Genomic DNA, 239,134 nt, shown 5'->3' with positions numbered 1-239,134 from the left:
AATAAAGTCAGAAATATTCATTTTGTTTGTCTACACTCTTACCTGTCTCTAGACGTGTCTGTCTCATCTACTTTTAGAAGATTCTTGAGCACAAGGATTATAATGTACTTCTGTTATCAGAGAAATTTGTTGTGTAAATCTAGAAGCAATTCTCTTTGCACTAAACTAGAGTTATTGATTAACTTTTGCCCTTATACGTAGCTCTGAGTAGTTATTGGAATAAATGTGTTTGAGAATGTTGATGGTCTGAGCAGATCTCAACTTGTGGGGACACCATCTGCAGGCTTGGATAACATTAGAGGGTGTTACCTGCCAGTGAATATGGATATCTAACCTGTGGTGTAGCAGAGGAGGGCTCACAGAGCCCCCAAAACTCCTGCAGAACTTCACTCTGCACGGCCATTAGGGAACGATCTGTACACAGAGACCAGTTTTGTTGATCTTTGAGTGTTTACATTTTAAATCCTTGACCTTTATAAAAAACATAATGTGAAAGTGTTTGCATGCTTAAATATGTTATGTAGTACATAATGAACTCTTTTAAAGGTCTACAAATATTATTTCAGCTCACAAAATATTTTGTTTTGTGATTAAGGCAATGCATGAAGCATTGGACCTACCAAAATGAGTATTAGACTTTTTTATTTCAGTGATCCTACAAGCCAATGGAGAAGATGCACTATCTGTTTCTTTTATGGAAGATAGTAGATAACTGTATATAGAAAACAAGTTAAAAATAGTCTGGACGTTAGCAGTACAAAGGAGAGAAAGATGCAGAATGACTCCTGGGTTTCTAGTCTATTTTTGTGTAGATTGTGGAGCCATTTGCTGAGATGGGACTGGAAACACCCCACCAGGAACAAGGACTTAGGGGATGAGAACGGGCTTATCTGTGAATTGCGGTTGATGAAAATAAAGATAGTGAGGGACATACGGCCCCAAGAGTGGCCCTAAAATTGAAAAAGTCACGGATGTTAGCATGCATTTTTGGCATTTGGCTTTATTGTTATAAGATGAAATCATTCAAACACCACACACACACACACACACACACACACACACACACTTCCAAAAGACATTATATCTGTAGTTCAGGGCAGGTTACTGTTTGGCCCCTGAGTATGAAGCAGCCCTTCTAGCTTCTGTCTTCATCAGAGGTTGTCATCTCCTCTATGGTCAGAGTCTATCTGCTCCTCCGACCACATTTAAGTTGCTGCCAGCGCTGCAGTAACCACTTATCTCTTCAGCTCTCTATTGAGTCATTTTTTTCTTGGCCTGTTTCTTGCCAAACCTTTAATGTTTCTTGGCCTCCAAGCTAATGCATGAGCCAACACAAATGGGTTTTCCTCAACATCGCCATCAACCACAGTGCTGCAGGTGACCCCCGCAGCAATGGGGCTCTCCTCTGCACAGTGAGTTGTAACTATGAGTACTCCATTACTGGCTTTTGCCTCCAGGGACAATGGGACAGGGATTCTGTCCTGACAGCTCCCAATTTCAGTCACTTCCAAAGTTTGAAGTTTTCAAGTGCCTCAACTTCTGAAAACGGTACTTTTGTTACATGTTATTTCTGAATGTGATTTTTTTTTTTTACTAAAGGCAAGCATGTTCAGATATAAAAGTTATTTTTTACCTTCGTTTCTGCCAAGCAGTTCTTTGAAATGATGATTTTCATGCCATAATAAATCTGGAAAAAATAGCAAATAGATACTATCCTAGCTTCACATCACAAAAGGACTTGCAAGCAGTGTTCAGGAGGCTGAATTGTACTCTGAAAGCAAAAGCCTGGGAGGTTTTGGATAGAAAATGACAGAGTCCTCCTCTTTCCCTTGTTCCTCTGGCCCCAAGATACATGTGTGCACGCTCTGTTGCTCAGTCGTGTCTGACTCTTCGCGACCTCATGGACTATAGCCCGCCAGGCTCCCCTGTCCATGGGATTCTCCAGGCAAAAATACTGGAGTGGATTGCCATTCCTTTTCCAGAAGATCAAACCTGTGTCTTCTGTGGCTCTTGCATTGTAGGCAAACTCTCTACCACTGAACCACCTGGAAAACCCCAAATATTCAAGAAGCAGATTTAAACAATTTCACCCTGAAAAGGCAATGCTGTTCTCTGGTCTCCACTGATTCTCTGAAAGTAGCTTCAGTGTGCCTTTGGTTTCTGTAGGAGTCAAGAGGACAACCACCCCAGATAACTGCAAGACTAGCTCACGTCGTTTCTCATTTCAGCCACACTGGAACATTCCCTGGGAGCACTGTGATCACCCACTTACACTTTTCCACTTTCTGTGTGCCTTTCTCCCTCCTAGTAGGCTTGTGATACCTTGTTCTTTAGCCACTCAGCTCAACTATGGCCCTTTAGAAAGCATTCTCCCTTCCCTCATCGGAACTGTCAAATCATTAGCAAAATGTCTCCATTATAGTTCTTACTAAACAGAATTGTGGTTATTGTATTATTTGTGGTAATTGTGGTTATTGTCCATCACACGGACAGGGAGACCTGTTCTGCGTATACCCCAAAACTAGCTCTGACACTTCATAGACTCAATACCATTTTGGAAAGGGATGGGACTAACTGAATCAAATAAGGATAACTTGGCTGGCATTTTTGTTTCTTCAAATATATCAGCCCCCTGTGGGGAAAAGTGCTAACACCAGCATGATCAGACCAGTGATGGTGGACAATGAAATCAGAGAGGCATACTCCAGCTCCCTACATTTCATTAGTTGCACTCCCTACAATACACCGAAGGACATACAGTAAAAAGGGAAAATGAAAGATAGGAATCAGTGATTTACCCAAAGCATATATCAGGAAAAGAAATAAGCATAGATGAAAGGAAAAATAAACTAATTACTGCCTGCTACCATTACCCTGCGGGGCTTCCCTGATGGCTCAGGAAGGAAAGCATCTGCCTGCAATGCTGAAGACACAGGAGACTAGGGTTCGATCCCTGGGTTGGGAAGATCCTCTGGAGGAGGAAACGGCAACCCGCCCCAGTATTCTTGCCTGGAGAATCCCATGGACAGGAGACTGGTGGGTTACAGTCCAAAGGGTAGCAAAGAGTCAGATACGACTGAGCAACTAAACGTGCACACACACACACACACACACACACACACCATTATCCCAACTCCAGTCCTATCTTTTTCCAAAACTTACCCTTTAGCTTTTGTATGAGGACCTTCCTGATGCACATCACAGGGCAACTCCTGGTCAAGCCAGGCCCTCCCTTCATCAGACCCACCCCACTTGGCCGAGCCTGGACAGCACAGGACGAGCCTGGTTGGTGTACACCTGTTCTTTCTGCTTCAGTTCTCTGTCTGGGATCATCGTTCTCTGCATGTTCCTGAATTGCACTTTCTGTCATCCACTCTCCCTGACTTTGCCCATTTCCTCTTTAATTTTGATGTGTTGTTTTCCATATGATAATGGGCTTTCTTTATTGACTAATTAGACAACTCAGCATTTTCTGTACCCAATTTTGCTCATCAGCTGGGGAAAAATAACCTAAGTTAGTAAATTAATTTCTCAAGTAATTCAAAATTGTAATGAACTCATACCTTAGCACTTCTTTATTTTCTTAAGAAATAATCATAATCTATTATGATACAGCAAATGGATCGAACACACTATTAAGATCTTTAAAGTTTTTTATGTTTGTCATTAGATAGTTACACAGATAGATGAATATAGATATGATCAAATGACCAAACTAGAGGGCAAGTATGATACTTTGAGAAATCTCTATGAAATAGTCCATTTTTTTATTGATGTGTTTTTTCTGAATTAAATGATTTATATAGTCAATATTATGCTGCTGCTGCTGCTGCTAAGTCACTTCAGTCATGTCCGACTCTGTGCGACCCCATAGATGGCAGCCCATCAGGCTCCCCCGTCCTGGGATTCTCCAGGCAAGAACACTGGAGTGGGTTGCCATTTCCTTCTCCAATGCATGAAAGTGAAAAGTGAAAGTGAAGTCTCTCAGTCGTGTCCAACCCTCAGCGACCCCATGGACTGCAGCCCACCAGGCTCCTCCGTCCATGGGATTTTCCAGGCAGGAGTACTGGAGTGGGGTGCCATTGCCTTCTCCTAATATTATGCTATATATCTATATAGTCAATATTATGTTATGAATTATAACTTGTCATATAGGTGGCAAAAATGTTCCCCATCTGAAAGTTACCTTATCACTATGAGAGGCAACCTGTGCTGTGCTTAGTCACTCAGTCATGTCCAATTCTTTGTAACCCCATGAACTGTAGCCTGTTAAGCTCCTCTGTCCATAGGATTCTCCAGGCAAGAATACTGGAGTCGGTTGCCATGTCCTCCTCCAGGGGATCTTCCCAACCCAGGTATCAAACCCAAGTCTCTTGCATTGCAGGCAGATTCTTTACTGTCTGAGCCACCAGGGAAGCCCAAAAATACTGGAGTGGGTGTGAGAGGCATGCTTACTTATTTATAATGCTTGTGCTATTTAACTGACTAAAGTATTCTTTACTGGCTTGCCTTTATGTCATAGAGAAAGCTTTGCTGTGAAGCTTTAAGCTTCGGCTCCCTCTTGTATATGGGTCCCTTTCAGAGTTCTGGAAAGGTGCCTAATAATGTGTTGACATGATCATACACTTTTTCAAAAATCAAATGCTTTAATCATATTCTGTCTCTTTTCACTCTCCTTTCCTCTCCATACATACACAAAACTTCTTGTCAAAGGCAGTCAGAGAGAAGAGGTGCATTTAGGAATCCAACCAAGGACAGCTGAGTTCAGGATACAGTGAGTTCAGCTGGATGTGTTTATGTAGTTTGCTCTCATTTCTGAATATAGTTTCGTTATTGCTGCTGTGTCTCCGTAGGAATGGCTTCCAGGAATAGGTACAATATGTTTGAAATGTACAGAGCCAGGAACAAGTCTATGGAAAATCCTTCCGTGTAAAATGATAAGCACCGAGTTTGGTCTTCTGCAAGGCCTGTCATAACAAAATTTCTCCTGACAATGTGTATAAATAATTAAGAAGATGAAATAGTTGGATGACATCATCAGCTCAATGGAGATGAGTTTGAGCAAACTCCTGGAGATAGTGAAGGACAGGGAAGCTTGGCGTGCCGCTGTCCATGGGGTCGCAAAGAGTTGGACATGACTGAGTGCCTGAACAAGTGTCCAGAAAATAAAATTATGTGGTATTTCGATATCAACAGAAATTATTCTGACATTAAGAAGCAAATTGAAAATTTGAAAGCTCAGTTAATATTATAAACATAATTCACCAAAAGAAATAGAAGTAGTGAACAACCCCAAGGATTATCTGATTTTCCAGCTAAGGAAGAGAAGTGAATAATATTAACAAATTGGAAAAAGGATGGTTTGGGGTGTTTTGTTTTGTTTCGCTGTTAAGAAATACTAACATTAAGAAAATAACACAACACCACAATGTCATTAAGTACAACTGCTTAAATGAGCACAACCATTTCAAAATTGTTTTACACCCTACAGAAATAACTTGAGATATGCCAATGTCTTTCAATTTATTTATGAAAGAAACTTGTGAAAGTTTTTTCCAAACTCAACAACAGTTAAAATTTACGTGCTATTATCCATTATGAGTTGTGAACCTTAAGAAATGTGTCTAATCTATCCATTTAAATTGATCATGATAGAAAAGACTAGATTATCTTTTTCTTCTTTAGAAAATGATATTTAAAAATTTACTGGCATATGAAGAGGGAATATAGGCCCCCCAAAAAAAATGTAGAAAGAAAAGTGTTACATAGTGAGTCAAGCAGTTAATAAAATTAATTATTTTTCCCAGATTTTGTCGTGTTTATGATATTTATCAACTTTGTTTTCTTGTTCATAACAGATATTCAGTTTTGTTTCAAAAATGAATTTTGCATTCACATTTTTACATTATTTTGTTTAATGAAAACTCTGAAATTGATTAAACTTGAAGCCTCATGAAACTTGGATACAGCCTTTGTACCCTGTATCATGCTTGGAGAATTTCTCTTGACTATAAACATGGTTTTACATATTCAAAATCTTTAATCTGTCAGGAATTTATTTTTAATATGGTATGGGATATTTGTCTTTTTCTGAAATGATTAGCCAATTGTTTCTACATCATTTTAAAATAGTGTGTATTTCTTTCCTATTGCTAACAAATGTCACTTTAGCATGTATTAAATTCTTAAGTATGCTTGAGATACTAGGATTCTTATTCTGTTCATTGTCGTTTCATTCCAGTACCACTGTTTGAATTATTATATTTTGATAATTTGTTTTGAAAATATAAGAGAAAACCTCATCTCTTTCTTAGTTTTCAAAACTTTCTTGGTTGTTACAGTTTATTTTTCTAGTTGAGTTTTGAAATCAGTCATGTGTTGTAAAAGAAATTCATTAGGATTCTGATAAATTTGCAGTTAATTTGGCAAAAAAATCTTAATATGGAGTCTTCTTATCTGGGAGTAGTATTTTTTGTAGTTGCCCATGTCCCTTGAAAAATGTGGTAAGTGTTTTCCTATGGGTCATATGTATTTCTAATTGAGTATATGTCTAGATAGCTTACTCTCATTTGTTGCTGAAGGGAAGGGCTCTCTGCTTGGTCATTGCTGGTTATAATTGGAAAACTGTTTTGTAATTAATGTGTCTGTGTGTGTGTGTGTGTTGCAAGTGGTCATTTTACTGAAAATTCTTTTATTTAAAGAATTTTCTAGCTACAAACGTTGGTATCAATGATGCTATTTTTCATCTGAATACTTTACAGTTTGCTTAGCTTTTCTATTATACTGGCTAATATTCCAATATCACAGAGTAGTAATTCACTGTTTTCATCAAGTATTTATGACATCTATAGGAATGCGTCTGAAACAAAGAAATATAGAGATTGAGACAGAGAAATAATCTGAGAATCTGTGTGTGTATGTTTGTATATGAATATACAAATATATGATATGTTCAAGGAACGTTTTTTCTAGTTTCCTTAAATACTTTATCAAACATGGATGTTGAACTAAATTGAACACTTGCTATCTTTTGATATAATAATATTATTTTTATTATTTATACCTATTACATTAATAGATTTCTTGCTAAACCATCTTAATTCCAAAAATAAACCCTACTATGGTAGTAATTTGTTGTTCTTTTAATACATCTGGATTGATGATATTTTATTTAGAATTTTTTCCCCTCTATAATCATAAGTGAAATTTAGCTGTAGTTTTCTTTCATTGTGATAATTTTATCAGGTTTGGATATAAGGTTAAAATAAACTGGGAAGATTTCCATCTTTCTTTATTCTCTGGGATATTTTAAATTGCAAAAGAACTCTATAATTTCAGAGTCTAAAATAACATCTATAAAATCATCTGGTTTTGGCAAATTTGGGGGATAATTATCATCTTTTTCAATTTTATTCATGGTGGATCTCCTACACATTGAGCCAATTTTGGTTATTTTTACATTCCACGCTGACAATCTATTTCATCATGCTATTCTAACGCACTTGCATAGTTTCATGGAGAAGTGTTTTGTCCACGCCTGCGATCAATTAGAACAATTTTTACTAATTTTATGTGTTTATTTTTCGGCTGTGCTGGATCTTCGCTGCTTTGCTCGGGAAGCCTTCAGTCGTGGCAAGCAGAGGGGGGCTACTCGTGGTTGCAGAGTGCAGACACCCCTTCGCGTGGCTTCTCTAGCTGCGGAGCGCAGGCCTGAGGGTGCGTGGGCCTCAGTATTTGTGGCACGTGGGCGTAGTCTCTTGGCGGCAGAGGGAGCTGCGTGTGCGATCTTCCTGGATCAGGGATCAAACCTAAGTCTCCTGAGTTGGCAGGGGGATTCTTATCCACTACGCCCCCAAGGAGGCTCTAAAAATGCTTGAGTAAGCACCACAACTCACTTGTTTAAAAATCTGATATATTGACTACTTTACTTTATAATGAAAGCATGGATTGCATTCATTATAAAACAAAGTTGATAACAGAAAATTTTAAGGATAAGATAAAGGTGAAATAAATTATTTTAATTTTCACTTTTTGGTGAAAATTAGCTCTGTAATAGAATTTAAAAAAAAAATTGCTCCTCTGAAGTAGTTTTTTCCCCCTGGTTTGCTGAGATATGATTGACAAGTAATATTGTGTAAGTTTAATGTGTACAATGTGTTGATTTGACGCACATATATTGCAAAAAGATTAGGTGACGTCTCCATCCCATCACAGACACCCATTTCTTGTTGGTGGTGAGAATATTTAAGATTTTCTCACTTAACAACTTTCAAGTATGGGATGCTGTACCCACAATGCTATACATTAGATCCCTAGGACTTCCTCATCTTATGACTGGAAGTCTGTATTCTTATACCAGCATCTCCCCATTTCCTCTCCCACCCCCCGCCCCCAGCAAAAAATAGGCTTAATATTTTAGTACAAGTTATGTCATGAAATTAGCCTTTTAAAATTTTTTTTGGTTTAACACTTTGTGAGATCAAATTTCTTTATTCTGAATTCAATTTATTTTGATATTTATTTTTTTAAAAGTTGCCCGAGCAGAAACCCTTGAGATACAGCTCAGAAACACATAGGTCTAAACTGGAAAATAGAAGTGCATCATTGCCAAGCTTACTAAGTCATTGAATTCATTATACTCAATTATATAGATAACAGCTAAAATATTAGGAAATGTTCACCTCTCTAGAAGCTAATCAGTTGTTTTTTAAAAATAGTGAGAAGTTGTTAAATTTTTATATTTTTAACAAATGAATTTACAAAGCACTGGAACTATATATTTTGAATATTTTTAAAGCAGGTTAGGTCATTTTTTGTGTCCAGGTTATGAGACTATGCAGATGTAAGAAATATTAAAAGTGACAAATTCTCTTTTTAGGAACAGAATTACATAATGTACTCCACATCACTAATTACTGGAGAAATGCAAATCACACCAACAATGAAGTATCACATCACACTGATCAGGACAGGCGTCATCAAAAACTACAAATAACAAAAGGTGGAGAGGGTGCAGAGAGAAGGGAACCCTCCTACAGGGTTGATGGCAATGGAAATTGGTGCAGCCACCATGGAAAACAGTATGGAGGTTCCTAAAAAAACTAAAAATAGAGCTACCATCTGACCCCCGATCCCATTCAGGACATATAATCATAAAAAAGGAATACCTAATTTGAAAAGTTGCATGCATCCCAGCGTTCATAGCAGCCATATTTACAACAGCCAAAACATGGAAACAGCCCAGGGGCACATCGGCAGATTGGTTTACAGGAATATTCCCAGCCATAAAAGAGAAAGAAATAGCACCACACAACAGCAACGTGGATGGACCCAGAGATCGTCGTGCTAAGTGAAGGGAGTCAGACAAAGAAAAATGGACACATGATACCACTTATATGTGGAATCTAGAAAACAATACAAATGAATCTATACACAAAACAGAAATGACTCATAGACGGAGAAAACAAAGGTCACCAAAGGGGAAAGGGAAGGGGGAGGGATAAATTAGGAGCACGGGGTTTACAGATACAAACTACTATACAGGAAATAGATGAGCAACAAGGGTTTACTGTACAGCAGTAGGGAACTATATTCAATATCTTCTAACAAAGTATAATCGGAGAAGGCAATGGCACCCCACTCCAGTACTCTTGCCTGGAAAATCCCATGGACGGAGGAGCCTGGTGGGCTGCAGTCCATGGGGTCACTAAGAGTCGGACACGACTGAGCGACTTCACTTTCACTTTTCACTTTCATGCATTGGAGAAGGAAATGGCAACCCACTCCAGTGTTCTTGCCTGGAGAATCTCAAGGACGGTGAAGCCTGGTGGGCTGCTGTCTATGTGGTCGCACAGAGTCGGACACGACTGAAGCAACTTAGCAGCAGCAGCAGCAAATATGTATAATGGAAAATATATACACACACAGACACCTGAATCACTTTGCTGTACACTTAAAAACTAATGCAGTATCATAAATCAACTATACTTCAATTAAAAAAAATACGAATCAGATCTTAACAATGAAAAATTGTTCTTCATCTTTTTCTCCCTGTATTTCCATCTTCCTTCTACTGCCTCCTCCCCCAGAGCATTTGTTTTAATATATGTTTATTTTTGAAACTATGTTAATCACCATTATTTTCTACAACAAAGAATATACGTATAAACTGAATGCTTAATTTTGCAATTACCTGTGAACATAAGGTTCTGAGTGTTAATTGCCTCTTGGATGGAGCTATCATTACAATTGTTAGTAGTACATAATTGGTCAAAACAACTTACCTATATTACAAATTTCCATAAATAATCATTAGACAATTTTTTTAAATTATTGGGAAAACACTCTTAATGACATGAATAAGATTGGGTTATTTTTGTGTATCCATGGATAAATATTGGTCATGGCTTGAATGACAGGGCTCACATCAATTCTATTCACATATTTCATGTATCTGGATGTGATCCCTGAAAGACCTTGTTCATATAAATGGACAGGAACAGAGGTTTTATTAGCAGCAGTGCTGCTCAGTGTATTTAACCACATCTGGATCATATGCCAAAAAATCACCTACCGATGAAATTATTTTTAATTATCTTTTGACGAAACTAATTTATTCTTCAATTTTGTTGAAAGCAAAGAATGGATATGCTACCCAGTCATTAGAATTCATTCACTTAAACTTTTCTGAGATCTACCAAATGATGATTATAGTAGTGGGCCTTTGCTGTGTAACCAACAAAGACTCAGAGGCATATATACCAAAAAGCAGTTATTTCTCTCCCTGGCAAGTACATAGTTCAGTAGGGACAACTCAGGTTTAAGCAGTGGGTCAATTCTGGTCCATTTTCTGTGTCTCCTTCTGGAATCCAGTATAAAGGCATAGTGGGCGTGTTCTCCTCAGTTCGTTTAGTCACTCAGTAGTGTTTGACTCTTTGCAACACCATGGACTGCAGCACGCCAGGCCTCCCTGTCCATCACCAACTCCCAGAGTTTACTCAAACTCATGTCCATTGAGTCGGTGATGCCATCCAACCATCTCATCCTCTGTCATCCCCTTCTCCTCCTGCCTTCAATCTTTCTCAACATCAGGGTCTTTTCAACTGAGTCAGTTCTTCGAATCAGGTGGCCAAAGGATTGGAGTTTCAGCTTCAACATCAGTCCTTCCAATGAATATTTAGAACTGATTTCCTTTAGGATGGACTGGTTGTATCTCCTTGCAGTCCAGGGGACTCTCAAGAGTCTTCTCCAATACCACAGTTCAAAAGCATCAATTCTTCAGTGTTCAGTTTTCTTGATAGTCCAACTCTCACATCCATACACAACTACTGGAAAAACCATAGCCTTGACTAGATGGACCTTTGTTGGCAAAGTAATGTCTCTGCTTTTGAATATGCTCTCTAGGTTGGTCATAACTTTTCTTCCAAGGAGTAGGCGTCTTTTATATTCACGGCTGCAGTCACCATCTGCAATGATTTTGGAGTCCCCCAAAATAAAAGTCTGCCACTGTTTCCACATCTATTTTGCCATGAAGTGATGGGGCCGGATGCCATGACCTTAGTTTTCTGAATGTTGAGTTTTAAGCCAACTTTTACACTTTCATCAAGAGGCTCTTTAGTTCTTCACTTTCTGCCCTAAGGGTGGTGTCATCTGCATATCTAAGGTTATTGAAATTTCTCCCAGCAATCTTGATTCCAGCTGGTGCTTCATCCAGCCCAGCATTTCTCATGTCTCTCCTCAGGTCACGGTGAAAAGCATGTGGGGCATCTTAAACCCTAGGCTCAGATCTGGTGCACCACTGCTTTTGCCCACATTCCATTGGCTAAAGAAAGTCAGGTGCCCAAGAGTATTATTATCATGGATGCGAGGGGCTGAGGAGTGACTGCTTGCTAACCAATAATCCAACCTCCCACCTCTCTTAGCGATTTCTTTATTGCTGTTTGTTTTTATTTCAGGTTTAATTTTTGATTTGTGGTAACTTGTTCGAAATACTACATTAAAAAGCACTGGTAGATTAATAAGATAGGTGTGAGATGTTGGTAATGCTCTATTTTTTAAATAAGGTTGTAGATACACAGGTGACTTTGCTTAGTGATAATTCATTGAACTGTACATTCCTGATCTGTGGACATTTTCTGTAAGTATGTTGTGCTTCAGATAAAAGCTTATTTTTAAATAGAGTGTTAAGAAAAACACAGTCTTTTTCATTTTGAAATCTTTTTCAGTGCAAGATTTTTATTGCACTGAAAATTTATTTTTTTTAAAGAATCATTTATTTTATGATTCTTTTAAAATTTACCACAAGCTTTAAATATGTATTTTATTAATGTCTGTAGAGCTGTGGATTTAGGACATTCAACTTATGGAAAATGCCTGCTATGAAATCTAATTAGGTTAAGCCATTTCTCATTTTCAAATCTATCAACTAAACCAGAGTTACCTTGCATCAGGAAAACACTGCATTTTTAAATTCAAAGCAATATATTAAAATTTATTTCAAGGAATGTTATTTACATTTTAGAGCACATTTTGTAATAGAGTTTACTAAAAGTGATCACTGTTAAAATTGTATAGATTCAATATGATGATTTTATCATCAGTTAAAATATATGTCTGTATGCATATGTGTATCTCCTGACTTGCTCAGGTTTTTATCAATTCTACTGGAGCATTTTGGAAGTGGTCTTTTGTATTGATCAGTTTTCTTTTTTGATTTATTTTTTTATACTTTGGCATTTATTTAATAATTATGTCTTATCTTTTTCCTAAGTTTATTTTGCTGTGATATTAGTTTCTTGAGTTAAACACTTTTTTAGGGTTGTTTTTTTTTTCCTAGTTTAGTGATAAAAATGTATTTGGGACTTCAGTAATAAGATGAATGAGTTCTGAGACTCTAACTGTTCTCTACACTTGAAATTTCCTGAGAGAGAAGACCTTACATGTTCTCACCACCCACATGAAAAAACATGGGCACTATGCTGGGTGATGGCAGTGTTAATAAGCATGACTGGGTAATCATTTCACAATGTATACACATATCACATCACCACATTGGAACCCTTAAATAAATAAAAATTTTATTGGTCAATTATACCCCAATAAATCCAAGGAGGAAATATTTAAGATGAGTATATTTTCCCTCAGAGTGCAGCTTTCAATGTATTGGTGTAATAAATGTTTTCCTTAAGGTCAATGTCTATGTATATTCATAATATTTAAATCTGTAATCACGTTTAATTTCTTTGTTGACTCAAATGTTATTTTCATAGGTGTTTTAATATTTTCAGTTAGTTGGACTTAGAGGAGGAAGGAGGATTTTGGCTTTTTTTTTTTTCATTTTAAATCTTTGGTTGCATTTATAGCACTATGATAAAAAAAAAATACATTGTACCACTTCTGCTTTGGGAAGTTTTACTATTTTCAGTTATTAACTTGGGGACTAGGTTGTGGTAGGTTTGATGAGAAAGGTCCTGAATTTTTAAATTTAATCTCTAGTCCTTTCTCACCAGGTCTAGCAAGGGCATAATTCTTAACCAAAAACAATTTCCTGACCAATATCAATGAGCCTCACTATAATTTCTTGCGATCACCCTCAAAGAAAACTTCCATTCCTAAAGGAAACATGATCAGCAATGGTGAATGGTCTCTTCTGCTTCTTGGAACAGGACAGAACAACCTCTGATTTCCTTGGAATCGTCACTCTGGCAATTGGCCAAGAAAAGCAGCCGCGTGGACATCCTCCCCGTGCCGGCCAGGCTGTTTGGTTTTACCTTGGAGCCCATGGCGGGAGGGATGGGGTGCAGAATTGATGACTAGTACCACAGAACTGACTACACGAGTTCAGCCTTCTCAGCCACCTGTGGACAGCACCTTCCTAGCTGTGACCAGCATCAGACTGGCCTGGCCTGGGAGGTAGTACAGCCTGCAAAGGACATGAATATTCTCAAAATCAGCTTCGCTAAAGGAAACAAAATTGCAAACTCTCCCAAAACACCTGCTCAACAATTTTATGAACTTACTATAAAAGAAGCCTTTATTTTTTAAATAGTGTTTTGTACTAGTAATAAGAAGGTAATGAAACCTTTATTTATTTATTATTGTTATTATTATTTTTTGGAGAAGGCAATGGCACCCCACTCTAGTACTCTTGCCTGGAAAATCCATGGACAGAGGAGCCATCCTTGTTTAACTAACATCCAACCTGAAGGGGGAGCCTGGTGGGCTGCCATCTATGGGGTCGCACAGAGTTGGACACGACTGAAGCGACTTAGCAGCAGCAGCAGCAGCAGCAACCTGAAGGAAAGAGCACTGACTTAGCAAATCCAAGGTTTCTCTCCAATCAGATCACTATGGGGACCTGATTCTCCATAACTGATGGGACAGTCCTGCCATCCTGCAGGCACCAGAAACAGGGACACTCTCTTTCTGAGGGATGGGTTTTACTTATATCCATTGAACCTTCATTACCAATGGTAGCACTAGTGGTAAAGAATCCGCTTGCCATTGCAAGAGACCCAAGAGACACAGCTTCCGTCCCTGGGTCGGGAAGGTCCCCTGGAGGAGGGCATGGCAACCTGCCCCAGTGTTCTTGCCTGGAGAATCCCACGGACAGAGGAGCCTGGCGGGCTACAATCCCTGGGGTCGCAAAGAGTCAGACACGACTGAAGTGACTTGGTACACACTAATCGTGTTCCTAGGTTCTTCATATTAATTCTTACATTATCGCCGACTTGATAGCATTGCTTTCCTCAACTCAAAGCCTGGGTTGAAAATTTTAATTACCATAGTTAGAAAGCTCATTGCAAAAGCTTAAGAAGCGATCTTAGAAAATGTGACGGCTTTACTCCAGCCCCCTCCAATCCTATCCTTTTTAAGTATTAATTCTGTGTTAGAAATTTGGGGGTGAGCTTTTCTACATCTCTCTTCTAACAAACTCATACAAATGTTCAGGTTTCTGAAGTGAAATCATGCTGTAGATCTGATTTCCACAATTTTCTTTAAATTTTCCTAATATTCTTTGTGCATGTAATATACAATGCTATTTAGTATATAAAAGCTTATGACTTTAGAAGTAAGTCAGACAGAGAAGGAGAAATACTGTATGGCACCCCTTATATGTGGAATCTAAAAAGAAGTAATAGGAAAGAATTTACAAAACAGAAAGAGATTCACAGACTTAGAGAACAAAGTTATAGTTGCCGTACACATGGCTATATTTAAAATGGATAACCAACAAGGACATACTGTACATGGAACTCTGCTCAATGTTATGTGGCAGCGTGGGTGAGAGGGGAGTTTGGAGGAGAATGGATTCATGTATGTGTATGGCTGAGTCCCTTCACTGTTCTCCTGAAACTATCACAACATTGTTAATCTGCTATACCCCAATACAAAATAAGAAGTTTAAAACAAAGTTTATGACTTGAAAAGTTTTGTCATGTAAGTATAAAGTAATTTATTTGGATCTCACTTATCTTATCTTAAATTGATGTTTTTGAATAATTTTGTTGGCATAATTATATATCGTAAAATTCATACAATTTTAATATGTGATTTAATGAATTTTAGCATATTTACCAAGTTGCACAACCATCACTAAAATTTGACTTAAAGCATTGCCATCATCCTAAAAAGTAACCTCATGCCATCATTTCCCCTTCCTATCCCCAGCCTTGAGCAACAACTAATGTAGTTTCTGTCTCAAATTGTTTGCCTTTTTTTGGACATTTTATATGAACAGTATCACACCATTGGTCTGGCTTCTTTGACTGAATGTGATGTTTTTAATGTTTATCCATATTGTAGTTTTTATCAGTACTTCATGCCTTTTTCATTGTCAGATAGTAGTACTTATACTGATCTTTGCCTAGCATACATTTCCCATTTTATTTTTACCCCCAGTAAAATCACCTCCAATAAAATCCTTCTGTTTTAGGTGTCTTGTAAATAGCAAGAGATTAGATTTTTGTCTTTTTATCAAATTTGAGAATCTTCATTTTTTTTCTTTTTAACAAAATAGTTGAATCCATTCACATTTTAATTTTGAAACTAATAGAATTTCACTTGCTTTTGTCATCTTGTTTTATGTTTTCTGCTTTACATTTGATACCTTCCATATTTCTTTTTCCTGAATATTCTTAATAAACTTTTTCTTTTTAAAAGTTTTTGCTTTTTTTCCCCTGCCAAATATTTGGAAAATATATAACTTGCTTTATGTGTAGTTTCCTTAAAGATTAATTTATATTTTTCTATGCTCATGAGTGAGATTGGCCTATAATGTTTTGTTTATATCTGGGGGAGATTTTTTGGATCAAGGTTGTTTGAGTCTTATGAAATGAAGAATATTCTTTGTCTACTCTTTTTAAAAGTTTGGTAAAATGAATGTCATTTTCCCCCTAAATAACTGATAGGTTTCTTTTGGGGAAGGCTTTTAATTATGGCTTCAGTATCCTTAATAGAAAAAGGACTACAAAAATGTTCTATTTCTTCTTGTTACTTTATATTTTCTTTAGGGATTTGTCCACTTCATCTATGTCTTTAAAAGTATCTGAATAATGTTTTTTGTAATGTTTTCAGAATCAGTATCACTATTCAGGGTTAAAAAATTTTTTATCTGTTTGTTTTAACTCTTGACGTTATTTCTGTCTTCTTTCTATTATTCTTGTTCAAAGAACTAACTTTTGGATTTCTTGAGCTTCTTTCTAGTATGTGTTTTAAAGAATAAGTAGTACATTTTAAAAATTCAGTTATCCTAGAAATTCTGGGGAGAGGCTCTGGGGATTGAGTGAAAGAGTGGTGTTGACAAGGGAAGGACAGGGAGGGTCAAGAACGTCTTCGAGGGAACTGCGTGGCCCATGGAACCGGGATCATGCGGCAGGCTGCTTGCCGAGTGTCCTCCACTTTCTTCCCCCAGGCCCACCCGGCATCGGGCCTCTTTGGTGTGAGCTCATTTCTTGAGTGCGTCTCCATTCCAAGAGGCTTGGGGAGGGCATCTTATTGAATGCTTTATTAGTTGTCCCATCTACTTTATGTTCCTTTTTCATCCTCCATTTTTAGCATCTTTTGGGCTAATTATACTCATCTTTTGGTTTTCCCACTACTGGGCTTCCCCAGTGACTCAGAGGATAAAGAATCTGCCTACAATGCAGGAGACACAGGCAATGTGGGTTCAATCCCTGGGTTGGAAAAATCCCCTGGAGAAGGACATGGCAGCCCACTCCAGTATCCTTGCCTGGAGAATCCCATGGACAGAGGAGCCTGGCAGGCTATAGTCCATGGGGTCACAAAGAGTTGGACATGACTGAGTGACTGCGCACCACCAGCCCTGGATACCCACCCTCTGGGCTGCTGCTAACAGGGCTCACAGGGTTCAGGGTTTCCTGCTATTAGTTTGGAAGCAACACACTCATTGATTATTCTTTTAGGGATTGGCCTAGAGGTTACAGCAATCATTTTTTTGACTTATCAAAGTCTAATACTAATTTATAACTTTTATTCTTTTTTAGGAAAATGCAAGAAAATAAGACTTTAAAATTATTTGTCCTGTTCCCAGATTCTTCTCTTTTTATTACACTTGATCTTATTTTGATAGACGTGATGTACTCTCAGATCATGTGGAGAATATAGATCAGAGATTTTCAAAATAGCCTTTTGTTTCTTGCAGTGAAATTTAAAAGTTGGTAAGGAGGAAAAGAGATTTTACTTCTCTCAAATTCCTCCCCTTTTCTTAGCCTCCAAATCTTCTCTTTTCATATATCTGGTGATTTGTTGCTGTTTCTGTTTAGCTTTTCCTTATGGAGGAAGTATTTGTCCAGTATTGGTAGTCTCTATGGGTTTTATTGGCAGCCCTGAGGACTGCGTTGGTAGATTGTATAATAACTGAAAGCAACTATTGTTTTCACTGGGGATTTCCCCACTGGCTCAGCGGATAAAGAATCTGTCTACAATGCTGGAGACACAAGAGACCTGGGTTCGATCCCTGGGGTGGGAAGATCTCCTGGAGGAAGAAATGGCAACCCACTCCAGTATTCTTGCCTAAAAAAGTCCCATGAACAGAGGAGCCTGGCAGGCTACCGTCCACTGGGTTACAAAGAGTCAAACACTAATGAAGCATTTACGAATGCAATGAAGCATTTCTTTCACTGGATGCACACCCTTTTGCTATATGACATTTCAACTTCTCCTATTGAGATTTGGAGTCTGTTCCCCTACTTCTTAGTTTGGGCTAGCCTTTGACTTGCTTTGATAAACAGAATATGGCAGGGTCATGAACCAATTCCAACTCCAAGCCAAAGCTTCAAAAGGCTTTGTGCCTTTTGTTTTTTTCTCTTGAATGTGGCAGAACCACTAAGTAAAGATCCAGATAGTCTGCTGGAAGAGGAGAGACCACGAAAGGACCATGAGTCATCACAACTGAGACCTTCCTACATAAGCCAGCCTCCACCAGCCCAGCAGCTGTCCACACTCAGCCAAGAGCAGAATAGCCACGCAGAAATACCCACCAGACTCCAGCCTGCAGAACTATGGGCCAAATGAATATCTTAAGTTACTAAGTTTGGGGGTGGTTTGTTATGCAACAAAAGCTAACTGATACAAATCCCTATTCAAAGATTTTAGACTCAGAAGAAAGGAGAGGGAAAAAAGTTTGGATTTTCTCATGTTTTACTTCGGAGGCTTAGAAGTCTAGCAATCTGTCCAGTAGGGAGGTAGTTGTGCAGATGGGTGTTTTGATAAGACTGTGTGGTGCTTGGTGATCAAAAACTCATGGTGGGCCTTACACGTGAGGCCTTATGGTAAAACACAAACTTTGTGCATTGGTATCATGAGTAGGCAATGGCACCCCACTCCAGTATTCTTGCCTGGAAAATCCCATGGATGGAGGAGCCTGGTAGGCTGCGGTCCATGGGGTTGCTAGAGTCGGACACGACTGAGTGCTTCACTTTCACTTTTCACTTTCATGCATTGCAGAAGGAAATGGCAACCCACTCCAGTGCTTTTGCCTGGAGAATCCCAGGGACGGGGAAGCCTGGTGGGCTGCCGTCTCTGGGGTCACACAGAGTCAGACACGACTGAGCGACTTAGCAGTAGCAGCAGCAGCAACATGTACAATAGAAATTGGAAAATGTGCTAGGGGGAACTGAATTGTTAAATATATCTATAAAACGGGGTTTCCCTGATGGCTCAGCAGTAAAAGGATCTGCCTGCAATGCAGGAGATGCAGGTTTGATTCCTAGGCCAAGAAGATCCCCTGAAGGAGGAAATGGCAACCCACTCCAGTATTCCTGCCTGAAAAATCTCATGGACAGAGGAGCCTGATGGGCTACAGTCCATGGGGTCGCAAAGAGTCAGACACAATTGAACAGCAGAGCACATATCTATAAAATAAGGATTAAAGGCTCTAGGAAGAAAAAAAAAGATTAAAAATAAATAAAATGATACTTTAAGTCTAAAAATGAGGCTGATTATAGAAAGAGGAATTAGAGAAGGAAATGAAATTTTTGTTGAAATTTGATTGTGCTATAAAGGAAGCTTCAGAGCTTGTTAATCATCTGTAGTTTTGTCTGAATGAGAAGAAAAGGAAAAAGAAGCGAAACTCTTTAGTTACACTGATTAAGAACTAAAATACATTTGCATGCATAATCATTTAATGGTCTATAAAACCATTAAGTAGTAGTCTATAAAACTTTAAAAATAGATTCAAACCTTATTTTCAGTACGTATAATTTTAAATCTTTTAAAAAGTATTTTGATGGTGTTTTGATACCTCTAAAGGTGTCATTTAAATCTCCATTTACCTTCAAGCGCAAAACTTTAATGACTTAGCTAAAGTAGCCGTCATCATCCAGATTGTCTCTAGGGACCATCCTCAGGTCTATAAAATGTTACTGAGTCCACATGTGTATTAAAATAAAGCAGAATGCAAGTTTACGTGTTCCTGAACTCCTTCTTGAACCCTGACCTGCTTTCAATAGACTTGTAAATCTGTGACTTAAAGCATCTCAAGTTAAAATTCTTGCCATTTCCCATTAAAAAGTAGGTTCTTGATTTTTCATCCTTCTTTTCTCATTGTCTCTGACCCATATCCTGTAAGAGCAGAACTGTTCCATCAGGCAGAGGGTAAAGATAATAGAAAAACCTCTGTTTGGCAATTCCATGCTGAAAAAAACAAATGGATCAACAAGTACTAGGTTAGAGGATCAAATTTCTAGACTGAATAACCTAGCATTTCATTCAGGCAGAAGTAAAACATTACACAAGGAGTTGGTCTTTTTTTTAAAAAAAAATCAGACGTATAGTTTTTCTGTTCTAAAGCATATTTGTGCCTGCTGGCAGACAAGCACAGGTGATTGCCTCCAGGTGTTCGCCTGCAGGAAGCCATTGAAATGCAGTACGGGTAATGCCAGTTTCCTCAGCAGCGGAAACTAACCTGCAGGAAGCTCGGAGGCACAGGTATATTTTAGAATAGGAACGCCAGTCAGCTGAAAGGCCGCAGACCCAGAAGGCCCAGTTTAACGAGGAACAAATTAACTAAAACAAGAATCAGGACGTAGTTTTAAACCATTATCAAAAATCAAAGATTTAAAAAAAAATACGTTATTGGTTTTAAAAAAGGTTTTAAAAGTGTTTATTTTTCCTAAAGTTTTACTCCTTTATGCTAACTGCATAGCAGTTCCCCTCTCCGCGTCACCAAAGTGAACTACAAGAACACAGATATGCATCAGAAGAATGAATGAAACTGTTGCTGAAACTGAAGCTTCAATACTTTGGCCACCTGATTGGAAGAGCCCACTCATTGGAAAAGGCCCTGATGATGGGAAAGATTGAGGGCAGGAGGAGACAGAGGATGGGAGGGTTAGCATCACCGACTCAATGGATTTGAGTTTTAGCAAACTCTGGGAGATAGGAGAGCACAGAGGAGCCTCGCATGCTGCAGTCTATGGGGTCCCAAAGAGTCTGACATTACTTAATGACTGAGCAAAAATGACACAATGTTTCTTTAAGTTCTGTTGGTATGAAAGCTCATGTTAAAAATAATTCATTATTAAAATATAACCTGGATCTTTTTTCCATTGTGAATAGATACCCTGTGGCATTTTATTTTAATTCATCTATTTTTATTGCAGGATAGGTGATTTATAATATTACTTTAGTTTCAGGTGTACAATGTAGAGATTCAATATTTTTACAAATCATACTCCATCTAAAGTTATTACAAAATAATTGCTATATTTCTCCATGCTATGCAGTATATCCTTATTGTTTATATATTTTAAGCCTTGTAGATAATCCTATACCTTTCGCTCACCCCTCTCCCCGATTAATCATTAGCACTTAGCTCATTTGCTTCACTCAAATGACAATGACTTCTGTGTTTTTTCTGAAAGATACAAACCTATGAAGGCAAAATAAACAAGAACGAAGACAACAGCAACAAAAATTCAGAAGCTGGGAGCAGATCTGAGAAAGCTAAATTCTAAGTCAGCTTCAAGAAAAGTTAAGTAGCCTGATTCGCAGGGGAAATTAAAAAAAAAAAAAGATCCAGGAATGGATCTATCATTAGGACTCCGGAAGTTCTGTTGGAAGTGAGGTTAAGAGGGACCTAGACCACCAGACCCCCTCACCTGTTCCATGCCACAGGTCAGCTGTCAACCCCAGCAGATGACTGGAGCAAATGATGTCATGGAGACAGACAGGCAGAGGGGACAGTCTTAAAATACAAGAGGATTGAGCTTACATACTGAGTGCTAGGATGCCCAGCTTTTCTTTTCTTTTTACAGGTTCTTTTTTAAAAGAATTATTATTTTTTTTTTTGGCTGTGCTGGGTCTTCTTTGCTGCGAGGGTTTCTCTCTAGTTGTGGCGAGTGGAGGCTACTCTCTAGCTGCGGTGCGAGGACTTCTTGCCGGGGCTCCTCTTGCTGTGGCGCTCAGGTTTCAGTAGCTGTGATTCCTGGACTCCAGAGCACAGACTCAGTAGTTGAGACGCTCGGGCTTAGTTGCTTGCTCCAGGGCATGTGAGATCGTCCCATCTCAGGGATCGAATCCCCATCTCCTGCCTTGGCAGGCAGATTCTTTGCTGCTGAGCCACCAGAGAAGCCCTCCAGTATCTCTTGCCCTTTTCTGGTCTGAAACACCGGTGAAGACACATCTGTACACACACGAACACACATCCAGACAGGTGATTAAAGTCTTCTCCAGAGCGCCTAAGCAGCCTAAGAGAGACAATACAGAAATACACCGAGGGTTCTACCAGGAAAAGCAAAGCCAGGTCGCCAGTGAAGTCCCTGGTGAATAGCCACTAGTCACCCACTCATCCAATGAGCTTTTCGTTTCCATTCCTGGAGAACATCCAGGCAAGGATCAGCACGATCTGCCTCTCCTATGAGAAAGACTGAAACGAATAATCAGCCATGGGAGTAGACAGAGACTGGGGGGAGAAATAAAACTGAAAAATGATCATTAATACATTCAGAAATAAGCTGTGCCATGTATAAGACAAGGATTCTATTTTAGAAAAAGAATACTTGGGGGAGGGGTGAGTGGTGGTAAAGAGGCAGTAGCAATTGTCTGAATGGTGGAAATAAAAAATTCAATAGAAGACGTGGAAGATAAATTAGAGGAGATCTTCCAGAAGTTAAACCAACATGGGAAATAGAGGATAGAAGTTTAAAACTAGAGGGCGTATCCAGGTAGCTGAGCACCTATCTGATAGGAGCTCCACAGAGACAAATGAGCAAATAGAGATGAGATGATCCCCAGTGAAATAACTCAGCGGGTCCCCAAACACAAGGACATGTGATTTTAGATCAAAATAAACCCGGCACCAGAGATAACATTAAACCTGCACTAAGATACATCATGGTGAAATTTCAAAAGCCCTGGTGATAACAGCTATACTGAGAGCTTCTAGAAGGAAGTGATGTCTTAAGAAGAATCAAGATTCAGAATGGCAGGATATTTCTCAACAGTAATGCTTGAAGCTAGAAGACAAGGAATTAATGCCTTCAAAATTCTGAGGAAAAATCATTTCCATCCTAGAATTTTTATTCAGACAAATGAATTTGTATTCAGACTTATTCATCTCATTTTCAGATGTTCCAAGTCTCAAAAAGTTTTGTTTTCAGTTTTGCCTTCTATAAATCCTTTCTTAGGAAGGCCCTGGAGAATGGGCACCACCCAAATAAGGGAGCAAACCACGAGGAAGGCACAGGATCCAGGAGATGGTGCCCTCCTTGAGAAACCAGGGAAGACAGTCTCTAGGATGGTTGGAGGGCATGGCCCATGAAAACAGTGGCATGGACGGCCTAGGGTTACTCTTCCCAGGTCAAGAAGCTCCAGGACTGAACTAGCCACTAACACCAAATTAATACTATATTGACTGAGTTTGAATGTATTAAGATGGCATTTGCCCATCTTAGATTGGATGACACAGCACATACACAGGTTAGGCACTTATTTTCACCAGGGAAATAAAGAAAAAGCACTGTAGTCCGTGGCGTGGTTTAGCCGTCAACAGTGTTCATAATAACACACAAGATTACAGCGATGATGTTTCTGTAAACAGATGTATCTGATGTTATCTGGCCTCTGCCAGGCCAAGCAAAATGGTCATCTCTGTGGGGCCCAGGGCCGGTGGGCATTGTAACGGAGGGAGGGTGATGGCAGAGATAAAGGTGGAGTCACTAAACAATTGTGGGGTAGCCGGGGCTCAGCGACTTCCCACTGTAATGGTCTTAACTTTCTCCACCGAGCTAGTCAAGGCCTTCTGCAAGAAAGCAAGATAAATGGGTGGGTTAGATTAGGATTTAGGAGTTGGAGAGAATAGGCAAGTTTCCAGTCCTTAGAGGCAGGGTGTAGAGCCAGCTGTGGGAAGCCCTGTCAAGTATGATTTAACCAGGCTGGCTGAGACCAAAGCAGCACATTAATATTCAGGCATACCTCGTTGTGGGGGCTTCCCAGGTGGCGTTAGTGTAAAGAATCCACCTACCGATGCAGGAAACGTAACAGACGCAGGTTTGGTCCCTGGGTGGGGAAAGCCCCCTGAAGAAGGGCATGACAACCCACTCCAGTGTTCTTGCCCAGAGAATCCCATGGACGGAAGAACCTGGTGGGCTCTGGTCCATAGGGTCTCAAAGAGCGGGACGTGACTGAGCAACTTAGCACACAGGCACATCCCTCATTTCACTGTGTTTCGAAGACACTGAGTTTCTCACAAATGGAAGGTTTGTGGCGGCCCTGCGTGGATCACGTCCATCAGCGCTGTTTTCCCAACGGTATTCTCTCACTTGTGTCTCTGCGTCACATTTTCTTAATTCTCGCCTTATTTCAACCTTTTTCATTTTCATTATTTGTTATGGTGATCTGTAACCAGTGATCTTTGATGTTACTGTTATAATTGCTTTGGCACTTTTTAGCAATAAAATATTTTAAAATGAAGGTATGTACTTCTCTTTAGATAATGCTATTACTGCACATGGCAGAGTAAACATAGCTTTTTGATGTACAGGGAAACCAAAAATTCAAATTGCTGTGGTCTGCACCTCAGCTCTCAGCTCTGAAGTATGAATCCATTACAGTTATAGTTTATATAACATCATATGCTTTTTGAACAGTTGCTTTATTTTTTCAATTGTATTATCTCACTAGGCTCCTCCATATGCTATCACTATATACAAAGTAAGAAAACTGAAGCTGAGAAAAAAACATAACTTGCCCAAGATGACATGCGCAAGTAGGTTTTGTATCACATTCAAAGCATTTTAACAATCATATTTGGTCATTAGTGAGAAAAAATCATTCTATTTAAGTTATTGAATAGGTGTTCTTACTTGGATAGTTTTTTGGTCAGCACATAAGTTGAAAGCTTCACAAAGCTGAGATAAAGTCAAGATTTCCCCAAATGTTTGAGGGGTTGTTATTATACAATGTATGTGTTTGCAATGAATGAACACAAACTTCTAATAATTGGATAGAAAAAACAATTGTTTTGAAAGAGACCATACTAAAACCCATCGGGTACTAAATAGACTTAGGATGTCGAGTTTGCACAGAAATCTTACTGTCATCTTTCCTATATTGCAGTGCTCCCATGGTTAATCACATCTTGAGGACAGGAGATGTTGAAAACTGTGGTGGTGAGTGTTAAGTTACTCATAATTGAATCATAGTTAAATTGGAGGAAACAAAGGTGTGTTTAACACCCTGAATTTAGGAAGATTTGCAAGTACTGAAGAAAGGGGCAAAATGTGCAGATGAATTTTGTTTTTAAATCTATATTTTACCGTGAATGCAAATTAGGCCTAGCATGTTATCTCAGATTGAAAAGAGTCTAGAATGTGAAGTCTAAATGCTATAACTGAAGATTGCTGAAGGCTTGTCTGTATTGAACTACTATGTGGTTTCAACGATGACAGTTACCATTTATCTATGTTTTACACACACACACACAGACACACAGACACACACACACACAGAGACACACACACACACACAGTATTAGAGGCAAAAAGTAATAGCTTATGGGTCTTATTTCCCTGCAAGGATGCTTTGGTTACATCCTTAATAACCAATCAGAGTTAGTTATTAATTAATTATAAGGAAGACTAAAGGGGGGGTTATATGAAATAATAAGAGCTGTCTATTCCAAGCAATTGAGACCAGAAGACAGAAAAAGTCACACAATGGCACTTAGCGTTGCAGACACGATTGCCTGCCTAATCGAGAGTACGTCAATTTTACATGAGTCCGTTGGACCGTCTCACAGAGTGGTTACAGGAAGGGGACAGTTCATCCGGATGTTAGAGAATGGGTAGGGTTTTGATGAACCAAAGAGGAGGAAGGCAGGCATACCTTGTGGTGACGGTGATTAGAAACACGGAGGAAAGGACGCTTCAAACTTACTGCAGAAACAGCAAGTGGAACCATGTAGCTGAAATGAAGACAGTATTTAGGGAAGCGGCTGATGATGACACTGGAAATACACACTCGGGTCACACAGCAGTTTGAAAGCCGGCCTGGGAATATGGGCTTCGTCTCGTAGTTGGGAGCCACTGGGTTTCTTCAGTTACATGATCAGAGTGTTATTTTTAGGAGATAATTAGTGGCTGATTAAGGGAAGCTCGGAATGTTTGGACTCTAGCCCTATCTTTCCCAAGTTGTTTTCACGATGGACAACTGTGTTCTCTCTCCAGACACTCTCCAATGTTAATATTGGCAACTCGGAGTACTGCTGAATTAAATCTACTATTGAGAAGCTCTTTATTAAATGTAGTGTATGCTGTACTTGCTTTACATCTTTAGCAATCTTTTCAAGAAAAGAGGAAAAAACAAATTTTAATGTATCACAGTGGGCTTCTACATCTTAGGATGATAATTAAATCCCGAATCTTCTAAATATGGGGGAAAAAAGCAGGGAGCTGGTGTCAGGAAAACAGGCGGAAGGGTGTTGGTTAATAGAAAATTGAGGGAATTAGAAAATTCGGTTAGAAATCTCAGAAATTGTGGGTTACAAGTGGTTGTAAAGAGGTAATTCTGATTTTAACTAGTCAGAGAATCTATATTCCAGAAGCCAGATGTCAGGCCAATACAAATTAGAAGGAAAACAGAGATTGTGTACAATCTCCATCTAAAGAATTCAATCAGCTTTTAAATATTATTAGAAGTAGTGATTCTAATTTAATTTAAGAGGGCAAATGTCCAACTCACAGACTTTATAGAACCAAAAAATAATATTGTCCTAGGTTTAAGAATAAGCCATTCACTTCAAATTCAGAAGCACAGACAAGAAACAAAACAGAGCAACAAAATGGCAAATACTTATAAGATATGGAGATAAACACTGACTTAAAAAGGAATCCAATCACGTATCAATACTATGTAAGTGGAGAAAGAAAGGAGGATATCATAGATACAGGGAGAACATAAAAGACATCACACACAGTGAAGGATAAAGAGGAGGAACTATAATGTTTAGTCATAGACTTTTCTAGAAGTGGATACTTCCAGATGACTTAATAAGCACTCACTGGTCTTTCGTAAAGCATCCCTGGGATATAAGTTATGATTATCATCCCATTTTACAGATGAAAGAAAGAAAAAAAAGTGAAGTCGCTTAGTCGTGTCCGACTCTTTGCGACCCCATGGACGCAAAGCCTGCCAGGCTCCTCCATCCATGGGATTTTCCAGGCAAGAATGTTGGAGTGGGTTGCCATTTCCTTTTTGAGGGGATCTTCCTGACCCATAGATTGAGCCCAGGTCTTCTGTACTTTGGGCAGACTCTTTACCATCTGAGTCACCAGGGAAGATGAGGACACTATAAAATGCCTCTTAAGAGCTTGCAATCATAAAGGAAATCAATCCTGAATCTCCATTGGAAGGACTGATGCTGAAGCTAAAGTTCCAATCCTTTGATCACCTGATGCGAAAGGCTGACTCATTAGAAAAGACCCTGATGCTGGGAAAGATTGAAGGCAGGAGGAGAAGGGGATGACAGAGAATGAAATGATTGGATGGCATCACTGACTCAATGGACATGAGTGTGAGCAAGCTTTGGGATTTGGTGCAGGACAGGGAAGCCTGGAGTGCTGCAGTCCATGGGGTTGCCAAGAATTGGACACAACTCAGTGACTGAACTGAACTGTAGTGCATTAATCTTTGGGTGCTAATTACTGATGTGTCTAAGTTGTAATTTGGCCATGATAAGAAACATTAATATTTCTTTCTTTTCTGGGATCTTTTTAACTTAGAAGAATGGTTCTTTTGATTTATCTGCTACACAACTGGTCAGAGTCTCATGATTACCTCTCAGTATGGCCATATATTCAGAGAAGGCAATGGCACCCCACTCCAGTACTCTTGCCCGGAAAATCCCATGGATGGAGGAGCCTGGAAGGCTGCAGTCCATGGGGTCGCTGAGGGTCAGACACGACTGAGTGACTTCACTTTCACTTTTCACTTTCATGCATTGGAGAAGGGAATGACAACCCACTTCAGTGTTCTTGCCTGGAGAATCCCAGGGATGGGGGAGCCTGGTGGGCTGCCGTCTATGGGGTTGCACAGAGTCGGACACGACTAAAGTGACTTAGCAGCAGCATGGCCATATATTTTAGACTAGCAGAAAAATCAAGCAAGCTTCAAGGTTATCTTAGCAGCAAGAAATCGATACTCTTATGATTATCTGCTAATATTTCTGCAGCATCTCCAAATTTCTTTCATAAATACTGCCCAAATTTATTCTGGCTCTCTTTGAATTTGTGTAAATGAACACAATAAAATATTTTCTTGTGACTTGTTGCAGGGTGGCAGCTTGGCCTTTTGAGACTATGAATCACAGACCACTGTCATAAAGTAACTTGTGTTTGGAAACTTTTCTGAGTAATAATTGCTTGGGACAAGACTTTTTTCTAAATAACGAAATGAAAACTTTCTCAATCTCATTAGACATTTGAGTGGAAAAACATGTGTGAATTGGCTTTAATGGAACCAAAACAGATATAAGATCGTCAGGCACTCAGGACAGGTACTTGTAAGGAATGATTATTGGAGCAGTAAAAAAAAAAAAAATTTAGAAAAAAATTCAGAAGCTACCACCTTCTTTCTCCCAAACACACTTTAGGGGTGCTTTTAGAAGAGCTGCTGATAGGGAAGTATCTGATTTACCTTTCCGTAAATAGTTTTATTTTGTCCCACGGGGTGAACTATGGAACTTTCTGAGAGAACAGGCTTAGGAAACTGCTGTGTGCGCAGTGCTCAGAGGGGCGGAACTGTTTTGACTCCCTTGTTACTATGTGATGGGTGGAATTTTGCAACCAGAAGGTTCCACAACAGTTGGGAGTGACAGTTGTAATAGTTGCAAACAGAAGACAAGTGTGTGTCCTGTCACTCCTGCCCGGAGACTACATGCCATGACTGTGCCAAGATTTTCTGCTTGCATCGGTATTTTTTATAATTACTGAACCTCATGTGTGCATAATCCATCGGGAGCCAAAAATCTTGGAAACGATAACCCCACCTTCCTTAGGTAGACGCCTGACTGGCAAGCCCTTCATTCTGTACACACACACTCACACACACCCTTATACAGATGACTTACTATAATCCTTGTTCCATTTCCTACCTTCTACTATAGATTTAGTGCCAACTCCTCTTGCAGAATTAAAATAGCTGAAATTTAAAAAGTACTCAAAGCCTGTTAAAGTTTACTATGAGCTGTTATTGTCCTCTTCTTAGTGGCTAAGTCTTGTCTTTTATTTCCTTGCTGAGCACTTACTTGTGTATTGATATGATTTTTGCTTTTATACAGTCCATGCTGTCTATCACCCTTCCTCTAACTTTTCCCATTTTGGACTTTGACTCTCCATGCCTGGGTTCTGCTGTTTATTGATACCCATAGATATTTTGTTACAATAGGAACTACTATGAAAAGAAGATATCAATAAACTCAAGATCATAGACTAAACCATAGTCATATACAAACAAAATGATGTGAAATAATACAGAGTAGGACAGCATCGAGTGTGGGGAAGGGGGAACAAAGGATAAGTTTGAGTTATTTACTAGAAGCGTTTAAGTTGCAAAATTTCATCCAGTGAGCAGGCATCTGGAGACAACTTTTTAGAGCCCCCAAACATGTAGAAAGGCAGAGGCTGGTGAGGTTGGGAGCTGGTAAGGTTTAGGGTGGCAGAGACCGTAGTGTTGGAAGTAGGCATACATGGGGTGTGCTTGGAGAGAGAGGGTACCTTAGAGCTGGTGGGGGTGGAGTCGTGGGGCTGGTATTTTATTTACAGGAAGAAAAGTTTACTTATAACCCATGTTATCAACAGCAAACTTGAAACGCTTTAATGTTGTGTTGAATCCCATAGCCTGCGCCATACACCTAGTGGGCCCCTAGACTGAGGCTGAAATCCCGTAATTATAGACAGGCAAGCATGCTCAGTCACTCAGTCATGTCCGACTCTTTGAGACCCCATGGACTGTACCTACCAGGCCCTTCTGTCCATGGGACTTTTCAGGCAAGGATACGGGAGAGGGTTGCCATTTCCCATTCTAGGAGATCTTCCGGACCCAGGGATCAAACCTGCGCCTCTTAAGTCTCCCACATTGGCGGGTGAGTTCCTTACCTCTGCCCCACCTGGGAAGTCCAATTATAGATGTAACCCCCCGCTAAAATGAAAATATGCCAGGGATAACCTAATAACCTGGTGTATTTTGAACTTAGTATATATAAAATATTTTTAAACCTAAAATATATATATATAATAAACCTGAAATCTGGTTCTACTAGAGAGGACATCATGGTGGGAATTCAATCTCAAAAAGGAGAAAGGGAACTTGAAAAAAAACATTATCTGCTGCAGAACTCTGTGCAGGCCGCACCTGCTCTCCTAGCCTGGAAGGCTTCAGGGATGGGGGGAGTGAAAAGGAGAACTCAGACCCCCTAGGAGACTGCAGGACCAGGGGTTCAGTGGCTGGGCTCCACTGCGACGGTGAGGGTCTCTGTAAGGCCAGATGTGATTGAACTGGACATGTTACTTAACCTCTAAGCCTGAGTTCCCTCATCAGAAAGGCCTGGATAACAGCACTTTCTGTAGCTATGAGTCATTATTTTTAAAGTCAGCTTTATATTTACAGAAAACTTATCAAGATCGCACAGAGAACTCCTGTATACCCTCATCCAGTTCCCCCACCGTTGACATTTTTATATCACATTTGATCAAAAACAAGAAGATGCCGTGAGTACATTACTATTGACTAAAAAATAAACTCCAGCCTTTATTTGGGTATGACCAAGTTTTTCCATTAATGTCCTCTCTATTTCAGGATCCTGTCCAGAGCACCACGTTCCATTTAGTTATCAGGCCTCCTCAGTCTCCAGAGACTCTCCTCTTAATTTAAAAGGTAATTAAGGTTAAAGTACACTTAGTGGAGAGCTGGACAAGCAATGAGGAATTGTCATATATATATGACATATACATATATATAAGTATAAACTGTGGAAAATTCTGAAAGATATGGGAATACCAGACCACCTGACCAGCCTCTTGAGAAACCTATATACAGGTCAGGAAGCAACAGTTCGAACTGGACATGGAACAACAGACTGGTTCCAAATAGGAAAAGGAGTACGTCAAGGCTGTATATTGTCACCCTGCTTATTTAACTTATATACAGAGTACATCATGAGAAATGCTGGGCTGGAAGAAGCACAAGCTGGAATCAAGATTGCTGGGAGAAATATCAATAACCTCAGATATGCAGATGACACCACTTTTATGGCAGAAAGTGAAGAGGAACTAAAAAGCCTCTTGATGAAAGTGAAAGTGGAGAGTGAAAAAGTTGGCCTAAAGCTCAACATTCAGAAAACGAAGAACATGGCATCTGGTCCCATCACTTCATGGGAAATAGATGGAGAAACAGTGGAAACAGTGTCAGACTTTATCTTTTTGGGCTCCCAAATCACTGCAGATGGTGACTGCAGCCATGAAATTAAAAGACGCTTTCTCCTTGGAAGGAAAGTTATTACCAACCTAGATAGCATATTGAAAAGCAGAGACATACTTTGTCAACAAAGGTCATCTAGTCAAGGCTATGCTTTTTCCAGTGGTCATGTATGGATGCGACAGTGGGACTGTGAAGAAAACTGAGCACCAAAGAATTAATGCTTTTGAACTGTGGTGTTGGAGAAGATTCTTGAGAGTCCCTTGGACTGCAAGGAGATCCAACCAGTCCATTCTGAAGGAGATTAGCCCTGGGATTTCTTTGGAAGGAATGATGCTAAAGCTGAAACTCCAGTACTTTGGCCACCTCATGCAAAGAGTTGACTCATTGGAAAAAACTCTGATGCTGGGAGGGATTGGAGGCAGGAAGAGAAGGGGACGACAGAGGATGAGATGGCTGGATGGCATCACCGACTCGATGGATGTGAGTCTGAGTGAACTCCAGGAGTTGGTGATGGACAGGGAGGCCTGGCGTGCGATTCATGGGGTCTCAAAGAGTCGGACAAGACTGAGCAACTGAACCGAACCGAAGTATATATTTATAACTATAAGTTTAGAGGATATTTTAAACACTTTAGAAATACCAACTGATCCAATCCACATAATATATCTATGAAGACTTCGGTTATATCCACTTTACAAATGAGTAAACTGAGATTCGTGGCTTCCTAGGTGGTAAAGAATCTGCCTGTCAGTGCAGGAGACATAAGAGACGTGGGTTTGATCCCTGGGTTGGGAAGACCCCCTGGAGGAGGGCATGGCAACCCTCTCCAGTATTCTTGCCTGGAGAATCCCATGAATTGTAGCCCGCCAGGCTCCTCTGTCCACCGGACTGCAAAGAGTTGGACACAACTGTTGTGCCTTAACACATACAAGGTTAGTGGTATCAGTATTGGCATAAGTGTGAATTACATCATCGTTCTTAAACCTGGACGTGTGTGTGTGTGCACTCAGTCATGTCCGACTGTGCACAACCCTATGGACTGTAGCCTGTCAAGTTTCTCTGTCCATGGAATTTTCCAGGCAAGAATACTGGAGTGGGTTGCCATTTCTTACTCCAAGGGATTTCCCTTTGACTCTGGGATTGAACCCACATCTCTTATGTCTCTTGCATTGGCAGGTGGATTCTTCACCACTGTGCCACCTGGAAAAAATGTAAACCTGGGCATGTTATCTCCACAGTCGCTCAATTGTGTCCAACTCTTTGTAGCCCATGGCCTTGCCAGGCTCCTCTGCCCATGGAATTTTCCAGGCAAGAATATTGCAGTGGGGTTGCATTTCCTGCTTCAGGGTATCTTCTTCACCCAGGGATTGGGCTCACATCCTTTGTGTCTCCTGCATTGGCAGGTAGATTCTTTACCACCAGTGCAACCTGCTGCTGCTGCTGCTAAGTCGCTTCAGTCGTGTCCAACTCTGTGCAACCCCAGAGACGGCAGCCCACCAGGCTCTCCCGTCCCTGGGATTCTCCAGGCAAGAACACTGGAGTGGGTTGCCATTTCCTTCTCCAATGCATGAAAGGGAAAAGGGAAAGTGAAGTCGCTCAGTGGTGCCTGACTCTTAGCAACCCCATGGACCGCAGTCCACCAGGCTCCTCTGTCCATGGGATTTTCCAGGCAAGAATACTGGAGTGGGTTGCCATTGCCTTCTCCGAATGCAACCTAGGAAGCCCCAAAACCTCAATACAGTTACATTTAAAATCGTTTTTTCTTCTATTCCTTAAGCATTGCACCATCCCAACTTTGCCATTTTCATCACACAATCTACCAAGTTCTCAAAACTTGAAACGATGGACCTTTTTGACACTCCTTTTTCTGCTTGTTTCACGGAGGTACAATGTTATAGAATTAATGTGATCTTTTTTCAGAAACTATAATCTGTGAACTTCAGCATCTTGTTTTCCTCTGGGTTCCAATCACAGATCTACCCCCCTTACTAGTTCTGATGCTGCAGGGGTATTATTTAACATTTCTAAGCCTCTGTTTCTTCATTTGTGGTATGGGTTTATGGTGGAGAGTAAGTGAGTTTATACAGGAAAGCCTGGTGAGTTCTACAGTCTCAGTAATTGTCAATTACCTGCACCACCACTGCAGCTATTATTTCTACTGCTGCTGATACAAACAGAACTAGATAACAACCAGATGACAACTTCCGGGACACGAACACTATCTACACGCATCTGTGCTCAGTCGTTTCAGGCCTCTCTGACTCTGCGCGACCCTATAGCACGTAGCCTGCCAGGCTCCTTAGTCCGTGGGGAATCTCCAGGCAAGAGTACTGGAGTGGGTGGCCGTGCCCTCCTCCAGGGATCTTCTCAACCCAGGGACTGAACCTGCATCTCTTATGTCTCCTGCATTGGCAGGTTCTTTACCACTAGCACCATCTGGGAGACCCCACTATCTGCTGTAATGGCCCACACAAATACTACTCTAACTATTACTGCCCACACAAATGCTGCTGTTGCTGATGCTAAGTCGCTTCAGTCATGTCCGACTCTGTGCGACCCCAGAGACAGCAACTCACCAGGCTCCCCCGTCCCTGGGATTCTCCAGGCAAGAACACTGGAGTGGGGCGCATTTCCTTCTGTTTTCCACTGGAGTGGGAACACATTTCCTTCTCCAATGCATGAAAGTGAAAAGTGAAAGTGAAGTCGCTCAGTCGTGTCCAACTCTTTGAGACCCCACGGACTGCAGCCTACCAGGCTCCTTCGTCCATGGAATTTTCCAGGCAAGAGTATTGGAGTGGGGCGCCATTGCCTTCTCTGATACAAATGCTACTAACACTGTTTTTTGGTGATACAGATACAGACTGTCCTGGACTTAGAATGGTTTGACTTACTTTTTTTTTAAAACTATAAAATAGTGCAAAAGCAAGATTCAATCAGAATCATACTTTTTCAGTTTGATCTTTTCCCAGGTTAGCAATTCACACTACTATAGTGCTGGGCAGTGGCACAGCTCTCAGTCAGCGACATCATCAAGCGGGTAAAAAAGCAAATACATACAGCCAGTCAGGTTTTCACTTTCAGTACAGTATTCAATAAGTTACGTGAGATATCCAAAACTTTATTATAAAATAGGCTTTGTATTAGATGATTTTGCCCAATTGTAGGCTGATGTAAGTGTTCTGAGCACGTATAAAGTAGGCTAGGCTACACTCTAGGCTTTCTGGAGGCTCAGTAGTAAAGACTCACCTGTAATGCAGGAGATGTGGGTTCAGATTTGATCCCTGGGTTGGGAAGATCCTCTGGAGGAGGGATAGGCTACCCACTCCAGTTTTCTTGGGCTTGCCTGGTGGCTCAGATTGTAAAGAATCTGCCTGCAATGCGGGAGACCTGGCTTCGATCCCTGGGTTGGGAAGATCCTCTGAAGAAGGGAATGGCTATCCACTCCAGTATTCTTGCCTGGGAAAATCCCATGGACAGAGGAGCCTGGTGGGCTACAGTCCATGGGGTTGCAAAGAGTTGGACACGACTGAGCATCCACACAAAGCTAACCTCTGATGTTCAGTAGATTATGTGTATTGAATGCATTTTTGACTTATGATATTTTTAATTTACATGGGTTTACTGGGTACAACACTACTGTAAATCAAGGAAGATCTGTGCTACTACTATCTCTGTTGCTGCTGCTGCTGCTAAGTTGCTTCAGTCATGTCCTGCTCTGTGCGACCCCATAGACGGTAGCCCACCAGGCTCCCCCGTCCCTGGGACTCTGCAGGCAAGAACACTGGAGTGGGTTGCCATTTCCCTCTCCAATGTTGCTACTACTATTACCACTACTGTCATTAAAAATACTACCATGACAGATTCTAAATCCAGCAGTAACAATAATTTTCCTTTAAAAGATCATTCTCAGTCCAAAATGTCTCCAAAGAACATGCAGCATCATGACTTAATTCCTTCCTAAGGATGCCCAAGAAGGCTTTCCCCAGGGCATTCAGTCTTCCAAGTTCACATCTCAGTATGAGAGAACACATTCTTCCCATCTGGCTGGGAGTGACAGGCGAATGCCTCTCACTGGGGGCATTCATGGCCTCTTGCTCCCTCTCAAAAGCACCCTAGTTGGGAGGCTGCATTTATATGGCCACCCTTCTTTTTTCCACATTTACTTTGACCTGCGGCTCTAGCCAGAAAATCCATCACACATGTTCACTTGCTCTCACCTGCAAGCTACTTCCCTTGTCTGGAATGCTATTCTCATCCTATTGCCAAAGCATGAACCTTCTCTCCTTCAAAATCCTACTCAGAACTCACCCTCAAGATGAAACTTTCTCTGATAATCCTGCCCTCCACCCAGTTCAGAAAGCTCTCAGCCATCATGTAGGTAACTGTATAGCTTTAATTGGCTCTGTTTATAAGCTTCTTCTTGTATCTTTTTTCCCCTCTAGGTATTTTTTCCATGTGTTTATTCTGTCTCCATTAATTTGTAAACTCCCAGAGGGCAAGGCCTGAACAAGGTCGGTGTTGGCATAAAGTGGATGAATAGTCAGTCAGCTGAATGGCAGACTGTGCAATATTTGATTGCTAATCTGTTTAAAAAAGAAAAAAAGCATCCTTTGTTAGTGCTCTGTTTGTGATGGTCCTGAGACTGCTAACCTAATGTAAAAATGCATTCAGTTTCTGCTAGTGTCCAGCAAAGATAAAATCAACCGTTATAAGCTTTCCATAATGGGAGGGGGAGGGTGCTGGGAGACTCAACCTTTAAGAATGGTATACAAACAGCATGTTATTACCCAGTTTATATTCTTCAGAAGGCTCAGGGGTGAACAATCTGCCTGCAATGCAGGAGACTTGCAGGAGACACGAGTTCGATTCCTGGGTCAGGAAGATCCCCTGGCGAAGGAGAGGGCAAACCACTCCGGTATTCTTGGACTGGAGAATCCCATGGACCTAGGAGCCTGGAGGGCTATAGTCCATGAGGTCGCAAAGAAGTCAGACACGACTGAACGACTCAACAACAAATGTTCTTCAGAGGTAGCTTGTCTCTTCCAGGCTGCAGGTCTATCTTAGAAGGGAAATCATATTTACTTTCAAAACTGAGATCAGAAAACCAAACAAAGCCTGAGAAAACGTACACCACCACCTTGTTGTAAGTTTGTGCTGAGTGGAGGGAAAATGAATCTAATTCAGAAGGCCTCATTTTTTTTTTTTTGGTGTGAAGTCTAACAGAAAAAAATGCCACATGGCCCTTCTCCCTGGGATTAACTAGATTGGCGGTTTGTTCATTTTAGTCCAGGTAACAAAAGGGAAGCTTGGGACGGACAGAAGCTCCTTTCTCAGGGCCGGGGCTGAGAAGTGAGAATCCTTCACCGTGACCACCTGCTTTCCTCCCTTCAAACCGGCATATAAAAGTGCCAAATATCTGTGTATCACTCTGGGCGCGGAGCCCACGGTCTGAACCCAGCGGAGGCGGTGCACCAGATAACATCAAAGCCCCAGGCAGGGGCCAGAAAAGGGGGGGTGCAAAAGCAGACGAGGGAACGAAGCGCCTCCCTCTAGCATTTCCTCTCACGCCCACTTCCAACCTAGGAGGCTTTTGGTTTCTGCTTTTGTTGTTTTTAAAAATTAAAAGTTAAACCCAGGAAGCTGTGGATCAGAGTTTTGTTTGGTTGTTTTGTTTTGTTTTGTTTTGTTTTTTTTGCGTGGCAGTCCGGGTAAGTTTTCTCTCGGTCCTTTTGTCCGGCTGGGGAAGGAGAGCCCGGGCTCCGGGGGGTGGGAGGTGGGCACGGTTGGCAGAGCGCGCGGGGCAGGTCTCGTCGCTGGGTCGCCCCAAGGAGGAGGTGGAGGAGGGGATTCGGCCGGTGGACGGGAAGAGCCCGGCGCGCGCCGAGGGCGGAGGGCGGAGGGGAGGGCCGGGCGGCGGCGTGACCCGGCGGCCGGCGGGGAGGAACCCCCGGGATCTCCGCGTGGCGCTGGCGCTGCCGGGCCGCGCGTTGGGCGGAGGGCCGGGGCCGCGGGGCCGCGCCAGGGGGGCGCCCGAGCCGGGCCGGGCCGCGCGGCCGCGTGGGAACCCGGGGCAGGGGCCCGCGGGCGGAGGCGCTAGGCGCAGGAGGACCGTGGGGGCGCAGGAGGACCGTGGGGTCCCCGGACGGAGCCCCGGAGGCCGGGGGGTGGGGACTGGTGTTCTCCCCAAAGTCTGTGAAGGGAAACTGTGTTCCGAGCCTGCCAAGGCCACTGCCCTCACTTGAACCCCAATCCCCGAGGGGGCTCTCTAAGCGCTCGCACGGCCCGAGGGTGGAGGGTGCAGGCAGACAGAATCGGGACCCTAGGAGACCTCCCCCCCCCCCCCCCCACCGCCCTTTTCTTTTGAGTACGGTGTCCTACCCCAATGTTCCAGAATTTTTGACAGTTCAAAGTGCTTTTTACCATTCCCATTTCATCTTCTGGTTCAGGGGGGGAAAAAAGTCCCCCACCCCCTCACATTCCGTTTATAAGATATAATTTGAGAGACTGTATTTAATTTGTCACAAAATTATTAAAGGCGACTCTAGTTAATTTATAGTTTAGTTGGAGTCCCCTGCAGTCTGATGACTAGGAAGTTAGAATTGTAGAGAATTAGGAAAAGAAACTGCACCTAGAAAATTCGGAAATAGAAAATGGGGAAATGTGTCTGTTTCAGAAAAGAGATTACTGTTGATTTAATCTCAAGAAAGGCAAATTGTGAATAGTCCATTGCAGATAAAACTTAACAAACTGAAATGACAAAATTAATCTATTACAACTCCAAATCGCATATTTAATTTGTTAAGAGTTCACTGCAATGCCAAATCCCATATAAACCTTGTGTGCACACTATGTATTTGTTATGGTCAGGGCCATTGGGTTAAAAATGTATTGTTAGTAATTTTGACTTAGCCAGTGACACAAAGTAGAGTCGATAATCAACAAGCTATCTTGATTTTTATCCTCTGACAGATTAAGTATACTTTCACATTTAAGTGGATGTTTGTTTTTTTTCATTCAAATTTCAAAGTTACATTTACATACGTTTTGTGATTGCAGTCCATTAGATGTCAGTTAAATTTCAAGACAGAGATGATTTTATCACATCGAAAATGAAAAAGATTGTATTATTTCATTGCAAGGTTGGAGGCGTAGTGTGCTAAACATTATTTCAAATTTAGGTAGCTATTGGCTGATCTTTGCTTTTGTGACCAAAGCTAGTTTTTAATGGGCATATTCCTCCCTTTACGTGACATTACTTTTGGTTACAAGCTCGCTATTATTGAGTATTCCATTTTTAGTCATTCACATTCTGGTGCATTAAGCTTTTCTAAGCTCAGCTGAGCTAGAGGTAGGATTTCCTCCCGGGAATTTTAGGGGTCAACCCTAGCAAGGAAAACCTAGATATCTTTATGGAAGCCCCAGGGAACAATTCAAGTTTGCACAGATGGCCAGCAGAGTGGGTGTACGGTCGTTCAGCATTTTTATTCCTTAAAAGGGGAAAGCACTTTGGTTTTTATATGAGAATTTTTTTTCTGCATCAATTTTTTTTTTGTTTTACCTTATCCCTCCCAAGTTGAGCGTGGCTCCGTTAACCAGTCATTTGTGCCTGCTTCTTTAGGGATATATGTGGAATTTCTGAGCCTCAGACTTTAAACGATAAAGACCTAACGTTCTTTAGGTCTAACCCTGAAAGCCTTCGTCATTACCCTGGTCCATCCTCTCCTGATCACTTCTCCAGTTCCAATCCTTGCTTCTTCTATTGCTTTTCCCCCCTCCTCTATTGCTTTCTAGCACCCGAGGTCAAACTCTGGTTTATGGTAATTACTCCTTCTTTCTCTCTTGCGACCCTGGGGCCAGATCGCCTGCTCAGCCCCGAAACCCCCTCTCCATACCCCAAAGAGCCCTTTCCTCTCGGCCCCTAAACTGTCAAAGCGGAGCCCTAAGGGTTAAACTGCGCTCGCAGCTTGGGCTCTGGGAACCACCGGCGGGCATGGCCGTGGCCTCTGGAATAACCTTGGCTTTCCTCAATCTTTTAATAGAACATCCGCCACCAAAGCGTAGTTTCAGTTCAGGGTTAGTAATGTGTCCCCTTCCACCCTTCAACCCAACACCCCGCCCCCCCCCCCGGTTTTTCTTTTTTTTTTTATAAAGTTGTTTTTCAAAGTTAATGAGTTTCAAGTTTCACAATGACTTTCTCCTTCCCTCCACGCGTTGCTGAGGAAACCCCCTTGGGGTCCCCCCCGCCCCCGGGCCCGCCCTCTCTCCTCCCCTCCCCCTCCCGGCAGGGGCTGGGGGCGGGGCTGGGGGACCCCATGACGTCAGCGGGCCGGCCCACATCCTGCTTTAGGAAAGTAAAGAGCCGGTACCGAGCTGCCGCCGCCCCGCCCGTCCCCGCCTCTCTCCCCGGCCCAACCGCTCCCCCGGCCGCGCGGCCCGGCCGGGCCTGCCCGGAGCCGCGTGACCGGCGGGCCCGCCCCTGCGCCCCAGCCGGGCGCCAGTCCCCGAGCCGGCGCGACCCCGGGCTCCCGCCCCTCGCGTCCCTAACTCCGCCCCGGGGCCCCCGCCTCCCGTCGCTGCGGAGGCCGGGCGGGGCGGAGCCGCGGCCCCGGGCTCGCCCGGCCGGGGAGACCCGGGACTCCGATCGGGCCCCGATCCGGGGTGCCCAGCCCGCCCCTAAACCAGGGCCGGGCCCCGCGGCGGAGCCAGTCCGGCCTGGCCGCCGCGCCAGAGGGTGACCCCGCCGGGGGACCCCCACCCCCTAGCCCCGCCCGCGCGTCGCAGCCCGCGGTCTCCCCGCCTCCCGCCCCCGGGGATCCCCTGCCGCCCCGCCCAGCCGCGGGAAAGCCTCCGACCTTCGCCCTCCCTCCCCCGCGCCGCCCCGGCCCGCGCTCCTCGCGTCGCCCCTAAAGACGCTAAACGTGCCCTACTCTGCCCCCGGGGAGAGGTAAAAAGCCCGCGCCCGCCCTCCTCGCCCCACTCCCTGGCTCCGGGGGCGCCCACCCGGCCGCCCCGGGGGTCCGCCCGCCCCGCCTCGCCGCGGTGCGCTCCCCCCGCCAATCCCGGACACCCGCTCCCTGGCGGCGGTCATGCCGTGGCCCCGGGCGCCGGCGAGCGCGGCCGCCTCTCCCGCCCGGCGCCTGCGGCCCCCGCCCGCGCGCCCCGCGCTCCCCCCGCCGCCCCCCGGCCGGCTCCCCTGTTTAATATTTCAGAGCTGGGCGGTGAGAGTGCCAGTCGCCGGCCTTTAGTGGTGGCAGCGGCTGCTGCTGCTGCTGCTGCTGCTGCTGCTGGGGCGGCGGCGGCGGCGGGGAGGGGGCCGGAGCCGGGGGGTGGGGGGGCCCCAGGAGCCGCCGCGGGAGGAGGTTCTGTTTGTGTTTGGGGTTGTCAAGTGAAGGAGGGCGCCCAGCCGCCGCCGCCGCCGCGCGCGGTGGTCGCGGAGATTCCGAGCTGCGGCCGCCGCCATCAGCAGCGCAGCTCCGGGGCTGGCTGCAGCGGCGGCGGCCCCGCCGGGCGTCCTGGCAGCAGGTTCGGCGCGCGGGCTCCGCGGGCGGGGGGCGCTGCCGCTGGGAGGGGGGCGGCGGCTTGGGGAGGGGGTGGGGGCAGGACCACGTCCCTCTCCGCGGGCGCGCGAGTGTGTGTGTGTGTGTGTGTGTGTGTGCGTGTGTGTGCAACCGCCGACCTTGCAGAGGGGATGGCTGCGCGTGCGGGAGACACTTGCCACTTCTGGGCGCCCTCGCGGCCCGTGCTGCGGTCCTGCGAGCAGAGCAGGTACGGAGGGACTCAGCCTCCCTAGCCGCGTTCCAGCCTTGGGCGCATTTTCCAAGAGGCTGGCGGTGGGGGTGGGGGTGGTGGTGATGGTGGGGTGGGGGGTGAGGGAGACCAGGCCTCGGCTTCCCAACCTCCCGGCTTTGTGGCTTGCTTTTTTTTTTTCCCTTTCGTTCTTTGCTCGAAGTGCCTGTTTACTCCCAGCCACCTGGGTAGTTTTCTTTCCGGGTTGGGAGTACGCGCCCGCAGCACAGTCGGGTGGGTTGGGGGCGCGGGTCGGCTCCCGATCGCCGGGGGGTCGGGCTGGCGGAGGAGTTGCTGCTGGAGAGGGGAGGGGACGGGAGAGGAGGGGGCGGCGGCGGCGGCGGCGGCGGCGGCGAGGAGGAGTCTCCGGGCTGCCGCGCTCGCCTCCTCTCGTCCTGTTCCTCGTCCTGCCGCTCTCCGCATTCGCTCTGGGCTCCTTCCTGAGCTGGCACTTCCATCTCTCCACCCCCCGCCCCCCCCCCCCCCCCCCCCGCTCCTGGCATGCGAAGCGCTTTGTTCAGTGCAGCGTTGCAGAGGGGTTTTCCCAGGCTCCGCCCTCCACATTCATTCATGTTTTTTCTCCTTGCAACTGTCTTTACGCTTTTTGATCGTGTCATGTTTTTGCTCCATGTAGTATTTATCTCTTTTGCTGTAAGGCAACCAGTTCAGCTCTCATCTTCGTTGCTACAATGCTGCTGTCTTTGGAAATACTCAGTCCTCCTCCCCCACTTCCCCCCACCCCAAGGATTTACACTGGGTTGGATAGCTGGGCTCAGTGGGGAGGCAATGAATAAGGTAGCAGAAAGCTGTTACTGATTGGAAATGTGTATGTGCAAATTGGAATATTTTCTGTGCAGGTTCCTCATCTTTTAGTGTCACGTGATTGAATTACAGTCGTAGTTCACGCTTTAAAAACTTCTAAATATCGTGACCATTTAAAAGCTTTAAGTTGGGAGTTGAGCATTCCTACTATTTATTCAGCCTTGACGTCTCAAAATTCTCTCTTGAATCAGCAGCTTCTTCAGCTGAACGGTGGATGCTTTTAATGCAGGGCGTTGTGGAGCCATATCTTTTATAGGTCGTGTAGCACAGCGCTGCTAGATGAAGTCCACAATATTGGACCGTCATATTTTATATCCTTTCCCATGCAGTTCAAAAATTGCAAATAATGTTTTTGTACAGTGCCCACATACAGTCTTATCAAGGATAAAATACTGAAGTTAATTATAGCCTTCTTTCCTTCTATTCTCTGCTGTATTGAAACCATAAATTTCTAAAACCTTATACTGGTTATTAATACAGTCTTTCCCACACAGGCATTCTTAAGAAGAATTAATATTTGATATTTTTGTGTGCCAGCAGTAAGCAAAGCATCCACATGTTTCCTTCAACAACCCGTTGAGGGGGAATACTATTTCCTTGTTTTACAGTTGGGAAATCTGATCCTCAGAGAGGTTAAGTACCTTAAACGAGGCCGCACAGCAAGCTTTGAGCCCAGTCCGATTTGACAACGAAATATTTATTAACAGTTATGACTTGTGCGATAGAGCCTCTTGAGTAAACCCCCTGGAATAGGTCTTACCTCCAGCCAGGAAGTAAGCACTAAGGGTCCCTGAGTCAGGGGGTGCCGTGTTTCTTAGTTACTGACTATGGGCTCAGTTCCTTTACCTCTTTTTCTTTTAATTTTCTTATCTATAAAATGGATAAATGATAGTTACCTAAGCAGTTACCATTAGGGTTAATTTAGGTAATGTGTAGGAAGTACATAGGCACACAGTAGATTCTCAATAAGTATTTGCTTTTTTTTCCCCTACAGTATTGGATGTTATAAAAGTCTTAGAGCGTTTCTGTTCCATTCTTGTGTCATTGCTTAGCGATTAAACACTTTCATATTCAGCATTTTCATCACAGGCTTTGCTTATCAGTTGTATTGCAGAAAGTTAAAACTAAGATTTTAGCTCAAGGATCCTCAAGTGTCTCCTGGGAATCTTTCTGGGAAAGAGATGATTTAGTTTTGGATTAGTGTTTTGGCATATTGTATTTGAAATTGTACTTTTTAAGATGTGTAAGTCAGGTCATGGTTATGCTGCAGTAACAAATAACTCCCAAACCTCAGTGCTTAAATGAGCAAAGATCTCTTTTATGTTTATGCACCATGATCGTGTTGCATTGGCAGGAGCTCATCTCTGTGTTGTCAGACGTGCTGTCTAGAACAGTGCCTGTCTTATGGCAGAGGAGGAAGAGAGCACTGGGGGATCTTACTTTGATAACTAAACGCAGAGCCTGAAAATGACGCCTGTCTCTCCACTCACAGGTTATTGGCCAGAGCTGGTCACACATTCTGGCTCAACACGGGGAAGCAGAAAGAACAGTCCTAACAGGAGCCTCGAATGGAAAACCACAATAGTGGGGGAACAGCCCCAGTGGCAACTGGACTTATTTACTGAATTAACCCAGTAACACAAAATGAATGAAACATGGTCCTTGTCCCTAAGAAATTTATAAATGGGCAGGCATGTACTGTATACAGCAAAACCCTTTTATAACCTGGTGATGTTGCTTTAAAACACAGTTCACTGAATTTTTTCACTCTTTTTTTTGTTAAAGGTACAGTGATCTTTTTTTTTTTTTTTCCTCCCTGTGTTCTTAATGGGAAGCCCAGATAATGACAAAATGACATGTACTGTGTTTAATTAAAAGTAAGTCATCTTTTGCAGGGGCTTTCAGGTCGGTTACCTTTTGTTGAGTTTAGAGTAGTGCTGTATTATGCCATAACTTCTAAAGTGTCTTTTTCCTTTGAAAGTAGTGAAAAATAGTAAAACATGTCTTTTTTCTTTTTTAGCACATGGATTAATTGATGGACCTTGGGTTTATGGAGCTACCTTTTCATGACCTGCTCTTCCTACAGTTTCTAAGAAGAAAAGGGGGCCTCTGAATCAAAGAAGATGCCTCGAACTAAACAGATTCATCCCAGAAATCTAAGAGGTAGGGCTCTGCATTAGTGGGAAGGAGGGTTTGTAATAAGTCTTTAATCAAGTATCTCTTTGCTGGCAGCAAAGGCAGCTTGTGAGATGGTGATCGTGCCCGATGGCGGGTCATCTCCACCTGTTCTCTTTCTCTCGTTCCCTTCCTCTTGTGCTGCACAATTTCTGTCTCTCAGGAGATGCTTCAGAAATATTTGTTAAATGAATTAATTGGATTCGACAGAATTACAATGCCTTCCCAACCATTAGGGTGGTATTAAAGTCCGAGATTTACTGTCTCTCAAGAGGCACCTTTTTGGATTGAGGAATCGGAAATAACTGGTCAGCTCTTCTTTGCCCACTGGATCACCTTGAATTACTTTTCTTCACCCCGCCCACACACTTGTGTTGAGATTTATTTTTGTATCAGTGTTATATTAGCTTGAGAAGTGGAGAGGCGTAGTTGACATTAATGCAGACCATTATGTGCAGAACTCAGAAAATAGGCACACCAATGTATTTCCATAGGGAAGCAGTCAAAAAACATATATATATATGTGTATGTTTATTATATATACATTTCATTTAAAAATGAGCATTTCCTTTTAACTGTGAAGAGGTACTTAAGAAAGCCAGCCTATTTTAGCTTATTGTTTTAAAAGATTTGTATTGTTCTAATGTGTTTTATCCACTGGGAGCAGTAATTATCTTTTATATTTAACTTAGGAGATAAAAGTATAGCAATGTTTTAAGCAAAGAACTGTTAAAGCAAATAATTCCAACCTGAGTAAAGTATCTTCTGAAATATTTACTGTTACAGAAAAAAATATTCTCAAGCACATGCAAGGTAAGAAATGACTTAAATTGGACAAATTAATCAAGAATGTTCCTTAGTGAAGTAATTCGGCTGGTACCTGTAAGGTGGTAGTTGAAAATGTGGCCAGTCATGTGGCCTCCTTGAGTCTGCAAGCAGTGCTTGCCTAAGTGGGCTAGAAGTCCCTGCTGGCTCAGGTGAACGCCTTGGCCCGAGTTCAAATTGGTGATTCTAGCACCAGTGTTCAATGAGGTGAGGATTTAGGGGGAGTACAGTGAGTGTTGTATGTCAGAGTCGGATGTTAGGGTCACATAGAAAATGTTGCAGACTGACTGTGTATTTGTCTGTCTCTTGCACTAGAATCTGAGCGCCCCCAAAGTCAGGACTTGGTCTCATTTACTTCTATAGGCAGAGCCTCCATGCTCACAGCCAGCTGGGGCAGGCATTTGGAGTCCTGAGCCTAGCTTTTATAACTCATCTGTCCAGAGAGGGTGCCGTGTTCCTATTGATCCGTGTGCTTGAAGGCAACCGTGGGGCTGGCAGGGGCCCCAGCCCAGCACAGCTCTTTGCAGCTAAAAGGAGGCCACACATTTGTTGAAAGAATGAATGCATGATTGGTTTGAAAGTATCATTCATTAGGTCATCAGCACTAAATGCTTGTTTTTCATATTTAAAATATATCCTTGTTTTTAAAAATTGGAGGATAATTGCTTTACAATGTTGTGTTAGTTTCTGCCCCACCACATCTTTGCATCAGCCATAAGTAGGCTTAGATCGCCCCATCTTGAGCCTCCCTCCCTCCCCGCCCACATCCCACCCATCTCGGTCTCGCAGAGCACCAAGCTGAGCTCCCCGTGTTTCATAGCAGCTTCTCACTGGCTGTTGTATATACGTAGCGTATATATGCCAGTGTTACTGTCTCAGTTCATCCCACACTCTTCTTCCCCTGCTGGGTCCACAAGTCAGTTCTCTACGTCTGTGTCTCTATTCGTGCCATAAAATACCTCCTTTATTATATCCTAGATAACTTGGCCGTCTGGAGAAATGCAGATTTTTAGGCCATAGTCTTTTCCTTTTTGTATCAAATGAACGTACAGCTCAGTAGGTGTTTGTTGAATGTCCTCCTGTGTCCCAGGCCACAGGGATGAACTGATCATCAGAGGCAGGCCATGCGAGGGGACGTGGGGGGAGAGAGCAGCCTTTCGGAGATTCCCTCAGAGCGTGGACGTCATGTTACAGCCCAGTCTTGGGGGCTGGTTTGGAGAGGGGCAGGGTGGGAAGGAAAGGTAACCTCTGAACTGAGTTCTTAAGGCTGAGAGGTGACCCAAGAAGCTGTCAGGACAGCGGGGGTGCGTTTCTTCCTGGGGTAAGAGCTGGCGAAGCCACCTGGGATCCAGGCTCCTCCAAGTTACGTCCATGAGCGTCAGAAAAAGCGGGAGCGGGGAGGCTGGAGTAGAACTGGGAGGAGTCAGATTATGAAGATCCATGAAATGTGTCTCAGTTCATAGGGGAGGGAAAATGAAAAGTTTTAAGAGGAAAACTTGCTTGTTTTCTGGAACTAAGATATTTTTAAAGTTCTCAACAAGAGCTTGTGATAAATTGTGATCGGGCCCATGGGTGAGAGTCTAAAACGTTACGATCTCTCAGCCACTGAAGAAAAGATCAGAGTGGATTAGCACAGATGATGAAAGTGACTTTGCTAAAGCCATGTGGGTGGACTGGCAGCTTGGCCAGGCCCAGGGGAGGGGGGCTTCGTGGAAGGCATGATGCTTGAGCCAGCCAGCTCGTTTACCTGAGGAGGAGGAGGGCCAGGCTGTTCCCATTGGGGAAGCCCAAGTAAGCATAGCACAAAGGCAGGACCGCCTTTACAATTTCCGTTTTCCTTCTAAAAATGTGTGTGAGGACTCTGTCCCCAGGCACACTTTGGGGGTTAAAGTGAGCAAGTGAATAGTAGCTACTGAAATGAATTTTTCAGCATTTCTTGCTGACCCTTGAACAACAAGGTTTTGAACTGCATGGGTCCATGTGTGTGTGGATGTTTCTCCGCCGTGGGTTGGGTGAATCCTCAGATGTGGAATCTCTGGGTACAGAGGGCTGACTCTACTAGGCCGTTTTATTTATGGGACTTGGGCATCTTCAGAGGGTGGTATTTCTAGGGGCCCAGACCCAGGACCCTGCAAATACCGAGGGATGACTGTGTTTCGTATCTCAGTTGTGGGGTACATCTGAAGTGCCACGCTTGCGTCACTACCTGTACCCACTGCTTCAGCTTCCAGCAGCCCTGTCTCGTGAAGTTAGCTCTGCCGTGGGGAGAGACCAGCTCATCACTCACCCTCTGGGTGGTGTCCTCTCAGGGGTTTCCATGAAACACGTCGCCTCTTTTGAGGCTTCTTCAGAAAATAGCCTGGGAAGTACTTTTCTTGTGCCTGGTCATTAAGTCAGTGATTAAAACTTTATACTTAAATCTGAAATCATATATTAATTGTGCTTCCATGGCAGTTTTCAAATATAATTTTCCTTTGGTTTATCATTGGTCCTTCAGCTGGGGTTGGTATAGTCCCACAGATGTGCAGAGTCACAGGATAAATGTATGCAACTTTCTAGAATATGAAGTTTCCTTGGAACAAGCATGTATGTGTGTGTGGGGAAGAGTGTATTTGTGTATTGAGGTGTCACCCATGTATAAAGAAATGTGTACAGGGCTCTGTCATGGAGAAGCATAAACGATTTGCCTGGATTTGAATTATGCACAGGCTTTCCTGGTGGTGGTAGTGGTAAAGAACCCTCCTGCCAGTGCAGGAGACACAAGAGACAAGGGTTCCATCCCTGGGTGGGGAAGATCCCCTGGAGGAGAGCATGGCAGCCCACTCCAGTGTTCTTGGAGAATCCCATGGACAGAGGAGCCTGGTGGTCTGCAGTTCATGGGGTCGCCCAGAGTCAGACACAACTGAGCGACTTGGTGGACACTCAAGTCAGGCCAGGCTGTGCTCCCCTAAGGAGATGGCGTTTGCATTTCTCTGATGCTGGAGGTTCTTCAGTGTAAAGAGCAGGAGAAGAGCTGGTATGTTAAGGGTGGGAGGTGAGTTTGGGGCGTAATGAAGTCAGAGTTCTCTATCTGATGGTGACCTGTCGAGTGTGAGAGTGGGGGTGGCTGAGTTCTGGTCTCTTCTCGGGCCATGTAAACCAGGCAGGACCTTTGTCTTTAATGCCTGCCTGCATGGTGTGTGTGTCGGGGGGAGGGGGGAACATAGAGCCTTAAAGGTGGGCTTGGTGTTTGGAAGAGAGGCTTTATGTGTTGTCCCAGGCGAAGGGCTCCTGGCTGCCAAGTGGGAGACTCCAAGGCCAGCTCCCATCGGGCCCTGATGAACGTGACCGTGACCGTGCCTCCCTCCCCCGCACTCCTTCCCTACCAATCAACGCCTTCCTGGGTCTTTACTGGGACTCCTGGGTAACGTGGAATGGAGGAACTAGGGACTTGCAGGGGTTCCATCTGTCCTGTTTAGATAAAGAGCTGTTTTTGTGCTCTGCCAATCACCACTGTGAAAGTTTCAAAGCTTTGGGGGGAAAAAAAAAGAAAAAGAAAATAGGTGTTAACCTTTTTAGCTGTATTTGGGCCCAGGGTTTCAAAGGCTCATCGGCTTGAAGATTGGAAATCAGTGTGGAAAATACTAAGTATTAACCTTTGCAAAACATATTTTGAGAGTTTGGTGGGGCTGTTTTTCATTTTTATTGGTTGACTGCATTTGGCTCTGAACCCACTGCAGAAGACGAGGGCTTTTTTTTTTTTTTCCTGCTCTGAGCTCCAGCTGTATCATAAGGTGAGAAGGAACACTTAGGAGGGTGATCAGAGCATGGCCGAGACCCACACGTGGGGTCTGTGGATGCCCATCGCCTTGGAAGATGAGGTCCAAAGCCCCAAACTTAGCTGGGACACACCCGCCTTGCCCTGGCCTTGTTCTCCTGTGTGTCTGACGGCCGGCCATTCGCCATCTCCGGAGCTCAGCACGCAAAGGGAGCATTTCCCAGCATTTCCATGTGGCCCATCTCTCTGGACAGTGTCCATCCCCTTCTGCTTCCACTGTTTCCTTACTCTGTGTGGGAGGTGTGTCCGCTGAAGAGTTCACTTCTTCAAGTTTCCTCCGCTTTTCCTCCTCTCCTCCCGCCACCCATATCCCCAGGATACAGTGGGTTTCCATTGCTTGTGTCTACAGGTGCCTTGTTGGACTTTGTTATTCCATCCTAATTACTCTGCAGGGACTTCACTGGCAGTCCAGTGGTGAAGACTTTGCCTTCCAACGCAGGGGATGTGGGTTTGATCCCTGGTCAGGGAGCTAAGATTGAGCATGCTTCCCGGCAAAATCAAAACATAAACCGCAGAAGCAATATCGTACCAAACTCAGTAAAGATTTATTACTAGTAATTCTGTAGACCTGCCGTCTTAGCTGGGTGAATCATGTGTCAGAAGAGACTGGTTTAGTCTTCTGTGCTCAGCAAAATCGCATTCATGTTAGCTTTTTAACAAACAGCGGGTTTGTACTCATGAAATTTATGTTTTTGACCTTAAGTAGCAAATGCTTCTTATATTTGGTAGCCTCTGATTAAGAAACCTGCTCTAATATAAATTTTGAAGTGCTCCAAACAGATGAAGCAGGTAGTTATTACTAACTTCTGTTTCATGTGAAATTTTGCCATAGGATTTCTAGCGTTCATCACCTTAGTACTTTTAGTTAATATAATGGTGAAGAATTTGGCTTTATGCTATCACGGACCAGCCGGGTGGCCTTGGGCAAGCTGGGAGTGTTGGTTTCCTCTGTCTGTAAAACAGAGATAATGCATGTGAAGATTCGATGATGTGTAAGCATTTGGGACAATGCCTGACACTGGATAGACACCCGGTCCAGAGACCTGTGTGTTACTTTCGGTGAAAACCTGGTTTATGTCCGACTCTTGAGTTACACACAGAACACCAGGGGATACCTGTGTGAAGGCTCTACCTGCGTTTTGAAAACTGCATAAAGGAGGCTGCATCTGTGCTCACCTTGGATCACCGGTATGCCTCCTTCTCGTCCTGACTCCTCAGGGCTTGCGATCTGGAAGAGAGAAGTCCGTGCAGACAGTCGTTCGGGGAGGAAAATTCTCAGCCGCTGTGCTGCCGCTGAAACTGGTTTTTGTTCTGATTATTGTTCTGTCTGCATGTAGTTCTCAGGCCACTGATTGTGAGGTCTTCTGTTTTATTATCATCGCACTGTTGTTAAAAATGACATCGCCGTCACGTGGGAGAGCAGTGACATGCTCTGGTTCTTCATGACCAGATCCATCTACTGAGTACATCTGGTAGACGTGGTCCCATCTCTGTGCTCCCTGGCTCCTCTTGTGGGAGAGCACAGAAGCCAGCTGGGACCCCAGGTGTAAGCTCATCAAGTGACTGTTTGCATTCCTATCAGTGTGTTGATAGGAGCCCACTCTAGTGATTGTTTTCTAAAATCTGTGAATAAAATCTTACGTTTTCTTGTTATGTAGGGATTATTTGATTGAGCTTTATCTATAGAATAGGCTGAATTTTGATCATTTTTCAGATGTAATTCCAGCTGCTTGTGTGTTTTTTTTTACATTTGAATGTTAGGTCAGCACTTCTGTGCCGACAGCCTCAAGATTTGAGAAGTTAGAAATTTTGTAGGGCAAACCGTCCCTTGGCTTGTAAAAATAAATTCTGTATGTGACTGTAGCTAGAAAGGAAATATATAACAAAATATAGTTTTGATGAGAAAGGTGAAAAAGCAGGTGCACTTATTAGGAACTTTCATGTAAGCAGCTGATATTATTTAGTTTGATGAGGATAAAAATAGAAGAGTAGACTGAATATAGCAAGCCACTTAGTTTTCTTTATTTCAGATAATTATTTTTCAGCTCATGTTGAGAGCTTATCTGATGCTTTTTGAATGCTTATTAACATTAAGCAAATGCTTTTCTCTTTTTAAAAGCAAATACAAAATGTAATAATGTGATTAATCAGAGTAATGACTTTATTTTAGAACATCGTTGCAGAAAATATGTTCTGATGAGGAATAATTTTATCTTACCATAGAACAGAAAAATACATAATATGCTTAAAACCCTTGGTCATATACATAGATGTTAAAGCCACACATTTTAGAATGCAGTGTAATTTAAGTGAGTCTGGGCTAAAGTTGATTCTTATGTTATCTGAAAAAAATATTTTATAAATAAATTAAGTACCTTAATTTTTCATTTATATATTTAGTTTTTTAAAACATTCAAGCGGTATTTTTTGAATATTCAGTTCAATTCAGTTGCTTAGTTGTGTCCGACTCTTTCCGACCCCATGGACTGTAGCACGCCAGGCTTCCCTGTTCATCACCAACTCCTGGAGCTTGCTCAAACTCGTGTCCATGGAGTTGGTGATGCCATCCAACGATCTCATCCTCTGTCGTCCCCTTCTCCTCCTGCCTAAAGTCTTTTGCAGCATCAGGGTCTTTTTCCAGTGAGTCAGTTCTTCTCATCAGGTGGCCAAAATATTGGAGTTTCAGCTTCAGCATCCTTCCAGTGAATATTCAGGACTAGTTTCCTTTAAGATGGACTGGTTGGATCTCCTTGCAGTCCAAGGGACTCTCAAGAGTCTTCTCCAACACCACAGTTCAAAAGCATCAGTTCTTCGGCACTCACTTTTCTTTATAGTCCAGCTCTCACATCCATACATGACTACTGGAAAAACCATAGAATATTAATAATGTTCCAATGACAAATGATATGAAGCTCTTCTTATGAAGCACTGGGTGTTTGTAATACTGTTAGCCGTTGTTCACCATAGCACTACAGCTTATCGGCAAATGGAGTCCTTTCTTCCCAGTACTCAAATCATTATTTAAGAAGGAAGTTCTTTCTGACCATTAAGCTTAAAGTTTATACTTGGTGCAATATTGTATTAACTTTGACCTTTAAAAAAAATAACTTTAGAAGGAAGACTTTTCAGAAGGTTCTTAGATATTTTTTAGAACAACTTTTGTTCTAGAATATTCTTAAGGCTGTGCTGCCTTGTAAAAGCATTTAGAAAGTATGTAGTGATCACAAAATAGTTGGCTGCTGTGTAATTAACTGGAATAGCAGTCACAGAATACAAGATGGAACTATAGTAGTCCAAGAGTTATACCTACTTAATTGATACAAAAGTTGATTTTTATGGTACTCAGGTGCCTATGTGATTAGAGTATGAGTTTGCTCAAGTGTATTTATTGTTTTATATTTTGAAATGTGCATATTTATATGTGTGCTTAGTTATATGTGCTTGTCTTCCAATTCTTTCAGATTCTCCAGTGAAGAAAAAGATATAATCAGCATATAGCCATTTAATATTCCCATATCCACATAGGAGATGATCAAACATACGGGGTAGTGTTCGATAGTTTAGTTTAAAAATCAACAAAAATGATCTGAGCTGCTACACAGGGACTTGGAAGGTGGTTAAACAGTGTCAGGGAGCTCTGTTTCCCATCCCTCGTTTCTCATATGCCTTTCCAAGAGAATTCCTAAATTTTACAGCTTGGAGAGGATGAACCTTAGATACTTAGTTCATCTTCCTCATTTTACAGATGAGAAAGTTGAGCAGAGAAGTTTAAGTGAATTGATCTCCAGTAGCTATTTAATGTCTTGGTTGAGATGATATTTGTGAAATGGTCTTTAAGTTTTTTTTCTTAATTATACTGATTCCCTTAGTTACAGTTCATTGTGGGCCAGTAGCAAGAGGGAGGTTGTGTATCACTTTTATGATGAGAAGAGCTAGCCTGCCCACAGGTCTGTGTACTTGGCTCTAGTCAAAGTGATTTTTACATGTTTGCTCATTTAATCCTTATTATCATGGGAGATGGCTGCTGTTACTACCCCCATTTTATGGATGTGGGAATGAGGTACAGCGAAGTTGTGGGTGGCCCAGGGTCCCATAGCCAGGAGTTTAATGTGCTCGTAACTGTCATCCATATAGGGCTTCCTAGGTGGCTTGGTGGGTAAGGAACCTGCTTGTCAGTGCAGGAAATGAAGGGGATGTGGGTTTGATCCCTGGGTCAGGAAGATACCCGAGAGGAGGGCGTGGCAACCCACTCCAGTATTCTTGCCTGGAGAATCCCACGGACAGAGGAGCCTGGCGGGCTGCAGCCCATGGGGTTGCAAAAGAGTTGGATGCGAGTTAGCGAGTAAGCACCGAGGTATGCATGTCACACTTCTGCTTGTTCATGTTGATAGTAGAAAGGACTCCCCAGATTAGAGCAAGAGTTGGAAAATGCTGTTCACCCCGGTTACAAAATGAGGGGCTTCCCAGGTGGCTCGGTGGTAAAGAATCCATCTGCCAATGCAGGAGACACAAGAGAGGTGGGTTCAATCCCTGGAGGAGGAAATGGCAACCCACTCCACTATACTTGCCTGGAGAGCCTGCGGACTTCTGTCTGTGGAGCCTCAAAGAGCCGGACATGACTGAGTGCAACGGCACAATGGCCGGTTACAAAATAAAACTTGTCAAGCATAGCACATAAAACTGAGGTGACTCACAAGGTGAGAAAGACCTCTCCCCGCTCTAAGTCTTTAATTGTTGGAAATCCATTTCAGAGTTGTGTATGTAGATCACAGTCCAAGTTGGATTTGCTATTGCAAACAGTCAGGGGAATTTCCAAGCTCTTCAAGAGAGAAGGAACAGTTGTTCCATCAGAGATGTTTGCTTACGTGATTTGCTTAGTAAGATGTAGTTGAAAGTAAAGATGTCTTGGTTAAGATGGAGAGTAGCAGTATTTAAGTGGGCGTCTCCACATAAAGGTTGAAATTTTGGACACAAAGGCTTAGAAGCTGTTTTGGGGGAAAGTAATGAAAATATTAAAATTCTAAGTAAAACAGTATGATTTTTCCTTATGCAGTAGGTACAGAACCATATAGCAAAAAATATACTATTCTAGATATATGTGGGCCTATATCCAGATTGCAGATGTAGGTAAAGGTCAAGTGAAGAACTACTTTTAGTGATAAGAGATCAGAGTTAGGAGATTTTATTAGTCTTTCATTTTAGCAGTGAACAACAAATCTCCTAAGAGTTTTTCATATGACCCAAAACACATGAGAAAGCTCTCAGGGCAATGCAAAGCAACATGTATATAATTTCAGGTGAATATGGTACATGCAGTGTGGAATCCTCAGAGTGGGATAAAAATCAGAAAATACTTATTGGAGAAGTTTAACTTTGTTCTCCTTTAAAACCTGAAGGAGGTAGAGTTTTGAGATGCATTTTAAAGAAAAGAAGGATAGATTTACAGAAAATAAGTTGTTTTGAGACTTCTGCAGAAGAAGGGATGGGGGAAATCATTACAGACGTGGTTATTAATCTAGTTTGGTGGTTAGAGTGGATTTCTCAGTGAACTTGAAACTTTACTGAAGAAGAAGAAAGGAACCTGTTTAGATATGATACGTGTGTGTTTAGTCGCTCAGCCCGCCAGGGTCCTCTGTCCATGGGGATTCTCCAGGCAAGAATACTAGAGTTGGTTGCTATGCCCTTGCGAGGGGATCTTCCCAACCCAGGGATCGAACCCAGGTCTCCCTTGTTGCAGGTGGATTCTTTACCATCTGAGCCACCAGGGAAACCCTGGTGATTTGATATATATAGTGACTATTCATGATAGTTATAAAATTAACCAAGTTGCGTCCTCTTATACTAAGTTGAGTATTTACAGAAGAGATGTCAGAGGCTTTGGACTGTCTTATAACATTTTGACATGAAATAACAGCCTCCCCACAGAGGCTCTTGAGAGCAGTGAAACTCTTGTGCATGATGCTGTAGTGATGGATACATGTCCAGACCCATGGCACGTGTGCCACGAGAGAGCCTTCAAGTAAACTGTGTGCTCTGGATGCTAATGATGTGTATTTCATTGTTTGTAACAGATGCACCACTCCTGTGGACTGGGGCGATGGTGGGGGAGGCTGGGCTTGTGTGGAGGGAGGGGAGATCCATGCACATTCTGCTTCATTTTGCTGTGAACCTAAACCTGCTCCAAAAAGTATATTAAAACCCAAAATACCACCTGAGTCCCATACGATTTGTTGATATCCAGGAAATAGGACAATGGGTTAAAAGGAGTGTCTGTCTCCCACTCTCCCTTCCTCTTCATCTCTCATTCTCTCTCTCTTTTACTTTAGAAAATTCTCTTCATGCATATGGACAAGCCAGCATAAGCTAGTATGTGACCTCGAGCAAATAACTTAAATTTCGTGTCTTGGTTGAGAACTCCACATAGGAGTAGGCAGGGGTTGGGGACAGGGCACTGTCAACCTGTAATTTCCTTTTTAGCTTTAAATAGCTGCAATTCTAGGCAGGGGTCAGCAGGCTGCAGTCCAGTGGTCCGATCCAGTCTTCCACCTGTTTTTGTGAACGTCCTGTCGCTGGAAACGAGCCACGTCCATTCATTCACTCGTCATCTGACTGCTTTACTTGCCACCGCAGCCGAAGCGAGGAGTCACAAGGTCTGGAACATTTGCCATCTAACGCTTTGTTTTTGTCTAGTCCCTCCGTCGCGTCTGACTCTGTGTCCCCATGGATTGTAGCCCACCAGTCTCCTCTGTCCATGGGATTCTCTAGGCAAGAATACTGGAGTGGGTTGCCATTTCCTTCTCCACGGGGTCTTCCCTGTCCAGGGATGGAACCCGTGTTCTACATGGCAGGAGGATTCTTGACTGCTGAGCCATCTGGGCAGTGTCTAACACTTAGAGGAAATGTTTGCTGACCCCATGCAGGAAGTAGAGAAGTAGGTGATTTATCAGCTCACTTCTGTTTGGGAGTAAGTCGGAGTGCCCCTCTTTCTGTGGAGGATGGCCATAGGCGTGGGTCACGGGGACTCAGAGCTGCTGCCTGAACCTGTCAGGGGCTCCCCTTAAGGTTTTCTTGGGAAGGGCCCCTCTGCTTGTGGTTCTGAGCCGAAGGGAAGGCCTTAGAGGTTGAGTTGGTCTTGCTGGGAAAATTCAGTTGTCTTTGATGTTCTGATGCCAGGATCTTGGGTCCCACCCAGAAGGCCCAGGTGGTCAGAGAGGAGTCAGCTGCTCATCACGTAGAGCCCTGTTGTTTTCCGGGTTGGATTGTTCCCATTAGTTGCCTCTGTATTTAACTCACAGTAGGAGAAGATGCTGGAGGCGGTGATTTCCAGCGGTGTGCATTTTCTTTGCAGGATTGTTCTGCAGGAAAGCAGAGCCATCTCTGAGCAGAGGGCCTTCTGAAAAATGGGCTCCAAAAGGCAGTCCTGCTGCCCATGAGTGGGCCTGGGGATGGGCAGGTCGTCTGAGTGAGGATGGTACTCACGCGTGAGGTATTAACACTTTGTGCTTAGGTGTCTGAGAATGTGATTCAGTACCTGGTGTGCCTGAATTCGCAGTATTCTCTGCAACACTTCCTTTCATCTCTGAGCAGTTCTCTACTTCTGGTGGTTTGGGATAGTGGGATAAGAGTAGAGGAAATGATATTTCTGTGATCCGTTTTTATTTTGCTTTATTTTCCTTAAGTTTGTTTTACTTTTAAACTTTTTATTTTGTATTGGGGTGCTATGCTTAGGCGCTCAGTCATGTCCAGCCGTTTGCGACCCCGTGGACTATAGCCCGCCAGTCTTCTCTGTCTGTGGGATTTTCCAGGCAAAAATACTGGAGGGGGTTGCCATAGCCGATTAACAATGTTGTGATAGTTTCAGGAGAACAGGGAAGGGACTCAGTCCTACATATATGTGTATCCATTCTCCACCAGACTCCCCTCCCATCCAAGCTGCCACACTGAGCAGAGTTCCCTTTGCTACACAGTAAGTCCTTGTTGCTTATCCATTTTAAATATTATTTTGCTTAAGATGAAATATTCTGTCCTAAGGAGAGGCTCAATTGAGTTCATAATATCTGAGTGATTTAAGAATGCTTTTGAAAGCACCATCAATTCTCCATGGACGCACTGGAATCTTAGCCGCTACTTCTGTACAGGTTGATGTTAGCACGTGACCCACAAATGGTCTGAGAATCAGGAACTGTTAACTTGCTGCCTCTCATGGTAATGGGAGGAGCCTGTAGGGTCATGAACTGACCCAGAAGCCTCTGTTTGGAGTTCTGTAGGCCCTGCTATGATGTGTGGGACACACTGAGGAGTTCAACAGCGTTGCCCCTGTCTTCCAGGAAATTTATAGTTGAAGACGTTGAAAGACCATAATGGCTTACACATGCAAGTTCAGCCAGCTTGTGCAAACATCTGATGAGTGAACATGTAAGTGATAGTCAATTAACACGCATAAGCAGATGTGCGACTATGTGACAAAGGTTAAAGGCATCATTTGGCCTCTTATATGTTGAGAGTTTAAGTTGCTTTCTGTGTTTTGATGAAATTAATGCCACATGAGTGATGAGTTACACACCTAGCATTCAACTAACATCTTGGACCAGCCGGAGTTTGCACTGAGTTTGTATGTGATGCCCTTTCATGGAAAGAGTGCCCTTGTCAGTCTCCAGACAGTAGTTTATATTGCTCTGTCAAACCACAGTACAATACATAAGTTTACAGATTTGCAAAGATACAATTTACGTGCAGAAAAACTCACCCCCTGTGCACTGTCTAGTCCAGTGGCGTTCAGTGCTTCTGTAGGGTTCTGCAGCCTTGACCACAGTCCAGTTTCAGGACATGTCCATCGCATCCTCCACACTTCCCTGAATTGTTTGTCAACCCTCACTCCCATTCCTGGCCCCAGGCAGCCAGGCCCTGGTCTGCTTTCTGGCTCTTTATGTTTGCATTTTCTGGACCTTTATTAATAATATGAGGATCACACAATTTATAGACTTTTATATCTAGCTTCTTTCAATTAGCATATATTTGAAATTCATCTTCATGTACCATGTATCAGTTTTTTTGTTACCTCTTATTGCCAAGTAATATTCTGTTGTGTGCCTAGATCCCATTTCGTTTACCCATTCACCAGTTAGTAGACACGTTTAGATGGTTTTAATTTTTTGGCTGTTGTGGATAATGTTGCTGTGAGCAGTCATGCCCACACCTACAGTTAGCTGGAGTTTCTCTAAATGTCACTGAGGTCAAGTTGGTTGTTAACATGTCTTACCTGATACAATTATCTCCGATTCCAGCTCTCCTAGGGTTGCTGTTTGCAAAGTATTATCTTTCTCCGTCGTTTTCCTTTGAAACTTTGGGTTTTTTGAACCTAAGATATGTCTCTTGTGGACAGTACCTTGTTGGAACCGTGTTTTTATCCAGTCTTGACAGTTTGTCTTCTGAGTGTGGTGTTTGTTCCATTTACATCAATGTAATTATTGTTATTGATGGACTTACATCTTCCATTTTGTTACTTGTTTTCCTGTTTGTCTCATAATCTTGCTTTTCTTATGTCACAGTCTTTTGTGTTAAATATTTTTTAGTGTACAGTTTTTATTTCTCTGCTGCTTTTCTTGTTGTTACTGTCATTTTGAGTCATTTCTTTTAGTCATTTGGTTATTTTAGAGATTACAGTATGCATCCTAATGTATCATCATCTACTTGAGAATCAAGCTAACTGAACACTGGTGACCTTGTTTTGGCTTTTCTCTCTTTCCCTTTGTGCTCTCACTGTCATAAATGTGTGATCCTTGTATGTTACAAACACAGCTTTATAGTGTTAAATTATGGCTTTGTACAGTCTTCTGTATTTTTACGAATTTGAGGGAAGAAACGAGAAAAGATAGAGTTTAAGAAATAAGAAAAATATTAATGGAGTCTTACATTTACCCCTTCTGGCCATCTCCATTTCTTCTTGTGGATTTGAGTTATTGTCCATGTCATTTCTGTTCAGCCTGAAGGACTTCATACAGCATTTTTGTAAGGCAGATCTTCCAGCAATAACTGTCTTTTCAAAAAGTCACGGGATGCCTTTTTTTTTCTCCTGCAGTTTTGAAGGGTGGTTTTCTGGCTATAGAATTCTTGGCTGGTAAGCTCCCCTCCCCCAGCACTCTAGATATCCCATGGCCTTTGATCCTCCCTTGTTCATGATGAGAAATCAGGTGTTGATCGTGTTGGTTTTCTCTGCATGATAGATTACTTTTTGCTTGCTGATTTCGAGTTTAGCTCTTCGTTTTTGGCTTTCAGCAGCTTGAGTACTGTGTGTTTAGGTGTGGGTTTCTTTGTCTTTACCCTATTTGAAGTTTTGTTAAACTTCTTGGATGTGAAGATTAGTGCTTTTTAAAACAATATTTAATCAAATTTGGGAAGTTGTAGGACATTATTTCTTCAAATGTTTTTCCATCCTTTTCTCTTCTCCCATTACAAATATGTTGGTAAGCTTAATGTTGTTTCACAGGCCTCTGAAGCTCTGTGTATTTCTCTTTGATCATTTTTTCTGTCTTCTTCAGACTAGTTAATAATATCCTTTGAGCTGCCATCAACTGTACTGCTATTTTCTTGTGTCAGCTCAAATTTGTGGCTGAACCCCTCTAGTAAACTTTGCATTTCATTTATTGTACTTTTCAAAGTCAGAGTTTCCAGTTGACTCTTTCTTAAACCCTTTTTCTCTCTTTTTTGAGGTTCTCTGTTGACTTACCATATTTTAATTCTTTAAGCAGGATTTCCTTCAGTTCTTTGAGTGTATGTGTGTGTGTATTAGTTGCTCAGTCGTGTCCAACTCTTTGCAGCCCCATGGACTGTGGCCCGCCAGGCTTCTGTGTCCATGGGACTCTGCAGGCAAGAATACTGGAGTGAGTTGCCATGCCCTTTTCCAGGGGATCTTCCCGACCCAGGCGCTGAACCCAGGTCTCCTGCACTGCAGACAGATCTTTGTCATCTGAGCCACCAGGGAAACATGTTCATATGATAGCTAGCTACTCTGAAGCCTTGACCGTTGAAATCCAACATTTGGGGACACTGGAGATAGTTTATAATGACTGCTTGATTCCCGCCCCCCAAGTATGGGTCTCGCTCTCTTGTTTCTTTTCATGTCTCCAAGCTTTTTGTTGAATATCTTACACTTCAAACAATGGGTTCTAGCAACACTCGACTCTGACTCTTGTCTGCTCAACCGTTATTTCTGTAGTTGTTTGTTTAGTAACTTGCCTGAAATCAATCTGTGAAGGCTGTCTCTCCCATATTGCGCAGCGGCTGGTGTCTCTTGTTCAGCTTGTTCTTTTGTTTCTTTTCTTGTTGTTACTTTTAAGCCTAGCTTTTCCCAGAGGTCACCCTCGGGGCAGCATAGTTCTGTGTTCAGCCAAAGACTCCTCAAACGTTGATGGGGAGTTGGGAAAGCTTTTGCTCTCTGCTGATGGGCCCACACGTGGGCTGGGGAGCCCCTTCAGATTCCAGGCAGCTGTCCCGTGTTCCCTGGCTTCTACTTCCAGCTGGACTCCCCAGCATCTCTGTGGGTGTCGGTGCCAGGAGGGGACGTGGGGCGGGGCGAGATGTGTCCATTCCGGCATCTGTGATGTGTGCGCAGGGTCACTAGTCGGCCGGAGATGCCGGTGGAGAGCCATCTCACTTCCCAGAGCTCCCTGTGAAATCCTGGCTAATCTGAGGGTCTCTTGCTTGACCCACCTTGACCTCAGCCGCAGGCTGGCAGAGCCTCAGGCCCTTGTGTTCTCTTGCCGGTGGCATGGACCCCCTTTGCTGACGGTGCCCCGAATCTAGTGAGCCTGGCCTGGCCTGGCCTGGCAGTAAAGCTCGTGGTCTTCTCCGCCGACCCCTGTCCCCTGACCTGTTGCACTGAGCGGAGCTGAGGACAAGGGCATGGAGATAGCCCCGGAGCGAAGCAGCCGTGGGCTTGCGCCGTGCCCGTCCTACCTGAAGTTCAGTGCTTTTCACAGAGACGCATTTCTGGTTCTGTCCTGCTTTCATTGACTTGCGGAGGGCCGAGCTGGTTGTTCTGTCTCATTTAAAGGGTGTGTGTAGGGAGAGGATGTATCGACCTCCTACTTTTGCCCTTGCTGCGTTTTCGTGGACTGTGCTCTATGTACCCACCCACTCCCCCACCCCGCATCAGGCTCTGCCACGTGACTGTCAAGTCCCACAGTGTGTTTTAACCGGCTTCCACTTGACTGCTCGTCAAGACCCATCTGGTTGGCTGACAATCTGGCTACTCTCTCTTTTTAAAAAAATTATTTATTTATTTTAATTGGAAGATAATTACTTTACCATGTTATGATGGTTTTTGCCATACATTAAAAAATAGAAAAAAGGGAGATGATCATGTTTTTAGGATGCTATTGCAGCCATTATTCATACTTTAAATCTGTACTACTCATATAAATATTAGCCCACTGATAACTTTATATCGAAGCTTCTATCACTGAAGATGTGGTTTAGCTGGGGAAGAAAAGCAAGGGCTTTCGAGTTTGGAACTGTGAAATTGGATTGAATCCTGAGTCTGCAGCTTACAAGGTCCATGACTTACAGAATGTTATTTACTCTCTCTGAGCCTGTGTTTCCTCACCCTAAATTGTGGCCAGTAGTACCTACCTGATGAGTTATTGTGAAGATTAAATATAACGCAGATAGAAGATCTGGTACGCAGCACGTGTGTGTGCTTAGTCCCTCAGCTGCATCCAACTCTTGTGGCCCCGTGGATTGTAGACCACTAGGCTCCTCTGCCCATGTGATTCTCTAGGCAAGAATAGTGGAGTGGGTTGCCATTTCCTCCTCCAGGGGATCTTCCTGACCCAGGGATCAAACTCCAGTCTCTTGTGTCTCTTGCCCTGGCAGGCAGATTCTTCATCACTGAGCCACCTGGGTATATACACATTGATATACCCAAGAGTTAGACACGACTTAGCAACTAGACAGCAACAGCAGGATACACACGTATAGCCTCAAGTGGTGTGGTACGTTAACAGGCATCCAGTATATGTTAGTGGTTGGGAATGTAGTTTGGGTTAAGTTTTTCTTTATCAGTTTATCTGCTTCTTGTTTTACTTAGCTTTTGCCGCTTAAGTTTTCTTTTTATTGAATAGTTTTTGGTATTTATATGGTAATTGAAGTGTCTAACATTTTTTTTTTCTCAGAGTGCCTGTTGGTTGCATGCTCTTTCCAGATATCCACATGTTCCCAGGTGTTTCATAGTGATTTCTTTCTAAAATCTAAATTTTATGTGTTTATAAGTGGCTGTGAAACTTTTTACAGTCACTTTGTAATAAATGAGTTCATATATAAAATATATATACATATGAAAGTGAAAATGAAGTTGCTCAGTCGTGTCTGACTCTTTGCGACCATGTGGACTGGGATTTTCCAGGCAAGAGTACTGGAGTGAGTTGCCATTTCCTTCTCCAGGGGATCTTCCTGACCCAGGGATTGAACCTGGCTCTCCTGCATTGTAGGCAGATGCTTTACCATCTGAGCCACCAGGGAAGTTATATATATATATATATATCAGTTCAGTTCAGTTCAGTTGCTCAGTCGTGTCTGACTCTTTGCGACCCCATGAATCGCAGCACGCCAGGCCTCCCTGTCAATCACCAACTCCCGGAGTTCACTCAGACTCGTGTCCATTGAGTCAGTGATGCCATCCAGCCATCTCATCCTCTGTCATCCCCTTCTTCTCCTGCCCCCAATCCCTCCCAGCATCAAAGTCTTTTCCAGTGAGTCAACTCTTCGTATGAGGTGGCCAAAGTACTGGAGTTTCAGCTTCAGCATCCTTCCCTCCAAAGAAATCCCAGGGTTGATCTCCTTCAGAATGGACTGGTTGGATCTCCTTGCAGTCCAAGGGACTCTCAAGAGTCTTCTCCAACACCACAGTTCAAAAGCATCAATTCTTTGGTGCTCAGCTTTCTTCATAGTCCAACTCTTACATCCATACATGACCACAGGAAAAACCATAGCCTTGACTAGACGGACCTTAGTCGGCAAAGTAATCTCTTTGCTTTTGAATATGCTGTCTAGGTTTGTCATAACTTTTCTTCCAAGGAGTAAGCATCTTTTAATTTCATGGCTGCAATCACCATCTGCAGTGACTTTGGAGCCCAGAAAAATAAAGTCTGACACCGTTTCCCCTGTTTCCCCATCTATTTCCCATGAAGTGATGGGACCGGATGCCATGTTCTTCGTTTTCTGAATGTTGAGCCTTAAGCCAACTTTTTCACTCTCCTCTTTTACTTTCATCAAGAGGCTTTTTAGTTCTTCTTCACTTTCTGCCATAAGGGTGGTGTCATCTGCATATCTGAGGTGATTGATATTTCTCCCGGCAATCTTGATTCCAGCTTGTGTTTCTTCCAGTCCAGCTACTCTGCATAGAAGTTAAATAAGCAGGGTGACAATATACAGCCTTGACGTACTCCTTATATATATAAAAGCTTGCCTTGTGGGGAGCTCCATAAAATGAAAGAAAGTAGATCACTATCTAGACACTCTCAGGCCGTGATGGGAAGGGGAGAAACCAGGTCTCTAGTAGACAGTATGGAAGACTGCTATCAGATCTTGTAGGCCCAGCACTCATTCAGTTCAACCCCAGAGGCCCTGCCCTATGCTGTTCCTGTTAATACAAAGGAAGTGGTGACTTTTGTGACATCACGTTTCAGTGTCACCTTTGGTTTTCGAGAGGGTTGATTAGACTCTGGTGTATTCAGATCCTCATAATAGTGGCCATCCTTTCACATGATCCATGGGATGGAAAAGTTAATGATTCCTCTTACTTAGCATTTTACTTAACTCTGGCAGAGACCCTTATGCTAGAATATCTTATAATGCTTTTTGTTAAATTTTATTTTTTTAAATTAAGTTTCTAGATGTTCCCTCTTAAAATTCTTCTTTTTCTTCTAGAGAATGTGTTTGTCACAGAATATGTGTTATTAAGGGTAGTGCTTGACAACAAAAGGTCTACTGTATAGCCTAGGGAACTATAGTCAGTATCTTGTAATAACCTGTGACGGAAAATAATTTCAAAAATAATATATGTGCATTTGTTTAACTGAATCACCTGGTGTACACCTGAAACAGTGTACGTCAACCAGATTTCACTAAAATACATACATTAAAAAAAAGAGTAATGCTTGACGTTGAAATCCTTGGATACCTGTAACTCTTGCAACATTGACATTGAAAAATTTAGAAGCAGGGAAAATCAGGGTTCAGAGCTCCTTCGCTCTAAAATGAGGTCAGAAAGTCAATGGTCTCAGGTGGACAGGGCCCGGCGGACACCGTGTAGGTAGGGCCCTCCCACTGACAGCTGCAGCTGTGTGCTGTCTAGAATGAGGCCTGATTTCACAACCCATACATGCCTGTGACGTGCTTGACGCAGCCCAAGTTCCAGAATTAAACCACAGATTTTGTAAACATCAAATGGTCCTCCAGCACCTGCATTTGCTTCAGGACTAAAGGACAGAGTTAACATTCATGTTGTTCCTATTAAACATGCATACAAACCTGTCTCTTGAGACAAGTCTGTAAAGATGATTACTTTTTTTTTCCCTTTGGGCTTTAAAAACCATATTTTTGGCAACATTTTTTCTATGATAAAAATCTTACAAGAGTTTTAGTAAATGAACTAAAAGATGAGACTTTCTAGTCTGTGTAGATTGGATATTCTGTCCCATGTGCTCAGTGAACATTGGATGATTAAGCGTGCAAGGTGCTGGCCCACTGAGCACCATGGAAGATTCCACAGGAACCCTGGCCGGCAGGACCCAGACCCCAGGGCCCCAAGTTCAAGGGGAGTGACAGGACAAGCCCCGAGCCGTGCAAACAAGTGCAAAGGGGTCAGTGCCGTGGGCCGCTGGAGCCTGAGGAGGGAGGCAGTGCTTTCTGGCTCAGTGGGGAAGCTGCCTCCAAACCCTAAGAATTCTATTTCCTGTGTCCATATTGAACTGATTCTTCAAATCTCTTCTAGTGATAAAACTGATCAACCTACCTATCTATCGATTTATCTATCTGTCTCTCTCTGTATATTTTTAATTTTCTTTCATTGTGGGAGCCTGAAAGAGAGGAAAGAGGAATTCAGTGGTGAGAGACTTGGTTAAGAAGAGTAGCTTAGGAGCTTCTCTGGTGGCCCAGTGGTAAAGAAGCTGCCTGCCAATGCAGGAGACACGGGTTCGAACGCTGGTCTGAGATCGCACATGCCTCGGAGCAGCTAAGTCTGTGCACCACAGTTACTGAGCCTTTGCTCTAGAGCTCGGGAGCCACAATTACTGAGCCCACATTGCTGCAAGTGCTGAAGCCCCCGCACGCCCTAGAGCCCGTGCTTCGCAACAAGAGAAACCACCGCAGTGAGAAGCCACGCTCGCTGCAACTAGAGAAATGCCCGAGCAGCAATGAAGAGCCAGCGCGCCACAAGTAAAGGAATAAAATTATATATATATATTTAAAAGAAGAGAAAGAGAGAAAAGAGTAGCTTGGACTCTTGGTGTGGTTTCTCCACTTGATGGGCCAGGCTGCGTGTGGCATCTACCTGACACGTCACTGGAAAAGCCCAGTAAGTGCAGGGTCTCAACAGAAATATCTGGGAAAAACAGCTCGAGTAAGCACAGGGGCTTGGACACATGTTAGATTCGGGAAAAATACCATTTGTGTGAATTAAGCACTTGGTACCAAATGTATGAAGAACTACTGACACCTCATGGATGTGGGTATTATTTTTTTCTGTTCCATAAAGGGTGTGCGTGTGTGGCTGAGTCTGTGTGTGTGTGAGTCCAGACACCTTTACAGCCCTGCTTGGATTGATCCATGAGTTTCATCAGTGACAGTGAAAACTCTTCAGTATCTTCCCAAATTATTTTAAAAATAGATTGTTGTATATCTGTTAGTTTGGAGTCACAGCTTAATCTTTCCAAAAATACCAGATTTATTGTCTAGATCTCTGCCTATAGGATTTACTAAAAGTGGAGACGAAGTATATTTAAATAATGCCTTGTCCTTTTGAAATGTATGTGGATGATTGTTTTAGGAAAGAATTGTAATCATGCTTTTTTCTTTTTTAATTGAAATAAGAATAGTTCAGAGAAGTAGAGTGTCAGGACCTGTTTACAAGTAAATCTCAGTGAACATAATTTCAGTGAAAAATTACATATGGCGCATTTCTGTTGTTGCTCAGTTGCTAAGGCGTGAACTCTGCGACCCCATGAACTGCAGCACACCAGGCTTCCCTGTTCTTCACTATCTCCCGGAATTTGCTCAAACTCAGGTCCATTGAGTCTGCGATGTCATGCAACCGTCGGATCCTCTTTCGCCCCCTTCTCCTCTTGCCCTCGATCTTTCCCAGCATCAGGGTCTTTTCCAGGGTCTCTTCACATCAGGTGGCCAGAGTATCAGAACTTCAGCTTCAGCATCAATCCTTCCAAAGAATATTCAGGGTTGATTTCCTTTAGAATTGACTGGTTTGATCTTCTTTCTATTTAAGGGGCTCTCAAGAATCTTCTCCAGCACCACAGTTTGAAAGCATCAGTTCTTCAGTTCTCAGTCTTCTTTATAGTCCAACTCTCACATCCGTACCTGACTACTGGAAAAACCATAGCTTTGACTATATGGACCTTTGTACATTTTATGTATGGTACATTTTACTTTTCATGTACCCCTTGCTCTGTGAACTTGTGTGTGTGTCAACAAAGCTGATGTTAAAGTCTGTTTCTAAAGTGCATCTTTTTTTTTAGCATTTACAATTTTGGAATTCCTCTTATACACACACAAATGCATACACACTGGCAGGGAAAGATCATTTAAAAATGATGTTGGGTTTAGTTGAGTAGGTACTTGGGAGGGAAGATACTGAAACTTCACCCCATAAGTGAACATAAATTTTAAAGAGTGGACATATAGGAAATCATATGTTTTTAAAAGTAGGGAATGTGGAAGAACATGTCAGACCTCTGGAGAGATTGTTTGGAGAGTTAGAATTCAAATAAAAAGCGTGACACGTAGAAACGTATAAAGTATTTATCCCAGAGTCGTTAGACAGAGTCTGTTAAAGGTAACTTGTTCTAAATACGGGCTTCCCTGGTGACTCACTGGGAAAGAATTCCCTGGTAAAGAATCTGCCTGCCAACGCAGGAGACGTGGGTTTGATCCCTGGTTTGGAAAGATCCCCTGGAGAAGAAAATGGCAACCCACTCCAGTATTCTTGCCTGGGAAATCCCGTGGACAAAGGAGCCTGGCAAGCTACAGTTGATGAGGTTGCAAAGGTAGGCATGACTTACCGACTGAGCATGCATTCTAATATGTAGGAAAATATGACAGGTAAACGGACAAAGGAAACTAGAAATGATAAAGTAACGTGGAAAAGTTACTCTCAGTAATAAAAAGTGAAAATGGGATAGAGATAATTTTTGTTTACCAATACATTTGTTACTAAAAAAAAAAAAAAAACAAAAACCACCCAGGTTTCCTGAGGTTGTGTGGAGGAGGTTGTGTAATCATTTGCTGTTGGTGACAAGGGCGGGCCTTTAAGGAGTATAAACCTGAGTATAAACACATTGAAACAAACCTTCTTACCCAGGTTTTCTGTTTCTTGAAATTTATCCCAAAGAAATGATTCTTTCAGAGAGACATTCTTGCTTCTGAGCTGTGTTCATTTAGTGTTATCATTAATAGCAAAATGGTGGACGTGACTTGTATGCTGTTTAATGTAGTATAGTGAAGTGATTCTCTGTACTAGCAGGCTCTAAAAGCGATAGTTTTTGAGATCCCATGGAAATACGAAAAATGCTTGTTGTTACATGCAAAAATATAATGTACAGTTACATGTATAATTACATGGTCTTCGTGGAAATGCTTTTGTTAGGATAACAGCAGTATGAAAATTTTAGAATTTTTTCAGACATCAGTTAAGCATTTGCCATGAGACTCTTCAGTTTAATTCCTCGGTCTGTGTTCAGGGTACTGCTCTAGACCCCAGGGGTACAAAGCTCCCCAGGTCGTCCTATCTGGTCATGCCTGTGGGTACCTGACACAGCTCAGAATACAGTTGAGGAGAGTGACCTTCCAGAGAAGTCGATGCAAGAACTAGTCTTGGAGAACGGAGGAGTTGACCAGATGATCATCAGGGAGGAGGTAATCTGAGCAGAGGCAACGGTACAGATAAAGGTGTGATGTGCAAACCGGGAAGGATGGTACATTTGCAAAAGCTGTCTTTTCTTCAGACTGGATTTCACTTTGAGGAGCGGGGTGGAGGGCAGCGAGATGGTGCTGAGGATCAGACCGAGGAGGGTGTGAGGTCACAAGGCGTGGGAAGGACTGCCTCGTGGTTACCTCACAGCTCCTGCTTCTTTCTGAGCACAGTGGGAGCGGTCTGCCTTGTTAGTGGTGCCCCATTTTCCTGGTTGTTGAACTTCTGCTGGTCAGGCTGTTAGCTAAATACCTTTGCGCTAGTGGTAAAGAACCTGCCTGCGAGTGCAGGAGACAAAAGAGCTTCAGCTTCGATCCCTGAGTTGGGAAGATCCCCTGGGAGAGGAAACGGTGACCCACTCCAGTATTCTGCCCTTTGTCCATGCTTCCAAATGGACAGAGGAGTCTGGCAGGCTACGGTCCTTAGGGTCGCAGAGAGTCCACCACGACGGAAGTGACTTAGCACGCACGCACACGAGTCACTCAGAATCAACACATACTCGTCCGTGTAAGTCGCTTTGTGTATTTCCTATTGTGGTCATTCCTGCGTTGAGCATTGATGATTTTCTCGAGACTGTACATGAATCAGTGGCAAAAATTAGATTTTCTGACTCTTGATACATGAGACGGTATTCCCGTTAGCAGTTTATTGCTGAGTAATAGGTTACAGCTAAATAAAAACATATTTGTGGATAATGTGGTTTTATGTGGTTGGCAAACAACTTTTATTGGCTATTATAGGAAAGAATTTTGTCTGTGAAATAAATAGTAGCCGTAAGTATTTTCCTTTTTTAAAACATACTCTTCAACATTATAGAATCTAAATAATCAGCTCTACCATTTATGATTCTTTTTCTTTTTTTAAGTATCCTATATGGAAAAAATTAAGGAACGTGATATATCTCTTAGACATTTAATGTCGTGCACATCATTATATTGTAATGATTTGAGCTTTTGATGTCCTTTCTACCAAAGGCAAAAAGCAGTAGTTATTAAGTGTTTTGTTAGATCTTATATAATGTCTTCTTAAAGAAGAGTAGATAATATTTCTTAAATAGAATTTTTAATATTTGGCATAAATGATTTTGTTATTAGCCTATATGTTTTATGCATTTAAAAAACATTCTGAGAAGAAGTCTGTAGATTTTGCTAGACTGCAGAGGCGTACATAGCACACACATAAAGTTAAGAACTCCCAGCTCCCTAACCCCTCACACCTCAAAGTCAGGAAAGGAAGGGACCAGGATGAACTTAGAAACTGGCAAATAAGAGTTTTGAATCTGTTCTCTGCCTCTTAGGATCCTTCTGTTATGCGGATGAGGCCTTTAACTTTTGAGCTTCATTCTCTGCATTACAAAATGAGTATGATATATCCATCACAGGTATTGATGAGGATTAAAATAGATGCCATATGTAACACGGGCTTCTCAAGTGGCACTAGCGGTAAAGAACCTGCCTGCCGATGCAGGACACATAAAGAGATGCAGGTTCAACCCCTGGGTAGGGAAGATCCCCTGGAGAAGGGCATGGCAACCCACTCCAGCATTATTGCCTGGAGAGTTCCATGGACAGAGGAACCTGGTGAGCTACAGTCCATAGGGTTGCAAAGAGTCGGACACGACTGAAGCGACTTAGCACCCACACCTGTGTAATACAGTTGGCAAGGTAACTGGCACCTGGCATAAACATTTTTACCTTTGGTCCTAACTCTTCCTGGAAACTAGAGTTGTGTCTTTGGATAGATTACTTATCATTTCCGGGTCTTTGTTGTGCGTTTATCTAAACTAAATGGATTTAAACTTGTATATTTCCACTTCAACTGAAAACGTTCTGAGATTATTTTGAAATTCAGGGTTGCCTTTTTCAGATTGGAGTCATGTGTACGTTGTCATGTGACACCTGTAATGGGAAAAGGGCACAAATCTTTGCGTTGTTGATTTAAGACAGGTGGGCATTGATTTTTGTTTCTATACCACCTAGCTTTATTTTTTAAACCAGTTTTCTTTAATTAGATCCTTGCCAGTCACCTTTGATTGAAATTATGCCTGTTGCCTCAAATGCCAGCTAGAAGGATATGGCGTCTGCCCCGGTGAACGAACCTGTTTTGGGATGGGTTTTAGGAATCTCGCTTCAGTTCCAGCCAGCATACTCTTGCATTTTGTGACTGGTCACTCTCTTATCTTCACTTCCAGTAGCTCTTCGGGCCTTATTTTTCCCATTGGCTCCAAGTTGATAAGAAGGCCATGGGACTGGTTGATTGTGGGGGTGGGGACGGCGCTGGCTGAGGCTTATAATAAAGTAGGAGCAGACTTACAGTCAAGGTTCCTGACTGCAAAGAAGAGAAGCAGGCTCTCAGTCAGTGAAGGAATTCACTGGAAGGATATCGAATAGCTCATGTAATCCCTTCACACAAGTGGATACCTGTGGTTAAAAGACAGGTTGGAAGCTGTGTGTGCAGGTCACAGCGAGGGGCAGCGTGATGAGGTGGCCATGCAGGGCACTCCTGGACCCAGGGCAGCGCCCTGGGGATGCAGCGCTCTGGAGCGCAGGGCTGCTGCCTGATCTCACCCTGCATCCAGGGTCGGGGAGGGCAGTGCCTGGCCCTGTGGAATGGTGGATTCCCCGGCCTGGGGTGAGGCTCCAGATGCCCAGCAGCTAAGAGGAAGTACAAGCAAAAAGAAAGGTGGACGTTTCCTCCTGCCGGAAGCAGGGGATGTTGCACGTGCTTCTTGGTCGTGTGTTTGAATCTGCCCCTGCTGTGAGCAGGTGTGCACCTGCCTGCTTTCAGAGGGGAGAGGACCCCCATGGCTTTCATCGGAGTCCTGAAATTGGGGCCTTTGATCCAAGAGCACCTAAGAAACGCTCTGTAATAAAGAGATATAACGTGTTTGAATCTTTGCTTTTCCACCAGGTGGTGCAAATCTTTTATGATGTTCACAGAAGTTAAATTCTCTTACAAGAAAAAATTTAAATCATTTTCTCTTAAGAGTCTAGCCCTACCATGTAACCAAGGCTCGTTGATCTGATTCTTGCCTTCTTTCTGTCTTTCATGAAGAAAGAAATGTATTTATATAGCTTACCAAATGCTGGCCATGGCTTAAACTACCCATAGATTTTGGGGACTGTAACACGCGATTTTGTTTTTCCCAAGGCAGGGGGTGGGGGAACTAGGAAAACTGGGAAAAGGTAGTAGTAATACATTCAGTATCCTCATTGTTTAATGCTCTTTATGTAGCTAGAAACACTCAATTTTATAACTGTTTGCTTGGCAGAAAGCTTATGTGATTTAAATCTTTGAAGATTAAAGGATATCTTAGCAGACACGTCACACTTTAACTGTCTTGTAATATGACTCAAGTGACAAGTAGGGTCGTAATCGGGACAAGAAGGAGGTGCACTGAGACCCCTGCATTTGATGTCTCATCTATGGGTAGAAAGAAGGCAGCAAGCAGGGTTGCTGTATGCAAAGTGTAAATATTTCAGTGTCAGGGTAGACAAGTAAGACTGAATCTGCAGTTTGAATATGTTTAAGGTTGTCTTAGAAACCTGAAAAATGTTCAGTTTAGACATGTTTTGAATATTTTTGGGGAAAGTGTTTGAATATACCTACTAAATTTAAGTGTTACATAGGCATACTATTAACAGAGTAGCTGAAAATACGCCTTGAGATTAATGTTGAATAGTTCAAAGATAGTTTAAGGTTTGATTTTGATAGTTTTTATTTAATAGTTTAGGTGTTTATACCAATGGCTAGCTAGTAACAGTTTTATTGATACCTCCCAACAGGGAAGAGAGACCAGACCAACTAGACGTGCCTCTCGAGTTTAGATGAGAACTTGTTCCTCTCGAGTTTAGATGAGAACTTGTTAAGTAAGATTTTTTTGGTTTTCCTTGTAACTCTACTCTTGCCTGGAGAATCCCGGGGACGGGGTAGCCTGGTGGCCTGCCGTCTATGGGGTTGCACAGAGTCGGACACGACTGAAGTGACTTAGCAGCAGCTGCTCTTTAGGCACGATCAGTGTTTCTCAGTTTTTTTTCCTTCTTATTATCACCCTAAGTTTATGGACTCTTTTTTATGAGCTGGTCAACACACCAACCAAGATGCATAATGTTTCTCCAAGGGAAAATATATTTGAACTTCCGAACAAAAAGATTCTCAGTTGAACTTTGAAACTGTGGCATTTGAATGAGGGCCTTGGTTGCGGCGCCAAAGTGTATCTCTAGAAACTTGAGCCCCCCGCGAGCTAGCACCCCTCAGACCACACACCTTTGACTGCAGCCAGTGGAGATGGCAGTTTTCCTGTGCACACCCACGACCGCCCCCAAGCAGACCGGGCCCGCCATGTACCTGTTCTGCAGCCCTTCTGGAGTCTCGGCCCTGATGCTTGCCGGTCAGCGTCTGCAGAGCGTTTGTTCTCTGGTCATAGGGCTTCTGCAGCGATTCAGTCGAGTTGTCAGGAGCTAGACTAGAGAGGTCACCAAGGTGACGAGACACAGTGTGGCACTGGGCGCATGCATCTCAGGCCTCACCCTGGTCGTCCCCTGGGCGTGTGTGTGTGTGTGTGTGTGTGTGTGTGTACACTCTTGGTTAGCGCATGGGCGCATGCATCTCAGGCCTCACCCTGGTCGTCCCCTGGGCGTGTGTGTGTGTGTGTGTGTGTGTGTGTGTACACTCTTGGTTAGAAGTTAGATTGTGTGAATATGTTTATGTGGACCCAAATAGATCCGTCATCCATCTCAGACACGCAGCTTGGCCCCTCGAGGTCCCCTGAATTGCCCGGTAGAAGGAGCAGATTTACTCCACATTAGAATTGGCTCCTGACAGGTTCTGTTGATCTGGAAGGAAGGTGGGGCATGTTTGAATCGATTGACATGTCAAGGGGGATGTATGTGTGGCTTGTATACTTCCTTTAACATGTCATGAGTTGGGTGCATTTTTCAGGGTGCCGTCAGAGTGAAAAGGTGGCCTGGGGATACTGTGCTATCAACTACAAAAGTCAGCGGGATGGCACCCCCTGGGGTTGTACACTGGGCAGGGCGTGGGGCTAGCTCCTTGGCTTCTTCAGTAAATTCATGCTGAGTTAACACTTGGAAAGGAAGTGTGCCCCATGGTCAGTGGAGGCTGACCCACTAAGAGCCTCAGAGGGTGTGTTCATAGCATGTAAGCAACCTTTTCATAACCTCTCAAACAACAATTAAACATTCATTATGATTTTTAAGGTACATGCCTATTAAATGCTTTCCATAGTGTAGTGGCGCAGGAAGCATCCCTAATAAAATTTGATTGTAACATTTACAGATATCAGGAAGCCATGCTTTACATTCTACCAGTTTGAAATCCAGTAATTAATTGTATTCTTGGGATCTTCCCTGGTGGCTCAGATGGTGAAGAATCTGCCTGCAAGGCAGGAGACCTCAGTTTTGATCCCTGCGTTGGGAAGATCCCCTGGAAAAGGGAATGGCAACCCACTAATGCTTGATGTTTCTGTTCATAAATGAATATGATTTGCAAAAGAATGTTAAGCATCTTTTGTGAAACACTGACCCAAGAGATGAAATTAGAAGTAATTTAAATTACCCAGAATTCACTGGGAAAAGATTTAAAAAATAGTAATTTTAGCCATATAGAAACTAGAGAAATTTTACCTTGTTTGTTCTGAATATCTGAACTACTTTTGTAGATTTTGTAAACTGGTAGATTGTGTTAAATTTTTTAAAATGTGCTTTCAAACTCTTTGATATTCTTAACTTGAGTAGTAGTTAGAAAATTAGCTGTATGGTAATGATATTTTGCATACATTATTATGGATGGTGGCCAACATTTATTGAGTTCTTACTGTATTTCTCAGCCTGTCCTAATCTCATCACCTCGTTCAGTCCTCCGAAAAATTTGTGTAGCTAATTGTACTTGCTTGTCCCCATCTGAGAAAGAGGAAAACCAAGGCGCAAAGGAGGGAGAAACCAGAGGCTCACAGAAATGGAGTGGCTGAGCAGAGACTGGAGGTAGCGTTGCAGTCTGTCTTCCCCGAGGCTCACCCCCATCTTACTGCTGCCACGCGTCTAAGTGCGTAAGACACTGTACTTTTTGCAGTGATGGGTAAATGCCATCGTAGTATAACAGTAACATAATTCTGAGTGCCTGTGAAATCTGTGTATGTCTGATATAATTCAAGTTTGGGGATGTGCTGTGTACAGTATGCCCCTCGCCCGGGGATGGACCCGGATGCCTGTGCAGTTTTAAATGATCGGAGGCACTTTGCCAAGATGGTTGTCAGAGGCGTCAGAGAGTTGCCATTCAGAGAGTTGCCATTGGGTAAACAAGCCTTGTTTGGGGAGACCCCCCTGGAGAGTCAGGAGGGTACCCTCTCCATGTGGGCACTTGGCTGGGCGGGGGTTGGCTCCTACAGCCCTGGGCGGTGGTGTAACCTGCCCTGGTCACTCCAGCTGTGGGTGGAATTGTCAGAGACCCAGGCCGTCTCCGCTGACCTCTTCTCCATCTGTCGCAGAGGCCGCGCTCCCCTCACTCTGCCTTAGGGGGCAGGTCTGAGGGCCGTGTTTGCGGCTGTCTCCGTCTCTAAGTTCATGGCACTTTAGGTCCACACTGGCTGCCGCCTCACTCCTGCAGATGCACCAAGGAGGCAGCATTTTAACTCGCTGCCCTGTTACCTGCAGCCAGGGTAAACCGAGTTGTCTTGGTGAGCCAGCCGGGAAAGAGTTTCAGACCCTTGTTTGGGTTCGTTGTACTCTTATTGCTTTTTAGCATCTGGGGACTTGAGGTTCATGTAGCGGGACGAGGCGGGAGGATTCGCAGAGATGCTGTGAATTTATCCCTGCACCCACTTACCTTCCCATTTAGCAGAAATGGCAGCCCCACTCCAGTACTCTTGCCTGGGAAATCCCATGGACAGGGGAGCCTGGTGGGCTTCAGTCCATGGGGTCACACACGGTTGGACATTGAATGATTGAGCAACAACAGTATAGCCTTCGTTTTCTAACCAGCTGTTGTACCCATGGATGTTCTAAGCCTTTCCCAGGCTCTCTGTTAAGCAGTCACTCCTTTTGGGGGCAGTTATTGTTCCCTTTCAAAAGTCGTGAATCCTGAGTGGCTCAACATCCAGAAGTGAGGCAGGTGGGCTGCAGAGCCTGTGACTGGCCGTGGAAGGCATGTCAACACCGTTCTTGAGAACAGCATGCTGCAGAGGCCCAAGAGTCCACGTCTTCCCACTCCTTTCCATGTGGGATTGAAAATGTGCTTGAAGACAGAATTATGATCGTATTTTTCTGAACTTTGTCACCCAGACATTGAATGACCATTTAGTACTTGGAAGAAGTGGCTTATATTTCCAGTACTTCCTTTTTCTACAAACAGCTCTTGGCCTCCTTCCAACCGGAAATGTCTGCCACCCCTCCAAAAGTTCCTACCTTTTTTTCCCTTAGTCATCAAGATGTTCTCTGTGATTTACAGCATATTTCAAAACATGCATATGAGTCTGTTGTTAATAGAACCTGGAGACACTCTTCGCTCAGAAAATCAATGTGCAGGGTGCAAAGCAGAATGATTATTTTTCAAAATGTCTTTCTAGTTGAGTTGAAGAACTCTGGAAGTCAGAAACAGATTTTTCTCCTTGCTACGATTATTTGAACAGCAATTCTTTTCCCTTACAGGTTATTGCAAATTGTTGAGCATAGCTCCCTGCTTGGGGACATTTCTGTATTCTTTTCTCAGCCCTAGTCACTGTAAACCAGAATCAAGCCTTGAAGTATTTGTATGATGCCTCCTTTCTGCTTACTACATGGTAACAGGAATGTCAGTGAAAAGGATGATAGCCATCCGCTGAGTGTGGTAAGACTCTGAATTTGAGCATACAGCTAAACTCCCGGTTGTCCAAAGGAGGGTGGGAGAGGTGAGATTATTAAGGAAAGGTGTGTGTAGGCGAAGGGGAGAGTGGTCTCTCAAAGCCATCTATAACAATAACATTCATTGTGGGGTTTAGATTAGCACATAATAGGAGCACCCTTGGAACAGGCATCTTTTCGGTGTATGGAAGTTGGGGGTTAATGCTATTCATTATGATGGAATCCATGTGTATTTCAGGTTGAAGGTGATTTTGACACACCCTTCGCCGTGAGCAGCCCTGCCCCCTCAGATTCTCCTGGTTGAGGGGTGGGGGTGGTCATCACCCTGGGGAAGAGGAGCCAGTGGTATTTAAGGTCCTAGGGCAGCTGTGGGGTGACCATGCCCACTTTCTGTGTTGGGAGCAGGGTGTAAGGCTTCTCACAGACCAGTGTGCTGGTTATTCGGCCTGAATTGCTTCTCTTTCCCTGACTGTAGATTAATAAAAATCCGAGTATATAAACTTCACCCAGTTCGCTGTTAAAAAATCAACACACGTAGTCAAAGAAGATAATTTTCTGTCTGCTCCCTCTGGTAAGAAATACTATTTGTATGTAGGAAAGAAAAAATATATATATATATGATTTACAGATGGTTCAAAGGTTATTTAAAAACAAATTAAATTTGGGGTTATATAATTAAAAAGTGTATACTTGCCTGGCAAAGTATAGCGCAAAGTAGTTTTATTGAGTAAACTGCCTTTTTCTAACATGCCCTATTTGGGATTTGAACAATTTTTATTATGTAATGAGGGAACATTTCTTCCGTGAGACTTTTAATGTGTAACTATTCTAATGAGAAGGCTGGAATTGGACGACCTGGTTCGTGCCCTTAAATGAGGATGTGAACTCAGGCCTTCTCCGGGGTGTGCTCATGAACAGTGTTGCTGGGTGTGGTGGGCTCCCTGGTGTCGGGTGTAGGTCAGGCCTGGGGACTCCTGGGAAACCTGATGCCTCCCGTCTCCCAGCTCCGCCAGGGTCTCTTGCCCCTAACCTATCCCAGCAGTGACCCCAGCGTCTGCCCTGAATGTAGGGCAGCTGGTCCCCCAGCCCGGGGAGCAACCCTGTCTTCAGGAAACACTGTCAGGCTTAGAATCTCGTTTTCCTCGCTTCATCTCCGTGAGGTAGATAAGCCTTAGCATCCTCAGATGAAGTGCTGTAACTCACCCAAGGAGCTGGCACAGCGAGCGGGGAAGGTACTGGTTGAATCTGAATCACCTCCTCCCTTCTTCCACTTTTCCCTTCTGGAGGAGCTGCTGGTCCTGGCCATCAGGGTGTGCCCGTCTGTCCCTCCCGCTCGCTCAGCCTTGCCGAGTGCCTGCCCCTCACATCCTCTGGCCAGGCTGGGCCACGTGCTTCGTCCAACAGGCTGTGTGCTCTTGGGCTGCAGCAGTCTTTGGGACCCATGGTCACAGCTGCAGCGTGAACGTGCCTGGCACCCAGACTGTGGAGATGCTCTGCTGATGACGCCCAGATGCGGCAGGAGGTGGCGTCTCTGGGGGCCACAGACTGGGTGCCGGGCGCGTTCTCACTGCTGGCTTGGCCGTCCATCCCAAATACAGAGGGACTGTATTAGTCCTTGGTAGATTCTCTGTGTGTTTACACGACAAATACATGAATATTGCTCAAGACACACTTCAGGACTGCAGGGTTTTGTCCTCTTTGATCTTACGTGTCTGCTTCCTCTCACAGGCACAAACCTGATTTTCAGTGACTCCTGCAGTGGAGGAATCACGAACTTGCTTTGTCCCACGATATATCAAGATCAGTTCAGTTCAGTTTAGTCGCTCCGTTTTGCCCGACTCTTTGTGACCCCATGGAATGCAGCACGCCAGGCCTCCCAGTCCATCACCAACTCCTAGAGTTAACTCAAACTCATGTCCATTGAGTCGGTGATGCCATCCAGCCATCTCATCCTCTGTTGTCCCCTTCTCCTCCTGCCTTCAGTCTTTCCCAGCATCAGGGTCTTTTCAAATGAGTCGGTTCTTCACATTAGGTGGCCAGAGTATTGGAGTTTCTGCTTCAGCATCAGTTCTTCCAATGAGTATTCAGGACTGATTTCTTTTAGGATGGACTGGTTGGATCTCCTTGCAGTCCAAGGGACTCTCAAGAGTCTTCTCTAGCACCGCAGTTCAGAAGCATTAATTCTTCAGCACTCAGCTTTCTTTATAGTCCAACTCTCACATCCATACATGACTACCAGAAAAACCATAGCTTTGACTAGACAGACCTGGACTAGACAGACCTTTGTTGGCAAAGGAATGTCTCTGCTTTTTAATATGCTGTCCTCCACCCGTGGGATTCTCCAGGCAAGAGTAGTGAGTGGGTTACCGTTTCCTTCTCCAGGGTTGGTCATGGGAGAAGGCAATGGCGACCCACTCCAGTACTCTTGCCTGGAAAATCCCATGGACAGAGGAGCCTGGTAGGCTGTGGTCTATGGGGTCGTGAAGAGCTGGACATGACTGAGCGACTTTGGTTTTCACTTTCATGCATTGGAGAAGGAAATGGCAACCCCCTCCACTGTTCTTGCCTTGAGAATCCCAGGATGATGGAGCCTGGTGGGCTATCGTCTATGGGGTCGCACAGAGTTGGACATAACTGAAGCAACTTAGCAGCAGCAGCAGGTTGGTCATAACTTTTCTTCCAAGGAGCAAGAGTCTTTTAATTTCATGACTGCAGTCACCATCTGCAGTGATTTGGGAGCTTCCCAAAATAAAAGTCAGCCACTCTTTCCACTGTTTTCTCATCTATTTGCCATGAAGTTATGGGACCAGATGCCATGATCTTAGTTTTCTGAATGTTGAGCTTTAAGCCAACTTTTCCACTCTCCTCTTTCACTTTCATCGAGATGCTTTCTGCCATAAGGGTGGTCTCATCCGCATATCCCGGCAATCTTGATTCCAGCTTGTGCTTCTTCCAACCCAGCATTTCTCATGATGTACTCTGCGTATAAGTTAAGTAAGCAGGGTGAGAATATACAGCCTTGACATAGGTTTCAGATTAACTCCAACAGCACCATCAGCGCCTTGTGTTTTTTCTGCATTTTCATTTTTCCTTAGCGTGCAGATCACTAGGGTTATGTCATCAAAGTATTGTGTTTTAGTGTCCCTTGTTCCCCTTTGGATGGTTAGGCCACAACTCAGTACATCCTGAAATTCATCTGTCACTTTGTTTTTGAATTTTAGAGATGGTTTTGTTTCAACTTTTTCTTTTGTAATTATGTAAAATATTTAAGTGGTTCGTCAGCATAATCTAGAAAGTAAGCGACTGTCAGAGAATTCCAGCTCTCATGTGTGTCCTTCCTTCCCCTGCAGTGAGTGGCCATTCAAAAATATTATGGTTCTTCCATTTTTGTCTTTACGGTGTGCGTATGATATAATCTTTAGGTAAAATATAAAAGTGTAAATATATGCACGTTCACACTGAGCCATGCTCTGTATCTCCAGAGGAAAGGAAACTAATCTAGTTACACTTTAATGAACACACAAACTGTTACCATTTTTGTTTGTTTGCTTTCCCGGCAGGAAGGGAGGTGGCGGGGCAGGTGTGAGCCGGTGTTTCTGCAGTCAGCTCCTCAGAGGGTCGGGATTTGCGGTGGCTGTTTTCAGCCCTCCTCACCCTTCCTGAGCGCACGCGCTCTCTCCATCACTACCCTCGCCCATAATTATACTCTAGCTGCTCAGGAGAGAACCTCTGTGGCTCTCTGCAAACTGTCCTTTTCTAGAAACTCGCCCAGATGAGTCGTAGGAGGAACTGCCCCCTGCTTTCAGAATGAGTTTAGACGCCCAGTGGGGACTTTCCGCTGCGGGAGGCCGTGTGGTCAGCCTGCCCAGCCCTGGAGGCTGTCCAGCCACTCTGGCCTCTGGGCCTCGAGCGTGTTTGAAAGCTCTCCCTTCCAACTGTGCAGGCCTTAGATGCCTAAAGAGCTGTCTTCTGATGGTAACAGAACCACAGCGTGTTCTGTCCAGACTGTGAATGTGTTGAGTTATTCTTTGCCTTTAGATTTTATTTCACGATGAAGACACTGGTGTGAGTAATGAAATGTGTGATCAGGAGCACACGTTAATTAAAGGGATGGCTGTGTATAGCATGATGTAGTCTATAAGGGCTTTTATGAATACATTTTAACTTCCTTATACGTCCTTTAAAATAGTTAATGTTCCACGTAGGGAGCTCAGCTCTGTGTTCTTCGGTGACCTAGATGGCTGGGATGGCGTAGGGGGTGGAAAGTAGGGCTAAGGTCGAGGGAATATATGTATACATTCCGTTGTACAAAATTATAAAGCAATTATGAAAAAGTGAAAGTGAAAGTTGCTTAGTTGTGTCCAGCTCTTTGCAATCCCATGGACTCTACAGTCTATGGAATTCTCCAGGCCAGAATACTGGAGTGGGTAGCCTTTCCCTTCTCCAGGGGTCTTCCCAACCCAGGGACCAAACCCAGATCTCCCACATTGCAGGCGGATTCTTTACCAGCTGAGCCACAAGGGAAGCCCAAGAATACTGGAGTGGGTAGCCTATCCCTTCTCCATCAGATCTTCCTGACCCAGGAATCGCACTGGGGTCTCATTATACCCCAGTAAAAAAAGTAATGTTCTAAATATGCTGCCATGGTACATCAGCTAGTTTCAAGTTTGTCTGACCCTTATGCATGTAAGGTTATTTGATAGTTTAAAAAATGTGTATTTATGAAGAAAGGAACAGGACCTGACATCCATTGACTCTTCCCCCTGGTATCTGGTATGTTACATCTGTTATCTCTTTTGGGAATTAAAACTCCTCTCTTGAGGCAGATGCTGCTGTTTAATTTTGGGCTTTTTGTTTCGTTTTGTCTTTGGTGGAAAAGCTGGGTGTGGGGCTTAGAGTGGCGTTGCTTGCCTGGTCTCAGGCAGCTGGTGGGCGGCCCAGCCCAAACGGAGCCTCGGTTTGTCTATAAACAAAACCCTTACTGTTCCCAGGGCGCGCTGATGCCTCAACTTCCTTTTCTTGTCCTAAAATGAAACCTAGGGATCTTCTTTCACCAGATTAAGATTAGGTAACTACTTGTTAGCTAGAAATTTAGTTGACCCAACAGTTGTTAAAAAGCATGCAAAATGATGAGGAAATGTTACATGAAGACTTGGAACAAATCCTTGAACAGTCATTCCTTGGACTAAGAGATGGAGATTTTCACGTTAAATGCAATATTTAAAAATAACGTATTTTCAAGTGTAGTGTGTCATCCAAGAGAGACCTTTGACTTAGCTGTTGAGAGCCTCAATAAAGTTAAAAGACTGAAAAACACAGAGGATGATTACAGCAGAATAAGAAGTTAGTATCAAAATGAGAAATTAATATCTTTCGGTATCGATTTCTAACGTAATTTCACAGTGATGAGAGAAAAGACCCTGAAATCTTTGCACCTTGCTCTATGCCCCTGGATATGTCCAGTGTCTCCTGGTTTCTAGGCAAGGGAACTTGAATACAGTTTGTATCCTGCTGTTGTGTGAACATTGTATAAATCTTAATTATGTTGACTTGGTTTATAGTACTTTTCAGGCCTACTGTATCCTACTTTTCTCTCTTTTCATTCCAGTAATTTTTGAGAGTTTGATATTGAAACTCCAACTAAAAAAAATCTTAATTTATCTACTTAAAAATAATTGTAATACATAGTGGAACCGTATGTAACTTTGTTCTGTGTTTTCCAAGTCTCCTGTAAATATGTTAACCGTACTTTCATAATTAAAAAAAATTAAACAAAAAAGTACTATTTAAAATAATCTGATTTTCACTGTTGGAAGAGATATACCCTTCCTGTAACCTGGGCCACGTGCCTGTAATACTTTAAAGCTGTGATTTTCCCCTAGATCACGAGACTTTCTGTGCAACTGCTCTAATTCACATACCCATTTTGGGGAAAACCTAAAAGGATATTTTTCTCAAGTATGTAGTGTTTCAGAGTATTGATTTGCCTAAGAAGAAATATAAAATTATTATAATTTTATACTTTCTGATGTGCCAGGTTTTCTGTGTGTGTGTTGGACTTTTCTCTGGCAGGCCTAGTCAAATTTTACTGGCTACCCTTTAAACATTGAGAGGTCCTGAGATCATTTTATGGTTTGTTTAAAAAGAAGAGAAGTGGGATTTTTCTCCTGGTCTAATTAGAAGATAAAGTTTACTGAGGGTAAAAATAAGAAAAATAGCATAGAAATGTGTTATAAGCTCTGGAAAAAAAGAAGATTATTACAGGAAAACATTCTTAATTATCGTCAGTTCAGTTCACTCGTTCATTCGAGTCCGACCCTTTGCAACCCCATGGACTGCAGCATGCCAGGCCTCCCTGTCCATCACCAACTTCTGGAGTTTACTCAAACTCATGTCCATTGAGTCGGTGATGCCAACCAGCCATCTCATCCTCTGTCATCCCCTTTTCCTCCTGCCTTCAATCTTTCCCAGCATCAGGGTCTTTTCCAAGGAGTTAGTTCTTTGCATCAGGTGGCCGAAGGATTGAAGTTTCAGCTTCAACATCAGTCCTTCCAATGAACACCCAGGGCTGATCTCCTTTAGGATGGACTGGTTGGATCTCCTTGCAGTCCAAGGGACTCTCAAGAGTCTTCTCCAATACCACAGTTCAAAAGCATCAATTCTTCGGCGCTCAGCTTTCTTCACAGTCCAAATCTCACATCCATACATTACCACTGGAAAAACCATAGCCTTGACTAGATGGACCTTTGTTGGCAAAGTAATGTCTCTGCTTTTCAATATGCTATCTAGGTTGGTCATAACTTTTCTTCCAAGGAGCAAGCATCTTTGAATTTCATGGCTGCAGTCACCATCTGCAGTGATTTTGGAGTCCCCAAAAATAAAGTCTGTCACTGTTTCCCCATCTATTTCCCATGAAGTGATGGGACCAGATGCCACGATCTTCATTTTCTGAATGTTGAGCCTCAAGCCAACTTTTTCACTCTCCTCTTTCACTTTCATCAAGAGGCTTTTTAGTTCTTCTTCACTTTCTGCCATAAGGGTGGTGTCATCTGCATATCTGAGGTGATTGATATTTCTCCGCCAATCTTGATTCCAGCTTGTGCTTCTTCCAGCCCAGCGTTTCTCAGGATGTACTCTGCATATAAGTTAAATAAGCAGGGTGACAATATACAGCCTTGACGTACTCCTTTTCCTATTTGGAACCAGTCTGTTGTTCTATGTCCAGTTCTAACTGTTGCTTCCTGGCCTGCATATAGATTTCTCAAGAGGCAGGTCAGATGGTCTGGTGTTCCTGTCTCTTTCAGAATTTCCGACAGTTTATGTTGATCCACACAGTCAAAGGCTTTGGCATAGTCAATAAAGCAGAAATAGATGTTTTTCTGGAACTCTCTTGCTTTTTTGGTGATCAAAATTCTCCAAGCCAGGCTTCAGCAATATGTGAACCATGAACTTACAGATGTTCAAACTGGTTTTACAAAAGGCAGAGGAATCAGAGATCAAATTGCTAACATCTGCTGGATCACTGGAAAAGCAAGAAATTTCCAGAAAAACATCTATTTCTGCTTTATTGACTATGCCAAAGCCTTTGACTGTGTGGATCACAATAAACTGTGGAAAATTCTGAAAGAGATGGGAATACCAGACCACCTGACCTGCCTCTTGAGAAACCTATATGCAGGTCAGGAAGCAACAGTTCGAACTGGACATGGAACAACAGACTGGTTCCAAATAGGAAAAGGAGTACGTCAAGGCTGTATATTGTCACCCTGCTTATTTAACTTATACGCACAGTACATCATGAGAAATGCTGGAGTGGAAGAAGCACAAGCTGGAATCAAGATTGGCAGAGAAATATCAATCACCTCAGATATGCAGATGACACCACCGTTATGGCAGAAAGTGAAGGGGAACTAAAAAGCCTCTTGATGAAAGTGAAAGAGGAGAGTGAAAAAGTTGGCTTAGAGCTCAACATTGAGTAAACTAAGATCATGGCATCTGGTCCCATCACTTCATGGCAAATAGATGGGGAAACAGTGGAAACAGTGTCAGACTTTATTTTTTGGGGCTCCAGAATCACTGCAGATGGTGACTGCAGCCATGAAATTAAAAGACGCTTACTCCTTGGAAGGAAAGTTATGACCAACCTAGATAGCATATTCAAAAGCAGAGACATTACTTTGCCAACAAAGGTCCATCTAGTCAAGGCTATGGTTTTTCCAGTAGTCATGTATGGATGTGAGAGTTGGACTGTGAAGAAGGCTGAACACCGAAGAATTGATGCTTTTGAACTGTGGTGTTGGAGAAGACTCTTGAGAGTCCCTTGGACTGCAAGGAGATCCAACCAGTCCATTCTGAAGGAGATTAGCCCTGGGATTTCTTTGGAAGGAATGATGCTAAAGCTGAAACTCCAGTACTTTGGCCACCTCATGTGAAGAGTTGACTCATTGGAAAGGACTCTGATGCTGGGAGCGATTGGAGGCAGGAAGAGAAGGGGATGACCGAGGATGAGATGGCTGGATGGCATCACCGACTCGACAGACATGAGTCTGAGTGAACCCCAGGAGTTGGTGATGGACAGGGAGGCCTGGCGTGCTGCGATTCATGGGGTCGCAAAGAGTCGGACATGACTGAGCAACTGAAAACTGAACTGAGATGAGTGCAATTGTGCGGTAGTTTGAGCATTCTTTGGCATTGCCTAACTTTGGGATTGGAATGAAAACTCACCTTTTCCAGTCCCGTGGCCACTGTTAGCTTTTCCAAATTTGCTGGCATATTGAGTGCAACACTTTCACGGCCTCATCTTTTAGGATTTGCATAGCTCAACTGGAATTCCATTGCCTCCCCTAACTTTGTTCTTAGTGATGCTTCCTAAGGCCCATTTGACTTCACTTTCCAGGATATCTGTCTCTAGGTTGGTGATCACACCATCGTGATTATCTGGGTCGTGAAGATCTTTTTTGTACAGTTCTTCTGTGTATTCTTGCCACCTCTTCTTAATATCTTCTGCTTCTGTTAGGTCCATACCATTTCTGTCCTTTATTGAGCCCATCTTTGCATGAAATGTTCCCTTGGTATGTCTAATTTTCTTGAAGAGATCTCTAGACTTTCCCATTCTATTGTTTTCCTGTATTTCTTTGCATTGATCGCCGAGGAAGGGTTTCTTATCTCGCCTTGCTTTTCTTTGGAACTCTGCATTCAAATTGGTATATCTTTCCTTTTTCCTTTTCCTTTCGCTTTTCTTCTATTTGCAGCTATTTGTAAGGCCCCCTCAGACAACCGTTTTGCCTTTTTGTATTTCTTTTCCTTGGGGACGGTCTTGATCCCTGCCTCCTATTCAATGTCACGAACTTCAGTCCATAGTTCTTCAGGCACTCTGTCTGTTAGATCTAATCCCTGAGTCTGTTTGCCAGACTCCACTGTATAATCATAAGGGATTTGATTTAGGTCATACCTGAATGGTCTAGTGGTTTTCCCTATTTTCTTCAATTTAAGTCTGAATTTGGCAATAAGGAGTTCATGATCTGAGCCACAGTCAGCTCCTGGTCTTGTTTTTGCCGACTATATAGTACTTTTCCATCTTTGGCTGCAAAGAATATAATCAGTCTGATTTTTATGTTGACCATCTGGTGATGTCCATGTGTAGAATCTTCTCTTGTGGTGTTGGAAGAGTGTGTTTGTTCACTTGGCAAAACTCTGTTAGCCTTTGCCCTGCTTCATTCTGTACTCCAAGGCCAAATTTCCCTGTTACTCCAGGTATTTCTTGACTTCCTACTTTTGCATTCCAGTCCCCTATAATGAAAAGGACATCTCTTTTGGGTGTTAGTTCTAGCAGGTCTTGTTCTTAATTATAAACTAACCCAAGTGTTTGGATAAATCAGGAAAACATAAATAGATCCTGCGAGTCTTGTTGCAGAAGAGCAATAGAAAGGTTCTAGGCCCTTGGGGGAAATTGTTGACCTGTAACAAAACCTGGCAAGAGCAGAATTGACTCCACATCTGAACTGAAACGAGCCTGTTGGTACCAGGAGGACAGGTATGTGGGTTACATGCTGCTGGCGTCAGGGTGTGGTGGGAGAGAAAATAAAACGCCTCTCTTCCTTTCCCAGTTTTGTCAAACCCCAAACAAAACAAGAGATGACCTAAGACCCAAAGAATAAACATGCACAACTCTATTATGTGGTGGTGTCTCATTCTTCTCTAAAATAAGAACTACTGTGACAAATATTTGCATGGGTCGTGATTATTTAAGGTAATTTTTTTAAATAAAGAGGCTTACAAGTAGGATAACAGAAGGAGAGAAAATGTATACATTTTCATCATTTGCCATTAAAAATAAGAGATATATCTTGTTAAAATCAGAGAAAAAAAAAGATATATCTTTTCCCGGCATTGCAGGAAGAGTCTACTATACTTGAAAGCTGTGCTGTGCTTAATCTGACTCTTGGTGACCCCATAGAGTGTAGCCCACCAGGCTCCTCTGTTCATGGGGATTCTCCAGGCCAGAATACTGGAGTGGGTAGCCATTCCCTTCTCCAGGGAATCTTCCCAACCCAGGGATCGAACCCAGCTCTCCTGCATTGCAGGCAGATTTTTTACCAGCTGAGCTACCAGGGAAGCCCCTACCTGAAAGCTGCTGCTGCTAAGTCGCTTCATTCGTGAGCTAGTAGCTTTGAAACACTAGCGCTCGGCTCTCAGCAGCAGGTATATAAAGTGTCTGCTCTACATTCAGGTAACTTTGATCTGAGCTCCTTCAGTCAGCTGTGATGCAGTGTGGGGCATGTTAGAGTATTATGTTCGGTTCACACATTTGCCTGATGACTGGGTCAGTAATTAGATTGAAACCTATGTTTATGCTGTGGAAATTCAGGTCCATCTTTCTCTTTCCTTCTGTAGCAGATTTACCAAAAAAAAAAAAAAATTTTTTTTTGTTGATATGTTTATTGCAGAAAATTTGAAAAATCCACGAAAATTATAGTCACTCATCACTGTGTCATCCAGAAATAACGAGTGACAACCTGACATATTTCATATATGTATGTGTATACATGTGTGTAGACTATACATGTGTACCTTTGCATGTATCTGCATATGCACATATAATTACATATGTACACATTATAAAGCACAGTTGGGATCATGCGGTACTTATCTTCTGGTGCTCCCCTTTAATAGTATCTGTCACTAGTATTTCTCAGTGTCATTCGTGTTCCTCTTAGACTTTGTTTCGAATGACTGTATGACATTGCATCATACTACTTTGTCATAATTCACATGCTCTTGCTGCTGTATGCTTGGTTTATTTCCATTTAATCTAATCATTATCGTAGAACCTTTTTTTCACCTTTCAACTTGATGCGATTTGATGGCATAGCATATTATTTGATCAAAAATGTCTTGCTTCTTGTTCATTGAAAACTCTGAGCATTTGAGAAGCTGATTCAGGATTGTAATATTCATTTTTATATTTATCCTGTAATACTTTTAATAAAAGTACTTTGTATTTTAAATACCTGTTTTAGAAACTTAACTGTTGTTTGCTTCAGTTTGATCTCATGTCACCCACTCTTCCATGAAGATTGAATGTCTTCATGCCGAGGAGTCAGACTTCAGTGCAAAACTAGATGGGCAAGGTTCCTCTTCTTGTAGCGTTTTTTGCTTGGTGGAAAAGTATAATATGAAACAATTACCTAAATTATTATAGAATTAAAATTGTAATTTATGTTGCAAACCAAAAGTCACAAGGGGCTATTCCTCATTGGGGAATCTATGGAAAGAAAACAATTCTTCAATTAAAATTATTCTTACTAATTTTTTAAACTAATTTATTATCTGACTGATTTTGTTATCTTTCATAGCTTATATTTAAACTAGAAAACCTCTGTGCTTGATCCAAGGAGTTGCCACAAACCAGATGATACAATGCAGGCATTTTATGTCTTCCTCTCACCAAATACCCAGTCTAGGAGAGAAGAAATCATTCATTCTTCTGGTTGAGTGTTTGGCTTCTGAGCTAGAATATTTTCTGAGTTAGCAAATTGCAAGGTATGAGTTGAATTCTTCCAGCCAGCATTGTGGTTTTGACGCATGAGATTTCATCATCATGGTCAAAAAGCACCAACCTGCTCACAAAGTAAGTTAAGCCCAAAGCGAGCACAATGATATAGATAAACAGGTACCCAAGACAGGGATCCAGTGAAGCCGCAAGTGCTATTTATAATGTCAATGCAGTGAGACGTGGAGGTCTCAGTACATCATTTAAGGGGACCGAGCTTCATGGACTACTCAAGGCAAGGATGACGTAACAGTTGGTTCTTTTGTTTTACATTTCATTGCTCAGCAGTTTAGTTAACAGAGATGTGTATTGTGCTAGAAAGCCTCTGGGCCGTTTTAGGGTCCAGAGTAGATTTAACCTCCATCGGGTACAAAAGTTGGAACAAAAGCTGAGATCTAGAGTGATGAGTTAATGAAGAGCCACAGTACAGAATACAGAGCAGAAAATAAGCTTAAACGCCCTCAGATTTATTTGGTGGTGAAACAGGATAAATAAACTGCCAGGAGGGTAACTGGGCAACAGGAGAAGGTTTGAGGAGGAAGGACATATCTTGACTTTACTTCCCATGTTATATGGAGCCTTAGGCTAAAGGAATGTGATAGTCTTAACTGATACTCGTGTTTCCTGACCTTAAACTCACATAGTTAACATCTTGCCGCATTTACCTTATCTGTCCATGTGTTCTGGTTTTGGTTTTGCTTGCGGTACATTTAAAAGTACAGTAAAACTATCTGCTTTTGTGAGTTGACTCTATATATGGCTACTTTAGGGCTTCCCAGGTAGTGCGGTGGTAAAGAATCCACCTGCCAGTGCAGGATTCACAAGAGATGCAGGTTCGATCTCTGGGTCGGGAAGATCCCCTGGAGTAGGAAATGGTAACCCAATCCAGCGTTCTTGCCTGGAGAGTCCCATGGACAGAGGAGCCTGGCGAGCTGTATACTCCACCGGGCCGCAGAGAGTCAGACCCGACTGACCGCACACACACTTTACTGAATTTTTACTCATTCTTACGGTTCAGTTGATTTTCTTAGTTTTCCTTATTAGATTGTCATATCAGCTACAAATAAATGATCTTGTTTCTTCCTTTACAATTTTCATGCCTCTTTAAAATTTCCTTTCTTATTTTATCGAGTTGTCCAGGATCTCTAGTTAAAGTATTAAATAGTACCACTGATTAAATTCTGACATTGATAGTAATGGTTTCGGTAGTCTGCAGTTAAATAGAGTAGTTGCAGTTAGCTTCTTGTGGATCTTATTTACATAGTTTCAGAAATTATCTTCTAATTATAACTTTCTGGGCATTTTGATGGGAATTGGTATACAATTTTTATTACTTTGTTTTGACTTCTATAGTGATATTTTTCCATATGGAATTGTAGTGAGTTGTAGGAATAGATTTTTCTGATGTCACACTATCATTTTATTACTGAGATAAAACTGACTTAGTGTGGTGATCTTTCAGTCATTTAATATGTTTTGGAGCTCCTTTATTTTACTTAGATCAGTGGTATAGATAGTATCGTGACTAGCGAAATACAGATCCACTTGAAAGTTGCTTTTATATACTTTTATCATCAATAAGATTCCTAAATCAATCAGGGAGTAAACCTATATCCATGATCCCTGGGAGGGCTTCAGAATTTTTTTTAAACAGAGGTCCTCACCCTCAAAATGGTGAGGAGTCACTAGCCTCGGAACTTAAAAGCAAGTTCATGCTTACCTTTGTCCCCATTCTGGGAGTTTCGCTTGTGAGTGTTGTCTAGAAGATGGTCTTGAGGTTAATGTGCACACCCTACAATCTCAGACATAACTGATTTTAAAACATCATCTCAGTTACCTTTTCTTAGTAGATTAGAATGGTTAGTATGAAATGTATTTTTGGAGGATGGGAGGGGAGTTAATATTTCTTCAAAATCCCTCCTAACAGTCAATAATCATCACACAATGGTTGTAAAACGTGAAGAATATTAGGGCATGAGTTAATAAACCCCTGAGGCCTAAATGTTGGGTCATCACATCTTTCCAGGAGAGCTTCCTGACCCAGGAATTGAAGTGGGGTGTCCTGTATTTCAGGCAGATGCTCTACCAGCTGAGCTACCAAGAAAGCCCCTCTTTAGTGTGAGAAGGCAGAAATCCAGATGTTCAGATGTATTCTCACTGCTGTTACATCTGTTTTTAAAATGCCTCCACATCTCTGAGATTTCTGGGTATGTTCTTTTACCCATTTTTTATACAATCTAGAAGCTGAATGTGTGGGTTTGAGAAAGAAGATCATTTAAAACCAAAATGCTGCTATAAAGTAGAGGGTTTTGATCTGGGAGCATTTGCTAGTTGTCAGTATTGCTGGTGATTTGGAAAACATATAAAATTTATGTTCCCTGTGTTTATAAAGTTCTTACAAGTAAGTCTGAAAACTTTAGTTTTTGAAAATAGCATTCTCCCAGTCCTGTGTTTAGTGGCATGCAGATAGTCAAAAAAAAGAAAAAAAGGTGGAAGGAAACAATTGGTGACGTAAATTGCATTTTAGGCCAACTTTTGAGTTGGCTGGCTCTTTTGAAGTTGATTCTCAAATAAAATTCTAGTCATTGCTCTTAATAGCTGAAAAGAACCTGAAGATTCTTTGTTCAAAATATTTTGGGGCATTTCTGACGGAGCAAATATTTTGTTAGATGTTAAGGTTATAAAAATGAACAAAATGTGGCTCTAGCCTATAAAATCTAGCGAATAAAGAGCTTCTGTGGGGATACTGTATTATGGAATGGAACCTAGAGATTGGAGGTGGATCCCCCAGTTTTGTGGGGTGACTCCCCCACTTGGGCAGGCATCCCAGGTTCATACAGCTGCTTAGAGGTGGTGGCCTTGCTGACAGATTGCTGGTCTCTTGACGTAAGTCTGATGATCTGGTTCACACTGGGTTGACCTGTTCAAGGCTTTGAGAAAGATAGTTTCATTCAGCACCTCTCTTTAAGGTAGCTTATTCTCTGTGTGCTTAACAGCTATTTCATTGAGATTCTTAGTCATTCCTAATGTGCTTATCTCATAGGGTTTTTAAATTTTCTTTTTCCTGGGGGAGGAATTCTCACTATAGATCCAAAAGCAATTTGAGGGATCACTTGAGTAATTTTTAATCTGGTATCACACGATCTTTGAAATCCTGTACTGTTACCATGTACCTCAGGATAAAGGCTCAGATCCTTTTTGTGGCTTTTATTCCTTCCTGACCTTGCCTACTTCTGCAGCCACATCCTCCTCTTTTACACGTGAACTTCAGAAAGGCTGGATGCCTACCTGCCTGTGGTTCAACTGACTTGATGTACTGTTTCCAGCTTCATGCTTTTCCCAGAACCTCTTGACTCCACTTCTGCTGTGGACTCATCCATCTTTCTGATAGCTTCGCCCTGGGGAATCCTCCAGAAACCTCAGTTCAGGTCAGTCACGTCCAGCTCTTTGCAACCCCATGGACTGCAGCACGCCAGGCTTCCCTGAACATCACCAGCTCCTGGAGCCTGCTCAAACTCATGTCCATCGAGCTGGTGATGCCATCCAACCTTCTCATCCTCTGTCATCTCCTTCTCCTGCCTTCAGTCTTGCCCAACATCAGGGTCTTTTCCAGTGAGTCAGCTCTTCACATCAGGTGGCCAAAGTATTGGAGTTTCAGCTTCAGCATCAGTCCTTCCAAAGAATATTCAGGATTGATTTCCTTTAGGATGGACTGGTTGGATCTCCTTCCAGTTCAACGGACTCTTAAGAGTCTTCTCCAACACCACAGTTTAAAAGCATCAATCCTTTGGTGCTCAGCTTTCATTATGGTCCAATTCTCACATCCCTGGGCTGGGCCAGTTGAGGGAGAGCAACTACCAGCCCAGAATGGTGTTTTGTGACAGTGCCTCATCTCATCGCTCCGTAACCATAGCTGATGCTCAGCTGTTGGACCTTCATCCTTGTTGCCCTTCATGTGCACACAGATCACGTGTAATTTTTCATTTATCAATCTAGTAGCTACCTTGTACGAGCACCATGTGTCAGGCCTTACCCACGTGCTGGCCTGCAGCAGCTCCTCTGCCTCCGGGCCTTTGTTCGAGTTGTGCGTTCCCTTGGCTGTACCAGATGCAGTTCTTTCCACATCATTTAGGTTTTGTCTTAAATATCAGCGTCTCTTTTCTTCACATTTGTTCCCAAACTTAGGTTGCCCAGCACACTGGTAGGTGTTTGATAAATGCTGAGTAATTAATGAAACTTTTAAAGCTGCATTTTTCATGAGACAGGAAGTGTGTCCACACACCTGGGTATATTTACCATTTTTTGCTATTGTCTTTTAGGTAATGTAAGTGTTCTGGATTCTAATTTGCTTTCCCTTGGAAAATATATCTTTTAGAGGATATTAAGACAACCACATCCACAGTTATGTTGTTCATCAACCACCCGTGGGAGCTTGCTCCCTGCGAATTCAGTCAGAATTCTCATTAATAGATGGTCACGTGTCAAATGACAGTTTACAGAATTTGATGCTTTGTTGCATCTCATGGATTAAAACATATGTTTAAAGATAAAGGCATTTTTAAATTTATCCGATGCTGTTAGTCAAGGTTCTGTGGACAAAAATTGCTTCTGTTCTCCAATCTGTAGCCATATGAAGTGTAAATTAGCCATTATATATTTTTAAAAAATATATTTATAAAAGGAAACTGTTCAATTGCAATATAAGCTGAACCTGATGACAGCTGAAGGATAATCTGTTCAACTTCTCCATTCTGTAGCATTATTAATAGATAATTGACTGGTCTAAAAAGTAAAAGCGAGCCTTGCTTTTTTCTAAAGAAGCCAACTTGCAGAGGAAAGGGTGTGTGTTGATGCTGAGTGTTTCCTGGTAACCGTGATGGGTGGCCTCCCTGCTCCTCTTTCTCTGGCTCTCTCTAAGAAAGCCAAATTGCAGGATGGTTAGTATCGTAAAGGATTCTTCTCTCAAACACTAGGGTGCCCAAATACAAAGGGGACACAGTGAGATCCTGCCTCGGTAAATGAACCTCAGCCCATCACACCCCTCTTTGGATTCTCAGTTACATTATGTAAGTGGTCATACAGATGGATTTTTTTTTTTTAACTCTGATTTTCCTAAGCTACTCTCCCATCTATGGAATGGTGGAAGGTGTTCTGAAACTACGGAATGACAAGAATGCTCCGCTGTTACTTTAAGAAGGAAATTAAGCAGGGAGGGAAGAGGTGGATGTTGTGACTGCTGACATTTGTGGCCTCTTTTTCATTTGCGTAAGAGGTGGACTGGCTTTTCTGTAGCTGCGTTGCCATGGAGAGGTAGTGGGGGAGGACTCCTAGGACCGCAGCCTGAGCGAGCAGTTCCTTCTCAGCGCTGCTCCTGCATGTGACGTGCGGGGCGGGGGGCCCAGGTGGCTCAGATCACGGGGGGCCGGCTGACCTGTCATGCCTGGTAACGTGACTGTGCAGAGACCCCTGGGGGTGACAGACATGTTCGTGGAAGCGCCTGTGGATTCTCTATGTGAAGTGAATGGATTGTAATGTTGTATGTATTCCCACCCTTCCTGATTTCTTCCACTCGAGATTCAATGAAAAGAGTTGAAACAGATTAAACCAAATGTACGCCCTTGTTACAAGAAACCGACTCACTTCAGTCGGCATGTTTGCGTATAGATGCTTGACAAAACAGCAAGTCGAATAAACGAAGCTGGGAATAATACACTCAGAAAGATCTAACAGGGTAGGTGAGACTGGAGCCAGAAATGACTGTGTCACTAACCTGGGGTCATGAGCATACGGGTGTTACAGAGCCGTGTAGCCGGAGCATACGAGAACACGGAACAATGAAAGTTGTAAGGATTTTCCTACGTAATAGGTAGAGGAAGATCAGCTGTGTGCTTTATAGATAAACCTGCTTGTGTCTTAGGTGAATGTTAGGAATTTTGTCATGGCTGTTAATAGGTTTTATTGGAAATAGTTTTATGTCAAACAGAAAATTCTTGTTAACGAGTTTGTAGTAGCATCATTTTGGGGGGTCTTGTTGGTTTGTTCTCTTGACGTCAGTGGTAGATTAAATATGATGACTATTTTGGTCTTTTGTTTTCTTGTGGCTATCATTGTGGATAACGCCTTTGTTTAACAACAAATGTGATTGGTAATTTTAGCTGAAACTCTGAGCTGCTGTTTAAAATATTTCTACATCGAAATATGTTTCTCTTGAGGAAGTCATATAAGATGTTAAACTTACCAAATATAAAGAAACTTATTTGACATCTCAGTCTTCTGATGAAATCTGAATGATTGTTTTATAGTAGTTGAGTCAGAAATGGTTTAGGTGGGTTGTATGGCTGTTACAGTCATTAACTGCTTATTACAGCTTATTTTTAAGGATAACTAATTGCCTAATTTAACCCATGAAAGAAATGCTAAACCAAGTCTTTTTTTTTTTTTAAATAAAGGTAATGTTAAGTAAAATCTAGACATGGTATCATACATAGTGGTACATAGTACTACTGTAAAGATTTGTAAAATGTACAAATTTATTACTGAATTTCCTTGGAAACTATCGTTTCACATTAAGGCATTTTGGAAATTTTTCAATAAAAGAAGAGATTGTATATATATTTAAAACTTTCTTAAGTGATAAGAAAATTTATTTGGCTTACTAAAACCTGCTTCTTTTGTGTTTGAAATATTATATATTAAGAATAATTTCCTTACTTCTTAAATAAAATATTTAAAGGCATAAAAGTTTATAAATTACTAGGTATAGATGTTGATGGAGTTGATATTTTTCATTATTTTTCTTAGTTTTTAAATTAATTCCCAGGTATACCCATTCAACAGGAGACCAAAATCAGTTTTCTTGATTACTCATGCAAGTGAAAGGGTGATGAGGTGTGAAATATTTGCATATGGTTAGATAAAAACAGGTAATTCTTGGGCGTCCCATGTGACCCAAGAATCTGCCTGCAGTACAGGAGACCTGGGTTCGATCCCTGGGTTGGGAAGATCCCTTAGAGAAGGGAAAGGCTACCCACTCCAGTATTCTGGCCTGGAGAATTCCATGGGAATGTTAACTATAAGCTAAAATAGTATTCTAAACATTTACCCTCATGTCTTTTCTGAATCTCACACACTTTTGTAAGGGAGGTGCTGTGTTTTTTTTTCCCTCCCTCCCTACACCCCCATTTTATGGATGAGGAAACTGAGGTCTAGAGGGTAATTTAATGTCACAGAGATAAGAGATAGACCAGGATTTGAACCCATGACAGGTTTTGGCCACCGCTCTGTTTTGCATGTTAAACTCTAGCCGGGCATAGTGTGAAAAGCTTTCCTTCCGGGTTTCCTGAGATGGAATCCCAGCTTTTTTACATCTTAGCCAAGTGATGGCAGAAGTTGCACCTCTTCTTGCCTCAATTTTTTTTTCCCACATTTGACAACAGAATACATGTGAGTCCTTTAGTTCTAGTGCAGATGTGAAGGCTGGTTCCCTTCACACCCATGGCAATAGTTCTTGCTGTCATGTACTGCCATTCATTATGTTAAAATATAAGGTTGTGATCCAAATTATGTTTTATTGCTCCATTTGGAAATAATTACTAGGATAAAAGAGGAATAGAGAATATGGTTAAAGTAATATTGAACCTTTTTCAGATGTCCATTCAAATATGGATCATTTTAAAGCAGAGTTTGGGGCTTCCCAGGTGGCTCAGTGCAAAAGAATCCGCCTGCAGTGCAGGAGACGTGGGTTCGATCCCTGGGTCAGGAAGACCCCCTGGAGGAGGAAATGGTAGCCTACTCTAGTATTCTTGCCTGGAGAATCCCATGGACGGAGGAACCTGGAGGGCTGCAGTCTTTGGGGTCACAAGAGTCAGACATGACTTAATGCCTAAAACAGCACAAACCCCACAAAGCAGAGTTTCTCAGTCTTGGCACTATTGACGTTTTGGGCAGGTAACTCCTTGTTGGCAGGGCTGTCCTGTGTGTTGTGGGATGTTTAGCAGCATCCCTGGCCTACACCCAGTGGATGCCAAGCCCTCCCTTCCCCTGTGACAACCAGAAGTGTCTCCAGATATTGTCAGATACCCTTTGAAGAGCAGAATCACCCCTGGCCAAAAATCACAACTAGAGACATACAGACATGCATCAAACAAGTGGACGTCAGGTCGCTGCAGTGTGTTAAGGATGCAAGTAGATGCCGTAGGTGAGAATGAGGCGAGGGAGCGGGCTGGCTCCCATGGCAGGTGTGGCTGTGCGTGGGGTCCGGCAGGGAGGGGCTGAGAGCCGCGGAGGCCGGCGCGCAGGCCTGGGTGGGAGGTCTGGGTGGGAGAGGCGGGCCAGGGCCAGGAGCGGAGATTGGCGGTCTGGGCAGGTTTTCAGAGGGGAGAGCCGGGGGCTTAGGGTTTGCTGGAATCTTGCACTCTTGACTTAGAAGAGTGAAAGGACAGTGAAGGTCTGAGGAGTGGACGCAGGGCAGGCTGCCCACCAGCCCAGTGAACCTCAGGGCCTGCCTGGCCGTGCCTGGGACTCTGGCGTGTTTCTCAGCAAAGTTAGGACTGACGGGCTGTCCTCGACCTTCTTGAACATTGGGAACCATGAATCTGGGACCCAGAATGATTTGCCATGCTTCACGGACAGGGTGCGCCCCTGCTTCTTCCTGGACGCCTGTTCCCGCCCAGGTCTGTGTCCAAGCGCAGCCGCTTGCAAAGTCAGTTCTTGGGACAGCAAGCGAGGATCTTGCTTTTCAGTCCCAAGTGGGAAGTTTACAGATTCTTTCAAGCAGTGCACCCCAAGAGTGGCTTCGGTATACACCCTAAATTGAACAAGCAGTAGGGATGGAGCATTCCAGGCCCACTCTGTAGCAGAGCATTGAGGCACACCCGATGGAACTTCTCTCTTTCCACAGCAAGTAACTCCAGCAGGCTGTTTAATGATGCTGTTCTACTAAGATCACCATGAGTGTAATTTACTGATCTTCTGTTAATAGTAGTGAGTGGAATTGCTGGCTTGTAGTTGCAATGTACATGTGATATTACACGATTCTAATGCCCATGACCTCAGCTGTGATGATGAACCCTTTAACCCCCATGAAACGATGTTGCTGAAATTGGGTGTATCTAAGTGTGGAGAATGGAAATTCATCTTTGAGCCAGAGCCACGGCCTGTCGTTGTTGTGAAGCCTGGTGCCCAAAAGGAGACAAAGGGGTGAGAGGCTGCTCTCCTGAGAGCTTTGTGGGGCTTTGTGTCCGCGCCCCCTCCCCTCCTCGATATCCCCACTCCAGTTCTGCTGATCGGTTACATCAGTTCTTGACCGTTTCCTTTTCTCTTGGGAAAAGACATTTTCAGCTCCATTTTCCACCCTGAGTCGCCGTGCCAAGTGGGCCTGAGTAAGGTCATCGAGACGTTTTGTCTGGTCACTAGCTCTGACAGGTGTGAGTTCAGCCACATTTGGACACGTGCTGTGTTTCAAGGGTTGCACTTGTGCTGCAGAGTTTATTTTCCTACCACTAAGGAAGATGGGAGATTCACCCATCAGGTAGCTTAAAATTCTCAGAGATGGTAAAGAAGCTCATGCAAAGTGGAGAACTGGAGAAATAAGTGAGGCAACAAGCAACAGTGGGCAAAGGGGATGAAGTTAAATGCCCTTAAATAGATACTGCATTCCATCCAGTGGTTTGGATAGATGAAGTTCTGTGGGATGCCCAGAAAGGTAAGAAAAACAGCTTTTCTGGATTTATGTATAGAAGTTTTCTGAGAGTTGGGATTTAAGCTTGGTCACGAAAAATTGGGGAGGAATGGATAAATAGGGGCTTCCCTGGTGGCTCAGTAGTAAAGAATCCACCTGCCAATGCAGGAGAGGCAAGTTCAATCCCTGGGGTCGGGAAGATCCCCTGGAGGAGGGCATGGCAACCCACTCCAGTATTCTAGCCTGGAGAATCCCAGGGACAGAGGAGCCTGGAGCGCTGTGGTCCATGGGGCTGCAAAGAGTCAGACACGACTGACTTAGCGACTGAACAGCAATGACAACACAGATGAGTACTGTGGGCCAGGACGTCGGTGGCCAGGATAGATGTGGCGTTTATGATTTTAGCACGTGATCCAGGCCTGAAAGCAGTAACCTTCCACACACGTGTGTGCATGCTCTCAATGCCAGAGGAGCCAGCGTGCGTGGGCACACACCGTGGCGGCCCCAGTGGGGATCAGGAAAGGCTTTGAGAGCACATGACACTTAAGCTCAAACACGAGAGAGGAGGAGTTGCCGGCTTGGGCGGAACAGCCTTTTAAATGATGTGGAATAGTAATATAGCGTAGCATTAAGTTCACATTTGGGAGGCCACATGCCTGGGTTGAAACCCGGCAGACAGGTTTCTCCATGTTAGCACTGCATTTGCTTCCAGGAGCCGTGGTTTGCTTCTCTGCTGAGTGGAGGTCATGGGCGGCTCCTCCCTCCTGGGTGGGTTTTGGGGGAGGGTTGAGTGAGTGGGTCCACATCGAGTCTTCAGGACGGTGTCCGCACAGGACAAGCATTTATGTTTTAGCTGTTACTGGTAGATTTCTCCCCAGTAGGGTCAGAAGGAGGGTGAGGGCATCCCAGCCAGGTGTGAGGGAAGCGGTTCTCAGAAGTAACCCCAAGAGTTTGAAGCCACGCTGGGGGTGGGCGAGCGGCAGGTGGGCGCCCCCAAAGGCAGTGCCACCCCTCCTCTTGGAGGAAGGTTTCCAGGAGGAGGGATTCTAATGATGGCTCCAGACAGGTAACTTGTGGTTCCTCCACCCAGTTTTTTAAAAATGCATGCGTGTGTTTATTCTATTTTGCTGGTTTGTTTAACATATATTTTAGGGACTTTAAGAAACAGTTAATGGTATCCTGGGTACCCTCATGTGCTACAATATTATTGAAAAGAACTTTCAATCACACTGAAAGAGCGTGAATTTTTCTCAAGTTCAATTATATTCCAGTGTGCTTTCACTGTAATTTGCCTGACTTGGCCTGTATGACACAGCCTCTGAAACAAATGCCTACAGTTGATACACAACCACAGCTATTTTTGGCTGGACTAGATCAGATCCATACATATGAGGTTACAAGCCTAATTACTGTTATTTTTGGCCAGAGTCCTTGACAGTGTGGGAGGTGGCCAAGTACTTCCTTTGCGGAAAAAAATGATATTAGTTCATTGTTTCAATTGTGATGATTGTTTAAAGTATATGGGGTCTTTTTTTTTTTTAATGATTGTTTTTAAAGATGCAGATGAGGAATTTTATATGTTGTAAAATTTATCATACATAAAAGTTTGTTCATAACCACTTAACTGTGCTAAGGGTCCAATGCTATATCATTATTGCTCATGAACTGTTATTACTAGATAATGGTGAAGACAAATAAATAGAGGACATATTCATGTTTACGTCTAATGGTGTGGTGGTTACATTTCAAACAAATAGATGCATGTACACTCTATATGGTACAAACAGACATTCATCATACACATGCTCTTGCACATGTATACAAAATTAAACGAACTGTTATTTGATTATTTAGGCTAATAGACTCAAACAGTAATGTGAATGGTTCCCAAAGAATTTATTTTCCTAAAATATAATTTAACATAATGTAATCAGAAGATTTAATGATGCCTTTTCTAAGTGTTAGTCGTTTCTGGAAGTCCTTTTAGGGACTTTGGCGCTTCCTTTGTAGCTCAAAAGGTAAAGAATCTGCCTGCAATGCAGGAGACCCCAGTTCAGTCTCTGGGTCAGGAAGATCCCCTGGAGAAGAGAATAGCTACTCACTCCACTTCCCTGGTGGCTTAGATGGTAGAAAACCCACCTGCAATGAAGGAGACCTAGGTTCGATCTCTCAGTCAGGAAGATCCCCTGGAGAAGAATGGAAACCCACTCAAGTATTCTTGCCTGGGAAATCCCATGGATAGAGGAGCCTGGTGGGCTATAGTCCATGGGGTTGCAAAGAGTAGTACATGACTGAGTGGCTTAATACTTTCACTACACTTTTACATGTCTTGGCCAGTAATAAGAAGCTATGGTTGACCATTAGTACTCTGGTCCACACCTGTGACCAGCTATACATTTCTGCACTTCTTTTCATTTTGTATTTGTAATGAGCCAAATCACTAATCTTAGCATAGAATATTAATAACTGGAAATGGTTATACGCTATATATTTTTTCTACTGCTATTTTCCTCTGCGAAACTATGAAAAGTTTGGGAACTTTTCTTCTAGGCCATTTATTAACTTATAGAACAGAATGCCCGAGAAGGCAATGGCACCCCACTCCAGTACCCTTGCCTGGAAAATCCCATGGACAGAGGAGCCTGGTAGGCTGCAGTCCATGGGGTCGCTAAGAGTTGGACACGACTGAGCGACTTCACTTTCACTTTTCACTTTCATGCATTGGAGAAGGAAATGGTAACCCACTCCAGTGTTCTTGCCTGGAGAATGCCAGGTACGGGGGAGCCTGGTGGGCTGCCGTCTCTGGGGTCGCACAGAGTCGGACACGACTGAAGTGACTTAGCAGCAGTAGCAGCAGAACAGAATGCATGATAAGGATTGTTTACAGATGTAGTTAATTTAAGCTTTGGGTTTTTTTTTTTTTTTTAGGTCTGTTTTTCTTGTTACCAAATTTTAATTCTTTCCTGATACCGTATAGAATGGTAGGACTTAACAGCATTTACCTGATAAAAGTGTCAAGACTATTTGCTGGGTGTCCAGCAGGGTGTGGGGACTCAGTGATTAGCACCTGTCTGGCCCCTGTCCTGGTGGGCCCCGCCGGGTGGTAAGGAACCAGACCTTACGCAAGAATTGCTCGCGGTAGAATGAGGTGCCTGCTGTGACAGGGACAGGGTCACGTGCCATTAGTACTTTGCAGTGGCCCCTGGGTCTTGATGAACAACAAAACGAGAGGGCGTTTTAGTTTATTTTGACTGTGATTCGCACCATGAAGATCACATCTGTGCTTGGTGACTAAACCTGGTAGACTTTGTTCTCACCTTACTTCATTCCCCTCCACCACCTACTTAGAATTTTTCATAGCTTTTTACCTCTGATTCTTGCTGGTTGGGGAATTACCCTTTGGGAGAGATGCAAATAGGACTGTTTTAGGTTGAAAAAACAGACTTCTTAACTGACCTGCATATTTTTGACCAACCCGTTGAATTAGATAAATTAAAAGGTGAAGAATGGTGGATCTGGGACTTCCCTGGTAGTCTGGTGGCTAAGATGCCATGCTTCCGCTGCGTGGGACCTGGGTTCCATCCCTGGTCAGGGCACTAGGGTCCCGTAAGCTTTGCAGTATGGCCCCCAAAAATAAAAAAGCCAAAAGAATAGTGGATTGTAATATTTATAAGATATTATTGCTGCTGCTGATGTTCAGTTGTTCAGTTGTGTCTGACTCTTTACAAGCCCATGGACTGTAGCCCACCAGGCTCCTCTGTCCTTGGAATTCTCAGGCAAGAATACTACAGTGGGTTGCCATTTGCTTCTTCAGGGGATCTTCTCGACTCAGGGGTCTAACCTGAATCTTTTGAATCTCCTGCATTGGCAGGCGGATTCTTTACTGCTGCACCACCTGGAGTGATTAGTAAATGTTCAAATAACCCCAATTTGGGAGGAAACAGGTATCAAATAGTTTGAAAGAATGGAGTAATACTGAGTTGAAGTGAGAATATTGAAAAAAAGAATCCACAAGTATGCCTATATATTCGTATGTGTACGTTCAGATACGTGTGTATATATGTACACACATAAGTAGTATATGTAGTTTTTAAACATATAAGTAAATAAGCACATATACTTTTAGAGAATTGAGGCATTCAAGTTTTATTTTTGATTTGACTACCCATATTTATGCATATATACATATATTTTTATATACAACATTTATATTTCAATGAATAATACATCTTCAATATAAGTAATAAACTTAATTTAAAAAGTTAAGTAGCACAGAAACATATACAACTTAAAAAATGAGCATTTCCCCATTTTCCTGCCCTTGCTTTTTATCTCTTACTCCGAGGTAACCACCTATATTAATTTCCCATCACTTTTTTCACAAAAATTTATGCAGAAATTGCAGCATCATTTAAAAAATATGCACACATGTCCACAAAAATATCGAATTCCATAATACCTACTGATCTGAACCACTAATCTTAAACTTAGGATTCTCATACTAACTCCATAAAGTCATTGCTCAAATCCCCAGGGTTATAAGTATGAATCGAAAGCAAAATCCATCCCAGTTGAAAACCATCTACTCATGAACTGATGAAGTTTGGCTCCACTCAAACCTCTTGTTTGATTTCTGGTTCTCATTTATTCCCACCCATCATATTACTGTTTTTTCGTTTTTCACTGATAATAGTTTTATTTATAGAATTATTTACGGAATGCATTTGAAATAGTGTGAGAACAAAATGCCTCCAGTGATCTCTTGTAACCAAACATGATAAAACACAAACCAGAATCTATTAAAATAAACAAGAAGTCTAGACTCTTAATTCTGAATCTGTGTGTCCAGCCTTGACCTGTCAGTCATGTTCTATTTGGCTTCTCTTGAAGCTGCTTTCCTGGAATCAGGCCCCGTCCCTTCGGTCTCATGTTACAAATTCATTATCATGTTCGCAGAAGGCCTGCTCATCCCTCATAGACCAGTTCAAGGTTCTCTGTTCATTTGTTCATGTAGTAAGTGATTGAATGATCCCTGAATGTTCATAGAATGCTCACTCCGTCGTATGTGTGTATTGTGCTAGGTGTGACTAGACAGTTGTGACAACAGGGCATTTGCTTCTGGGTCACATAGACTGCTACCATCTTTGGTCCAGCCATCAAAACCGTAACTTCCCATGTTAGTTTAGACTCTTGATTCCTTACTCAATAGGCTTGCTTTTTACCACCTTCTCCTCTCACTCTGCGTAACTGCCTTCTGCCATGTAACACCTGGGCGGCTCAGACCATAAAAATCTGCCTGCAGTGCAAGGGACCCAGGTTTGATCCCTGGATGGGGAAGATCCCCGAAGAAGGGCATGGCTACTCACTCCAGTATTCTTGCCTGGAGAATCCCATGGACAGAGGAGCCTGGCGGGCCACAGTCCGTGGGGTCACAAAGAGTCAGACTGAGCGACTAACACGTGTAACTCCTGCTCCTGGCCTCCCTGTATACTTCGTCCTACTTTACAGTAGCTCTCCTCATGCTCTCTTCCCAGAGAAGCCTTTTCACTTCCCCTGGAATTTACATCAACTCTCACATTTTGACAGTATTTAATAGACTGAACTAATTAGTAATTTATTTAAAAAGAACTTGAAGAAGAAAAAGTGCTTTCAGTTTTTCAAAAGATATTCAGAGCTGATAATTTGCTTGCTATTTGTAACGTGTACTAGAAAATAGACTGGGAGGAAAATCATCTATTTCAATTCTGCGTTTTTTAAAAAATACACACATCCATTTTTATATTTTGATACAAGTAGATGTATACTATATAGGTTGTTCTGCTCCTCGGGTTTTATATTTTTCTTTTTATTTTTTTAAACGTTGTGTTTTAGAAACTTTTACAGTCTTCAAGTTCTTACCCTCCCTTTGCCCAACTGAAAGGAATTAAGAACACTGGTGATCACATTTCTAGAAATGATGATTTATTTTTTTTTTATTATCCTTTCCGGCGTTGGTGTGTACAAACCTGACTCCTAGTGGTAACTCAGAAGTTACTGAATTTCCTGTTGGCTGCAGTTTATTTCTGAGTCCGTGACCTCCATTGAGGGCTTACTGTGTGCTCAGCCTTTGGATACCTAGCTTCATTTATTTCCCACTTCCATATCATTTCTTGCCTATGATTATTATTTGAACCAATGATATGTGAGAAATACTTTGGTAATTCGTTTTTTTAAAATTTTATTTTCAGACTGAGTTCCTTCTTTTGTTTCTTTTTTATACTTTTGATGATGTGAGTTTAAAAATGATTACAGATAGAGTAGTGTAATAAACCTCTGTTTAGCTACCACCCAGCTTTAGAGTTTACCCCTGGACAGCCAGTCTGGTTTCCTTACCTCCTCTGGGCTCTTCCCCTCCTATGTGTGTTTTAGGACCTCAGATACATCATTTTGTTGATACGTTTTTGTTATATAAGCTCTTAAAAACAAAGAATTTTTTTTTAACATAATCATAGTACATTTATGAAGCCAAAGAAAAATAATTCCTTAATAGATCAATTATCCTATCAGTGTTTAAATTACCAGTTCTCTGCAGTGTCATAATTTTTTAAACATTGTGTTAGAATCAGGGAAAATAAGATCCACGTATTCTGTAGTTTGATACATCTTTCTTTTTTTTCATCTATAGGCACCGTTCCCAATTCTGTTTCTCTCTCTTTGCAAATCGTTTACCAAAGAAACTAGGCTTTTTGTCCTGTAAAATTTTTCATTATTGGTTTGTTTTTAAAGGTTCAAATATATAAGTTAGTCAATCAGTCAGTCAGTTAGTTCAGTGGCTCAGTCGTGTCCGACTCTTTGTGACCCCATGAATCGCAGCACGCCAGGCCTCCCTGTCCATCACCAACTCCCGGGGTTCACTCAGACTCATGTCCATCGAGTCAGTGATGCCATCCAGCCATCTCATCCTCTGTCGTCCCCTTCTCCTCCTGCCCCCAATCCCTCCCAGCATCAGAGTCTTTTCCAATGAGTCAGCTCTTTGCATGAGGTGGCCAAAGTACTGGACTTTCAGCTTTAGCATCATTCCTTCAAAAGAAATCCCAGGGCTGATCTCCTTTAGAATGGACTGGTTGGATCTCCTTGCAGTCCAAGGGATAAGTAGATTTCTTTAAAAATTGTTTTAACTGGTGCCTCTTAAGTTTCCAGATATTTTTACGTATCATCAGATTATATTTGAACATGCATTTGTTGGCCAGCATTACTCCATTTATAGCTTTCTTTATGGCTTTCAAATCTATATTTGTACATTTGAAATACAGAATGTCCTTTGAAATAAAAAGTCACAAGAAAAAATAAGACAGAATAGATAAAATTACTTTAAAGACAGCTATGAGTGGTGCCCATAACTGTGCATTAGACAACAAATGCACTGTGTCTGCTCCATTTGCAGTGGGGCTCGAGGGATAATGTGGATTTCTACATCCTTGGATCCCTAGTTGCGTTCACCAATGCTTTATGTGTCCTTAAAATTGATCAGTTCTTCCACTCCCATCAATAACTTTGTCTAACTTTTACCAGTCTCTAAGACCCCTTGAGACCTCTAAGCTTCCCTGGTGGCTCAGATGGTAAAGCATCTGCCTGCAATGCCAGAGACCGAGGTTCAGTCCCCGGGTTGGGAAGATCCCCTGCAGAAGGAAAATGGCAGCCCACTCCAGTACTCTTGCCTGGAAAATCCCATGGACGGAGGAGCCTGGTAGGACAGGACTCACTTTTAGTTTCACTTTCCAGAGGCTGTAACATAATCACTAAACTCCGTTTTCTTTCTAGGCAGCCAGATGTTATCTCAATACAGTTGTGAAGTTTGGATGTGAACTCCCTCCAACTTCCTTCTCATCAGCAGACTTTTCACCTGACCTACCCTTCTCCTGTCTTCCCTCTGACCTCAGAGCATTGCCCTGGGTGTTTCCCTATTCCAAATCAGCCCTCCACCTAGACTCCAGGCTGGCCTCCACTTTCCTCAGAGCCTTGCCCTCCACATCACAACTCTTGCCTGTATCTCTCCTCTCTTTTTATTGGTTCCGTCCCTTGGGTCTGTGGCAACCCACTCCAGTATTTTTGCTCGGAGATCCCAGGGACAGAGGCGCCTGGAGGGCTACTGTCCATGGGGTTGCAAAGAGTCAGATATGACTTAGAGTGTAAACAACAATAGCTTGAGTCTGTAAACACCCTTGAAAAACACGTCAAACCAAACAACTTTCCTTTACACTGTGTTTCTCTCTGGACCTCAAGTTCACTGTCGTCTTCTTTGCCGAATGCTTTGAAAGACAGTTCTGCCCTATTTTGTCCACCTCCCGTCCCATCACTTTCTCACCCCTCTGCCAGCCAGCCTCTCTTTCCACTTCAAGGCTTCAGGAAGCGTTACTGGGACCTCTTAACTGCTCAATCCAGTGGAAGCTTTTTCCATCTTTCTCAGTTGCATCATCTTCTCATTTGTCAATGAAATACTGTTCTCTTGACTTCTGAGGCCAAATTGTTTCTGATTCTCCTAATTTTTCCAGCTTTTTTGGGGGGGTCTTTTTCTTGGGTTTTTCTTCCTCTGCCTCTCATCCCACTAGTGATTTTTGACTGGAGGGTAGGTGGCCCATTAAAACATTTGGCAAAGCTTTAAAAATTTACACAGCCTGGGACACCATTCCTATGGTTTCTGATTCAGTAGGTCTTCCTAGAAGCCTGTAATACAGTAGTTCTATGATAATAGACTGTTGTACGAAGGTGCCACAGTTTACCAAACCATTTCTCAAGTATTCCACAGGTATTTATTGAGTATCCACTATATTCTAGGTGTCACTGATGATTTATGTTTTTTCCTTTGTGGAAACGACGGTGATACTTTGTTCCACTCCTTTCATTGTCTTAGTCTAGAATCAGTACTTGAATCAGCATCTTAAAATGCAGAGATTGGTCTCAAAGATCTGGATGCTTATGGCCAAATTACTTCATAGGATAGTTACATTTTTGCTTCCACCTACTCCGTGGTATGGTTTTAGCAACCAGTTACATAAGAAGGTGGCTCTCAAATCCCGTGTCTTTAGACTTGCTGTCTCCAGGTTTATGTTACAAACTGCGATGAGTTCCTGACTTCGTTTCCTGCGTCTTTGCCTCTGCAGCCTCCTCGTCCTCCCCTCTCTGAGCTCCCTCCTCCTCCAGACAGGAATTCTCATTTTCTTCTCTGCTTGTAACAGCATCCGTATTGCTTCTTCCACGAAGGTGCTTCAGGACCATTCTTCCTGTTTGCAAGACGGTTGCATTCACATGCTCCCGAGCTCCCCATGGACTTGGTCACACAGTCACCGCATGGAGAGGGGTTGCTTGTTTACTTCTCCAAGTTCCTTCATGCAGGGCTGTTCATCTTTGTGTGTCCTTAGTGCTAGCCCACAGGAGCTAATAAATATATTCTGAACCAAACGAACCATTCAGCCTATTAATGTTTTTATGTTTTAGAAATTATCCCAGAGTCTTTCATATGATCTGGAAATTTGGAATTTAGGACCTATAGACAGAGGACTTTTTTTTTTCTTTAAATAATTTAAATCACAGTTTTAGGGGCTTCCCAGGTGGCACTAGTGGTAAAGAACCCGCCTGCCAACACAGGAGACATAAGCGACCTGGGTTCGATCCCTGGGTCGGGAAGATCTCCTGGAGGAGGGCATGGCAACCTATTCCAGTATTCTTGCTTGGAGAATCCCATGGACAGAAGAGCCTGGCAGGCTATGGTCCGTGAAAGTGAAGTCACTTAGCCGTGTCCAACTCTTTGCTACCCCATGGACTGTAGCCTACCAGGCTCCTCCATCCATGGGATTTTCCAAGCAAGAATACTAGAGTGGGTTGTCATTTCTGGCTCCAGGGGATCTTCCAGACCTAAGGATTGAACCCATGTCTCCTGCATTGCAGGCGGACGCTTTACTGTCTGAGCCACCACGGAAGTAATGGTCCATAGGGTAGGGTCATGAAGAGTCAGACATGACTGAAGCAACTTAGTAGCATGCATACGTGTATTAGGATTTTTAGTTTTTACTAAATTTAGATAATATTTTATATTAAAATGTTTATATAGGTAATTTATTAATTGAAGAAAATAGAAATAACATTAAAACTATTAATGTACTACCCTCAGATAATCATTATATTTGAGCCTATTTACAGAAATTGTGTATGTGTGTATATACACATACATCCGCGTGACACAGTGTGTTTTTACATAATATACTTTGCGCGTTTTTTTCTTTCAATAAGTATTTCAAAAAGTATTTTAAATGGCTGCCCAACATTCCGTTGTATGGAAATATCATAGTTCTTTAACTAGTCCCTTATGGTTTTACATGTAAAACTGTCCCCAAATAATTGTTAACATAAATGCTATAGTAAATACTGCAATAGTGATTCATTTATTGAACAAATATGTGTTGAGGGTCTACTGGTCTAAGCACCTATGTACTCTGTTGAACAAGAAATCGCTTTAATGAAAAAGCAAGTGCGTACACAAGGTCTCAATATCCCATGGTGAACGATGCCTAGGGGCTGAGAACTCTGTGCTGGGGGCACAGACCGGGACCTGAGGCAGCAGGTCAGGGAAGGCTTCTGAAAGGAAGTGATCACAGGTTATTGGCTAGTTTCTCTGTTTTGGGATGTGTATCAGAATACCACTTGGTTAATATGATGACGTGTAACCTGTTTTATTTATCATTGATGTGTTTTTGTTTTGCTTTTTTGTTTACACTAAAGATAGATATTTTAATCAAGTACATTTTGAACATTATTTAAATTACCTTCCCCCTCACACCCATCCTGTATCCTATTACAGATGATAATAACATGTTTTCTAATATTGGAAAATGGGCTTCCCTGGTGGCTCAGCAGTAAAGAATCTACCTGCAATGCAGGAGACATGGGTTTGATTTCTAGGTAGGGAAGATCCCTGGGAGAGGGAAATGGCAAACCACTCTAATATTCTTGTCTGGGAAATCCCATGGATAGAGGAGCCTGCCGGGCTTTAGTCCAAGGGGTCTCAAGAGTCAGACATAACTTAGGGACTAAACCACCACCACCAATCCTGAAATATCTTTGCAGACTGACTTTACACCCTCATTGGGTATGGCTTTCTAGTCTTGGAATGTACCTCTGGGTGTGGATTGTTAAATCTATATTCCTTTGGGAGATTTTTAAGTAGTGTTGATTTTTCTGCCCGTTTGGTCACATTTTGATAGCAGGGTTGTAGCAGCTTTTAAAAATTATTTAGAACACCTTTTGTGTTAGCTTGTGCTCTGGGACAGTTTAGGAGAAATGTTTATTCTTCAGAATTGGTAAGAATCTGATGATAAGACCGTCTTGGCCTTTAACCTTAAAAAAGTAATTCTGTGTTATTCCCTGGTTACTTTCTCAGTCTTCTCAAGTTAGTCTAGTTGAGTTTCTCTTTCTGGACAAGCTGAGTAATTTTACATTTTTCTAGAACTTGTTAATCACAGTCTTCAAATTCATTAGGAGAGAGTTGACTGTCTCGCTCTTTTTTTTTTTTTTTCTCCACTTATTTCAGACCGTATTGTTCAGGTTGAAATATTACTAGTCTAGACTATCATTTTTTGGCATATATTGCGGAGCTTAACTTCTTGAAAGACGTAGATCTGGAAATATGAAAGATGTAATTTACAGGTTAAAATGTGTTACCTACAAAGGTAGGCTTATTTAGCTGACTTAGTAGTGAACACTAGGACCGTCATTTAGAAGAGAACATGTATGTGGTTATGGATGTTGGGTGCACTTTTCATATTACGTCATGGTCATATATTTAGTCTTACTGAAATAGCTCGAGCAGTTACCAGTGAGAATAGGGAGCTGGTGCTGACGTGTGATGACGGGACGTGGGAGTTAGGCTTATTCAGTAGTAAAAATAGTGCAATCACATATGGTGATCTTTTTTCAATCAGATGGTCTCCCTCTCCGTAAACAGAGGTGCCTTTTACAGTTCCTTAGGATCTGCCTCATAAAAATCTACTATTAGTGTTTCCACTTGGCTGCGTGAAGGAGGAGACCCCCTGAGCGTCAGAGCAGAGGTTACGGATGCCTGTCAGAACAGCAGGCGAGGAGGAGGTGCTGCTGGAATTGGGGTGATCATTTAACTCCTCGCTAGGTCAGATGGCGTGAGGAACAGCTGGTTCTCGTGCCCTTTCAGGGCACTGATGCAGTTCCTCCAATGCAGAAATCATCTTTAACCCTAAGGAAGATAAAGCGCCAGGTTCTTACATGGAACCACCAAAGGCCAGTGCTCAGTTTGTGGGCGCCTGTTCCTTTTTCCCGTTTCCAGAATGCACCCGTACTTCCCCGCGTCACTGGGAAGGTTGCTGTCAGCATTTCTACTGTGGGCGAATCACTCAATCCCCCTCACTGTCGTAGCTGCTAACGCTCATGAGACAACAGAGCGGTGGAGAAATGGGTCCTCCCTGCAGCAGCGGTGGCTCTGCAGGAGGTGTTAAAGCAGGTTTTCCTCCAGGAGCCGACATCCTGAGGCGATGGGGTGGGGGCCGGCAGGTGGAGGAGTCTTGGGGACCCAAGGGCACCTACACAGAGGTGTGGCTGCGGCTGCAGATGAGGGGGTGGGTCCACGGAGAACTTTGCTGCACCGGGGAATCAAGCTTTATATTTACCATCAAGTTGGTATTAAAATGATTGTTGAAAGAGTATTGTAATGCAGAGCCGTTTTTTTTTTTACACTTTATATTTCTAGTTCTTCCTTGTGTACCTGCCACCAGGTAGACAGTCAGTGCAATAAAAACAGACAACTGTTGTTGAACCAAATCCTAGCAGTTTGGTGGGTTGGTCCCCAAAACTGACATCCTGGATCCTCGTGCTCTTAAGGAGGGGTGCTGCGACTCTGAGACGGTGTAGGGGACCCCCTCCCTTTCATCGGAGGGTGAAAATGGTCAGAGAGTGGGCACTTACTTCAAATCTTTATTTGAGGATTGTTTTATTTTTATAAGTGATTTGTTTTTAATGATCCCATCTTCTTCCCAGAATCCCAAAAGAACGGTGGTTTCCTAAGGGCTCCAGGAATTTTCTTTTTTTTTTTTTTTTGGCTCATTGGTTTCAGATTGTTTCACAAATCGGTCTTTTTTTTTTTTTTCCTTTATTTACAATTACTTACCTGTGGTGAAAATAAAATAGTTTTGCATTGTTTTCTTATACAAACAAAGGCTTTAAAATATACAAGGCATTAAACAAACTTGTTTATAGCCTGTACCATTAACAAATAGTTTCTCTGCTTTACCAGAGAAGAAAAACTGTCAAAAGGAGCACATTTTTCAAAGTTGCAGAACCAGACTTTAACCTACACTGTTAGTAGTCTTTCCCCAGGCCTGTCACTCTTTCAGCCATGGGTCCTTCTGGATCTTAGGGACAATTATGGATCCATTCGTGTGTGGCCAGGACCTTTTCCAGGTGACAACTCCAAGCATATTTAGTAAAAGTTGAATTAATTACAATTACATCTTAATTTAGATACAGTAAGAACTCATTACAGTAAGAATGTATTACTTATTTTAGATTTAACAACATGGTGTGAATGTCCATTTTGCACATATATCTGTTTTTATTTTGAAGCAGCTGAGAAACTACTATTTATTTCTGAATGTGTAGTTTTTGTGAAATTATATGAGCTCGGATAACAGTGACCTTGGGGAGGGCATGATGGAAGATGTCTAAGAACTTGAGATACTGTTCTAAACAACACGTACCCCCCTGTGCATCAAGGCTTATGACGCGAGGTGTCCTGGCTGGGAGGCGCAGCCCTTGGCTGAGAACTATTTTCTGTCTGTGGGTTCAAGCCGTGGGTTTGCTGTCCAGCATGGGGCTGTGAACTAATGCATCTGGGCAAGGCAGCATTTTTCATTTTTAATAGGAAAGGACAGAAATTAGTGTATAGGTAAGTTGGTTTCTGAATTATGTATACATGTAATATATATACACACACGTGTAATTGGTTGGAATGTAAAAATACATTCCTTACTCTGGGTCATAGTGAAAAAAGTGATACATGTTGCTTTTAAATACTAGTAAATTGCCTTATCTGGACCAATTAAGAGCATATAATAAATGAGTACTTTCTCTGTAGCTTTGGAGAGTGTCTTTAAAACATCATATTTTACCAGGAGAATCATAAAACAGAGGTTAAATATAAATATGACTTTTTCTAAAAAGTGAGGCAAGAGCTTATAATGACTGTTATAAACTCTGTCATTGAAGACTATAATTACCTATTGAATTAGAGTTCCAGGTAAAGGCATTTAAGTAAATGCCTATACTTAACACAGTAGATACCCCAAATCTACTGATGTAAATTGAAGTCATTTTTGCAAGAATTTGTCATGTTAAAGTACAAATAGAAGGTGGCCAAACTTCAATATACTAAACAGAAACTGTTCTTTAAATACATGTTGAGTCATGAGCTTTTGCTGCCTGGAGCCCCAGTTAATCCTATTAATAAAAAGTTATTTTATTATATAATACCAAATTATGTATGCACAAACTCTTACACATAGTCATTATTGCTATGAATATATATCAATACAATATATACATATATATTATTCATGGTTCCTAAGCTTAGGCAAACTGCTGGCATAGAAATAATAGTGCTTTTCATTTTTATGTTTCTCAAAGACTGTGTATTTAATACTTATTTACATTTTAATATCTCCAATGTACTCTCCAATATACTCAGTATTATTTATTTTTGAAAAAGTGGGCCTTGTGCTTTTGTCATATATATTAATAGAAATTTCAGTCATACATTTGGAATTCTTTTGAAGTAAAAGTACTGCTAAACACAGAATCTACTTTCTGCACTTATTAAGGGCTTTTTTTTTTTTCCATTACTGTTTCATTTTACTCATCATTTCATGAGAAATAACTAAAAGCTTGCAAATGAGAAAAAAAATGTATTATTTCCGAAGACTGTCTCTTCTCCCCTCAAATCTTATTCTGGATCTGATAATTAGCAGGGAGCAAATAGGACGTTGCTGTGGGGATGAAGATGTAGTTATGATAAACTGTGGCGTGTTTCCTTCATTCTCATGCTCCCCGTCTGCCTTGATAAGGCAGGCTGGATGGATCACTATGCAGCTGAAAGAAGTTTGCTCAGTGAATGGAAGGTTCTTCAAGTTTCTGGCTTTTCCGGCAAGACTGGGGGAAGAGGCAGGTAGCACTGGAGATTGAAGGGCCTGTGGTGCGGAGGATGCCGTCTTCCGTGGCCGGTGATGATGTTCAGGATCAGTGACCGTTTGGGGAGCTGACAGTGGATACTGGGAGGGATGAATGGCTGACATACCAATATTTTGGAAGCATTTAAACTGTACTCCAGTGGACTAGCTGAAATGTCACATCGTTATGGTTACAGTATTCATTTCAGTACAGAATAGTACCTAGGAATTTTGTTGACTTTTGCCATTACAGTCAGTATTGAGACCACTGTATTAAACTTAGAATTGGTTTCTGTCAATCATCAAATATGTATATCCTTATAAAAATATAAATTAATTGTCACCAACGTAGAACATGCGCTTACTTACCAAATCCAGTTGTGCGCAAAGCTTGGATGGGAGAGCTGCAGCTCTGCAGCCGCCGCAACTCTTTGTTAGTTATTGTTTCCTTCAGAACTGTGCTCATCTGAACCTGATGATTGCAGAATATTTGCTGCTGTTTTTCAGTTGCTCAGTCATGTCTGACCCTTTTGTGACCCCCATGGACTGTAACCTGCCAGGCTTCTCTGTCCATGCGATTCCCTAGGCAAGATGACTAGAGTGGGTTGCCCTGCCCTGCTCCAGGGTATCTTCTCAACCCAGAGATCGAACCCGGTCTCCTGCATTGCAGGTGGATTCTTTCCTGCGGAGCCACAGGGGAGGCCCTTAGTTTTTATTTAGTACCTCTTCAATTCAGGATTCCACCCTCACACTTCATGGGTGGTTATTCTGTAACCAACTGTTGGCAAAAGTATCATGTTGTTGCTTTCAGCCCATCATTTATTGTTCATCCTTTTATTTCTTCCATGTTTGACTTAGGTCTTAGGCCATCTATGAACTCAGCTTAGACTTATTTCTAAGCCAGTAGGCATTTGTTGAAACTCACCAGTGAAATTTGTATGTCATCATTAAAAAAAAAAAAGAATTATTTTTATGTACTTTGACTAGGCAGCTAAACATTTTAAAAATTATGATTCAGTATTTAAAACGTACTAATTATTTGCATTGTGGAAACAATTGGAAGTAGTCCTTGTGACTAAGACTTAATTAAAATTATAATTTTAAAAGGACTCTATTATTTAACAGCTTATACATATTTGTTTCATCAATAATTCATTCAACAAATATTTATTACTATGTGTCAGGTACCATTTATAAGTAATATATTTGTTTTGCTGTCTTCTTTGTGTATGATGAATTAATTTATACTTTTTTTTGTTTTCCTTAGACAAAATTGAAGAAGCACAAAAAGAACTAAATGGGGCAGAAGTGTCAAAAAAAGGTAAGTTAAAATCAACCCCAGTATAGGCTTTATTCTTGCAGAGATTCCTGTATAAATACCTTATTATTGTAAGCTTTGTAAGTGAATCAATGTAAAATTGATAACTAAAAGTTGATAGGCTTTGCTTTATGGAATGTTTTAAGCGCATAGCATGTCCTGTGACTGTTTCCCAGGTGTTAAGTGTTTTGCTTTGGGGAGTATGACAGCTTGTTGCAGATCTTCTGAAAGTCCTATTTGAGACACTATCACTTAGTTATAAACAGGGCCAGGATAATGCTTACTGATGGCTGTGTTCACCTATATGTGTGCTTATGTGTGCTCAAGTGGCGGATAATTTTTTTTTTTTTAATGTGACAGAAGCCTAAGACAACCAAAATAACCCAAATGCCAGTCAGTGCAGGAATAGTTGCCTCAGTTGTAGTACCTTCTAATTTGGGGATGTTATGCAGCTTTTTAAAAAACGTTAATTATTTCAGTTGACTGTGATGATTCGTTGCAGTGGTGAGAGAAGGGGCAGAGGAAGTTGATTAACTTTTCTTTATCTGGATCTGTGTTCTTTACTTAGTTTTCATGGGTAAATTTTGTATAAGGAATAAAAAGCTCACAAGCAAAAAGCGGTTTTCATCACAGAAAGCGTACTGATTATTTTCTCAGCTAATCTGAAAAAAGACATTTGATGTTGAACAGTCTGTGGAATGGGACGAAGACAGGAAGGTGGATAGAGTTCCAACACACGCTAATGTTAATGGATAACATTGATTAAAAGGATGTAAGACTCTCTTTACGGTATTTAGGATTTCATGATTTATTTTTGCTTTGTCCTTGTTATATCTTCTTATTACCACAGGATATTTCGGCAGAAAAATTTAGCCACGTAGGATTCCAGTGGAAAGTCTTTTTCTTTTTTTTTTTTTAATCTAAGTAGATTCCTAACTGGGCTTTCCCTGTGGCTCAGTGGTAAAGAATCTGTCTTCGATGCAGGAGACGCAGGAGACATGGGTTTGATCCCTGGGTCGGGAAGATCCCCTGGAGAAGGGCATGGCAACCCACTCCGGTATTCTTGCCTGGAGAATCCCATGGACAGTACCCCTGACAGTCCATGGGGTCACAAAGAGTCGAGCATGACTGAGGCGACTCAGCAGCAGCAGCAGGTTCCTGAGTAGTTGACTCTGGTGGAAATAATTTCAGGTTGTCCACGTTCTCCGTCCCTTGGCCCAGCCAGTGCAGCCTCCAGGGCTGCTTGGGGCTGGTCTGAGTAGCTCTGCTGTGATGTGCAGACATCTTAAAAGTATCTCCCCTCTTTGTCTGCCCCCCTCACCACTTTCCATGGGATTTCTGGAAAGCCCATATCAAACACGACCCTTCAGTGGCACTCTTGCCAAAACACAATCTAAGAAGAGTTGTGAAGTCACCACAGCTAGGCCATCCCTTTGAAAGGTTGGCTGAACATCCCTTCCGCACACTGCTGAAATCCTAAAGCACTTGAGACACTCAGGCTGTAAGAACCTAAGAGTTTAAACTCTGTCTTGTTCAATCTTTTCCATGTCTAGTAACGGTTTAGAGCTGCTTCAGTTAGCGATATAAATGTGTTCTTGTCTTACTTTTCCTTCTTTCCTACCCCTGTGGCAAAGAGCTTTAAAAACAGTGAACGAAGTGTCTGATAGGAAGGAGGAAATGGAACAGAGGTTCTAGAAAAAGAAACTGGATAATGAGGTTGAAGTAATCCAGTGGGCTGCATTTGGCAGGCTACGTTTATTTAAGACCCAGGATGAATACCAAGCAAGCATTGTTTTGTGCAGTTCACTGCCCAGTGTTCCTCCTCAGCTTTCATTTTTACATATGCATTCTGGACAAATGAAAAATCAAGTAGTTTTGCTCCAAAATATAATTGAGGAATAATATCAGTTTGTCTTTAACAACACGAGATAAACTTTTTGAGTAACAAAGGTCTTTGAGATTTCTCAGATCTTTGTCTTGTTTGATGAAAGGAAATCCGTTTGTTCTTTTGTAGAATATACTTTAGAAATTTGGAGTTATTTATTGTTTTTATTGATTTATGGGTCATCTAGAATAGATCGTTTTTTCACTACTTTTTCCAACTTTTGGTGATTTCCCCGGAAAGTTTAACTTTTTCTACATCTGCCTTTTTTCCTTTAATTGCTACTTTGTTCTAAGTCTTTGTGTCAGTTGAAGGTGCTATAGTCCTTAACCCTTTGGAGGTTCTTTCTCCCTCTTCTTTTTCTTACCCGTAGGACAAGTAACTAATTTATCTCAGAAGCATTTAGCATACTGGTAGGCTCTTAAAGAAAACAAACCTTGCTTATTGGTATATTTTTAAAAGACATCTTTCCTGTTTTCTAACATTTTAAGGAAAGATTAATCTGCATAGTACAATATGATGACAGAGAAACTGGCTTTGTTCATTATATACCAATAGAATAAAGAAGTGCACTAAATTATGGTAGCTTAGTCCTTTTATTCTTTCTCTCTGCTTATGAATGAAAATCAGATGGCTTGAATTTTATTTATTTTGGTTTTAACCAATTTGGGGATAAATATAGAAGACAGCATTCATCAATTCTCTGTAATGTCCTTATTTTCTTCCTAATAGTCCTATATACTTGGTTTTAATATCCATTGTGCTTGACACTATTTCTAAAATCATTGCAGGAGATTTAAATAAAATAAATAGTGAATGTCACAGATGTAGTGATGAATATGCATAAAGGGAACTGGGAAGAAGTAAATTTATCAGTTAATTAGGAGAGCTTTTTTGTGCTGTTTCATGAATAAACTTTGATTTTAATACTTTGTTTTAAATTTTTATCACACAATATTTGACCCATAAAATAATCCATGTAAGTATATGTAATATATATTATTATATATATATGCAGTGTCATATATTATTGTGTGTATATTTTATATATGTGTGTAATATTGTGTATTATCACATATGTTTAATACATAGTACTTCTATTAGTATATGTAATATATATTATTATATATATATGCAGTGTCATATATTATTGTGTGTATATTTTATATATGTGTGTAATATTGTGTATTGTCACATATGTTTAATACATAGTACTTCTATTAGTATATGTAATATATATTATTATAACATCATGACAGTAGCATGGTAATCTTTTATTCTAATAGCCAGTTGCTAATATGTACTATTGTATCAACCTATATACTAGACTCCATTTCACCCCAATATTTGCTTGGTAGAAAGTCTTAAGTTTGTGTCGTCATCTGCGTTTCCTCTTTGAAAAAATGTCTTCTTTTGCCCCATTTTTTAATTAGGTTGTTTGGGGGTTTTTATTTGATGTTGAGTTATATGAGCTCATATATAGCTCATATGATGTCCAGTTATATGAGCTGTTCATAGATGTTGGTTAGTCCCTCATAGGTCCCATCATTTGCATATATTTTTTCCCATACAATAGGTTGCCTTTTCATTTTTCCCCTAGTGTATGTTCTTGCCTCCTTTGTCAGAGATTAATTGTCAATTTATTTAATAAAATTATGCCAACTTTCGTTTTTTCTCTTCAGTCCAATATTTTTCGTATAATTTATCCATTTTTTTAGACATTTACGTTTATTGGCAAAAAGTCATTCATAGTATTCTTTCTCCCATTGCTGCTGGATCCGTAGTTGCGTCTCCATTTTCTCACTGTTCACTTATACCTTTTCTCTCTACACTGATTAGTCTTGCCAAAGGTTGGTCTGTTCCACTCCCCTTTTACTGTAACTTCTGAGTTTCTTGATATCATCTTGTATAATTCTTTCCTGTTTAATTACATTTTGCTCTGCGTTATCTTTTCTTCTTCTTTAGGCTTATTCTGTTATCCAGTTTCTTAAGTTGGTAACTGGGCTTATTTTTAAGTCTTTATTCTTTTCTATTAAAATCACTTGAAGCTATTAATTTCCTTATAAGCATTGCTTTGGCTGTATTAAACGTAGTTTCATATTTGCTACTTCATTAATTTTTGTGCTGCTTTCTTCTTTGACTCCCTCAATAGAATTTTTTTTCCCTTAGGGATGGTTGGGGATTTTATTTAATTTTTTGTTAGTGATTTCTGACTTAATTGCACTGTTACATTAATTGCTTTTTGAAATCAGTTTGTATTTCTAAAATAATTTTCTCTCTGTTTCTGAATACAGTGTAATCAAAAGGTTCAGGGAATGGTGTATAAAAATGCTCCTACATTTTACATTAGAAATTTAAAAATTCAGCATTTTACAGAAAAATTCATCATTCTACAGAGATGGGAAAGCTGAAGTTGAAAGCTGTTCAATAACTGTATCCCAGGGACTGTAACATAGGATGAGGCATTTCCAAGTTTGTGTTATTCTGCACTGCAACTAGATGAGAGCTGTGCTTTTGTGACAGTTTAATCTATGATACTTGTTCGGTCACTCAGTTTTGTCCGACTGCTTGTGACCCCCGTGGACTGCAGCAAGCCAGGCTTCCCTGTCCTTCACCATCTTCCAGAGCTTGCTCAAACTAATGTCTATTGAGCTGGTGATGCCATCCAATCATCTCATCCTCTGTTGCCCCTTTCTTCTTCTGCTTTCTATCTTTCCCAGCATCAGGGTCTTTTCTAATGCATTGGCTCTTTGCATCAGGTGGCCAAAGTATTGGAGCTTCAGTTTCAGCATCAGTCCTTCCAGTGAATATTCAGGGTGGATTTCCTTTAGGACTGAAGTAGTTTGATCTTGCTGTCCAAGGGCCTCTCAGGTCATCTCTAGTGCCACAATTCACTATTATTCTGCTTAACAGGGTAGAATAACTCACGCAAGAAACATAACTGTGTTAGTCAATGGGTGGGAATATGTTATAGCATTTTAGGTCTCCAAGAAAGACAGAAAGAATGAGTAACTCTGTTTAAGACTGACAGCAGCAGCTCTCTCTATTTGTCCTACCCTCCAGTTCCAGTTCCAGTTCAGTCTCTCAGTTGTGTCCGACTCTTTGCGACCCCATGAATCGCAGCACACCAGGCCTCCCTGTCCATCACCAACTCCCGGAGTTCATTCAGACTCATGTCCATCAAGTCAGTGATGCCATCCAGCCATCTCATTCTCTGTTGTTCCCTTCTCCTCCTGCCCCCAATCCCTCCCAGCATCAGAGTCTTTTCCAATGAGTCAGCTCTTCACATGAGGTGGCCAAAGTACTGGAGTTTCAGCTTTAGCATCATCTTTTCCAAAGAAACCCAGGACCGATCTCCTTTAGCACGGACTAGTTGGATCTCCTTGCAGTCCAAGGGACTCTGGAGAGTCTTCTCCAACAGCACAGTTCAAAAGCATCAATTCTTCGGCACTCAGCCTTCTTTGTGGTCCAACTGTCACATCCAAGCATGACTACTGGAAATTCCATAGCTTTGACTATGCGGACTTTTGTAGGCAAAGTAATTTCGCTGCTTTTTAATATGCTGTCTAGGTTTGTCATAGCTTTTCTTCTAAGGAGCAAGCACGTCTGTGCTATTCTACTGTTATTCTGCATTGTAACTGGACGAGAGCTGTGTTCTAATGATAGTTGAATCTATATTAGTTACTCCTGCTCTAAATTAATCGTTTGAGTGAAGAGATCACCTTTTCAAAAAAAATATTTTAATGATTTAGGAAAAAGGAGGAGTCCAACAATGGGTATAGAAAAGGGTGGAGATTTTAGGTCAGCTTGCAGTGAGATTTTTCGTATTATTATGTCTCAAACAACAAAATCCTAAAATCACCACCATAATATCTGTAGTTTCCTTTTATTAGCTATCACTCTGAAATTATATACTCTAGTCACCAGAAAGTTTTTTATTTTACCATGTATATGAGAATAATGAGTCCTAAGCATATGGCTTAAGAAGTACAGTAAGCAACTTATCCTGCTGAAATAACCCTGTGATAGTCAGACTTGCTCCAAGGAGTCACATGACAAGCAGGATTTCTGTTAACATAGGCATAATGTACTGCCTGGAATTACCCTCTTGTTATCTGGGGAAGCTTGAGGGAAGTTAGGTTCCTATGTAAAACTAGACTGGGTAATTCAGAAGTGAACGTGACACTCTAGTGAGCAGACACCTAGATTGTGAATTCTGATTAGCGGGTCAGTATGAAAGCTAGCATTTGCTCACCTACTTTCCTAATTGAAACTCCTTATAACATGAATAAGTTTTCAAGGACTGAAAAATAACTCCCATTATTTTTTGCTTTTTTAAATACTGAATTGATATTGACAAAAAAAAAGAAATGAAGGTTGATTTGGAATAGTATTTTATGTTAATAAGGTTATACCTTTACGCCAGTGATAATTCTCTTCCTTAAGAATTTTGCTAAGTATACTTAAGGAAATAGGAGAGCATGTTCCCATAATTAGGGGTGATGAAGTCCTTCCTAAGTTAAGACTAAACTTTAGGTGGCATAATGGAAAAGGTGGACTGATTTTTCTTAAATTGAAATGAATAATGCTACTGCAAGATAAGATTAAAATGTTTTAAAACAGTCTGGGAGAAAATTTGTGCAATAAAATAAAACTTGGTTGGGTTGCTTACAATGTTATAAACTTGGAAAGGTATTAGCACTTTACAGAATGAAAGCTCACACTGATACAGCCAATGGGCAGGCTAGTATAATACGTTAGTGAGATGTCTGAACTAGAGAACTTTTTTAAAGGAATGCAGTTTAATTATTTCAGTATTATAGTAATGCTAGCTAGTTTATAAATTAATTACCAGGAAATAATGTAATTAAATGAGCATTAGTGGATGTTTATTTTTAATTGAAATGTTTATAAATTCTACTTTCTTAATATTAAATGCTTGAAAAAGTTTATCCTATTTTTCTTATAAAGTTGTTATTAATTCATTTTTTTTCTTCAACAATTTTTTATTAATGCATCACCCATTCTTTTTTGCCCTAGAAAGCGAGCAAAAAAAAAAGAAAAAGTGTATACCTTAAAGGAACCTGTGAGCTTTAACCCAGCTCTTGTGCAAATTATCATAAAATCTGAATTGGTGGAATCAAAATTCATGAGGTTTTATGTAGACTGGCAGCAGCGCCTAGCAAATTTCCCTTGGGAAAACAGCTACAGTTTTTCTATTTTTTAGAAAAGAAAGTCATCTCTTTTTCCTTTTAATATTATCTTACTTGGAATTTCAGATTTAAATATGCAGGTCTCCTAAAGTGTTCTTTTAGTGTCATAGACAATGCTAATGGCTCAGATTGCCAGAAAATTAGTATTATTTTAATTATTTGTGCCATGTATATGAGTTAAAAATATCATGTGTCAATCCTGCCAATATCTTGAGATTTAAAAATACTAAATCCCAAGAGATCATTGCTTCGCAACTAGACTACGCCAGTTTTATAAAAGATGATTTGCATAATGATAAACAAACCATCTTTTAGTAAAATAAGTAAATATTCTGTTCATGGTGTTGAAATGCAAGAAACTTGTTTCCTGCAAATTATGAGAGGCACAACTCTCATATATTTCTCAATATATTTCTTAACAGTGTTGTTGATTACTCTCTATTGAGTAATCATTTATTAAATTGGAAGCTAAAATAGCTAACAAGATGTTACTTTTATAGATTCATTGAAAGGCTTGCATTCTTCCACACTTTTATAGCCTTTCCATTGACTTCAAAATGTTATGGATTATAAGGTACACAGTGATCTCATGTACCATTTAGGAAGGGAAAAATTGACTGACAGATAAAGGAGGACAGGGTGCTTTTATAAGTGATTAGAAGATGCACCAGGATTTCAGAGAGATTAAAATGTTCAAAACACATTGTTTAAGATTCTGTGAAGTGTGTGTTTAGATCCGCTGCTTCGTTTTTTGACAAGAGAGATATAAAACAGCTCAGATTATGAGATGTGGATGTAGCTGCTTTGAAGACAGCATCCCCGAGGATGGTGCCAAACAAAGGAATGGGTCTCATTCTGTTGGTTCACTTGGGGATTCATTTAAGAATGATAAGGGGGGAGGAACCCAGATTATGTTTAATTTACCATCTTCGCTTTTGGGATTATTGACCTCACGCATGTGCCTCTTCGATATTACTTTTTTTATATGAGTTGTGTGGTAGGGTGACTTAAAAGGATAACGTGTGCTGCCATTGGTTGATTTATTTAAGCTTTTCCCCAGCCTTGCTTCTGTGACCTACGTGTGAGGCAAAAGAAAAAAAAAAGAGAGAGGCAGGAAGGCGGCACCTGTGTCACATGAAAGTGAAGGATACAATTCTGGGGAAGAAGGAGCAGAAAATAAATGCAAGGGGCAGGCAGAATCAATTGGAAATAGGTGAACAGCTGCGAGGAATTCTAGAAAAAAATTTTTTGAAAAATTGAAAACAAACAGTAGAGGACCATTTCACTGAAACAGAGCCTTCTTTTACTCCTGTTTCACTATTCAGATGTGTTTTGTTGGGCTGTGCTATATGTACGAAGAATATCAATTTTTAAGGATGATGATTTAGAATTCTGCACCAACCACCAAGCTTGGGATACTGTAGTAGCTATTTCATTCAAGAAGAGATTTGGAACAAGAAAATGAGACTCTGTGGGTGAGTGAGAAAAGGCAGGAAGAGGACTGAACAAAATTTAAATGAGAGCAAACGTATAGAGTAACGTATGCGCCTAGTTGGATGTTTAGTGAGTGAGGGCATGCCTTGGCAGATGGCATTGGAAGTGCGGCTCTGCACCAGAACGCCGAGGCCGCTCTGCGGGCTCCTTTCCGGAAGCCCACCACACAGCACCGAGTGACCCATTGGTAACTGGTAACAGAACCCTTCCATGGCTACCTGTGTCTCTTCAGCGTGAAGACAGAGCTCCTAACAGCCGACGAGATCTCAGCCCGTTAGGCTCTTTGCCTTACCCCTGCCACGCGTGGGAATGAGTGCCCTGGTTCCCTTTTGCCTGAGATCATATACTGGCACCTCCTGCTGTTCCTGGGGCATACAGTAGGCATTGGGCAAATATTTATTTGGCTGTCCTGAGCACCTAGACTGGCCTGTAATATTAAATCTGTTTTGTGACTTAATTGGTACTGTTTCCTTATATTTAATATGAAACGTTACTATATGAAAGTTGAGTGTTAGTGAGGGAAGAAGAGCATGCCTATGTCTTCAGCAGATGTACTGTTATTTTCTTTGCTAATTAGAGACCTGTTCAAGTTTGTGCCCTCTTGGGTTGACTGTATTTATAACTTGTTATACTCTGTATGTTACACAAGTATCCAGATATTTTAAGATAGAGTATAACCTTCTCTCATAAGTTTAAATAATTTTTACTGTTGCTGTATCCTTCCCTTTCTCATTTCTGAGAATATTTATTATTGATTAGGTTGATTTTTTTATTTAATTAAAAATTTCAAACAGAATTGTCACTTATTTTGCTTTAAAAATTTTCAGTTTGATATATCTCTGGTTTTACTATTTCCACAATCAAAATTATTTCTCTGAAATTATACTGACTGCTTAAAAATTTTCCTTTTATACATAAAAAAGTTCCACAGTATTTATTTGCCTTTGTATGATTATTGACATAAATATTTTGAGTATTTATTTCATCTCTACCTGCTAGATTTTGATCTATATTTTAAGTTATTGCTAAATAAGCAGGTATTTGTTAGGTTCTTAATTTGCTAACTTCCTGCTTTAGGGTTGAATTACATGTTAGTTGTATGTGAGTAATACATGTGCGTGATGAATTTTAAAATATGGAACTCCAGTGACGGGTAAAAATTTTCCAGCTCTGTACTCCAATCCCATCATGTTTTAATTTTTTTAAACTTTAAGAATTTTTAAATTTTATCCAAGATTTTGTAATATATAAAATTTAGTACTTGTTTATTGTATTACATTTTCCTTTTCTGTTAAAATCTGTATTCTTTTTCTATTTCCTGCCTTTTTTTCCTGTATCATAGCCTGTTAATGGTGAATTCAGATTCCCTTCCTCACCCTATAATTATTTTTCTATTTCTCTTGAACAGTTTTCTAAAAATGTATTCCATTGCCTATTGGTTATACGATAAAAGTTAATGCTGTGTCCTGCACTGTTTAAACCCTTAACTAAATGATTCTTGGTCTTATTTGGAGGAACTGACTTCAGATTCCACTTACATCCCATTCCTGCTTTTCTTTTCAGGGCTCAGGGCCTGTTGAGAATTGCTGCTCTGTTCTGATTGATTTGCAGTGTATATCCCCCTTTAGGAACATTGTCAAGGCCTCTGAATCCACTTTTTGTTAGGAAACTAAACTTATTCTTCGCTGATACCACGCAAAGCACTCTGCTCTTCCTCGACGTGCCTTTAATGAGGCAGGGTGGTGCCCAGAGGCGGCGGCTGTGTTAGATACCGACTCTCAGCTTTCTCAGCTCTGCATTCCTAGCATTTGTACCTTCCTCTCTTTTGAGTGTGTCCATTTACCCTGCTTTTGACTTACATGCTATTATTACCATGTATTTGGGTCCACATATATTCTTTACTATTTGTATACAGCTGCTACTCATCTTTCTTTTTACATGTATTAATCAACTTGGGACTTATTTTGGCTTACATCTCTAGCTTCCCATGAGGAATGATTTTATTTTACATGAAGAATCATCATTTTTCATTAATGCAGGTGTGTTGTGACAAATTATTTCAAGTGTCATTTATTAGAAAATGTCTATTTCTTTTGCATTCTTGAAAAAACATGTTTAATCCAAGTACAGAAGCATAACATTCGAGTTTGGCCATTTATTTCCTTGAGTACATTGTTACTGTCGAGATGTCTGCTTGTGAGTCTGATTATTATTCGTTTGAAGGCAGTCCTCTGGGGCCTTGTCTCGGAATCCTGCAGTTTCACAGTGATGTGCGTAGGTGTGGTTTCTGTGTATTTATCTTGCTTGGATTTATAGCATTCTAGAATCTGTGGATTCATGTGTTTCATTAGTTTGTGGAAACTTTTGGACCTTATTTTCTCAAATTTATTACTTCTGTCCAATTATTTTGAAATATGCCACATTTTCATATACTAAATGCATTTATAGCCCTTCTACAGATTCACAAGTTTAACCATTAATCTGATTTTGAGAAAATACTATTTAATCTCTGTCCATGTAGGTATCTTTACATAATTCTTTTTCAGAATTTTATTGTCTAATTTAGAATATTATTTTCCTAAGTGAGGAATAGAGTCATATCGTATTTTTAAAAAGCAAGTTTTAAACAGTTTGAAATTGTATAAAGTTTATAAATTTGAAAAGAATTGATATCTTCAAAATATTGATTATTTCCAGGAACATGTGTGTGTCTTCATTTTGTAAGCACCTTCATATCAGAAAACTTTTAAATTTTCTGTAGGTTTTGAATATTTTGTGCAAAATGTATTTCTAGGCATTTTTCTATTTTTATTGCTGAGATACATAGAATATTTTTTTCATTATATTTTCTAACTGTTTTTGGTATGGGTGAAAATACATGTATGTTTTGGGTAGACAGCTGACCTACTGAAACTCTTATTAGATGCAGTAGAGTTTATTATTTCTCCTAGGTACTCCTAGGAAACCACTGTTATCTGCAAATAATACTGTTTTCTTCCTTACCATCATTTGTATCTCATTTTTAAAAATTCTGTTATTGTATTGGCTAGATCTGGAGAAATGATTAAAAATCATAGTGATTATTACAAGAATCTTTTTGTTGACCCCACCTTTAGAGGTTTCTCTAGTGTTTGATTTGAGTGTTGTCTATCACTGGCATGGTAAATATTCCTTATCATCTTTTCCTAGTGCTCTGAAGGTCTGTTTCAGTTCAGTTCAGTACAATTCAGCTGCTCAGTCATGTCCAACTCTGCTACCCCATGAATGGCAGCATGCCAGGCCTCCCTGTCCATCACCATCTCCCGTAGTTCACTCAAACTCACGTCCATCGAGTTGGTGATGCCATCCAGCCATCTCATCCTCTGTCATCCCCTTCTCCTCCTGCCCACAATCCCTCCCAGCATCAGAGTCTTTTCCAATGAGTCAGCTCTTCGCATGAGGTGGCCAAAGTACTGGAGTTTCAGCTTTAGCATCATTCCTTCCAAAGAAATCCCAGGGCTGATCTCCTTTAGAATGGACTGGTTGGATCTCCTTGCAGTCCAAGGGACTCTCAAGAGTCTTCTCCAACACCACAGTAAAAAGCATCAATTCCTTGGTGCTGAGCTTTCTTCACAGTCCAACTCTCGCATCCATACAGGACCACTGGAAAAACCATAGCCTTGACTAGATGGACCTTTGTTGGCAAAGTAATGTCTCTGCTTTTCAATATGCTATCTGGGTTGGTCATAACTTTCCTTCCAAGGAGTAAGCATCTTTTAATTTCATGGCTGCAGTCACCATTTGCAGTGATTCTGGAGCCCAAAAAAATAAAGTCTGATACTGTTTCCCCATCTATTTCCCATGAAGTGATGAGACCAGATGCCATGAATCTTTGTTTTCTGAATGTTGAGCTTTAAGCCAAATTTTTCACTCTCCTCTTTCACTTTCATCAAGAGGCTTTTTAGTTCCTCTTCCCTTTCTGCCATAAGGGTGGTGTCATCTGCATATCTGAGGTGATTGATATTTCTCCCGGCAATCTTGATTCCAGCTTGTGCTTCTTCCAGCCCAGCGTTTCTCATGATGTACTCTGCATATAAGTTAAAACAGCAGGATGACAGTACACAGCCTTGACGTACTCCTTTTCCTATTTGGAACCAGTCTGTTTCATGTCCAGTTCTAACTGTTGCTTCCTGACCTGCATACAGGTTTCTCAAGAGTCAGGTCAGGTGGTCTGGTATTCCCATCTCTTTCAGAATTTTCCACAGTTTTTTGTGATCCACACAGTCAAAGGCTTTGGCATAGTCAATAAAGCAGAAATAGATGTTTTTCTGGAACTCTCTTGCTTTTCCGATGATCCAGTGGATGTTGGCAATTTGATCTCTGGTCCTCTGCCTTTTCTAAAGCCAGCTTGAACATCTGGAAGTTCATGGTTCACATATTGCTGAAGCCTGGCTTGGAGAATTTTGAGCATTGCTTTACTAGCATGTGAGATGAATGCAATTGTGCGGTAGTTGAGCATTCTTTGGCATTGCCTTTCTTTGGGATTGGAATGAACACTGACCTTTTCCAGTACTGTGACTGCTGCTGAGTTTTCCAAATTTGCTGACATATTGAGTGCAGCACTTTCACAGCATCAACTTTCGGATTTGAAAAAGCTCAACTGGAATTCCATCACCTCCACTCGCTTTGTTCCTAGTGATGCTTTCTAAGGCACACTTGACTTCACATTCCAGGATGTCTGGGTCTAGGTGAGGGATCACACCATCGTGATTATCTTGGTCATGAAGGTCTTTTTTGTACAGTTCTTCTGTGTATTCTTGCCACCTCTTCTTAATATCTTCTGCTTCTGTAAGGTCCATACCATTTCTGTCCTTTATCGAGCCCATCTTTGCATGAAATGTTCCCTTGGTATCTAATTTTCTTGAGGAGATCTCTAGTCTTTCCCATTCTTGTTTGGGAATGTTTTCCTCTATTTCTTTGCGTTTATCACTGAGGAAGATTTTCTTATCTCTTCTTGCTATTCTTTGGAACTCTGCATTAGATGTTTATATCTTTCCTCTTGTACTTTGCTTTTTGCTTCTCTTCTTCTCACACCTATTTGTAAGGCTCCCCAGACAGCCATTTTGCTTTTTTGCATTTCTTTTCCATGGGGATGGTCTTGATCCTTGTCTCTTGTACAGTGTCACAAACCTCAGTCCATAATCAGGCAGTCTATCTATCAGATCTAGTCTGTTAAATCTATTTCTCACTTCTACTGTATAATCATAAGGGATTTGATTTAGGTCATACCTGAATGGTCTAGTGGTTTTCCCTACTTTCTTCAATTTAAGTCTTAATTTGGCAATAAGGAGCTCATGATCTGAGCCATAGTCAGCTCCCAGTCTTGTTTTTGCTGGCTGTATAGAGCTTCTCCATCTTTGGCTGCAAGGAATATAATCAATCTGATTTCGGTGTTGACCATCTGGTGATGTCTATGTGTAGAGTCTTCTCTTGTGTTGTTGGAAGAGGGTGTTTGCTATGACCAGTGTGTTCTCTTGGCAAAACTCTATTAGCCTTTGCCCTGCTTCATTCCATATTCCAAGGCCAAATTTGCCTGTTACTCCAGGTGTTTCTATACTTCCTACTTTTGCATTCCAGTCCCCAAAATGAAAAGGACATCTTTTTTGGGTGTTAGTTCTAAAAGGTCTTTTAGGTCTTCATAGAACCATTCAACTTCAGCTTCTTCAGCGTTACTGGTTGGGGCATAGACTTGGATTACTGTGATATTGAATGTTTTGCCTTGGAGACAAACAGAGATCATTCTGTCATTTTTGAGATTGCATCCAAGTACTGCATTTCGGACTCTTTTGTTGACCATGATGGCTATTCCATTTCTTCTAAGGGATTCCTGCCCGCAGTAGTAGATACAATGGTCATCTGAGTTAAATTCACCCATTCCAGTCCATTTTAGTTCACTGATTCCTAGAATGTCACGTTCACTCTTGCCATCTGTTTGACCACTTCCAATTTGCCTTGATTCATGGACCTAACATTCAGGTTCCTATGCAATATTGCTCTTTATAGCATTGGACCTTGCTTCTATCACCAGTCACATCCACAACTGGGTATTGTTTTTGCTTTGGCTCTATCCCTTCATTCTTTCTGGAGTTTTTTCTCCACTGATCTCCAGTAGCCTATTGGGCACCTACCGACCTAGGGAGTTTCTCTTTCAGTATCCTATCATTTTGCCTTTTCATACTGTTCATGGGGTTCTCAAGGCAAGAATACTGAAGTGGTTTACCATTCCCTTCTCCAGTGGACCACATTCTGTCAGGCCTCTCCACCATGACCCGCCCATCTTGGGTTGCCCCACGGGCATGGCTTCGTTTCATTGAGTTAGACAAGGCTGTGGTCCGTGTGATCAGATTGACTGGTTTTCTGTGATTATGGTTTCAGTGTGTCTGCCCTCTGATGCCCTCTCACAACACCTACCGTCTTACTTGGGTTTCTCTTACCTTGGATGCGGGGTATGTCTTCACGGCTGCTCCAACTAAGCACAGCTGCTGCTCCTTATCTTGGATGGAGGGTATCTCACTGCTGCCCCTCCTGATCTTGAACATGGAGTAGCTCCTCTAGAGCCTCCTGCGCAGGCGCAGCCACCTCTCCTTCACGTGGGGTAGCTCCTCCCAGCCACCGCCCCTGGCCTCGGACATGGGGTTTGTTTGGATTTTCTAATTCCCCTATGACTTCCTCTTTAACCCCTAGGCTATTTAGAAATATGTTATTCAATTTCCAAATATTTGGGGATTTTCCAGATATCTTTCTGCTGTTTATTTCTCATTTAATTTTGTTGTGGTCAGAGAACATACAAACTCCTTTTCTGAGCAACAGACTATTTTAAGTTTAAATAGTCATATGTGCCCAGTCGCTACCTATGTTCGTTTTTTATTGCTGTCTAATAAATTACAGTTCAAGAAATACTTTAGGTCAGAAGCCCTGCATGGTCTCACCGGCTTCAGTCAAGGTGTCAGCAAAGCCCTGTTTCTTTCTGAAGTCTCTAAGAGAGAATCTATTTCCTTGCCCACTCAGGTTATTGACAAAATGAAATCCCAGTGACCCCTACACCTAGCAGATTCATGTCTCATCCTGTTTATCTGAATGTGATGCTTAACACTGTTGCTCACATCTTTCTCCTTCAGTTCAGTTCAGTTCAGTCACTCAGTCATCTCTGACTCTGCTACCCCGTGAATCACAGCACACCAGGCCTCCCCGTCCATCACCAACTCCCGAGTTCACTCAAACTCACGTCCATTGAGTCGGTGATGCCATCCAACCATCTCATCCTCTGTCGTCCCTTTCTCCTCCTGCCCCCAATCCCTACCATCATCAGAGTCTTTTCCAATGAGTCAGTTCTTCACATGAGGTGGCCAAAGGACTGGAGTTTCAGCTTCAGCATCAGTCCTTCCAAAGAACACCCAGGGCTGATCTCCTTCAGAATGGACTGGTTGGATCTCCTTGCAGTCCAAGGGACTCTCAGGAGTCTTCTCCAACACCACAGTTCAAGAGCATCAATTCTTCTGCGCTCAGCTTTCTTCACTGTCCAACTCTCGCATCCATACATGACCACTGGAAAAACCATAGCCTTGACTAGATGGACCTTTGTTGGCAAAGTAATGTCTCTGCTTTTCAATATGCTATCTAGATTGGTTATCACTTTTCTTCCAAGGAGTAAGCGTCTTTTAATTTCATGGCTGCAATCACCATCTGCAGTGATTTTGGAGCCTAAATAATAAAGTCTGACACTGTTTCCACTGTTTCTCCATCTATTTGCCATGAAGTGATGAGATCGGATGCTGTGATCTTTGTTTTCTGAATGTTGAGCTTTAAGCCAATTTTTTCACTCTCCTCTTTCACTTTCATCAAGAGGCTTTTTAGTTCCTCTTCCCTTTCTGCCATAAGGGTGGTGTCATCTGCATATCTGAGGTGATTGATATTTCTCCTGGCAATCTTGATTCCAGCTTGTGCTTCTTCCAGCCCAGCATTTCTCATGATGTACTCTGCATATAAGTTATTGTGGCTTCCTGAGCCCTCCACTGTCCCATGTTTTGTTATTTTGTCTTATCTTTTTTTTTTTTTTCTCATTTGCTGTCATTTTTGTCGTCATTGTCATTCTTGTCGTTTCTAGCTCACCCTTAAATGCAGGGATTACCCAAACTTCTGATGGGAGACCTCTCTACCGTATATTCTCTCTGGCTTCTCATTTCTGTACTTTGATGAAAAACAGCAGTCACTGCATACTCCCAGGTCTGTGTCTCTAGCCCTTACTCTCTCTAGGGAAAGAAAAGAATATGTACACATCTGTTTAATACATCATCATTTTCATACTGCTGTGTAAGCTTCGTAATGACTTGAAATGGATGTCTAATATTACGTTAAGTGGCTCTGCCATTATTAGCCTTACCATTTCCCTGCTGAACATGTCTCGTCCTGGGTCTACAGCTGTAATTTATAATTCTACATGTGGATATTGAGCTTGAGATTTGGTGGGATGGAAAGTGAGTTGATTTCCACCCCAGCCACATCCCTCCCCCACCCCCCGCCCCGCAAACAAGCTTAGTCTTGGTCCTTCCAGAGAGACAGTGAGCCTCAGCAGAGCCTTGGGCAAACCTTTCTCAGGTTTTCTTGCTTTGAATTAGCTCAGGGGTCCACTGTCACTGCCTGAGTTCAGGGTAGCATTTTAACCCTTTCCTGAACTGCTGAAAGGCCTTCTAAACGGTGCCCCCTCCCTCTGATCTCTTTGACTGTCTGACACCAGTGTAACCTCAGTTGTTAGAAAATAGGTGGTCCCCAGGTTCCCAGAACCAGGAGAGATCTGAAGTTGTTCACACTTTCGTGTTTTTTTTAGTCAGTCAGTAAAAGAGACTCACCTTCAATCAAGGCAGGGTTTTGAACACACTGTTAGGTTGTAATTCACCATACGTGACCCTATCCAATATCCTTTGTCATACTTTAGCTCCTATTTCCTTAACCTTATTCCTTGAACAAGGAGAATGGTAAAGGAGATCCAACAAAATCTTAGAAGCGTGAACACAGCTCAGAAAAACACTGTTGGGACCATATTCTCCATTGAACACTACCCACGGTGATTCCCCATGATCTCAGGTAATAGAAAAGCAGAGAGAGTGTGAAAAGAAGGACCAAAAGTTCAGCCTTAAAGAAATTATTACCTCAGAAACAGAAGCGTTTTTTAAGCATCTTTAAACTTAGTAAGATAATTAATTTATTTAAAGCCACAGTGGGCTTCCCTGGTGGCTCAGACAGTAAGGAATCCGCCTGCAATGCAGGAAACTTGGGGTTCGATTCCTGGGTCAGGAAGACCCCTTCAAGGAGGAAATAGCAACCCACTCCAGTATTCTTGCCTGGGAAATCCCATGGACAGAGGAGCCTGGCAGGCTGCAGTCCATGGGGTCACAAAGAGTTGGAGCAACTGAGTGATTAGCTCATGTGTGTGCACACACTGTCATACATAATATGAGGCAATAAAATGAGATTACATGGGAAATATGCAACTTAGGGGACAAAACAATGTTGGTCCAAAACTAATAAAATTGAAACAGCAAGGAACTTAATGGCCTAAAAATCAAATTATTGATGTAAGGGGGAAAGCTTTAGATAATTCTAGAAAAAGCAAAGGAGAGAAACACAAAGATGGGCGCAGTTTAAATCATCGTAAGGGTGGTCCTCCTGTTCAAAGATAATTGGTGTCAGTAATGTAAAAGAGCCCACCCCAAAGAAAAAAACTTGGCCAGAAAATGTATTTGAATAAATAATAAAACTTTTCTGAAATAAACTAAATGTATCTCCTCTTAGAGGTTCATTGTGTTCCAGGAGGAAAAAAAAACAAAACAATGGAAAGTTGTACAGTGGTCAGTTCTGAGCTGACTACTAGTTTTGCTATTAGACTTTGAAAAGAAATGTTCTTGCAGACAGGAAGGCAGAAAAAAGGAAAGTCAGTCACCTCGAGGAGGAGAAACTACTTGTTACGTGGTCAGCAGGCTTCTCTTCATAAGCTTTACCTCCAGAAAGCAGAGAGCTGTACCGGCTTTTAAAGAAAAGAAACGGTGTACTAGCACCAGGTATTAAAATTCAGAGAACAAAGAGTAAACCACTATGCAAATAGAGTGTAAATGTTCTAAACTTTCATCAGAGAGAGATGAGTGGGTCTTCATTTAAAACTGAAACGTGGTTCATAAAATCTGTTTAAAATGTGTTTTTTTTTTTCACATTTAGAAGAATGATCTCTATAAAGAAATAGGGATTTTAAGTCATTCCTTCCCCTTCATCTCAACTTCATTTTCTTAAAATACAAAGTTGAATTGTTGAATTGTCTTTTTTTAAATATATACATAGAATGTCCCCTTTAAAACTTCCTATGGTATTTCTTGGTAATTTGCCTGTGAGTTGAATTTTTGCTTTTTTTTTTTTTCTTTAGAGTGTAAGCCATCGTTTAACTTTTTTTTTTTTTGTGGACAAACAGCTTTACGTAAAAATAAAATTTTATTCCAGAAAGTATGCAAAATATAAAGTAAACATGTTCACCCCAGTCAAAGCTCAGGTCACACTGGGCTGTAGGTGGGCTTGGCGTGGGCAGGTTTTTTTTTCAAATCTCGTTTTTTGGCTGACAGTCGCCTGAGTTGGGAACTGCCGCTCCTCCAAGTGGCTGCTCTGCTCTGCTTTTGTGTCTGTTTTAACAGCCTAGTGGCTGTCTTGTTTCAGCCCACCTCCAGATTCTTGGGAAGTGAGTGGGGAAATGTCTCACCCAAGATGCTGATCATTTTTCATTTCACCCTTTTGTTTGTGTAGTTAATGAGAGGCATCAAGTATATCACTGACTTTACTGCGTTTGTCCTGAAGAGGGAAAACCAGTGGGGAAATACCATTTTATAACTGAGTGGGTTGAAGAATCAAAAAGATGTGCTCAACATCATTTTGTAGAGGTTATCAGCAATACTGCTTCCCTGGTGGTTCAGGTGGTAAAGCATCTGCCTGCAATGTGGGAGACATTGGTTTGATCTCTGGGTTGGGAAGATCCCCCGGACAAGGAAATGGCAACCTACTTCAGCACTCTTGCCTGGAAAATTCCATGGAGGGAGGAACCTGGTAGGCTACAATCCACGGGGTTGCAAAGAGTCGGACACGACTGAGTAACTTCACTTCTATCAACAATACTGATACTTTTTTTTTTCTAGCTTTCTTTAGCGCAAGTATTTTCATCATGAGACCTTCCCTCCTCTTATTTGCCTCTCTGATTGTAGTGTTTAAATGTATCTTTAGTGGATTAGTATGGTTTTTTTTTTCCATTAAATTAAAACATGAGCACACATAAACTGATGTCACAAGATGACTAAAAATTTTTATTTTATGTAAATTCTTCAGTTAATGCAAAGTAGTTATTTTGGTGTAGACATTTGGGTCTAATATGAATTTCAAATAGGTGCATTGTAACAGCTATTTGAAAATAATGAGAAATTACAGTATTTGGCTTCCCTATAAGTAGGTAATAGAAGCTTGAATAATTTTTGTTGATGTGCCTGAAGATCCAACAAATCGAAAGAAACTAAATTATGGCAAGCAATTATTGCTCAAAAATACAATAGTTGACAGTGATTATGGGTGGTTGATGCCATTTGAATGGTGATTTATTTCAACACAGGGAGAAATGGAGGTGGTTTCATCTCTTCTCTCCTGTAATAAGCTCTATCTAGCGACCTGCTCCAGAGAAGGCAATGGCAACGCACTCTAGTACTCTTGCCTGGAAAATCCCATGGATGGAGGAGCCTGGTAGGCTGCAGTCCATGGGGTTGCAAAGTCGGACACACTGAGCGACTTCACTTTCACTTTTCACTTTCATGCATTGGAGAAGGAAATGGCAACCCACTCCAGTGTTCTTGCCTGGAGAATCCCAGGGACAGGGGAGCCTGGTGGGCTGCCGTCTATGGGTTCGCACAGAGTCGGACACGACTGAAGCGACTTAGTAGCAGCAGCAGCAGCAGCAGCTACCTACTTGGCTATCATTAACAGCAAAGAAATGTAGCCATTGAATATTTTGTGCAATTAAAATGGCGATTTTTTTTTTTTTTTTACTAAAGGCCATTACATCATTCTGACTTTAAAATTTTGTTGTTGAGGAGTCACTAATAAGTGTATTATTTTACTTTCATGTTTTTGTTTATGGATATAATTGCTATATTTGCAATTCATCACAATTCTACTAGTGAATATCCCATGATCATCTGAGTTACGTTTGCTCTAAAAATCATTATATGGAATCAAACTGGGGTCTCTTACATTGCAGGCACATTCTTTACCAGCTGAGCTACCAGGGAAGCCCATAAGGATATTAGTATTGCCTATTTTGGAGCAATGCTATTATTTTAGAAATTTGCTGAGAAGTTTGCTTTAAAAGATACTAAATGTGAAAAGACAAATACCCAGCATGAAAAAGCTGGATTTTCTTCTTTGTGGGCCAGCTCTCTCAGACTGTCATTCTAGGGTCCTCAGCTGCAAGGGTGAAGGTGGAAGATAACTTTGTTTTGAAACAAAACACCCAGGACCTTGGTGAGATGGAGGTCAAGAGAGGAACACAGTGTTCTAGAAATGTATATAGTAAGGTCAGCAGATTTTTGATGGCCAGCATATCACCGGAATGCTAGAATGCAGTTTTATCCAAAATGGGCTTTCCTTAAGCTGCCTTCTTCAGTTGTCATAACACCCTCATGATTGTAATGTTAATTTTAAAAAAAAATTCATAATTGGTGTTCGTACCACTTTACCAATTGGTTCTCTTTTTTTCCTTTTTTTGAACAGAACTCTTAGAGGCTGGCATCAAAGGAACTTCCGAATCGCTTAAAGGTGTGAAACGGAAAAAGATTGTAGCAGAGAATCACCTGAAAAAAATACCAAAATCCCCTCTGAGAAATCCTCTTCAGGCCAAACACAGACAAAATACCGAAGAGTCCCCTTTCCCCGTGCTCGCGGGCACGGCAGAGCCCCACAAGAAGCAGAGCCACAGTCCGGTGAAGGCCGGGGGGAGGCCGCTGACCAAACACAACGGGGAGACCCCAGGGCTGACCGCCGGGACCCCCAAGTCCGAAGCCCCCGTCTGCCCCCGGAAGCCCCCATTTCTGCCGCAGCTGTCGGAGCCGCGCCGATGGCGGTCGGAGGGCCCCGACCCCGCCAAGGCCGGCGTCCCAGAGGGAAAGCGTGACCCCGGGTCCCCGCCCAGCAAGGGCAAAGCTGAGCGCTGCGAGGGTCCAGCCTCCCCCGGCCACAGCTCCCCACCCGCCTCCTTTGCAAACACCGCCTTTGACGTCTTGCTGAAGGCCATGGAGCCAGAGCTGAGCACCCTGTCGCAGAAGGGCTCACCCTGTGCCGCAAAGATCGAAAACCTGAGACCAAATAAAACCGCACGCGCCCCTGCTCACCTCCACGGAGGCCCGCGGGAGGCCCCCGACCCGCGCCTGCCAGATGTGGCCGCCCCCTCGCAGCCGCTGCCGCCGCCTCGGACCTCGTACCCCTCCGGGCCAGTGTCCGCTGCTCAGAGGAAGGACCCAGCAGCAGCCCGGGCCGCCTCTCCGGCGTATCACATACAGGAACTCCCCGTGCCTAAACCCGGCCCACAAAGTCAGCAGCTTCCCGCATGTTCGGGTTTCGCCCCATCTCTCAAGAGCCTGCAGAGCCAGGAGAATGCCCAGCTTGAACATGTCTACACCGCCGCAGCCACGTCACCCCCCGGCCACACTCAGGTCACCCCTCCCAACCAGCAAGTGGACGCTGCCGCCCCGGTGCCGGTGAGCCCCGCGCCTTCCACACAGTCACCCCCACGCCCCATCTACAACTCCAGCCCTGTCGCTGCTGTGGTTAACCACAGCGTGGAGCAAATGTGCAGTCTTCTCCTGAAAGATCAGAAGCCAAAAAAGCAAGGAAAATACATCTGTGAGTATTGCAACCGAGCCTGTGCAAAGCCCAGCGTGCTTCTAAAGCACATCCGCTCCCACACTGGGGAGCGCCCCTACCCCTGCGTGACCTGTGGGTTTTCATTTAAGACTAAAAGCAACCTGTACAAGCACAAAAAGTCCCACGCACACACTATCAAACTGGGCCTTGTCCTGCAGCCAGATGCCAGTGGCTTGTTCATGTCACACGAGTCCCCCAAAGCACTTAGCATCCATTCGGATGTGGAAGACAGTGGAGACAGTGACGAGGATGGCGCTGGCGATGAAAGGCCAAACGACCCGGGCTCCATGGACCTGCAGCCAGCGCAGATGATAAGAATGCTGTCCAGCTCGGAAACTTTACCAAAATCAGGTTCCATTCCAAGCAACCCCAAGCACGTGGTCGGTGACTTTGCACCGCAGGACAGGTCTTCAGAATCACAGGCTGCGGCAGAGTTACCAAAGGTTGTGGTCCACCCCATCAGCATGTCCCCTTTAAGAGTTGATAGCCCGAAGGTTACGGAGTCCAAGCCTGAGCTCCCTGGTGCACAGAAAGACCTTCAGGGAACCCGGGTCCTGTCCCACCCGGCTTGGGCGTCCTCCAGGGAGGCAGATGAGAAGGCCCATCAGAAAGGCGACCCAAGTCAGCCCGATGGAAAGCCAGAGTCCCCTGTGGGCACAGCGCATGCCCAGCTGCAGAGGCAGCAGGCCACTGATTACTGCCAAGAGCAGCAAGGAAAACTGCTGAGTCCTCGCAGCCTGGGAAGCACGGATTCGGGCTACTTTTCCCGATCTGAGAGCGCTGACCAAACCGTGAGTCCACCCACCCCCTTTGCCAGGACGCTACCTGCCCCAGAGCAGGACTCTGTGAAGAACAGCGGGCCATCGACCCCTCGGGTCAGCACACCAGCAGCCTCTGCTGTTCCAGCAGGTGAAAAAGCGCCCCTCCTCCCAGGTCAGATGAGACTTCCACTGGAACCGAAAACACTGGAGGAGCGGATCTCAAAGCTCATCTCCGACAACGAAGCCCTGGTGGATGACAAGCAGCTGGACAGCGTGAAGCCCCGGAGGACCTCTCTCTCCCGCCGGGGAAGCATCGATTCCCCCAAGTCGTACATCTTTAAGGACTCTTTCCAGTTTGACTTGAAACCAATGGGACGGAGAACAAGTTCAAGCTCTGATATACCAAAGTCCCCTTTCACCCCGACAGAGAAATCAAAGCAAGTGTTTCTTCTGTCTGTACCTTCCCTCGACTGCCTGCCCATCACCAGGAGTAATTCCATGCCCACCACTGGGTACTCCGCAGTACCTGCCAGCATCATCCCTGCCCCACATCCACTGAGAGGAAGTCAGTCTTTTGATGACAAAATTGGCGCTTTCTACGATGATGTCTTCGTACCAGGACCTAACCCTTCTGTGACCCAGAGTGGACATCCCCGCACCCTGGTGAGACAGGCAGCGGTGGAAGACTCCTCAGCGAGCGAAAACCACATTCTTGGGGCCGGACTGCCCTGGGACGAGAGCCATCCTGGAGGCAGCCCCGCCGGGGAGACTGCAGCCTTGAGGAGCAAGCCCCCGGCCCCAGGCTCACACTTGGAAAAGAAGAAGTCTCACCAAGGGCGAGGGACCATGTTTGAGTGCGAGACCTGTAGAAACAGGTATCGGAAACTGGAAAATTTTGAAAACCATAAGAAATTTTACTGTTCAGAGTTGCATGGACCAAAAACCAAGGTCGCTGTGCGGGACCCAGAGCACAGCCCGGTGCCCGGTGGGGCACAGCCTCCCATCCTGCACTACAGGGTCGCCGGGGCCACCAGGGTCTGGGAACAGACGACCCAGATCCGGAAAAGGAGGAAAATGAAAAGCGTCGGAGATGATGACGAACTTCAGCAGAACGAGAGTGGAGCACCTCCGAAAAGCTCCGAGGGCTCCCATTCTCAGAGCGCGCTGGGCCTGGCTCCCTTGTCTCAGCAGAACCTTGCCATACCCAGCGAGCTGCAGCCTCGAAACCAGCGGCAGACCACGCAGATTCAGCTTGGGGCCAGAGGTCCCGACCAGCCCCGGGACCCAAAGCCGTCGTCCGTCCTGGAAGAGCTGATGAGCTCGGCTGCCCAGGACAGGGCGGAGCCCAAGAGACACGGGGCCGGCATCTCGGTCATCCAGCATACAAACTCGCTCAGCAGGCCTGGGGCCTTTGACAAGCTGGATACTGGCGAAGGCGCGTCCCCCGTTCCTTTCCAGGAGCTGAGAACGGGCAAGCCGGGGTCTCTGAGCGTCAGAGGAGTTTCCCAAGAGGAAGGACGCCCTTCCCGGCACACCTCTCAGCCCACACTGTCCGATGCTCTGAGAGGGGAACTTCAGGACGGTTCCAGAAAGATCTCAGGTGAGCGGCACGTGCTCGGACAGCCCTCCAGACTCGTTCGGCAGCACAGCATCCAAGTCCCGGAAATCCTGGTCACCGAAGAGCCAGATCAGGACCTGGAAGGCCAAGGCCACGATGCAGAGAAATCGGAGAAGTTCAGTTGGCCTCAGCGGAGCGAAACCTTGTCCAAGCTGCCGACGGAGAAACTGCCGCCCAAGAAGAAGAGGCTGCGCTTGGCCGAGATGGAGCATTCTTCCGCCGAGTCGAGTTTCGACTCCACTCTCTCCCGGAGTCTCAGCAGGGACAGTAGTTTATCGCACACTTCGAGTTTCTCCGCGTCTTTAGACGTGGAGGACGTTTCTAAGACCGAGGCCTCCCCCAAAATCGACTTTCTGCACAAAGCGGACTTCCTCCTGATTCCGGCTGGCTCTAACACGCTGAGTGTTCCGGCAGGTCACCGTGAGATGCGGCGGGCCGCGTCGGAACAGATTCACTGCCTGCAGACATCCATGGAGGTGTCCGATTTCAGAAGCAAGTCATTCGACTGTGGAAGCATAGCCCCATCTAAGAAGGTGCCACCGGCCGAATCGCATCCTCCAACATCCGCTTCCGGCGTGGGGGTCGCGGGGCACGTGCCCCTCTTGGAAAGACGGAGGGGCCCACTGATACGGCAGATCTCTTTAAACATCCATCCGGAGAATCAGCTGGCTTCCGGGAACCCATTATCTTTCCAGACCATCGCCCGTCCCGCTGTGAACACAGTGCCATGGCAGGGGCCTCAGCTCACTCACACAGTTTCAGCCGAGTTCCCTGCAAGTACTTTGTACTCCCAGACTCCAGGGAAGGATGTGCTAGCAGAAACGGCAAGTTCCCACTCTCCAAACCTCTTTTCCGTTCAACAGCTTCTAGGCATACACTCGTTGAATCAAATCCCCGTGCCACTTAGCCACCCAGACACACAGATGTCCCTGCAGGTGTCTTCTACGCAGAGTGTCAAACCAGATGCAAGCCCCGGTGGCCGTCTACCTTCCAAAAGTGAAGATTGCTTTGCTCCCAAGTACCAGCTCCAGTGTCCGGCGGTCCCCTCCAGCCAACCTTGCACTTCTAATCCTGTGCAACCTCTGCCAAAGCAAGTTCTTTCAGATGCAGCCGGGGCCACCCCTGGTGTGACCTCACTGACCTTACCAGCCAAATTAGCAGAAGCCACGTCTAACTCGTGTCCTCCGCCACCCCTGAAGGTCGGGGCGCTCGGCGGTCAGGTGCCAAAGGTGCCCACGTCCTTGACGCTGTCCACGCACCTGCAGACTCAGGTCCCCACGTACTGTTTCGCCACAGTCACAGCTCTGCCACAAATCCTAGTGACCCAGGATCTCTCCAATCAGCCGATTTGCCAGGCTAATCGTAGTATGGTGCCAATCAGCGAGGAACAAAATTCCGTACCAAAACCGCAAAACGATCCCCGGAATGCTTTGCCAAACCCAGAGGGAGAGCTCGTCCACCAACCTGTCTTTTCAGAGATGGGCCAAAACCCATCTCCGTCAGAATCCTTGCCCACAACACCGAAGATGTCTGTCGGGAGACTTTCCCCACAGCAAGAATCTTCAGCTTCCAGTAAAAGGATGCTCTCCCCAGCAAATAGTTTAGACATTGCCATGGAAAAGCACCAGAAGCGAGCCAAGGATGAAAACGGAGCTGTCTGTGCGACAGACACGAGACCGCTGGAAGCAGCGGGTTCAAGAGCTCCTGACGGTAGCAAACAGAAGAAGCCTGTGCTAGTGAGGCAGGTGTGTACCACAGAGCCCCTTGAGGCTGTGACGTTGGAGCAGGATGTTGTTCCTCACCCCAAAGTCAGTACCGAGGCCCTTCACTTGACTGATGTGCCACCAGCCGATAGAGAGCCCATGAAAGAACTGCAGGAATTTGAAAGTATCCCATCAGCTGCATTGCTAACGCCGACAGTTCGAAACCCAGCTGCACCTGCAGAGAAAACTCATATTTCTCCTTTGGAATCCATAGACAACCACCAAGAAAGGAAGTCTCCAGGGATTAAAAATCCAGGTGACAAAGCAAATGTCCAGGAACAGAGTCAGCATGCGGCCACGACTCCTTCCACGTGTGAGGCTGGCGACACACAGCCGTCCACGTCCTTCCCCAGCCTGAAGACGGCCACCAGCTTCACATGGTGCTACCTGATGAGACAGAAGGCCCTGCACCTGCCGCAGAAGGACCAGAAAACTTCGGCCTACACCGACTGGACCGTGAGTGCCAGTGATCCAAACCCACTCGGCCTGCCAACCAAAGTGGCTCTTTCTCTCTTGAACTCCAAGCAGAAGACCGGAAAATCTCTGTACTGTCAAGCAATAACCACCCATTTCAAGTCAGACTTACTGGTCTATTCAAGCAAGTGGAAAAGCAACTTAAGCAAGGTACTTAAAATATCCCTTATCTTCAGAAAGAGTCTGTGCAAGTTAGTTTCCACCTGTCTGGATGCCTGCAAACATTTCAGTTGGAGGTTGTATTTTAATTTTGAATGACAAACTGTGCTAAGCGTAGAGTTATTTGAAAGAAAGTGATAAGTTTACCCAGGGAGCTATATTGATCAAGATTGCCCAGAGTCCCTTCGGTGATTCTGTCTTCAAGCATTTTGAAAATGATAACCTGCCTTGAGCACTTTTTTTCTACTGGCAGAAATTTAAGTCTTAATGGTACATATAATCATATTTTTACTTTCATCTTTCTCTTATACTAAGGATTTGTTTTTCTTGTTAGGTCACAGAAGACTACATTTATGCCTTGTCCCTGCTAATGAAGGGGAACAGAGCTGTGAATATTGGAGATTGTTCTGTTTCATTTTGAAATAGAAGCAGAGAGCCATTCATCCTTGCTTTATGCAAATCTGACCACCTTCCGCTGACCATACTGATCCCATATCTTGTCCTGTGTAGCTATAAGAATCATCTTACTACTAGAGAAAAGATTCACAAAATAACTATACATTTGATAATTAAGTTGATTTGGTCAAGATTTATACAGAAAAGTCATAAAAGTATTAAGTTTGGCTTGTTTGTGAAATAAATCTTATTAGAGTTATTGGCTTTATAAAATGAGGAAATTGTTTAAATGATTAAGAATAAATACATAAATAAGGGTATTAGGTTGGACTCTAGACATTCAGAATTTTAGAGTAAGTTCTTGATCTGTACAGGTTATACAGGTTCATAAATGATTATTTATCAATAAGATAATAATCACAGTACCAGTATTATAATAGCAGTGTATACAACTTTAAAAGAAGGAAGTCTAACACTACCAGGTAACTCAAGGAATATAAGGAAGATATTCCAAGAGTGGTGATACTTTAGCTGAATCTTTAAGGAAGGAAAAAAAGTAGCGATTTTTTTTTTTCCCAAGCAAACAGAAATGAGAAATTTTAATAGTCTGCCAAATGATGTGGAAGTGAAGAAGAGCGTGGTTCATTTATAGAACCCCAAGGAGTCCAGCATGGCTAGCAGGTGTTGGAAGCTTGAGACACTGACCTAGTTTGAAGTTGGAAATGTAAATAAAGACCAAACGAATGCAAATGGTGGTAGAGAGCCTTTGTTACTTTCCCAGTGGAGGAGGATGCATCTAGACCACTCAGAATTTAATTTTCAGATGCTCAGCCTCTACGTCTACTAAATCAGATGGAAAATGAGACTTGAGCATGAGAATTTAAACACAGCTTCATGTATCTATGTTCCTGAAGCACGTATGAAAACTAGCTCTCCTTCAGTGCCGAGTGCTTGGTAGAAATGCCTTGGGAAGTGCACACCCGGATTTGGAGCTGGGAAGAGAGTTCCCAGGTGGAAGGTGTAGAGATCCTTCAGTGCATAGATGCAATTAATGAGGTCCCCCAGGAAGAGTGTGAAGAAGAGAGAGGGGCCTGGGATGGATCCCAAGACCCCTACTATTTAAAGGGTTGAATGAATGAAGAAAGTCCCCATTGGAACTGAAAGAGAATTTCAAAAGGAGGGCAACTAGGAGAAAGTGGTATCATACAAGGCGAGGAAGAAGATATTTTAAGAATTTTTCGGGCCAAGAGGTCAGACAAAGAAGTCTAGCATGGTGTCAGGACTGAACGGTCTGATACCTCTGAGACTTGAGCTATATGGACTGGTGACCATGGGGGACTGGCTACTGGCTTGAAGGTTGACTCACACCCAAATGTGGATGTATTTATAATTCAAAATGGAAAAGAATAGACAGATGCCAAAAGAAACGAGGTGTCAACAACAGATAAGGGATAGAGTAGTTAAGCATATAGACTGAGAAAACAGTAAAGCTTTGGCATGTCGCTCAGTGGTGAACAGAAATGAGATTTGATAGCAAGAATGTGAGCAAAAGATAAGTGAGAATTTGGTATTGAGAAGAAGATAAGCAATAGGATTGCTGCTGTTAAAGGTACAAAGTCAAGGAAAGGTGTGAGTATATAGATTCCAGATTGCAGGGAAACCGGATGTGTTTGGCAGAAAAGGAGACAGTTGCCTTTGTACTTGTCAGGGTCCATTACCTCTTCACACCCCCTTTTTGAGACAGGCCAGCTGCTCTTCTTTGCCCCTGGCTTTGTAAGGCCTTCCCAAAGGCGTTCTTGATGAGGCCGCACTGGCCCTCTGTTCGTGGTACACACACCCTCTCATCACTTACCTGTTACTATGCCATCACAGTACAGTAGCTGTCTACTTGGCATGTCGGGGAGGCTGGAATCAAGAGGCCCTTGATCAGAAAAGTTGGGCTTTACTTTGGATTTGGCCAGAGGACTGGGGTTGGTGCCCTTGCCATTAACACTTGACCTTGGACAAGGGTCCTTCCTCACTGGGACGTGATCCACTAGTGCTGCCCAGCTCCCAGGGCAGAGTGGACTTGGGAGTGAGATAAGTGGTTGGGAATAGTGCAGCTGTATAAAATCATGAGTTGGTGTCACTACAGCGTTTCGGCTGGGAAAGTACGCACTGTTCATTATTCAGTTCAGTGCTTTTTTTCTAGAGATTTAAGTAGTATGAGGCCAAGACCTAACTTTTGACCTGTGATGTATAATTCACAGTCATCACTATTCAGGAACTTTGCAGAGGATATAGAGAAGAAATCTAATTATGGTTTAAAATGATGGGGAAGAGGAGGCTAAAATATTGGGAAACAGGGCTACTGCTTTAACTTCACAGCACATTGATACTGGTGGGGAGTTACTCGTCTTTTTCAGGGTGTGAGACATTCTGCCAGAGGGGTAGCTAGCTCTTTTCCATCTTTAAAGAGTAAACTCTTTAACAAGCATGCTTAGGCTTTAATATGAGTGGTTGGTTCGCTCTAAGAACAGTATTTAGTTTATTTCTAAAATTCGTATTAAGTTCACTGAATACCAGGGTGGGGGGTTGTAGGGTCTTTATTAGGGGGTGTCACTGGAATGTGGTGGAATTTTAAAATCCAGTAAGATTTATCAGTTCACTGTGATTCCGACAGATAAAGGAAGAGAGAAAGCAATGACCTTTAAAGCTGTTATATCCTTGTAATGACTTCCATTAAGCTAACCTTATGCACTGTACTCTGCTGTGTTTTAATTTCCAAGTGAAACATCAGCGTGTTTGTGTTTTCAGCTATATTAAATTAGTGTCTCTCTCTTTTTTTTTTTTTCCCTTTCAGAGAGCATTAGGTAATCAAAAGTCCACAGTAGTTGAATTCAGCAGTAAAGATGCCTCTGAAATTAACAGTGAGCAAGATAAAGAAAATTCCTTAATCAAAAGTGAACCAAGAAGAATTAAAATATTTGATGGAGGGCAAGTACAAATTTTACTTCTTAAATGTACATTTAAACTTACTTTTTAAATGTACATTTGCTTTCATGTGAATGAAGACTTACTAGTGCCAATTTTATATAAATGTTGCAGAGTTTCTCGGCTTATTAACAGAATCTTCATGGCAAAATATATGTTAGGTATTATGTTAAATAACTCCATTTTGATCAAGAAAATGATAACTATTTAGGAAACATTGTAGGTTCTAGGAGGCAGCTGAGCACTAAATTTTCAGAGTGAACCCTGGGTTTCACATTGATTCATAATAAGGAATGGCCTGGAAAAAATCTGCTAAGAGAGATGAATTAATTGCCTATTTGATATCTTTTGTGAATTTGGTTGTGAGAAAAATCATAACAGCCAATTGTAGTTAAAATGAAGTTCAGAAATATTTCAGTACTGATAGTTGTAACTGAATTTAACAATAACGAAACTTTTAGACAAGTGACTTAGAGGAACTATTTTAAAATTAAACCTGGTATTGAATAAAGTTGCTTGAATTGAATCAGCTATTACAATATTGTGTTGCTTTGAAAAGCTGGAATATTCTGTTACTTGTATGTGCATAACATTTTTATTGATTGAGTGTAAATATTGTGCCTTGTTTTATTTTTTAGGTTGAATTTTAATCATCAATATTTTCTCCAAGACATAGTATCCAGTTGCTTTATTCATTGTTTTTTCTTTAAATTAGATATAAATCAAATGAAGAGTATGTATATGTCCGAGGCAGGGGAAGAGGAAAGTACATTTGTGAAGAATGCGGAATCCGTTGTAAGAAACCTAGTATGTTAAAGAAACACATACGAACCCATACAGATGTCCGCCCCTACCACTGCACTTTCTGTAACTTCTCCTTTAAGACTAAAGGTATGAGATGACATTGCTTCATAGTCCTTTATTATATGCATTAAGTCAGTAGAGCCAAGACCCAGCTTTACAGATTATTTGACCAACAATGTAGTAGTTTAAATAGACTAAATTATACCTTGTTAGCATCATGTTTTTATTTCTTTATATATTTCTAGACCTCAGATTTTAATTACATACTTTTAGAATATGTGTAATAAATATGACATTCTAAAAGGAGCAAGTGCCCTTTTTTCTTTTACTCCCCAAATTACAGTTGTATAACATGATGACTAATACATTTTCAAAATTACTTATTTTGGGGCCAAAGAAGAAAAAGAAATTTTTGTGATCACAATTAAATACATTTCAGTGCTAAAAGATTAAAGACAAAAATTAATAAGTACAGTAAAACTATACTGATTACATTCATGTTTTATTATCTAATTTTAGTCATGCATAGCCATTTCTTTTGTTTTCCATGAAACATTTATTTTACCCAAATTCTGTTGAATTTTAGTTTCAAAGTTTTATACTCTTTAATTATTATAGAACTCAGAACTAGTAGTTAAGGTTAGATTTAGTACCATTTCTGTATTCTTTATATGTTTTTATTTAAATTGTAAGCCTTTGTTATAGTTAAGGTAATTTTACCTTCTGCAAATTTCCTGTTGCATATAATGGATGCGCTATTGTAAAATGTTTGCTTTCTCCATTAGGTTCCTTGTTTATGGATTATTGTATAAAAATTAGTTGCTTGAGGCTTCAATTTCATATACCACCCTTTATAAAATAAGACTCTCCCAAATACAGGGCAATGTGATCATAAAATTATTTGTCTGAAAGGACAAAATCTATGAAAAATATTTAATCAGTAACTTTTTCACAGAACTACTTTATTTTTATCCCTTTTAGTTAACATTTGCTTTTTTCTTACTGTACTGGTTGACTTTGAGGTTTCTGCTTTAAAGATTGATAAATTCTTCAGCAAAGTTTATTACCGCTTTTGGCTACTGTTTACTGGCATTTAAGGAGAGTTATAGTGTATAGCAACTAAGTAGCTTCTGCTTAGCTCTCCTTAAATGCCAGTAATACCTGAAACAGGAGTGATGGGGGAAAGCAAAACTGTGATCCAGATAGCCTTGAATATTTCTAAAGTTTCAAGAAATCATGAGTTGGGAGCAACCGTGATTCTGTCTTTCTTGGTGGGAGGGTGCATTTCAGGTTGATTTTCCTGATCTTGTGGGAAGGCTTTTGATAGGATTAAGTGGTTTGATCTTTTAACCCAGTTCATGGCTTTTACACTGGTTTTGATCCTAATGATTATGAAACACCTGTCTGCTAAATAATTTCCAATGTGAGACCAGGAGATCAGCAGTAGCCCAGTATTTACAAATGAAAGATGACCAGGTACAAAGTGATGTTACCAGATAAAAGAGGATCAAGGTATAATGTGAAATGGGCGTTTCTCAGTAGGAGGGAAAGGAGTCAGGATATTTTAAAGGTATATTTATAAGGGCAAGAAAGGAAGGAAAACGTAGATGTGGAAAACCAAATGGAACCACAGAGATTTCTTGGCAAAGAAAACTTTCATGAATCATCAAGTATGAATCCTAGTGAGATAACTCAAACCAGCATCAGGTAGAATTTTAGATAAATGTCTGTTAGATGGTGGACGGGGCATTGTGGTCCGTGAAGAGCGAGCAGTGCATATTAGCAGTCTTCCTGTCTGTCATCTCTCAAACATGCCACACATGTGAGTTCACGTTAAACTTTCTGTTTGTCAGATTGTTCATTGGAATTATGTGATAAATAAATACTTATTTAAAGAAAGCTACCCAAGCTCAGGAGACTGGTGAAGAAAATGTCCGAAATTCACCGTTTCCCTGTTCTCCTCGGGGCAATTCTCTTTGCTGTGGTCAGCTTCCTTGTAGAAGGCTACCTTTTGTGGATGCATGTGGCGCAGATTCCATAGAACCTTTTAAAGGCAGCTAACTAATAAAAGTCTTGTTTTTTGATGAGACTGTAGATTTTGCCCTACCCTGATTGATTTGGTTTTCCCAAGCAGCTCACCTCTACTTCTTATTGGATGTGTCTGATTATTAACAGAAAGTAACAGTGATGTGACGGCATGCCCTATAAATAGGAGTATGCAAAGATAGCATTGCTCTGTCCTCCTAGACTTTGATGCTTCTGGTGGTCATGCTTGTAAATCTATGCTTCATCATTTGTCCTCTCAGTTTATTTTATGAATGCATTTTCAAACCAGTTTTAATTGATTTGTCTTCATTATTCTACTTTAAAGGTCAGTCAGCAGAAAATATACATTGAGCTTGCATCTCTTTAGCATTTAGGCCCATTTATATCACAGAAAGTTGGGCTGTCTCTATATATAGCTATAGGAACCCAGAAACAAAAGCTTCCTGCTTTCCAGAGGATTTAGATTAATGTTTATTAAATCTGTTGAAAAATGTATTGTGTTAAATTAATGCACCAAGTTTACAGCATTGCTAGGGGATATTTGCATTTTAATATGCATGTTCTGCATATAAAATGCAAATTGCTGTATTTTCAATTATTTACAAAGTTGGTTAATAATAAGTAATAGCTCAAGCTATGAGAAAATATGCTTATTAAAAACTTACATTCCCAAATTTGCCTCCTCACAATTCTACATCTATCTCTTAGAAAATAAATGACCTCTATGACTATCTATGTAAGGAACAAAAGCATTTTGAAAGAACTATTAGTGGACCTTGTAATTTGGTTTGTAATATTGTTATCATACTAGAAAGTGTTTTGACTTGTAAATGGAAATTTCAGCCACAATAAGAAGGGAAAACTAGTCATAACTTTTAATATGAAAATTTTGAAGCATACAGAAAAGTAGATATTTGTATAATGAGCACCAGTATACCCATCATCTGTTAATAGTTGTTAACATGTTGCCAAATTTGCTTCATGCTTTATTTTAAAATAAATGTCAGACATGGCCAAGTCATTTAAGCTGGGCATTATCTCTAGAATCACAGAGGTCAGGGTTTGCTGGATCCTAGTATCTAGTCCGGGCCCCCTCTTTCACTTGAACCTGTTAAGCCCCAAGCTCTGCAATGTTGTGCATACTAACTAGTGCAAGAAGTGGCCTAAGCAGGTGTGACCAGATCCACCGGCTTAGTGAATTTTTAGTGGAATTGAAGTTCTATAAATAATTGCAGTTTCACTGGTCTTCTAGCTACCGCAAGATTTGGCTCCAAGTCTGGACCAGTGATTCAGACGTGTTTAGCTCTTCTAAAGGTCTATTCTCAAATACTAATATGCCCCTGCTCACCAAACCCAGCATTTAGATTTTGTTTCTTTTCAAAAGAGGTGATTTTCCCTTCTTGGCAATTTTGGGTGTGTGTGGCATTATCCACTCAAGCTGCTTGTTATCCTCTAGAGAATCTGAGTTCTCTCCCTGTATTAATGATCACTTTGGGCCAGCGTGCCCGGTGGTTCCCAGTGTAACCCGGTGATGCTTACAGGGGTCAATATACCAGCTGCCAGAGAAAACACCCCTTTAGGGTTATTGTTAGGAGACTTTTAGTCAGAAGGGTGAAGTGAAATTAATGCAGAAAATTGTTTCTCTTGTTCCAAACACACAGAAATACTATTTGTAATATAACAACTAACTATAGTTTTGAATCGATAGCCAGGCTTGAAATTTAGAAAGACAGATTCTCAGATAACAGAAATAAAAAAGAAACTCCAAACTAGCCTGGTGAACAGATACGGAAAAACAAATGTCCATAAGGGCATCAAGCCAGATATATGCCCGCGGACTTGGGGACTCATACTGGTCCTAGAATGGAGTCTAAGGCCTCTGAAAGAACCCTGGCTCACCTGTCCAGTGTCTTTGGATCATGTAGGGAAAAGCCCCCTGCTGAAAACAAATCCCTGTACCTATGCCATGCCAAAAAGATCCCCAGATTCATCCAGAATCAGTGGAATGAAGCTTTTCAAGTCTCAGGCAGAAGCACCTGGAAAACCAACATATAGCGATGTCTACAGCCCAGGGTACTTACAGCTTCATGCAGAACCATCTTGCTCAAGATAAGTTTACAATAAAAACTAAGAAGTGTACAAGGAAATAAAATACTATGAGGGAAAGCCAGCAAACACAGCCTGGGGAGAATTCAGAAGCCACAGGTCACAGGGCAATCTGAAAGGGACTTTAAGTGTGTATAAAATGTTCTATGAAATAAATAAGGACTAGAGAATAGGAACCATAAGGAAATGGTAGACATGATCAAAGTAGAGGAGATTATTACTTAATAGTAATTAAGTAATAACCTGAATAATAAATCTCTCTTTATTATTACTTAATAACAGGGTTATTGCAACATACAGATGCCAATATTTTCTTTTGAACGAATTTCAGTCATTGGAATTGTGTAACCACAGTCTGTACTTTCACTTGAAATAGGAATGGAATTTGCCAGTATTGACAAATGCAATAGCAAAATAATACTATGTAAGCTTAGTAAACATTCTTTTCCCTTAAGGAAATCTGACAAAACACATGAAGTCCAAGACACATAGCAAGAAATGTGTGGATTTAGGCGTCTCAGTAGGTTTAATAGATGAACAAGATACAGAAGAATCAGGTAAGGCTTTATTCCATATTTTTCATAAATGCTATTTACAGTGTACTCTTTTTTTTTTTTTGCATCCATAATCTTCTTTCCATTCCCACTGACTTTGCTCAGTTCCTATTTTCATTGCCTCTTATTTATCCTATGTGATAGACTCCTGATCAGTTTCCCATCTTTACTCTGTCTTCCTTCCTTTAACATCTATCCCTACTGACGTTAAGTTAATCTTCTGCAGCATGTGTCTGACCATACTATCCCTCCGCTCCGAGTCTTCCATTGGTTTCCATTTGCCTGCCAAGAACAGTATGGGCCACTTGACCACCAAGTAATTCCTCAAAATCCTTTCTAGTCTGACGCCCACCCGCTTCTCCACCTGTATCCCTCATCTTTCTCTCTTTTCACCTGCCCCACCGCTTGAGTCTCCTGCTTCCGTGATGCTGATCTGGCTCTCTGCCTGTACCCCTCTCCCTGAAGGCCCTGCCCTCAGTCCCCGCAGAAACGCGGCTCCCCATCTGCACCCGGTCTAAATCTTATTTTCCTCCAAGATCCAGCTCAAATCCACCGCTGTCACGAAGCCTTCTCTGATTTTTCCCCTTGCCACAGCACTTGTGGAAAGCAATTGTTCTCTTTTCTCGACACCTGTAATATTCTAGAGTTTGCTCCGTGAAAGTAATGAATCCCTTTCTGCTATGTTTTTATTATGATTTACATGCTTCCTCGCTCACCTCCTCACTGAGATTCTCAAGCATGTCATGAGTAGAATTCATGCCTGAGTATAACTCACGGCCACCCACAGTCCTCAGCGCGGCGCCTTGCTCAGGGCAGCTGCTCTGGAAATATTTGTGGCATAAAGTATTCATTTGCTCCCCGGAATTGTTTATTATCTTGAAAAGGTTAACTGGTTGTTTTCTTAACAACGTTAGCTCAACAACTAGAAGTATTTATCTCTAACCGATTTTGAGGAGAAATAAACCTGTTCATCTGTTCTGACTAATCAGACAGTAGAATTTTATTCTTGTAAGGCATTTTGTTTTAACCCAAGAATTTAGCAACAAAAGAGATACATTGTTTTTTTTTTAAGTTGTCCGATTGCTTTTTTGAAAAATACCCTAAATTAAACATTTACCTGCTTGCTACGTTTTAGTTAGTATGTACTAGTTTGATGTAGAAAAAATTTCCAAAGAGAAAATGGTGAAGACATCTTTGAAAACATAGGTAAAAAAAGCAAATGCTTTTCATTACACCTGACAACAATTAGCGCACTAGATGAACCAGCCTGAATTTGTTTCTAAATATTCAAGAGAAGTGACTCATATCGTAAGTGCTACAGTTGATATGATTTAGTATTTTAAGCATAAGGAAAGGATTGCCTTAAATGTTAATTACTGGCAATAAATGGATGTGTTCTTAAGGAAAAGATAATTATAACAAACTTAGGACAAAAAGGATGTTCTTAGTGTTTTATAGACACTTTGATACTCTGATACATATTGGGAATGGCAATATCAGGATTTAAAAGTAATATGTCAAATTAACATACGTGTAACTTTTTTGTCCTAGGAACAAAAGTATTAAAACTGATTTTCGAATGGCTAGGAATTGAATTCTGTGTTGGTGTCTTTGTTTAAAGACACACATTTAATAAAATTAATATACCTATAATTTACTTCTTATATAAATAGTCTGATTTATTTTCTGCTCTTTGTAATCCTGCAGTAAATTAACTACCATAAGTATTTAAGTGAAAAAAATCTCTCATTATTTATTTGCTTTATTGCTGTTACACTGAGCAATTCAGAATTAAAAGGCTAGGAAAAATGAGTAAGGGTTTCAGTGAGTATATTTATCACCCGCAGACTAGGAAAAGCTCAAAGTAAGGGCTGTAACATGTAACACTAATTTCTGAAAAAGGTATAAATGTTAAAAGCATTATTATTACAATATATACTCTTAAGTGTTTTACTTTTTCAAGAAGATGAGTCTTACAAAAGTAAGTAAATATCTGTAGAAATCTACTGAATTGTCAAGGGAAGCTTGTGTTTATATCCCAGATTTCCTTAGGCGAATTAAGCGCAGTATTCATGAATTATCAGCATCATTCCAATTGGCTGACTGACGATGATCTTACATTATCTCCCATTCATTTTTGTCATTTCTCACCCCATTCCAGAAGTGCTGGAAGCAGGTTTTACGTTACAACTCAAACTTAATGGCCCTAATTCCCAATTCAGTTGAGATCCTCTGATAAAACTCTAGGTAGCTTTACCTGTTTTTCTGTGTATGTGTGGTTTTTTTTTTTTTTAATTACTGTATTTATTGGTAATACTCTCAGGTTTTTTTCATGGTTTTTATTCAGTAGTAAATAACAGCACTTCGGTGGATTTTGCCAACTGCTATCTTATACCAGAGACCTCATGTTTCTTTATAAAATGCCAACAAAACATATACCTCCACTTTTGCTCTATTATAGGCTTGCAGTGAAGGCAATAAATGGTCAGTGTTTATTGTTTGAAACAAATGGTCTTGCTTTGCCTTTATTCTTGTCTTCTGTTCTTCTAAAAAATATTTTGAGTTTTTTTTTAATACAGTTGAGATTACAAAGAGTTTTATTATATGCACTCACGTATTCACACCAGAGTCGGTGATTATATTTTCTTTCATTTGCTTTAAGCCTTTCTCTTAAATTCAGTGTATTTGGGGTAGAGGGGGGAAGCAAGCTAAATAAAGATCACACATTAGGTGCAGTGTCCCTTACGTACCCTTGCATGTCACTCTCCCCAGAGGCAAACAGTAACCACACTCAGGGATTTTCTTTCTGTTCATTCACCATACATGTGCATATCCGCGCATAACACGTGGGTTTTTAAGTTTGTATTCCAAATTTGCATAGACACTATCACCTTATATGTAGATACCTAGAAAATTAATTTTGCTTTATAAGTTTAAATTGTTCTGTAGAACAGTTTGTTTTTCTGCACATCCTTATCTATACCGGATAACTGTATGAATTTTAATTTGGGACCAGTTTGATGGATGATGGCTTGCTGCTTTATTTATGTGTTCTTGATTACTATCCTAAGGTTGGATCTTTGGGATGTAGTTTCATGCCGTTAAACTGATGACAGTGAGAGGTGGGATCTTGCTGAGCAGCTCTTCAGATGTCTGTGTTTTTAGAGAGGGAAGCCCGGAAGCCGGCAGTGGATGCCGCATGTCTGCAGGGTAGACTTGTTTTCTAGTCCAACAGCAGCCTAGAACATAGTAGGTGTTCTTTTTCACTCTGCTTTGCTCATTCCTCCTCATCTTCCCAGTCTCTATACGTGGTGCCCAGGGCCATGATTTCTAAGCTCTCATCTTTTCTGTCTGTGTCCCTCCTCCGGCAGTCTCATCCAGTCCTCTTGACTTTTTAAATACCATCTGTATGCTGATGATTCCATGTTTACTCCAGACCTGCACGTCCATCTGCCTTCTCACGGTCTCCTCTTGGATGTTCTAATGGACGCCTAGAACCTGATGTGCCCCAAACTCCTGGTTGACCCCTTTCCTCTTAAGACGCATGTTTCCCTGTGGTTTCCCCCCCCCCCCCATCCTTTCAGCTGTTGCACTGAAATCTTGAAGTCTTGTCTGATGTCCTTTGCCTCCAGCCCATCAGTAAAACTGTCGCCTCCTCCTTCAAATGCATTCAGAAAAGCACTTTGGGCCACCTGTGGCACCCAGCTCTGGTCAAAGCCACCGTCCTGTCTTCTGAGTTGCTTGCAGTAGCCTCTGATGATCTCTGGAGTTCAACCCCTGTCTCTTCACAGGCTGCTTCTGACACAGCAGCCAAAGTGGCTTTTTAAAACGATGTTACTCTGCTTAAAACCCTCCATCAGCCTCCTGGCTTGTTCAGAGCTGTGGTCTGTACCACCCCCCCCCATACCCCCCGCCGCGAGCTCTCTGCCCGCACCCCCCCCCCCCGCCCACTTCCTCTCCGGGGGCTGGAAGGCATGCCATCATCTCTCAGCGCTCTGCTCAGATGACACCTCATCAGGGAGGCCTTCCTGAACCGCCTGAGAAGAAAGGAAACCCCTGCCCCTCTCACCGCCAGCCTTACTCACACCCCCGACCTGCTTATTTTTCTGTATGGCACTTAATCACCACGAGGTATGTGTGTATTATCTGTTCCTTTCAACTAGAAAATAGAACTTAAGGACAGGCATCTCCTCGTGCTCGCCGCTCTATGACTTGCTGGGACTGTTAACTAGCAAGTCATAGGCGGTAAATAGTTGTAGACTGAATGAAGGACTGGGAAATATGACCTTTTTCTGTTAGGAAATAACTCAATATTGTTGTTTTTCAAATATTTATTCATCTTCCATTAAATTCCTTCACTGTGATGAAATGGTAGCAATAATACAATACTTAACGCCTTTACTTCTGAGTAGCCTTTACATGATGTGGCCACGGTATTATAGGTGTTTGACACAGGTATTATCAAAGATGTGATGCCCATTCGTTTGTTATGGGTTATCAGAGCAGAAGACTAGCGGATATTTTAAGCTACCCTGACCATTCTATTTCTTCATCCCCAGTAACGATCTGCCCAGACTGATAAGTATCTGTGGCCGTTTTTCAGGTTCCAGAGAAGTTTGTTCTCTTTCTGCTGGATTCCTTTTCTGGATTTAGTGCCGCAGCCACTGTCCAGTTATGTGCAAAGTCACTGCCCTCAGGAGCTCCTCGCCTGAGGCTGTGATGCTGGAATGTTGAGTGAGCCCAGCCTGGCCAGGGTCCACTCCCCAAGGCTTGGATCTGGGGAGGACAGAGATACCTGGTTGGGAACAGAGGGATGACTGGGGGTATCCCAGGAGAAAGGAAAGGAAGGGAATATAGAAAAAAATGTATTTATCCATATGTCACTTTGTTCGAAAAAATATTGATGAGAGGGGGTGGGGTAAAGGATTCTGGACCCAGGGAGTTGTTAGGCAAAACTCCGGAGGTTGGGAGAGGGGTGGAGCGTGTTAAGAGTGTAAATGAGGCAGATGAGAGGAGAACAATGGGCAAGCTGCGGGGGTCGGGGTCCTGCTGTACAGGAGAGTTTCAGCATGGCCCTTTAAGAAAGTCGGAGGGATTGGGGGTGTTTTTTTTAAAATCATCTAAAATAATTTAGTCACTGCCATTTTAGTCCCATATATATATGAAAAAGCTAGCTTAAACCCCAACATTCAAAAAACGAAGATCATGGCATCTAGTCCCATCACTTCATGGCAAATAGATGGTTAAACAATGGAAACAGTGACAGACTTTATTTTCTTGGGCTCCAAAATCACTGTAGATGGTGACTGCAGCCATGAAATTAAAAGACACTTGCTCCTTGGAAGAAAAGCTATGACCAACCTAAACAACATATTAAAAAGCAGAGACATTGCTTTGCTGACAAAGGTCCATGTAATCAAAGCTATGGTTTTTCCAGTAGTCATATATGGATGTGAGAGTTGAACCATAAAGAAGGCTGAGCGTCAAAGAATTGATGCTTTTGAACCGTGCTGGAGAAGACTCTTGAGAGTCCCTTGGACTGCAAGGAGATCGAACCAGTCCATCTTAAAGGAGATCAACCCTGAGTATTCACTGGAAGGACTGATGCTGAAACTGAAGCTCCAGTACTTTGGCCACCTGATGTGAAGAGCTGACTCATTAGAAAAGACCCTGATGCTGGGAAAGATTGAAGGCAGGAGAAGAAGGGGACAACAGAGGATGAGATGGTTGGATGGCATCGCTGACTCAATGCATGTGAGTTTGAGCAAGCTCCAGAAGTTGGTGAAGGACAGGGAGGCCTGGTGTGCTGCATTCCATAGGGTTGTAAAGAGTCGGACATGACTGAGCGACTGAACAACTATATATCTGACTTTTGCTTCCCAGGTGGCTCAGAGGTAAAGAATCTGCCTGCCAGTGCAGGAGACATGGATTCAGTCCCTGGGTTGGGAAGATCTGGAGGAGAAAATTATCCAGTATTCATGCCTGGAAAATCCCATGGACAGAGGAGCCTGGCGGGCTACAGTCCAGGGGATCACAAAGCGTCAGACACAGCTGAGCAACTAAGCACACGCCCATACACATCTGACTTTTAATCTGGATTATTTTCTCAAATATTCTTGAAACAAGGAAGCACAAGCAGTAGAGTTTTTAATCCATGCCCCCTTGGAATTTTCATTGCCGAGCTTTTGTTTTCTTTCTGCCCCTGTTGTTTCGTTTTGTGGTGGGAATTTAGACAGTAATGGCTGAAGGACACATGATTTCTTTAGGTGGATAGTCCCATTTGGCAACCACAGTAATAATACCATGGAGCAAAAATCTTTTTGTGGAAGGGTGTTTTTATACACAGAGCACCTGAAGGTGTCAGCATTCCTCCTTCTCCACCAGGTGGAGTTTACAGGTTTGGGTGGATAGTTAGTAAGACTTTGTCCTCATCCATCCAGTTTTATATGTATAAATGTATGATGACTCACTCAGAAGTCTTGCTATTCATTTATTAAATCAGGGAGCTTTATTTCTCTTGGGGTTCATTTCTGCTCTGACTCAGCAGCACCACAAGGTAGATTTCCCTGCAGAATAGACCATCTGAAAGCCGAGGACTTGATTTGTTCCTGCCTTCACATTTCTTCGTGTGTTTAAAACCTTGCCTTTATCAATTCCATAAGGATGTTGTAAGGAAGAGTGGTGTATGTTATGAAGTGTTTCATTTCAGGATCAATTTTATTTTCCAAGGAAAAATATAAGTTATCAGCCATACTAATGTAGCAGAAGTAGTGGCTGACTTAAAATAAGAGGGAGAATAGCATTTTCAGCTCTCCCAGTTTTAATCTAATTGAAATGTACATCTGCTGGTGGAAAGCTCAGGTCCAGAAGCTGCTCCGGGCAGAGTGGTCTCAAGTGCTGGCTTCTCTTCCCCACTGCTTCCTTGCCTCCTGTAGGAGTGTCCCAGGCCCCTCATCACGCCGGGAAACCCCCCTTCTCAGGAGCAGGCTCACGGCCGCTGTTCCTTCTGAGACTTTAGCTGCCATCCCCATATTCCTGCCTGACCGTGTATTCCTTGTTTTCTGGAAAACAAGTGGTGAAACTGCCCTGTGTAATGTAGGTAGGGTCTTTCCACATATTAGCTTGCTGTCTCTTTCCCTTTAACCATGAACAGTCTTACTAAGCACTTTTGTGGTGTCCTGATATCATTTTTCATCCTTTTAATCTAACTCTGGTATTGAGCCCAGTGCACTTCTAGAAACTACACTAAGACTTCCATCTGCTGCGTGCCTACAGAAACATTCAGGAAAATGCCAAGGTTTGGCTACCAGTTAGAAGTTTCTTACCTGTGTCCCTAAAGGTAGTGATTCCAGGGGCTCTTCCAATGCCTTCCATTTGGCCCTCGGAGGTGCATTTATCCAGGGACGTTACTGATCAACTGGATGAAAAGTACACATTTAAAATTACTGAGTAAAGTCCTATCAGCGGAATCTCCTTTGTCACCTAGGTTTTCCTAAACAAGTGGAGATTTCTCAGTTATGCAGCTAGATTACAGATGCCACCAGATAGCGCAGTGATTAAAGACAAGTAGGCAGGTTCAGGAGCAACTGGTGCCCTAACACCTCATCTTGATCAATGCAAAGATTTGTGATGTTAACTCTTCTCTAGATGCTGAATAAAATTTCCCATGGACAGCAGGGACGTGCTGTCAGAAGTGGGGTCCTAGAGCACTTTAGGAAGGACTGTTAGAGTCAGCACACTTGATGAAAGCTGTAAGCCTTAACAGCCAGTGCTAACAGGAGACGCGAGACCTTGCTCCAGATATTTAAGCCTTGATTAATCTCAGACATCTGGGAAATGGGCATAAACTTTTTAAAGGGAAAAACCCACAAGGATGTTGGGAGAACCTGATTCTGAATGCCAGAGTTTGCTGAATAGCAACCAGAAACCTAAGGATTGTGTTTTTAGGTTTATTGGAAAAATTGGGGGAGGAGCAGGGGGCACTTGGTCTTACATTTAATTGATCTTTTCTGTAGCACACATAATCATCAAGAAATATCACCTCTGAGCTTTCACTTATTCAACAAAATTAAAGGCTCTCTAAAGGCCAGTGTTGCTATAGAGTATCCCACCATAATATTTATTTGAAAAATCATAACTGTTTGGTAATGTCTTGGTCAGCTTCTGGCTTTTCTGGGAAGAGTCCAGGCTTTTTTATTCCATGCTCATATTTAATTATTCCTTTATATTTACCTTATTTTCATCAGAGATTTACTCTAGATTTATTTCTACTTATCTACAGTATTTCTTCTCCTGCTGTCATCTCCAACCTTTTTCTTTCTTTTTTTTTTTTTGGAATGTCCTAAACCTGTTTTCTCGTCTACCAGCTCTTTACCCCAAATGTCATACACCAGCCTAATGTGTGTGTTTCCTGGCTGATGGAGCACTTACTATAGGTCACTGTGGAGGTGTTGTGATGAAGGACCAAATACTCCTGAGCTGTTGACTCTTTACTCCCCTTAGCAACGTGGGCTGTGTGGCTGCCCATCTTATCCTTCAGCAGATAAAATTCTTGTTCTCACTTTTCAAATGGAGTGAATTTAGAGATGTTGGGAAGCATTTATTCTGAATTAAGCAGAGGGGACTGTAATCTTATCTAAGGCAGCCATTAAACATTGGACATCTGCCGTCTCAAGTTTCCATTTAGTTTAAACCTAGCACCTCAAGCTGTAATCATAGTAGGTGCTTATGAAAAGTCTTACCCTCCAGCCAGCTGCACGCCTGCCTGTAATCTTGCAAAATTATATGGTCTCAGGAATTTTGTCCCAGTGTTCTTGGGATCTTAGTAAATACTTCTTTTGTATTCACCTTTTGTGTCAAAAAAAATCACACCACTGGCTATTTGCTTTTTATGCTCTGATCCAAAGAATGTTTTCGTCAACAGACTGCTGGGCTTCAATGCTACAAATGTTAATGTGTGCCCTTCGCTGCCAGGCTGGGAGAACCATTCAGAGTGGCAGAGTGCAACTGGAAACACTGTTGGTGATGAAGTTCTTAGGATGGTGTATGTAAGAAGAAGCGGTTAGATCCCAGGACTTAAAACCTGTATCACATTTACCCTTAAAATTAGTGAAGAACTAAATGAAATTCTTTCAAAACGAAATGACCTGTAGGATATGTTTTTGTCACTGGGATGTCTGCAGAAGATATTTTTACTCCTTTTAAGAAAAACCTCCACACACAATATGAAACCATGATGGGTCTTGGAGTCTGTAGTTAAAATAAAGAAGTGTTCATGTCACTAGTGAGCAACACAGATAGGACTGCCTTTTGGTTTACTTCCTCAAGTTAGCAAATGTTAAACTCTGGCCCATTATATAGTTAAGGTGAAAACATAGTTTAACAAAACCCCATTATTGCTGTAGTCGCATGCTTTAGAAGACTTTCCCCCATGTTGCCCTTGTTTGGATTTCAGAGAAATTATGAGGGAAAAAGGGAGAGAGAGAAATTGCAGCAGCAGAGCATTGATGGAGGCCCCACTGACCTCCCAGGGAAGCCAGTCTGAGGGAGGCCCCTGACTCAGCCAGCAGGGGTCGCTATTGTGCAGCAGTGAGAGGGCAAGCCTGCAGCGCATCCAACTGAATGAAATGGGATTTGGAAATAATCCATCTTCAGGGAAGTGGTTTGATGAGTTAATTTTGAAAAGCGCTATGGCTGCACTGCTTACCTTCTTCATCCCTCATAAATTTAAATTTACAGAAAATAGAATTCACATTACAAATATGTAGACTCGTACTGAGTACTGGAAATTTTCCTTTATAATGAGTTGAGAGTGTGTCCAGGAGGAGGGAAATTAAATAGAACTTTTAGAAGCCATTTATCTATGAATTTATTAAGTAAGTATGGGCTCCTTCCTTCTGTTCTTGGGTCCCTGGGAGTTGCAGAGGGGTGGCCTACAGCTTTCACCCCGCTGGGGCTCCAAATAGGGAGAGGAGCGCGTCAGGGCTGTGCACTGTCTCCCTGCTTATTCAGCTTATACACAGAGTACATCATGAGAAACGCTGGGCTGGAAGAAGCACAAGCTGGAATCAAGATTGCCGGGAAAAGTATCAATAACCTCAGATATGCAGATGACACCACCCTTATGGCAGAAAGGGAAGAGGAACTAAAAAACCTCTTGATGAAAGTGAAAGAGGAGAGTGAAAAAGTTGGCTTAAAGCTCAACATTCAGAAAACAAAGATCATGGCATCTGGTCCCATCACTTCATGAGAAATAGATGGGGAAACAGTGGAAACAGGGTCAGACTATTTTTGGGGGCTCCCAAATCACTGCAGATGGTGACTGCATTTATGAAATTAAAAGATGCTTACTCCTTGGAAGGAAAGTTATGACCAACCTAGATAGCATATTGAAAAGCAGAGACATTACTTTCCCAACAAAGGTCCATCTAGTCAAGGCTATGGTTTTTCTAGTGGTCCTGTATGGATGCGAGAGTTGGACTGTGAAGAAAGCTGAGCGCCAAAGAATTGATGCTTTTGAACTGTGATGTTGGAGAAGACTCTTGAGAGTACCTTGGACTGCAAGGAGATCCAACCAGTCCATTCTAAAGGAGATCAGTCCTGGGTGTTCTTTGGAAGGAATGATGCTAAAGCTGAAGCTCCAGTACTTTGGCCACCTCATGCGAAGAGCTGACTCATTGGAAAAGACTCTGATGCTGGGAGGGATTGGGGGCAGGAGGAGAAGGGGATGACAGAGGATGAGATGGCTGGATGGACGTGAGTCTGAGTGAACTCTGGGAGTTGGTGATGGACAGGGAGACCTGGCGTGCTGCGATTCATGGGGTCCCAAAGAGTCGGACACAACTGAGCTACTGCACTGAACTTAACTGAGCATTCCCTGTAACTCAGATGGTAAAGAATCTGCCTATAATGCAGGAGACCCGGGTTCGAACCCTGGGGTCAAAAAGATCCCCTGGAGAAGGGAATGGCTACCCACTCCAGTTTTCTTGCCTGCAGAATTCCATGGACAGAGGAGCCTGGCAGGCCACGGCCCATGGAGTTGCAAAGAGTCAGACATGCCTGAGGAACTAACACTGCTACTACATTGTACATACCAAGGAAGGAAGAGTTGTCAAAGTATATCTGATTGGGATAATGATGTGGCTCTTAAAAAAAAAAAAAAAAGAAAAGAAAAACCCTGTTTCTAAGTTCTGGCTTCCCGCTGTATTTAAGTCACTTAACTTGCTTGTGTAAGATGAATTTGGTGTCTGGTCTGCCACAAGTGGCTGTCAGGTTTAAACATGACAGTCCATTAAGATATTGGCAAGCTGCTTCTGTAAAAGACCTGATAATAAATATTTTAGGCTTTATGGGCTACACAGTCTCTGTCATGACGATGAAACTCAGTGAGTGTGGCGCAGAAGTTGCCATAGACAGTATGTCAACAATGGGGCCTGGCTGTGTTCCCATAAAACTTTATGTAAAAGAACAGGGGGAGCCACGTGGGGTTTGGCAGCCCCTGATATATACTAGGAAGTCAGTGTCATGTGCCATCGTTGTTACTGAGCTCAGCAACAGCCTGTAGCAAAATGCACAGTGTCACAAAGTCAGAAATGGTAGTTTCTGGGGTAGTTAGCACATCTGTGTCCTTGACCTTGCTGACTTGTGGTCGTGGGCAGGTCACTCTCCCAGTCTTCTATCAGCACAGGTTCTGAGTAGATAGGAATAGTCTTCTCTGGAGGTTAAGGGGACAACACAGTAATATGAAAGGGCTTTTTTTTTTTTTTAAGCACAAATGCAGAGGGCAGAGGTCTGGGCTTTGTTTTGGTGCTCTGGGTATTTAGAAGGATGCCTTTGTCTCAGGCTTCTTTAAGGTATTCGTTGTATCTTCTTTCTGCCACTCTGGAATATCTACCCTGTTTAACAAGTATGGAATGACCGGAAACTCATTTTCAAGTTTCCAAATTTTGACAGTGGTCTTCCCCCTTCAGAAGCTTCACGACCCAGTGCACACGGGGATATAAACACTGTTCAGTCCTTATCTTGGGATAGAAAACTGCAGGAAGGAACCTCAGCTCTTCTGAAGTTCTCTGTGGGCTGCAGGCACGTGGCTGTGTGCAGGGAGAAGGCCAGGTCTAGAGACACCGGAGTTTTCCCACCCCTAATACTGCGAACCTTGATCCTGAGGTGTGTCATCCGGGCAAAGACAGATTAAAATGGAGCCAAGTAGTTTTACCTCCTTCCCCATTCAAAAGCATATGGTTTTCTTTATATACCCTTTCATGTAAATTGCATACACTGAAATTTAATATCTATATGTACAATTAAAAATTTTAAAGATTTGTAGTATAACTGATTCTTAAACTTCCATACTCACTGTAAAATACAGTGTATTTGTTGTGATATTTCAAAGGCTATCAGTTTGCTTTCTCCTTCGGGCTTGTATTTTACACATTCTACTCTTTGTAATAAAATAATTACTTGAAGCTTTTAATGTCTGTGTAAACATTCAACTCCCTCATGCATATTTAGAAGCTAGGTTATTGACTATAATTCATTGATGACCTTCTTTCAGATCACTCTTTGGTTGGGTTTTTATAATATGACATTGGAACATGGAGTGTTTAGCACAGACTCAGGAGCCAGACCAGCCTGGGTTTGAATCTTGGTTCTGACACTTCTGAGCTGTGGGCTCCACCCTGTAAAATAATTTAGTGCTTTTTAAATTTTTTAAAAATCATTGTCTGAGAAAAAAAATCAGGTCCTTAATTAGTTTTTGTTTTATCTGCAATCAGATAGCAGTGCTCTGTGTATAGAGTCTACCCGGGTTCTCCCGAAGTCTCGCTGGCTAGAACCAGGGTAGAGAGAACTGCAAGATGAGTACAAGATTTAAGAGTGTGTGTATGTTTGGGTGGGGGAGGGACAGGGGCGTTAGGGTGTATTTTGGAGAAATTTCCTGAGCTTTTAAATTAAACGAGAGCCATGTTGGAATTTATCTCAATTAATAGTTTCCTATGAAACAATAGAAGGAGAGAAAAAAAAATGCATGTCAGAAAGAGAAATCTGAATGAGCATAATAAGGACAACAGGGAGATGGGGGGTGTGTACGCTTTTCTGAATGAGACAGAATCTTGGTGTCAGTAGAGTAAAATGAAGATCCCGGAGCATTGGCAAATAGATTGATATCATTTTGTTTGTTTGTTTAAGATTATTTTGGTCTCATAGAAAAGTTGAAAAGCTAGTGGAGCGTATACTCTATCCGGCCTCCCCTATTCGAGCATCTTACATGACCATACAACACTCGTCGATACTAAGAACCCAATCCCAGCTCAGGACTGCCAGCTGGAGAGCAGGACTTGCTGGTTTTCCCTCTGATGGCCTTTCCTGTCCCAGGCTGTCCTTCAGGAGCCCACATCGCATCCAGCTATCATAGCCCCCCCCCCCCCAGCCTTCCCTGTCTGTCATGACCTCAACATTGATAAAGAGTCCATGTCAGTTATTTCTAGAATTTTCTCAGCTTGAGGTTTTCTGATACATGCTCCTGGCTGGACTGAGGTTATACATTCTTGGGGAGGCGCCATAGGGAGACTGTGAATTTCTTGGGGCATCACCTCAGGTGCCTTATGTCACTACGTTTCATGGGTCACGTGAGCCTCCATTCCTTGGCCAAGGTGATGTCTGCCAGGACTCGCTACTGTAAACTTAACTCTTGTTCCCTTTATACATATTAAATATGGGTGGAGATACCTTCAAACTATGTAGATATTCTGTTTATGCATTGATGGACCTTGCCTGTGGTATTACTGTGGTGTTCTAATTTATTAATCAGAGTTTTTCTGCACCGAAAAGTTACCATTTCTCCCTTTGTTCATCCATCCATCCATTTATTCATGACTTCCATATGGACTTAAGGCTGTGGACTTAATTCTTTGGGTTGCAGGCCCAGTACTGTTATTTACCGTGTAGCTCAAGTTCTCAGTGGCCATTGAGAGCTCTTTGAGGTCTTTCCTATGCCCTTTCAATATGCTGCTGCTCTTTTATTACTATTATTTTTCTTTAAGCTATTCTTTACTCTTTGACACCTCAAGATGTTCCAGGCCTGGAACTGACCATTTCTCCAGGGACCCCTGGTTCCTTTTATTGGAGAATGGTATTTAGGAACTAAGATCTAGCCACTAGGTGATGCATTTCTGGCTGCTAACCTGTCACTGCTTCTAACCCCTCTTGTTGGATAGAGCTGGGAAATAACTGTATATATACTAAATCATATGTACACACATCTGTATTTATTTCTGTGTACACACATAAACACACACACACACACACAAATGAGAACAGGAGTCCATACTGATAAATTCTAGTTCCAGTCCAGCCCTGCAGAGTTTATTCTGTCTAGCCTATTCCATTTCCTTTTTTCCTGTCTCCTACAGTGGGAAACCTGGTTCTCATCTACAGGATGTCCACCCATTTGTCCCACTCTAGTATACCAATAAACTAGTTCCAGAAATGCTGGCCCGCCTGTGAAAACGGATTTATAATCACAGCACAGTGTCTCTGGGCAGCTCTTTTTGTCTTTTGCCATATTATCTCCCTTGTAGCTCAGCTGGTAAAGAATCCGCCTGCAATGCAGGAGATCTCACTTCGATTCCTGAGTCGGGAAGATCCACCGGAGGAGGGATAGGCGGCCCACTCCAGTATTCTTGGGCTTCCCTTGTGGCTAAGCTGGTAAAGAATCTGCCTGCAACGTGGGAGACCTGGGTTCAATCCCAGGGTTAGAAAGATCCCCTGGAGAAGGGAATGGCAACACACTCCGGTATTCTGGCCTGAAGAATTCCTTGGACAGAGGAGCCTGGCAGGCTACAGTCCATGGGGTCTCAAAGAGTTGGACACAACTGAGTGACTTTCACTTTTTCATATTATCTGGTCAGAACCCCTTCTGCCAAGGTTCCCTAGGTCATGGTTGTGGGATTTATTTGTGCTCAAGTCATCAGTCTGACCTTGCATTTCATCTTGAATTTTTCCCATGTCCTGGTTAATTATGCTTTTATTTACATACCATAAAATTCACTTTATGCTGTACAGTTCTACGGTTTCTGACAAATGTGTAGAATTGTATATGTTGTTGTTCAAGTACTAAGCGTGTCCAACTCTTTGCAACCCATGGACTGCAGCACACCAGGCTTCCCTGTCCATCACCAACTCCCAGAGCTTGCTCAAACTCATTTCCATCGAGTCAGTGATGCCATCCAACCGTCTCATCCTCTGTGGCCCCCTTTTCCTCCCACATTTAATCTTCCAGCATCAGGGTCTTTTCCAAGTGAGTCAGCTCTTCGCATCAGGTGGCCAAAGTATTGGAGCTTCAGCTTCAGCATCAGTCCTTTCAATGATGTTCAGGGTTGATTTCCTTTAGGATTGTATATCCACCCCACAATTCCATGTAGAATAGTCCTGTCACCCTGAAAGTCTCCTGTGCCACTTATATACAGATAACTGCTCCTCCCCCACCCCCATAAGAGCCCCTAGCAACTACTGATCTCTTTTCCTCCCTGAATTTCTCATATGAAAGGAGTCAGAATAAGTAGCTTTGGGGGTCTGGCTTCTTTCACTTAGCAAAATACATGTGAGATTTATCCATGTTTTTGTGGGAGTCAATTCCTTTATATTGCTGAGTAGTATTCTATTGTCCTAATGTGTCATAGCTTCTTATCCACTGACTACTTGAATGATAATCTGAGTTTCTTCCAGTATTTGGCAGTCATAAATACAGTTGCTATAAAACATTCATATACAGGTTTTTATGTGAATGAAGTTTCCATTTTTGCAGGGTTTGATACTAGAAGTAGCATTGTTGGGTCGTTAGCTTGGTGTATATTTAGCTTTGGCAGAAACTATCAAACTGGTTTTCAAAGTGTCTAGACCATCTATTCTAACAGGTGTATAGTGGCATTTCATTGTGGGTTTAATTTGCATTTCCCTGGAGATTGATGGCATTGAGCATGCTTCTGTGTGCTGCTTGCTTTCCAGTTGTCTTTGGTGAAGTGTCTTCAAAGGTTTTGCCCATTTTTTTAAGTGGGTTGTTTGCTTTCTTATTGTTGAATTGGGTAGTTTTCAATATATTCTGAATATAATCCGTTTGTCAGAAATGTGATTTTTCAGATGTTTTCTTCCAGTCTGTGGCTTATCTTACTCTCTTTTACAGTGTCTATCTCAGAGCAAAGTTTTCTTAATATTGATGAAGCCTAGTTTGTCCATTTTTATAAACTAATTATGCTTTTAGTGTCATTTGTGAGTTTTTGTTTTTTAAGAAAGTTTTCATCTTTGAAAATTCCTTTCAATGGGCACAGAATTCTGTTTTGTTTTCCTATGATTATTACTGTGTCTTTCATCAGTAGCATTTCATTTTTTTGTTTTCTCATAGTTTCTTCTCACAGCTGAAATTCCCACTTGGTATTCTATGTTGCTCACCATTCTCATCAGAGCTTTTAATATACTATATTGATCAATTATTTTAAATTCTCTGAAAGCTCTAACATCTGCACCATATCTGACTGGTTCTGATTGCTTTTCCTCTTCTGAGTATTTTTTTCTTGCCTTTTTGTATGGCTTGTAATTTTTATTGAGAGCTAGACATCTTGCATAAGACAATCAAGACCAATGTAAATAGCGTTTATGCCTGGCAAGTCCCTTCAAGTGAGAGTTGAAGCCTTGCTATTTCCGGTCAGGAGCTGGACTGGGTTCGAGAGCTCTGTTGCTGTTAAGATTACTACCATCAGAGCACAAAAGGCTTCAGATTCCTAAAGAGGCGTTTCTTGTTTGGGGTGCGGGTTGGATTGTAAGAGAAATGCTTGTTTGATTCCCGTTTTAGGTCTTCCCTTGGCGCTGTGCATCAGAGAGGGTGCTGGACACCTTCTGTTCTTCTCCTGGTGCCCTTCCTGCAGTATTTTGCCGTTAGCTCTCACTTGAGGCGCCTTAGCCTGGCATTAGGGGGTGAGGAGGATGGGGTGGCACTGTTCTGGCCCTGCCCCAGCCTCCTGCGGGCACCCTGTCTCGGGTCCCTGGGCTCTGGCCCTCTTGTTCTCCTGCCCCAGCTCAGCCGTTGTGGTGGACTCAGCTGGCAACCCTGTCCCTCCTTAGGGAGTAGAGTTGTGTTTTTCCTCGTACTCACTCCATTTCCTCACCGCAGTAAATTCTCTCCAGCGTCCCAGGGCAGCGATGCTTCAGCGCCCCTCTTCACAGGACGGAGTGTTTGTTCCCTATGGAGAGAAGGGAGGGGGTGCAGGGGTCTTCCCTGCCCCTCCTCAATGCTGCTTCTCTCCCCTGGATCCCGACCACCGTGGATGCTTAGTCCACTTTTCTGTGGGGTTGAACAGTGATCATCATCTACAGCCTGAAAGAAGAGGCAGCCTCAGAGGGTCCACCCAGCCCCCCCGCCCGCGCTCGGCCCTAACCAGTCTGTCCACCGTTTAGCCGGCCTCTGACCATGTCCTGCTGCATCTGCCCCGGATGACTCAAGCTCGTCTCCCTTCTCTTATACAGACGCTCCCTGGAGCTTGAGCTGTTTGATGGGACTTCAGCCTTACAAATGGATTTGGGAAGAGTTATAAATTTAAAGTTAGGCCTGTTCTTAAAAAAAAAGAAAACAGTAGTAGGTTTTGAGCAAGTCTCACCGTAGTTGGTCTTGGCGGCAGGACTGGCCTCTGATCCCTCGCCTCAGTTTCTTTTCTTTTCTACTTTCTTTTATGAAAGAATTTTTTTCTATTATTAAAATCTCTAAAAATATATCTGATTTGGCATTCATGTGGCAAATTCAAAACATATGAGGGGTGATGGTCTAAGTTTAGAATTTCAAACATCAGACAGGGTATCATAGAGGGGGCAGAGTACCTACCCAGACCGTGCCCACCCCACGTCCAGTGTGGGCACCTGGTGGAATTCAATAGATGGTGCTATTTTATCTGTTATTTTATAACAAAATGGTAGAACCCATAAAACAGAAGGCATGAAATCACATATTAGGAGCCTACATGTATGTTTTGTGTTTGAATGTTTTAAGCACAAAAGTAACATGTGCTTGAGATTTTTTTTTTTAAGTTCTAATCTGTTCTGTCTCCTAGAAATAATCATCCATAAATGTGTTGGTGTTGATACTTCAAGATTCTTTTCTAAGAACTTATCTTTGTAATGTAGAAAAGAGTAATAAGGTAAATTAATAAGCAGACCATTTGGGAAACCCAGGAAAGATACCTGTTAGTTATTTCTCTGTTCACATTTTTTCTCTTCAAAAAGTACATGTAAATGCAGACTGCATTGCAGCAAAGCTGAATGTCGTATAGCTCAGCGACAGTGAATGGGGTGGAGATTTTACATTGCTCTTCCGTTTAACTGTTTAAACTCTATTAGCTTTCTAAGGGAAGGTGCCTCTGATTTTGCAAGTTTTGAATAGATAAGGTTTTAAATCCAGTCTTGCATGTGCTTATAAGAATTTTTAAACTATTCCCTGGGCTATCTTGACTATTCCTTGTTAAACATGGTCTCATGTGACATTATATGGCTGATATTAATGACTTTTAACTAATATTCCATCTCCTATGAGAAATGGGCTAAGTCATCATGAAAAAAAAAATTACAGAATATTACTACTCAGAGAACAGCAGAAACATGCCTAAAATGCTGTGTAAATATCATGGAAAATTATTGTTTGCAAATACGAAATGCCACCAGTATTTTGGTTTCATTTTAATTTGTTCAACAAAAGGGCGGTACAAGCAAGTAGAGAAGCGCTCAGAGAATGCGTTGCAGTGAACTCTCGGTTCACGTTCTCTGTAGAGTTCAGGCTTGTTTTGGAGGTATAAAATTTGAGGCTTCTGTTTCTGGTCTGCACTATGTATCATCCTCTGCCCGTCTGCTCTGGCGAGGTTCGTCCACTGTCCGCGTCCTCCAGGAAGCCCTCCTGGCCACTCCCCTCTCTGCCGGCGCATCCCTCTGATCCCCGCTGTCCTGACTGTCTTCCTCCCCGTGTCATCCTCCCCGACTAAACTGGGGGCTCTGTGTAGGCAGCGTCCTGGCCTTGAATATTCCTCGCAGCATTGCCAAACTTATAAAAAAAGAAGATGCCCTCCATTAAACTTGCACAAGCATCTATAACATCCCCTCTCGGTTGTTTTTCCTCAGACGAGAAACAGAGGTTCAGTTTCGAGAGGTCTGGATACGACCCGGAGGAATCCGATGGCGCCGAGGACGACGACATCGAGAACGAGGAGGAGGACGAAGACAGCCAGGCCGAGTCGGTGCTGTCGGCCGCGCCCTCGGCCGCAGCCAGCCCGCAGCACCTGCCGGCCAGGGGCGGCCCTGGAGACCCCACGGGTGCGGACGAGGACGCCGGCGCCCCCGAGGGCTCTCCCGGGGGCCCCGCAGACGCGATGGATGTGCTGCCGAGGGCTCTGCCCACCAAGATGACGGTGCTGAGCGCGCTGCAGTCGGACCGCGACGGGAGCCCGGGGTCCCCCAGCAGCGCCGGGCCGCAGCCCGCGGGCAATGCGGAGGCGGCCGCCCGCCCACCCGAGCGGGCGCCCAGGTCCCCGTGTCTCCAGATGTCTGTGGACTACCCCGACCCGGAGGAGGTGCTGAGCGGCTCTGCGGCAGGACAGGCTGTGGCTTTAACGCAGGTAATGGATCCGTAGCCGTTTTCCTTTTGACTTCAAGAGTTATTGTATGAAATTGCTCGTTTGTAGGTACATCAGTTTTGTTTTGTTTAACCTTATTTTCTTTTGTTGGATTTAAGGCTAAGGGACATTTATGCCCTTTGGATTCGTGTTATGTATCTTAGTCAAAGTTCATCTATTGATGAATCTGTAAAAGAACCAAGTAATCTTTGCAGTATGCTCATTTACTACTATTTGGTTTTTTATAAATACCTTGGAATAAAAAATATTTGTGTGCCAGTGGAGAATATGAGTCTCGGGACCTCCATTTTCCATGGCTTCCTCTGAGATGATCTTCCACTGGCATTGATATGATGGATTTGCACTTATTATCCAAACAGTTTGTATGCTACCCTTATTGACAAGGCAGCTACCAGTTTGACACCCCCACCCCTCCCACCCAAAAGAAAAAAAAATACTAAAAAGTTCACTTTGCTTGAATCGTCAACTTGCTGTCACCACTTAGGATAGCTTCCTGCCCAAGAACTAGCTCAGAACCAGACTCAGGACTCAGGAAAGTCACCCTCCATGTGAGCAGTGAATGACTTCCTGCTTTTACACCCCTGGCAGGCTGCTGAGAAACCTGTTTTCTCTCATGGACAGTTCTCTCACCTCTGGGATGAACGGAGGATCACCATAGGATTTATTTGTAAATGTGGCAGATTTTAGTTTGCTGGGTAACACTAGAGAAAACTCGGAAGACTAAGCTTGAATTCACTAGAGCCTATCCTACGTTAATATTGTTTAATTAAATTATATGCATATTTAAGTAGCATTAATATTTAAATTAGTATATACATTAATGGAGTTCTGTAATGAGGACAAGTGAATATTTAGATGATAATCCTGGGTGGGAAAATTGGCAGGATTTACTCCTCTACTAACATTTCATTCCTTTCCTGTTAGTCACCTGGGCTCTAAGCTTCTGTCCCTAAATCTCTCGCATACCTACGGGTGTCTGGAGATCCAGTTTTCAGTAGACATTTCATCCCCTTAAAATATATGAACAAATGAAAACTGCAGACCTCTTCGTTAATGGAAGCTCTTTATTTCATAAATGAGTAGTCCTCCAGTTACTTTTTCCCCCTTGAGTCGATACTCATGGCCAACTAAGATCTCAGAATTTCTCAGTAATCCCTAATCTCTAAACTAGGGTGGAGCTAGAGGTGCCAGCAATAATAATAGCAGTGGAAGAAGAAGATAATTATGGCCGCCTCTCAGGGTTAATTTTGGTATAAATGAGATGATATCCAGGAAATCTGTTTGAAAATTAAGTACTATACAGAATCTGTGGTGGTTACTTATTCTAGAAAATAAAGAGCTTAAATGGTGTAATAGGAATTTTGCTTTTAAAATCAACATACCAACATTTAGCAAGCTTATTTTTATGAAATCCTTGTTACACACTTTTACCTCAGGACAGAAGAGACTTTTTACAAGAGCTAAAACTTTTTCCACGGTGACTAATAAGGAAGCTGAGCCATCAAGAGGTGATTCCATCTTGTCTTTCAGGGCCCTCCATGCCTGAGCCTTCCTTCTCCCCCGGCATCTGAGCGCAGCCCTCAGCCAGGAGGCGCTCCTCCGTCCACCTCGCCTCGGCCCGGCCCCCAAGAGCAGAAGCCGAAAGCCTCCCTGCCTCCACCCGCAGGCCTGCCTTCTCCGCAGACGCACCTGTTCAGCCACCTGCCTCTGCATTCCCAGCAGCAGTCAAGGACACCCTATAACATGGTTCCGGTCGGGGGCATCCAGGTGGTCCCCGCTGGCCTCACCTACTCCACCTTCGTCCCCATCCAGGCCGGGCCAGTGCAGCTCACCATCCCAGCTGTCAACGTCATCCACAGACCACTGGGCACCCCAGGGGACTTGAGCGCAGACGTGCCAGGCGCTGCCAGCCCCGCGGGCGTGACCGAACTGAGCAGCGTGGTGCCCTGTATCCCCATCGGCCAGATCCGCGTCCCAACGCTGCAGCCCCTGCCGGCCCTGAGCATGGAGACCGTCAACATCGTGGGCCTGGCCAGCGCCAGCCTCGGCCCGCCCGTGCGCCCGCCGGGGCTGGCCCTCAATGCCGTGGGGCTGCAGGTGGTGGCCGCCAACCCCGCCTCCCAGAGCAGCCCCGCGCCCCCCGCGCCCATCCCGGGCCTCCAGATTCTAAACATCGCCCTGCCCACGCTCATCCCCTCCGTGAGCCAGGTCCCTGTGGACGCCCAGGGCGCCCCCGAGATGCCCGCTCCCCAAAACAGGGCTCCCCGGGAGGCGCCGCCCACGCAGCCTTCTGCCGGGGCGCATCCCGGCGGTGGGACCCCATCCCCGCAGGGCTCACCCAGAGTCCAGCGGGAAAGCGCACAGAAGGGTCTAGATCCGCCTGCCCCGGCCAGAGACCAGGCAAGGCGGGACAGCTCCAGTCCTAAGGACACGGGGAAGGGGGCCTCGGCGAATCACCCGAAGCGCCGGCACGACACCCCTGGCGCGCCCTGCAAACCAGCCTCGGCGCCGGCGCCGCCGCCCCCGCCGGGCCGGCCGAGGCTCCTCCTGGACCCGGAGGGACCCCGGCCCCCGCCCCGGAGGCCGGTCACTCAGTTCAGCGACGTGAGTAGCGACGAGGATGAGGACAGGCTCGTGATCGCCACCTAGGGGCTGTTTATTCAGGGGGGGTGGTTTGGTTTGGGGTTTTTTTTTGTTGTTTTTTGTTTTTTTGGTTTTTTTATATAAACACTTACAGGTTTCTTTGAAAACCCTCCTTTCCTTAAAGCACATTTTTCTGACATAAACTCATGACTAATCTTTGTGCAATCATGAACTTTTGACCAATAATTATTTTGTGTCAGCTCCAGCCATTTTTGTACATGTTGTATAGACAATTGTGCCTTTTAGGAGTTTTATGTTTAGAAACTGTACAGATTGTTGAATATCTATATACATAAAGTATATATTATATATGTACATGAAAGCCAGGTAGTTATTTGTGTTTAGCAAGAAAAACCTGTCAAATCCAATGATTAAATTATATGTTGCACTGTTAAATATTAAATTTTTATGGCTGTGGGGCAGAGTTTCTGTGTATAAATTAGTATGTAAACTCCATATTTATTGTATTCATATTAGTCTTTGAAAATGGGTCTGTCCTCCTTGTGTAAGACAGTAAAATTACACTTCAGACAGATTTTCTGTGTTATGAAATGTTTCAGTAAAGTTGTTTACTGACTTTACCATTGCTTTAGTGGTGGTTTCTTTGTGTCATGCAGTGACCAGCAACTGCATTCGAAAAAGAGCCTGAGGTTAACATTCCTTCCACACTCACCCCCACCCCCTGTATTTTTGAGAAATCAGGGCTTTATAGTTACTGCCAAGGGAAATAGCCAAGAGACCAATTTTTCCAACTTAGAAGGAATAATTTTGTAGCTATTTTGAGAAGATTCAGTACTTAAGAACACTATAGGTAAGTGTATTTAGCATAAGGACAGAAAAGGGCAAAGTTCGTAAAGGTGGGTATGACAGCTTCTGAGAAGCGTATCATGTTACAAGTCAGTCCTGAGAGCTTGGCTTGGGCGAAGCCCATGAGCCCCAGAGGCCTCAGCCCAGGTTTGTGTGTGAACCGGCCTCTGTGTCCCCTGGGCCCTGCTCCTTACAGAGACCTCCGCCCCGGACCAAACCGCGGGAGGTCTGGGCTTCACAGGAGAACCAAATTCAGACTTGAACTTACTTAAGTTGACTCTTTGGAAATGATTGCTTCCTGTCCTGAGAGGCTTGCTTTATTTGGAAAAATGGGGAGGGGACCCACGGTTGCACCTGTGATGATGTGCAGTATTACCTGAGGCTACCGATGCTTCATTTGTGAAAAAAGGTCTTAATGTTGGAATTTAAAGCACTGCGTTCATGTTTTTCAAGGCCTGCTCGGTGACGATCTGGGAGCCATGAGGTCGGTAGGACAGCGGTGGGTGAGGAAAATAGTCTAAGGAGTTCGGGAGCCTGCTGTTACCCAGCCCCGGCTCCAAACCTGGGGCTTGGCGAAAAGAGCCTGTCATCTGGGCCTGTGAGCCCCAATCTAAATTATGACCTTTAGAATATGCCTCTGTCCCAGCAGGCTCTGCTTCAGTGTACATTTATTCTTGCCTGCAGATTAAGCAACAACAATAAAACTATGTTTTATACCCCAAGATGTATTTGAAAAGAGTTCTGGAAACTTATCACAGGAATTGTATTGGTCTAACAAAATGGTTGTTGAAAATGAGGGCCATTGTCTGTCAGATTTCTCAAAATAAGTTTTAACTTTGTTTCACACCTCTTACAATTACGTTGCCTAAAATTTTAAAGCAGTATAATAAACATTCTTGCTTCCTAGGCACATTTTAAATACATATGACGAAGCTAAATTCAAAAGCGATGCTAAGAATTTTGGCATTGAGGTGGGTTTGTTTGTTTTTATAGTTTAGAATTTTCTTAATTTGAAGAATTCCTACATTTTCAGTTCAGTTGCTCAGTCATGTCTGGCTCTTGGCAACCCCATGGACTGCGGCATGCCAGGCCTCCCTGTCCATCACCAACTCCCAGAGTTTACTCAAACTCATGTCCATTAAATTGGTGAAGCCATCCAACCATCTCCTCCCACCTTCAATTTTTGCTAGCATCAGGGTGTTTTCAAATGAGTCAGTTGTTCCCATCAGGTGGCCAAAGTATTGGAGTTTCAGCTTCAACATAAGTCTTTCCAATGAATATTCAGGACTGATTTCCTTTAGGATGGACTGGTTGGATCTCCTTGCAGTCCAACGGACTCTCAAGAGTCTTCTCCATCACCACAGTTCAAAAGCATCAATTCTTTGGTGCTCAGCTTGCTTTATAGTCCAACTCTCACATCCATGTATGACTACCGGAAAAACCATAGCCTTGACTTGGCAAAGTAATGTCTCTGCTTTTTAATATGCTGTCTAGGTTAGTCAAACTTCACTTCCAAGGAGTAAGTGTCTTTTAATTTCATGGCTGCAGTCACCATCTGCAGTGATTTTGGAGCCCCAAAAAATAAAGTCTGACACTGTTTCCACTGTTTCCCCATCTATTTCCCATGAAGTGATGGGACCAGATGCCATTATCTTCATTTTCTGAATGTCGAGCCTCAAGCCAACTTTTTCATGTTCCTCTTTCGCTTTCATCAAGAGGCTCTTTAGCTCTTCACTTTCTGCCATAAGGGTGGTGTCATCTGCATATCTGAGGTGATTGATACTTCTCCTGGCAATCTTGATTCCAGCTTGTGTTTCTTCCAGCCCAATGTTTCTCATGATGTACTCTGCACATAAGTTAAATAAGCAGGGTGACAATATACAGCCTTGACGTATTCCTTTCCCTCTTTGGAACCAGTCTGTTGTTCCATGTCCAGTTCTAACTGTTGCTCCTGACGTGCATACAGATTTCTCAAGAGGCAGGTCAGGTGGTCTGTTATCCTTATCTCTTGAAGAACTTTCCACAGTTTGTTGTGGTCCACACCACCAAAAACTTTGGCATAGTCAATAAAGCAGAAGTAGATATTTTTCTGGAACTCAATCTTGCTTTTTTGGTGATCCAGCAGATGTTAGCAATTTGATCTCTGGTTCCTCTGCCTTTTCTAAATCCAGCTTGAACATCTGGAAGTTCACGGTTCATGTACTGCTGAAGCCTGGCTTGGAGAATTTTGAGCATTATTTTATTCGCGTGTGAGATGAGTGCAATTGTGCAGCAATTTGAGCATTCTTTGGCATTGCCTTTCTTGGGGATTGGAATGAAAACTGACCTTTTCCAGTCCTGCGGCCATTGCTGAGTTTTCCAAATTTGCTGGCATATTGAGTGCACAAGTAAAGCTAGTGGAGGTGATGGAATTCCAGCTGAGCTCTTTCAAATCCTAAAAGATGATGCTGTGAACGTGCTGCACTCAATTCCCACCTTTAACCAAAAACTAAATGTTATGGTATGCTTGGACCTTCCCTTGAAAATTTCATAATGCCATAACATACCTTAGGCTTATTTTGTACTTTTGAATTTTCAAAATTCATTATATTGTACATATACCTTTAATATTACTGACTATAATGCTTTCATGTAGCTTTCAAATATTTTGCTAGCGTTTGAAATATGTAGCTAAATCAGAAACATATCAAAGTTTGTGTCATTATTTTTTGAAATAGTCCCATGACTAAAGCATAAGGGAGTAATTTTGAACTGTTTCTCCAAAGTTGTCTTGTCCTAAGAAGCAAGTCATTCTCAGATTATCAATGACTTGCAAATAATGACTTGAATAAATTATTTACAGGTAATCCAGAGAGTATGCTTCATGAAAGATCCAGGCTAGCAAACAAATAGAATGCAAGGATATAACAAATTTCTTTAAATTATTAGCAAAACAGGTGGAAAACATAATGTGAAGCAACTTTAGCATATTGTATGAATCCACTGACACCATCAGAAGTGTCAGAAATAGCAAAAGCATCAAAATTCATTTGTCTAGTTTTCAAAGATTAATCCATCTGTTTTATGAATATCTGTTATGAGTTAACAGAAATCAATTGCCTTAAAGTAGCTCCTTATTCCCCAAACTTTAGGCTACAAGAGTAATTATTTCAGAATGAGACGATCAACTGATAACATTTAATATAGAGACTTTGTTTCTCATTTTTTTCAAAATATAGTCATGATTTTCCTTTCACAGAAATGGTATAAATAACACTTTTCTTATTAATCTCTGACCTGAATTTTAAATGGTGGGGATTAACAAGGACTAGGGGGTCATTCTTTTCATTGGAAGACTGTTGAGAAGGGTAATGTTTCTTTCATGATGCATGCTCAGGGCAAAATAAGTGCTCTTCTTAACTTCTCTGTTTTTTAATGTTACATTTTAGGATGAAGTTTGAGATCAACTAGAGATCAAGTAACACCAGAAAGGTGACTCTCATTAGAGTAATTTTGTTTCAAAACCATCTATTAATTCAAAACATGGAATATTAAATGTCCCTAAAGCAATAATCTTTTCCCAAACTGACTCCCTATGACTTTGGAGAATTATATATTTAATATTCAGTAAAGGTTATTGTGTGTATTATATATACATACTTGTATAAAAGTTTAGTTCAATCCAAATAAATGAGGATCAACATCCAAGAAGATTGGACTAACTGGAGAAGTGATGTGAACAGATGCTCTGGCACTTGTGTTGAAAAACTATCTTAAAATGTAGCCATTTATACAAAAAGTCTATTTGTACCATCTGCACCCCACCTCCCCAAAGCATCATTTTGGAGATATTAGAAATACAGTATTCAGACCCAGCTAAAAGATAACCACACTCTAAACGCTCATGAACAGGACATCATGGGAGGATACTTCCTCACTGGGATTTCTGGACTCCAAGCTTGAACAAAATAGAGACAAATGAGCGTATTTCCAGACCACCAGGCCCTGGAGGCAGAGAAACCCAGATGGTTCAACATCACAGCCAAGAAGTCACGTTGAGAGAGTTCCAGCAGTGGAAATATAAAGAATAATTGTAGTAAATAGAAAAGTTGTCTTTTGATTCAGTGAAGGAGAGAGTTTTTCCCTAATAGTCCAACTCTTAAGGAAATCCTATGTCTCCATTAATTTTTGTGTAAAACCAGGATTTTTTGTGTGTGAAACAAAATTTTGTGTAAAACAGCCAGGGCTCACAAACTAAAACTCAAGTGCATAAAAATTAGGCAGAAATATTAGGAACATATTTATCTTGAAGAAAGACTGCAAAATTAAAAATTCCAGTATTACTCACGCCAGTATTTGAAGATAGATCAGCCGAGGAGGAAATATGTAGCTCCACTTTATTCTGAAGCAAGTTCTGAGAGAGCATGACTTCCAAGGGCCCGGATGCTGGGTCCCAGACCTACTCTGGCAAAGCAAAGGGGCAGCTGAACAGAGCCCAAGACTCTGATCAGTGATCCACCCACATTCGAACATCAGCGAGACGGACCAAGCCGATATTTCTCTCTAAGTCATGGATTGAGTTTGGCTTATAGTGCAGTTTGGGGGTCTTTTCTAAATTAAAAAGTCCACCTGAAATGTTGTATTTTTCTTACATAGAAGTTTTCTTATTGCTTTGCTTTTGTTGTCTGAGAAGTTAGGCCTCTCTTATTCCATAACGTCTGAGGGTTACATTAGAAATTAAGGATTTGTTTCAGGACACTGAAGAATTTCTCTTTTGAGGCACTCAGTTGCAGTAGAAGTGGGGACTGCGTGTTGGGGAAACGACGTAAGAATGGAAGTTAAAGATCTAGGAAGTTCTAGATTTTATTTGCTCCCACACGCTCAGATCATTCACCTAATTCTGAAAAGACGTAAGTAATTCGGGTAAGTACAATGAAACCTCAAAGGAAATGTAAAAATCTCCTGGCTTAACAGGATATGGTAAATTAGTTTTCAAAATCTAATAAGTGTTTTTAGGTATTCATATAGCTCTCAGTTTTGAAGCTATACACAGTCATGCCCCATTGACACAATGATAGTATTTTATGAGTAAGTTGCAGGCTTCCCTTGTGGCTCAGATGGCAAAGAATCTGCCTGCAAGGTGGGAGACCTGGGTTTGATCCCTGAGTTGGGAAGATCCCCTGGAGAAGGAAACGGCTACCCACTCCAGTATTCTGGCCTGGAGAATCCCATGGACTGTATAGTCCATGGGGTGGCAAAGAGTCAGATATGACTGAGTGACTTTCACTTTCATGAGTAAGCCACATTATGTATAACACAGTATTTCTAATTTTAACAGTTCCTACAAATACCATCTGATGTTATCTCCATGTTATGTTCCAGAAAATGTCTCGGGGTTACAAACCTAGTTAAGTAGTGACGCTGTAATTGAAAACTAGGTCTGTTCTTTTCCACTATACCATGCTTCTTTCAGTAATGCTTTACAGTAACTGGGTGGAATGGTATTCATTTCTAGGTGAAAGTCACCTTTAGTATTCATAAGTCATTTCATTTAAATTTCTTACAGAAATGAATATGTCCAGTGCCAGGTATATTTGTTTAGATAATGTAGTTTATAAACTTTCTCCATACCCTTTTTCATAATTGATATAATAGGAGCTAGAAGAACACTTAGTGAGGCAATATTTAATTTAAATAGAGGGAGACAAAATGGCAATCTAAAATGAAAATTATAATCAAGCCTAAGACGTGTAAAGCTCCAAAGTGTATTAGGTTTCAGTTATCAGTCGTTATTGCGAAAAATGTCTTTGTCGCATATCGCATGATGATAAAAGTTAGAGTGGAAGGAGGAGGGTCAAGTGCGGATTCACACTGTTCAGGGTATAGACAAGGTCTGAGCACAGCATAGCGTAATATTATCAAGTCTCTGAATTTGATCTTTTCAGAAATATTTCCAGAAAGAAATAGAACAATTTCCCATTACTTCTGATAGAGAAGAAAATTATTTAAACATACTTCTCCCCAAAAAGGAGGCATCCAATTGTACTATTTTTTCCAAGGGATAGATTTAAAAATAATGTAAAGAAAGCAAAGCTAGGAATTTAGAAGGCAATGAAAACATTTATAAATTCTTTTTTGCAAAAGTAGTAAGAGAGTAAAAGAAATAATTGATCTATTTAGCAAATGGTTCCATACCTCAGGATAAACCAATAGATGTTAAGTATAGAAAATTTAACATTTTTTCCTTCTAATTCTTAATTTTGGTGTCTGTGATATAGAAGTGAATAATTAGATACCTTTTACGATGTTCAGCTATTCCTGGATTTTATAAAGATATAAAAACCAATAGACACTTGTTGGAAGTTGATTTCGAGACATCTTTCATTCATTGTTTTCAGTTAAGTGAAAGAAAGTGTGTTTAGTTATTTACCTATGGGTTGCCGAATGTGACCTAAGGAGATCATGTAGGTGAAAGACAAGGAGCCTTCACATTCCTGAAGGTCAGTCATGGAAAGAAAAGCCAGCTTTGGGATCAGTCAATTAGCCAGGCATGCCTAGTTTTCTTTGCTAATAACAAGGTTTATTTTTGCCCCTTAGGGTCAAATGTTAAGACTGGGTTTGATTCAACAGTTGTATCCATTGATTCATTTGATTTTTTAAACTTAGGAACAGCTTTATACCTCTTACAGTGAGACATTTTCGGGTACTTTGACACTCAGATTCCCTAAAAGTAGTTCCCTTGAAGTAGCTTAAGATTTCATGCAAAGAGCCTTGTTTTATAACCAACCTTGTACAATTGTGATCCTCACTGACTGAAAGATCCAGTCTTCACTAAGAGTACATGAACTATTCTGATGAAATATCTGCTATCACTTCATAATCTGAAAGGGTCTCTGACCTTTTGAATTCATCATTTTGGTGACTGAATTTTAAAAACAAATCCATGAGGAGAAAAATATAATAATTTTTAAACTTACTTTTTTAGAGGTAAATATCAGATCCAAATAATTAATGATTTTTGTTGTTGTTGTTAACGGCCTTGAAGTTAAATGCTAATTAGAATATATTCTTCTTTGTCTTGGGCTCTGCTGGAAATAGTTGTAAGATGTTCAGTACATGGTACATCAATCCTCTTTGATGCTTAAGCAGTCCTGAATACCTCCAGGTCAATGCTCAGAAGGGCCTTTAAATGGAGATAAAGATCAGAACTGACACAGGGACCCCAGGGGCCTATCCTGGAAAATGTTTTGTTTGTTTTGTTTTGTCCCTAAACAAATTCCTATGAACTCTTTGTTGTCATTTTTCTAAATCCTTCAGAAAAAAAGAAAAAAAGAGGGATTTGGAAGACAAAACAGATTCAGGTGTCAAAACATTTAATGTTTCTGCTATAGGTAGACAGAGACATGGATTCTTTAGGATTTCAGCTGAAACAGATTAACTATTTCATAACAGATTTTCATTATTGTTTCTCAGAGGCAAATCCGTGGTCTTTCCCTGCTTTTGCTTTTTATGTTATTTAACTGTCTCTGCAGCAGCTAAAATGCATGCTGAAAATATTTGTGAATGAGTTGAAAATAAATTATTTGTAATACATGCACATCTCATTAATTCAGTCCAGGGTTCAGGAACACTTGGATATGTTGACTGAAGTGTGATTAAATTTTGGTTCAGTTTCTTTTCAAGGTGTATTTCGGTGGCCATAAGATTGTATCCCTACTATTGTAAATCATCTCATAAATTTGTGATTATGTAGGGTATGGACAAGAGGGAAGGGATTTGCAAAAAAAGAAAAAAAAATGTTCATATTCTACACATTGCAACAATGTTATTAGCACAGACCATACTGAAGCTCCATAGTTTATCTGTTAGTCAAATCAAAACATAAGCTTAATTTTCAGTTCTTATTTTTAAATATTAGTTATGCAAACAAGTAACATATTGCATATGGGAACAATCTTAAGAACAGATTGCCTAAATTAAAATTCCAGGTCATTGACTTACCAGCTAATTGTCAAATTATTTATTTTCCGTGCCTCAAGGTTCTCATCTGCCATCTAGGGCAAAAGCAAATAGCCACCTCACAGGGTTTGGGGGAAGATTAAAGCAGATAGTATGTAAAGCAGTTAATTCCTTATAACAATATCTGAATAAATGTTAACTGAATTTCGGAGTTTTACAGTAATTTTGAATGATTTACGTTAGGACAGACACTGACAGTCACGCAACACTTAAGCACTCACCATATGCAAGACCCGTAAGTTCTTATCTGTGACTGTTAAAAACCACTGACACCCTTTTTAAAATGCTGTGTTATGCTTAAAATGTTTTCTAACATTTTGCTTTGCAGGAAAACCAGACAACGCTGAAGTCTAATGAATAAACCCAATAGGTGATTTCTAACAGCTAACATGAACTCTTCTGGCTAAAAAGTTAAAAACGGTGAAGTTATTCCTGTTCATTTTCAAGGAGAAGAGGGGGCTGTCAGCTGGCCAAAAAGAAAGTGTGTGTGATATTTGCAGGTGCTGGAGTACAGTCCCAAGGGAAGGTACGCATTTCCCTGGGCTTCCCTGTGGTTGCCTTTATTCTTGGTTGGTTCTAGCAGGAAGTGTGGGCTAAGTGCTTAGTTGCTTCAGTTGTAACCGACTCTTTGAGACCCTATGGACCAAAGCCCGCCAGGCTTCTTTGTTCACAGATGTAAAAAGCAAACTCAAGCTAACTTCTTCAGGCTCCTCATTTAGTAAATGAGGAAAATAATGTCCAAAGAGGGGAAATACATCCTTTAAGAAAAATACAAACTGGCTGTCAGCATGGGCCCTGGAGGCAATGCCTGAGATTATATTCTTGCACCTTCACCTTCCAGCTTTCTAAACTTGAGAAGGTCACTGAATCTTCTTGTATCTCAGTATTCTAATCTGTAAAATGGGTATAATAACACCAACCTCAAAAGTTAGTGTGGGGATTAAATGAGATCCCATGTAAGATGTTTGGTAAAGACCCTACCTAGCCTGAACAAGCATTCAATCAAAGTTACCTCTTTTTATTATTACTATTACACCTATTTGTATTATTAGGGGGTGGGGATTAGAAAGAAACCAGAAGACAGTGACTGACAATCAAACATTCCTTCATGCTTTGAAATTTTTACCCTAAACCTCTAATGCGTTAGCTACATAATGAGAAGAATCTTTATGCTTAGGGTTATTTGGCTTTGTTACTAATTTGTATATCTCCCAAGTCAGTATTCAAAGTTCTTGAGAGAATTTGATACATAAAAGTGATGTTTGTAACATTAAATATTTAAAATAATTTGATTATTTAGAATCAATGTTTGAAAGAATTTAATGTGTTGGGTTTTGTGATTTTAACTTGAAAAGCTCAAGGTAACATTTCAAAGTGTAATATAAAAAGGAAAGTTATAAATTTACAGGAAAAAATATAGGACACTATGTTTATGACATTGAGGTAGTACAAGGCTTTTAGGTAACAAAAACCAAAAAGCAAAAAATCGTGAAGTTTCATAAATTCAGACTCATCAAAATGCAAAATTTTGGCTACACATAAGAATATGAAAATGCTTAAAAGATAACCTATTGGAAAAAGGAATTTACAATATATAATGTGTGCTGCGATTCATAGGGTCGCAAAGAGTCGGACATGACTGAGAGACTGAACTGAACTGAACAAAGCAAAGATTCTCATCCAAAACTATATTTAAACTATTTTAGAAATCAGTAAGAGAGATTCAAATGATTCAGTAGAAAAATGTTCAAAAGATAAGAATAAGAATTGCCAAGTCGAAAAAACACAAATGGCCAAAAAATATACTAAAAAAACATACACTGTCGATAGAAATGAGGAAAATGAAAATTAAAATGAGATTTTTTTTAAAAAACTGTGGAAGGACAGTTTAGCAACTGAAAATGCAACCTACATCCTAGCAACTCCTACTTCTCCATATCAACCTGGAGGAACGCTTGCCAAGGGGGCATGAACTAAAAATTTGTGTGTTTTTATTTTGTTTTTGGTGATGTTGAAAAACTGTAAACAACCCAAAGTCCTTCAGTAAGGTAATGTCTAAATAAATCATATTCCTTTTCTGGAATACTAAGCTTGAATACAAAGAAAAGCATAAGATACATGGATAGCTCTCCAAGACATATCTTGAAATAAAATAACTAGTTGCGGAAAAATTCATTAACAGATGTGATTTATGTTAAAATGCACATAGAGAGACATAAATAAGTGAAGTATAGATTTTTGAAGTCATATCTCTTTAAGTAAAAGCACAGAACAAGGCTGGAATGAGACTGGTTATAACTGAAGAGGAACTGAGAACTTCAGGCGGGGTGGGGGGGATATCCAGGGAGTAGCTGGGTTTTATGGGGCCGGCAAAGAATACATGTGTTTTCGACTATAAAAGACTAACATTGGGTTGGTGAAAAGGCTCGTTCATCTTTCTCCATTGGATGGCTGTGCTGCTGCTGCTGCTGCTAAGTTGCTGTTCTATTGTCTGTTGTCTGTAACTTCATTCAAAACAATTTTGTTAGATTGTATTGTGACAGCTGTCATATCAGCATGCATTAAAAAATTTTATCAAAATTGATGAATTTTTGTGTAGCTCTTTTAATATTGAAGATAGAAGGAAAAAGCAAGTTTTCATCATATTGTGCTTTATTATTTCAAGAGAGGTAAAGGGGGAAAAAAAGCTACTGAAAGGCAAAAAAAGATTTGTGCAGTACATGGAGAAGTTTGTCTGTGATTGATTGAATGTGTCAAAAGTGGTTTGCGAAGTTTCATGCTGGAGATGTCTCAATGAGTGATGCTCCCTGCTTGGGTAGACTAGTTGAAGTTGATAGCGATCATATAGAGATATCAATTGAGAACAATCAATTTTATATCATGCAGGAGAGAGCCGACATACTCAAAATATTCAAATCAAGCATTGGAACTCATTCACACCATCTTTGATTAATCACTTTGATGTTTGGATTCCACATAAGTGAAAAAAACCTCCTTGACCGTATTTCTGCATGCGATTCTCTACTGAAACATAATGAAGACATTCCACTTTTAAAACAAATTGTGACAGGTGATGAAAAGTGGATACTGTACAATAATGTGGGATGGAACAGATCATGGGGCAAGCAAAATGAGCCACCACCAAACTTACTAAAGGCTGGTCTTCATCCAAAGAAGGTGATGTGTGTATGGTGAGATTGGAAGGGAGTCCTCTATTATGAGCTCCTTCTGGAAAGTCAAATGATCAGTTCCAACAAGTACTGCTCCCAATTAGACCAACTGAAAGTAGCACTTGATGAAAAGCATCTGGAATTAGTTAACAGAAAACACATAATTTTCCACAAGGCTAAGGCAAGACCTCATGTTTCTTTGATGACCAGGCAAAAACTGTTAGAGCTTTGCTGAGAAGTTCTGATTCATCTGCCATACTCAGCAGACATTGAAAGTGAAAAGTTAAAGTGTCAGTCATTCAGTCATGTCTGACTCTGTGCAACCCTATGGACTATAGCCTGCCAGGGCCTTCTGTCAATGGAATGCTCCAGGCAAGAATATTGGCATGGGTAGCAACTCCCTTCTTCAGGGGATCTTTCCAACCCAGGGATTGAACCTGGGTCTCCTGCGTTGCAGGCTGATTCTTTATCATCTGAGCCACCACATCGTATCTTCAGATTTCCATTTAGTTTGGCCTTTACAAAATTCTTTTAATGGAAAAAATTCCAGTTCCCTGGAAGATTGTAAAAAGCACCCGAAACTGTTCTTTGCTCAAAAAGATAAAAAGTTTGGGTAAGATGAAATTATGAAGTTGCCTGACAAACGGCAGAAGGTAGAGGAACAAAATGGTGAATATTGTTTAAAAAATTCCTAGTGAAAATGAAAAATGTGTCATTTATTTTTACTTAAAAACGGAAAGAATATGTTGGCCAATCCAGCACAATGGATTTTAGGCTTTACTCCTAACAGTAGTCACTTACGAGTAATGCTTTAATGCTTTCAAAATGGAAAATGCATTCATATAATAAAAGGAAAATCAAGATAGAAAACAGGATGGGAGGCTAACCAACTATGACATGAATTTTCTTTGAGAAGACTAGAAATTATTTCCATTAAATTTAACATGTAGAAATTTGGTCAACTTTACATCAACATCAATCTACATTCAAAATATTGAACATTTGTGAAGTAATAAAAAACAATAATTATTAAAATATATGAACACTGACTATGTGCCAGGTATTCTGTTATGCACTTTACATTGTTTGTTTATTTAATACTTTAATTAGCACCATGAGGTCAACACTCCTCTCCAATTAAGGAAACTGAGGCTTGGAATGGATAAGTATTTGCTTAAGGCCCCAGAAAAGGTAAGCCTGTTCAACTGTGTATTTATGTTACCTGTTCTTCACCCATATTTTCTTTCAGCTCCCAGGCCATCATCGAGTAAGCTGAAAATATGCATATTAAATTTAAATAAATTCATTTGTTTTCTTGTATACTTTTGCAATGATTCACAAACTTGCATCTTCATCTACTGAGGGAAAAAAGAGTCATTAATTCTTATAAATGATAATTATGAGCATTCAATATTTTAAGAGGGAAAAATGTGTCTGTTTTCACTAGGTATTTAATAATCACCTACAGATTGGTCTAATTGTCAGCTTCTCCCAAATGACTATTGTTTTCTAAATTTCTTAACAAGTAATTATAAACAGGTGTTTTGGTATGAAAAGTGAGAGAGATATTCAGTATTTCCTGTATTTCATCAACACCACATAATTTGCATTCATCACAATTTCCATATTTTGGTATGGTCTAGTGTTGGGCCCGGAGAAGGCAATGGCACCCCACTCCAGTACTCTTGCCTGGAAAATTCCCATGGACAGCAGAGCCTGGTGGGCTGCAGTCCATGGGGTCACACAGAGTCAGACACAACTGAACTTAGCAGCAGCAGCAGTGCTGGGCCACAGGACTTCCCTGGCGGCTCAGATGGTAAAGAATCTGCCTACAATGTGGGAGACCTGGGTTCGATCCCTGGGTCAGGAAGATCCCCTGGAGGAGGGCATGGCAACCTACTCCAGTATTCTTGCCTGGAGAATCCCATGGACAGAGGAGCCTGGAGGGCTACAGACCATGGGGTTGCAAAGAGTCGGACGCAGCTGACTAAGCACAGCACAGGGTTTGGCCACACTGGGGTGTCTCCAGTCCAACCGGGAAGCCCCGGCAGATTATTTTTCTTCTGGATTATTTCATCTTCTCTACAGTGTCAGAAATGTACTCTCAAATCTGTATTCAAATACATGAACATATCTTCATTTCCATTTGTAGGAAAGGATTTTTTTTTTTTTTTGGTTCAGTTCAGTTCAGTTGCTCAGTCGTGTCTGACTCTTTGCGACCCCATGAATTGCAGCACGCCAGGCCTCCTTGTCCATCACCATCCCCCGGAGTTCACTCAGACTCATGTCCATCGAGTCAGTGATGCCATCCAGCCATCTCATCCTCGGTCGTCCCCTTCTCCTGTGCCCAATCCCTCCCAGCATCAGGGTCTTTTCCAATGAGTCAACTCTTCACATGAGGTGTCCAAAGTACTGGAGTTTCAGCTTTAGCATCATTCCTTCCAAAGAACACCCAGGACTGATTTCCTTTAGAATGGACTGATTGGATCTCCTCGCAGTCCAAGGGACTCTCAAGAGTCTTCTCCAACACCACAGTTCAAAAGCATCAATTCTTCAGTGCTCAGCTTTCTTCACAGTCCAACTCTCACATCCATATAAATGCTATTTAATATTGAACAGGCTTGAAAGGCTGTATCAAGTACAGGTGTGTGTTAGTCCCTTAGTCATGTCCGACTCTGTGATACCATGGACTGTAGCCCGCCAGGCTCCTCTGTCCATGGGATTCTCTAGCCAAGAATACTGGAGTGGGTTGCCATTTCCCTCTCCAGGGGACCTTCTTGACCCAGGGATCTAACCCGGGTCTCTGGCATCTCCCACATTGACAGGTGAATTCTTTACCACTGACCCACCTGGAAAACCCAAAATGTTTATTGCTCAGTCCGTCCCACTTGGGTCCCCATTGACTGTATCTCTTTTGTCCATGGGATTTCCCAGACAAGATTACTGGAGTGGGTAGCCATTTCCTTTTCCAGGGAATCAAGTACAGGTATAAACAACATACGATTTCCTTAAAATATATCAATACATTGCTTTATAGCAATGAGAGCATCTGGGTCAGACTCAAGGTCAGAACTGATACTCTGAAGGTGTGGACAGTTACTTATAACTGTATGTATGTTTAGCTTGGCTTGCATACTTGATCCAAGCTGTTATTGCAGAGCACTGAGGTAATGCAAAGGAAAAGTATTTGGGGACTTCCAGTAGCTTCTTGAGCCAACAGAAATACACGCAGATGCCGAAGCCCTGACTTCCTCACTAAAGTCAACACATGAAAATGTGAGCACTATCTGGAATGCCAATGTGCTAATGCAAGTGTACAAAGGTGAGAGCCTACACTTGTCAGTGCAGATTTGATCCTTTCTGTATCATAAAACGAGCAAGCTAACATCTTGATGACTCACCTTAACATCCTCTTTTCCCTCTCTTTTGATAATAATAATGTATTTTTCGGTCCAGATAAGAAAAGCTACTTTTTTAATTTGCATAAACAGACTGAGATTATGACAAGCCAAGATACAGAAACCTCACATTTCTTCTCCCAACCCTTGATTCTCTAGATATCTGAATCCAATAATTCTGCAGTTTATTCACAGTGCCTAAGATTTGAGGGATTAAACAGCCCCGACACTGGGACCAAAGCTCAAGCACTTTCTGTGTTAACAATAGGGAGCAAAGTATCACTCTAAAGCAATTTAAGATGCTGGTTAAAGTATGTATTTAGAAATTTGTTGTAGGAACCTGTCATGCAGAGAAGCCAGAGGGAAAACAATTTACAGGTAATATAAGTACTTCTCTCTTTTTTTTCCCCATTTTGTACTTATATTTCCCCTTTTATTTAAAGAAAAGGGAAAAAAAGACCAAAGAAAAGGTATATGGAGAAAATAATACCCAAAGAAAAGGTATATGAAGAATCACACTAAGAAATTACTTCCTTATCCCAAGCTGCAGACTGTGAGACAAAAATATCAGAGTCCTCAATGCATCGATCATGAAACTGGCCAATTACTGGCATGTCTAAGAGATCTATTGTTCTTCTTTTCTATGAAGGGTGAAAGTTCTTTTTTAAAGAATAATTTTATTTGTGTCTTTATTTTTGCCCATGCTGGGCCTTCATTGCTGAGTGAGCTTTTTCTCTAGCTGCGGCGAGCGAGGGCTACTCTCTAGTAGCAGTGTGTGCGTGCTTCCCTTTGCAGTGGTCCTCTTGTGGAGCACGGGCTTCCGTAGTTGCAGCTCCCAGGCTCTAGAGCACACGCTCAGTAGTCGTGGAACTCGACTTAGTTGCTCCGCAGCATGTGAGATCTTCCTGGACTAGGGATCGAACCTGAGTCTCCTGCATTGGCTGGTGGACTCTCCATCAGTGAACCACCAGGACCTAAAGCAAAAGTTCTGAACAGGTGTGAATTTAATACAAAACCAAGAATTTTCATCAGTATCAGTTCAGTTGATCAGTCATGTCCAACTCTTTCGGACCCCATGGACTGCAGTATGCCAGGCTTCCCTGTCCTTCCCCAACTCCCAGAGACTGCTCAAACTCATGTCCATCAAGTCGGTGATGCCATTCAACCATCTCATCCTCTGTTGTTGTCTTCTCCTGCCTTCGTTTTTTCCCAGCATTGGGGGCTTTTCCAATGAATTAGTTCTTCACATCAGGTGCCCAAAGTATTGGAGTTTCAACCTCAGCATTACTCCTTCCAATGAATATTCAGGACTGATTTCCTTTAGGATTAACTGGTTTGATCTCCTTGCAGTCCAAGGGACACTCAAGAGTCTTCTCCAACACCACAGTTCAAAAGCATCAGTTCTTCAGCACTTGGCTTTCTTTATGGTCCAGCTCTCACATCCATGTATGACTACTGGAAAAACCATAGCTTTGACTAGACAGACCTTTGTCAGCAAGGTAATGTCTCTGCTTTTAAATATGCTGTCTAGGTTGGTCATAGCTTTTCTTCCAAGGAGCAAGTGTCCTTTAATTTCATGGCTGCAGTCACCATCTGTTGTGATTTTGGAGCCCAGGAAAATAAAGTCTGTCACTGTTTCCATTGTTTGCCCATCTATTTGCCATGAAGTGATGGGACCAGATGCCATGATCCTAGTTTTTTGTGTGTTGGGTTTTAAGCCAGCTTTTTCACTCTCTTCTATCACTTTCATCAAGAGGCTCTTTAGTTTCTCTTTGCTTTCTGCCATAAGAGTGGTATCACCTGCATATCTGAGGTTATTAAATATTTCTCCTGGCAATCTTGATTCCAGCTTGTGCTTCATCCAGCCCAGCACTTCGCTTGGTGTACTTCGCGTATAAGTTAAATAAGCAGGGTGACAATATACAGCCTTGATGTACTTCTTTCCCAATTTGGAACCAATCCATTGTTCCATGTCTTGTTCTAACTGTTGCTTTTTGACTTGCATACAGATGTCTCAGGAGGCAGGTCGGGTGGTTTGGTATTCCCATCTCTTTAAGAATTTTCCACAGTTTGTTGTGATCTACACAGTCAAAGACTTTGGTGTAGTCGATAAAGCAGAAATAGATGTTTTACTGGAGCTCTCTTGCTTTCCCGATGATTCAGTGGATGTTGGCAATTTGATCTCTGGTTCCTCTGCTTTTTCTAAATGCAGCTTGAACATCTGGAAGTTCTCAGTTCACGTGTTGTTGAAGCTTGGCTTGGAGAATTTTGAGCATTACTTTACTAGCGTGTGAGATGAGTGCAATTGTGCAGTAGTTTGAATATTCTTTGGCATTGCCTTTCTTTGGGATTGGCATGAAAACTGACCTTTTCCAGTCCTGTGGCCACTGCTGAGTATTCCAAATTTGCTGGCATATTGAGTGCAGCACTTTCACAGCATCATCTTTTAGGATTTGAATGAGCTCAACAGGAATTCCATCACCTCTATCACCTTGTTTGTAGTGATGCTTTCTAAGGCCCACTTGACTTCACATTCTAGGATGTCTGGCTCTAGGTGAGTGATCACACAATGGTGGTTATCTGGGTCATTAAGATCTTGTTTTGTATAGTTCTTCTGTGTATTCTTGCCACCTCTTCTTAATATCTTCTGCTTCTGTTAGGTCCATACCATTTCTGTCCTTTATTGAGCCCATCTTTGCATGAAATGTTCCTCTTCCAACAACACAAGATCTCACATGACGTCCCTCTTCCAACACAAGAGACAGCTCTATACATGGACGTCACCAGATAGTCAATACTGAAATCAGATTGATTGTATTCTTTGCAGCCAAAGATAGAGAAGCTCTATACAGTCAGCAAAAACAAGACTGTGAGCTGACAGTGTCTCAGATCATGAACTGCTTATTGCCAAATTCAGACTTAAACTGAAGAAAGTAGGGAAAACCACTAGACCATTCAGATATGACCTAAATCAAATCCCTTATAATGATACAGTGGAAGTGACAAACAGATTCAAGGGATTAGGGCTGATAGAGTGCCTGAAGAACTATGGATGGAGGTTCGTGACATTGTACTGGAGGCAGTGATCAAGACCATCCCCAAGAAAAAGAAATGCAAAAAGGCAAAATGGTTGTCTGAGTAGGCCTGAAATACAGCTGGAGAAAAGAAGAAAAGCTAAAGGCAAAGGAGAAAAGGAAAGATACACCCGTCTGAATGCAGAGTTCCAAAGAATAGCAAGGGGAGGTAAGAAAGCCTTCCTTAGTGATCACTGCAAAGAAACAGAAGCAAACAATAGAATGGGAAAGATTAGAATTTTCATAGAAATGTCAAGATTTTTCACTTAATTCAGGAAAATTAAAGGAAATTAATTTTTAATTTAATTTTTTAATTCCTCTATTTCTTCAGAGAGGAAGTTTGGCTTAGTGGACTGGGCCTTAGACTAGGGGCTGGAGAACACGGGTTTCCTCCCCCGCCAGCTCTGGGGCTATCTTTAATCTTTCACTTCTTCCTTCTTTTTTTAAAAATATATTTGTTCATTTGGCTGCACCAGGTCTTAGGTGTGGGATACAGGATCTTTAGTTATGGCAAGAGAGATCTAGGACCCTGCCCGGGGATTGAACCTGGGACCCCTGCATTGGAAGCACTGAGTCTTAGCCACTGGACCACCAGGGAAGTCCCCATTTCTTCCTTCTTAGAAAACACTTGGCCATTCCTGCCTCCAAAGAACCTTGTGAGGAAGAGTCAATGAAGTGCTATATTAGAATCACCTAATAAACAGTACAAGTGGAAGATACCATCACTAATATCAGAATTTACTTGTGATAACTAATGACAGTGGGGCCCTGTCCTCACTGCAGGGGCGAGGTGTCAGTTCAGAGAGCTGCCCTCTCGAGTGACTCAGAGAAGCGTGGACAGGTCAGTGCGGAAGGATGGCAAATTTTTTAAAGTCAGGAAGCAAGAGAAACACCAGAGGTCAAACTGCAGTACAATATTATCTATGGGGGAGACTGTGTTGCAGGATATTTTAAAAGAGGAAATTGACATATTTAAAAAGATGATGTACTTTCCAGTAGAACCTGTGAGATAATTCTTTTTTTTTTTTTAATTTTAAGAAACTGTGAAGCCAAAGGAAAATGAAATGCTGGGAGCATACCAACTCTAGTTTGAATCATTTTGAGAAGCAAGAATACTTGAGAGCCAATGAATTCATAAACGTGGAACAACAGAGCTGCTGTTGCTACTTGTCTTAATGTCCTCTGTAGTGTTAATCACAGATATGGTATACTCATCAGGCAAGCTAAGAGAGAGAGAAGGAAGGGCACATTTAAAGGGTATGACTCTGCCATGGGGCAGACTCTAGCTCCAGCCCCTCTTGCATTGATTCAATACTCTGTGCAAATGTCTTGCTTGCAAAGCTACATAATGGAGTTCTTAGAGATATGTGCTCTGCAAAGATCTTTTTAGATGAGAATACTGAGATAACTAAATTTTAATCACCTAATTTAATCTTGTCCTTCTTGGGCTGGAATTCAGACTTCCTGATTCCTAATCTTTGGGGCAACTTTGATCATTTTTCACAGTTACAAGATATGATCTTTATTTATTGGACAGTGACTTCAGCTCATTTCTGGACCCTGTGTGACCACCGCCACTCAAAATTATATTATGGCACACACAGCTTATATACAGATATGAATACAATTGAAGTGTAATCTTAATAATTTTGTTATATCCCTTGAAATTAGAAATATAAACACTTGGGGTAGAATCTATGCTCATATTTTTTCATGTGAAGTGAATAAGGTTTGAGATACAAATTGCTAGCAAAAACAAATTTTAAAGAATTTCAGATGACAGCTCAATATGGTTTTAGGAGACTCACATTATTGATGTGAATTCATTGATAGATAATCTTTTGGGGATGTGTGAGCTATCTCTCATAATTTAGAAGGGGACTGTTGGAATCCTTCTGTCAGATACACGCACTTGAGAAGCAGTTACATATTTAATGTGATTGCCTTTCTTTTTAGCCTGTGAGAGACTACAGGCAGAGTCTTTTCAGCAAAGATCCTACTTTAGGGTTTCTCAAAACCTTTGTGTTGATAAGGCCGCTAATCCATTTGTGGGCCGATCTGGAATTTTCTAGAATGTTAGCTACATTGTTAACACACATGCTCTGTGGTGGCCTGAATGGGAAGAAAATACCAAAGTACAGCGGATTCACTTTGCTGTGCAGCAGAAACTGATGCAACATTGTCAAGCGGATACATGCTAATAAACATTAAAAAAAAAATCTTAACTGCACAAAGTGATAGAGATATGCACCCTTGTAACAACATTGGTATAAATATACAAGTTATCTTTTCTTTATCACCTCCTTCAATCACAGTATCATCACAGCAAACACAGACTCAGAGGAACATCTCTTCATTCCCGAGGTGCCCATGAAATCTACTTTGATCCGTATTCGTGGCCCTCTGCTAATGTGGTGTCCACTAACAGTGCCGTTTTGGTAGACCATATTTACATTTTAATTTCATTATGACCAGAATAATGAGGCTATTCATGTTCCCATTTTCTCTTTGAACGGCCTCTTCAATTTGAACTGTGGCCCTTTGGTGCATCAGACTATTGTCCTAGATGGAATATTTTAACATACATTTTCTGTTTTTATGAGGCAGTTAGAATAGGGAAAAAAAAAAATCTCTTCATGCTCATTACATTCCACCAATAAAAACCAAAACTTTTATAAAAGATTATTTAATTGTTCCACATAGTAAATGATTCAGCTGAAAGCAGATATGTATTATTAGTTTATTGCATTGAACTAATTAAAAGTTAAAAATCTAAGGACTTCCCTGGTGGTCTGGTAGTTAAGACTCTGAGCTTTCACTGCAGGGGCCGAGAGTTCAATCCCTGGTTGAGGAACTAAGATCCTGCATGCCATCGGGTATGGCTAAAAAAATAAATAAATAAAAATCTTTCTAGAAAAAGAAAGTATTATTTATTAAAAAATGAAAAGCAGGGGAGGTTTTTAAAATACATTTGCAAAATTTCAGTCTAAAGGTTAATGTATGTGGAGATAGAGATATATACATAAATATGCTCTATGAATACGTACTTTTAAAGTATGGGGTAAACCTACACTTTTTAGTGTTTAAAAAGAAGGAAGTTCTGTCTCTGGATATGACTAAGTAACAGCTATTGGATTTAGCTACCTGCAGTAATCAACTATCAACCTGGACAGAATATATGAAACGGTTGCTCACAGACATTGGGCAATTTAACACCCAGGTCTGCTTTTCTTCTTCTTGTCATCACTGTTCAGCCACTAAGTCATGTCGAACTTTCTGTGACCCCATGGACTTCAGAACGCCAGGCTCCTCTGTGCTCCACTGTCTCCCAGAGTTTGCTGAAATTCACGTCCATCGAGTTGGTGATGCCATCCGATCATCTCTTCATCATCTGCTGCCCCCTTCTCCTCTCCCTTCAGTCTTTCCCAGCATCAGGGTCTTTTCCAATGAGACAGCTCTTCGCATCCGGTGGCCAAAGTATTGGAGCTTCAGCTTCAGCATCGGTCCTTCCAGTGAATATTCAGTGTTGATTTCCTTTAGGATCGACTGATTTGACCTCCTTGCAGTCCAAGGGACTATCTTTGCTCTTCCTAGGAGAAGAACATATATCTTATATTCACCTTATCTTTCTGCCTGGTGCACTTTCCAAACTGTAGTACGCTGGAGTTAACCCAGGTTGAGAGCAGAGGTCTTGGGTGGAGGAAACAGATACCAGAGTTGAGGGCTGCTGAGTCATTTGTAACTCATGCAGAAAGGATATCCAGAGGGGAAAGCGCTGCTCGGAAAAGTGGCTTTAGAAATCTGCATGGAGATTTCTGAGAGATTTGTGAGATTTATGTCTCTTGCCGGACACTAAGTTGGGCATGCTCAGAGCAATGTTCCGTGATTACCATCAGAGAACAGCCACTGAAAAAACTAAAAGGTGCAGCGGTGGAATCCTGGAACAGTGCAAGTTTAGTAACTACTAAATGTACTAAAAACTCTAGTAGCAAGTCTTAAAAACTCTCAGGAAGCATAATTCTCAACTAAGTTTTCTTATAACAGTAAACTAAGTAAGCGGTTATATTGTGGTCATTTAATCACTAAGTCATGTCCGACTCTTCTATGACCATGGACTGTAGTTCGCCAGGCTCCTTTGTCCATGGGATTTTCCAGGCAAAAATACTGGAGTGGGTTGCCATTCCCTTCTCCAGGGGATCATCCCAATTCAGAGATCGAAACCAGCATCTCCTGTATTAGCAGGCAAATTCTTTACCACTGAGCTACCTGGGAAGCCCCAGATAAGAGGTAAAATATAGAGGAAGCACACTTGTGAAGGGGGCCTGCTATTTTATCTACACCAGTGTGTTGAAATATCTTCCACTGTAGCACAATCCATAAAGGAAATAATAAATTTTGTAGGCAAGTTGACATTTAATACCGTTTGATTATTTTTGCCAAAGTTCACACACAGTGTATCTACAGAGCTGGAATTTTAGTAGTACCAATATCGGTGGTACTGGGATATGATGATTCTCATATCTTAAACTGCTTTAATAAATTTAAAATTAAAAGATTTAATTTTTGATCTTGAAATGTAAATTTTCAAATATAATTTCATGCAGCCATGAAATTAAAAGATGCTCCTTGGAAGAAAAGCTATGACCAGCCTAAACAGCATATTAAAAGAGACATTACTTTGCCAACAAAGTTCTGTGTAGTCAAAGCTATGGTTTTTCCAGTAGTCATGTATGGATATGAGAGTTGGACTATAAAGAAAGCTGAGCACCGAAGAATTGATGCTTTTGAATTGTGGTGTTGGAGAAAACTCTTGAGAGTCCCTTGGACAGCAAAGAGATCAAACCAGTCAATCCTAAAGGAAACCAGTCCTGAATATTAATTGGAAGGACTGATGCTGAAGCTGAAACTCCAATACTTTGGCCACCTGATGCGAAGAACTGACTCGTTTGAAAAGACTGTGATGCTGGGAAAGATTGAAGGTGGGAGAAGGGGATGACAGAGGATGAAGTGGTTGGATGGCATCACCGACTCAATGGACATGAGTTTGATCAAGCTCTGGGAGTTGGTGATGGACAGGGAAGCCTGGGGTGCTGCAGCCCATGGGGTTGCAAAGTGTCGGACACGACTGAGCGACTAAACTGAACTGATAAATAGTATCTCATTATAAAAACAAAATAGAGATCATTTTGGCCCTTACTTTTATAAAATCATACAGTTTTAGACCAAGAAAATTTACAATGTCAATGTCATGCTCCTTGTTTTATAGATAAGAAAGCTGAGGCCAGGTGTGTTCTTATCTTACAGATAAGAAAGCCTTAGAGAGGCATGTTCCAGTCTCATAGCTCGTTAAGATCAGGATCCAGGTCCTTGGGCAACTGAAAACTGACTGAATATGCTCCTGCAACACTTGAACATCCTGCAAATGACACTTAGAATAGACAAATCTATCTATTTAAATAAATTGCACCCTTTTCTTTTAAAACCCAGAACACAGTACAATAAAAAATATCATCTATATCCTATTACCCAAATAGAACCATTGGTTTCATTTGGGGATATTATTTTCTAGTATCTGTCCTTTACAGAAAGGTATTAATATCAATCATATTATATAATACTGTTAGATATAGTATGTTAAAATACATATTGTAATATATATATTAAAAGGCATATAAAATTTCATTTTGTGTTTTTTGCTTGACATTTTATACTTTCATTTTTATTGCTGACAGCTTCATCATCATAGGCCGCCTAATGAACATAGTGTAATTTACTCATCCTATTTTGTAGACCGAGTTTGTTTTCACATTTTGCTTTTATAAATAACTCTGAAGTAAACATTCCATGTGAATACCATCGTCAATTATCTCTGACAATTTCTACAGGACAGATTTCTGAAGGATGATTACAGGATCAAATAAAATGAATTTTTTTTAAAGTCGTTGCCTCACACTGTCAAGTGGTTTTCCTTCAAAGGGTGTGACAATAACACCAATCCTGCGTGAGAAACATTTCACTCGGTTTTATTCTCACTGGGTGTTGTCATTGAAAAATGAATTTCTAATTTAATAGGCAAATATCTTACAACTGTTCTTTTATTTTTCATTTATTTGCTTGTTATTGAGATAAACATTTTCCCATTTCTTTACCTGATAACTTGTAAGGCTAGATTAATTTTTTTTTAATGACAAGCTATGGCACTGAAGATGAAAAGGAATAAAGGGCCGAGATGAGGAGAACAGAGGCAGGAATGATAAGCGACCCCCTACTAAGGTGAGGGTTATCTCAGAGGACGTTGTCAGGTACATCAATAGGTTATGAGAAAACGTGGAAGCAGTAGTCAGAAAACGAGCTCACAACAGAAGAACTACTTTACACTGGCTCAGTTTTAGGTCTTAAGGGACTTTAATCCTTTGTTAAAGTTTTTACAAACTAAATGCATTCAGTTCAGTTCAGTTCAGTCGCTCAGTTGTGTCCAGCTCTTTGCGACCCTACGAATTGCAGCACGCCGGGCCTCCCTGTCCATCACCAACACCTGGAGTTCACTCAGACTCACGTCCATCGAGTCCGTGATGCCATCCAGCCATCTCATCCTCAGTCGTCCCCCTCTCCTCCTGTCCCCAGTCCCTCCCAGCATCAGAGTCTTTTCCAATGAGTCAACTCTTCGCTTGAGGTGACCAAAGTACTGGAGTTTCAGCTTTAGCATCATTCCTTCCAAAGAACACCCAGGACTGATCTCCTTTAGAATGGACTGGTTGGATCTCCTTGCAGTCCAAGGGACTCTCAAGAGTCTTCTCCAACACCACAGTTCAAAAGCATCAATTCTTCGGCACTCAGCTATCTTCATAGTCCAAATGCATTAGTTTAAGGAAATTAATCTAATATTGAAAGGAGATAATAAATAGCATACGTAGTAGAACAGCATGAATAGCCTAACAGTCTGCATGATGGGTCTATAGCTGAGCTGGCAATAAGGTAGCCAGTGAAAGTGAAAGTCGCTCAGTCGTGTCTGACTCTTTGTGACCCCATGGACTATATAGTCCATGGAATTCTCCAGGTCCGAATACTGGAGTGGGTAGCCTTTCCCTTCTCCAGGGGATCTTCCCAACCCAGGGATCAGACCCAGGTCTCCCACATTGCAGGCAGATTCTTTACCAGCTGAGCCACAAGGGAAGCCCATGGTAGCCAGTAGGTCATGTGGTTATTGAACATTTAAAACAAGGCTGGTCTGAATCAAAATATGCTATAACATATATTTTTATGGTTTTGTACCACCAAAAAGGAATGGAAAATATTGCAACAGTCTTTATGGATTACATGTTGAATGCTACTATTGAGAATATATTAAGTTTTTATATATTTTAAATATATTATATAAAAATATAAATATATTAATAAAACATGATATTAACATTAATTTTACCTGTTTCATTTTGCTGTTTTAAATGTGACCTCCAGAAAATTTATAATTGCTTTTATGGCTAACATTGACCAGTACAGGTCTAAAGAATCATTATGATCTTAGATTTTAGGACAACCATTATTAAGTTGCAGTGCCTTGGCCAGAGATCTAATAGGATATATGATGAGAGAGAGACAGACACATGTACAGAGACAGAGACAGAGAGAGAGAGACAGGCTGCATCATATAATTAAAAGCAGTAAAGACAGTGGCATTGCAGACACCAGTATGGCCCTCCAGGAGGGCTCTAAGGAGCTTAGGTATTTATTCACATATTCAGCTTTTAAAGGACCCACTACAAGAGACAAACAGGAGGATAATCACTATTGTCAGGACTGTTACATAGAATGAGCTAGAAGAAGGCAAAGGGCTAGCTTGCACTGCCTAGGTAAGCTAGGAAAATACCACATGGGAGAGGGAGAAGATAGAATTATGCAGCTCCTACTTGGCTTCTGGGCTTCCCCGGTGGCTCAGCAGTGAAGAATCTGCCTGAAATTCAGGAGGCACAGGAGATGTATGTTCAATTCTTGGGTCGAGAAGATCCCCTGGAGGAGGAAATGGCAACCCATTCCAGTATTCTTGCCTGGGAAATCCCATGGGCAGAAGAGCATGGTGGGCTGCAGTCCATAGCATCGCAAAGAGTCTGAAGTGACTGAGCAGGCATGCATTTGACTTCTAACTTTTTTATCAAATTGCTAAATTCACTGATGCCATAGGTAACTGGTTTGTATGCTATTCTTTTTAAGCAGTGAAACCTTATCCCAAATCTGAATATATAAAGAAGTTCCTAGTGGAATCCCCTAGGATCTTCCCTCATAGCTCAGTGGGTAAAGAATCTGCCTGAAAGGCAGGAGACCAGGGTTCAATTCCTGGGTCGGAAGATCCCCTAGAAAAGGAAATGACATCCCACTCCAGTATTCTTGCCTAGAGAATCCCATGGACAGAGGAGCCTGGCAGGCTACAGTCCATGGGGTTGCAAGGATCAGACACGACTTAGTGACTAAACCACCACCACCAGTGGAATTCTGGGTGACCCAGAGTTTCAGAGCACTGTCTAAATAGCCATGCGCATTTGCCGTTACACAATAGTATACTTCACTGCCATAAAAAACAAGCAATCAGACTTCAGCTGGGCATTTGATAAGGTCACTTATAATAGTCTTGCAACTAAGGCTGGATTATGACATTCAGATCAATCAGTAGTGTGTGAAACCACAGATCCCAGTGGTGTGAATTAATGAAATGATGTGAAATGAACAGAAAGTCATGTGGAATAGAGCTCTGTTCCTGATCTTTTTTTGTGTTAAAAAATGTCAACGACTTTGAGGAAATAATACCATTCCCATGCGGTCACATGATTCTATATTAATTCCTACACTTGAACTAGTAGCCTATATCCTCACATTTACACTTCTGCTTTTTCTACTTCTTCTTCCTCCCATAGAACAAGTGATCTCAATGTGCTATATTTTGGCATTTAATCCATGTATGTTTATGCCCACATTAAATGAAAAGTTTCACTCTTTTGCCGTCAAGAAAGAATCAGGACAATCGCAATCTCCGCATTTGCATCATGACCGCAAAAAGGACTCTCGGGGGTCAATCAGGTTCTGCGTGGGAAGCACTCCCGCTCTCTACAGCCACTGGCCCTGTTCTCGGTATTACAGCGCGTTGGAACATTGTGTGTGCTTAGTCGATCCGTCATGCTTGACTCTTTGCGACCCCTTGGACTATAGCCCACCAGGCTCCTCTGTCCAGAGGATTCTCCAGGCAAGAATACTGGAACGGGTAGCCATTCCCTTCTTCAGGGAATCTTCCTGACCCAGGGATCGAACCCAGGTCTCCTGCACTGCAGGCAGATTCTTTACCGTCTGAACTACCAGAGAAGCCCCGTCTTTGCTGCTCTGTTATTCTTCCTGCTGATGGGAACTGACATGAGACTGACCTTGGGGTGAGTTGCTTTCACATCAACACAACTCCCTGCTCCAAATCATTCCTTCATCTCCTCCTTCTCCTTCACTAACTCGCTATCCCCATCACAGTTCTGAATGGCTCTTTCAGTTTCTGAAGCATTACCCTGGTGGAGATAGGGAACCAGTGGTGGAAACTGCTTCCCAGGCTTCTGGTGAAAGTATCTCCGTCTTTTACTTAACTTCAAACTGCTCTGAGTGTCACAATCCACTTATTTCATTTAATTAAGATTTATTTAACTTAATGCTGTGCTGGGAATTGACAAGAAAAGCAATTATTTCATTTCAATAAGATTTATTAAGCTCTTATTTTATGCCAGGAATAGAGCTAAGGACGAGGGATAAAAATATATAAAGACACATTCTTTGTCCTCAAAAAATGCTAAGTTTGGGGAGATGGAGCTAGTGAGTAAATCAATTTCAATTCAGGGTCAGAGATGCTAGATGCTAGTAGAAGCACATAGGTGATGCAGTGAGTGCTCACAGAAAGAAGAGCTAAACCATCTAGACACGAGAGTTACACACAGTAAGTGTTTAGAATAAGCACCAGTGGGCTGTGTGAGTAAAAGGGAGATGGGTGTTCCAGGCAGAAGTGTCCGTGTGCATGAAGGCAAGAAGGTCTGAGGAGGTGAAGCTTTGGGAACCACTTTCTGTTTGGTGCCTAGAGGGTACAGAGCAGAAGGGACGTGTAGAAAAGCAGGTGAGAAAGGTAGGTTGACTTGGGGTCCTAGAAGGCTTTAACCTCTACTTCATAAAGCTGTGGGGAGTCAAGGGAGAGTTTTAGGCTAGGGTACTACAGGATCTGATTTGCGTATTGAAGGGACCACTCCTGGCAGCCATGGGGGGTTAAGACAGCAGGGAAAAGGCAAAAGGAAAGAAGGACTGTTATGGGGTGGGAAGTAACGTCAACAAAAGGGGTGGGCTCTGAATGGGACGCTGCAAGAGAGGGTGGATTGGAGAGTGATGTAGGAGGTGAAAGAACATGAAATATGTCTGCAGGGATGAAGAAGAGGGAAGAGGCATAAGTGAATCTTAATTTCTGGCTGGGCCAAGTTGTTTGGACAAGTTTATCATATACAGAGAATACACAAGAAGGGTAGGTTCTGGGGAACGATAATAGCTTTGGTAAAGGAAGAAAATGAAAGAGCCAGCATAAAACTACATATTAAAGAAACTAAACTCATGGCATCCAGCCGCATTACTTCATGAGAAATCAAAGGGGGAAAGGTGGAAGCAGTGACAGATTTCCTCTTCTTGGGCTCTGAAATCACTGTGGATGGTGACTGCAGTCATGAAATCAGAAGACAATTGCTACTTGACGGGAAAGTGATGACAAACCTAGATGGTGTGTCGAAAAAGCAGAGACATTACTCCGCCAACAAAGGTGCATATAGTCAAGGCTATGGTCTTCCCAGTGGTGACGTACGGTAGTGAGAGCTGGACCGTAAAGAAGGCAGAATGCCAAGGAATTGACGCCTTTGAACTGTGGTGCTGGAGAAGACTCCTGAAAGTCCCTTGGACAGCAAGGAGATCAAACCAATCAATCTTAAGAGAAATCAAGCCTGAATACGTATTGAGAGGGCTGATGCTGAAACTGAAGCTCATTGGAAAAGTCCCTGACTCTGGGAAAGATTGAGGGCAGGAGGAGAAGAAGGCATCAGAGGATGACATGGCTGGATGGCATCACCAAAGCAATGGGCATGAGCTTGGGCAAACTTTGGGAGAGGGTGAGGGACAGGGAGGCCCGGTGTGCTGCAGTCCATGGGGTCACAAAGAGTCAGACACGACTGGGTGACTAAACAGCAACAATGGCTTTGGTGTTGGAAACATTGAGTTTGAGCCATTGGTGAAACATGGGGAGTGGTGCTGGGAAGCATATTGGACAGTTGTCTTAAAGGATCTGCTGCTCCAGAAGACTGGCCTAGGCTGGAGAGTGTGCTGTAAACCGACACGGCCTGTGTGTACATCATGGCTGGAACCCTGGGTTGATGACATCACCCAGGTAGGGAGTGGTCAGGTAAGACGCTCTCTGAGGATGGACCCGACGGAGAGATTTGTGGGTGGTCTCTATTGTGTATTGTATTGTGTAGGGATTCCCCTCCAGTACTCTTGCCTGGCAAATCCCATGGGCGGAGGAGCCTGGGGGGCTGCAGTCCATGGAGTCGCTAAGAGTCGGACACGACTGAGTGACTTCACTTTCACTTTTCACTTTCATGCATTGGAGAGGGAAATGGCAGCCCACTCCAGTGTTCTTGCCTGGAGAATCCCAGGGATGGGAGAGCCTGGTGGGCTGCCGTCTGTGGGGTCTTACAGAGTCGGACAGGACTGAAGCGACTTAGCAGCAGCAGATAGTAAAGAATCTGCCTGCAATGCAGGATACTTGGGTTCGATCCTTGGTCAGGAAGATCCCCTGGAGAAGGAAGTGACTCCCCACTCCAGTGTTCTTGCCTGGAAAAATCCGATGCACAGAGGAGCTTGGCCAGCTGCAGTCCACCGGGTTGCAAAGAGTCAGAAATGACAGAGTAACTAGCACTTTCACTTTCTATTGTCTTGTTTAGTTTTATTAAAATGGACCCTCTGGAAGATGTCTTTTTAATACTGAGAGGAAAGGACCAAAGGAGAAAGTTTGAAGATGCAAACTTATTGACAGTTCTAGGTATTGTCCATTTTTAATTCTACCCCCTCTCATAATTGATTTAGGATATTTCTGGATCATTTTTCCCCTTCCTGAATTTTCTGTTTCTTTCCAAACATTTTATGTCAGCAGAGTATGTGGCAGATAAATGCTGGTTGAATATAAAAGAGTTGGTGCCTATCTGGAATATGCAGATTCATTGAATTATTAAGTTTAAAAACACATTCCAAAGAAGGTGAGTGTGTTCCACCACCACTTTTATCAAATATAGCAGATGCCAATCTCTCTGTCTCCCACGATCCATCATCTACACTGTGAACCTTGAGTTAAATGTCAAACAAGTTATAGTTCCTAGGAAAGTACCTGAAAATCAGAGCTCTCTCCTCCTTCAATTTTCTGAAAATGAAGTAATCACAGGTGCACCCCTTCTAATCTATAATGAATGTAAGTACAGACCACACAGTTGTGAAGTATGGTTCTCCTAAAGATTTGACTTTGTAGATTCCAAAACAGGGCATATGTGTTTGCATGTCAAATTTACATTGATGTCAGACATCTCTGATTGCAGCACATTTCTGCATTTTGCTGTCCAGCTCCCAAAAAATCTCATCCAAGAAGTCTCCCCCTCTTGCCCTTGATTTTTGGGGAGGATGGTGACACATGAAGCTTTGGCACTGAAGGCACCACTTCGGCAGCTGGAAAGGACCTTATATAGTAGCATCGCTTCACACGCCCTGTGTTGGAAAGATCGGTTTGGAATGTGGTGACTTTGAAGGCTGATAAGGACATTCCACCGAAGGAGGGATGCTGGGGTCAGCTTGAGGAAGGAGGCTGCAGCACCATCACCCATCAGACGTGGTCCTTATTTCAGGTCAGTGAAGAGTAGCAGCAGGCTGAGTTTTCACTCATCATGGACTAGGACCTGGGCTGCGCTTATTGTTCTTTGAGACCTTTGGAATTACAGCCAATATGTACCCCATGGAGTTGAGCGAGCCTCTGCTAGCCTTTCAGTGTGGCCATTTATTATCATAGGGCTGACACAGGCACACAGAGTCACTAGCGAGCTATTGCTTCCTTTGCTGAGAACAGCAAGAGGAGGCAAAAAAAAGCCCTTTGGAAAATAATTTATTTGGACATCTGCAAGCCAATGAGCAAATGAACTGACGTGGGGCTGAGCGATGTGTCCTGAGGACAGAACACGCGTCTGAAGGTGACCTCTCGTCTAGAAGCTTCACTTGCGCATCACTGGGCAAGTGATGTTCAGGGGTTCAGAGAAAATCCTCTCTCTTCGTAAATGAGAACGAAGAACAGAGGTGCCGAGAGAGCTCGTCCCACCAGAAAGTAGGGTGGCCTTGCCATTTTGTACCGTCGGGGACAAGGCCGCATCCCCGGCTGTTAGACATCGGGTTTCTCACAGGCGCCCCCGGTTTCCGTCTTTGTCGCCACTGCTCACTGCACTGCTCTGCTCAGGGTGGGTGTTCACACTTGCTCCCTTCCCTTTCTTCCTCCTCTGTGGTCCTTGCCTCCCTCCCCACCCTATTCTGTCCTTTCTCCCACCTCCCCGCTCCTTTCCTTCTCTCCCAGGTACTGTGACCAAGAAAAGTTTGCAGAGCCTCATGCTGGGTGGATTTCAGCAACAGTGTGTCCGATTCTCTGCAGCTTCATGGCCTATAACCCTCCAGGTTTCTGTCCATGGGATTCTCTAGGCAAGAATACTGGAATGGGTGGCCATGCCCTTCTCCAGGGGATCTTCCCGAGCCAAGGATTCAACTTGCGTCTCTTATGTCTGGGTTTTCTACCTCTATCACCACATGGAAAGCCCTTCAGCAACAGATATCCTCCTAATTTTAAGGAGAAAAAAAAGCCCCCTGGCCAAAGAAATTTATTTTGAGCCCCCTTCTATGCTACTTTGAATACATTTAGTTTCTGCACTTTAAACCTGGCAGTGATTGTTTATTCAGCATGATCAGGCCCAGTCGTAGCCAGCTAATTCATTGCTTCATTTCTCCATTCACAAATATTTACCGTGCCCCTGTTACCCACTAAACTCTGGGATTACAGCAATAGATAAACACCAAAGATTGTCCTCATGAAGCTCTGGGGGTGGGAAAGAGAAGCGATATACAAACGATGGGTCAGTAAACATCTATCACATATCATGTAATGAATGGCAGGAAGAAAACGCAGTATAAGGTACATAGAGAGTGGCCGGTGGAGACATGGTTGCCTTTGGAACAGACTGGAGCAAGTCTTGCGGAAGCCAAGGGGAAAGGTGTTCTAGGAACTTTGTTGACAGCCAGGTCAATTCTGCCTCTTCAGTGCTGACCACATAGACTACAGGTGTCCAGTGATGCTAAATAAGTAAAAGAGAGAAGAGTCGCCTTTGAAATTATGGTTCAGTTCCTCTCTAAAAGTTCTATAAAATTGTAGAAAGAGAAATTCTCCAAGACTTGGAGGATTAAATTAGACCCTTGTGCTCATATTCGCAACGCTGCAAGTCCCTGGAGCTAATGCTTATCACACTGAAGGTTGTAACCCACTAGCGGGGCCAGAAGTCTATTCACGGGTTGTGGCCAGGACCTTTGTACGCTACTGAGTCTTCATTGAGGGATAATTTGCATGCATTCACATGCATAAAAGTCAAGGGAAGGGCAAAGGCAAAGATGAGTCAAAGTGGTTGGGGGTTGAGAATGGCAGTTTAGCCTGAGCAGGGAGGTTGAGAGGGTGATGGGAAATGAGGTCACAAGGAAGACAGGAGCGAGCCCTCCTGAAGTCTGGGAGTTCTTGATGAGGACCTAGACTTTCCCTCTGACTCAAATGGAAAGCCAGAAAAAGTTTTTTAGCAAAGGCAAGTAGGATGTGACCTTCTGCATCATACAGTGGTGAAGTCCTTACGTCTGAGGCCAGGCTGCCCATGTTGAGTCGTCCCTCTTGCTAGTTGTGTGATAGAGGGTGAGTTACTTTTGTGTGCCTTCTGAGTGATAAATTTACTGACCCCTCAGGGTTGTTACGAGGATTCTATAAATCAGTATTTGTAAACTACCAATTTATTAAATATATTTATTAAATATAATATTAAATAATAAATATAATATATATTAAATAATATAATTTAAAAGAACTCTTTAAAATATTTTGCACGGCAGCTTTGACCTATTGCCTTGGTCAGTTAGGTCAGGGGCTCGCAAAGCGTCAGACTTGGCTGAAGCAACACAGCGTGTACAGGAAGCTAATATGTTGCATTTCATTGTTGCTGTTGCCTAGTTTCTTGTGAAGTCATGTCCAGCTCTTTTGTGACCCCAGGTACTGTAGCCCTCCATGCTCCTTTGTCCATAGAATTTTCCAGGCAAGAGTACTGGAGTGGGTTGCCACTTCCTTCTCCAGGGAATCTTTCCCACCCAGGGATCAAAACCGTGTCTCCTGTGTCTCCTGCGTTGGCAGGCGGATTCTTTACCACCGCACCACCTGGGAAGCCCCTGCATCCAGCTCCACTGCTGTCCAAACCCTTTGCCCAGCAGCTGACTGAGAAGCTGTAGCAAATCACTGGCGATTTAAGGTGACTGCATGTTGACGTGCTCACCTGGGTCTCTGATTTGCACTCATTTCTTCCCGTAATTAACCCAGCAACACCACCTGTTAATAAACCTAGGGGGTTGCCATCAGTGATCAAATAAAACCTGAGGAAATTGGATTCTGTGAAAAAAATGTCACATCAAATTTTCAGAAGCATTTAAAAAAGTCTGTTCTGATTCAGCTGACTTTTTAAGTACAACAAATCATCCTTGATGAGTAGAGATTGCCAAGCACCTGGATGGATCGCCTGTGTGTTGCCTCATTTTAATTGCTGGTTGTGTGGTTTCATTTTAGCCTGAGGTCTTAATTCCCACTAACGATTTCTGTAGCATGCACACTGGGACATAGTGTGCCTGCTGAAGACGGATTTCACCACACCAGAGTGTTAGTCACTAAGTTGTGTCCGACTCTATACGACCCTATGGACTGCAGCCCGCCAGACTCCTTTGTCCATGGGATTCTCTAGGTGAGAATACTGGAGTGGGTTGCTGTGCCCTCCTCCAAGGGGATATTCCTGGCCCAGGGATCCAACCAGAGTCTCCTGCATTGCAGGCAGATTCTTTACTGCTGAGTCACCAGGGAAGACCCTGAAGCCATTACTTCCCCCCAATAATAATAATAATAATAAAGAGTATAGTTTCTTTTGGCTTCTGAAGAAGCTGTCAATTCCCTATAAGAAGGTCCATAATGATTAAATCAATGCTTCATTAATATTAATATTTCAATAGAAGAAATAAGACAGTAGCAATTAATTTTTTCTAGTTCTTGATTTACTCATTCCATTAACTCAGTTGAGTGCTTTGAATCATCTAATGTCTCCCAATCTTTTGAGCAATTTTCCAGAAAAAGATGATAATGATAATAATGACAACTAACATTTATATCATGCTTGCCAGGGGCTAGCTATTTATCTAAGCACTTATACATATATATTTTCTCTCTTAATCCTCCTAAATCATCATAAGAAGTAGGCCTATCTCCTTTCTTCAGATGAGTAAACTGAGGCATGGAGAAGTTAAGTAACTCACTCAAGGTCACATACAGCTGCTGCTGCTGCTGCTGCTGCTAAGTGGCTTCAGTCATGTCCAAATCTGTGCGACCCCATAGATGGCAGCCCACCAGGCTCCCCTGTCCCTGGGATTCTCCAGGCAAGAACACTGGAGTGGGTTGCCATTTCCTTCTCCCATGCATGAAAGTGAAAAGTGAAAGTGAAGTCGCTCAGTAGTGTCTGACTCCTAGTGACCCCATGGACTGCAGCCTTCCAGGCTCCTCTGTCCATGGGATTTTCCAGGCAAGAGTACTGGAGTGGGGTGCCATTGCCTTCTCCGCACACACAGCTATTAAGCAGCAAAACCCCAGAACGCAGGAGAGGAGATATTGTGAACCCATTGGCCTCCATTTTCTTTCATCATTTTTCATTATTCTTTTAAAATAGACCATGGAAACTTCTCGTGTATACAAAAAGGCTCAGCAACGTCATCAAGTTCTCACCGGTGAACTTGCCAGGACATAAAGCAGAGCAGAAAGGGACATAGGAAAGAATCACCTACCAGGGAGCACAGGCTTCCCAGGAGGCTCAGTGGTAAGGAACACACCTGCCAATGTAGGAGACGCAAGAGATGCAGGTCGAGATCCCTGGGTCGAGAAGGTCCCCTGGAGTAGGAAGTGGCTACCCACTTCAGGATTCCTACCTGGGAAATCCCATGGACAGAGGAGCCTGGCAGGCTGCAGTCCATGGGGACGTGAAGGGGTCGGACATGGCTTAGCGACCAAACAGCGAAACCTAAGCGTGTACATTGTATTTGAAAGTCAAAGGGCATTTTGAATTGTTTCATGAAAATGTTTATATTCTTGCTTTCTTAAGTTGCCTCTAGGAATTACTCCTAGGTAAACTATCGGAGGAAGTACAATTTTCGTTGCACTGATATTTATAACCAAAAAATAAAGAAATAGCTTAAATTCTTGGAGTAATAGTTGAGCTAAATAAGCTGTGACATATCCACGTGATGGAACAATCACGGTTTATGGGTACCGTGCCTCCATCATCCCCTTATCCCCTTTGTACCTTCACCATCCTCATTTCTGCTTGAGAGACTATATTTCTGTAATGCAACAATGTATCAGGATTTGGATGTCAAAAACAAACTCTACATATATTTATAAGCTTTCTGTATGTATACAAATAAATATGCATTATCTATTATATGATAATATTGAACGTTTATAAATACCATGCATATATGTATATGACATGAAGGAAATGTGCATCTGAGCTCAGTCGCTCAGTTGTGTCCAAAAGTTTGCACTCTGGAGTGGGCTGCCGTTTCCTTCTCCAATGCATGAAAGTAAAAAGTGAAAGCGAAGTCGCTCAGTCGTGTCCGACCCTTTGAGACCCCATGGATTGCAGCCCACCAGGCTCCTCCGTCCATGGGATTTTCCAGGCAAGAGTACTGGAGTGGGGTGCCATTGACTATATTCTTTGATTAAAGTCCTTTGATTTTCCCTTCTGTATTCATCTCTCTTCCAGTTTCTCTTTCGCTTTTTCCTACCCCTGTTTCACCATTCACATCAGCCTCCAGAATTACAGAGGCAGGATGGTGGTGGGGCTGGGGTGTATGGGGGGAGGGGGCAGGCAGAAGAGGGGGGCATAGGTTTAAGTTTTGAGCATTAAAGCTCCAAATCTCAGTGCAGCAACCAGAAAGCAAGCAGGAGAGCTATCACGTACTTTACAACATTAAAAACGTAGCATGATATTCTCATAAATTGATCCCTTATTTATTTATTTTATTTTTTGGATATAGTTATGCATTTTCATGTATAACTAGCACATCAACATATGCCTGTGTGGATATATTGCTTAGTTAGCATAAGACTAGATCGGTAAGTGAGTAAAAAGAAAAAGGATGTTCAGTTAAAATATTAAGGAAGTGAGAGAACAGGAGGTCCTCATATGATAAAAATTGTGGAGGTTATGGGAAAGCCTGGAGTTTGGGACTCCATGCCCTAAGCTTTGGGCAAGAAGCTCTGCTCTGGTCTGAAGCCCTTAAGGGGCCCTACACAGAAACCCTCCAGGCACTTGGAGCTCCGAGAATCCTCCTAAGAGCACGTGGTACATTGAGAGGACCCCAGGGAGGAAAGCACCTTTTAGTTCCTGTGTTCATGCCCTACAAGATGTCTTAGAAGTTACAAAGCAACAAGTGATGTTTTCTTAAAAGGGAAAAGAATCTTAGAGGTGTGGCCTTGAGTGGGCAGTGGTCACAGGGCAGCCTGGGCTGAAGTAACACCCCTGTTACTGTCCTGGAGGAGTATGTGTGTGTGTGTGTGTGTGTGTGTGTGTGTGTGTGTGTGTGTGTGTGTGAGCACAGTCCCCATCAAGGCTGCAGGAGGAACACCCAAGGGCTCCTGTGCTCCGCTCCCCGGCAAACAGCAGGCACTTAATCTGTGTCTGCAGAATCACCGTTGCACACGGGAGGCGCCACCAGAAGGCAGGTGGAGGAGTTGCTGACGTCGTCCTTGGGTGTCAGCATGTCATCCTTTGCTCCTGCCGCTGCTGTGCCCTGAGCCCCATGTCAACATGGCCCCAAGGTGGGAAGTCCGTGCCACCAGGAGGGTCACTGTCTTGTACATTTATGCACAATGGAAGGTATTTCCCCACCTTTCCCCAAAATCCAAAGTATGTTTCTCATCATTTAACCTTCAAATGTTAAAAGTAGTGCTTTTGAAAGGACTCTGGGGTTGTACTCTAATAGCTGAGCCCCTCAGAGCTCATGGATCATTGCTATGGACACAGGGTGCCCGCTGGAGACCCACCCAACTGACCCTTGGAAATGGAGGTCAAGGCCAGTGCTCAAGAGGAACCAGAGTGGTGGAGGTGGGACCCCCAGGCATGACGTTCACAGTACGAAAGCCTTCTGGTGCCCAGAGGAGAGAAGGAACCTCTGAGAGTCTGAAGGGTGCTCTGAGCTGGGAGGAGGCCAGGGCTCAGCGGCCGAAGTGATGGGTGGAGCTGCAAGCTGGTCCCTGCGTGTGGCTTGGAAGGAAAGCATGCCAGAACAGGTCGGGAAGGGACACAAGCTAGGGAAGGGGCCCCGACAAGCAAGGCTAGTGTGCAGCCGCACCCCCTGGCTCAGCGGTGCGCTCAGCAGCACCCCGCTTCATGTGGCACAGCTTGCAGAAGAGACCGGTGTTCAGCGGGTAGCACCCCTGGCCTGTGGGCTCCACAGACGGAAGGACCCTGCAGTCCTCACACCGGGAGCAACTCTATGGAAGTTTCCTCCCACATACTCGATTTTGAAGGCATCCTTCCCGTCTCGGGGGATGCTGGGATTCTCACAGATGCTGCACAGCGGGGCGAACTTCCTCTAGAAGTCGTCCAGGCGGTACACCTCATTCTGGCTGTCCAGGGCAAAGCTCTCTTCCCCAGTGCACTGGGCGCAGGGCACACACAGGAGGGGTGGAAGGTCTGGCCTAGGGCCCGGATGATGTGTTCCTGGACAACCTCGCCACCCTTGCCACACTTCACCAGGGTGTCCTGGTAGCAGGGTTCACAGAGGGGCCGCCCATCCTTCTGGTAGAAGCTCTGCCCGGCCAGCTGGTGGCAGCAGACACGTCTATGAAGCACTGGGCGGGTACTGCCTCTTCACGGCCTCTACGGCCAGCTCTCAGGGGGACAGAGTCCTGTGGCAGAAGGCACAGATGTCTGCGGAGGCCTCTCTCCCAGGGAAGCCGACAGGCTCTTCGGGGCGGGGGCGGCAGCTCCTCCTCTGCAGGCTTGACATGACTGGGCTGAGGCTGCAGTGGAGGCCCCTCCACCAGGGCCTGTGGGGGGGGCGGGGAGGGGGCAGGTGCAACTGCTCTAGTCTGAAATGAGTGATGCCCCCATCGCAGAGGGGGGCTCTTCGTCAGGAGGGGGCAGGTCCGATGGAGGGGGCGGAGGCGGAGGTGGGAGGATGTCCAGGTCTGGAAGTGCATCGTCAGCATCCAGGGGCGAGGAGGAAGCGATCACCCTCCATTGGAGAGCTGAGGTGGAACAGCTGGCCCTGGGGCTGCAGACCTGCGAGGGGGCATCCAGGAACGGAGCTTTCCCACCAAGCCCGCCCTGGGTGGGGCCAGGAGATTCCCAGGGGCGGCCAGGCCGGGCCTCACAAGCTGCTCGCCTCACCTGCTCAACCACAGCCTCATCTCGATGTGGGGGCACCAGGGTGGTAAAGACCAGGCGACCCTCTTCTCAGGCTTGGAGGCCATTGGTGGGGCTGGGATCTGGATTTTCCTAGGAAGGCCGAGGTCCCCAACGTTCAGGCCGGCTCCACTGAGCCGCCCGCTCTGGTCGGTCACCTGATCTCTTATTTAGCTGAAGGGCTTTGTAGAAATTCTCCTCTCTGCTCATCAGTCCCTCTGCCTCTTGCCTTTTCTCTACATGTTCCACTGGACATTTCGCAAACAAATCTCGGGCATGGAGTCTATTCTACTTAACAATAAGCCCCTCTTGCAATTGGGGTCACAAAACCGCAGTCAGAGCGCGGAGATGTCTGTAAACCTTGCTTTCCCAGATGGAGAGCAGCCCAAACAGGGATTTGGTCAAGGGCGTTGGGAATACAATAGGCGAAGTCTGTAATGAGAACAAAAGAGGCAGATGACTAGTCCCCACTCCATCTCAGTGGGCAAGAGTGTAGCCTTCCAGATTTGTCATTGCCTTGGAGTCTGACAGTCATTAACATATTTCCAATAAGCAGGAGAAAGAAACAGAACAGAGTGTCTATCAGAGGGTATGCCTGTCTGCCTTTCTCTCATGCAAACGACCACAGGAAACTATGACTTTGCTCCCTCCCCTATGGGGGAGGGAGAAATAGGGAACTGAGATGTTGGAAAGAATGGGGGTTCTGAGATGATGAAAGAATGGGGCTAGATGAGGAGGTTAAAATGCTGTTCCTGGATTGAGAAAGGGAATATCCATTTTTCATAAGACCAACTGCAAAACGTACAATCGTCCGGGTAGGATCCTCCCACCGTGGCGTCCTGGCAGGTAGAGGGGGAAGGACGTCCAGCACCCAAGTGGTCAGACGGCCGCGCAGTAGACTGAGGGGCGTCGTCTGCACACCCCCAGGCAGACACAGAGTGCTAGTCAGGCTGGCCTTGCCCCACCCTAAGGCTCCTGCCCAGAAGAGTGTATTGCAAATACCGCATCACTGATTTGCATCACCTACCACTATGTTTATGGATACATTTATTTACTTTTAATGCCAGTGTTCTTTAAAAATTATTTATTTCTATATTTTTGGTTGTACTGGGTCTTCTTTGCTGCGTGAGGGCTTTCTCTAGTTGCAGTAGGTGGGGGCGACTCTCTAGTTGTGGGTTCAGGCTTCTCGTGGTGGTTTCTCTTGTGGTGGAGCATGGGCTCTATCTGGGGCAAGCGGGCTTCGGTAGTTGTGGCTTGCAGGCTCAGTAGTTGTGGCACTCAGGCTTAATGAATTGCTCTGCGGCATGTGGAATCTTTCCAGACTGAAAGATTGAACCCATGTCCCCTGCATTGCCAGGCAGATTTTCATCCACTGGGCCACCTGGGAAGTCCTATGGATACATTTATGAACAAAGTTTCCAAGTAGCACAATTACGCAAGAAACTAAAATGACTGATTTATACAAGTGTGGATTTATTTGAACCATTCCATTTCATGCCCTTCTCCAGCTAGGTGAGGAGCTTCCTTCGTGGCGCAGTGGCAATGCATCCTCCTGCAATGCAGGAGATGTGAGAGACACAGGTTTAATCCGTGGGTTGGAAGATGACCCTGGGAAAGGAAATGTCAACTCACTCCAGTGGTTTTGCCTGGAAAATCCTATGAACAGAGGAGCCTGGTGGGCTACAGCCCATGGGGTCAAAGAGTCAGACCCAATTGAGCACACAGACATACAGACACACACACACACCCCTAGGTGAGTCTAGGCTACCACCACTTTTTTCTTGGTCATCCCTAACCTTGAGATGCTCATCCCCTGTGGGTGACATGGGCATGTATGGAGAGTATTATTGTAATAGAAATCCAGCTCTGGCACTCGCTCCAGCTCCCCATCAAAACCACTCCATCCTTCCCCTTTCTTGGCAGAGGTTTCCTCCCACCGTAGAATCTGACCGTGGCAGAGAGCCATTTTCCCGGTGTCTTTTGCAGCTCAGCCGATCAATGGCATCTGATTGTGCCCAAAGGAACTTGAATGTTTCAGGAAGATACCTTTCTTCTCTTAATTTCTGAAGAGAGATTTCTGCTTGTCTTTTTTTTTCTTTTCCATGGGGAAGGCATATGATTCCTGGAACTGCAGCCGCTGTCTTGTGACCATGTGGGAACAGCCCCAAGATCTCGAAGATGCTGACCCAAAGCCTGGACATTGCCAAGCAACTAAACCAATCTTAGAAATGCCTGTCTCTAGGCTTCTTGTTAGGTAAGAAAGGAACTTGTCTAAGCCTCTTTTGGTCAGATATTTTATTTCTTGCAGCAGAGAGTATAGACAATAAGTCACAACATATTAGGCCGTGTAGTAATGAAATGTACAATCCCAATTCTCCTTTATAGACCCCTTGGAGGGCTTCCACTGCAGGTGGAGTAACGTCCAGAGTCCTTGCCTGGACCCACCAGGCTCTGCACATCACCCCTCCACCTTTCCAAGGACTCTCAGGCTTTGTTCTGTGTTCCCGCCTCACATTCTCCTTTCCTTCCTTGTTTTCTGTCCTGGCCAAATATCTGCCACAGGGCCTTTGCACACACTGACTGTGTCCTCTTCCTTCTTCTACATACAGCTTTAAGCTTTAAGGCGGCTTCTTCATAACAGCTTTGCTTTATCACCCAATCTAAAGCAGATCTCGCACACTATGGCTGGTGACACCTCCCTGCTCTGCCCTCGGTGACTGCGGCTGACTGTGGGGAGGGCCACTCGATGAGTGTTCCAACTTCCTCCTGGAAGGGCAAGGACTGAGGCTGAGACTGCCTTTCCCAGGCTCCTGGGAACTGGGTTCTACATGGAGTTGAGATTCTGCCTATCAGATGTACAGAGGTGGTTTTCCCACGCTGTTGCATGAGCAGAGACAGGTGGGTGGAGGAGTTATCTGCTGGCAGGGGACCTGGAGGAGGAGATGTGACTCTCACCTTGACAAAGGCAGCAGCTCCCTGAATCGACTCATTTTGCAATGCACTTTGGGGCACTGATATTATCATTTTTTGCTAGAGGTTGTTTCTTTGTTATTGTTTAGTCCCTAAGTCATGTCCCACTCTTTGCAACCCTGTGGACTGTAGCCTACCAGGCTCCTCTGTCCATAGGATTTCTTTAGGTTTCTTTAAAATGTGAGCCAGCTATAACATTTTTTAAATTTTATTTTTAACTGGAGGATAATTGCTTTATAATATTGTGTTGGCTTCTGCCATATAACAAAGTGAATCAGCCATAAGTATACATATGTCCCCTCACTGTGATTTTAATTCTGTATCTATTTGTACATGGCCTTGTTATCTGGCATCTCCTGCTCACTTCTGTGCCCTGAATACTCAGCACCAGGTGCAGCACATGTCTAGGGTCAGAGTTACTGGTTGAGCAGGTGAATTAGTGACTGAAACCAGTGGACCTTGCACGGGACTTCCTTGGAGGCCCAGTGCAGGGCTTCACCTTCTAGTACAGGGGTTGGGGATTCAATTCCTGGTCAAGGAGCTAAAATCCCACATTCCTTGTGGCCAAACACCAAAAGAGAAAACAGAAAAAATATTGCAACAAATTCAATAAAGACTTTAAAAATGATCCGCATCAAAAAAAGTAAAAAACCTTAAACAAAAAAACCAGAAATTGCCTGTAAAGTCATAAGAAAATATGAAGCCCTGAAGTCGTATGTTTGATATTTCAAATTCTGCTGCTGCTGCTGCTAGGTTGCTTCAGTCGCATCCGACTCTCTGCGACCCCATAGACAGCAGCCCACCAGGCTCCTCTGTCCCTGGGATTCTCCAGGCAAGAATACTGGAGTGGGTTTCCATTTCCTTCTCCAACGCATGCATGCATGCTAAGTTGCTTCAATCATGTCCGATGGTATGCGATCCCATGGACTGCAGCCTACCAGGACCCTCTGTCCACAGGATTCTCCAGGCAAGAATACTGGAGTGGGTTGCCATTTCCTTCTCCAATTTCAAAATCTAGCCATGTTTAAAAAGCCAGGAAGCTAACATTTTTGTTTGTTTGTTTGTTTGTTTTTTACTCTTTCCAAACGTCTCATCCTCCCTCCCCTCTCCCTATGTCCATAAATAGATTCTCTATGTCTGTGTCTCCATTGTTGCCCTGTAAATAAATTCTTCAGTACCATTTTTCTAGATTCTGCATATGCGTTAGAATATGGTATTTATCTTTCTCTTTCTGACTCATTTCATTCTATATATTAGGGTCTAGGTTCATCCACCTCATTAAAACTGACTCAAATGAGTTCCTTTTTATGGCTGAGTAATAGTCCACTGTGTAGATGTACCACAGCTTCTGTGTCCATTTATCTGTGGATGGACATCTAGGTTGCTTCCATGTTCTAGCTCTTGTAAATAGTGCTGCAGTGAACAATGGGATACATGTGTCTCTTTCAATTTTGGTTTCCTCAGGGTATATGCCTAGGAGTGGGATTGCTGGGTCATATGGTGGTTTTATTCCTAGTTTTGTTTTTTTTTTAAGGAATCTCCATATCATCTTCCATAGTGGCTGTATCAAATTATATTCCCACCAACAGTGTAAGAGCATTCCCTTTGCTCCACACCCTCTCCAGCATTTATTGTTTGTAGACTTTTTGATGAGGGCTATTCTGACCGGTGCGTGGTGATATCTCATTGTACTTTTGATTTGCATTTCTCTAATAATGAGCGATGTTGAGCATCTTTTCATGTGTTTGTTAGCCATCTGTATGTCTCTTTGGAGAAATGTCTGTTTAGGTCTTTTTCCCACTTCTTGATTGGGTTGTTTGTTTTTCTGGTAGTGAGTTGTATGAGCTGCTTGTATATTTTGGAAATTAATCCTTTGTCAGTTGTTTCATTTACTATTACTTTCTCCCTTTCTGAGGGTTGTCTTTTCACCTTGCTTATAGTTTCCTTTGCTGTACAAAAGCTTTTAAATTTAATCAGGTTCCACTTGTTTACTTTCGTTTTTATTTACGTTACTCTAGGAGGTGAGTTACTCCAGTGTTCTTGTCTGAAGAATCCCAGGGCCGAGGGAGCCTGGTAGGCTGCAGTCCATGGGGTCGCTAAGAGTCTGATAGGACTGAGCGTCTTCACTTTCACTTTTCACTTTCATGCATTGGAGAAGGAAATGGCAACCCACTCCAGTGTTCTTGCCTGGAGAATCTCAGGGACTGGGAAGCCTGGTGGGCTGCCGCCTATGGGGTCGCACAGAGTCGGACACGACTGAAGCGACTTAGCATACATGCATACGTGGTGTTAAGAAGTGTTCTAACTTCATTCTTTTACATGTAGCTGTCCCGTTTCCCCAGCACCATTTACTGAAGAGGCTGTCTTTGCCCCACTGTATATTCTTGCCTCCTTTGTCAAAAATAAGGTACCCATAGGTGCATGGGTATATTTCTGGGCTTTCTATCTTGTTCCATTGGTCTGTATTTCTGTTTTTGTGCCAGTACCATACTGTCTTGGAAGGAAGCTAACATTTACAATGAATTTCCAACTTGCAGGTTTCACCTGGCAGCCTTATGGCATAACAGGCAAATTTTTAAAAAAACTGAAACAAAGGGGACATAAACCCTGTTACGAAAGAATAATCCTGACCATAATGGTTTTGTGTCTCAAGAAATGTAATCTCACTCAGAGAGATTTCCATGACCCTTTTTGATACCTCGCAAGAGGGCAAGTTGGGTTTCCCAGGTGGCTCAGTGGTGAAGAATCTGCCGGCCGGTGCAGAAGACACAGGTTCAGTCCCTGGGTAGGGAAAATTCCCTGGAGAAGAAAACGGCAACCCACTCCAGCATTCTTGCCTGGGAAATCCCATGGACAGAGGAGCCTGGCAGGCTACAGACCATGGGGTCACAAAGAGTTGGACATGACTTAGCAACTGAACAACAACAAGAGGACAAGTTGCACTCTGATCTGAGATGCTGGCTTAGTACCATGGAACTCATCATTGAAGGTACAACCTCACATTCTCTCCTGGGCGATTCCCTGATGAGACATAGGCATGCCATCGACAGTCAGATCCATGAGGGCATGAACCCATGTCTGGCTCACGTAATCCCTGTTCTCGATGCTTCCTAGAATACAATCAGCACTCAGTAACCAAATGAATTCGATAGATACAGCAACTTTCCTCTAGGTACCTATTTTACATATGGTAACATATATGTTTCAATGCTACTCTCTCAATTCCGTCCTACCCTCTCTTTCCTCATTGTGTCCAAAGTCTGTTCTCTCTGTCTGTGTCTCTATTCCTGCCCTGCAAATAAGTTAATCAGTACCATTGTTTTAGATTTCTTATGCATGATATTTGTTTTTAGTATGCTATTGCAAACAGCAGGTGCTGCATGCTCTTTAAGCATCAATTTTGAGGAGTTTCATAAAGGACTAAAATTAGTGTTTAGTCACATTAATGAATCAGATACCCCTTTTGTCTCATTGGTGTTCAGTTCAGTTGCTCAGGCATGATCCGTGTCTCACACATGTAAAAATGTATCTTCTAACAGCTACACAATCTTCTTTAATTGTAGTAGGCTCTCTCTTCCAATGTGGATTTTTCCATCAACTCCTGAAAGTAGCAAATGACTGTATCTATTTTTCTCTTTGCCCTCCCTCCTTGTAGCTGAGCTTGGTCTTCCAGCTTCTATTTGGTATTTCAACGGAAAGTTCATACTCTGTGAAGTTGTCCATTGTTTGGAACTGTTCCTGGGTGACTTACTCCCACCATGAAAATTATTAGAGAGGAGAGAGTGGGAACCAAGGGGACAGAGGAGAAAGGGGGAAAACCACAGACCTCAGGAAAGCCTTCCAGAAAAATCATCTCCCCAGGAGACAAGGCAAAACAGAGGTTTGTGTTTCTTCACTGTGGCCAAATGTCCCTGCTCAAAGACTGGTGTTAGCTGGAAGAAACCATACTTCTACCAAGTCTGCTCGTGTTTAATTCTGTTCTGTTTATTACCTGTAAGTTACATTAATATATATCGATTTTACTGTTTCAGTCTGATATAATTCACAGTACATTTCATCCTGCATACAGTAGGCATATATGATGTAGAGCTCATTTATGCATAACAGTAATGTATTTTCTCTTCTCTTTTTATCACTTCTTTGATATCTGTAATTGGCACTGATGTCCCAAATCTGTACTGACTCTGAAAGAAAGTGTTAGTTGCTCAGTCACGTCCAACTCTACGTGGCCCCATGGACTGTAACCCACCAGACTCCTCTGTCCATGGGATTTCCCAGGCAAGAGTACTGGAGTGGGTTGCCATTCCCTTCTCCAGGGGATCTTCCTGACCCAGGGATCAAACCTTAGTCTCCTCCACTGGCAGGCAGATTCTTTACCATCTGAGCCACCAGGGAAGCCCCCTACTGACTCTAGGAGTTTCCAATATACACAGGTGATCACATCCTCATTTGATGCCACCAAGAGTTGAGATTTCCCAGTCCTGAGATGTTCTGATGCTCTTCCTTGTGACCCAGAGCCAAGGAACTTGCGTCCACTCTTGTCCTCCCCCTGCACCCACGTTCTTGCACATGACTCCAGACAACACACTGACTCCACCCATCCCTAAGAGTCCATGCTGCCCAGGGACCTGGGAATCCAGAGAGAGTTCTCAGCAGCCTGGCTGGGGCCATGACGCACACAGGCTGAGCGCAGGAGGGAAGGTGAGACTCAGACACAAAGATGGGGACACGGAACAGATGGCGCAGGGGTCCTGGGCCCTGGAGCCTGGGGTGTTTGGGAACTAGGGGAGCAGGAGGGGAGGGGGGGGTGAAGGCTGATGGGGAGGCGCTAAGCCAGCTGTTCTCCAGCACCTGCGGCTCATGACTCCCAAGCCATCACATCTCCATTACCTTGGAAATGGCTAAACCAATATTGCCTCCAGGCTCTCGCATTCTTTTCATGTCAAAGTGGTATTTTTTGTGGTATTCAAGTCACGCAAAGGAATGTAAGCAACCCAAGTCAGTTTTGTCACCAAATTACAACCTAAACGCTAGTAGGCTTGAGGTTCACATGTCCGTGGGGGACCTTGTATTTCAGTTTCCACTAACTTTTCCCAATTAATCTGAAATTCCTTTTACAGAGCACACAAGTTTTCATGCTAGACACTGAAAGGAAAGCTAAAACTGCAGCTGCCGGAGAGAGGTGGCACACTGGTATGAATGGGCTTCAGGCAAAGCACACGTGGTGCCAGCTCTGTGGGTGCCAGGGGGCCCGGGGAGGGGCCAGGGAGACACGCTAAAAGCAAATGCCCTGAGCTGAGCTTCACGGAACCTTTTTGACATCTGTGCCCCTTATGTCTATCTATTCAGGGACACATGAAGATTGTGGACAGGCATGCTCCAAATCCTGTGTTGGACAAGTGAGCAATCGCAGAGCCTTCTAGAAGCAGTTTCCAGACAGCAACATGGCTACTGGTATGCAAGGAGATCAAGCCAGTCCATCCTAAAGGAAATCAATCCTGAATCTTCATTGGAAGGACTGACGCTGAAGCTGAAGCTCCAATACTTTGGCCACCTGATGCGAAGAGTCAACTCGATGGAAAAGACCCTGATGCTGGGGAAGATTGAGGGCAGGAGGAGAAGGGGGTGGCAGAAGACAAGATGGTTGAATGGCCTCATTGACTCAGCCGATGTGAGTTTGAGCAAACTTAGGGAGATGGTGAAGAAAAGGGAAGCCTGGTGTGCTGCAGCCCATGGGGTCACAAAGAGTCAGACCCGACTTAGGAACTGAACAGCATCCGTGACAGCATTTATAGTGTCTTAAATGCATATAGTGTGTTGCGCTCAGGTCTGGGGCTACAGCTCTGAGAAAAACTGAAATTTAGAGCTCACAGACCCTGTCATCTCCTAAAGGGATACACAAGAAATCAGGCAGTTACCACGCAGTCTGAGAAGTGTGATGTTATTCCAGTTTAATAGACACTTTCACAGCAGGGTGCTGCTGCTGCTGCTGCTAAGTCACTTCAGTCGTGTCCGACTCTGTGCAACCCCATAGACAGCAGCCCACCAGGCTCCCCCGTCCCTGGGATTCTCCAGGCAAGAACACTGGAGTGGGTACAGCAGGGTGGGGTCTCCTCAAAATTAAAACCAAACTCTTTGTATTTAATGCCTACCTCCCCGGATCTACCGTCAGTCCAAGAGGCAGGACTCGAGTCCCTCCTGCAGACTCACTGAACTGGCCTCTTGCCAGCAGGCACTTAATAAATAATTGCTAAATATCTGAGCAAGGAAATGACTGGGCCCTAGGCGAGAGGCAAGCGTGGAGAGTTAGGGACCATGAACTCTATTCCTGGGGTCAGGGAGGCTTTGCGGAAGAAGTGGTATTTACGCTGAATCCTCCAGGGAAATGGTGTGGAGCCCAAGAAAGAAACAGCAGTTGGTTTAAAGACTTGGAGGCAAGGCTGCTCAGAGCATCCGGTGAAACCGCGGACTTCGCGGACCTCGCGCCTGGCATTCAGAGCGGCTGCTCTGTCCACTGTGGCTTCAGGACGAAACAGAAAGCAATGTCATCACAAGGTGCATGAGGCCAACCAACGAGAAAAAAGGGAGTTTTCCTCCAGCATGATCGAGTCTCTCCACCGTGCACTCCGTCTTCCCCGTGTCCAGGCCACTTGCCCAGCTGGTCCAGTAGCCTTGGGAGTGGGGAGGAGGATGATCGGAACTGATCACCTGTCTTTAATAAGCGCAAGCGGATTCACAAGCAGCTTTTCTGACCCTGTGAGAATTTGAGCTTCATTCTGTGAGCAGTGATGACTTTTTGAAGGAATTAAACTTGAGAATGATGCTCCAACAGAACTTTATTCAGCAGGCCCTTCTTGAGCTCCTGCTTAAGGGGGAGGCTCACATTGATAAGGTATCCATCCTGGTGGAACCTACAGTTTACTGGTGAGAAAATGGGCTTTGGGGCCAGCTGGAGGGAGAAAGAGCCACTTAAACTAGAAAATCTTCTAATGGACCTGGTGAGGCAGACATGGGGATGTCTGTTTCACAGATGAGAAAACAGAAGGAAGGGAGGTCAAATAACTTACCCAAGATCAGGTAGTTTTAAACTGTTATCTATGTGATCATAAATCCCATAGAGAAAAGGCAAAATGCTGACTAATATGTCCTTACATAAATTTAAAATGTGAATATAAGAAAGACAAACCACTAATTGCACACACACACACACGCACACACATCACACACACACACCACACACACACACACACACACACACACACACACACACACATGTGAAATACAGCCTCACTTTCCAGAAAATGCAGCCTGGAAAATATTGGTCAGAGTATGGCCAGTGGCCTAGCTTTAAACCCTATACAGGCTTATTCATTCGAGTGAATTCTGTTCTGGGTAAAAACATTCCATAATCACAGACCTCGCCTCTCAGCTTAGCAGGGGCCCCTCACAAGTGAATGCTATTCATAGGATCCCAGAGCTGTAAAAAGCCAGTCTGAGTGCCTGATTTGGGACTTTCGAATGCAGTTGAGCAGTTTTGTGAATATCAGTTTTCTCTTCTTCTCTGGAGGTTGTCTAGGGGAGGAACTCTGTGTTCTGAAGTTTCATGACCCCGACCGGTAAAATGTTCCCCCGGGTTCCAGCTCCGTCTTATCTGCGTGAGTGTGGGTCCATCTCTCCCTTCTTTGGCCCTCTGTTGGAAGGGAGATTGGAAAGGATCTTAAGCGCATTTCTTCTGTGACCTCAGCGAACCCCAGTTCCTTTGAAAGTTTACCCTAGGATTCATTTTTTCTCTTTATAAAGTGTTCATTTCTCTTCTCTGAATTGTTTCGTTTCCAATTTCCTTTCTGAAAAAAAAAGTAGGCATATGCGTTTTGGGAAACAGAAAAGACAGCAATAGCAGTTACAACTGATTCTTGTTATTGGAGGTACAGAGCAACTACAGAGTTGCTGTTTGCACATAGAATTGATGAAGACAGAACCAGTGCTCCCAGAGGAAATAAAGGTTGGGTTCCTATGAGCCGCTGGTGACATTTGCATCAGTCGACCAACATCTAGCCTCATTTTATGTGTGTTTTGGAGGTTTTGCTGTTGTTTTCTTTTCTACTTTATTTTAACTTTTTACCTCTTTATTTTATACTGGAGTGTATGGATGTGAGAGTTGGACTGTGAAGAAGGCTGAGCGTACTTTGGCCACCTCATGTGAAGAGTTGACTCATTGGAAAAGACTCTGATGCTGGGAGGGATTGGGGGCAGGAGGAGAAGGGGACAACCGAGGATGAGATGGCTGGATGGAATCACCGACTCGATGGACGTGAGTCTGAGTGAACTCCTGGAGTTGGTGATAGACAGGGAGGCCTGGCGTGCTGTGATTCATGAGGTCAGAAAGAGTCGGACACGACTGAGCGACTGAACTGAACCGAACTGAACTGATAGGTGATTAGAAAGTTGTATTCGTTTCAGTGTACAACAAAGTGATTCGGTTACACACGTATCTCATGTAGCTACTCTTTTTCAAATTCTTTCCCCATTTAGGTCGTTACGTAGTATTGAGCAGAGCCTGGGCTAGGTAGTTGCTCTTTGTTGGTTATCCATTTTCACTGAAGCCTGTGTACATGTCAAAGCGCTGTTGTTTAAAGAAGGGTGATAGGAGGGATGAGAATCTTCTGATCCACCTCGCCTATTTTACAGTCTGTGTGTTTTTGCTGAAATGCACTTAATGTTATGTATCACACTGATGCATTAGCGTTGAATTCACAGCCAATAATGCTAGACTTCACACCTGAATGGAGCTTATGGAACATGCAGATTTTCTCCGTAAGGCATTTCACACAGCCGCTGTGCTTGAGACACTAAGTTTGGGCACTATGTTTGGGGGCCATTTTAGTATTATTATTATTATTATTATTTTTTGGCAGGTGGGGGGTCTTTGTTATTGCACGTGAGCCTTCTCTAGTGGTGGCAGCGGAGCTACTTTCTAGTTGGGGTGCGTGGGCGTCTCTTTGCAGTGGCTGCTCTTGTTGCAGAGCGCAGGCTCTAGGCACAGGAGCCTCGGCAGCTGTAGCACACGGGCTCAATAGTCGCGGCTCTTGGGCTCTAGAGCATAGGCGCAGTAGTTGCGGGCTCAGCTGCTTTGCAGCATGTGGGATCTTCCTGGGCCAGGGATCCAAACTGTGTCTCCTGCATTGCAAGGTGGAGTTGGGGGCCACTCCAAAGAGCACAGAAATGCAAAAAATGTGGCCCCAAGGAGACAGCAGAGAGGAGACTTTATTAGCATGAGAGCTGAAATAAGAAGCTGGGAACATGCCTGTTGGTAATTCATATGCTTCCTCATCCGGCACGTGTTCATAAATCATCGTGAAAGTGCTGTGAGTATTGATCTGGGGGCTACAAATACATTTCAGCAAGTAGGTGGATTTGCCTGTGTCTGTTCCTATTAAGTGTTGGGGGCCTTTTCCAGATGGCAGGGAAAAGGGTGTAAGGAGGGAACGGAGCATCTTTTGGAGACCCGAGACTGTTGAAAATAATTTATGAGAGATATGGTACCTGGACAGTAGCTCATAGCCTAAGGTGGAGAAACAGAATTCCTTGCACCTCCAGCAATCTATCTGCAGACCTCCTTGTGTGAAAAATGGCTTGCACATAAAATGTGAGCACTGTCACCCTGCACATACAATTATACTTTAATAAAAAATAGATCTATAACTCAACAGTAAGCCATGAGATTATGTGGCCCAGAAGCTGCTTTGAACTCGCAGCCATCAAACCCTGGCCCTCCTGCTTGTACTGGGTTCCTGAGGGAGGGGTTGATGGGAACACACTTGCCCACAGCGGGGTGCAAGGGCTTCAGGGAGCCACCTTCTCTGACTGGCACTTTCACTTCAAGGACCAGTGATGCATCAAAACTCCAATTTTGATAAATCAAAAGTGAAATCCATATTTAACAGAACATGACAAAAATCACTGATTTAAAAATCTAAAAACTAATGGAAAAGTCATATCCTGAAATCCCCCCAAAACATGTGCTGCTGTGGTTCCCATAGGCTCTTGTTGCTCCAGCCTGACTATTAAAAATGATTTTTTTTTTCTCCTACTCAAACTAGCCTATAATTTGATTTCTAGATCCTTCCAGGGTTTTGCTCTGAACAGAAGCAAAATGAAAATATTTCAGGGGCTTATTCGACAACCATTGCAAAAGAAAACACTGGCTATCTGTGGAGTCATAGGTTAAAGCTATAAATTTATTTTATTAAACAGAAAGGGAATGGGTGAAATTTAAAGACACTGTAACCCTGACCCTGGCTTTGTGGACTAATATTCTCATCTGATTTATTCATTTAATTTTTGCTTAGAGACATCACATACACACCAATGGTAAACCCTTCTTTTTGGTAAGTTTTTATCTCTCACAAAATTCTGATGTATTCAGTGATGAATTTGGATCGAAACAAGTTTTTCCAAAAAATTCATAGACTTACAACCACAAAGAATGCATTAGCATTTGAACTAAAGAGAGAAAGGTTAAAATCCCAACATTTTCTCCAAGAGAGAGCAGTTCTTCACCGTTTTTATATAATCTTTCAGAATATAACATCAAATATATTTAAAATTTTTATGTATTTTTAATATATACAGTATATATTTAATACATTGTATATCTTAATATATACAATGTGTATAACTTTTAGTAACACAATAAGTGTCTCCATTAATACTCGACTAGATCACTCTTCCAGATGTCTGTTCATACTTGTAGTAATTGAGTTCATTTTTTTCCCAAACAATAAAATGTCTAATACAAATAAATAAGGGTCGGATGAGTCTCAAATAACATGACCAGAGTACTTATAAAATTCAAAGGAGCTGAGTCAGATCCTTTCACGAGGACAAACGCAGCGCTCCTCCAGATTCAGTAAGCGGTGGAACGTAACGATCTTGCCTGGTGCTGTCTTTCATCTCCTGCGCCTTCTACCAAGTGCTATATCTCTCGAAGCAAAATGCATGACTTTCTTAATTAAAAGGAAAGTGAGTCTATGAAAATGAAGTTGAGCCTAACAGATCCTGATTCTCTCACTCAGACTATGAACAGGCCGAAGATGTGACTTGGCGAGGCAGCTTATTGACCATAGCCGTTGTGACTCATGGATAGGTTTTTTTTTTTTTTCATTATCTTATAATGGAAGGTTGTTGGGTGCAGCCTTAAAGCAGAATGAGAAAATCAACAGAATGTTCTTGGAATGACTGCTGGCAAACTTTCTTTTATTTGTCTCTGTTCTCATTAGGGGAAAGAGAGGGCAGGTCGCTTTCAGAAGGATTAAAGGGTCAAAGGTCTTGGTGAAGGGACGCCTACACAAGCCTTTAGAAAGCTGTTATCAGAGGATCAGGGATAATAGAAAACCATCCTCAGGCTAATCCTCTGCCTGGATCCAAAGAAAGCGCTTTACCTTTTTTCCCCTCTCCCCCCACACCACCACCTTTTTCCTTTACAGCAGCCATTTTCCACAAAAGCCTCTCACTTTGCCCTGATGGCTTAACCCAAGTTTACAGGATCCAAGATCTCTTTCCCCAGCTCTCTCCCCTTTTCTCAGTATCCTCCAGTCTCCAAGCCTAGCCCTTCCTCACTCTGCCCATTTCCTGCCTTTCTCTCACCTTTTACTGTCTTTGCTGGGTGTTCTCTGGGATTCCCCTTAAAGCCTTCCCAGCCTCCGCAGCAACTCACACCTTCAGCAGATGCACGACCTCTTCTAAGGGAGAAAGGACACTGACCTCAGGATGGGCATAAAGACCATCTGGTCTACCTGCCTGCTTCCCAGGTGGCTCAGTGGTAAAGGATCCATCTGCCAGTGCAGGAGATGTAAGAGACACAAGTTTGATCCCTGGGTTGGGAAGATCCCCTAGGGGAGGAAAAGGCAACCCACTCCAGTATTCTTGCCTGGAGAATCCCATGGACAGAGGAGCCTGGAGGGATACAGTTCCTGGGGTAGCAAAGAGTCGGACACAACTGAGCATCTGAGCATGTACATGTGGTCTTCCTACCTTCTTGGTGAACAAAATCCATGAAATTGGATTTTAGGTGAACAAAAATTTTAAAGGTGAACAAAATCCATGAAATTGCCTGAATTCATGCAGCCAGGTAGTGGCTGAGCCTAGACTAGGACTCAGAATTGCTAATTCTCTATGGCCTCTAATAATGACTGGGTATTGGTTATAAAGTCCTTTAGATCATTAAGCTGCTCTGCCAATTGAATATAGTTAACCCAGTGGGCAAAACTGCTGCTGTGGAATGAGACTGGGGTGGCACATGTGTTGGCAAGCTATACCTTAAGAGGGGTGGGTGGCTGCTTTGCACACAGAGCCCAGTGATCTCTACTTGTGGCCAGAGGCTTTGGTCAATACTCTACAAGGAGCAAGTGGACATCTCACCATCTAAGAGCAGACGTCACCAAGACGCCCTCTTCTCCTCCTCCTCACTGCACTCTGTGAACCATTGCTCACCAGGAGAGGGAGTAAGATAAAAATTGAGGAAGCCACACAGTGGGTGCGTAGGTTTGACAGGAATCTACATAACACTATAGAAAGAGAAACCCAGGAAAGGCATCAGCTTTGCTGGGGCTCTCTTCTCCCTCCTCGTTGGGGGCAGAACAAGGAGGACCTGTTGCTCCATGGAGCTCTCTGCTCCTCAGTGATCAGTCACAGGATCAGTCACCCAGACGTTTGCATTTAGAGTTACAGAGTTGACACTGAGTAATGATGCTGAGTGCTCCTTGCTATTCACTTCTTGTGGTTGGAAAAATCCTCCTAATATCAAACATTAGAATAAAGCACCACCTTGTGGTCTGATGCATTTATTAAAGTGGCAAAATCTGAGAGCTGAGACTGGAAATGCTCCCCCAGCTGGTGGCAGAGAAGCCGAGGTCTGAACACTGACTCAAAGGTGGCTGATGGGAAGCGGGAGCCCCGAGTGTCTGCGAATTCTTGGATCAGGTAACAGCAGCATCACCTTCCAGGGTGTGAGTTTCATGTTTCTGACACTAAAATACTGTGTTATTTACATAGTGGAACCAATTTAATCCCTTCAAAACCGCAGGGAAATGGGTCTTGATATTTGAACTTTGTAGGTTGAGGCTGAGGTCACTACATGATCAAACTGCCCTTAGTGCTGAGCTTGGGTTTGAGGTCAAGCCCTTTGGACACAAAGTCTCTGCTCTTAAACACTGTTCTGCTGATCCCCAAACCAGGACCAAGGGCAAGGTCTACTTCAAGCCCACTCTCATAGGGGGCTGTGGCTCTGGGCTCTAAATCAAAGCAAGAACGGCTGAAAAGTTGTGCCTGACTCTTTGCGACCCCAAGCACCATACAGTCCATGGAATTCTCCAGGCCAGAACACTGGAGTGGGAAGCCTTTCCCTTCTCCAGGGGATCTTGCCAACCCAGGGATCGAACCCAAGTCTCCCATCTTGCAGGCAGATTCTTTACAGGCTGAGCCACCAGGGAAGCCCAAGAATACTGGAGTGGGTAGTCTATACCTTCTTCAGCAGATCTTCCCAACCCAGGAATTGAACCAGGTTCTCCTGCATTGCAGGTGGATTCTTTACCAGCTCAGCTACCAGGGAAGTCCCTAAAACAGCTGAAGTCTTAGTTTAAGTTCACTCAGAGGGCTGGAAGTAACCTATTCCCCAAGTTTCTTTGGTAAGGAAATTCTGCACTCAGAGAATCCACAGGTGCCCATCCACTGTCTGAGATGTCCAGAGGGGAGGGATTTTGAGGATGGGCAGAGAGCACCTGGGGCTTCCCTGGTGGCTCAGCTGGTAAAGAATCTGCCTGCAATGCAGGAGACCCCAGTTCAATCCCTGGGTTGGGAAGATCCCCTAGAGAAGGGAATGGGTACTCACTCCAGTATTTTTGCCTGGAGGAGGAGCCTGATGGGCTACAGTCCCTGGAGTCACAAAGAGTCAGACACAACTGAGCAACTAACATCTTCACTTCACGTAAGAGAGCAACTGAGCCAGCAACCAGACCTTATATCATTTCATGAAGAAATAAAACCAGGAAGTGATATTTAACTAACACTTGCTTGTACAATTAGAGTGCTTACCATTTCAGTACTTTCCTGAACCATATTTTAGCTTCTTTAAAAAGCAATTATTTTGTCATAGTGTTTGTTTTAAAGGGAGGGTTGGAGTGTCTGTCTGACTGGTGTATAAGGTAAGCAGGTAGTAGTAAGAAGGATAAAATATTTATAGAAAGGAGACCTGACCCTGTCTTGTTCCTGGGACAGTGTGAGCATCCTCGTGCAAGTCGTTTCCTCACCTCGGGGCCTCAGTGATCTCATTTGTAGAACAGGGGGATGGACTTGACGAAAAGGTAGCTATTCTAAAATAGAGCACACCATCACCGTGGAAACTCTGAGTGGAGAACCTCAGCTTCTCCATTTCCTTAGAAAGCCTGTCCTGCCCTTGTTTTCTTCCTGTTCTCAACTAAATCTGCTGCTAATTTTGGTCGCACAGTGAGTCGCACACAGAGAAGTCTGATAGCATCCTCTAGTGATGACGATTTGGGGGCATACACGAGTCTCTCTTTTTCCAGAGGCGGTAAATCCCCACAATTAATGACTTCCTAGTCCCTTTGCATACAGTGGAAATCCAAGCAGTGATTTCAGAAGTTCTGTAAAAAGAGGAAGCACTGCTTTAGATGGCTTTCCTTGGAAGGTTGCTATGTGACATCAAGGCAGAGCCTGTTTGTTTCATAGCCTCTCCCCTTCTCTTTTCCTTCCTGTGCTCTCACTCTGGAGGTCTCTTTGTTGAGCCCTTTTTAAAAAACAGATAGTCTGTACTAGAGTAGACCCCAGACCAGGACTGTCCAATGACTTTGGTGTAATGCTGAAAATGGAATTTGTGCTTTGCAATGTGGTAGTCCGTCAACAACCACCAGTTGTAGGTGACTGCTGAGCATTTGAAATGAGGCTCATAAGCCCATGGATTGATGTTTCATTTTATTTAATTTTAGTTTATTTAAATCTTAATTTAAGTTGCCATTATGCCTCAGTTCAGTTCAGTCACTCAGGAATGTCCAACTCTTTGCGACTCCATGAATTGGAGCACGCCAGGCCTCCCTGTCCATCACCAACTCCGGAGTCTACTCAAACTAATGTGCATTGAGTCGGAGATGTCATCCAGCTATCTAATCCTCTGTCGTCCCCTTCTCCTCCTGCCCCCAATCCTTCCCAGCATCAGGGTGTTTTCCAATGAGTCAACTCTTCGCATGAGGTGGCCAAAGTATTGGGGTTTCAGCCTCATCATCAGTCCTTCCAATGAACACCCAGGACTGATCTCCTTTAGGATGGACTGGTTGGATCTCCTTGCAGTCCAAGGGACTCTCAAGAGTCTTCTCCAACACCACAATTCAAAAGCATCAATTCTTTGGCGCTCAGCTTTCTTCACTCTCCAACTCTCACATCCATACACAACTACTGGAAAAACCATAGCCTTGACAAGATGGACCTTGGTTGGGAAAGTAACGTATCTGCTTTTGAATATGCTATCTAGGTTGGTCATAACTTTCCTTCCAAGCAGCAAGAGTCTTTTAATTTCATGGCTACAATCACCATCTGCAGTGATTTTGGAGCCCAAAAAAATAAAGTCTGACACTGTTTCCACTGTTTCCCCATCTATTTCCTATGAAGTGATGGGACCAGATGCCATGATCTTCGTTTTCTGAATGTTGAGCTTTAAGCCAACTTTTTCACTCTCCACTTTCACTTTCATCAAGAGGCTTTTTAGCTCCTCTTTACTTTCTGCCATAAGGGTGGTATCATCTGCATATCTGAGGTGATTGATACTTCTCCCGGCAATCTTGATTCCAGCTTGTGTTTCTTCCAGTCCAGCGTTTCTCATGATGTACTCTGCATAGAAGTTAAATAAGCAGGGTGACAATATACAGCATTGATGTACCCCTTTTCCTATTTGGAGCTAGTCTGTTGTTCCATGTCCAGTTCAAACTGTTGCTTCCTGACCTGCATACAGGTTTCTCAAGAGGCAAGTCAGGTGGTCTGGTATTCCCATCTCTTTCAGAATTTTCCACAGTTTATTGTGATCCACACAGTCAAAGGCTTTGGCACAGTCAATAAAGCAGAAATAGATGTTTTTCTGGAACTCTCTTGCTTTTTCCATGATCCAGCAGATGTTGGCCATTTGATCTCTGGTTCCTCTGCCTTTTCTAAAACCAGCTTGAACATTAGAAGTTCACAGTTCACGTATTGCTGAAGCTTGGCTTGGAGAATTTTGAGGATTACTTTACTAGCATGTGAGATGAGTGCAATTGTGCAGTAGTTTGAGCATTCTTTGGCATTGCCTTTCTTTGGGATTGGAATGAAAACTGACCTTTTCCGTTCCTGTGGCCACTGCTGAGTTTTGCAAATTTGCTGGCCTATTGAGTGCAGCACTTTCACAGCATCATCTTTCAGGATTTGAAATAGCTCAACTGGAATTCCGTCACCTCCACTAGCTTTGTTTGTAATGATGTTTTTAAGGCCCACTTGACTTCACGTTCCAGGATCTCTGGCTCTAGGTGAGTGATCACACCATCGTGATTATCTTGGTTGTACAGTTCTTCCATGTATTCTTGCCACCTCTTCTTAATATCTTCTGCTTCTGTTAGGTCCACACCATTTCTGTCCTTTATTGAGCCCATCTTTGCATGAAATGTTCCCTTGGTATCTTTGATTTTCTTGAAGACATCTCTAGTCTTTCCCATTCTATTGTTTGCCTCTATTTCTTTGCATTGATTACTGAGAAAGGCTTTCTTATCTCTTCTTGCTATTCTTTGGAACTCAGCATTCAGATGCTCATATCTTTCCTTTTCTGCTTTGCTTTTTGCTTCTCTTTTCACAGCTATCTGTAAGGCCTCCTCAGACAGGCATTTTGCTTTTTTTGCATTTCTTTTCCATGGGGATGGTCTTGATCCCTGTCTCCTGTACAATGTCATGAACCTCCGTCCATAGTTCATCAGGCACTCTTATCTATCAGATCTAGACCCTTAAATCTATTTCTCACTTCTACTGTATCTGTAAGGCCTCCTCAGACAGGCATTTTGCTTTTTTGCATTTCTTTTCCATGGGGATGGTCTTGATCCCTGTCTCCTGTACAATGTCATGAACCTCATTCCATAGTTCATCAGGCACTCTCATCTATCAGATCTAGACCCTTAAATCTATTTCTCACTTCTACTGTATAATCATAAGGGATTTGATTTAGGTCATACCTGAATGGTCTAGTGGTTTTCCCTACTTTCTTCAATTTAAGTCTTAATTTGGCAGTAAGGAATTCATGATCTGAGCCACAGTCAGCTCCCAGTTTTGTTTTTGCTGACTGTATAGAGCTTCTCCATTTTTGGCTGCAAAGAATATAATTAATCTGATTTCAGTGTTGACCATCTGGTGATGTCCCTGTGTAGAGTCTTCTCTTGTGTTGTTGGAAGAGGGTGTTTGCTATGACCAGTGTGTTCTCTTGGCAATGCTCTATTAGCCTTTGCCCTGCTTCATTTCATATTCCAAGGCCAAATTTGCCTGTTACTCCAGGTGTTTCTTGACTTCCTACTTTTGCATTCCAGTTCCCTATAATGAAAAGGACATCTTTTTTTTTCCAAGACATTTATTTTTTCTAATTTTTCTTTTTTTAAATACGTTTAGATCTTTAATCTATTTTGAGTTTATTTTTGTGTATGGTGTTAGAAAGTGTTCTAGTTTCATTCTTTTACAAGTGGTTGACCAGTTTTCCCAGCACCACTTGTTAAAGAGATGGCCTTGAAAAGGACATCTTTTTTGGGTGTTAGTTCTGAAAGGTCTTGTAGGTCTTCAAGTTGGTCGACTGAGCAACTTCACTTTCATTTTGAGCTTCCCTGGTAGCTCACACGGTAAAGTGTCTGCCTGCAATGCGGGAGACCTGGGTTTGATCCCTGGGTTGGGAAGATCTCCTGGAGAAAGAAATGGCGACCCACTCCAGTACTCTTGCCTGGAGAATCTCACGGATGGAGGAGCCTTGCAGGCTACAGTCCATGGGGTTGCAAAAAGTCGGACACGAATGAGCGACTTCACATATGCCTTGTTGTTATCATATTAATGAGTACAGAGTTATAATATGTTATAACACAGATCTTCGTTGGAAGACTTCGTGGTTTTCCTAGGTTGTCAAGGATATATTATAAGAGAGTTATCCTTAATCCTGGCTTTTTAAGCAGACCTTTAAAAGATGATGATTTGGGGGGGTCATATATGCTTTTCTGTGTTCTTGAAAACAAGATGTTAAAAATATAATGGGGGATCAGTCTTTGTAAAATGCAGTCTATCTTTGAGATAGTTGGATGGTGTCACTGACTCAATGGACATGAGTTTAAGTGAGCTCCAGGAGATGGTGAAGGACAGGGAAGCCTGGTGTGCTGCAGTCCATGGAGTCGTAAAGAGTCAGACACTTGAGCTACTGAAAAACCACAATCTTTGAGATAACTGAGTTTTTTCTTAATTTTACACTAAATGATAGAAAATAAATCCTGGCTTGAGTCCATAGAAATAGAACTTATTCTTTCATTTTAAGAAGAAAGAGAAGTATTTTCTTAGGCTGCAGATTTTTTTTTCCAGTCAATAATCAAATTTAAATGTGATCTTAGAATGTCTTTCAGCTAGTGAATATTTTTTGTGTCAAACATTTAATGATAAAGATAGATCCTAGGACTTCCCTGGTGGTGCAGAGAACACAGGTTCGATTCCCAATCCAGAAGATGCCACATACCACGACGCGACTAAGACTGCGCACCACAGCTGCTGGAGCCTGCATGCTCCGGGGCTCTTGAGCCACAGTTACTGACAGCCACACGCTAGAGTCTGTGCGGCACAGCGAGAGAAGCCACTGTAATAAGAAGCCTGTGCATCGCTACTGGAGGGTAACCCCTGCTCTCTGAAACCAGGGAAAGCCCGTGTGCAGCAGCAAAGACCTAGCACAGCCAAATAAGCAAGTAAATAAATAAATATAAGCAGTGTGTACATGTCAAAAAAAGAGACTACAGTGAAATAAAATTTTTAAAAAAGATCCTATCCTTTGAAGTAGGAATTATACATAGGTGTATTTTCCCCTAAAATATTTGACTGTAGAAAAAACTAAAAAAAAAAAAAAAACAAAACTGGTGAAACTCTCAATGCTTTATTATATAACTCCTATCCTAAATAAGCTCACTTTACATTCCAAGTATGTTTCTAATTAATTAGCCCAGGATTTCTCAACTGGAACAAGCATTGGGCAACATCATATCCATTAATCTCAAAATAAAGCCTTTATCCTCTACCAATATAAAGAGGCTGACAGATAGGTAACAGTCCTGAGAAAGTGACTCCTGTGTTGGAAGAAAAGACTAAAAACATCCTGTAAACAATTTTGAGAAATGCATGGAAGCTCTTACGAGAAGGCATGTTGAGGTATTTCAAAATCCGCGGTGACAGTGAGCAAGCAAGAGATGTGACTGTCACCTGTGTGAAGGAGCGGTGCCTCCGTGTCTTTGCTTATCCCGGCCATAACAAAGTTTTCAAGAGGGGACCACATGATGGCCTGCTGCTCTGGGCTGGTCCTGGCTTTATGATGACAACATGCAGACACTGTTACCCTAGGGACCAGAGCTCTATTTGAAGGACGCTTCCTACACTTTTAACCTTGGTGCATAAAATCATTTCCACTCCAGAAAGTGACTTAAGACCCCCAAACTACATTACCTGAGATCAAGCAGCTGTACTCAAATACAAATGAATGGAAATCAATTTTAGAACCAAGGTGCTGCAGAAAACAAACAAAAGGCAGCCCATGCTTCTTTTTTTATTCTCACATTTATTTATTTCGAAGTTTTAAAATACATCTGTTTGTTTATTTTCGGCTGGGCCGGTCTTCATTGCTGCGCACAGACTTTCTCTGGCTGTGGCCAGTGGGGGCGACCCTCTGGTTTTGGTGCTCTGGCTTCTCACCTCCTTGGCCTCTCTTTTCATGCAGAGTACAGGCTCTAGGGTGTGAGGGCTTCTGTAGTTGTGACATACAGGCTTAGCTGCCCCCACTGGCATGTGGAGTCTTCCCGGACCAAGGATCCAACCCCTGTCCCTTGCACTGCCAGGTGGATTCTTAACCGCTGGACCATGAGGAAAGTCCTAAACTAACCGTGCTCTGATAGTTTCAGGTAGATGGCAAAGGGACTCAGCCATACATATATAAGCATCCATCCTCCCCCAAACTCCCCTCCCATCCAGGCTGCCACATAACATTGAGCAGAGTCCCCTGTGCTGCCCAGCAGGACTTGTTGGTTATCTGTTTTACATATAGCAGTCTGTCCATGTCAATTTCCTGGCATTTTGTCTTTATAGGGGACTGCGTGTAGGAGAGGATGGAGAGGTTTCACTGGGGTCTGAAGCCACAGTTGCACCATGATGGAAACAGCTCAGATCCCAGCAGGGTCACTTCTCAAGCCCTGAGTCATTGGTTCCCTAGAGGAAGCCGAGGCCCCTTCCAGCCCACACCCCGCCCACTCAAGCGGCTGCAGTGGAGGAGGGAATATTTCGCATCATTGGACAAGAGCTGCCCGCGACTTGGAGACCATCAGAGGCATGAAGAAGCTGGTGGACAGCATTTGTCAGAGTTACCAAAAAACACACACGAAGAGCAAACCTTTTCCAGGGTTGGCTAATATCATCCTCAGGCGGCTGAGTGTTGTCTTAGGAGAGGGCCCCTCCTCTGAGAACCTGGTTGATGCCAACTGTGGGGAAAGCAGGGACATGTAGCTTTCCTAGGAAGAGATACTGAGATTCTTTGATTACAGTCAGCCTTGAGCTGAGGCAATTGCTAGTGTGAACACAGAAGTGGTATCGAAAATGAAACAGTGCCAGCAAGGGTTGCAACAAGGCATCACCTTCAGATCCGCCTGACTAAAGGTTTCCCAGTTCCTCAGTGAAGATGAATTAGAGCTTACGTGAGAATAATACTCTGTTTCATTTCTTGATTTATGTATACAGTGCAGAGGCCAATTGTTTGAAGAAGTGTATGTCTCACTTGGGTCTGCTGAGTCATCCTCAATTGATCTTCTAGTAGTTGGTATAAAACTTCAACTTTTAGAAACTGTTTCAGAATCAGTTAGGCTGATGCACGGCAGGACCCACATTGGCTGAAGAACCCCAATCAACATTTGCTGTTAAATTCTGGGCACAGAATGGGGCCAGTTAAATAAGACATACCTTGTTCAGAATGACACCTCAATGCTTGCTCTTTTCTTGCTGTGATACACATGACAGGCTCTGTAATCATTGTTCACTCCCCTAAACTCATTTTAAAATGTACACGGACCTGCTGATCATTGCGGAAAGTTTATGTTCCTCTTCTCCCTCCATCATAAAACCTCTGAATGCTAGCAGCCGCGACCACCTAGAAGAAAAATAGTCTTCCTGCCTTCCAATATCCATTTTCCCCATCATCCTCAAGGAAAGAATCAAGGGCTATAAATAGTAGTGTGTATATCTAGGAAGTGTCACTAAAGGCAAGGCTGTAGCCTTGTTCTGCCTCCTGTTTTCTGTATCTCCTGCTGCCTGGAATACAGATATGATGGCGGGTGCTGAGTCCTGATGAGAATAATGGAACATGAAGGTAGAAAGCATTGGGGGCCCTGATTACGATGGTCTCATCATTCCTGGATCAGCCACATTCGCATAAGAGATTATACAAATGTTCCTCTCATTTAAGCCAATTTTATTCTAACTTTTCAATCACTCTCAGTTGAACCTGATCCCAGTTTCTTCAGGAAAACATTTCCACTCTGAAAAACTGTGGATATACACATTGAGTAGATGTCTTAGAAAGTCATGGTGGGAGGAGAGATGGCTCAGCAAAAGGAAGGGGTGCAGGCTCGGTTCTTACATAATAGAAATTATTTGCAAGAGTCATAGTTCTACATTTTTCCCTGATGAGACTGCCCAATGCTCTACGGTTGGTGGAATATCAATATAATTGCTCATCAGTTTTCTTTCTTCAGAAATGAAATGCAGTTCACAATGGAAACCAGGTCTTTCTTTTCTTAATCATTCCATAGGAGACAATCACATGAGTAACACCTCTTTGAAGAGTCAATCCTCATTTCTACTCTCTTACATTCCCCAGCAAAGGTTTATCTTAAGCCACATTTGCAAATTGCTTCAACACATGTGCCTGGTACAAATTTAAACTCATAAAGCAGAGAAAGCCAGGGTGCGGTGGTGGGAATCGCTCTTCGAACAGTCCACTGTACACTGTGGGCTGCCCCTGTCTCTAGTGCTTTCCCATAAAAGGCCTGAGAAAAGGAAGTTAAACCGCAATCCCATTAGGTAATAGGCTGTGCATTGATATCATTTATCTGGAATGAGGAAGGGAAAGACTCAGCTTTGAAAGGTTTTCCTCAATGGTATATTCCCCTTGCTACAAAGCTGTCCCTGAGACATCAGGTGAGACACAGGAGGAAAACTGCAACCCTTCATCTTATACCAAGCACCTTCCCAAGGCAAGCAATCTTTCGGAATTTGGAAAATGTTTTTCAATAGATGGTGCAGTTTGACAGCCTGTGCTCACCAGGCTGATTTCCAACTTAGGAGCAGAAGTGGACATAACAAATAGTGGTGAGGGGCTTTGACTTAGCCCAGAATCCCTCATACTCTTAAAATTTTTTGAGGAACCGCTCCTCAAAAGCTTTTGTTTATGTAGGTTATATTTAAAATATTAGAACTAATACTGAAAATATTTAAAATACTAATTTTTGTTAAATAGCAATGAGAAACTCAATACATTAAAATAAAATAATTTTAGTGAAGTCAAAACTGAAAGAAATTTAAGATATTTGTTTAAAAATAACTGATAAACTGTGCAACTTTTAGCAAAAAATAACTGATTTTAATGAAACTAATTATGTTTTCTGAATGGATCTTTTGCCCAAGTGTGATTTTGCCATATAATGACTCGATCATTGGAAAATTTTGCTTCATTGGGTGAATATTTGAGCTTCCAAATATTGAATATACAATATTTTTTAAAAATCACATTTATTAATATCACTGAGCTCATTAGAAAAATCTTTATGCATCAGGAGGTTATCAAGCTCAAATTTTTATCTTTGGCAGAAATAATGTCTGTCATTTTCCTTGAAGTGACAAGCTCTTTTTATTTACTCTCAAGAAAAATTCTGTCAAAAAGATAGTTCAAATAACAACAGTTTATTGTCAACTGTCTTGATGGTGCTGTGGTAAAGAAGCCATCTGCCAATGAAGGACATGCAAGAGACACAGGTTTGATCTCTGGGTTGGGAAGCTTCTCCTGGGGAAGGAAATGGCAACCCACTCCAGTATTCTTGCCTGGGAAATCCCATGGACAGAGGAGGCTGGTGGGTTACAGTCTGGGGTTGCAAGAGTTGGACATTACTGAGTGATTGGGCACACATGTCTTTCAGAGAAAAATGGTGTTCCATGAAAGAGCAGGCTATTTTAGCTTGCAACTCAGAACTGCATATGTGCTGGGGTATAGTTGTTAAAGTGCTTTATGCACGCTCCCTATTTTATCACATGTAATATTGAAAAAGACATCTGGTCAAGGGTCAAGGTTAACTAAGTTAATCATTTTCCTGTTTTATCGAGGACATGAGATAGTCTCCCCTCTCCCCCGCCCGCCACTTTCCTTGTGAGTTCATTGTGACCAAAAAAAAAAAAAAAAAATAGAGTGACTACTGACATAGGCTCGAGCCCTTGCCTCGATTGTTATTAATACTAAGGCAGCAGCTATTATACCTAATTTTGCTTTTGCACAATTAGTGCAAATGTTAACACAATGAAAAAGGCAAATGACTTCTTAGTATTATTATGAAAATCATTTTCCTTTTCTGGACCAGAACAAGGATCTCAGAGAATACCTGGGGGAATCAGATTACACTTTAAGAATGGCTATGGTAGAAGTTTCTAGTATTAAATTAAGACCCATCAGCATCACTGGACGAAGTTTACAGTAATAGGGTCTTTTAACTGTCTTTTCTGCACTGTCTTTCCCATCAGGAACAAATAAACCAGGAGAAAAATGTTATAAACATTTATGATGACTGCTATAATCTAAAACTGATCAATATACAAGAAATATGTTACCAATAATTATTAATGTAAAAAAGTCTCAGAATACC

At 42.6% G+C, this 239,134-nt stretch overlaps 1 protein-coding gene, 2 long non-coding RNA genes and 1 pseudogene across 9 annotated transcripts; 2 read left to right on the top strand and 2 right to left on the bottom strand.

Annotated features, from left to right (window-relative positions):
* Nucleotides 1–21,091: 21,091 nt before the first annotated feature.
* Nucleotides 21,092–26,032, bottom strand: LOC138425288 (uncharacterized). Its single transcript, XR_011251152.1, has 2 exons — nucleotides 25,846–26,032; nucleotides 21,092–22,208 (listed from the first exon to the last, which is right to left on the bottom strand). It is a non-coding gene; the product is annotated as an uncharacterized lncRNA (long non-coding RNA).
* A 10,904-nt stretch (nucleotides 26,033–36,936) lies between these two features.
* HIVEP1 (HIVEP zinc finger 1) lies at nucleotides 36,937–173,285 on the top strand. Of its 4 annotated transcripts, none has more exons than XM_069563057.1 (9): nucleotides 36,937–37,142; nucleotides 44,063–44,205; nucleotides 114,133–114,186; nucleotides 135,598–141,512; nucleotides 144,760–144,893; nucleotides 145,606–145,781; nucleotides 150,302–150,403; nucleotides 169,550–170,043; nucleotides 171,592–173,285. In XM_069563057.1, the coding sequence occupies exons 2-9, from the start codon at nucleotides 44,166–44,168 to the stop codon at nucleotides 172,708–172,710; spliced, it is 8,034 nt and encodes a 2,677-aa protein (XP_069419158.1). In that variant the 5' UTR covers nucleotides 36,937–37,142; nucleotides 44,063–44,165; the 3' UTR covers nucleotides 172,711–173,285. The 4 variants fall into 4 exon arrangements, with proteins under 4 accessions (XP_069419158.1, XP_069419157.1, XP_069419160.1 ...); XM_069563056.1 differs by lacking the exon at nucleotides 36,937–37,142 and adding an exon at nucleotides 40,042–40,378; XM_069563058.1 differs by lacking the exon at nucleotides 36,937–37,142 and adding an exon at nucleotides 43,125–43,827.
* Nucleotides 173,286–200,053: 26,768 nt separating this feature from the next.
* On the top strand, nucleotides 200,054–237,877 carry LOC138425309 (uncharacterized). Of its 4 annotated transcripts, none has more exons than XR_011251159.1 (5): nucleotides 200,054–200,564; nucleotides 214,079–214,221; nucleotides 220,058–220,130; nucleotides 220,287–221,861; nucleotides 235,323–237,877. It is a non-coding gene; the product is annotated as an uncharacterized lncRNA (long non-coding RNA). The 4 variants fall into 4 exon arrangements; XR_011251158.1 differs by lacking the exon at nucleotides 235,323–237,877 and adding an exon at nucleotides 218,593–218,817 and having other exon boundaries at nucleotides 220,287–222,758; XR_011251157.1 differs by lacking the exon at nucleotides 235,323–237,877 and having other exon boundaries at nucleotides 220,287–222,758.
* LOC138425893 (filamin-binding LIM protein 1 pseudogene) lies at nucleotides 210,893–212,035 on the bottom strand (annotated as a pseudogene).
* Nucleotides 237,878–239,134: the final 1,257 nt, after the last annotated feature.

Source organism: Ovis canadensis, chromosome 20, assembly GCF_042477335.2.
Source record: "Ovis canadensis isolate MfBH-ARS-UI-01 breed Bighorn chromosome 20, ARS-UI_OviCan_v2, whole genome shotgun sequence".
Lineage (NCBI taxonomy): Eukaryota > Metazoa > Chordata > Mammalia > Artiodactyla > Bovidae > Ovis > Ovis canadensis.
Note: the sequence above shows the minus strand (reverse complement) of the source record. Positions and strands in the feature narration are given on the sequence as shown.

Coding starts and splice junctions, on each gene's coding strand:
- HIVEP1 (XM_069563057.1), top strand. CDS start 44,166: ATGCCTCGAACTAAACAGATTCATCCCAGAAATCTAAGAG. Junction 141,513..144,759: donor GGAAAAGCAACTTAAGCAAG/GTACTTAAAATA, acceptor TTTCCCTTTCAG/AGAGCATTAGGTAATCAAAA. Junction 144,894..145,605: donor ATTAAAATATTTGATGGAGG/GCAAGTACAAAT, acceptor TCTTTAAATTAG/ATATAAATCAAATGAAGAGT.